Raw genomic sequence first — 254,958 nt, 5'->3', positions numbered from 1 at the left:
CCAGAGTAAGATAAGCAGGAGATCCGAAGTGCAGTGGGAAGAAGGAGTCACAAGGCCTTTAGGAATGGGACAAGGAGGGTGATGGGCATTAATACAAGATCAAACAACATTAATAACATGTGAGTTTCTTACATGAAATGAAAATTCACAGTGAGAAATTTTGAAGTAGGTCTATCAGAGAGAGTATGTAAATATGAGAAAGTCTAGGGGGTGGGGTGTGTTATGGACTAAATGTTTGAGCCTCCCCTCCCCCCAAAAAAGTCACATGTTCAAGTCCTAACTCCCAATGTGATTTAGAGAGGGGGGTCTTGAGAGATACTACGGATAAGATGAGTTCATGAGGACGGGGCCCTCATGATGCCATCAGTGTCCTTAGAAGTGACATCAGAGGGATCCCTCTCTCTCCATGTTTATGAACCAAAGAAAGAAGGTGACAAACAGCAAGAACGGTGCCAGATAGAGAACCCTCACCAGGAACTGAACCAGCCAGAACCTTAAACTTGATGCTCCAGAACTTTGAGGAGCAAATTTCTAGATCTAAGACACCTAGTCTGGTTTTATGTTATAGCCCCCCAAGCTGACTGCAACAGGGTGTGAATAAAATTTGACTCCCTTAAGTTTTGGCATACTCACCCTTTGCACTGTGGGAAAGACATATGGAACATACCAATTTTTCCCCTTCCCTCAAAACTGTACTTGTCTTTAATCTTTCTAACCATTCTTTAAGGTCGGAAAAAGCTCGAGGAGTGAGAGAGAGCAGGCAATCTCGGAGAAAGAGATGCCCCAATGGGGTCAGGGTGGAAGGTTTCTATTACCCTTGGGAAAGAAAGGGGGATAGGGTTGTCCTCAGCCTCTGAAGCTCTTGTGGTGACTACTGACACAGCTCATCTTTGTCTCTCCTCTCCACATAGCAATATGGTTGGGGATTTTCTTGGTCTCTAAATTACAGGGGAAAGCAGGGAAACAGGTGGCCAGTGAAGGTCACATCTGCATTACTCCAGCCAAGATGAAAATGGGAGAGGCAGAGCCTGAGGCCTTTGTAGTTCACAAGGCCTTTGTATTTGAACTTTTCTGCCTCGGAAGTAGTAGTAGTAGCAGCAAGATCAGAAAAAGTCATGTTACTAAAAGAAATTATAGTGATTATTCATGTTGTTGCTATTATCACTGCCATTATATTGAAATATAGTTATGCCTCCACCACATTCTCAATTGTGAACTGCTGAAGAAGAGGGTCCAAGTCCTGTTCATCACCATATGCTCAGCATCTAGAACAGGGATGGGGAACCATTTTTCTGCCAAGGTCCATTGAGATACTTATAACATCAGTCACAGGCCATACAGAATTATAAACTTAAAATTAGCCTGCTATATTTGTTCACACATCTAATTAACTCATCCCTAATGCATTGTTAGGGCCAGACCAAAAGATTTCATGGGTTTTATATGGCCCAAGAGCTGGACATTCACCATCCCTGATCTAGAATGTCAGTTACCCCAGTGTAGGTGATGAGTATTCGCTATTAAATACCAGTGAAATACAATTGCACTCTTTCCTTTTCCCCTGCAGCACTCTGCTTTACTGGTTCTACCTCTTTTATTAGAACTCTCTATACCAGCATACTTCAACAGCTCAACATTTGTTCTTCCTTCTATATCTGGACTATTTATCTTAATGTGTCACCAATTCTGTGACATTGAATACCAGCTACACACTGATGACTACTAACACGTATCTCACCCCTACCTCTCCCCAACTGTCCAACACCTGCCTATTTAGCACATTCATTTGGATATCTTAAATATATCTAAAACTTAACATGCTGGAACCTGGATTCTGAATATGCCCTCACCCAAAATCTGTTCTATTGACAGCCTTCCTCATCTTTGTTGTTTTCAATTCATTGTTTTACACTCTTAGAGTTATCAGTTTTCTGTTAGTGGATTACCACCAAAATCTCCATTGCTTTCAGGAACACCTGAGGCTTGAATTTCCCCAAACTCTGCTTCAAATAAATCAGTTCATTTTGGGTAAAGATCCAGGGCTCTCTGTTATTATAAACTTCCTTTTCCCCTGGAGAAAAATCTCTGAGTCAGTGCTATTGACATTGGGGGAGGGCAGTAGCTTCTAGTTTTCCTGGTTGGTCTTTCCCAGATGGAACCTCTCTGCCCTTCAAGTGAGCTGAGGCAAGGACAATGAAGGTCCCATTTCACCCTGCCATCCCCGTGGTAGGACTTCTACACCTAGGAGTAGGCATGGAGGGAAGGGGGAGCCCCAACCTCCCCACAGCACTCTCCTGCAATTTAGCCTCTGCACCTCCAAGTTGGTAGGGATGAGAAATGCTGGCTGCCTGACCCTCCCAGTGAGATACCCTGGGAGCTGAGGGGAAAGGAAGCCCCATCTTCTTGGCCACACCTGCTCAGAGTGGAGGGAAGGGGAAGGGGATATAACCCATGTGGGGGCTAGCTATCTGAATCTGTGCTAGTAACCTGACTCTTGTCCTGCCTGGCAGAACCTGTTACAATCCCTGGAGGGGCTGGTGCCAGACAGGCCAAGCCTCTGAATGAAATCTCACTTCCCCCATCCCAACCCACTGGGTGGGGGCGACGCTGCAAGGCCCATGAAAGGTATGGAAGCCTGATATAAAGGGAAGACTTCCTCCATATGGACTCACTCAAGATTCAGAGAGAAACAGTCTCCCCCAAGTCACTGTAATAGTACATCTGAAAATAAAGGGTTTTTCCTTAAATCTTCCAGTACCGTTGTGTCTGTGGACGAAAGGGGTCACATGCTGACCTGACAAGCTCAGGAGAGGCCTGCATGGCAGTTTTGCAGACTCAGAGACCTAAAGTAACCACAAAGGATGGTCTGAAATTAAACTTTAACTAAAAGCAGTTATGGTGGGCAGTTACGTCCTAGGCCAGTATCTTCACTGACAAGGTCAACCTTTACCTTAACTGAGCCTATCTGTCTTTTTGCATCTATGATAACATACCCTTGAAATGTCTGGGTAACTTGTGACTTCCCTGTATCTGGAGTCCCTGGGGCACAACCAAATGTGCTGGGTCCCAGGACAGATACCACGAATTCCTTCATCATCATGTTAATTTTTCCTGCACCCACCTAAGTATGTGTCCATCATTTTACTTTTTATCCAATCCCAGGGGTTTCCCTGCTTTGCTTTTATCCCTCCTCCTTAATCTATCACGGATGAATTTCATGTAACCCACCTATGTTCCTCCTTTGATTGGAATGTATAAATACAAATGTAAACCCGCCATTCTCCGGAGCGCTATCTCAATTCATTGAGGTTCTGCTTCCCAGCCTATGTCGACAGTTTGGCTCAAATAAACTCACAAAAATTCTTTACAGGTTTCAATGGTTTTTTACATTAACATGTGTTTTCCAGTCACCTGATAATTTCTATAACAAAGGGTCAATCATGGCTCATGGCATAGACTCTTTCACTGTTCTTACTAAGTTTAATGAGTTTTCTTTAACAAAAGTTCCTTTCTTGGTTGTGTGACCTTCGGACAATTCCCAGGAACTTTAATTGGTTAGCTTTTTAAATAACTTTCACCATGATGTACTTTCACTGAGAAATGGGCCTATGAAGAAGCCCTTGACACTGGCACTCCACAAGTAGGACCCCTCTAAAAAGGGACAGATTTAGAGAATCAGTAAAAAAGAAACTATCAGGGATGCCATTTAGAAGATGATCTTCTCTGTTGGAAAATTTGATAGGTCTTTTTGATTAACCTACCTTACCACTTCCCTGAATTCCCTCTTCATTCTCACAAGCTCTCTAGTAATTCAATTTTCCTTCATGTCTGCTTCCATCAGCTTCCACCAGGAGGAAGGGATGAACATCCAAGTGAATCCCCCAAGGATTTTAGCTCTGCAGTCCCCCCTGAAACCTCAGAGTTTACAGAGCAATCCCACGCCTCCACAGTAAGAGCTGGCACTTCTCAAGGCTGGGGTGACACTGCAGAAGCCTCTCCTCTCAAGATAATAAGAGTCTCCCTCGGGAGCTACCTTAATACCTGTCCTGGGGGCAGGCCTATGATTAGGGTTTAATCCCAGAAGAGCTGAGCTGCTGACCTGCTGGATCTGATAAAACTGAAAAGAGATTACACCCCAAAGAGCCACAAAACTGGTTAGTATATAGTGGCAGGTACTAGGGGAGTGCCCCTAGGACTGGATTTTGAGGCTGCTTGACCAAGGGAGCTAGAATGTAACCAAAAATACCTCATTCTACTGCCTGGTGCAATAAAATCCAAACTAGTGAGTCAGGTGCTGGTAAACAGAAGGAAGGTTATTTGAATGCTGGCCTCTCAAGAAGATGGGGGGCATTTCCATCCTCAAAAACCCATATTAAGACGTCAGTGAAGGGAGAGGTTTTTTTATTTTTCTTTCCATTTTTTTTAAAATATATTTTATTGATTTTTTACAGAGAGGAAGGGAGAGAGATAGAGAGTTAGAAACATCGATGAGAGAGAAACATCGATCAGCTGCCTCCTGCACATCTCCCACTGGGGATGTGCCCGCAACCCTGGTACATGCCCTTGACCAGAATCGAACCCAGGACCTTTCAGTCCGCAGGCCGACGCTCTATCCACTGAGCCAAACCGGTTTCGGCTTTCTTTCCATTTTTAATATTTTTTTTACTGATTTCAGAGAGGAAGGGAGAAGGAGTGAGAGATAGAAACATCAATGATGAGAAAAAATCATTGATCGGCTGCCTCCTGCATGCCCACCCCCCCCCCCCTTTTTACTGGGGATGGAGCCCACACCTGAGTATGTGCCTTTGACTAGAATCAAACCTAAGACCCTTCAGTCCACAGGCCAATGTTCTTTCCACTGAGCCAACCCAGCTAGGGCAGGCAGAGGTTATTATAAGGAGGGAGAGGGGAAACAGAACACAGAGATCAGGGGGAGAGGCTGTGGACTTGCAGGTAGTGTCCTTGCTGGTCCTGACATGGATTCTCGTGGTCAGAGTACTTGTGTTGGCCACCTGTGTGGTTTTATTTTTCATTGACTACCTGTGTCTGGGCCGTGGGTGTTAGCCAGTGCCTTGAAGGTCAGGCTGCTCCTTAGCTTCACACAGGAACTGAAACTGCTAGATTATGAATATACTAAAGAAAAACCTTTTAACATGTTAGCTCTAGTTATGAGAGAAAAATCAAGTTAGAGTAACAACCTGCGTTTATCATTTACTATGATTAATATGGGTAGCTTTACATAAGTATAGTGTATTCATTCCGCATTAGAATTACCTAAAACTTTATATGCAAGAATTCATTGCCTTGGGGACACAGTCTCAGCATATGATTTTCAAGACTTAAGCAAAGACATTAGGGGATTAGAGGATCTCACTTTATAAGGAGGCCCTTAGAAGCTTAGAGAAATCAAAAGGCCACAAAATGCAGAGTAGAAATACCTGAGTTTTTTGAAAGATAAAAAAAAAACATGTGAGGCAGAAGGGCATAGTAAAATGATTAAGTCATGTAAGGCCTGAGGATCCAAAAGAGAAAGCCCAAAGGACACAGCAGTCACTGGCATTAGCAAAGTGCCAATGAGAGGGCATCACCGTCACTAAGGAGTTCAGTTGTGTCTCTCTCTCATGAACACCTATGGGAAGATGGAGCTTGAAAGTTATAGATCATGTGCAAGCACTTAACCTCTAGACACCAGCAGACTGCAATTACCTTAACCAGAGAAACAGAGGGACAACCAAGAGTCCACTACCCACAGGGAGTTTAAAGGTGGTTAATAGAATATGGCCTTGGTAACGATTGCTGTTGTTAGCATAAAAACATTCAAACCTGTAAAGAGTTTTGTGAGTTTATTTGAGCCAAACTGTGGACAATTGCGGGGAAGTAGAATCTCAATGCATTGGGATAATGCTCCAGAGAATGGTGGTCTTCTCCTCGTTTTATACATTGCATTCAAAGGAGGAGACCTAAGTGGGTTACATTGGTGATAGATTAGAGAGGCAGGAGAATGTATGGGGGAGGAATCTCTGGGATTGGATAAAAAATGAGATGATAGATGCATACTTGTTTTACTTATGTGTGTACAGGATAGTTAACAGTCAACAATTAACATGATAACAATAACAATGAAGAAATCTGTGGTCTCTATCCTGGCACCCAGGGCATTTGGTTGTCCCTGAGGGGTCTGGAAAAAAAAGGAAGTTACAAGTAACCCTGACATTTCTATGATACGTTATCATAGATGCAAAAAGACAATACGCTCAGGTAAAGATTGATCTTGTCAGGGAATATATCGGCCTAGGGCGTGACTACCCACCATAACTGCTTCTGGTTAGTTTCAATTTCAAACCATCCTTTGTGGTTACTTTAGATCTTTATGTTTGCAAGATGGCCATGCGGGCCTTCCCTGTGCTAGTCAGGTTAGCATGTGGCCTTTTTGTGGTCCACACTATCATCTAAATGGCTTTGAACCATGGGATTGTAGAGAAGAAAGGAACTGTACAAAAGGGAAATAAGGACCGCATAAGATTGCTGCACCCCTCAGAAAAGAGCAGCATCCTTTCAAAAAGTGAGAGAACACAGGCTTTCCAAAAGTGACCTGCAGGCAGGCAAGTAAGCAGTAGCCCAAGGCCCAGTTGAGGGCAGGGAAGAGGAGCATGAGACACAGATGTCAGATGGGCAACTCATTAGTAAGCGAAAATTAGGAAACAGAAAACTGGACTGTGAGAAAAGGATAGGTAAAACTGATGAGCAGAGCAAGAATAGATATTTGATTTCTACATGGCCTTTGGGGTAGAGGTCAGAATGTCAGGGCCAAATAAAGAACGTCAGTTTCTACAAATAGATCCCTCAGGATAAACTGAGATGGAGACAGCAGTTAATAAGGAACCCTTCCTCAGGCCCATGTGTTCTGGGCTGGAATTATTCCTCAAAGAGCAGCTTTATCATCCTATGTTGTAGGGTGGTACCTATGGGGGCTATATACCCTATACTTCTACCGGACAAGTCATATCTATAAAGTTTACCCAAATCCTTTCTTGCCTCAGCACCTAGGTTTTCTGCATCTCTGAAGTGATAACGAAACTGGAAACTGGGAATCTTAGTGAAGGGTTTACAAATACAGAATTGTAGCCTCACGAGGAAATACTGGCCTTAGTCATAGCATCAGAGACTCTCTCCACCACAAATTGTGCTCTTCCCCTGGGTCCCATTCTAACTATAGCTATCTTTTTTGTTGTTTGTTTGTTTGTTTGTTTGTTTGTTTGTTTGTTTGTTTGTTTTGCCTCCCCTCTTATTTCTGAGTTCCTACTGCAATCATCTGAATTCCATCTGAAGCTACAGGAAATTGCAGGCCCTTCTCTTACCACCAGATGGTGGTAAAGAACTTTATCAGAATCATTCTGATAGATTTCTCAGCTTCTGCAGTGTTAACATTTGAAGATATAAATTCTTTCTTCTTCTTCTTTTTTAGAATATTTTAAACCTTTTATTATGAAAAAATTTAAACATATTCAAAAGTGGAGATAATTGAATAAATTAGTATAAAGACAGAAAGAATTAACTTGATATATATGTGGGAAATTATTTATTGCCTTCACTATCTGATAAGCGTAGACAGAGAACCCCCCCCCCCCCCGCCCCCAAGTCTGGGTGCCTTTGAAGCCCTCCCAAAGGTTGGAGCTAGGCGCCACCTCTGTTTGTCCAGACAGTGGTAGCTGAAACTACTCCCCCATTTATTATTATGTAAATCCTTGCTGATGGGCTAGTCTGCCTGTTGCAGGGGGTCACCTGCCTAGGGCTATGCTATGGGTGCATCCCAGATCAATAAAAGCTTGGTGAGGCCTGAGCACAGAGAGGAAGTCCTTTGGGACTTGCCGCCTGGTCCCCCAATATTGCAAAATTATCTCGTGTCTTTTTCTCTCGTTTGTTGTGCGGCTCCTCTTTCAGATACCGAACCCTACTCCACGTGAGTCGTGGAAGGAAACACTCAACAATATACATCCCATCGCCTAACTGTTATTTGTCATTAGATAGCTGGTTTGTACATAGTTCTTTCTTGTGGGGAACTGTCCTGCATAAAGAAAGGATGTTTAGCAGCATCCCTGGACTTCACCTATTAGATGGTGGCAGCAGTGATAACAACCAAATATTTATCCAGACTTTGCCAAGTGTCCCTAGGAAATTTGGGTTGTCCCAGTTACAAATCACTAATTAATGGAACCCTGAAGAATTCTGAGTAGTAGAAAGACAATCAGATTTTGAAGACATTTTTAAAAATCTCTGTTGATTTTAGAAATAATATTTATTCATTAAAAATGTTTCAAACTTGTGGCCAAACGTACAAAAGGAAATTAAACACACAAAATCTTTCCCATCAAATTAATTTCTATAATCAGTTTAATGACCATCTTTCATGCATATAAACACATAGTTAAATATGTACAATTCTGCATGTATGGTACTATATAATATACATAATTTCTTATAATCTTTTCCACTCAAAATCTCCTGTGGACATCTCTTGATATCAACCATATTGGTCTACTTTAATACTTAATTTAATTCTTGCATATCATCCCTTTGCATGTAATTAATCAGATCTCTACTTGTTGGCAGCCAGGTTCCTAAATTTTCACTATTATCCATAGCATTGCAATTAACACCTTTTTTCATCCATCTGCATAGGCCAGGACTGGCAGTTTTACACTCAATATTTCTATGTATCTAGAATTTTACCAGGACCCAGAGCTTTACAAAGTGAATTAGACACTGATCTTGTTCCACAGATATTCACAGACTGGTAGGGGAAAATGAAAACAGGACAACATGAAATATGGTAATTGGATGGAAATGCAATTGGGAAAGATAAAGAGAATATAACCAATTGGAGATCTGGCATAGTTTCACAGACAGGAGACTAGAAAGAGGTGGTATAAAAATTAGTCTCAGCCCTAGCTGGTTTGGCTCAGTGGATAGAACTTCAGCTTATGGACTGAAGGGTCCTAGGTTCCATCCTAGTCAAGGGGACATGCCTGGGTTGCAGGCTTAATCCCCAGTGCAGGATGTGCAGGAGGTAGCCTATCAGTGATTCTCTCTCATCATTGATGTTTCTATCTCTCCCTCTCCCTTTTTCTTTGAAATCAACAGAAATTTTTTTTTAAATTAGCCTCAACCCTTCTGTTATCAAATGGTTATTTAAAACAAACATTTGTGTAATTGCCCATTTATCTCTTTCCCCTGCTCTGTTATGCCCAGAATTCAAGATCCCCAAGAAACCACGCCAGGGAGCCAGTCCGATGCAAAAGCAGAAGGTCCTTTATTGAGTTAGCTAACCCGACGCAGGCCTCCAGTCAACGCAGCGACCAGAAACCGAGTGTCACCCATGAGAAAATCAGAGCTTTAATAGTGAGGGGAGGGGAGCTGACTGTGGGCCCTGCCGATTGGCCAGGCGCAAGTCGGGTCTTGTTACACAGGATGTGGTCATCTCTATGGCGCGCACATCCCTTGCTTGTCACTGGTTAGTTCAAAGAAATCCCAGGCGTGGCCAGCAGGGGCCTGGGCTTCCGGGAAGAAGGCACTCTTCTGAGCACATGGCCTCTGCCCAAACATGGAGGATCCAGGGTAAGATGGAGAGCATAGCCCTCGCCCTTTCATGCTCCATGTGTGTAGGCCAAGGTTGGTCAGGCCTTTCTGTTTTATATATACCGCATTTATCACAGGGCCTTGTACTTAATGAATCTTCAGAAAAGATTTGCTGGATGCAGGTATTTATTGTCAACCTTCCTGCCAGGAGAATATTCTCCTGAAGAGAGAGAAGGAAAAATTACATATGAGCAAAGGGGCTATAGGTAGGAGTTTAAATAACCTTTCAACTTCCCAAACTCAGAGACAGACAAGAAACAGGAATGGGAAAGCAAGGGGAGAGGAAGGAAGAAAGGAAGGAAGGTAAATTAATATGCACTTCTCAGATCCTCTCTTTCCCCTTCTGAAAAGCTTATTCAATAAGAAATCTGAATCAACTTATAGAAGGGCAATGTAAGATGAATCCCCATGCTTACACTAAAAGTCAGATGGTGTAGAGAAATATTTTACTCCCCTTAGTTTTGTTTAGAATCTAATATCCTTCCCAAATCCTGCCCACTACTTAGCAGTAGAAAAAATAATTAGTCTCAGTCCTTGCCCTGCATCTCTCCCCAAAGCTTGGTGGGAAAGTGTGTGCGGTGGCTGCCACCTCCTGGTCACTGCCGCACTCTGCCTTGCTCACCTTATCACTAAAAATTCTCCAGAATACCACTGTTGAGAGTTTGGCAGGGACAATGTTCCTGAGTTGTTGATGCTACATCAGGGATTATGCTATTTGCACACCCCATGAGTTTACTACCACATCCTCCATCCCAAAAGTTGACCCAGCATTCCCATTACTTGAAGGTTGAGCCAACTCACTCTGCTGTGGTAGGACTATGACAGCCCACCTGGTTTCAACTGAGCACCTACAGCAAACAAAACCTCAGGGCATCTTTGTAAACTTCATCCTCTAAGCCGCCCTCTACCTGACGATGATGAGCTACATTTTTCTACCTGAGTCTTCACCTTGCAACATGGCCAAATCCTTTATGGATGTGAGAGAGAGACATTGGTTGGTTGCCTCCTGCACACTCCCTGACAAGGGGCAGAAGTGACCCTGAAACCCAGGAACATTGCATTCACCAGGAATGGAACCAGTGACCCTTGTTGTTCAGCTCCACCTCTAACCACTTGGCAAACACTGGCCAGAGCGTGAAACATTTCCTGTTTACATTTGGGATATGTTTCATTTATTGTTATCTTCAAATCAAAGACTATTATTACCTCAGTCTAATTTCTTTATGAATTTCCTTTAGAAAGAATTACAATGTCCCTCTTGGCAAATGAATGACTCTCATGGACTAAGGAAAAGCCTTAACCAGGCCATCTTCATCCACATCCTCATTCCAAAATTGATTGTAATCTGATGACTACAAAGACGGTGCTCTTTCCACTTACCTCCTGTCCTGTTAGCCTGGAAAGGTTAAGAAAGTTTGAATATTAGAAGGAGAGAAACTGGAAGAAAACTGCCTGCTCACTTCACATCATAGTACTGGGCTGGAATTCTCACAGCAATATCCTATTTACTTCTAAAACCCCTTCATCATAACCAAGAATCAGACATTTTGGAAGCTTGACCATTCATTCAATACACATTCACAGAGCACCTACTGTGTGCAATTCATTTTGTGCAATGTGAAACCGACTGTTATAGTCCTATAGCCGATGTAACAATTTATCACAGACATGGTGGTCTAAAACAGATTAATCATCTTACATTTATGGAGGGGAGTCCAAATTTGGGTCATAGGGAGCTAAACACAAATTATTCTCAGGGCTGCATTCTATGGGAAGGAAAGTCTATTTTCTTGCTTTTTCCTCCCAAAGAAGAGGATAAACAATTGATCTAAGTGCAGGTGAAATCAAGGGACTCAGACAAAAAAAGAAATCAATTTTTTTCACTAATTTTTACTAAAAGACTTGAGGCAGGGGGCGGAGCGGGGCGGGGGGGAGAAACACAGCACTAATTTGGAGAAGAAGAGGGAGAGGAGATGGGATACATGAGTCAGAGTCCTTCTCTGACCTTGAAGGACCTTATAATCTCAGCAACAGTCAGCTCTTCCAACTAATACTAGTAATACTAGGAAATGAAGCAGGGAGGGGAAAGAACTCCACATAACGAACGGAAGTCAAATTGGAAATAGCTAGTCATCATTTCTAGAGGGACACATTACCATAAACCAGCTGTTCTCAACCTGTGGGTCGTGACCCCTTTGGCGGTCAAACAACCCTTTCACAGGGGTCACCTAAGACCATCCTGCATATCAGATAATTACATTAGGATTCATAACAGTAGCAACATTACAGTTATGAAGTAGCAACAAAAATAATTTTATGGTTGGGTCACAACATGAGGAACTGTATTCAAAGGGCCAGAAGGTTGAGAACCACTGCCATAGATGGTTATGCTGATTTCTACCCAAACTCCATGCCCCTCTACAGCCCTTGACCACCTCTACTTTAGTTGCATATAGATCAGGGATTTATTTTCCTAAATTCAAATGCTTACAGGTTTCTTCTTTTGTTGTTGTTAATACTCACTCAAGGATCTTCTTTCCAATGCTTATCAGAGAGAGTGGGTGAGAGGGAAGGCAGGAAGGAACAATGAAGAGAGAGAGAGAGAGAGAGAGAGAGAGAGAGAGAGAGAGAGAGAGAGGTGAGAAGAAGGCATCAGTTGGTTGCCACCCACACACTCTCCAGGATCAAACCTGAAACCTGGGTACATGCACTTGACCAGGAATCAAACCCATGGCCCTTTAGTGCTCTGACTGATGCTATAAGCACTGACTACACTGGCCAGGGAATACAAGGTTTCTGGTTTCCATTTGGGCTTTGTTTGATTTATTGTTATCTTCAACATTGTAGTGATTTTAATTATGGAAAACTCATTTTAATGGAGCCTAATATGATCACTATCCCATCTGTCCACTCCTTCCAAAAATATTGGATCCATAGATGTTTTAAGACCTTGACCCTACAGAAAAATATATAAAGAAAGAACCAGTCCCTCTACTTCTACATCTCCATGATTCTAGGAATAGAACCAAAACTTGGCTTGAGCTCACATTGACAATGGCTTCCTACCATCACTCTAAATCCCTGTCTGAACACCTGCTGAGCTCCCTGTATCTGCTCCCAGGACAATGCTTCATGGAGGCTTCAGCAGAATAAGATGCAGTCATTCAGGGTAAATGAAAAGGTTAATTCCATTACTAATGCAATTCTGACACCAAACGTGGGTTTTCCACACCACCCAATTCTACGGTTCTCTGCAGACACCACCTGGGTGTCCTACAATTCAATTCAAACACTAAGTACCCTGAGTTAGCGCAGATTTTATAGGTTAAAGGCTCAGTCCTCTCCTTCAGACTCCAACTGAAGATCCCAGTTGTCACCTGCACTTCTAAACATCCAGCTATAAATTGGGGATTCCCACCATCCCCTCCTTGAGTGTGATATTGTGCTAGCATAGCAGAAAAGTGCTTTACTTACTATTACTGGTTATAAACAGGATACAACACAGGAAATGCCAGTGGAAGAGCTGCACAAGGCAAGCTGTGTAGGAAGGGCTAGAGTGCTTCCCTGCCCTCTCTGAGCATGCTGAACCTCCCAGGACCTCAATGTGCTCATCAATCCAGAAACCCTCTGAAACCTGCTGTTTATGGTTTTTCATGGACTCGTGATGGATTATATCACTGGTCATTGGGGATTATGGCAATGTCCAACCTCTCCCAAGAGGGTAGGAGTAGGGAGTGCTGACAGCTCCAATCCTCTAATCACCAGGTTAGTTCCTCCAGTAACCAGCCATCACCCTCCAAGAGTCATCTCATTAGCATGAATGCAGGTATGGCTGAAATGGCATTCTTATTAATAATAAAAAATGCTCCATTACTCCTATTGCTAAATAAATTTGAAGGGTTTTAGAAGTTCTGTGCCAAGAACCAGGATGTAAGAATAAATAGCCATTTTTTATTATAGCACAACATCACACAGGGTTCTCTGCAGTACTGTGGACAGGTCCAACTCCTTTCCCCCAGCAGAAGCGATGAAATTTTATGTGCAACATTTTCTTACAGGCTGAGATCTTTCTTCTTCACATGCCTCCCAGCACATTGCTTGGCGCCACTTTCCTGACCTCTGTCAGAACTACAGTCACAACCAGCACCTCTGCAGAGGCTCAACCTAAACTCTTGTCAGGGCTACTCCAAATGTGGACTCACCCAGAATAGTCAGATCCATGTGACTTCCTTCCCTGGGGGCTCGACTGGACACTCAGAGCCATGGGACACCAAGGGTGGGGAGGAAGGAGTCGTCTACCCTGATGCTAGTCCATGGAGGTGAATCATTTGTAAAGAATTTAAAAGCAGTAATAAAACTAACTAAAAATCAATCTGATTCTTATTAACTTGGACAACAATACTGTCAGAATTAGTGATATACTAACCACACACACAAATCTTCTGATGGTCTAAGTTCTAAACTATTGCTATGGTTAGTGTTGAGTAACCTACATATGCAGGATTCAATTGATCACTTTTTAAAACTCATTCGCTAAAACATATTTTATTCTACCTGGAAGTTAATGTGCAGAATTATCAGTTACAGTCAAAACTCAGGCACATACTAGTATATTACTTTTCATAGTAATATTTTTCATTATTTTTTCTTTATTGATTAAGGTATTACATATGTGTCCTTACCCCCCCCCCTTGGCCCCCCACCACCACCCCCATTCATGCCCTCACCCCCCTGGTGTCTGTGTCCATTGGTTAGGCTTATATACATGCATACAAGTCCATTGGTTGATCTCTCCCCCTTAACCCCACCCTCCCCTACCATCCCTCTGAGGTTTGACGGTCTGATTGATGCTTCTCTGTCTCTGGATCTGTTTTTGTTCATCAGTTTATGTTGTTCATTATATTCCATAAATGAGTGAGATCATTTTCATAGTAAATTGATAAGACTTTAGGATCTTATTTTGTGATTTCAGCTCTTGTGGTATAATATAGCCCAGCTTTTAAAGCAGTAATTTTAAAGCAACCTATAAATTCAACGCACTTCCCATTAGAATACCAATGGCATATTTCACAGATCTATAACAAACTCTCCAAAAATTCATCTGGAATAAAAAAAAGACCCCGAATAGCTGCAGCGATCCTGAGAAAGAACAAAGTAGGTGGGATCTCAATGCCAGATATCAAGCTGTATTACAAAGCCACTGTCCCCAAAACTGCCTGGTACTGGCACAAGAACAGACATATAGACAATGGAATAGAATAGAGAGCCCAGAAATCGGCCCGAACCAATATGCTCAATTAATATTTGACAATGGAGGCAAGAACATACAATGGAGTCAAGATAGTCTCTTCAATAAATGGTGTTGGGAAAATTGGACAGATACATGCAAGAAAATGAAATTAGACCACCAACTTACACCATACACAAAAATAAACTCGAAATGGATAAAGGACTTAAATGTACGACGGGAAACCATAAAAATTCTAGAAGAATCCAAAGGCAACAAAATCTCAGACATATGCCGAAGCAATTTCTTCACTGATACAGCTCCTAGGGCACTTGAAACTAAAGAGAAAATGAACAAATGGGACTACATCAAAATAAAAAGCTTCTGCTCAGCAAAAGAAACCAACAAAACAACAAGAAAGCCCACTGCATGGGAGAACATATTTGCCAATGTCATATCTGATAAGGGCCTAATCTCCAAAATTTATAGGGAACTCATACAACTTAACAAAAGGAAGATAAACAATCCAATCAAAAAATGGGCAAAGGACCTTAAATAGACACCTTTCAAAAGAGGACATTCAGAAAGCCAAGAGACATATGAAAACATGCTCAAAGTCACAAATCATCCGAGAGATGCAAATCAAAACAACAATGAGGTACCATCTCACACCTGTCAGAATGGCTATCATCCACAAATCAACAAACGACAAGTGCTACAGAGGATATGGAGAAAAAGGAACACTTGTGCACTGCTGGTGGGAATGCAGACTGGCGTAGCCACTATGGAAGACAGTATGGAGTTTCCTCAAAAAACTAAAAATGACCCATTTGACCCAGTGATCCCACTTCTAGGAATATATCCCAAGAAATCAGAAACACCAATCAGAAAGGATATATGCACCCATATGTTCATAGCAGCACAATTCACCATAGCTAAGATCTGGAAACAGCCTAAGTGCCCATCAGTAGATGAATGGATTAGAAAACTGTGTTACATCTACAGGATGGAATACTATGCTGCTATAAAAAAGAAGGAACTCTTACCATTTGCAATGGCATGGATAGAACTGGAGAGCATTATGCTGAGTGAAATAAGCCAGTCAATGAAGGAAAAATACCACATGATCTCACTCATTCATGGATAATAAAGACCATTATAAACTTATGAACAAAAATAGATACAGAGGCAGAGCTGCCTCAAACAGATTGTCAAACTGCAGCAGGAAGGCCGGGGAGGGGAGGGGGGCAGAAGGGTGGGGTAAGAGATCAACCAAAGGACTTGTATGCATGCATATAAGCATAACCAATGGACATAAGACACTGGTGGGTAGGGGAGGCCGGGGGATTGTCAAGGGTGGGGGTAAAAAGGAGACATATGCAATACCCTTTGTAATGCTTTAAGCAATAAAACAATTTACAAAAAAGGGATGTAAGGTTAGCTGATGAAACTTTATGACTAGAGGCCTGATGCACAAAATTCATGCAAGAGTAGGCCTTCCTTCCCCCAGCTGCCGGCACCAGCTTCCCTCTGGCACCTGGGACCCAGGCTTCCCTTGCAGCACTAGCTTTGTCCAGAAGGTCGTCTGGAAGGACGTCTGGTCTAATTAGCATATTATGCTTTTATTATTATAGATTATTATTATTATTTATATTAGGATCAGTGGGTTACTGTTTGCTAATTTAGTGTTCATGGCAATTTTATATAACAAATACCACAAATAATGAGAATATCTTGTATTTGTCTGTGAGTTCATATTCACTGGACTTCATCTGTTGAATTATTTTATGGAAAAGTTCTATTCCTCCAAGAATAGTTTGTATTTTCTTCTGCCAGTTGCCTAATAGCCATGCAATCCCAGGGCAGCTTTAAATAAAGCTATCTGCTTGAGGTTTTATAACCAACAGTTTGAATGAATTCGGGCCACACAACTTTGTAAACAACTATTTATGTTTACAGATTCTCAATAGAGATATTTTTTTCTGTCTAAAAAAAAAAAGCAGTAATTTAAAAATAAATGATCTTAGTTGTATGAGACTTGTCTTTTATGAGATCTTTTTTTAACTGAGGTGAAGTTGTATATGAGGTCAGACACAAAAATATCGGCAAACAGCCCTGGCCAGTGTGGCTCAGTTGGTTGGAGTATTGGTGTGTGTGTGTGTGTGTGTGTGTGTGTGTGTGTGTGTGTGTGTCTGTTTGGAGACCCTACCTTTGGGAGTGCTGTCTCTGCTCTCTTCTGGGTAACTCTCCCCCTCTAGGAAGAGGACTTGATCTCAAACCTGTTTCAAGTGCTGGCTCCTTGATACCAAGGTCAGAGTCAGAGTGGGGTTGCTGAGAAGGCTGCTGATCCCAAATTGGAATAAGCAGGATTGGGCCAAGCAGGCAGTGATTGAGTATAAAAGGAACTGCCTCCCACCCCTGCTCCTGCCTCACAGAGACAGCAGCCTTATGTTCCTAAACCAGCTACGATAGGGGCTGTGACAACACCAGGAAGGAAGCATCCACACCCACACACACCTCAAACACCAGGGATTTAACTGGAGTCAAAAGGTATGCAGCCTTCATCCTGGCCCATGATCATGTCTTTGACTCTCTTCATTTCTAAGAACTGGAGCTAGAGTTGTGACATGGGCAGTCTTAATGGAGCCCAGAAGCATGGGGGGAGCCAGATAACCCACTCTTTGCACAATAGATAAAATCCCTTGTATGAATATATGCAAACTGATTTCTACCCTCCCACTGGGATTTCTGAGAATGAGAACTATCCAAATACTCTGACTTCATGGGATGGTAAATGTACAGCATATGTTTCCGGCTCTTACATCTGGGTTTTATTTGGTTCGCACACTTTTGTTTTTCTTAATGTTGCTGTATATGGGGCAAGGACTCTATCATTCCAAACTACCCCACAAAGGTGATTGAGTTATGACATCAAGCACAGAGACTGACCCCTGGAATTTCTTAGAGAAACACCACTTCCTGAGAGGAGTTGGAGAGTGAACATCTGGAAAGCCATCTGTGCTGTAAGTTAGTAGCTCTATGGGTTAGAATGTCGTCCCACAACACCAATGTTATGGGTTCCATCCCCAGACAGGGCACAAATAAGAATCAACCAATGGATGCATAAATGAGTGGAATAGCAAATCTCTCTCTCTCTCTCTCTCTCTCTCTCTCTCTCTCTCTCTAATAAATAATACATCTCTCGCCATTTAAAAAAGAAGAAGAAGAAGAGAAAAGAAAACCATCTGTAATAATCTGGTACCCTGGACTCTCATAGCCAGTTAGCCTGGAGGTAAAATCACCCCCGGTATGGCCGACCGACAACAATCAAGGCTTAACTACAACAAGACTGCGCACAAAGACCACTAGGGGGTGCACCAAGAAAAGATAAAAAAATGCGGAGACAAAGAAACAGGGCACAAATGTCAGAAATGGAAGATATAGAGCTCAAAACCACACTTTTAAGGTCTCTCAAGAACTGTCTAGAAGCTGCTGATAAACTTAGTAAAGCCCTTGAAAAGACTGGTGAGACCGCCGATAAATGTAGTGAGATCCTCAAGAAATCTAATGAGACCCTCGATATTGTGATAAAGAACCAACTAGAAATTAAGCATACACTGACTGAAATAAAGAATATTGTACAGAAGACACCCAACAGCAGACCAGAGGAGCGCAAGAATCAAGTCAAAGATTCGAAATGCGAAGAAGCAAAAAACACCCAACTGGAAAAGCAAAATGAAAAAAGAATCCGAAAATACGAAGACAGTGTAAGGAGCCTCTGGGACAGCTTCAAGCGTACCAACATCAGAATTATAGGGGTGCCAGAAGATGAGAGAGAGCAAGATATTGAAAACCTTTTTGAAGAAATAATGACAGAAAACTTCCCCCACCTGGTGACAGAAATAGACTTACAGGTCCAGGAAGCGCGGAGAAACCCAAACAAAAGGAATCCAAAGAGGACCACACCAAGACACATCATAATTAAAATGCCAAGAGCAAAAGATAAAGAGAGACTCTTAAAAGCAGCAAGAGAAAGAAACTCAGTTACCTACAAGGGAATACCCATACGACTGTCAGCTGATTTCTCAACAGAATCTATGCAGGCCAGAAAGGAATGGCAAGAAATATTCAAAGTGATGAATACCAAGAACCTACAACCAAGATTACTTTATCCAGCAAAGCTATCATTCAGAACTGAAGGTCAGATAAAGAGCTTCACAGATAAGGAAAAGCTAAAGGAGTTCATCACCACCAAACCAGGATTATATGAAATGCTGAAAGGTATCCTTTAAGAAGAGGAAGAAGAAGAAAAAGGTAAAGATACAAATTATGAACAACAAACATGCATCTATCAACAAGTGAATCTAAGAATCAAGTGAACAAATAATCTGGTGATCATAATAGAATCAGGGACATAGAAAGGGACTGGACTGACTATTCTTGGGGGGAAAGGGGTGTGGGAGATGCGGGAAGAGAATGGACAAAAATCGTGCATCTATGAATGAGGACAGTGGGTGGGGAGTGAGGGCGGAGGGTGGAGTGGGAACTGGGAGGAGGGGAGTTATGGGGGGGAAAAAAGAGGAACAAATGTAATAATCTGAACAATAAAGATTTAATTAAAAAAAAATAATCTGGTACCCTAAGAACTTTCAAGGAGCACTACAACCATTCCTGTTTCTAGGCAGGATCACATAATACCCTCATATGCTGCTCTCAAGCCCTGAATGGGCCTCAAAAGAGGAACAGAACTCAGATGTTCTATAATCCTGGCCAAGGGAGCGCACACATTGAGCAGAGGCTATTGGACTCCAGCATAAGCTCCTTCCTCTTGGAGGGGGATGGGGCTTGTGAGGGAAGGAAAGGTGGAGTGAAGGAGAGGGTTGAAGTGGGAGGAGGATTAGGAAGCTAAACCTGCTGGGAATTTCCTATAAATTGTTTATTTTTGTCAAATCTGGGCCTTTCTGGGAACTCAAAAAGGGGAAATCCAGCTTCAGAATGGCCTGGGTATATGCTCAGTAGCAAGGTACTTTATATGCACTAATTAGTGTGAAGCCAAACTTGGCCCTGCCAGGCTGCCCATCCCTCAAGGCTCAGAGGTTTGATTAGAGTGGTAGTCATGGGGAGACTAGATGCTGTTATCCCTGAGTAAATGCTTCATAACAGGGCCTGGCAGTTCCCATAACCCCAATATAGTGAATACAAGACATTTTATCTTGGGCTGGACCTTCAGAGTGTATTGGGCCCAGCATACCCACCCATTGTCTCATATGATGAGGATGAAGGTGAAGCGATCACTGGTCTAGCTGCTAGATAGACTCTAGCAGATAGACAGTAGCTTCAGTGACAGCTATTCTTGTGCTGTTTCACTGCAGTTTCCTGAGTTGAACACTCATTTATTCCTAGCAGGGTTCTCCATGTCTCCCTGTGCTCCAGCCTGTCTTTCACATTATTACCAGAAGCTCTTTCTGACATTATATTTTAACACTAGACACCCAAAGCATTTTTTTAAAAATGTATTCTATTGATTTTTCACAGAGAGGAAGGGAGAGGGACAGAGAGCTAGAAACATCGATGAGAGAGAAACATCGATCAGCTGCCTCCTGCACACCTCCCACTGGGGATGTGTCTGCAACCAAGGTACATGCCCTTGACAGAATCGAACCCGGGACCCCTCAGTCCGCAGGCCAACGCTCCATCCACTGAGCCAAACTGGCTAGGGCTCAAAGCATTTATTAAATAAACCTACAACTCTGAAAACTTATACCCAAAATGCATCCCCTTCCTGTCTTCTTGGCATGAATGTTCACCTCTAGCTGGATAACTTGGAGTCATCCCTGACTCCTAGAGAAAGCACTTTCCTTAATATTAAAACTGCATCTTTAAGTATTATTGGCCCTAGGTGGATTGTGGCTAGCTCTCATAGCTTTTTCTTTAGCCCCAAAATATATGCCCCTTTGGAGTTTTTATCAGTTCCCTAAGTGCTTATTAGACATCTGTTAGTACCCATCATCAATTTAGGCACTAAGCCAGGGTGGGGAACTTCCAGCCCAAGGGCCAAATACGGCCAAAAAAATCATTAGATCTGGCCCTGCCAAGGCATTGGGGTTGAGTTAATTAAATGTTTGACCAAAGATGGCTGGCTAAATTTTAAGTTGATAATTTTGCATGGCTCGGGAATCCTATCTAATAAAAGAGAAACATGGTAATTAGCCATACATCCGCTACCCTTCCCATTGGGTAATCAGCAAGATATGCAAATTAATCACCAGCCAAGATGTCGGTTAACCGCCAACAAAGATGGCGGTTAATTTGTATATGTAGGCACAGTGATGGGAGGAGAAAAGGGAAGGATGGAAGAAGCTGCCTGCGGCTGTCGGAACCCAGATGGCAGCCAAGAGCCAGAGAACTGGGCTACCATTGTGATGGGCGAAGCCGGGCCACCTTTGCTGGCCCTGGGCCAGCAATTGGAGAAGCCTGGTGGGGCAGAGAAGAGGGGATGTCCGCCTCTTCCCTGCCCCTCCGGCTTCTCAGATCAGGGATCACCAGTGATCAGAGAACACCCAGAGGCGGGGCCAGAGGCCAGGCTGCACCCCTGCCTGGGGACGCAGTCCAGGGGCGACACAGCCAGGCCCCAGAAGGAGACCCATGGGCTGGGGAACACGATCTGGTGCCTGGGCGGCAGCCCAGCCAGGCCCCAGAAGGAGACCCAGGGGCCAGGGAATGCGATCCGGTGCCTGAGCTGTGGCACATCCCCAGCCCCAGAAGGAGACCCAGGGGCTCCCAAGCTGAGAGTCTCCATGGTCAGACTGCGCGGTGTCAGGACAGGAATAAAGATGGAGGTAACTCAGATGCCTGGCCAGCGGCCTTAGACCAACAAGCAGGGCCTTTCAGCAGGGACTCCGGGTAGGGGTGGGGCGAGGAAAGCAAGCGGGGAAATAGAGAACTACAACTCCCAGGAGGCTTAGCGGCTGGGGCCTGTGTTTCCTGGCCAGGAAATCAGATCAGCGAGTCATTTTGCACTTTAAGAGGCTTGCAAGGTTGGAAGTTCTGCTGGGAGCCAGGGAAAAATGGAGCTGGAGCAGAGAGAGGGGTGCATGGCAGCTATGGGCTTTGAGGAGTTCTCAGCACCTCCCTGCTTGGAGCTGGCGCTGCCTCTGCTGTTCCATGGTCACATCCTGGAGAGCGAGCTTGAGACCGAAGTGGAGTTCATGTCTGGGGGTCTGGGCAGCTCCAGCCTCCAGGAGCGAGATGAAGAGGAGGAGGCAGCCCAAGGCCAGCAGCCGCAGTGCCAAGGGGAACTCAATCGCAGGAAGTACCAGGTGCTGGGTCGGCGCTGCAGGAGGCTCCATCAGATATAGAGGATAACACGGAGACTCCAGCAGGAGCGGAGGTTCCTCATGAGGGTGCTGGACTCCTACGGCAACGACTACTGGGCCAGCCAGTTCACCATCTTACTGGAGGACGAGGGCAGCCAGGGCACAGACGCCCCACCACAGGCAACGCTGAGAACAGTCTCCGGAGAAAAAGGGGCTGTCCCCACCCAGGAAGACACTAGCGCCTGCAGAAGCCAGCAGCCCGGACCCTGGTGAGGAGCCCAGTGGTTGGAAGAGGCGGCAAGTGCCACGGGAAGGGTGGCGGGCGGGAGTCCCACTGACTCCGGATCTGGCCCCTGTGCAGATAAAGGTGGAGGAAGACTTTGGCTTCAAAGTGGTTGAGGCTCTGGACTCAAGTTGGGTTTCTCGGGAGCCAGACAAGCTGCTGCCCTACCCCACCCTAGCCAGCTCCCCCTTTGACTGACCCCCCAATAAACGGACCCCATGCTCTCCTCGGCAAAAAAAAAAAAAAAAAAAAAAAAAAAAGCTTATGGAAGAATGCTTATAGGATCAAATAGTATAAATATAGATGTAACAGGACAATAAAAAGAGAACCTGGCTACAATGATCACCTGAACGCTGCCTCTGTGTCATTCCTTCTTCGCCAACTCCATCCACACCTTTGGGAACCTCTGGACCTGCTGGGGCTGGACCCCAAAATTCCTCTTCTTATAAGGACTTCAGTGAGATGGGCTAAGAGTCATGCTAAAACTGCCTCAATTTAATGTAATCCCCTCTTTAAAGATCTTATCTCCACATACAGATACATTCTGAGGTTCGGGGATTAGGATTTTAACATACATTTTGTTGATTACCCAAATCAGCCCTTAACAACCAGCATGTTTCAGAAAGTAGGTTCCTACAAGGTTATTTACCAAACGTTCAGAAGTATTTTTAAAAGAGCTAAGCCCCTCGCCCAACGCATGGGCCCCTCCCGGCGAAGAGCGAAGGCCTGGGTTCCGGGCACCGGAGGAAAACTGGTGCCAGCAGCCAGGGGAAGGGGCCCTGTACAAATTTTTGTACACCGGGCCGCTAGTTATTTTATAAATATACAAATGGCCCTTGATGGTAAAATGTTCCCCATCTCTGCACTAGGGAGACAGTATTTATCAAGTGTTTGCTGTGTGGGGCCCTGGGCTCAATACTAGGGATACAGGGGTCAGAAGAAACAACCTCTCCCTTCAAAGAGCTCACAAGCTAATGGAACACTTCCAATGTCACATTGCCCTAATGGGATAATATTTAAGCCAAATAAGAGTGCATGAATCCCAGAGCATTCACTAAAAGTTCAGGGACAACACAAGGTAAATAACACTATCTGTCTTACTCACCTGGCCTGTAAATGATAACTTTTCACCCCCGTTGTTGCAATATGCCCTCAAGTCCATCTGAGCATTTCTTCAACAAGTTTCAGACCCACAAGAGAAGGGCCCAGATGCACTGGAATTTCCTTTCTACTCTGAGGGGTTCTCGGACTTCAGTTCTTTACTGCAAGGTTCACAGCCATGCCCATTCCCTTAAAAAAATGAATTCTAGCCTCAACAGATAAATGACAAGGCCTAATATCCAGAGGAGACTACTACAAAAGCCAGAGACTGTTTGCTTACACTCACCCATAGTCAAATTAACTAGTCATGTTGAGTTCATTTCAGTAATGTTTCTGAAATCTCCCTAGTCTGAAATTTAAGACATCTCTCCAATGTTACTGCAAAAGCTTCCTTACTAACCTCCTGCCACACTGAAGCCAGAGCGATAGGATTCTGATATCTTAATTCTCTGCTTGACAATATTCAGTGGCTCCTCCTTTCATATAGGAAAATAATCCAGATTCCTTACCATGACCCCCTCAGTGATTAGGCATCCACTCACTATTTCAGCTTCTGGATAAGTCTTGGAAAATGTATAGTTATTTTCTGCCTGTAGGTTGGCAGCTACTTTCCCTGCCTCTAATCTTATGCTTCAGAACATGGAAGTCCTTATTTTGACTGTTTCCCTATGCACAGCTCCCCTTACTACCTGTGGTTGATGCAGTCTGTACCACCCAGAAAACCCTCCACCTCCTTTTACCTAACTGTACACAAACTTGGCATCTCCTGGGTGGCTCCTCTGACCATGGACATACACAAGTTCATCACTTTGTGAACCAAGGTGCACTCCTATGTTTCCATAATCCACTGCATTTACCTCATTGTATTACACTTCCCTACAGTGGGTGGTTCCCAACATCCAGCCCAGAGTACTCTAAAGCAATCATAGTATTTCCATCCCTTTGCTATGGTTGGCTCAGTAATAGAAAGGCCTACATTACTGTTACCCTTTACACTAGTTTTTCTTCATTTATTTTTGCTGTGACTTTCAGACCCCAAAAATTTTTTTACCTCACAACACAATGGTTACATACATATATAACTGAAACAGAAGCACAACAAAACATTTACAGATATGCACACTGATATTTCTACTCTTCTCTTCTGGAGGAAACTGGTCTGGCAAGGCTTGTCAAGCCATAAAATCTGTGAACAATTCCCGGCCCGGGGGGGGGCGGGGTGAGGTAGTTATCACTGGCCCCATGACAGATCATCAGATGTGGCCTGGGCACCCCAAACACCTGGGGGCCTTCCTGTAAGCCCACTAAAGGGGGCAGAACAATATCTGCAAGAAAAAGACACCAGAAGGTTATAAAAAGTGAAGCCCTCTGCGTGTTACTCACTCTGATTTGGAAATTATTCCCGGAGTCCACTAGTGTTAATAAACGGGGTCCCTCCCTTTCTCTAGGAAGCATGCTTGGTATTTCTTTGGTCTTCTGCAACATTTGGTTCCCTGACCAGGAAGCTAGCCACGTTTGGCTCTTGCCTCCAGTGAGTGGACTGGGTTTGGGGCCCAGGGGCATGGGACAGACCTCTGGAAGGTACACTCTGATGATTTTAGCAGAATTGAACTGGGGGAACTCCAGGCCCTTCCAGACCTCATCCGAAGACCCCACCAGCATCTGGAGAAAGTGGATGAACACCTCTGGACCTGTCAACAGAATGGGTAAGGTAGGGGCCCCAGTCAGTCAGGCCCACTCCTAGTGAGTGGAAGGGGGAGCTTGATCACCTCCCCATCAGTCATAGGACTTTGTCAGATAAGTCAGAAATCAGGACTGTGGAGGTGAGTGAATTCAGATTCAATTAAGTAATTATGGGTTCACTCTTCTGTTTCTTTGTGTGTGGGAGTAGCCAATTTGCTACCAAGAGGTGGAGCTGGATGCAGTCTTAACTCTTCCGGTAGGTTATCACCAAGACGTCGGTTGAGAATTCTGTTCTGGGGTGTGGGTGCCAGGAGTGCCCCCATGCCCATCTGGGGAGTTGGGCATTATCTACTCAGCTCCAGTCTGGGCTAGTCTACTGAGAGAGTGTGAGTAGGGATGTTTGTCTGTCTTGGCATAATTATCTGCTGATTAACTGGTCTGTGTGAAAGAGAAAGCTACTTTGATTTTCTGTTTGCTCATCTGGTGAAAATGTTTGATTTACTGAAGGCTAAACCCATGATGGTCTGCAAAAGTCTCAAGCAGCGCTGCTGAGTTAGTTTTCTCAGAGACGTTTGCTCTCTATCACGGAGGGATAGTTGATAAAAATTTCTGTCTATGTTTGTGTACTAAGGGCTTTGGTTTGCTCTGTGATTTTGCTGTGTTAGGTTGAAATTTGGAATTCTGGGGTAGATTTAAAGGTATTTGTGGCTTTTCTTGTCTCTTTTGGCTGACTGGGACTTTCAGGGGTGGGGTTCACAGCTCTGCAGGGTGGAGAGATTTTACCCGCTCTGCCCCTGCCTGTGCTGATTAAGGATCTTTTCTTTAAGGAGACCCTCCAGGCTTTTAGTAAATTTCCCTGCACCCTTGTCTGTTTCTCGCCACCAATCATCTTGGGGTTGGGACAAAGTAAACCCACTGTTCTCAATTGCATGTTGGAAAATTTTGAAAAGGGTTTTATTGAGGACTATGGTATTAAAATGAACCCCAAATTCTGAGGAAATTCTGTGAATTAGAATGGCAAGCCTTTGGGGTTGGCTGGCCCCCAGAAGGCTCTTTAGATGTAGGACTGGTCAGGGCAGTCTGGAATGTAGTCATGACAGAACCCGGACACCCAGATCAGTTCCCTTACATAGACAGGTGGTTAGGAATTGCTCGAACCTTGCCACCTTGGGTCCAGTTCTGTAAGGTTTTAGTAGTAAGAAAAAAGAAACAGGTCTCTCAGAAGGGAATCCAGCCCCTTGTTCTGGCAGGGGGAAACGGAAGAGCAAGCCTGAGACGAGACCAGTGTGCCTATTGTAAAGAAACAGGACACTGGAAGAATGCATGTCCCAAACAGCATAGTAAAAAGACTGGGCCCCCTTTTCCACCCAGTTGCTATCAACCAGAGCCACCTGAAGCAGATCTCATTGGGCTAGTAATAACTGATTCTGACTAGGACAGACCGGGCTCACTTCAGCTAGGCCCCCACAAGCCCATGGTCAGCCCAGAGGGCAGAACTTTGGGCCCTAGTAAGAGCCCTAGAACTCAGTAAGAATAAGCGTGCCAACATCTACACTGACTCATGCTATGCTTTTGCTACCCTGCATGTCCATGGGGCCATATATAAGGAAGGAGGACTCTTGACAGCTGGAGGAAAAGGAATCAAAAATCAGAATGAGATTTTAAAATTACTAGAAGCAGTCTGGGAACCTAAGGAAATAGCCGTCATCCATTGCAAAGGTCATCAGAAAGGGAAAGACTCAGTATTAGAAGGAAACCAGTGTGCTGACGCTGCAGCCAAGCTGGCCGCTAAAGAACAAGCAGCACAGTCACGAATCATGTTGGCCCCTGAATTACCTGAACCTCCGAAATACACTCCTCAGGAAGAGAAATGGGCCCAGAAAGAAGTGGGCAAGAGAACAATGGAAGGCTGGTGGGTACTCCCAGGTCATAGAGTCTATGTCCTAGAACAGTTAGCCCATAAGGTTGTCCTCTAGGAGCATGAACTCACTCAATTAGGAAAGGCTGCCCTAGAAGCTTTATTAGGCAGGTACTACCTAATTGCCTCCTCTGTGTGCAGAACAATGCCAAACAGGGTCCTATAGGACTGATAGGAGTTCAGTGCTGTGGACAAGCTCCTTTTGAGGACTTAGAGTAGATTTTACAGAAATAGGGCCTAGCAGAGGGAATAAATACCTGCTAGTCTTTGTTTTCACCTTTTCAGGTTGAGTCGAGGCATATCCCACTCACAAAGAAAAGGCGAGAAAAGTCACTAAGGCATTGCTGAAGGATATAATTCCACGGTATGGAATGCCTCTGACCATAGGGCCCGATAATGGCCCAGCCTTTGTAGCAGAAATAGTACAACAGGTAGCCAAGGCTTTAGGAATTAAATGGAATCTACATATAGCTTAAAGGCCTCAGAGTTCAGGGAAAGTGGAGTGCATGAACCGGACTCTAAATCAGGCTATGGCTAAGCTATGCCAAGAGACAACCTTACCCTGGACAGATATCTTGCCTCTTGTACTCCTGCTGGTATGCTTTGCCCCAAGGGCCAGGGTAGGTTTCTCTCCCTTTGAAATTCTATATTGAAACCCTCTCCCTAATTCAGCCAAGGGAGATTTGGGGGAAATAGGGAACCTAGAAATCCAGAAACAACTATAAGGACTTGGAAAAACTGCCTTTGAGGTCCACAGGTGGGTTATTGACTGACTACCCATCTCTCAAGGAACAGCTGTACATCCTTATAAACCTGGAGACCAGGTTTCGGTAATGGATTGGAAAAGGGATCTGCTAAAGCCTACCTGGAAGAGACCCAATACAGTAATTTTAACCACCCCCACAGCTCTTAAGGTTGCAGGACTAAACTCCTGGGTCCACCACTCCCTGGTGAAGGCAGCCCACCAGCCGAGTGACATCCAGTCTGAGTGGAAGGTGACCTCTGACCAGAAATACCCCCTGTGGATCACCCTCAAGAAGACAGCAGACCTGCTCCAAAGAATTCAGATAACACCCTGCTGAATTCTCCCTAACACTAATCTTTCTTTCTTATCTCCTCCTAAGGTAACATGCTCTAGTATTTCTGGATAATCACTGATTTTATCTAATAATTCTTATTTTGTCTTTTTAAAAAGATAAAAAGACAATCCGAGACCAGTACTAGGAGGAGAACTCATCTGCTCTTGCTGGGACACAGAAGTACCATAAAATTACTGCTCCCCACACAGCAAGGAAACAAAGGCCTTATCATAAATGATGGATTACACCTTGTCATACCATCCTTTGCTCCTTGCTTAGAAACTCGCTACCCAAATATGCTAGACCGGGTAGTCCACGAGAAAACCCAATCCAGCCAGATTTTTGTTAGCTATACTTATCAGCCTGCAGCATGTTACAACTCTACTACCAAATGCATTGGGGGGGGGGGGGGCGGGGGGATTGTATTGAACGGAAAAAAATTAATAATAATAGGACCTGTTATGGCCAATGTGCAGCTAACTAATGTTGCTATTTGTTTCAGCAGTATGCAGGGCCAACATCCAACAGATCACCTCCCAGATGATCTATGCAACTCTACCCCCAAGGATGAAAACACCACCTACCCCTGGTGCCCCCTGCAGGAGCATTCTACACGTGTGAGACCACTGCTTACCTCTGCCTGCCTGAAACCAGGAGAACTCCCTACAAACCCCTCTGAGAGGAAGAAGCAGGATGCTAAACCCATAGCCATCATCCCTTTCCAGCAGAAAGTAGCTAAGAGCGGTCGTCACCCCTGTTCACCATAACATCCCATGGTCATTGCTCCACAAGGTTAAAAGAAGCTCTGAGACCGGGGCGGGGGGGCGGGGGGGGACGGGGGGTTGAGGGGAAAGTCGTTATCACTGGCCCCAGGACAGATCATTGGATATATCCTGGGGGCCCCCAACACCCGGGGGCCTTCCTGTAAGCCCACAAAAGGGGGCAGAACAATATCTGCAAGACAAAGACCCCAGAAGGTTATAAAAAGTGAAGCCCTCTGCATGTTACTCACTCTGATTTGGAAATTATTCCCGGAGTCCACTAGTGTTAATAAACGGGGTCCCTCTCTTTCTCTAGGTAGTGTGCTTGGTATTTCTTTGGTCTTCTGCAACATCAGAAGTTATACCTCATTACATGCAGGCTGCCCCAATGGGAAATTCCAACTCAACTGTAATTAACTGACTGGCTTGTCCGGAGGAGTGCCCATAAGGCTTGGTAAGCCAGCGGCCTGAGCCCTTCTGGCTGTTTTAGACAGCCAGGAGAGAAACCAATATATGTAAGAGGGTTGAATTGCAACATGAGGGGTGAGGAGCACCTCATGGTGAGGAGCACCTCATGGTTCTCAACCCATAAGCAGTACACTGTGCAACCTACTAAATAACACCCCTAGAAAATGCTTTAGTTCTAACTCAGAAACATGGAGACCACCATAGACCTATAGTCAGCAACTAGACTCAGTGGCAAAGGGCTCCCTCCCTGCATAAGGGCCATCTCCGCTACAGCCTTATTCTGATGCATTTGTAGATATATTATATGTTTAGAAAAATCCATGAAAAGGACTTTGACTTACTCTAAATTGCAGGCTTCTAAGCAGGTCATATTTTTGAACTGGATGAAGATTGATAGAACTTCAAGAAATAACTGAATTCAGAAACTACTGGCAAATAATCAGGATAAACAAAAATAACTATGGGACGAAATGAATTGAGAATAATTATTCTTATGACTCTATTTAAAATATTATTGACTGTTTATATCTTTTGTTTCCCAAATATAAGGAAAAGTAAAAGAGCAGACATTCTGCATTGTAGGAACTAACAAATTGGTAACAGATTCATTTCACAGTGTACTCCCGGGGGACGAAGATTTCAAAGATCATGGCTTACAACCAGGAGATTTCGTGTCTTGGAAAAGACACCAAATAAAAAACTCTCCAACCTTTTTGGAGGGGACCTTACCAGGTATTACTAACTAACCCATGTGCAGCTAAACTGAAAGAAGTTAGCACATCCATTCACATTCACATTTCAAAAAGGCACCTGACTGTGAAATGGACGTCTACTCCCATCTCGGACACCCATCTCCGTCTGCAGCGGAGACCAAAGACTTTTCAAGAAAGAGAAACAGCTGAGACTTTTCGAGGACAAGAAGTCGCTAACCATAGAGGCAGACAGCTATCCCAAGACGACGTCAACAAGGCCTGTATGCTCACAAATTGATATTGCTTGAACTGTGTTTTTATATTATCTGATTGTTACTGATTAAATGTACATAAAATGATTTTCATATTATTATTATCCTCCTTATGGTTTCCTAGTGGAGACAATATCTCTTCCCTTATTAGATATGAAAAATTTAACTTTGATACCTGCTAATCTTTCCCACCTTCTACACAATGATGTTCTGATTATCAGGTGTGATAGTGAAATTAATGCTTTGTTGGCCACATATTGGTCTTCTCCTACTATCAATATAAGCTTTGGTACATTTTTTTTTCTGGCTATATCTACTATAAAGGACCCACCTTAGGCAAATACCTCAAAGAACACCTCCCTGATAATTCCACTGGTAGAATTGTATATGGATCTAATCTGGATGAATATTGTATAACTATAGAGATGGATGATGAAACGCTAAGAAAAACACCTGGATATGATGGCCAAAGGATTGCAACAGCCTGTCCTATCTGTCTTAATATATCTTGTCCTTGGCATCACCAGCCATGCTCTTGTGGCTGGATGTCTGTGAAACAAGAAAGAAATCAATGGATCCCTATTTCAGAAATTATTGGGATCACTTGGTGGGTAGATATGTCTGTAACTACCCCACCATCCTTGTGTCCTGGATGCTTGTGGGAAGCCCTATGGAATACTCAAATTCTAGCTCATTTGGGGGTCACCTCCACCCATTTAACTATGGCATGGGAAACTCAACATTTTTGGGTCCACTCAGTATATCCCAAATGCTCCTAAACCATAGCTACCCAATGGCAACCACATTCCTGCTGGATCCAACAACATTGGCCCCCTAAAAGAAACAAAAGGGAAATACTTAGAGGAGTAGGGGCTGGCCTTGGTATCCTGCGACAAGCTGAACTTGCAGCAAAAAGAACATCATTCATTAGAAAAAGATCCTTTATCTCAAACTAGAGGCCCAGTGCACAAAATTTGTGCACTCGGAGGGTGGGAGGGAGGTGCCACACCCCGGCCTGTGCCCTCTCACAGTCTGGGACTCCTCGGGGGATGACCATCTGCTGGCTTAGGCTGCTCCCCAGGGGATTGGGCCTAAGCTGGCAATCAGACATCCCTCTGGCAGTCTGGCAGCCCTCTGGGGATGTCCACTTGCCAGCGGGGAGCAGACCTAAGCTGCACATGGACATCCTTAGTGCTGCTGAAGAGGCAGGAGAGGCTCCCACCAGCACTGCTGTACTGGCAGCCATCAGCCTGGCTTGTGGCTGAGCAGAGCTCCCCCTGTGGCAGCTCACTGACCACCAGAGGGCAGCTGCTTCATTGAGCGTCTGCCCCCTGGTGGTCAGTGTGTGTCATAGTGACCAGTCATTCCCAGTCTTTCTGTTGTTAGGGTCAGTTTGCATATTACCCTTTTACTATATAGGATAGAGGCCTGGTGCATGGGTGGCGGCCAGCTGGTTTGCCCTGAAGGGTGTCACGGATCAGGGTGGGGGTCCCACTTGGGTGCCTGGCCAGCCTGGGTGAGGGGCTGATGGTTATTTTCAGGCTGCCCACACCCCCTTCAGGGTGGGGGTCCCCACTGGGGTGTCTGGCCAGCCTGGATGAGGGGCTGATGGCTGTTTTCAGGCTGCCCACACCCCCTTTAAGGTGGGGGTCCCCACTGAAGTGCCTGGTCAGCCTGGATGAGGGACTGATGGCTGTTTTCAGGCGGACCAAGCCTGCAACTGAAGCTCCCAGTCTCTCCTTTTTTTCTTTTATTCTGGGATTTATTTACCTTCTGTAATTGAAACTTTGTTGTGGCTCCAGCTCCGAGGTGGGCTGGCTTAAAGGAGGTATCTGGGGTTTGTTTGGCTTCTATAATTGAAACTCTGTTGCTTTCGGAGCTGTTGCTTTCAGAGCTCAGAGCCATGCTGCGGCAGGCGGGGACCTTGGCTTCCTCCATCACTGGAGCAAGCAAGCCTCCTGCTCGCTTCAGCTGCCTGGCTGCCAGCCGCCATCTTGGTTGGCAGTTAATTTGCATATCGCCCTGATTAGACAATGGGAAGCATAATAGAGGTATGGTTAATTACCATGTTTGTCTATTATTAGATAGGATAGGTCATATAGAAGAAATGCTGTTTCAGGAAGAAGGAACAGGGTGGGAAGTAGCATGGAAAGGCAATAAAGCCTTAGTTTCATGGATAGAACAGACTATAAAAACGCATGCTGGAACACAAGAATGGGAATGTGCCTGTACGCTAACTCAACAGGGCCTATTATCTATGTTAATGCAAATGGAATCTGAAGTGGCTATGAAACAATGGCCAACTATAATGGCTGCAGAAGTCCAGGCCAGACACTTGTGTACTCATATGGTTACTCAGGAATTTGAAACATTTTGGATGGGAAATGTGATCTACGACATTGTGTCTTAAAAGCCCAGGTACCTCAGTTAAATCCTAAGCTTAAATTCCCAGTAGTTCAACTGGCCGGCATAGGAACCATCCTCAATAATACTAGAATACTTCCAATAGGAAGTAGATGGGCCATATTTAAAAATAAACAATGGGAACCCATCTCACTGTCTGGTTGTGAAAGTCCAAAAGGTGAATGGCTAGGCCCCCAATCCATATGGAACACTGAATTCGCCCAGTCCTGGCCTATTGTATCTACCCCAATGAATAACAATATATGGTATACAGGAAAGGGGCATTTTTGCTGGGAAGGTTTAAAAATCACTTCTGTTATACTAAGTGATTTTTACTGTAATAACACCAAGTTTACATTAAATAATACTGGAATTTGGTGCAATATTGAAATTACAGGCAAAATAACTTTGCCTGAGGTTCATAAAACCTATGATAATATTGATACTGAAAAACCAATGTATTGGGAAATTGTACTTAATCCTCCCCATTAAGTCATTTTTATGGAAACTAACTGGCCAGAAGAAAAATTAGAGCTTCTGATAGATCCTCACTTCCCCCAACTGGTGGGTGGAGTAATGGTAAGCATGATGTCAAAACCTGTGCACTGGAAATACCTGAGTGCCTAACCATGTACCTTATATGTACTATACATGGAATTACCAATCAGCACCTGCCATATACTCTAAGCCCTAGTTCCTAAGTACCTGACTGCCTAACTATGTACCTTATATGGACCATACATTAAGCCACCAATCAGCGCTCGCCGAGTACCCTAAGCCCCCATTCCTTCCCATTCCTCCCCTCAAAAGGAGTGCTCACCTCTGCACGGGTTGCTGCTCTCCCCTTGCAAGACAGCCCGGCAGGTCTTTCCCCTAATAAAGCCTATAATATCTGGTTTTCGGCTCCCAACTGATCTTTCAGCTTCTAGATAATGAAATAGTAGAGAGTCTTAATTCAACTGGCCAAACATATCATAAGGTACAAATGACAGAGGATGAAGGAGGAAAACATATAATTAGCTTAATAAAAAATTATGAAAATAGACAAAGTTTTCTTTGGTTGGCTAGGATGCTTGTTCCCCTTAGACTTTCCCTTGTCCAGTATTATACTTTTTCTGTTCCTAATCGGTGTTATTGGTTTAGTGTTGTTACTTTTGTTCCTGATATGTAAATGTGATATTAGATGTAGAAAAGCAAAACTTAAGAAAAACAGTGAAAAGACTCAGGTCATGGTGGCTCAAAAATTAGAAATGATCCAGAATACTTTTTAACAAGGACATATAGGATCTGACTGCCTCTTGCTGGAGACCAAGATCAACAGTAATTGATATAAATGTGAGGAGTCTGGCAGAAGGCTGACCAGGACTCCTTTTGATATTCACAGGGTGAATATCTACATTTTATTACCTGCTGCTGACTCAATGGCCTAAAGCAAACTCCCCTAAGACCTGACAATCTTACTGTTTACTAAACATTACCATTGATATGTCTGTTTGCATTCCTAAAGGCAATTGTGTATTCTAGCTAATAAAAACAGCTGGGAATGGAGCAACAGAGTGAACTTGACTTCTATAGTTGAGTTGTCCTCTGGTTTCCCCAGTATTCAAAATAATATTTCGTCTTGTGTATCATTTGTGCGTCAGCCCTTCCTCCAAGTCTTTGAACCCGTGAAAGCCACGCTTGCCGTGGACTCTCGCAGCCTCCCATTTAACTGTCTTTAATATCCTGTCTAATCATAGACAAACATGGTAATTGACCGTACCTTTGCTGCGCCTCCCATTGCCCAATCAGCGCAATATGCAAATTAACTGCCAACAAAGATGGCGGCTAATTTGCATACTGCAGGCAGGGTGGGCCAGTGTGAGCCGCCTAAGCCCCGCCCCCAGCCGGGACCCCCATGTGTGGCCCTGGGCTGTGGGGCTTGGTGGCGTGATCGGCCGAGAAAGCCCTATTCTTGCAGGAATCCTCCTGCAACGGGCTTCTAATATATATATATAATTTGACCTTAAATGCCATCTAATGTTATGGTCTTGCGCCATCCCCAGTGGTCCACCTGTTCAGCAAGACATGCTGACCCTGAGACATCCTAGGAATGAGCCTTCCTAGCACTGTGAGACTCCATCCAAACAAAAGGTTGGTCATCAATGCATCCTCTGGATTGATTTATGACCAAAAGGGGAATGTGTGGATGAAAGGGGCCACATGCTAACCTGACAAGCTGAGGGGAGGCCTGCGTGGCAGTCTTGCAAACTCAGAGACCTAAAATAACCACAAAACATGGTCTGAAGATTAAATTTTTAACAACAAACAGGTTATGGTGGATAGATATGTCCTAGGCCAGTATTTTCCCTGACAATGGTCAACTTGGATTTTTACTGAGCCCATTTGTCTTTTTGCCTCTAAGATAACATATCTTGAGATGTCTACGTAACTTATAACTTCCTCTTTCCCCCCCCCCCCCCCACTGCTCAGGGCACAACTAATGGGACCAGGACATTCCCTCCTTGTTATTGTTATCAAGTTAATTGTCAATTGTTAATTATGTTAAACTATCCTGTATCCATCTACATAAAAGAAGCACATGTCCATCATTTCACATTTTACCCTATCCCAGAGGTTTCCTGCTTTGCTTTATCCCACCTCCTTAATCTATCACCAAGGAATTTCATGTAATCCACATACATCGCTTTCCTTTGATTGCAATGTATAAATACAGATGTAACCCACCATTCTCCTGAGCATTATCTCAGTTCGTTGAGGTTCTGCTTCCTGGCATATGTCTACAAATTGGCTCAAATAAACTCATAAAATTCTTTACAGGTTTGAATGCTTTTTATGTTAACACTACCCTCCCTTATTCATCTATCATCTCACAGCACCTAGAGCATTTCTCACCATTCTGAAAAACCTCAATCAATATGTCTGAGATAAAGGCTGGGATCTTAAACATATTTTTGCTAAGCCTGTGATCCATAGCACTTATATAATAAAGTTCTCTCAAAGGCACAATACCATGATGGGTTCAAGAGAGGAGAGAGGGTCAACAAAGAGAGGGATAAAAATGTGGGAGAGGCCTTCTGGACTGGGTAATGAGTATATGAGCATCTGGTTTATAGAGAATTAGTCTAGAGAAAGATGAGGGCAGAAGTGAGACTAAATAATGAGAAGTGAATGGGAAGCACTAATACATTTCATCAACAAACATTAAGCCAGAAATACCAAACCAATTCACATTTCCACCAACAGTACACTAGGGTTCCCTTTTCTCCAAGTCCTCCCCAACACCTACCCATCTTCTTGCTGACAGCCACTCTGACTGGTGTGAGGTGATATCACATTGTGATTTGATGTGAATTTCACTGATGATTGGCGATGTTAAGTATCATTTCATATGTCTATAGGCCATGTGGATATTTTCTTTGGGAAATTTTGCTTAGTTTCACTGCCCATTTTTAACCATTGTTTGAATTGTTTGTGATTGAGTTGTATAAGGATTTTTTTATTTGTTTGTTTGTTTTGCATGTTGGATATTAAACACTTATCCAATATATGGTTTGCAAATATATTTTCCATTCTGTAGGTTACCTTTTTTATCTTTTTCTGTGAAAAAGCTTTTTATTTTTTATTAAATGTATTGTGATAATAACATTATATAAATTTCAGGTGTAAGAGTTTATATTACAACATCTGTATACTCTACTGTGTGCATACCACCTGAAGTCTCGTCTCCTTCTATCACCTTTTCTTTGAACCATTTTATCTTCTTCACCCTTTCCCCACCCAATGCCCTCCTGGTAACCAGCATTCTATTGTCTCTAGAAATTTGTAGGTTTTTGTTGTTTGTTTTATCTGTTAATTTCTTTTTCTTAATGTTGCTTTCTTTTTTTTAATTAAATCTTTATTGTTCAGATTATTACAGTTGTTCCTCTTTTTTCCCCCCATAGCTCCCCTCCACCCGATTCCCACCCCACCCTCTGCCCTTGCCCTGCCCACCCCCACTATCCTTATCCATAGATGTACAATTTTTGTCCAGTCTCTTTTCCCACCGCACACACCCTTCCCCCCCTCCACCCTGAGAATAGTCAGTCCACTCCCTTTCTATGCTCCTGGTTCTATTATATTCACCAGTTTATTCTGTTCATTAGATTATTTATTCACTTGATTTTTAGATTCACTTGTTGATAGATGTGTATTTGTTGTTCATAATTTGTATCTTTACCTTTTTCTTCTTCCTCTTCTTAAAGGATACCTTTCAGCATTTCATATAATACTGGTTTGGTGGTGATGAACTCCTTTAGCTTTTTCTTCTCTGTGAAGCTCTTTAACTGACCTTCACTTCTGAATGATAGCTTTGCTGGATAAAGTAATCTTGGTTGTAGGTCTTGGTATTCATCACTTTGAATATTTCTTGCCACTCCCTTCTGGCCTGAAAAGTTTCTGTTGAGAAATCAGCTGACAGTCGTATGGGTACTCCCTTGTAGGTAACTGACTGTTTTTCTCTTGCTGCTTTTAAGATTCTCTCTTTGTCTTTTGCTCTTGGCTCAGTGGATAGAGCGTCAGCCTGCGGACTGAGAGGTCCCGGGTTCGATTCCGGTCAAGGTCATGTACCTGGGTTGCGGGCACATCCCTGGTGGGGGATGTGCAAGAGGCAGCTGGTCGATGTTTCTCTCTCACCGATGTTTCTAACTCTATCTATCTCCCTTCCTCTCTGTGAAAAAATCAATAAAATATATTTTAAAAAAAAAAAGAAGTGAGCCTAAGTAGCTTCACAGACACCTTGACAGAGCACCTGTAGCCCAGTATGGGAAGCACAGCATTCAAGCTTTGCTGCTGTTCACTTCAATGCAAAAAAAATAAAATAAAATAAAATAAATACAAAATCTGTTTCTAAGGATGTCATAGAAAACGTAATATCATTTTCCTGAAAAAATTTCTAATTGCTTTTTAAAAATACTATCTCAAATACTTTCCTGTAGTTATCTTTTTATGCCACAGGATAAAAGAAATGTAAAATAGTTCAATTTAGTTTGTCCTGAATTTGAGATGCTGGAGTTTGCAAAAGAGTTATGGAAAGAAAAGATTTGGGAGCTGTCAACAATTAAAGCTAAGGAAATGAGTGGGGAGACTCAGCATATATGAGCAAGGAAAGGAAGCCCTGGTCAGACATTAGGGAACACATAGGATATAGAATCGATGAAAGAGACTGAGAAATTGCTTTCTAAAAGGAAAGAGAACCTGCAAAATTCATCACAGTACTTAGTGCAGTGTCTTCCTTGTGCATAGAAGGCACTCAAAAATAATCACATACATTCAACATTAAGTATATTCCTTCTCCATTCAAAGCACTGTGCTAGTATAGAGAATACAGGGATGACTTTTCAAGGGTCATAAAGGCCAATCAGAGGGATAGGTCATAAACAAATGAACACAGCACAGTATTCAGGGAGTATGAAAGTGGTGCACATAGGGTTTACTAGAGTACCAAGAAAGAAGAAGTACCAAGAAAGGAAGAAACGGTGAATCTTGAAGAAAGGAGGTATTCATCAAGCATGGGGGAGAGAAGTCCGTTATGAGGGCTTTCCAGGCACCAAGAGCTGCAGGTATAAATGCACTGAATTATGAAGCAGTATGTAGTGGTTCAAGAATTCAAAGTAAGTTATTTGGTGCAGCTGGGATTTAGTATTTGAGGAAGAAGTAGAGGAAATGAAAGCGGGAAAGCCAAGCAAAATCACATTACAAAGGGCCCTGTAAGACATGATAAAGTGCTTGGATTTTACCCTGAAGACCAGGGGAAGGACTTTTAAATGGAGAGAAAAGGCATCAGATTTACATTTCAGGAAGATCATTCTTGCATCAGACTGGAAGATGGATTAGACAGAGAGACTAGAAACAAAGAAACCAAATAGGAGCCTGGATTAGGAATTCAAGGGGAGTTGCCTGAAGACTAGACTAGGCCAGAGGCAGGGGAGGTAGAAGCTGACAGATCAGACAGCACTGCAAAAGACAAATTAGATCAGACATTGTGTGGGGTTACATGAGGTAGAGGAAGAAGTTGAGTTCTATTACCTGCTTATTTATTTCTCAGGAAGAGAACCCAAAGTTATGTTGCTTATTCCAGTATTTACAAATTCATAGTCTGCTCCCCTGCCCAACCCCAACTGTAAATTCCTAAAAGACAGGTATCTACCCTCCCTTATTCATCTATCATCTCACATGTCCCCTTTGCTGAGAGAGGGGAGAATGGCTTGCTGGGAGCCGCTATGTATCTGGGTGGTCCCACTGTCCCAAATACGTCGTTCTTTTTTTTTTTTTAATTAAATCTTTATTGGTCAGATTATTACATTTGTTCCTCTTTTTTCCCCCATAACTCCCCTCCTCCCAGTTCCCGCCCTCACTCCGCACCCACTGTCCTCATCCATAGATGCACGATTTTTGTCCATTCTCTTCCCGCATCTCCCACACCCCTTTCCCCTGCAAGAATAGTCAGTCCATTCCCTTTCTATGTCCCTGATTCTATTATGATCACCAGATTATTTATTCACTTGATTCTTAGATTCGCTTGTTGATAGATGCATGTTTGTTGTTCATAATTTGTATCTTTACCTTTTTCTTCTTCTTCCTCTTCTTAAAGGATACCTTTCAGCATTTCATATAATACTGGTTTGGTGGTGATGAACTCCTTTAGCTTTTCTGTATCTGTGAAGCTCTTTATCTGACCTTCAGTTCTGAATGATAGCTTTGCTGGATAAAGTAATCTTGGTTGTAGGTTCTTGGTATTCATCACTTTGAATATTTCTTGCCACTCCCTTCTGGCCTGCAAAGTTTCTGTTGAGAAATCAGCTGACAGTCGTATGGGTATTCCCTTGTAGGTAACTGAGTTTCTTTCTCTTGCTGCTCTTAAGATTCTCTCTTTGTCTTTTGCTCTTGGCATTTTAATTATGATGTGTCTTGGTGTGGTCCTCTTTGGATTCCTTTTGTTTGGGGTTCTCTGCGCTTCCTGGACCTGTAAGTCTATTTCTTTCACCAGGTGGGGGAAGTTTTCTGTTATTATTTCTTCAAATAGGTTTTCAATATCTTGCTCTCTCTCATCTTCTGGCACCCCTATAATTCTGATGTTGGTACGCGTGAAGCTGTCCCAGAGGCTCCTTACACTATCTTCGTATTTTCGGATTCTTTTTTCATTTTGCTTTTCCAGTTGGGTGTTTTTTGCTTCTTCGCATTTCGAATCTTTGACTTGATTCTTGCGCTCCTCTGGTCTGCTGTTGAGGGTCTGTATAATATTCTTTATTTGAGTCAGTGTATGCTTAATTTCTAGTTGGTTCTTTATCACAACATCGAGGGTCTCATTAGATTTCTTGTAGATCTCATTAAGTTTATCGGCAGTTTCTAGAAACTTATTGAAAGACCTTAAAAGTGTGGTTTTGAGCTCTGTATCCTCCATTTCTGTCATGTTTCTTTGTCTCCACATTTTTTATGCTTTCTTGGTGCACCCCCTAGTGGTCTTTGTGCGCAGTCTTGTTGTAATTAAGCCTTGATTGTTGTCGGGGGTGATTTGACCTCCAGGCTAACTGGCTATGAGAGTCAGCTGTGTCTGCAGTGGGAGAGCTTCTGTGCTGGATCTCTAGGGCGGTGCTAATCTAGCGTTTGCCTGAGGCTATCAGGCAAATGGCTCTGCCAAGGGCTCGGACGGGGCGGGTCCCAGGGGATCTACAGGGCGGGTGGAGGGAGCAGTTATGGCTGCTCTTAGTTCCGTCCCTAGGGGCTCTGCCTCACAGAGTCCCAGCAACAGCTGCAAACCTCGGAGAGAAAGCTGCCTTCGAGTTTCGACCAAAGCCAGACAGTCCCGCTTCTCCCGGTTGAGTCTGGGTCCCTAGAGACTCGCTCGGCTCTGGAGCTCAGAGTCTGAAGCTCCCTCCTGATTGAAAACACCAACCGCGCGCTCCGCCGCCAGCCCGCTCTGTGTGCACTCCGCACCTTAGTATTTGACTTCAGCACTGCGCCTCCTCTGAATCTGGGTATGATATTCTCTTTCCTCCTAGTTGTAGAATTTCCACTCAGCCAGCCTTCCTGTGGTTCTGGATGATGTCCGTTCCGTCTTTTAGGTGTAATTTGAATTGGTTGTGAGAGGCAGCAATCTCCGGCGTTAACCTATGCCGCCATCTTGGTTTCTCCCAAATACGTCGTTCTTGATTTTGTTGATAAAATGTAATTTTTTTGCCCTAAAACACTTAACACCATTTTGGAGAACAAAACATATAAAACTATCTTAGATTGTGAGCTAATCATTTATACTGTATAACCATGAAAATAAAATGAAGGAATAAATAAATAAATAAATAAATACTGCAAATGGAGATGGCGATGTAACCACAAATGACCTACATTGAGTCCGACGTAACCCAAGGACTGCCTGTTATATGGCTTGCAAATATATTTTCCATTCTGTAGGTTACCTTTTTAAAATCTTTTTCTGTGAAGAAGCTTTTTAGTTTTTATTTAATATATTGGAGTGATAACATTATATAAATTTCAAATGTAAAACTTTACAACATTTGTATACTTTACTGTGTGCATACCACCTGAAGTCTAGTCTCCTTTTGTCACCTTGTCTTTGAACCCCTTTATCTTCATCCTTTTCCCCACCTGCTTCCCCCCTGGTAATCACCATTCTATTATCTCTAGAAATTTGTAGGTTTTTGTTGTTTGTTAATTTCTTGCTTTTTGTTTTATATCTTACACTAGTAGCCCAGTGCACAAAATTCATGCGGGGGGGAGGGGCGGGACAGGGGGCTCAGCCCAGCCTGCACCCTCTCCAATTGGGGACCCTTTAGGGTATGTCCAACTGCCGGGTTAGGCTGGATCCAACAGGGATCTGGCCTAGCCCAACAGTCAGACATCCCTCTTGCAATCAGGACTGCTGGCTCCTAACTGTTCACCTGCCTGACTGCCTAATCTCCCCTAACCCCTCTGCCTGCTTGCCTGATCTCCCCTAACCTTTCTGCCTGCCTGCTTGATCACCCCTAACTGCCTCTGCCTTCCTGTCTGATCACCCTTAACTGCCCTTCCCTGCAGGCCTGATTTCACCCCTAACTGCTCTCCCCTGCCAACCTGATCACCTCTAATTGCCTTTGCCTGCCTGATCACCCCTAAATGCCATCCCCTGCCGGCCTGATCTTATCTTCAACTGGCCTCCCCTGCAGGCCTGGTCACCCCCAAATGCCCTCCCCTGAAAATCTGATCACCCCTAACTACTTCTGCCTGCCTAATTGCCCCTAACTGCCTTCCTTTGACGGCCTGATCTCATCCCCAATGACCCTCCCCTACAGGCCAAACTGCACCCCCAATTTCCCTTCCCTGTTGGCCTGATCGCCCCTAACTGCCTCTGCCTTGGCACCCACCACCAAGGCTTTGTCTGAAAGGAAGTCGAACATGCAGAAGATGGCTGGTTGACCCGGTCTCATTAGCATATTACCCTTTTATTAGTATGAATAGATTATATAGGATAGGATTGCTTATATGGGGGGGAGCCTTTTTCAGCAGGAGGACATGCTCTTGGTAGACAAAAACACGTAATCCCTATATCTGGACTGATAGCCAGCCATATACACTATACTGCCAAACCAGTCATTAAAAATTAAACCACTTTATCACACCTTAAACCAAACAGCTGTTATCCTTAAAAACCCTCATCAGCCCATACCTTAGGTTCTGCCTTCCCAGTTCACCCAGATTAGGTTCTGATTGGTTGGTTTCTATGCAGTCAGTGTCAAAAGCTCCACCACCAAGTCAGCTATTTGCTCCTTGCAGTTCACCAAGATTTGGTTCTTATTGTTTGGTTTCTATGCCAGTCAGTGTCCAAAGCTCCGACTCTCATGAGGCCTTCTTGTGAGGTAATGAGGGTTAATTTGCATATATAGGATGAGTGAAATCATGTAGTTCTTGTTCTTTCCCATCTGACTTATTTCACATAGCATCAGACCTCTGAAAATCCACCCATGTTCTCACAAATGACAATATTTCATCTTTTATGTTTGAGTAATGTTCCATTGTATATATGTAGCACTTTGTCTTTATCTAATCATCCATGAAAGGATACTTGGGTTGTTTTCATGTTTTGGCTATTATAAAAAATGCTGCAGTGAACATAGGGGTGCATTTACCCTTGCAAATAAATGTTTTCAAATTTTGGGGTAGATATCCAGAAGAGGGGATGCTGGATCATATAGTAACTTTATTCTTACATATTTTGAGGAGCCTTCAGACTGTTTTCCATAATGGCTGTACCAGTTTACATTCCCAGCAGAAGTGAATGGGGGTTCATTTTTCTCCATAACTTCTTGAACCCTTGTTATTGCTTGTCTTGTTAATAATATCCATCCTAACAGGTGTGAGTTGGTATCTCATAGTAGTTGTGACTTGCATTTTGCTAACTGCTAGTGAGGTTGAGCATCTTTTCATGTGTCTGTTGACAATTTGTATGCTTTCTTGGAAGAAATGTGTTTTCTCCCCATTTTTTAATTGGATTGCTTTTTGTTAAGTCTTGATTTGTATATGTTCTTTATATAGTTTGTATGTTAACCCTTGTTAGAGCTATGATTTGCAAATACCTTGTCCCATTAGGTTGGTTGCCTTTTTCTTTGATACAGTTTCCTTCCCTTGTAATATACTTATCTGCCATTGTTTTTAGGGTAATTCTGGCCTAATTAAATGACTTTGAAGGTAATCTCTCCTCCTCATTTAAAAAAAAAAACATTTTAATTGATTTTTTAGAGAGGAAGGAAGAGGGAGAGAAATAGAAACATCAATGATGAGAGAATCCTTGATTGGCTGTGTCCTGCACTCCCTCTACTGGGGATTAAGCACACAACCTGGGCATGTGCCCTTGAGTGGAATCAAACCTGAGACCCTTCAGCCTGCAGGCCGATGCTCTATCTTCTGAGCCAAACTGGCCAGGGCCCTCCTCCTTACATTTTTGAGAAGAGTTTATAAAGAATTGTTATTAATTCTTTAAATGTTTGGCAGAATTTGCATTTGAAGGCATCTGTTCCCATGGTTTGTTGTGTTTAGGAATATTGCTTATCAACTTAATCTCCTTATTATAAGTCTGTTCAAATTTTATATTTCTTTGTTATCATCCTTGGGAGGTTATATGTTTTTAAAAATATATAAATTTCTTCTATGTTACCCAATGTTTATAGTAGTATCTCATGATTCTTCGCATTTTTAAAAAATAAAACAACACTGATATATTTGCTATCTCTTGACAATGCAACCTGATCACATAAGAGTACAATTAATAAAACCTTGAATTATAATTTCCCCACTTATTCTTTTTTTGATTCTTTGTATTTCTGTGGTAGTTGTCTAAATGTCTCCTCTTTTAATTCTGCTTTTATTTACTTTAATCTTTATTTTCCTCAGTGATTCTAGCTAAAGATTTATCAAGTTTGTTTTTTCAAAAAGCCAGCTATTTATTTAATTTTTTTCTATTTCAATTATTTCTTCTCTGATCTTTGTTTTGCTTCCTTCTGCTAATTTTGGACTTAGTTTCTTCTTCTTTTTCCAGTTTTTGGAGGGAGGGATTAAGTCAGGAGCTTGTTTAAGATTTTTCTATTTTCCTAATATATGTACTTATCACTATTTTAAAGCATCCCGAGGTTTTGGTTATGTTGAGTTTTTATTTTAATTTGTTTCAAAATATTTTTTTTATCTTCCTTTGATTTCTCTTTACTTGGTTGTTCAGGAGTATTTTGTTTAGATTTGTGTTCTATCCTATGATCTATCCTGGAGAATATTTTAAGTGCACTGATTAGGAATATGCATGCAGCTGCATGAAATGTTCTATAACTGTCTATTTGGTCCATTTGATTAAATATATGTGTCAAATCCAATGTTTCTGCTGATTTTCTATCAGGATGACTTATCCGTTACTTACAATGGGGTATTAAAGTCCCACTATTACTATATTGCTGTCTACTCCTTACTTTGATTCTGTTAGTATTTGCTTAATATATTTAGGTGCTCTGCTGTTGTGTGCATATATATTACTAGAGGCCCGGTGCACAAAAATTTGTGCACTCGAGGGGGAAGGGGGGTCCCTCAGCCCGGCCTGTGCCCTCTCGCAGTCTGGGACCCCTCGGGAGATAACGACCTGCTGGCTTAGGCCTGCTCCTGGGTGGCAGAGGGCAGGCCCAATCCCTAGGTCCAGCCCCTGGTCGGGCTCAGAGCAGGGCTGATTGGGGAGTTGGGGCGTCGCCTCCTGTCATGCACAGAGCAGGGCGGATAGGGAGGTTGTGATGCCACCCTCAGTCATGCTCAGAGTAGGGCCTATTGGGGGGTTGGGGCACTACCCCCTGTCACACTCAAGGCAGGGTCGATGGGGAGGTTGCGGCGCCACACCTGTCACGCACAGAGCAGGGCCAATCAGGGGGTTGGGGCACTGCCCCCTGTCACTCATAGAGCAGGGCCTATCAGGGGGTTGAGGAGCTCCCCCCTGTCACTCACAGAGCAGGGCCCATAGTGGAGTTGGGGCACCGCCCCCTGTCACACACAGAGCAGGGCAGATCAGGGGGTTGGGGCGCCACCACTGTCACACACAGAGCCGCAGGGAGATCAGAGGGTTGGGGAGCTCCCCCCTATCAGGCACAGAGAGGGGCTGATCAGGGGGTTGGGGCACCTTACCCTGTCATGAACAGAGCAGAGCAGATAGGGAGGTTGTGGCCCTGCCCCTTGTCACACACAGAGCCGCAGGGCGATCAGGGGGTTTGGGCACTGCCCCTCCCTGGTGCACCAGTAGGGGCTGGCTGGTTTGCCCTGAAGGGTGTCCTGAATCAGGGTGGTGGTCCCCACTGGGGAGCCTGGCCAGCCTGGATGAGGGGCTGATGGCTGTTTTCAGCTAGTCACACACCCTTCAGGGTGGGAGTCCCCACTGGGGTGCCTGGCCAGTCTGGGTGAGGGGCTGAGGGCTGTTTTCAGGCTGGCGGGTGACTGAAGCTCCCAACCACTCCCTTTTTTCTTCTTCTTTTTTTTATTCTGGGCCAGCTTTAGCTCTGAGGCTTGGCTCCAGCTCTTAGGCCTCCGCTGCTGAAAGCAGGTATCTGGTTTGTTTGGGTTCTATAATCGAAACACTGTTTCAACTCCAGCTCTGAGATCCCGGCTGGCTGAAAGCAGGTTTCTGGGGTTTTGTTTAGCCTCTATATTTGTAACAATGTTTCAAACTGCAAGCTCAGAGGCCGGCAGCGGCAGGCGGGGAACGTTGGAGTGCTCCGTCACTGAAGCAAGCAAGCCTCATGTTAGCTTCAAGCTGCCTGGCTGCTGGCTGCCATCTTGGCTGGCAGTTAATTTGCATATTGCCCTGATTAGCCAATGGGAAGGGTAGCAGACGTAAGGCTAATTACCATGTTTCTCTTTTATTAGATAGGATGGCTGCGATATCTTCTTGATAAATTGACCCCTTTAGCATTTTATATTCACCTTATTTGTTTCTTATAACTCTTTTTGGATTATAGTCTATTTTACTCTGAAATAAGCATAGCCAACCCTACTTTATTTTGGTGTCTACTTTCCTGGGATATTTTCCTATTCCTCTGTGTTGAGCCTATTTGTCTCCTTAAGGATGAAATAACTATCTTGGAAGAAAACCACCATAACATCCCAGCATTGTGTGTTTCAGAGAGACTCTAGGATGGTGAATACAAGCCTATACGGGGAGGATGATGCACCACAACTCCACCAAGACTAAGGCTCCTGCCCTCAGGATCCTCACAGACTCCACCCAATGTACTTCTTCATCCCCATGCTTTATAATATTCTTTAATAAACTTGTGATCATATGTAAGTATTTCCTTGAGTTCTGTGAAGCATTCTTGATACCTAATGAAGCCTGAGAAAAGGGTTGTGGGAATTTCTTTTTTTTTTTAATTAAATCTTTATTGGTCAGATTATTACATTTGTTCCTCTTTTTTCCCCCCAAAACTCCCCTCCTCCCAGTTCCCACCCCACCCTCTGCTCTCACTCCCCACCCACTGTCCTCATCCATAGGTGCACGATTTTTGTCCGGTCTCTTCCCGCATCTCCCACACCCCTTTCCCCCCCAAGAATAGTCAGTCCATTCCCTTTCTGTGTCCCTGATTCTATTATAATCACCAGTTCATTCTGTTCATCAGATTATTTATTCATTTGATTCTTAGATTCACTTGTTGATAGATGCATATTTGTTGTTCATAATTTGTATCTTTACCTTTTTTTTTCTCTTCCTCTTCTTAAAGGATACCTTTAAGCATTTCATATAATACTGGTTTGGTGGTGATGAACTCCTTTAGCTTTTCCTTATCTGTGAAGCTCTTTACCTGACCTTCACTTCTGAATGATAGCTTTGCTGGATAAAGTAATCTTGGTTGTAGGTTCTTGGTATTCATCACTTTGAATATTTCTTGCCACTCCCTTCTGGCCTGCGTGGTTTCTGTTGAGAAATCAGCTGACAGTCGTATGGGTATTCCCTTGTAGGTAACTGAGTTTCTTTCTCTTGCTGCTCTTAAGATTCTCTCTTTGTCTTTTGCTCTTGGCATTTTAATTATGATGTGTCTTGGTGTGGTCCTCTTTGGCTTCCTTTTGTTTGGGGTTTTATGTGCTTCCTGGACTTGGAAGTCTATTTCTTTCACCAGGTAGGGGAAGTTTCCTGACATTATTTCTTCAAATAGGTTTTCAATATCTTGCTCTCTCTCATCTTCTGGCACCCCTATAATTCTGATGTTGGTACGCTTGAAGCTGTCCCAGAGGCTCCTTACACTATCTTTGTATTTTCGGATTCTTTTTTCATTTTGCTTTTCCAGTTGGGTGTTTTTTCTTCTTCGCATTTCGAATCTTTGACTTGATTCTTGCGCTCCTCTGGTCTGCTGTTGAGGTTCTGTATAATATTCTTTATTTCAGTCAGTGTATGCTTAATTTCTAGTTGGTTCTTTATCACAACATCGAGGGTCTCATTAGATTTCTTGAGGATCTCACTACATTATCGGCAGTTTCTAGAAAATTATTGAAAGACCTTAAAAGTGTGGTTTTGAGCTCTATATCTTCCATTTCTGACATCTGCATCCTGTTTCTTTGTCTCCACATTTTTTATGCTTTCTTGGTTCAACCCCTAGTGGTCTTTATGTGCAGTCTTGTTGTGGTTAAGCCTAGATTGTTGTAGGTAATACTGGCGGGGATTTGACCTCCAGGCCAACTGGCTGTGAGAATCAGCTGTGTCTGCAGTGAGAGAACTTCTGTCCTCTAGGGAGATGCTAATCTAGCCTTTGCCTGAGGCTATCCAGCAAATGGCTCTGTGCAGGGCTTTGGCAGGGCAGGTCCCACAGGATCAACAGGGTGGGCCGGAGCGAGCAGTTATGGCTGCTCTCAGTCCCATCCCCAGGGGCTCTGCCTCTCTGAGCCCCAGCAACTGCTGCAAACCTCGGAGAGAAAGCTGCCTTCGAGTTCCGACCGAAGCCAGACAGTCCCGCTTCTCCCGGTTGAGTCTGTGTCCCTAAAGACTCGCCTGGAGCTGGAGCTCAGAGCCTGAGACTCCCTCCCGATTGAAAACGCCAACCGCGCCCTCAGCCACCAGCCCGCTCCACATGCACTCCGCACCTTAGTATTTGACTTCAGCACTGCGCCTCCTCTGAGTCTCGGTATGCTTTTCTCTTTCCTCCTAGTTGTAGGACTTCCACTCAGCCAGCATTCCTGTGGTTCTGGTTGATGTCCATTCCATCTTTTAGTTGTATTTTTGAAGTGGTTGTTCGAGGCAGCAAACTCCGGCGTTAACCTATGCCGCCATCTTGGTTCTCTCGGGAATTTCTGATTTGTAGTCAAGTTGGACAAACATTGTTAGTACCGAGGGGACCCGCACCTCGCCACTGGAATCTGAAGGTGGGACTGAGCCCTTAACCGGTGGGATATGGCAATATCTCGGTAGACAGTGTCAGAATGAGTTCTACTGTAGGCCACCCTGCTGGTGTTGTAGAATTGCTCTTTGAAGGGAAAACACCTACACAACTGGTGTTAAAACAAAGGAAGACTGGATGTTACTAATACACCTGGGTTATCTGAAATTTTTTCCTCTTTTCCTTCTCTTTCTTCTTGGCAAGTATCCCCCACCAGAGTTTAGAAGAGGCAGCTGGAAGGAATGATCCTGGGGAAATAACAGGCAGGATAGACTTAGTGATCTCAGCTGTCCTTCGCTCTCTAATCAATGGATTAGAGATGGATTGCCCCACTCTACAGATGCTCAAAAGTGGGATTAGGGTTGAACTAGGTGAGGAACATGCGGCACCTAGAGTGAAAGAATGTAAGGACTCCCTCATTCTCAAGTATACTTACATCCTAAGTGCCTCTCTGATCTTAGCCTCTTCCCAGCTCAGGTGGGACCTGTGGGTCATTGGCTCTCTCTGGTTTCTCTAAGCCTTAAAAAGGAAATGTTTGTGTATTCATGTTTTCTCAGAAAAAGGCTAGAATTTTCCAAATGAAAGATAAGTTAGGAAACTGGCAGGAAAGACAAAGGATAACAGCTTACAGTGAAAATTCACTAGGGCCCTGGCTAGCTACCCCAGTTGGTTAGAGCATTGTCCCAATATGCCAAGGTTGGGGATTCAAGAACCAGTCAATGATTTCATAAGTAGGTGGAACAACAAATGAGATCTCTCTCTCTCTCTCTCTCTCTCTCTCTCTCTCTCTCTCTCTCTCTCTCTCTCTCTCTTCCTCCTTTCTTCCTCTTTATCTAAAATTGATAACTGAAAATTTTAAAAAAAGGACATTTATTATTTTTTTTAAATAGATTTTTATTGATTTCAGAGAGGATGAGAGAGATAGAAACATCAATAATGAGAGAGAATCATTGAAAGCTGCCTCCTGCACACCCCCTTCTGGGGATCGAGCCCACAACCAGAGCATATGCCCTTGACGAGAATCAAATCTAGGACCCTCCATTCCTCAGGCCGAGACCCTATCCACTGAGCCAAATTGTCTAGGGAAAGCACATTTATTCTTAGCAAACACTCCTGACAAAAACAAACATTTCCCAGAACTGAGATAAGAATGAGAAATGAAACCAAAAGTCTTTTCTCCATATTGGGCATTGTCCTTAGTAAGTAGAGGCACAATGGTGGAATGAACTCTTTTGTTTATCTGATTTTGAGACTATAGGTAATTCAGGCAACGTTTGCTATCTATGACAATAAAAGGGTAATATGCTAATTAGGGTGGATGTTTTTCGGATGTCATTCTGGATGTCCTTCCTGATAAAGCTGGGGCCGGAGGGAAGCAAACCCAGGTTCCAGGTCCCTGAAGGCGGCCCAGGGGAAGCCAGCTGGAGTCCAGTGTGCCTGCAGGCACCTGGAGGGAAGCCAGTCCCGGTCCTGGGTGCTGGAGGGAAGCTGGTGCTGGCAGCCGGGGGAAGGAAGGTCTACTTTTGTTCCAATTTTCCTGCATTGGGCCTCTAGTCTTATCACATACAGAAAACGTGTTCAAATGTGACAGACTCTAAGGTGGTTCAGGCACAGACTCTATCATCGGTAAACTCCTAGTGTTACCAAAGGCAGGTTTGGCTGCCTGCTGTGATGAAAGCCAATACTCATGAAACAGGTGTTGGTAAAAAGGAGAGGGGTTGTTCAGCTCCTGGCTTCCTGAGAAGATGGCTGATTCCAGTCCAAAAGACGAGCCTTGCATCTCTGGTCAAGCTGGTGGCTTTCATAAAGAGGGGGAAGGGAAGTGGGAGCATGCAGGCAGTGTTTTCCTGGTTATGGCAAAGATCTTTGTGTCAGCAAGTTGAATCGATCTGCATCAGCCTAATTTCTCTGGTTAGTTATCTCCCATCAGAGATAAGCACTGATACTGTTGGTTCCTGCAATGTGCTAAAATAGAAGCTAAAATACAGATTGCTAGCAAAAAAACCTGCTTCGTCTTTTTGTTCCAACAGGCTTGTTAATTTGTTAGTTCATATTTAATTCCGGATAGTACAATATTGTGTAAATATTTATGCTTTATATTCTCTGTTACAATAGCATAACATTAGATGAGATATGGACACTGATATAAGGCACAGCATATGAGTAGAAAATAAAGGCCCCCAGAACTGTAAGATGGTGGCTCTCATATAGAAAATCTCAAAGATTTGAATTAAACAACTCATGGAATATTGCACTTGCAAACATTCCCCTTGATGCCTCTTCTTTGATAGATTTGAACTTCAAACCAATTATGTGCCATGAAGAAAAATCTGAATTTGAATCATTATTTCAGGCTAAGCATTTTATCCCCTTTAATGTTATGTGAGGTAGATAGTACTACTGGCAAAAAAAAAATCATTCTACTACTCAGCTGTTCTCATTACATGGGTTGCACTTCCCATTGACAAAACTTAAGTAAATATAGCTAGTTACTGTTGGATGCTGGATTCAAATCTGTCCTGACTGGCATTTAAACTCTTGTCTATTAGAAAACACCAATGCCTCTAGGGAATATAATCTATAATATTGTAATAACTATGTATGGTACCAGGTGGTACTTAAATTATCAGGGGGATCATTTCCTAAATTATGTAATTGTCCAACCGCAATGCTGTGTACCTGAAACTAAAATAAAATAGTATTTAATGTCAACTGTAACTGAAAACTAAAACTTAAAATAAAGAAAGAAGACATCAATGCTCCTATCTAAGGGAAAGTGTAGGAAAAGAGATGTGGGTAGGATTTCTGGAGGAACTGAAAAGAATGAGTATGAAGTTCACCTGAAGAATACCTGTGCATCAGATCACAAAAGTTTGAAATAAAAGAATATAAGGACAGGGGGCACTGGTCTGCAATAATATTATAATGCATTATATTCAGAGAAAGACGATAAAGCAAAATGCTTTACATGGGTTTAAGTTTGAGGACCAACTGTCAGAAATAACGTTACTAGAAAACTCTAATATGAAGGATATAGAAGAGTAAAATTCTCTCTTTCTCTCCATAAACACAGAATATGCTCTTTAGAATTTTACACAACACACCTTAAGAGCTTAGCACACCTTTGAGTTGGAGCATTCAAATCAGATAATAAAATATTGGATGATTTGTTCATTTTCAAACTAACGGTTTCCTAGAAAAAAGAGCTTCAAACTTGAAACTAATTCCAGCATAAAAGTCCTTTCCTAGAAATAAAAACTAACAGATTTCATTAGCACTGGGAGCATGCTTCTCCCTTTGTCCTTAGGTGACATGAGAATTGGAACAGCAAAGCAGTTAAAGCACTGTCCTGAGGAAATCACTGATCTGCAAATTGTGCCCATGTCTCCTCCCAAATTCTACCTCTATTCTGTTTGTGATGTGTTTTTTTTATCTTGTGTTAACCCTAAACCTCATGGATTCACATACACACACACATATGCACACACACACACTCACTCACACACAATTAATTAGTCTTCTAATTACAGTAATTTTAAAACAAAAAATCACAGTAAAAATAAGTAAACAAACAGAATTCTTTTTAGTCAGCTGATTTATTAGAAAACCCAAAAGCGAAACCACTTTTTTACATCCTTCGTGGAGTATAAATTTAGGCACCTCCACCACAGCCAGAACTTAAGTCTCAGCTGGAGGTCAGAGTCAGCAGCTTACCAGGCTCTGGGAAGGAACCTCCTCTCCATGCAGGGCTCTCTGGAGTGATCTGAAGACAGGAGCTGACCTCAAGGAGACAGGTAAGTGAAGAAGGAGGAAAATGGGGTGGACAGAAACAGACTCAAGGACTAAAATAGAAACAAAAATTTATTTAAATAGCCATAGGGAACAGTGAGAGAAAGAGCAGATTAAGATGTGCCAGGAACAATACATGAATCTGGCATAATCATTGTTCCAAAAAATACACGCAAAAAACAGCTCCACATCTGGGTAAAAAGGAGTAAACTATTCAACAGACAATGAAACAATTTGGCAATCTGTATTATCAAATAAAAATAATCTAGACAAGTCAAAAGAAATTTTTTTGACAGGATTATTGCAGTAAGGGAAGGAGGCTCTGGCAATGTGGAAAACAACCCAGCCATAGAGCTGCAAGCACCTCACAGGCCACGAAGAAAGGAACTGTCTTCACAGGAAGGATCAACAAGGTTCTACTGGAAAGAACAGGTGAGGAGGGAGTGGGGCAATCAGGGAACGTTTTCCCCTGAGATTTGTTCACTCTTAGGCAGGATCTATAAGGAAGGGCTGTTTGCTGGGTCATAAGGAGGGTGGGTCAAAGTTCAGGGGACTGGAGAAAGGAGGGAAGCTGAGTTAAGATTTTCTTGCAAGCAGTTTATTGTGATTGATCAGTGAAGGCAAACAGCTCAGTTCATCTTTATTGAAGCAAAATAATATTTAAATGGTCGGTGTCTGGCCTCATTATAAGTGAAAAGGGACATAGGTGAGTCTTATCTTTAAGTCATATGGGTCAGGGAGCTTCTCTGCAGTAAGCCATGTGCTGGGGGAAATCCCCAAAGTCTAAATTCAGGTTTAAGTCTGAAAAAATTTCACGTAGCTTTATTTAAATTTATTAGAGTTTTAATAGGAGAAATTTACGTACACGGGCAAAGCAGCTGCTTGCTCCCGGTGGTGGCTGGCAGGGAATAAATCCACACCCTCCAAGGACAGGGTCTCTTCTCCATAGGGGTTAACAGTGAAATCATATGGTGGGTATCACATAGGTCACCAGAAAGAACAATGCATTTCCACATTAACAGATAACACCCACACTCTGTACATTCATCAATCTCCTTCCTGGGGACATGATCTTTCTCTGTGGGTGGCATTCCAGCTTTCTGGGTCATCAGCAAACCTGATTCTACAGAGTTAAACAGTGACAGAAGGTTAAACAGAGAGTCCAACATGTTCCAGACCCTTTACTGCTGGAGACATATTACACCCCCTTCTTTCCTTCCAGTTTTGTTGACTGGTCTAATAATCAAATTGACACAAAACAGCTTAAAAGGAGAAAACCAAATATAATTACAGATACACAGAAGCCCTCAAAACACATGAAAACTCAAAGGCAGACAGGCAATTGAGGCTCATACACCATCCTGAGCTAAGGAGAAGGGTATAGGAGTCGGGAGCTTCAAGAGAAAGAAGGACGGTTCACAGGATGATGAGAAGAGCAAATTTTTGGTGAAAAACTGTTTGCCATGCCATGCAGGTAAGTCTTTCTCATTAAAAAAAAAAAAAAAAAGCTTCACAAAATGATGAGAAGAGCAAATGTTTGGTTAAAAAAAATGTTCTCTGTACCAGGCAGATAAAGTCTTTCTTTTTTTCACATATTAAAGTTATCTCTGGTGACAGGTCTCTTCCTGGTATAGGCTCCCTATGTAAAAAAAAAATTAAAAAAAAAATTAGCATTTAAGAGAGAAGTTAAAAGCTTTTCCTGAGTTGGCTGGGTCTTAATTTCCTTCAGCTCAAAACAATCCACTTTCCAAAGTGCCACATGTATTCTGTATCCCTCAATAGACAGGGTTAAGACAACTGTGAGGTTGAGGAAGGATGGCCAAGTGTAGATTCTAAGAGAAGAAACTGAGCTAGAAAGTAGGAAGAGGGAAAAGAGTGCTTGTGGATGGAACTGGGTTGTGGCCAGATTATGAGAGGCCTTGAAGGCCATGGCCAAGTAATGTGACCATATCCTAAACCAATGAAGAGTTTTCAAAATTTTGCAAACAAATGATTTAAATATGAGTTTCAGTGTGCAATGTCCAAGGTGAACCACAACAGGGAGAAAAATAACAGATTCAACAGCTTTTCACACAAATAAGTCAAATAAACAGGATAAACTAATGCCCAATCCTCCTATATAATAAAAACGTAATATGCAAATCGACCGAATGGCTGAACAGTGGAATGGCCATCTGGAGACCATCCAGGATCACGCTATGACACTGGTGCCAGGCCAGCCAAGGCGGGTGCAATGCGATTGGTCAGGGGCTGGGCCATCACCCCATGATTGCCCCACAGAGGGAAGCCCAGGCCACTGGCCGGCAGGGTGATCAATAGGGGGGCTCCGCGATTGCCCCAAAGAGGGAAACCCATGAGGTGTGTGGTGGCGGAAGCGGGCAGCGTCAGACCAAGGCAGGTGCAGGCAGGGGGCAGGGCCGTGGGGCCATGAGGCAGCCTGGGCTGCAAAGGCCTACCCTTACACACGTTTCTGGCCTTGGGCCTCTAGTGTTTAATGAGTATCCTACAGGAACCACAGTTTAGGGGAAGAAATAAGAAGAATGGGATTCCAAGATATAAAGGCGCCTACATCACCATTTCCCCCAGCAGAAGTGGATGGATACCCCAAAATGATTAGAGCCAGGAAGTTTGGGTGAGTTTCTAATTCAATAAGCCATTCTATACCATTAATCCAACATGTCCAAAGAGCATCTCCAAACACAAAGGGAATAATCATGTTACTGGACAGGGACGGGCCTGGATGGCCTAGAGTAGGTCTGCTGCAGGCCAGCCTGTAGTGTGTCAGTTCTTGACTTTGTATAGAAAAGATTTCACAACACGAGTCCAGGTGATTTTCAGAGTATGCTTATTAAAGCTGGGAACTGTGAAACAGAGGAAGAACTTAGGGTAGAAGAAACAACAGGAGAGAACCTGGGCAGTGTTCTCCTTTCGCTCCCTAGAAACATAGGAAAGAATTGAGCCAAGGCGGCTGCTCTTAGCTCACTGGGAAGTCAGAGAAAAGGGGGCCTTGGACATAAAATCAGGGGGTAAACACAGGATGAGCTGCCGCTGCCCTATTCTCTCCTGATTGCAAGTCTTGTGGGGACCTTTAGAGTTTAGGGGGAAGAGACATGGGCATGCTCTAGACTCTAGAGCAAACCCACAGTGAGTCTTTGTCCTGAAGACATATTCTCTCTCTCTCTCTCTCTCTCTCTCTCTCTCTCTCTCTCTCTCTCTCTCCAAGGGCAAGAATCTTAGGGGAGGGTTTCAGCAGAATATTCATCAGTTTCCGGGTGCATTTTTAATGTACTGATGCATCAAAAGGAAGGTATAGGGGAGTTTGAGATCATTCTTTGGTCTGCTTTACTGTTTTACTTTTATCTTGTGTCTGTCTGGCTTTTATGGGGTTTTTGTCCTTCGTTTCCCTAACTTCATTTGTCCTTGGGTTTAACTGGCACAAATGGCATTAATTGGGTCTCTGTTGTCTGTTCCTCACACCAGGGTAATTTAAGCTATGTATTCTCTAGTTCAGTGGTTCTTAACCTTCCTAATGCCGCGACCCTTTAATACAGTTCCTCATGTTGTGGTGACCCCCAATTTCATTGTTACAAATTGAACATAATTAAAGCATAGTGATTAATCACAAAAACAATATGTAATTATATATGTGTTTTCCAATGGTCATAGGTGACCCCTGTGAAAGGGTCGTTCGACCCCCAAAGGGGTTTCGACCCCACAGGTTGAGAACCGCTGCGCTAGTTAGTTAAGGGAGGTATAAACCATTTGCCTTCAACTGTATGGGGAAGACAAGATCTTGCGATTCACAACCTAGCTGTAATTTGTTCAAATTGTTTGTCCTTGTTTAATTTTCTTGTTTCAGTTTCCCTATCCCACTTGCTCAGGAATGTTCTTAGCTTCTTATTATCTTGCCACAACAGATAAGTCTTTCTGATTTTTTTTTTAAATGGGTGGGGGTTTTTAGAAGGCACAGATGTAGAGGCACAGGGGTCGCCTAAGACCATCAGAAAACACATATATAATTAAATATTATTTTGTGATTAATCACTCTGCTTTAATTATGTTCAATTTGTAACAATGAAATTGCAGGTCACCACAACATGAGGAACTGTATTAAAGGGTCGTGGCATTAGGAAGGTTGAGAACCACTGATCTAGGAGTTGATGCTGCTGACCTGTTGGTAGGCTTAAAGCTGGGGCCTATAAAAGGGCTTTTTGAGTGGTTTAAAGGCCTACTTGGCCTCAGGTTCCTAGGCTAAAATAGAGAGATTGTCCTTCTGTGCCTCTTTAACTAGTTGGGAAAGTGGGCGTGCTAATTTTCCATAGCCGAGGCTCCATAGTCTGCAGTATCCAGTGATGTCCAAGAAGTCTCTCAATTGCTTTAGGACCCAAGGCCGAGGGAAACTGAGACTAGGGCCTATCTGGTCCTCTCCTAAAACTTGTGTTTTCTTTGATAGATTAAGTCCAAGGTATTTAACTAATCAGAAACACAACTGGGCTTTGTCTTTGGAGACCTTATAGCCCCTTTCCGCCCGGAAGTTTAATAAAGCTTTAGTTCCTCCCTCAGAGGTTTCCTCTAATGGGGCATATAGTAAAAGGTCATCTACATTCTGGAGGACCTTCGTGCTGGGGAAAATAAACTGCCCAAGGTCCTTTGATAAGGCCTGTCCAAATAAATGAGGGCTATCCCGAAAACCCTGGGACAGCACTGTCCATGTTAGCTGACTGCGTTATTAGGATCTTCAAAGGCAAATTGGAACTGAGAGTTAGGATGCAGGGGTATACAAAAAAAGGCATCCTTCAGATCTAGTACTGTAAACTACTCTGTGTCCTCCAGAATCTGGGCAAATAAAGTATAAGGGTGAATAGGAATCACTGCCTCATTCACTAGTCTTAAGTCCTGAACTAATCTCCATTCACCATTAGGTTTTTGTACTCCTAAGATGGGAGTATTGCAAGGGCTGTTAGATGCTTTTAACAGTTGCTTCCTTAGATTGTCTATTATAATCTTGAGTCCTTCCTGAGCCTTAAGTTTGAGGGGATATTGCCTCTGATGTGGGTATGATGTTGAATCCTGGACTGGGGAAGCTGTGATGGGTTGTCCTATCCTTCCCTGTGTGGCCCAAACATCAGGGTTAATTTCAGTCTCCACAAGGGGGAGGCATAGGACCTGCTCCGGATACATGTGTATAGCAGTTCCCCCACAAGCTAGGATGTCTCTTCCTAAAAGAGCCATAGGGCTCTCTGACATGATTAGGAAAGCATGGGAGAAGAATAGTTCACCCCAGCTATATCCTAGAGTTTGAGAAAAATATCTCTTTATTGGCCTTCCAGACACACCAATAATGGTTATCGCCTCTGATGACAACTGACCAGGGTTAGAGAGAATACAAAGAACGTGGTTCCTGTGTCAAGGAGGAAATTAATTTTCTTTACCTCAACTGTCAGGCTTGCCTGGGGCTACTGGGTGGAGATAATGACACTCCTGTGAGGAGCCAGGTTGGGAGACCCCAGGCCTCATCAGTCCCATTAGGCCAGCTGGGTTGCAGGCCCATGAGTACCCGGAATGTTGGGTGACCAACCCTTATTTGCATCCCCTGGATGGGTTAGAGTTAATTTCATTTGTTGTTAGAGCCCTTTGAGGTGACCTTCACACCCTGGGGACCTGCTCCCCTGGCACCATCCACTTAGGCCCCCACTCAGGTAGGGGCATCCCAGAGACTCAGAATGGAGGGAGGAGTTTCCTCTTTGATCTTCAGAGCTGGGCAGGGACCCAAGAACTCATTTAGTCCATGGCTTGGCTTCGTATTGCAACTGGCAGGAGCCTAATGCTCTAACCCAACCTGGCACTAGTTTATCCTCACAGGGGAGACTTTATATGCTGCAGTCACACTAGTGGCTCTTATTTGACTGACCTATGCTCGCTTTAGTTTGGCCCTGATGGTGGAGAGTACATCTGGAAAAGAGCAGGGAAGGAGAGAAGAGAAATGCCCACATAAGATGACAGCCAGGTTTAAGTGCCTTGGGGTGGGGGGAGTCTATTAATGCCTCCAAAATCATAGAGGGGACAGGACAGGGACAGAATCCATGGGTGCACTTACCATTCAATGTGAAGAGGCTGACTTATGAATATCCTGGCCATTGCACCAAATATGAAACATGAAAATTGAACGGGAACACTTGGTGTTCCTCTGGGCAGGATACTTCCTGGGTTCTTGTCCAGGTGGGTTCAAAGAATGAAACCACAGGTAATAGGTGGTATAGGAAAAGACGTAAATTTATTGAGAAACAAGCACAGACTCCCACATGGGGAGGGGGAGAGAATACCACTAAGTCCCATTTTTCTAAGGTTTATAAAGGCTGCAGTTCTTTGTGTCTTGATATCCCCTCTGATTGGTCACTATAGCAACTTCAGAGCCCAAACCTCACATAGGTTCCTTTCTTCTCCCTTATTGTTTTTCTATTCCCTTTGCCCTTCCTCTTCCCTCTCTGAGTGAGTGGCTTCCTTTCCTTTATTCTGTAATGGTATACCTTCTGCAGCTCCCAGTGTCTTTATTCTATGGAAATGTATACCTTCTGCAGCTCCCAGGTTTGCAGCCCTTTGGCTCTCCCCATGGAACCCCCAATTCCTAACACTTTCTAAACCTGCCTATTTTACCCCTAAAAATTCCCTTCAGCTGTGCTTAGTAATTGCCTTACAAAATTTCTAAAAATTTAGCAAATGCTTCTCATGAGCCAGTACAGACTGGTTCCAGCATACCACTGGGTTATATGATCACTGAGGACACAACAGAGTTTTCCATGGTCTCTGAGCCTAGATTGGCTCTCCAAATGCTGGGGTTTTCTTCTCTCATGAACAAAATATTAGCAAACTGAATCCAATCATTCTTATAAAAGAACTAGGGGTCTGGTGCACAAAATTCGTGCATGGGGGTTGGGGGGTCCCTTAGCCTGGCCTGCACCCTCTCCAATCTGGGACCCCTCAGGGGATGTCCGACTGCTGGTTTAGGCCTGATCCCACAACCGGCAGTCAGACATCCCTCTCACAATCCGGGACTGCTGGCTCCTAACTGCTCGCCTGCCTGTCTGCCTGATGGCCCCTAACTGCTCCCCTGTCAGCCTGATCACCCCTAACCACTCCCCTGCCAACCTGATTGCCCCCTAACTGCTCCCCTGCCTGCCTGATTGCTCCTAACTGCCTCTGCCTAGGCTTCCGCTGCTGCAGCTTTGTCTGGGAGGACATCCAAAATGACGTCTGGAAGGTCTTTTGGCTGTCTGCTCTAATTAGCATATTACACTCTTATTAGTATAGATGCTTCTCCACAACCAAGTGGGATTTATCTCAGTCATGTAAAGATGGTTCAACATTCAAAAATCAATGCAATATATCCAACAGACTAAGAATATTCCTGTGTGTGTGTGTGTGTGTGTGTGTGCGCGCGTGCAAGCGTGCACACATGTGCGTGCATGTGTATAAAATCTTGGCTATTGTGAATAATGCTGCAGTAAATAAGGGAGTGCATGCATCTCTTCAATAGCCTTTTTTCACTTCCTAGGATATATACACAGAAGTAAAATTGCTGCATCATATGGTAGTTCTATTTTTAATATTTTGGAGAAACCTCCACACTCTTTTCCATAGGAGCCCAATGAATTTATATTGCTACCAGCATTACACGGGGGTTCCCTTTTCTCAACATCTTTGCAAGCATTTGTTCTCTCATCTTCTTAATAATAGCCATTTTAGGATTAGAAAACTATGATACATCTACACAATGGAATACTACGCTGCTGTATAAAGGAAGGAATTCTTACCATTTGCAACAGCATGGATGGAACTGGAGAGCATTATGCTAAGTGAAATAAGCCAGTCAATGAAAGAAAAATACCACATGATCTCACTCATTTATGGATAATAAAGACCATTATAGACTGATGAACAAAAATAGATACAGAGGCAGAGCAGCATCGAACAGACTGTCAAGCTACAGCGGGAAGGCTGGGGAGAGTTGGGGGGCAGGAGGAGGGGTAAGAGATCGACCAAAGGACTTGTATGCATGCATATAAGCATAACCAATGGACACAAGACACTGGGGGGATAGGGGAGGCCGGGGTAATGTCAAGGGGGGGGGTGTGGGAAGGAAATATGTGTAATACTCTTTGTAATACTTTAAGCAACAACAAAAAATAATAGCCATTTTAACAGGAATAAGGTGATATCTCATTGTGGTTTCATTGGCATTTTCCTGATGAATAGTGATGTTCAGCATCATTTCATGTACCTTTTGGTCATTTGGATGTCTTCTTTGGAAAAATGTATATTTACTTTCTCCGCACATTTTTAAACTTTTTGGAGTTTTATATTTTTGTATTTTGGAGTTTTATATTGTTGTATTTTGTAGATTAACCCCTTATGCAATATAAGGTTTACAAATGTTTTTTCCCATTCTGCATATTACCCTATATTTTTTGTTTGTTTGCTTCTCTTGCTGTGCAGAAACTTTTTAGTTTAGTGTGCTTCCACTTGATTTTTGCTTTTGTCACATTTTGGAGTCATATCCAAAAAATCTTTGCTACCATCAATGTCAAGGAGCTTCTTTTGCATGTTTACTTCTATAAGCTTTACAGTATCAGGTCTTATGTTAAAAACTTACACCATTTAGAGTTCATTTTTGTTAGTGGTGTAAGATAGGGGCCCAATTCATTTTTCTGCATGTAGTTATCCAGTTTTCCAACACCATTTATTGAAGAGACAATCTTTTCTCCATTGAGAGTTTTTGACTCCTATGTCTAATATTAGTTGACCACATAAGCAGAAGTTTGATTCTTGGCTCTCTATGCTGTTTCATTGGTCTAGGTGTCTATTTTTATATCAGTACCATACTGTTTTAATTACTATAGTTTTGTAGTATAGTTTGAAAACAGGAATTGTAATGCCTCTGGCTTTGTTCTTCTTTCTCAGGATTATTTAACAATTTGGGGGTTTTTATGGGGCCACACAAATTTTAATATTTATATTTCTGTGAAAAAAATGCCATTGGGTTTAGGTTAAGGATTGTGTTTAATCTATAGATGATTTTGAGTGGTCTGGACATTTTAACAGCATTAATTCTTCTAATCCACAAGTATGAGATATCTTCCATTTGCTTGTGTCTTTTTCAATTTCTTTCATCAAAGCTTTGTGGTTTTCATTGCATAGGTCTTTTACTTCCCTGGTTAAACTTGTTCCTAAGTGTTGTTTTTAATGCTACTGTGAATGAAATCACTTTCTTTATTTTTCAGACTAGAGGCCTGGTGCATGAAGTTCATGCACTCGGGAGGGAGGGGGGGTCCCTCAGCCCAGCCTGTACCCTCTCGCAGTTTGGGAGCCCTCGGGGGATGTCTCACTGATGGCTTAGGCCTGCTCCCTGGCTCAGGGCTTCTGTCTGAGTGGTGCTTCCTCTGTGGGAGCACACTGACCACCAGGGGGCAGCTCCTGTGATAAGTGTCTGTCCCCTCGTGGCCAGTGCACATTATAGCAATTGGTTGTTCCACTGTTTGGTCGATTTGAATATTAGCCTTTTATTATATAGGATGTTTCATTGTTAATGTATGAAAACACAACTGATTTTTGTATGCTGATTTTACATCCTGCAACTTTACTGAATTCATTAATTGGTTCCAATGGTTTTTTGGTTAGTCTTTAGGAATTTTAAGTATAAAATAATATTGTCTGCAATTATAACAATTTTACTTCTTCATTTCCAATTTGGATGGCTTTTATTTCTTTGTCTTGCCTAATGGTTCTAACTAAAACTTTCAGTACTATGTTGAATAAGAGTAGTGAGAATGCACCCTAGTCTCATTCCTGATATTTTATTTAAAAAGCTTCCAATTTTCCATCATTGAGTATGTTAGTTGTAATTTTGTCATAGATTTCCTTTATTATGGTGAAGCGTGTTCCTTCTATACACAATTTATTAAGAATTTTTAACACGAAAGAATATTATAGTATAGCAAATGTTTTATTTGCTTCTATTATGATCATGTGATTTTTCTCTTTTATTCTATTAAAATGATATAATATAAATTTTTAAAAATTCAGTTTTCATTTACAGTTGACATACAATATTATGCTAGTTTCAAATATAATAACATATTGATAAGGTACACATACATTATAAAGTGCTCAAACAGCATACTGTGTATGTTTTCTCCTAGGCATCTTGTTTTCAGGTTTTGTATGCAAGTGTTCAAACTGGCTTAAGTTTATTTTTTATACGGCCTAAGAAAGTGGTCTAGTTTCACTCTTTCACATGTATCTGTCCAGTTTTTTCAACACCTTTTAATGAAGAGACTGTTTTTACACTATATTCTTCCTTCCTTTGTCATAGGTTAGTTGAACACAAGGGTGGATTTATTTCTGGGCTCTACTTTGTTCCACTGACCTAGGTGTCTATGTTTATGCCAGTACCATGCTGTTTTTATTGCTTTAGCCTTAAAGTAGTTTGATATCAGGTAGCATGATACCTCAAACTGTGTTCTTTTTTCTCAAGATTGCTGTGGCTATTCAGGGTCTTTTGTGTTTCCATATAACTTTTTGGATTATTTGTTCTAGTTCTATGAAATATGACATTGGTATTTTGATATGGATTGCATTAAATCTAAAGATTGCTTTGGGTAGTATAGACATTTTAATGATGTTAATTTTTCCTATCCATGGACACGTTTTTGCCTTATTTGTATCTTCTTCTATTTCTTCAGTGTGTTATACTTTTCTGAGTATGGGTCTTTTACCTTCTTGGTTAAATTTATGTCTATGCATTGTATTCTTTTTGATGCAACTGTAAATAGATTGTTTTCTTAATTTCTCTTTCTGATAGTAAGTTATTAGTGTATAAAAATGCAACCAATTTCTGAGAATTCATTGTGTATTATGCTACCTTATTGAATTCATTTATTAGTTCTAATAGTTTTTGTTTTGTGTTGTGTTTTGGTTTGTTTTTGGTTTTCAGTTCTAATTATTTTTGGTGGAGTCTTTAGGATTCTCTAAATACATGGGTGGGCAAAAGTAGGTTTACAGTTGTTAATATGGAAAAAGGCATACAGGTTATAATTATAATAGCTTTATTAACTCAAAAAAATGTCATAAGTTGTTTCTTGTACTCCAAACTGTAAATCAACTAGTCCTTTTGCCATGCTTGTACAGTATCATCATCTACAAATAATGACAATTTTACTTCTCCTTTACAATTCAGATGTAATTGTTTCTTTTTCTTGTCTGAATATTATGGCTAGTATTTCCAATACTATGTTGAATAAAAATGGTGGGAGTGGACATCCTTGTATTGTTTGTAATATTAAAAATAAAACTTTCAGCTTTTCACTGTTGAGTATGATGTTAGCTGTGGGTTTGTCAGACATGGCGTTTATTATGTGGATATGTGTTCCCTCTAGCCCCATTTTTTTTAGAGTGTTTACCATAAATGAATGTTGGATTTTGTTAAATGCTTTTTTAAATCTATCTATGTGATCATGTAATTTTTATTCTTCATTTTGCTTACTTGGTGCATCATGTTAATTGATTTGCTGATATTGAACCAACCCTGCATTCCAGGAATAAATCTCACTTAATCATGTTATCTGATCTTTTAATGTATTAGTGAATTCAGTTTGCTAATATGTTGTTGAGAATTTTTACATCTATTTTCATCAGGGATACTGGCCCGTGATTTACTTTTTTATAGTGTCTGATTTTAGTATCCAGATTATGCTGGCCTTATAAAATGAGTTTGGGAGCCTTCCCTGCTCTTCAATTTTAGAAAAATTTTCAAAAGAATAGGTATTTTTTTCCTCTTTAAATGTTTGGTAAAATTCATTTATGAAGCCATCTGGTATTGAACTTTTGTTTATTGGACTTTTTTTATTACCATTTTAAGTTTGTATGTTTCTAGGAATGTATCTGTTTCTTCCATGTTGGCCCATTTGTTGACATATAATTGCTTGCAGTCTTTTCTTATGATCCTTTGTATTTCTGTGGTGTCAATTGCCATCTCTCCACTTTCACTACTCATTTTATGTATTTGGGCCCCTAGCTCCCCCCCCTCTCACTTTTTTAAAGGAGTCTGGCAAATGTTTTATCAAATTGCTTATTTTTTCAGAGAATCAGTTCTTGGTTTCATTCATCTTTACTATTTTTTTAGACTATTTTATCTATTTCTACTCTGATCTTTATTATTTCTTTCATTCTACTCATTTTAGGCTTTGTGTTCTTCTTTTCCTAGTTTCTTTTTGTTTTTGTTAATCCTCACCTGAGGATATTTTTCCATTGATATTTTAGAAAGAGTGCAAGGAAGAAGGAAAGACAAAGAGAAACATCATCAATGTGAGAGAAACACAGCAATTGGTTGCCTCCTGCAGGCACCCTGACCAGGTCCCAGTCCAGAGAGGAGCCTGCAACCAGAGTACATGCCCTTGACTGGAATCAAACCTGGGATTGTTTGGTCTACAGGCCAACACTATATCCACTGAGCCAAATAGGCTAGGGCTCTCGTTTCTTAAATTGTAAGGTTAGATTGTTTCTTTGAGATTTTTCTTATTTCTTGAGGTAGTCCCTTTATTGCTAAGAACTCCCCTCTTACAACTACTTTGGCTGTGTCCCATAGATTTGGGTTTGATGTGTTTTAATTTTCATTTGTCTCAAGGCATCTTTTTATTTTTTGCTCACCTATTCATTTTTTGCTCACCTAGTCATTGTTTACTTAGCCTCCACGTGTTAGTGTGTTTTTCAGGTTTCTTCTTGTAATTAATTCTGGTTTCATATCATTTTGGTCAGAGAAGATGCTTGATATGATTTCAATATTCTTAAATGTATTGAAATTTGTTTCATGGCCAAACATGAGGTCTACCCTGGAAAATTTTCCATGTGCACTTAAATAGAATGTATATTGTGCTGCTTTGGGGTGAAATGTCCTAAAAATATCAATCCAGTCCATCTAGTCTAATGTGTCATGTAAGGGCACTGTTTCCTTGTTGATTTTGTGTCTGGATGATCTATTTATTGATGTCAGAGGAGTGTCAAAGTCTCCTACTATTATTGTCTTACTGTCAATCTCTCCTTTTATGTCCATCAATATTTTCTTTATATACTTAGGTGTGTAGATTTTTACAAGACATATATACTGTTCTTGGATTGATTTCTTTATCATTATAAAATGTCCTTGTTTCTTATTAACACATTTATTTTAAAGTCTATTTTGTCATATGTAGGTATTGCTACCGTAGCTTTTTTTCATTTCCATTCGTATAACATAACTTCTTCCATACCTTTACTTTCAGTTTGTGTGTGTCTCTCAATCTGAAGAATTTCTCTTATAAGCAGCATATGTATGAGTCCTGTATTTTTATCTATTCAAGGCATCCTTTGTCTTTTGATTGGAGTATTTAATCTATTTACATATAAAATAATTATTGATAGACTGTGAGAGGGCACAAACCGGGCCGAGGGACCCTCCCTCCCCAACGAGTGCACAAATTTTTGTGCACCAGGCCTCTAGTCTACACTAATAAAAGAGAAACATGGTAACTGGCGTACAACTGCTGCCCTTTTCATTGGCTAATCAGCGAGATATGCAAATTAACTGTCAGCCAAGATGGTGACCGGCAGGCAGGCAGCTTGAAACTAACATGAGGCTTGCTTGCCTCAGTGACGGAGGAAACCAACGTTCCCCACCTGCAGCTCCAGGCCTCTGAGCCTGCAGTTTCAAACATTGTAACAGGATGTGAGGGCGATCTGGCTGCGACATCTGTCACCCCATTGATCGCCAGGGTTGATTCGGCTGATCTGGCTGGCTAGGCGGGTGTCCCCCTCCTCCCTCACCGATCCATGTGTGTCCCTCCCGAAGCTGCGCGCTCGGTCGAAGAGGACGACCTTCCCCCCCGAGGAGAGGACCAGTCTTCGGTCAAGGGTATACGAGTAGCTGCGCTCCCCTGCTAGAACCTCCAAACAAGCTCTCAAACATTGTAACAAATACTGCTGGACTTCAGCCAGCAGGATCGCAACATTGTATGCAAAGGCCAGAAACCTACTTTCAGCAGCGGAGGGAGGCCTAAGAGCTGGAGCCAAGCCTCAAGCTAAAGCTGGCCCAGAATTAAAAAAAAGAAAAAGAAAAAAAGGAGCAGTTGGGAACTTCAGTCACTCCCAGCCTGAAAACAGCCCTCAGCCCCTCACCCAGACTGGCCAGGCACCCCAGTGGGAACCCCTACCCTGAAGGGTGTGTGACCAGCTGCAAACAGGCATCATCCCCTCATCCAGGCTGGCCAGGCACCCCAATGGGGACCCCCACCCTGATCCAGGACACCCTTCAGGGCAAACCAGCCGGCCCCACCCATGCACCAGGCCTCTACCCTATATAGTAAAAGGGTAATATGCCTCCCAGCACCGGGTTCAGTGTGACAGGGGGCAGCGCCCAAACCCCCTGATTGCCCTGTGGCTCTGTGTGTGACAGGGAGCGGGGCCCCAACCCCCTGAGCAGCCCTGCTCTGTGCCTGATAGGGGGGAGCTCCCCAACCCCCCCCCCCGGGCCCTGCTCTGTGTGTGACGGGTAGAGCCATAACCTCCCCATCGGCCACGCCCTGAGTGTGAGAGTGGCGGCACCCCAACCCCCTGATCGGCCCTGCTCTGTGGTGATAGAGGGTGGTGCCCCAACCCCCTGATGGGCCCTGCTCTGTGTGTGACAGGGGGCGGTGCCCCAACTCCCCTATCGCCCCTACTCTGTGCGTGACAGGGGGCAGCGCCCCAACCCCCTGATTGGCCCTGCTCTGTGCATAACAGGGTACAAAGCCCCAACCCCCTGATTGGCCCTACTCTGTGCATGACAGGGGGTGGTGCTGCAACATCCCCATCGACCCTGCCTTGAGTGTGACAGGGGGCGGTGTCCCAACCCCCCAATCGGCCCTACCCTGATCGTGACTGAGGGTGGCATCACAACCTCCCAATCTCCCTGCTCTGTGCAAGACAGGGAGGCGCCCCAACTCCCCAATCGGCCCTGCTCTGAGCCCGAACAGGGGCTGCACCTAGGGATTGGACCTGCTCTCTGCCACCCGGGAGCAGGCCTGGCCAGCAGGTCATTATCTCCCAAGGGGTCCCACAGTGCGAGAGGGCACAGGCCGGGCTGAGGCAACCCCCCCCCGAGTGCACAAATTTTTGTGCACCGGGCCTCTAGTCTAATCTAATAAGAGAGAAACATGCAAATTGACTGTAACTTCACTATGCCCAAAGCCATGCCCATCAGCCAATCAGAATGACTATATGCAAATTAACCCAACTAAAGATGGCGGCCGGCAGCCACAGAGCTGGACCAAGCAGGAGGCTTGGTTGCCCCAGTGATGGAGGAAGCCAAGCTTCCCACCTGCCCTAGCCGGCTGTGGCCTCCACTAAAGGCAACAAATTTTCAATTATAGACGATAAATAAATCCCAGATACCTGCTTCCAGTCAGCCTCCACTGGGATTTTGGGTGACTGGGGGCTATGGCCAGCCTGCAAATAGCCATCAGCCCCTCACCTAGGCTGGCCAGGCACCCAAGAGGGGACCCCCACCCTGAAGAGGCTGTGGCCAGCCTATAAACAGCCCTCAGCCCCTCACCCAGGCTGGTCAGGCAGTCCAGCAGGGAACCCTCCCCCCTGAAGGGGGTGTGGCCAGTCTGAAAATGGCCCTCAGCTTCTCACCCAGGCTGGCCAGGCACCCCAGTGGGACCACCAATCTGATTCAGGACACCCTTCAGGGCAAACCAGCCAGCCTCCACCCATGCACCAGGCATATAATAAAAGGGTAATATGCAAATTGACCCTAACAGCAGAACAACTGGGAATGACTGGTCACTATGACACACACTGACCACCAGGGGGCAGATGCTCAATGCAGGAGCTGCCCCCTGTTTGTTAGTGCACTCCCACAGGGGGAGCTCTGCTCAGCCACAAGCCAGGCTGACGGCTGCCAGTACAGTGGTGGTGGTGGTGGGAGCCTCCCCCGCCTCCTCAGCAGTGTTAAGGATGTCTGACTGCAGCTTAGGCCTGGTCCCTGCTGGCAAGTGGACATCCCCTGAGGGCTCCTGGGCTGCCAGAGCGATGTCTGTCTGCCAGCTTAGGCCCGTTCCCCTGGGGAGCAGGCCTAAGCCAGCAGGTGGACATCCCCCGAGGGGTCCCAGACTGTGAGTGGGCACAGGCCATGCTGAGGGACCCCCCCAAGTGCACAAATTTTTGTGCACCAGGCCTCTAGTCTATATAATAAGAGCCTAAGTGACCGTTGTGGTGGAACAACCAGAATGACCAGTTGTTCTGATGCACACTCACCACCAGGGATAGATGCTCAATGCAGGAGCTGCCCCCTGGTGGTCAGTGTGCTCTCACAGGAAGAGCGGCCACTCAGCCAGAAGCTAGGCTCATGGCTGGCAAGCACAGCTGCGGTGGCGGGAGCCTCTCCTGCCTCCACTCAGTGCTAAGGAGCAGCAAGTTGGGTGGTGAGGAGCCTTCCACTAAGGAGCAGTGAGCCAAGTGGTAAGGAGCAAACAGGTGGGCGGTAAGAAGCAAGGGATCCCAGATTGCGAGAGGGATGTCCAACTGCTGGCTTAGAGGGGGATCGGGGCTAAGCCAGCATGCAAACATCCCCCGAGGGGTCCCGGACTGTGAGAGGGCACAGGCCAGACTGAGGGACCCCCAGTCCAGTGCAAAAATTATGTGCACTGAGCCTCTAGTTAATTGTTATAAAATGGGAGACAAAAAAGAGAAACATCTTATGCACCATAATGCTGATATCAAGAACTGTTTTTGAAGGACAGGAGAGTAAATAAATATTATAAAATGGCACAAGAAGTGACAAAAAAGAATGAGGGAACCATTCAACAGAGGTTTGATAGAAACTAATTGAGGAATAGAATTGGTGTCTGTATAATATTCTCCATTCAATTGATTCTGTTTACATAAGAAATTCCAAAAGCCAAGCTATTAAGTTGTAACTTATTCTGAAAATGACAAAAGCAGTCCATGTTGAGAATACCCACAAAGATGTCTTATGTATGCAAGTGTGGAGACATACACACACACACACACACACACACACACACACACACACACACACACATTTTTTCCCTTTATTGAATAAGATATTACAAATGTGTCCTTATCCCCCAATGTCCCCTCATCCCCCAATCCTGCCCTCACCCTTACCCCCTGTTGTCCACATCCATCACTTATGCTTATATGCATGCATACAAGTCCTTTGGTTTATCCTTCCTCTCACCTATACCCTCCACTGCTTTCTCTTTGAGTTTTGAGCATCTGATCAATGCTTCTCTGTCTCTACATCTGTTTTTGTTCGTTTACGTTGTTCATTATAATCCACAAATGAGTGAGAGCACGTGGTGTTTATCTTTCTCTGACTGACTTATTTCACTTAGCATAATGCTCTCCAGCTCCATCTGTGCTGTTGCAAATGGTAAGAGTTCCTTCCTTTTTACAGCAGCATAGTATTCCATCGTGTAGATGTACCACCGTTTTCTAATCCATTCATCTGCTGATGGGCACTTAAGCTGATTCCAAATCTTAGCTATTGTAAATTGTGCTGTTATGGACATAGGGATGCATATATCCTTTTTGATTGGTGTTTCTGGTTTCTTGGGATATATCCATATAAGTGGGATCACTGGGTCAAATGGAAGTTCCATTTTTAGTTTTTTGAGGAAACTCCATACTGTTCTCCACAGTGGCTGCACCAGTTTACATTCCCACCAGCAGTGAACAAGGGTTCCTTTTACTCCACATCCTCGCCAGCATTTGTCATTTGTTGATTTGTTGATGATAGCCATTCTGACATGTGTGAGATGGTACCTCATTGTCGTTTTGATTTGCATCTCTCAGATGATTAGTGACTTTGAGCATGTTCTCATATGTCTCTCAGCCTTATGTATGTCCTCTTTCAAAAAGCGTCTATTTAGGTCCATTGCCCATTTTTTGATTGGGTTGTTTATCTTCCTTTTGTTAAGTTGTATGAGTTCCCTATAAATGTTGGAGATTAAATCTTTATCGGAGATATCATTGGCAAATATGTTCTCCCATGCAGTGGGTTTTCTTGTTGTTTTGTTGATGGTTTCTTTTGCTGTGCAGAAACTTTTTATTTTGATATAGTCCCATTTGTTTATTTTCCCTTTAGTCTCCATTGCCCTAGGACAGTGATGGCGAACCTATGACACACGTGTCAGAGGTGACACACGAACTCATTTTTTTGGTAGATTTTTCTTTGTTAAATGGCATTTAAATATATAAAATAAATATCAAAAATATAAATCTTTGTTTTACTATGGTTGAAAACATCAAAAAATTTCTATATGTGACCCGGCACCAGAGTTAAGTTAGGGTTTTTGAAAAGGCCGACACTCCGAGCTCAAAAGGTTCGCCATCACTGCCCTAGGAGCTGTGTCAGTGAAGAATTTCCTTTGGCATATATCTGAGATTTTGCTACATGTGGATTCCTCTAATAATCTTATGGTTTCCTGTCTTACATTTAAGTCCTTTATCCATTTTGAGTTTATTTTTGTGTATGGTGTAAGTTGGTGGTCTAGTTTCATTTTTTTTCATGTGTCTGACCACATTTCCCAGCATCATTTATTGAAGAGACTGCCTTGACTCCATTGTATGTTCTTGCCTCCTTTGTCAAATATTAATTGAGCATAGTGGTTTGGGTCGATTTCTGGGTTCTCTATTCTATTCCATTGGTCTATATGTCTGTTCTTGTGTCAGTACCAAGCAGTTTTGAGAACAGTGGCTTTGTAATACCGCTTGATATCTGGTATTGAGATCCCTTCTACTTTGTTCTTCGTTTTCAGGATCACAGCAGCTATTCGGGTTTTTGTTTTTGTTTTTATTCCAGAGGAATTTTTGGAGCGTTCTTTCTAGATCTGTGAAATATGCTGTTGGTATTTTAATGGGGAGTGCATTGAATCTATAGATTGCTTTGAGTAGTATGGACATTTTGATGATGTTGATTCTACCAATCCATGAACACGGTATGTTCTTCCATCTGTTTATGTCTTCCTCTATCTCTTTTTTCAATGTCCTGTAGTTTTCTGGGTAGAGGTCTTTCACCTCCTTGGTTAAGTTTATTCCTAGGTATCTTAATTTTTTTTGGTGTAATGGTAAATGGGATTGTTTTTTAAATTTCTCTTTCTGTAAGTTCACTGTTGGCATATAAAAATGCCACAGATTTCTTGGCATTAATTTTGTATCCTGCTACATTGCCAAATTCATTTATTACATCTAATAATTTTTTGATGGAGTCTCTAGGGTTTTCTAAGTACAGTATCATGTCATCTGCGAATAATGACAATTTTACTTCTTCTTTTCCAATCTTGATGCCTTTTATTTCTTCTTCTTTTCTTATCGCTTTGGCTAGCGCTTCCAGTACTATGTCAAACAGGAGTGGTGAAAGTGGGCATCCCTGTCTTGTTCCTGTTCTTAAGGGAAATGGTTTTAGTTTTTGCCCATTGAGTATGATGTTGGCTGTAGGTTTTTCATATAAGGCTTTTATTATGTTGAGGTATGATCCCACTATTCCCACTTTGCTGGGCGTTTTCATCAGAAAAGGGTGTTGGACTTTGTCAAATGCCTTTTCTGCATCAATCGATATGATTGTGTGATTTTTGTCTCTCAACTTATTTATGTGATGTATCACGTTTATTGATTTGCAGATATTGTACCAGCCTTGCATTCTTGGAATAAATCCCACTTGATCACGGTGTATGATTTTTCTAATGTAATGCTGGATCTGGTTTGCTAGAATTTTGTTGAGGATTTTAGCATCTATGTTCATCAGGGATATTGGCCTGTAATTCTCTTTCTTTGTGGTGTCTTTATCTGGTTTTGGGATTAGGGTAATGCTGGCTTCATAGAAAGAGCTTGGAAGTGTGCCTTCCTCTTGAATTTTTTGGAATAGTCTGAGAAGGATTGGCTTTAGTTCTTTGAATGTTTGGTAAAACTCCCCTGTGAAGCTATCTGGTCCAGGGCTTTTGTTTTCTGGAAGATTTTTGATTACTGTTTCAATTTCATTGGCCTAGTCAGGCTTTTTATTCTTCCTGGTTGAGTTTTGGAAGCTTGTATTTTTCTAGGAATGTGTCCATTTCATCGAGGTTGTCCAGTTTGTTGGAGTAGAATTGTTCATAGTATTTTTTGACAATCCTTTGTATATCAGTAGGGTCAGTTGTTACTTCACCTCTTTCATTTGTGATTTTGTTTATTTGGGTCCTCTCTCTTTGTTTCTTGGTGAGCCTGGCTAGAGGTTCATCAATCTTGTTGATCCTTTCAAAGAACCAGCTCTTGGTTTCATTGATCTTTTGTATTGTTTTTTTGTTTGTTTGTTTGTTTTTGGGGGGTTTTTTTTGGTCTCTATGTTGTTTATTTTTGCTCTGATCTTTATTATTTCCTTCCTTCTGGATACTGTGGGCTTTTCTTGTTGCTCTGTTTATAACTCTTTGAGTTATAGGGTTAGATCATTTATTGCCAGTTTTTTCTTGTTTTTTTAGGTAGGCCTGTAGAGCTATGAACTTCCCTCTCAGGACTGCTCTCATTGTGTCCCATAGATTTTTGATTGTTGTGTTTTCATTGTCATTTCTTTCCAGGATGTTTTTTATTTCTTCTTTGATCTCTCTGATAACCCAGTCATTGCTTAATAGCATGCTATTTTGCCTCCAAGTGTTTGATTTTTTTCAATGTTTTTATTGTAGTTGATTTCTAATTTTATGCTATTGTGAACTGAGAAGATGCTTGTTACGATTTCTATTCTCTTGAATTTGAAGAGACTTTGCCTGTGTCCTAATATATGGTCTATATTTGAAAATGTCTCATGTGCACTGAAGAAGAATGTATATTCTGTAGCTTTGGGGTGAAATATTCTGAAGATGTCAATTAAGTCCATCTGATCTAGTGAGTCATTTAGGATTGCTGTTTCTTTGCTGATTTTTTGTTTAGAGGATTTAATACCCCAGTGGTGTCAGTGGGGTATTAAAGTCCCCTACTATGACTGTATTGCTATTGATCTCTCCGTTGATATATTCCAGAAGCTGTTTTATGTATTTGGGTGCTCCTGTATTGGGTGCACATATGTTTACCAGAGTTATATCTTCTTGTTGAATTGCTCCCTTTAGTATTATGTAGTGGCCTACCTTATTTCTTGTTATGGTCTTTACTTTGAGTTCTATTTTGTCAGATATAAGTATCACAACCCCAGCTTTTTTTTCATTTCCATTTGCCTGAAAATTTTTTTCCCATCCCTTCACTCTCAGTCTGTGTGAATCCTTTGTTCTGAGGTAGGTCTCTTGCAGACAGCAAATATATGGGTCATGTTTTCTTATCCATTCAGCTACCCTGTGTCTTTTTATTGGAGAATTTAATCCATTTACATTTAATGTTACTATAGAAAAGTAGTTGTTTGTGGTCATTTTTATTCTTAATGTTTGTCTTTCTTCTTGTCTTTCTGTTTCTTCTTTTTACAGCAGTCCCTTTAGCATTTCTTGCATTGCTGGTTTGGTAGAAATAAACTCTCTTTGCCCTTTTTTGTCTGTGAAGCTCCTGATTCCACCTTCAATTTTGAATGATAGCCTTGCTGGGTATAGTATTCTTGGATTCATTCCCTTGCTTTGCATCACTTTGTATATTTCATTCCATTCCCTTCTTGCCTGGTGTGTTTCTGTTGAGAAGTCAGCTGATATTCTAATAGGAGATCCCTTGTAGGTAACTTTTTCTCTCTCTCTGGCAGCCTTTAAGATTCTTATTTTGTCGTTGGTGTTTGCCAATTTAATTATGATGTGTCTTGGTGTTGGTCTTTTGGAATTCATCTTGTTTGGCACTCTATGTGCTTCTTGGACTTGTGTAGTATTTTTCTTGCCAGTGTCAGGGAAGTTTTCTGTCATTATTTCTTCAAACAGGTTTTCTATTCCTTGCTTCTCTTCCTTTCCTTCTGGTACCCCTATTAAGCGAATGTTGTTTCGTTTTGCATTGTCCCAAAGCTCCCTTAGGCTCTCCTCTTGCTTTTTACGTTTTTATTTCCCAGTTGCTCCTGTGTTTGTGTGTGTTTTTCCTACCTTGTCTTCTAATTCGCTGATGCAGTCCTCAGCCTCTTCTATTCTGCTGTTTAAGCCTTCCATTGTGTTCTTTATTGCAGCTATGTTGTTCTTCATTTCCTCTTGGTTCCTTTTCATGTTGGTGACATTCTCATTCAGCTCCTTATAATTCTCATTGAGATGTGTGCATTTGTCATCCAGCCATTTGAGCATCCTTATAAACATTACTCTGAATTCTTTCCCTGATAGGTTAGTAGCCTCAGTTTCATTTAACTCCCTTTCTGGTGACTCCTCTTTTTCTTTCCTTTGTGGGTTGCTTTTTTGTCTTCCCATGTTTTGCTGTAATGATTTAATTGTAGTTCCGATTGCTTTGCTACCCAGTTTCTTTAGGGTGTGGTGCTACTGGTGTGACCTCTCAGGCCTCCTGGGTTTGGTAGTCTAGTGTAGCTCCCTACTTGGGCTATTTGAGTTCTCTTGATGTAGGCCTATGAGCTGAAAAGGCGCAACTGAGGTGTCTAGAAGTCAGCAGCCATGAAGGGGGTGTTCCAATTTTTGCTGTCTTATGCCCTTGATTGAAATCACATGTGCCCCGCAGGGACTCACAGTGGCACCCAGGAACTGTCTATTGGGGTGGTGGGGCTCAGTAAGCCTGCGTTCTGGCAAAGCGTGACTGTGGTGTCCAGAGTTCTGTTGTTGTGGGGTGGGTAGACTCAGCTTTTGCTGCTGCCTCCGTGGTTGGATACACGCGATTCCAGCAGCAGTTCACAGAGGCACCTGTGGTGTGTTTGCCAGCAGGGTGTACTGACACACTCTGAAGGGCCCTGGCACTGAAGCCACTGGATTGCAGTGTCTGTGGGCAGGTAATCCAGAAGAGGGAATTCAGCGTTTCTACAGCCCAGCAGTGCACCCCTGTTTGTTTAAGTGCACAACCAGCAGGGCCCACAGCAGAGCCCCACGGCTGCCTGTGGAGTGGTGGTCTTGGGAGGCCTGCACGCTGGAAAAGCATGCACCTGTAGTGTCCAGAGTTCTGCAGCTGTGGGGTGGGGAAACTCAGATTTTGCTGATGCACTTGTGGTGGATAGGCGTGTTCCCTGTAGCAGCACACAGGAGAACCCACAGTGAGTTTGCTAGCGCAAGCGCACTGAAGCACTCTGAAGGGCCCTGGCACACTTTGGGTATCCAAGATGGGTGAATTCTGAATTTCTACTGCCTAGGGGAGTGCATCCCTATTAGTCCAAGATCGGACCCAGCAGAGGCTCACTGCAGCTTCCCCAAAGTGCTCTGTGGATAGATGGGCTGAGGGGGAGTGAGCAACTGTGGTGGTGCAGTTCACAGGCGCAGTTCCCCAGTGCTGAGCTCTGATGCACTCTGTGGGGCCCTGGTGCTGAGGGGCCCTGGCGCTTAAGTTGTGCAGCTGGGTGTGTGGGGCAGTTATTCAGGCAGAGGGAATTCAGAATTTCTACTGGGTGGCACTGAGCCTGTCTGTACAAAATCACACCCAGCTTAGTCTCCCAGTGACTCCTAAGAGGAGTCTATGGAGTGGTGTGCCTCAGAGACTTGCGCGCTGGAGAGATGCAAAGGCCTGTGCAAGCACAGGCAATGTTGGAGGCCTGCTGCTGGGGAGGGGGAAACTGCACTTAGAGCGTTGCTCCTTTGGCGCAGAGTCCCTGAGTCTGCGGGTGTGGCTGCAGGATTTTGGCCTGAGTGGCTGCTGAGTCACAGGCAGTGTCCAAGGCCTGTCTGGGTGGTGGTGCTGCTGAGTTCCTAGAAGAGGCCACTCTCCCCTTTAAGATGGCGTGGGCTCATGCCCCAAGTCCCACAGTCCGGGGAGTGCCACAGCGGTGGTAGTCTCTCCTAGTCTCTCCGTGTCCCAGAGAGCCTGGTCTGTCAGCCTCTGCTGCTCCTGTCGGATTTAACTGTCCCTCACTCACTCACACACCACACACATCCACACACTCTCCATTCATCCCCTCACTCACTCACTTCCTATCCCTCACCTCCTTCCTGCCAGCTGCCATCTTTCAGAAAAATCACACACACATTTTTTAAAACACTAATTCTATCTAATAAAGAGGGAATATACTAATTGACCCTCGCGCTGTCGCAAAGATGGTGCTGCCCACAGCCAATAAAAAGGGAAATCGCTAATTGACTGCCCTGCTCTCAAAAATGGCAGCACCCACAGCCAATAAGGAGGGAATATGCTAATTGACTGCCACGCCCTCAAATATGGCGGCACCCACAGCTACAAGATGGCGGTGCCCAGTCCCCTCAGCCCAACTGGGGCGGCAGGCACATGGCATGGCCAGGCCCACCCCCTGGCAGGCCCAGCCGCTCCACACACCTGCCTCCAGAGTCCCCCAGTGACTTCAGCCTTACAGCCACACAGGGCCAGCCCAGGGTGCAGGCAAGCCTTGGATGGCAACTGCCCAGCTGCCCAGCCTCCCAAGGCCACCCGAGGCTTAGGTAACCAGGGCCGACCATGGCTTGTGCTGCCATCAGTGGCAGCAGCAAAGGTTTGATGGGGCATCACCTTCCCCTGATTGCAAGGTCGCCTACCACCCCTGAAGGCTACTGGACTGTGAGATGGGGCAGGCCAGGCTGAGGGAGCCCCCTCCAGTGCATGAATTTTCATGCACTGGGCCTCTAGTATATTTTATAAAACAATGAAATGAAAGGATGAGAAGCTTTAAGACTTGCATATTTTTGTTGTTGTTGTTGTTGTTGTTAATCCTCACCTGAGGGTATTATTTCCATTGCTTTTCTGAGAGAGTGAAAGGGAGTGATGGATAGAGGGAGCGAGGGAGGGAGAGGAAGGAGCAGAGTGAAAGGAGAGAGAGAGAGAGAGAGAGAGAGAGAGAGAGAGACCACTGGGAGAAGCATCCACTGGTTCACACACACACACACACACACACACACACACACACACACACACACACCAACTGGGAGTAGGGAGCAAACCCAGAACCCAGGCACAGCCCTTGTTCAGGAATCAAACCTATGAGCCTTTGGTGTGCAGGCTACTGCTGTAACCATCCAACACACCTGCCAGGACATAGACTTGCATTTTTAGTACTCTTACCCTTTTTTTTTTAAGGTGGCTGACACTTCCTAAGGTCATGACATGGGCTGAGTGTCTTTTCTTTCCACAGAGATGGACACAGCAGACTCAACCTCTGATATGCCCCTTGTCAGAGACAAAAGGAGGAAGGATCTCCAAGCGATGCTGAGAGAAGTGGGACTGTCAGTTGAGTACTGGTTGCCAACACTGCAGGAACATCTGGGTGTGACCTGTGCACAGGCCTTACAGCACATTGACGAAAAAGACCTGCAGAAGCTGAAATCCCAGGCACGACATTCCTGGGAGAAAAGGGCTCTGGAGAAGCTACTTAATCCAAATAGCCTTTCAAACTTACAGGGGTCTCAGGTGAAAATAATAAAGAAAAAACAGAAAAAGGCAAAACAGGCACTGAAGGAGCCAAGAAACTTGCTATCAGAACGGAGGCAACGACAAGAAGTAGTGAGGAAAAAAGAGGCAGAGCTGAGGCAGGCAATGGAGATTCGCAAAGAATATGGGCCACCCCCTGAAAAATCCTTAAGAGAAGTGATTGAACACATTCAGGGACAAATCAACCTCATGGAGGCCACACTGTCTCACAGGCAAAACCTCCCAGATAGAGATCTCATGAGATGGGCATCTGGAGGGCTGGCCCTGCAGGGAATTTACAAAACCAACTCCCACAGGAGTCTTCTTGAGAAGAGAGAAGAGCTACTCAATGTCCCCAAGGAGTTCTTACTTTTTAGCCCTCTGCACAGCATTCAGATGGACACCAGGGAATTTACATCTTCTCAAGAAGAATCCAAGTTCACCCAGATGATAGAGAAGATGGGCCTCAGTGTAATTGCCTCAGCGAAGAGCAGGGGTTGGGGATTTCTTGTGGAAGCTGGTATGGACCTCAGCAAACATTCAGAATCCAAGAAAATCCAACAATCACGTTCTGAGCACTCCTATTTCTGCTCCACCAAGTTCAGTTATGTCCCACTTGCCTCCTGCCACTTTCCCATGGATCAGCTCCAGTTCTCCAAGGCTGCTCTCCAGGAACTGAAATGCATTGAAGACCTTCTGAGTCAGCCTGCAGACACAGACAGACTCCCCTTGCTGAGGTGCAGGACTGAAGCTTTCTTCCACAGGTTTGGGTCTCATGCCAACCAGGGCCCTCTGCACCTGGGAGGAATCTACTGGTGGAAAGCCACTTCAGAGGGTTTCCGAAGTGAGCAGCTGGCAGAAGTAAAACAGCAGTCAGCAGAGGCCCTGAATGGTTATGTAAGGGGCAGCTATAGTGACTTTGAAGTGAAAGTGGCTGCAGGTGTGGATGTGTCTGACTCTCATTCAGAAACTGCCACCCAAAGCACAACCTCCCAAAATCTCCAAACCAAAGTCCAATTATCTGTGGCCCAGACAGGTGGGCCACCAGAAGAAAATTGCTTTTTCCAATGGATAGCTGGTCTAGTTGCCAGTAATCAAACCTGGAGTGTCATTGACCGGGGCCTTCAGCTGGTGCCGGTTTGGGACATCATCCTCTCCAACCACAGAAGTGATTTTAAGGATCCATTTCAGGTGGCTAGCTTACTGAAGGATAGCTACACTGCTCTGACTGGCATCACTGCCCAGATCCAGTATGGAGAAGAATTATTGAGTGTTGAGAAGGAAGCTAGGGTTTTCCAACAGGATGTGAAAACCTGGGAGGTATCTGACCCTGAAGAGCAGCTTCAAAAGCTGATAAATTTCATGCAAATGTTGAGTCAAAAAATAAAAAGTTATTACACTTGGGTTAACATATGCCTCACAGATTGGGGTCTGAAGAATTTTCTGGTAAACACTGTTAACTTTTGCAAAAATTCTTCCATCTATGCAACTAAGTTTATTATATTTCAGTTGCGCAGCCTTTTGGATCCTCACATCTACAGAGTGAATAACTTTCCTCAGGTTCATTCCATCATGCAGTGGATCTTCCAGTCAGAGTCAGAGGAAGAGCACATCAACATCTCCCAATTTTCTGAATTAATTAAAATCTTAAAGAAAACCCACAATGACCTCATGGAAGTGATGGCCAAATCTGAGTCTGCAGAAACAGTGGAAGAAGCTCAAAGAAAGGCCACTTACGAGGTCAGCTCGTCTCTTGGTTGCTTTTTTAATTACCTCCAAGAAACAGAGCAGCCAGACACACAGCTCTTGCTACTTTTCATTGCAGCTGGTGCAGGGTATCATGTGGTAAACAGTAAGTTTCAGTATCTCCTGGGGTGTAAGGAATTAGACTACATACTGGAAGAAATGCAAACTGCTCAAGATAAATACCTGGAGCTCAAAAATATTTGTACCTACAGAGCTCAGGCATTCCTGGTGCTCACAGGTCTGACAGCTACTGTTGGAGTCATGGCTGTTTCTCCAGACGAGAAAACACAACGCTTGGCATTAATAAGGCATATCCTGGGCCAATCTTTGTCAAAAGAAGTTGTCCATGTCCTCTCCAAACCTGGAGCAGATCAGGATTGGGAAAATCTAGAGAAAGACTTGAGATTGCTCATTGATGGTAATCATGAATTAACCATCTCTTTATTGCAAATGGATGAGATAATTAAAAACTTGCAAAGTATTTTCCACAAAAAGAAACAATCCCATGAACCACATGATAATAGAAATAGCAAATGTGAAATCATAGAACATACAGCCTTCCTAAAATTACTTCAGTGTCTAGGCCTAGAACATTACTACCCAAAAAGGATGAGCAGAGCAAACTTCCATCTGATCAACAAGATTTCTGTATACAACACACAGCCAAGCTCTGAAAGGGAGCTTCCCTTATATTTCCTTCAGAAGCTACAAGTGCTGGATTATGGGCTGAGATACCTAGTCTTCAGAAATGATGAAAACACACAGAATCAAGTCTATCCAAGTGCCTCAAATCAGGAAAATGAGGCTTTTAATCCATATGAAGACTTGTTTGAAGACAGTGATACTAATCCTTCAGATACTAATCCTTCAGATACTAATCCTAGGCCCCATATTCACCCTATGGATATTCAGATGGCAATTCTTCACTGTGCAGATGATTTTGCCAGACAGTATATTTTCTCCAAACTTTCCATTTGCCAGTTTGCACTCCCTCTTCTCATACCTAATCCCTGCACTTCTCAAATTGAATTCTCTCTCTGGTCTCTCAGTCAAATTAGAAGGAGCTGGCAGGAAGCAAGGAAATCACCGAGAGAGGAGAAGATCAATTACAAGAATAAGCAGATGTGTCAAGTCTCTACCCCCATTGTGTCCTTTATAAGAGTTGGAAATGGCTTCTCTGCTTCCAAATCTCAGATCATGAACTGTCTTCTCAGTAAACGTAAACATGATGCCTTTTTCCACCGACATTGCAGAGGGAGCACCAAAGACTGTCTCTTGATGGGGGGAGTGGTGGAAATCTGCTGGTTCTGCCCTGCAGGGGAAGATGATGACAGATTTGACAACTGCCTGACATTCACCAATCTCCATGGAGATGCAAAGGAACATAAGAAGCAACTTACCTTTCTGCAGGAGGTCTCTTCTCTCATTGTTGTCCTCATGTCAACTTCTGATGACGATAAAGAAAACCAAAAAATTGTTTGTGATCTCAGTCAGTCACCAAGACCTTTGATATGTTTAATTGATAATAAAGAAAATAAAATGACCAAAAAGTCTAAACGAACAGTGACTATTGGTCTCAGGAACAGAAATGAAGCAGAATTAACAGAGGAGCTTGCTACTACAATCAGACATTTGCTGGAGCTCTCGGACACTGCTCTCAGCTTAGAGAAATGTGCCCCAATTGCTCGCAAGCAAGGATTCCTTATTGATGGGGACCAGGGAGACTGCAAGGAAGCCAAAGAAAAGGCAGAGGTCCTGATAGCTCTATTGAGAGAATTTAATATATCTCAGGTAAAGGAAAACTTACTGCCCCTCCAGGGACACCTCTGGCATTGTTGGTGTAAAAAGGACAAAGAACTCTATCATCTAAGAGAAAAAGGGAATCGAAGCATTGAACAACACAAGAGTGAGATTGAGACAGAAAAACAAAGAATACGGAATCAACAGTTGACCAGAGCCTTTCCTCTCAATGTCTTGATGCATTCTGTCCTTGAAATTCTCCAAAATCATTCAGAAACTCCACCCACACACTACTTTTTGCAATGGCTGAGTGTGTATTTGGACAATCTGACTGCAGGACACTTGGAAGAACTGAATGAAAAGAAAAACAATTTGTGGTCACGGATACAAACAGAAAAGCAAAAGGCACCAAAGAGCCCTGATGTCCAACGCTGGCAAAAAGAGATAGAAACTATCTCCACAGAGATTAGTGACTGTACATTGGGAATTGAGCAACTTCTCAGAGAAGTTGGCCAGATCTATGAAGCTCTGGAAGAAGCTTCCCCCACTACAGATACCCTTTATCTCTCCCTTCCCCAGATTGCTGCAGATCTGATGATATCTGGTGTTCCCATTGAGCTGATGGACGGGGATGCTTCATATGTGCCTGTAAAGTGGGTGGCAGCTGTTTTTGACAAGGTCTCTGAGAAACTTGGAAACAAACGGCTGTTTGTTCTCTCTGTCCTTGGCCTACAGAGCTCAGGGAAGTCCACTCTGCTGAATGCACTTTTTGGGCTGCAGTTCACGGTCAGTGCTGGGAGGTGTACTCGGGGGGCCTACATGCAGCTCCTGAAGGTCGAGGAGACTTTCACAGAGGAACTGGGCTTTGACTTTGTGCTTGTTGTGGATACAGAAGGCCTTCGGGCCCCAGAACTCAGCCACAAATCCAAAAATCGTGACAATGAGCTGTCAACCTTTGTCATTGGACTTGGAAACTTGACTCTGATCAATATTTTTGGGGAAAATCCATCAGAAATGCAAGATATTCTACAAATAGTTGTCCAAGCCTTTATGAGGATGAAAAAAGTAAAAATCTCCCCGAGTTGCCTTTTTGTCCATCAGAATGTGGGGGAAGTCACAGCTAAAGACCAAACTATGGAAGGACGGAGGCGGTTAGAGCAGAGACTAGATGAAATGGCCACAATAGCCGCTGAACAAGAACAGTGTTCAGATGTAACACGCTTTGGTGATATCATTAAATTTGATGTCAAAACTCATGTCTTCTACTTTGCTCACCTCTGGGATGGCAATCCCCCAATGGCCCCTCCCAATCCTCGCTACAGCCACAATGTCCAGGATCTGAAAAGGAGAATTCTTATGGCTGCCAAACAGGAGTCTAGGGGAAGCATTATGAAGATCTCAGATGTGAAATTGCGAGTTCAAGATTTGTGGAGAGCCCTAGTGAATGAGAACTTTATTTTCAGTTTCAGGAACACCCGAGAGGTCATGGCCATGAGCAAATTGGAAACTATGTATAATTCCTGGACCTGGGAGCTGAGGACTTATGTGCTAGACTTGCAGAACCAGCTCATCAACCAGATTAAGAATGGCAAAATCCAGAAACTCACAGCAACCATACTTGAGGCTCCAGTTACAGAAAAATATAAAGCCATCCAGCAAAAACTGGAAAAATATTTTAATGAAGATCCGGAGAGTGAAATAATGATTCAGTGGAAAGCAAGTTTTGAAAATAAACTAAGAAATCTTAAAGAGGCACTTATTTTTGAGAGCAAAAATAAAGCCGAGGGACATATTAGTCACAAAAAGAATCAAGAAATACTGGATAACAAAAAGTCAGGTTATGAAAAGGAGTTATTGGAAAGAAGCCGAGAATTGGCTTTAACTGTAAAGGATAAAGAATTGAGTCAGGAAGAGCTGCATGTCAAATTCAATGAAGTTTGGAAAAAATGGGTCTGTGATGTGTCCTCAACTGCCCCTCCAGTCACAGAGCCTGACATTGACGTGGATTCTGAAAACATCCTTTTGGACTATTTTAAAAAGGAGACAGATGTGGTGAATAGGGTGAAGGAAAAGTCTAGAAAGGAGTTTGAAATCAATTACGAAAAACATGTCAAAATGAGCAAAAGGTTAGGCTTTAAAACAAGGAATTTAGAAGTACATGATAAAGAGTCCATAAAGAGAACTACTGACTGCATTGTTTCAAGATCCACTGAAACTATTAAAAACCTTCAAAGGCAACAACGTGATTATTACCCAAGTTATTTCCATGAAATCCTCAGAATAATAGAAGAGGGGGTGAAATCTGCACCCACTGAAGAAAGATACACATTTACAAGTAAGTACAAAATTGACTTATCTTTATATTTATTCCAAAGAGCATCTGAGAATTTTAAGGAGATGCATAGGGCATTCAAAAGAGCAAATGACCCTGTAAATTATTTGGAAAGCAAGAAAGATGATTTCTTCATGAGTTTTAAGATCTCTTGTCAAGGAGCAACCTCAGTCAAAACGTTTGTTGATTTTCTATGGCACAAACTCACTCCTGCTGTCTCCGACACGATTTGGGGGAAAATGGCCCCTAAAATTGCTGGGGACATGCGAGCTACCTGCCCAGCATTCAATGGAAACAGGGCTAACCTGGAGAAATACATTCTTCTCTCCCTGGCAGAAAACGAAAATTTTGATAATTACTGGGAGTACATTCATAATCCCGAATCATTTTTTAGGAATTACATTCAAAGACATATTGAAAGTTATTGTTCAGAACAAAGAAGTAATAAAATAAAGACTTTTTTAAAAATAAGTGTAGATGACATCAAGAATGCCATCCTCTCAGCTATTCATGAATCCACAGCAAGAGCTAAAAATAAAAGCAGCACTGTGTCTGGGTGGTTGGATTTGTTCTGTGATCACCTGGGGAGTAACTTGAACTTTCCACGAAAAGACTTGGTAAGCATTGAACACCAGGAGATTAAAGATATTGAGTTTCTCAAAGAAGCCATGAGTGAAGCTTTGGATCCCGCAATGATCAAAGTGGAACAGGAGTGTTTGAGTAAGCCTGAAGAAGACATGGTTTCTGACATTCAGAAAATGCTCTCTGAGCATCTCTGTGGCTGCTGGAAACAGTGTCCCTTCTGTGGAGCAATCTGTACAAACACAATCCCTAATCATGACGGAGACCACAGCGTTCCTTTCCACCGTCCTAACGCTGTCAGAGGATGGAAATGGATTAACACAGACCACTTTACCATTGACTACTGTACTAGTTTGGTAGCAAGTGATTGTTCTTTTATTTTGAAGGATGGTCTTAAAACCCCATATAAGACCTATCGACAGGCAGGAGGGGAATATGCCACATGGAGCATCACCCCAGACACATCCACCCAGCCATACTGGAAATGGTTTGTCTGTCACTTCAGAAAGGAGCTAGAAGAAAAATATCAGAAAAAATTTACAGGTAGAGGTGAAATCCCTCATGCATGGACCAATATCACAAAGCAAAATGTGCTTGATGACTTGGAAAAGCAATAATACTCAATGCCCACAAAAGAGTACCAGAATCTGAACAAGAGTCACAGTACCTGAACAATCTGAAAATACCTCCTCCTTACAATGAGAAACTTTATTTCCATTTTTCAAATGAGATGACTAAATATAAATCAACCAACATTTCAAGAATTTAAAATTTACTGTTAAAAGGGCTTTTTTTCTTTATCTCAATTCCTTCTGGTTGAAAAACAAATTGCTAAACTATATTAACATAGAATAAAATCAAATAATATCTATTTAAAATTCCTACTTCATATTTTAAGCTATTATTCAGAATGCTTTTTATTTTAAAATATATAATTTTATATGCAATCTCAGAGAAAGTTGTTTTCATGGAGTGAAATCAAAATCATTATAGACAGCTATAAATTTCTATAGATTAACTATATGAACATTTCAAATGAATGTACAGTTCTTGGCTGAATGCTACAAATTGCTTCTGAAATCTTGAGAAAAAGTTAACCCTTGAATGCAAAAATATTGATGGGAAGATGATTCCCAAGCATAGTGATATTTAGACATATTCTCTTCTGAGAAATAATAACACAGGCTTGACTGAGCCTGTATCAATTCAGGAAACATTATTAAGCAAATATAGACAATAGAAATTAAATTATTGTTTTTCTCATGTAAGTAACACCCTCATCTTCTCTGGCATCTTGGCAATTCCCTGTGCCACGCTTAAATAAAACATAAAGGTTCATAAGAGCTTAGGTATTCAATGCCTGGTGTTTTTAAAAGCTTAAGAACTGGCTTTTGGAACAAGGTGTATGAGCAGGTGAGAAGGATCACTTTATTCACAGCTGTCAAAAAAGTCAGATTTCATTATGCCATTAATAATTGTAAAAACTATTCCTTTAAGAATAAAATAGCAAAGAATATATAGTTTTTAGATTCTGATTATTTCAATAAGATATTCTTTTATATACTAAAATGTAAGGAAATGCTTATCTCCAAAATAGGCACTTTTGTGACTTTTCACACAGTGAGTCATAGAATCATGATCAGAATACAAATGAAAAGCTCTCTGATAATAACCAAGAATTTGAGAGGGGAATGAAATCATCATTCTGCAAACCAACACCTTCTGCAACAATGACTTATGCTGGCTCTCAAAGCTAATGACTTAAAGTAATCTTCATACAAAAAAAAAGTTTTCATGTGGGACATAAGAGCATCCATGTCTTCCCTATATAGGCACTCTCTATGCCTCCATAGCCACTGTAAACAGACAATGAACAGCAGTCAAAACCTTGCATCTTCACAGCTGGGAGACAGTGCTGATTCTGCTTTGAACCTCCAAAGAACCTCAAGCAGACTCTCAGTTTGAGCTCAAATGACCCATGTCTGCAAAAGAAATGCTTGAACAGAAAAATTATAAAGGAGACAGGTGTTCTAGAACAGTATAGTTTCCCTTTTGTTCTCTGGAAAATAGTCCCAGTAAGAGTTGGAAGGACCTCTATTATAGTAACATATAGAAATATTTAGAAATGTTTTTAAACTGTTTAAAAATGATAGAAAGGTTTTAAAATGTTTGAATTAACTTTCTTGAAACTTAAAGTGTGATATTAAGGACACATTCCCCACTGCCCGGAAGTGTGTGTACCCCATAGATAAGGATTTGAACTTCGATTACTGACTCAGAGTGACTTGCTAAGATAACCTTAAGTGTAAATAATGTATTCTCCCTAAATAACCACTAACATCCCCTCGCCTTGTTTAAGATTAACGTGTGCATGGATGTAATTCATTGATAGCCACCTAAACTGCTGCGGGTATGAACAGGCTTTAAAAATGGATCCTGGCCAGCCAACAATGCTCACCTGTTGAGACAGCCACAAAGGCACGTTCCTTTGTCAGTCAGGCAGGCGAAGCTCCATGGTCCTCGAAGCTCCATGCTCCTCTCCCTGCCAGAAGACAAAAAAACACACAAACAAACCCAGCTAGTACTTTCCTATCGAGGCGCAACCGAGCTCTCCGGTGAGGAACTCCGGCCCCCTGCATCCAGACCAGACCAGACCAGCTGCTGGGCCCCAGAGAACACCACCACTGAGACCCCATCAAGCCTGTACCCACAGGATCAAAAACTTTTGAAAGTAATAAGGTGCTGTGTGATTTGCAACTGCATATGTTTCATGTGGTGTGATTCCTCTGGCAGTTAATTAAGTCCATTTGCATATGCTTAAAATTAAAATTAAAGCTTCTGGTCCTTTTGGTTCTAGGCCTCCCCTTGGTCCTGCTTGCATACAGTAGCCTCTTCGCTAGCAAGTACTTAAATGTCCCAACACCTGCAAGGTTAAAATTTATCAAAAGGGACGCCTTATATAAACACCCCAGATCCTTTCCCGGGATCCACTTGGGACAACCTCCTAATATGATCATATTCAAATGGTAACAGAAACAGAATCCCTGGCACACCCTGGAGCATGGCTCTCAGAAGACTGCACCCCTTAAAACTGCAATGTTCAATTAACATTTGCTGAATGCTTTTGTTATTTGTTTAATGAATCTAGAATGGCCTTTTAGAGGTATCATGTGCCATACATTAACTTTGATTTTCAATCTAAAATTGTTGTCTATGAATAAAAATCACCTTTGATAAATTCCTCAGACATTTAAGCAGTGTGATTATTAAATGAGATTTAGGCCAGAGCCTGTGCCTCTGAGGCAGAGTGGTCACCATATGTCTCCAACTCATGCCTGAGTTGCCATCCATCACATCTCAAAACCTCTGGTCACACACACTTAAGGAAACCCCAGCTTGCCTCTGTTCTGCGTGGAACCACCTGGTCTTCGTGTAGAAAAATGCTAGGTGGTGCTGCCATCAAGGATTTCCCTGTAAGGATGAGCCACATACTTGACCCAGACCACTGTGATGGGGGCACAAGGTGGTGAGCAGGGCCTTTGTAAAAGCCCTGAAGCAAAAATGAGCAGCCAGCTGGGCAGCAGCTGATGCCCCGGGACATGCCTGACCCCAGTCTGCAGCCCCTCTAACCTCTCCAGACAGCCTCCAGGATGCACAGCAGATTGTCAATGTCCTCAAGCTGAACCCTTAGGAGATCCAAAAGAACTAGAAGCACCTATTCAAGGTGAACACTAAATCTGTGGGCAGCTCCTTCACCTGCAGTCAAAATTGTCCCAGCAAAGGTGCACCTCCAGCAGGAGGTTACAGTCTAGGCCCAGGAGGGCAAAGAAAGAGAGAAGAGGCCCAAAATGTGACCACTTGGCTCCCACCCCACTCTTCCTGCCACCTCCAATTTGTAGCTAAATGTCTTTCACACACACACACACACACACACACACACACACACACACACACACACACGAGATTCAGAGGCTGTGCTGCTGTGCTGAGGAGATTAAAAAAAAAACTGACATGAAATAAATGGAAACAGAGGAAAGAGTAGGTAGGAACTGGGGTTTCTGCCATCAAAGAGGGATCAAGATTAAGGTGATTACAATATCGTTTGATTGGCATCACTGAGGGAGAAGCCATTAGTAGGAGTAGGCATCAGTAGGAGGCACTGAGTCAAGGTGTACCTCACAGGATTAGAGGCAGTCAGACTGTGGGTCAGTAGAGACAAGGTCAATGGATTGGAACTCTAAAATTTGAAAGTAGGGGACATAATAGGAATTGGGGTTACCACATCAATAGATTTGGGAATTTCCAAAGTGGGTTAAGCAAAAGATTCCAAATGCAGTGGGAAAGAAGGAATCAGAAGGCCTTTAGATATGCGGCAAGAAGGGGGATGGATTCTAAGACAAAATCAAACATCACGAATAAGATGTAAGTTTCTTAAAGGAAGATGAAAACTTTCACTGCAGTGTTTTATTTTAACCAAAAACACCTTTATTTTCATCTTCAAATAACTGTTCTTTTTTTTTCATGATAAACATGATTAATTTAAAAAGATGGCCTATATAATGCCTCTTCAAAGCATTCCCCTTTAATGAGAAATTTAGCTTTATATAATTCAGACATAGAAAGGTATGTTATTGTTTTTTTTTCTAGAGAGAGGAAGGGAGAGGAATAGAGGAATAGAAACATGGATGAAATGGAACCATCATTAATCAGCTACCTCCTGCAGAAGAAGAATCTGAATGAATTCCCTTAATTTATGCTAGTTTCTGTTTTGTCTTATAATGACAACAAAATATATATATTTTAAACCTTTCACGCTCAGCCAGGGTGGCTCAGTGATTAAGCATTGACCCATGAGCCAAGAGGTTGCCTGTTCGATTACTGGTCAGGGCACATGCCAGGGTTGTGGGTTCAATACCCAGTAGGGGATTATCTTGCTTGCCCTACCAGCATCATGTTATCACTCTCTACTCTCTGAAACAGTTTCTTCACTTGGATCTGAGAGTAGTAAATTCTTTCTTTACTTCCTCTATCACTCTGCTTTACTGGTCCTTCCTCTTCTATTAGAACTCCCTCTCTAGATGGCGGCATAGGTTAATGCCGGAGTTTGCTGCCTCGAACAACCACTTCAAAAATACAACTAAAAGACGGAACGGACATCATCCAGAACCACAGGAAGGCTGGCTGAGTGGAAATTCTACAACTAGGAGGAAAGACAATATCATACCCAGACTCAGAGGAGGCACAGTGCTGAAGTGAAATACTCAGGTGCGGAGTGCATGCTGAGCGGTCTGGCGGCGGAGGGTGCGGTTGTTGTTTTCAATTGGGAGGGAGTTTCAGACTCTGAACTCCAGATCCGGGCGAGTCTCTAGGGACCCAGACTCAAACGGGAGAAGCGGGACAGTCTGGCTTTGGTCGGAGCTCGAAGGCAGCTTTCTCTCCGAGGTTTGCAGAGGTTGCTGGGACTCTGTGAGGCAGAGCCCCTGGGGACAGAACTGAGAGCAGCCATAACTGCTCGCTCCGCCCACCCTGTAGATCCCCAGGGACCCGCCCCGCCCAAACCCTGCACTGAGGCATTTGCTGGATAGCCTCAGGCAAACGCTAGGTTAGCACTGCCCTAGAGATCCAGCACAGAAGCTCTCCCACTGCAGACACAGCTGACTCTCATAGCAAGTTAGCCTGGAGGTCAAATCACCCCCGGTATTGCTGACAACAATCAAGGCGTAACTACAACAAGACTGCGCACAAAGACCACAAGGGGGTGCACCAAGAAAGCATAAATAATGCGGAGACAAAGAAACATGACAGAAATGGAGGATATAGAGCTAAAAAACGCACTTTTAAGGTCTTTCAATAATTTTCTAGAAACTGCTGATAAATGTAGTGAGATCCTCAAGAAATCTAATGAGACCCTCGATGTTGAGATAAAGAACCAACTAGAAATTAAGCATACACTGACTGAAATAAAGAATATTATACAGACACCCAACAGCAGACTAGAGGAGCCAAGAATCAAGTCAAAGATTTGAAATGCAAAGAAGCAAAAAACACCCAACTGGAAAAGCAAAATGAAAAAAGAATCTAAAAATACGAAGATAGTGTAAGGAGCCCCTGGGACAGCTTCAAGCGTACCAACATCAGAATTATAGGGGTGCCAGAAGATGAGAGAGAGCAAGATATTGAAAACCTATTTGAAGAAATAATGACAGAAAAATTCCCCCACCTGGTGAAAGAAATAGACTTACAGGTCCAGGAAGCGCAGAGAACCCCAAACAAAAGGAATCTAAAAAGGACCACACCAAGACATATCATCATTAAAATGCCAAGAGCAAAAGACAAAGAGTGAATCTTAAAAACAGCAAGAGAAAGAAACTCAGTTACCTACAAGGGAATACCCATACGACTGTCTGCTGATTTCTCAACAGAAACTTTGCAGGCCAGAAGGGAATGGCAAGAAATATTCAAGAACCTACAACCAAGATTACTTTATCCAGCAAAGCTATCATTCAGAATTAAGGTCAGATAGAGAGCTTCACAGATAAGAAAAAGCTAAAGGAGTTCATCCCCACCAAACCAATATTATATGAAATGCTGAAAGGTATCCTTTAAGAAGAGGAAGAAGAAGAAAAAGGTAAAGATACAAATTATGAACAACAAACATGCATCTATCAACAAGTGAATCTAAGAATCAAGTGAATGAATAATCTGATGATGTACAGAATGAACTGGTGATCATAATAGAATCAGGGACATAGAAAGGGAATAGACTGACTATTCTTGGGGCGGGGGGGGGGGGGGGGGGCGGGGTGTGGGAGATGCCGGAAGAGACTGGACAAAAATTGTACACCTATGGATGAGTACAGTGGGTGGGGAGTGAGGGCAGAGGGTGGTGTGGGAACTGGGATGAGGGGAGTTATGGGGGGAAAAAAGAGGAACAAATGTAATAATCTGAACAATAAAGATTTAATAATAAACAATAAATAAAAAAAAGAACTCCCTCTCAATGCTAGCATAGGTCAAGGGCTCAAGTAGTAATGGGCAGCCTGGACCCATTTTGTGTCCAGTTTCACTACCAGTATCATTTACCCCTCTCTCCTCCATGACACACTTTCTTCACTTGGAATTGAGAATACTGCACTCTTGTTTTTTGTCCTACACCGGTAGGTTCTTCCTCTTCTATTAGAACTCTCAATGCTATTGTCCTCCAAAGGCCCAATCTTTGGACTTCCTTCTATATCTAGACTCTCTCTCTTAACGTGTCTTCAGTCCCCATGGCATTGACCCCTAATACATGTCTCACCCACACCTCTGTCCAACTATCAAACACATTCCTACTTAACACCTCCACTTGGATGTCTTAAATCTTCAAGCTTGACATGCTCAAAACTGGATTCTAAACATATCTTTACCCAAAGCCTGCTCTACTGACAGCCTTCCTCATCTAAGGTAAAAGTAAATCCACTGTTTCAATCCATTGTTTGGCTCTTATGGAGTTACTAGAGGCTCAGCGTACGAAATTACGCAAGACCAAAGCCACTGTGTGTGAGTAGCTCACTGTGTGAAAAGTCACCAGCACGCCCTCGCTATGCGAGCCGCAAGCCCTGCTCTGCCCTGCCACTGGTAGCAGTGAGTGGGCTGAGGGGAGGGACCGACCGAGAGGTGCTCCATGCACCTCCTGGTGTCCCATTGTTTGTCATTCTGGCATTCCAGCATTATGGCTACAGGCCTTTTATTATATAGATTGGTCTCCTCTTAAATCAGGGGTGGGGAACTTCAGACCTGAGAGACCCATGAGCTGTATAAAGCCTGAGAAATCATTTGGTATGGCCCTGTCAAGGCATTTGGGGTGAGTTAATGAAATGTTTTACCAAATATAGTAGGTTAATTTTTAAGTTGATAGTTTTGTATAGCCCACACTAATGATGTTATAAATATTCAAATGGCCATTGGCAGAAAAAGGTTCCCCACCCCTGTGAAACTTAATGCTTACCATCAAAATCTATATTATTTTCTCTGTAACTGGTTTGGCTCAGTGGATAGAGCGTGGCCTCCAGACTCAAGGGTCCCAGGTTCGATTCTGGTCAAGGTCATGTACCTTCGTTGCAGGCACATCCCCAGTGGGGAGTGTGCAGGAGGCAGCTGATCAATGTTTCTCTCTCATCAATGTTTCTAACTCTCTATCCCTCTCCTTTCCTCTCTGTAAAAACTCAATAAAATATATATTTTTTTAAAAATCTACATTATTTTCAATAGCACCCTTAGGCTTGAACTCCCCCATGCTGTTTCAGATAAAGTCAGTTCCTTTTAGGTAGATCTTTAGGGATCTCTATTATTATAAACTTCCTTTTTTCCTGGAAAATATCTCTGAGCCAGTGCTATAGGCACTGGGGGAGAGCAGTAGCCTCTAGGCTTCTTGGCTTGCCTTTCTGGGTATGGAATCTCTGCCCTACAAGGGAGCCAAGGCAAGAACAATGAGGTCCCAGTGTTTCCATCCTGCCATTGCTGTGCTAAGATTTCCACCCCAAGAAGTAGGAATGGGAGGAAGAATGAGTCCCAGCCTCTCTGCAACACTCTCCTGCAACTTACCCTCTGCAACTCAGAGCTGGTAGGGATGAGGGACTCTGGCTGCCTGACCCTCCCAGGAAGACACCTTATCCCTTGTCCGGGAGCTGAGGGGGAAGGAAGCTGGAACATAAGACTGGATATGCATGAAGCCATTGTCTTGGGGACACATTCTTAAGATATGAGATTTAATGCATCGTCTATCTCTAGAACCTCAGAGGATTAGAAAAAGGGAGGCTCATAAAAGCTTAGCGAGAGCAAAATCCCACACTGAGCACAATATAAATACCCGAGTTTTTGGAATAAAAGAAAAAATAAAAGTTGATAGTGTGATGGCCATGCTGGAACGGTTAAATGGTGTAAAGCCAGAAGACCCACACCCAAAGGAAATAATATTCACTGAGGCATTAGGAATGTTCATTGGTGGCTCTCACTCATTAACACTTATGGAGATGATGGAGTTCAAAAGTAATAGAAATCATATGCAAGCACTTAACCACTAGAAACCAGGAGGTTTGCAATTACCCTAAAAAGAGAAACAGGTGGGAAACCAAGAGTCCACTACCCATAGGGAGTTGTAACAATGGTTAATAGAACATGGCCTTGATAAAGACTGCTATTATCTAAATGGATTTGAACAATGGGATTGTAAGAATAAAGAAACAGTGTGTCCTGCCCTGGCCCATATGGGTCAGTTGGTTGAGCATTGCCCTGTGCACCAAAAGGTCAATTGTTTGATTCTAGGTCAGGACATATACCCAGGTTTCAGGTTTAATCCCAGGTCAAAGTGGGTGCAGGAGGCAAACAATCTCTCTCTCTATCTCTCTCTCTCTCTCTCTCTCTCTCTCTCCCCCCCCCCACCTCACTCTCTCCATCTCTCTCCAAAATCAACAAAAACATATTTTTCAAAAAGAAGGTGAAAAAAAGGAAAGAAGGGCTGCATTAGATTCCTACACCTGTTGGAAAAGAGAAACATTTTTTTGAGAGGTGAGAGAATGTAGGCCTTCCAGAAGTGACCAGCAGGCAGGAAAGTAAGCAGTGGTCCACACCCAGTTGAGAGAGTGAATAGGAGCATGAGACAAGGCTGTCAGATGGGTCACTCAGTAGTAAGCAATAATTAGAAAAAAACTGGAGAGTGAAAAAAGATAGGTAAAGCTGATGAGCAGAACAAAAATAAACTTGTTTCTGCATGGCCTTCAGGGTGAGGATAAAAAGGTTGGGGTTGCCGAAACCGGTTTGGCTCAGTGGATAGAGCATCGGTCTGCGGACTGAAAGGTCCCGGGTTCGATTCTGGTCAAGGGCATGTACCTGGGTTGTGGGCACATCCCCAGTGGGGGATGTGAAGGAGGCAGCTGATTGATGTTTCTCTCTCATCGATGTTTCTAACTCTCTATCTCTCTCTCTTCCTCTCTGTAAAAAATCAATAAAATATATTAAAAAAAAAAAAAAAGAAGAAGGTTGGGGTCAAATAAGAAAGCCTAGGCCTTGGAAATGGATGCCTTTCTTGCCTCAGCACATAGTTATCCTGGTCTCTAGAGTCACAATGAAACTGGAAATGTTAATGTAGGTTTTACAAATACAGATTGGAAGCCTCACAACCAAATACTGGTCTTCATAATATCATCACAGACCCTGTCAACCATAAACTTTCCTTGCTCTTCCCCTGCCTCCCATTCGAACTATAGCTATCCATCTTATGGCCTTCCATCTTATTTCTGAGGCCCTACTTCAATCATCTGAATTTCCTCTGTGTTAGGTTCATGACACAGGAAGAGAATCAAACTGGTCAGAAAAGGGAAAAGAGGTTTAATCCGATTTCTCGGGCGAGACCCAAGAGCCCCAAAGACAGGGCCAGTGAGTTTGCACCAACAGGGAAGGGGGGCTCTTTTTTATATAGGTGTTTAATGAGGGGCGGGGGGCATGAGCTGAGGAAGTTCCCACAGTGGGGGTAGTCTCGGTATTCAGGAAGGAGTCAGTATCTGTGTGGGGTCTTTGTGGATTCCAGGGAGGAGCCAGTATCTGTGTGGCCATCTGTCTGGCACGCTGACCTGTTAGGAATTCCAGGGAGGGACCATTATCTCTGTCACCATTTGCCTTGCGGGGCATGCATCCGCTCCTGAGCTTCTCTTCGACCTAACACTCTGGAGCTGCATGGAACTTATAGGCCCTTCTCTGACCACCACATGGTAGTAAAGAACCTTATGAGGACAATTCTGATAGATGTTTTCCACTTCACTGTTGACACTTGAGGCCAGATAATCCTTTTTGTGGGAGACTGTCCTATGCATAATAGGAAAAGGCCATCCGTATTTTCTCCCAGCAGATGAAACAATTTATTTTACCATTGTCTTTAAAACCACAAAGACACTATGTTCTTCATATAAAAACATTAATACATATATTTTCTAGATAATGATTATATAAACCCTCTCAGTGAAAAATGCACCCCATTATATGATTTCAGTGAAGGTGCTTAGAAAGAACTCACATCTAGACTGATTCCTAAAACATACCATTTCACCACTGCATCTTTTGGTTCAAAGTATAGATCAGGGTGGGCAACCCTGGCACGCATGCCAAACATGGCACACCAGTAACTTTTGTTGGAACACGAAACCCTCTCTTATAATTTTCCATTTACAATTTTTTTCTTAATATCGACTTTTTTATTTTTCAGATAAATTCAGTGTAGGTGCATCTTAGATAAATATATAATTTTATTTAACATGTATACATTAAAAAATAAATGTATTTTTCATCATCATATACTGTGTTGTTTTTTTAAATATATTTTATTGATTTTACAGAGAGGAAGGGAGAGAGATAGAGAGTTAGAAACATCGATGAGAGAGAAACATCGATCAGCTGCCTCTTGTACACCTCCTACTGGGGATGTGCCCGCAACCAAGGTACATGCACTTGACCGGAATCGAACCTGGGACCCTTCAGTCCGCAAGCCGATGCTCCATCCACTGAGCCAAACTGGCCACGGCGTCATATACTGTGTTTTTGTCGCGCGAATTAATTTTATTATTTCTTCAAGGTTCTTCACATATGTAAACCTTAAGAGATATCAGGTAATCATAATGTGTTCTCAAAATATTAGGGTTGGCACGCAGAAGAATTTTGAGTCAGAGATTGACTAGTTAGTTGCCCACCCCTGGTATGGATTATTGTCATCATACATACTCCTGTGTTCTTACACATATAGAATAATAATACACATATAAAATGGAGGTTCCATTGGTTTATCAGCCTTTTCTGCAGGTTCATCATCAGGTTGAGCAGGCTGTGCCTTTCTCTGTGGCCTTTCTTCAAGGTCTTCCAGGAATGGAGACACATTATCATCATCATTTAAATCATAAACTCCAATTTTTACCAACAATTCCAATGGAAACATTCTTCATAGTTAGGTCCTGTTCTATAGGAAGTGTCACTCTTAAAGCATGCAGATTATGCTTAACCAGTTCATTCAAATTGCATTCTATAAACTCAGACATATGTCTATCCTGTGAGTATAAGCTAATTGAGAATGAGCTCCAATGGACACAGATCTACAGTCAAAAATAGTTAGCAGAGACAGGTTTGAAAATATGAGGGCCCATATCATCATAACCAGGAAAAAGCAGCCCAATACCATATGGTCTTTGGCCATATCTTTGCATTGGTATCTGGGTCTTGCTTCCAATTATAGATACAAGAGGGGACACAGGAAGAGGTCTGTCAAATACAAATCTGGAATCCAAACACTCCTGGAGCATAAAGTTACATAACAGTCTAGCGCCAGCAGGAAGTTCCACAATTGAAATACCAATACGTCAACATGGAGAATTTTTTCTGGTGAGCTGCAAGTTTTGAGTGTGCTTTCTTCAGTGTGACCAACACTACGTAGGTTTTTTTTGTTTTGTTTTTTAAATTTCAGACCAATTGTGGCTACACCCTGATTGACAGCTTCCATTGTGTATTCAATTTGATGAATCCTGCCCTGAGGAGTCCAAACACTGACATTGCCATACTGGTTGCAAAACAGGGTTCCAAAATGAGCCTTGCTATTGCCACCTGCAGACCTGCCCATCAGTGAGCACTACCTAAACTACCTCTAGGCCAAGCATGTCAAACTCAAAGGCTGACACAGGCCAAATAAACGAGGCATGCGGCCCGTCGGCAGTGAGTTTGACATGCTTGCTGTAGGCCATCTACAGGAACATCTGTGCAATCAGGTTTTGATGGAATTTTTAAACTCTTTGTGATAGATCCTCCCTTCCCCTAACTGGTGGGCGGAGTATGACATAACCTGCAGCCCAGAAATACCTGAGTGACTAACCATGTACCTTATATGGACTATACATTGGACTACCAATCCACACCTGCCAAATACCCTAAGCCCTTGTCCTATATGGACCACACAGTAAGCCACCAATCAGTGTGCGCTGAATACACTAAGCCCCTACCCCTTCCCATTCCGCCCCTCAAAAGGCGTGTCACCCCTGCACATGTTGCTGTCCTTCCCTTGCGAGACAGTCGGGCAGGTCTTTCTCCTCTAATAAAACCTGTAGTCCTGGTTTTTGGCCTCTGTCTGATCTTTCACTTTCTTACAACTAAATAAAACATCATTTGCACACTGCATGGTGTGCCCATCGCTTTTAATAACATTTACTCATTGAAAAAACTTTTTAATGTGGAAAAACATACAAAAGGAAATTAAAAACACAAAATCCCACCTCTCAGATAAACTTCTGTGAACAATTAAATGACAATATTTCCAGGCATATGGACACATACTTAAATATGTGTAATAGTGCACATATAATAATGTATAGTATACAGACTGTCCTCTAATCTCCTTTTCCCTCATAATTTCCTAAGGACATCTTTTGAGATAAACAATATTGGTCTATTTTAATAATTTTAATGCCTGAATAACATACATTTATTTGTACTTAAACGGATCTCTACCAGATGGCAACCAGGTTCCTACATGTTCACTATTATAAATTGCATTACAATTAACATCTTTGAACATATATCTTTGCACAGGCTGAGATTGACACTGTTTCACACTTAACATTTCTGTGCATCTAGAATTTTGCCAGGACCCAGAGCTTTACAAAGTGAATTAGACATAGATCTTGTTCCCAAGATGCACACAGGCTGGTAGGGAAAATGAACACAGGACAAAATAAAATATGGTAAGTGGCATGGAAATGCAAGGTAGACTGTTAGCCAAAGATGAAGAGAACGTAACTGATTGGGAGTCAGGGATGGCTTCACAGACACAGGCTTCAGAAGAATCAGTAGAAAAGTAAGTCTCTGCTTTTTTTTTCAAATGGTTATTTTATAACAACCAGTTATTTAAATGCCTATTTCCCCTGCACCCTGTGTGGAGATGAAGGCCAGCCTTGCCTTCTTCATATGCCCTGTATTTATCATAGGGCCTCATATGTACTGAATCTTCAGTAAAGGGTTGCTGAATGGGGGCATTTATTGTAAACCTTCCTGTCATGAGAGCATTCTCGTGAAAGGAGAGAAGGGAGAATCACATAGGAACAAATAGGCTATGGATACAAGTTTAAATTCCCTCTCAACTTTCCACACTCAAAGACAGACAAGGAAACAGGGATGGGAAAGAAGAGAGGAAGAAAAAAAGGTAAATTAGTATGGATTTCTCTGTGTTATGGGTTAGCTCAACGAGATAGACCACCGACTCAGAATTTAAATTTTAAGAGCCTTTATTAAGTTGGCCAGCTGACTGCAGCTGCGTTCCTTCCATATGAGCATCACAGCTTGCAGTGCTGACTGAGAGTACAGCAAGACCTTTTATCTGCAACACTACAAAGTATTTTTTTTAAAAAGAAAAAACAAACTGCAAAGTGGTTCACTAGCTGTTCCTGGTACTGGCAGGGTAAAAAGTTTACATAAAATTTAGGAGCAGGGTCACACCTGGCTGGGTTTAATCATAATACATTGCTTTTCTAGTGAGATAATTAGCAATTTTTCTCTCCCATGGTCCCTGCCCCTTAGCCTACTCAGTAATTCTTCTTTGTCAGGCCCCTGCCCCTAGCACACTCTGGTCCTCTCTTCCCTCTTCTGAAAAGCTCACCCAAGAAGAAATCTGAATCACCTTGCAGAAGGGCACAGTAAAAATCAGATGATATAGAGAAAAGTTTCACTCTCCTTATTTTAGTCTAGAATGCAATATCCCCCTCCTCCCCACCCCACCCCTCCATTCATGGTTAGCAGGAGAAAAAAATTAAAGTCTCAATCCAGTTGAAACTTAATTCAATCTGAAAATTTAAACATACTTTTAGAAAGTGTGTAGTTTTTATTGGAAAAGATAATGCTTAATCACTCAGAAGGCCTTTCCTTGAGAAAGGCTTTTCCTGTTGTGGTGGCTGCCACCTGCTGGTCTCTTTAGCATTCTCCTTCATACACCTAATTGCTAAACATTCTGCAGGATATCACTGCTGAATTGACTAGTTAGCTGCACAACCCCTAAGTTTACTGCCACATCCTCCATTCTGGAAACTGGCCCAGTAGTCCACACTACTTGATGGTTGAGTCAACTCACTCTGCTATGGTAGGCCTATGGCAGCCCACTGGGTTTCTTTTGTTGTTGTTAATCCTCACCCCAGGTTATTATTCCCACTGATTTCTTCAGAGAGAATGGAAGGGAGTGAGGGAGGGGAAGTAAGGAAAGAGAGAGAGAAAAAACAATGTGAGAGAGACACATCAATTGGTTGCCTTCTACACTCACCCGAACCAGAGCCTGGGATCAAATCTGCAACCCAAGTACACACCTTTTACCTAAAATTGAACCCATGACCCTTCAGTGCACAAGCTGATTCTCTAACCACTGAGATCACCGGCCAGGGACCAATGTGTTTCAACTGAGCACCCATAGTACACAAACACTCAGGGCATCTTTGAAAAGTTAAACCCCAGAGCCTCCCTCTACCTGACCTTGATTAACTATATTTCTGTGACTGATCGATCCTCACCTTGAAACATGGCCAAATCCATTTTGGATAACAAAAACAAATTATTACCTCAACCTTATTTTTTTAATATCTTTTTGTTGACTTCACAGAGAGGAAGGGAGGAGAGATAGAAACATAATTGACCCAAGAGAATTATTGATATGCTGCTTCTTGCACACCCCCCACTGGGGATTGAGCCCATAACCTGGGCATGTGCCCTGACTGGGAATCTAACCATGACCTCCTGGTTCTTGGATCAATGCTCAACCACTGAGCCACATCAGCCGGGCCAGCTTTATTTCTTTAGACATTTCCTTTATTTTTAAGAAATCTTTATTGTTGAAAGTATTACATGGGTCCTCCTTTATTCCTCTTCCAGCCTGCTCCCATGCCCCAGGCCCTCACCACCCCATTGTCTGTGTCCACAGGTTATGCATATATGCACTCAAGTTCATTGGTTGATCTCTTCCCATCCACTCTCCCCTGCCTTACCTCTGAGGTTCAACAGTACACATTTCCTTTATAAAGAATTTTAATCTTCTCTTGACAAATAAATGTGTCTCATGGACTTAGGAAAAGTCCTAATCATGCCATCTTCATCCACATCCTCATCCCCAACTTTGGGTGCAGTCTGCTGGCTACAAAGACTGTGCTCTTTCCACTTCCCTCCAGTCCTTTAGCCTGAAAGTTAGCAGGTTTGAATACTAGAGAGAGAGAAACTGGAAGAAAACTGCCTGGTCACAGCATTTCATACTGGTCTGGAATCCTCACAGAAACATCCTTATTTACTTCTAAAACCCCTTCATCATAATTAAAAAAGAGACGTTTTAGAAACTTGACCATTCACTTATACACATTCAAAGAGCACCTATTATGTGCAATATACCCTGACAGGTACAATGTGAAACCCACTGTTAGAGTCCTATTGCTGCTGGGATAATTTACCACAGACTTGGTAGTTTAAAACAACAGGTTATGACCTGACATTTCTGGAGGTGTAAAGTCCAATACTGGGTCTTACAGGGCGAAACACAAATTATTCTCAGGGCTATATTCCTTCTGGAGGCTCTAGGGGAAAGAAAATTTGTTTCTTTGCATTTTCCTCCATAATGAGAGAATAAACAATTGTTGCAAGTAAAAGTGAAATCATCAATGGACACACAAATAAACAAAAAATACATCAAATTATTCTTTTTTACTAACCTGTAGAAAAACAAAACAGAACACAGCACTAGGTTAGGGGTGAAGGAGAGGGAGAACACATGGGATACATGAGTCAGTCCTTCTCTGACCTTGAAAGACCTTATAATCTCAGTAGCAGGCAGCTCACCTCACAAATAATACTAGGAAATGAAAATGGGAGGGGGAAGAACACCACATGAAAAATGCAAGCCAAGATGGAAATAGCTAGTCATCATTTCTAGAGGGAAGCATCACCATAGAGGGTTATGCTGACATCTATCCAAACTCCATGTCCCTCTACAGCCGTGGACTATCTCAACTTTATTTGCATATAGATCAGTAATTTCTTTTACTAAATCCAACTGCTTACAAGGTTTCTTGTTTCCATTTGGGATGTGTTTGATTTATTGTTATCTTCAATGTCCTAGTGATGATTATAATTGTGGAAAATTCATTTTAACTGAATGTAATATGATCACAATTCCATCTGATACCAGAGACAGCTCTCTCTCTGTCTAGTCCTTCCCAGAACATCCTATCCATATTGGTTTCAAGACCTTGATTAGAGAGGGGGGGAAAAATCAAGAATGAGGCAAAAACTCTACTTCTAGACCTTCACGATTCTAAGGATAGAACCAAAAGTTGCCTTCAGGTCCAACTGACAATTGCTTCCCTGAGTAAACACTTGCTGAGCTGCCTGTACTGGCTCCCAGGACATTGCTTCATGGAGCCTTCAGCAGAATAAGATGCAGTCACTCAGGGTAAAGGAAAGAGTTTCTTTCTCTACTTACAACACTTCTGACAGCAAACACGTGTATTTTCCACTCCAAGCAATTCTCAATTCTCTGCGACACCAGCTGAATGTCCACAATTCAATTCTAACACTAACTACCTGGAGGTAGCCCTACTCTACAGGTCAGGGCTTAATCCTCTGCTGCAAAAGCCAATTGCCCATCCCACGTTGTCACCTGCACTTCAAACCAACCAATTATATATTTGAGGTTCTCAGGATCCTCTCCGCAAGTTTGATAATTTGCTAAAACAGTAGGGAAGTGCTTTACTTACTCTTACTAGTTTATACAAAGGATACAATTCAAGAACAGCCAAATGGAAGAGCTGTATAGGGCAAGGTATGTAGGGAGGGCTTCAGAGCTTTCATGCCCGCTCAGAGCATGCTGAACTACCCAGCACCCCAATGTGTTCATCAACCCAGAAACTCTCCAAAACCTGCCGCTTAGGGTTTTTGTGGAAGCATGATTGATAAAATCATTGGTCATTGATGATTATGTGAATCTCCAATTTTCTGTTGAAAGAAGGTGCAGGGAGTGCTGACAGCTCCAACCCTCTAATCCAGCGGTTCTCAGCCTGTGGGTCGCGACCCCTTTGGGGGTCTAACGACTCTTTCAAAGGGGTCGCCTAAGACCATCCTGCATATCAGATATTTACATTATGATTCATAACAGTAGCAAAATTACAGTTATGAAGTAGCAACGAAAATAATTTTATGGTTGGGTCACAACATGAGAAACTGTATTTAAAGGGCCAGAAGGTTGAGAACCACTGCCACATGGCTAGTTCCTCTGGTAACCAGCCCTCATCCTCCAAGAGTTACCTCATTAGCATAATTGCAAGTATAGTAGAAATGGACATTTTATGAATAACAAAAATGCTCCTTTGTCCCTATCACTGTGGAAATTCCAAGGGATTTAGAAGTTCTGTGCCAGGAACCAGGATTTTAGACAAATAAATATTGTTTATTTTATCACAACATTACACAGGGTTCTCTGCAGTACTGTGGACAGGTCCAACTCCTTTCTCCCAGCAAAAGGTGTGAAATTCTATGTACAGCATTTTCCTGAAGGCCGGGGTCTTTCTTCTTCACATGCCTCCCAGAACATTGCTTGGGACCACTTTCCTCACCTGGGCCAGAACTACAGTCAATACTAACTCGTTCTCAGAGGCTCAACCTAAACTCTCATCAAGGTTACTCCAGGTGTTGACTCACCCAGAATAGTCAGATCCAGCTGAATGTTTTTCCTGAGGGCTCAGCTCAATGCTCAGAGCCATTGGGTACCATGAGTCAGGAGGTAGATGAAGTCCACCCAGATGCAAGCATAATGAGGTGAATCATCTGTAAAGAATTTGAAAGTAGATTTTTATCTGTGTTAGTAATACAATAACCTTCACACAAAAATCTTCTGTTGGTCTAAGTTCTAAACAATTATATGGTTAGTGTTGAGTAATATATATATATACAAGCTTAAATGATCACTTTTTAAAACTAATGCACTAAAAAATATTTCATTCTACATGGAAATTAATTCACAGAATTATCAGTTACACAGCTAAATTCAGCCACATGCATAATGTTCACAGTAACTTCATAAGAATTTAACCATCTTCAAGTTCACTTCAGATGCATTTTCTGGCATCTTCTTTCAACAACTAAGAAAGAAGATAGCCCTGCTATTATAGTAGTAAAATTAAAATAAACAATATTTTAAAAAGCCCACTGCATGGTAGAACATATTTGCCAATGTTACCTCTGGTAAGTGTTTAATCTGCAAAATTTGTAGGGAAATCATACAACTTAACAAAAGGAAGATAAACAATCCAATCAAAAAATGTGCAGAGGACCTAAATACACACTTCTCGAAAGAGGACAAGTGACATATGAAAACATGCTCAAAGTCACTAATCATCAGAGATGCAAATCAAAACAACAGTGAGGTACCATCTCACACCTGTCAGAATGGCTATCATCAGCAAATCAACCAACGACAAGTGCTAGAGAGGATGCAGAGAAAAAGGAACACTCATGCACTGTTAGTGGGAATGCAGACTGGTGCAGCCACTGTGGAAAACAGTATGGTGTTTCCTAAAAAAAAAAATGAAAATGGAACTTCCATTGGACCCAGTAATCCCACTTCTAGGAATGTATTCCAAGAAACTAAAAACACCAATCAGAAAGGATAATTTATATGCACCCCTATGTTCACAGCAGCACAATTTATCATAGCTAAGATTTGGAAACAGCCTAAGTGCCCATCAGCTGATGAGTGGATTAGAAAACTGTGGTACATCTACACAATGGAATACTATCCTATCTAATAATAGACAAATAGGGTAATTAACCGTACCTCCGCTATGCTTCCCATTGGCTAATCAGCATGATATGCAAATTAATCGCCAAGAAGATGGTGGCTAATTTGCATACTGAAGGTGGGCGGCAGCGCCCGAGGCTGTCCATGGTCCCAGGACCCGGATCCATGACCTGGCAGGCGGGGGCGGCAGCGCTCAAGGCTGTCTGAGGTCCTGGTACCCAGATCCGTGACCCTGCCGGATGGGGCAGCAGCGCTAGAGGCTGTCCGCAGTCCCGGGATCCGGATCGTGAACCTGTTGGGCGGGACGGCAGTGTGTGAGGCTGCCCACATTCCTGGGACATGGATCCATGACCCTTCCAGGCAGGGCAGCAGGGAGTGAGGCTGCCTGTGGGACCGAGACCAGATCCATGACCTGGCTGGGCGGGGCGGCAGTTCGCACAGGGGCGGATTGGCTGGAGTTGGGCAGGGCAGGACACCTGGCTTCTGCCCAGCCTCAGTCACTCTGGGCAGGTGAGCAGCGCAGAGAGCCTCTGAACAGGGAAGGCAGGCCAGCAGAGGGTGGCCTGTACTCCCCACATGGCTGCGGTGGCAGCTGTGAGCGCGCCAAGCAGAGCCTGCAGGCTGAGCTGAAGTAGCGCCTGCAGGCAATCAGCGCCCAGGAGTGGCTGCGCAAGTCCTGCCTCCTGCCTCAGAAGTTGCAGGATCGCAGGGACAGCCACCATGGCGGGCCAGACTGACGTCCTCCTGGCTGCACCACGGGGGTTTGCGCTTCTGCAAAGCCAGAGGCCTCCAGTGTGCACATCCTCTCCTCCCCCCCTGGCATGCAAACATCCCCCAGCACACTGTCACACTTCCGTGCCTGCAACAGTTGCAAACCAAGGCGTGCATAAGTTCCCCCTGCCTCTCCACCACACTTCCATCAACCCCAGCATGCCTAACAACCCCACAGGATGTGCACACATCCCCTCTGATGTGCTCACATCCTTTGAAGAGGGTCTGGGTGTTCTGGGTGCTGAGGGTGGGTGCCTGTGAGATGACACTGAGAGGGTGGAGTGGTGACACCCTGTTCCCACAGTAGGCCAGTGCAGCGACGAGATCACCTCTGTGGGGTTAATGCAGGTGCTGAGGCAGGAGCAGGTGCAGACAGACACACCTGGTGGGCGCGGGTGGCCCTCACTGAGGTGCCTTCAGTCAGCGTTCAAGATCAAGAACCCAGAGGTAGAGAGGAATTCCCTCTTCTCAGTGAAACAGTGGGATAGTCGGGGTGACTGTAGAGGAGGAATGTGCACTTTGGGTGCCAGCACCCATGAGCGAAGGCTGCCCTGACTGAGCCTCGCTTGCTTGGGGCCTTGCGCACTCTTGCTGGGCAGCGGGTGACAGGATGTGCTTTTCTGAATTAATGAGAGAAAACGCTGATTCTCCCGCTGCCCACGAAAGTGGAAAGTGAAGTGGGGAGACATGTGGGGAGTGAGCAAGGTCCCCTTTCTGGGGGTTCCAAATCTGCTGTTGGTTTCTTTCACTGCTGACTAGAGATATACAGGGTGTCCCCCTAAAATGTATACACACTTTGAATACCTACTAATTCCAATGGTTTTAAGCATAAGAAAGAAACAACAATGGAGCTGTTATCTGTTAAAAGTGTGGGCACAAACAGGCAGTCAGACATTCCCTGAGGGGTCTCAAATTGGAGAGGGTACAGGCCAAACTGAGGGACCCCTTCCCCCCCCAACACAGTGCATGAATTTCGTGCACCAGGATACTAGTGCTGCTCTAAAAAAGAAAGAATTCTCACCATTTGCAATAGCATGGATGGAACTGGAGAGCATTATGCTAAGCAAAATAAGCCAGTCAGAGAATGTAATGAGCAGCATAAACTGATGAACAAAGAAGTATCAAACAGACTCTCAAACTTCAGTAGGAAGGCAAGGGAGGGTTGGGGGGCGGTAAGAGATCAACCAAAGGACTTGTATGCATGCATATAAGCATAACCAATGGACACAGACACTAGGGGGGAGAGGGCATGTGCTGGGATTGGGAGGGGGTGAGGAGTCCAATAGGAGGAAAAGGAGACATATGTAATACCTTAATCAATAAAATAAAAAAAGATAAAAGTAGTATTTCAAATAAGTATGGATAGGATGTTGTTCAACAAATGTGGCTGGGGAAAATGTTATATCATTCAAATATATATTTGTTAGATTATTGCCATACTAGAGGCCCGGTGCACAAACATTTGTACACTTGGGTGGGGGGCGTCCCTCAGCCTGGCCTGTGCCCTCTCACAGTCTGGAACCCCTCAGGGGATGACCACCTGCTGGCTTGGGCCCACTCCCTGGGGGACTGGGCCTAAGCTGGCAGACAGACATCCCTCTGGAAGCCCAGGAGCCCTTGGGGGATGTCCACTTGCCAGCGGGGAGCAGGCCTAAGCTGCATTTGGACATCCTTAGCGCTGCTGCGGAGGCAGGAGAGGCTCCCAGCACCGCTGTACTGGCAGTTATCAGCCTGGCTTGTGGCTGAGCAGAGTTCCCCCTGTGGGAGCACACTGACCACCAGGGGACAGCTCCTGCATTGAGTGTCTGGCCCCTGGTGGTCAGTGTGTGTCATAGTGACCAGTCATTCCCAGTCATTCTGCTGTTAGGGTCAGTTTGCATATTACCCTTTTATTATATAGGATAGATGCCTGGTGCATGGGTGGGGGCCAGCTGGTTTGCACTGAAGGGTGTCCCATATCAGGGTGGGGGTCCCACTGGGGTCCCTGGCCAGCCTGGGTGAGGGGCTGAGGGCCATTTTCAGGCTGGCCACACCCCTTTCAGGGAGGGGGGTCCTGCTGGGGTGCCTGGCCAGCCTGGTTGAGGGGCTGAGGGCCGTTTTCAGGCTGGCCACACCCCCTTCAGGGTGGGGGGGTCCTGCTGTGGTGACTGGCCAGTCTGGGTGAGGGGCTGGTGGCTGTTTGCAGGCTGGCCACAGCCCCTAGCCACCCAAGCTCCCAGTGTAGGCTGGCTGGAAGCAGGTATCTGGGATTTATTTATCTTCTATAATTGAAACTTTGTTGCCTTGAGCAGAGGCCACAGCCGGCCAGGGCAGGCAGGAAGCTTGGCTTCCTCCATCACTGGGGCAACCACGCCTCCTGCTTGCTCCAGCTTCGTGGCTGCTGGCCGCCATCTTGGTTGGGTTAATTTGCATATCGTCGCTCTGATTGGCTGGTGGGCATGGCTTGGCGCATAGCAGAGGTGCAGTCAATTTGCATGTTTCTCTTTTATTAGATTAGATACTTTACATAAAGTAAAATTCTAAAAGTTAAAAAGAACTATGCTGCTGTAAAAAGGAAGGAACTCTTACCATTTGCAACGTCATGGATGGAACTGGAGAGCATTATGCTAAGGGAAATAAGCCAGTCAATAAAGGAAAAATACCACATGATCTCACTCATTCATGGACAATAGAGACAATTATAAACTTTTGAACAATAATAGATACAGAGGCAGAGCTGCCTCAAACAGATTGTCAAACTGCAGCGGGAAGGCCGGGGAGGGTTGCGGGGCAGGAGGTAGGGGGGTAAGAGATCAACTAAAGGACTTGTATGCATGCATATAAGCATAACCAATGGACATAAGACACTGGGGAATAGGGGAGGCTAGGGGACTGTCTAGGGCAGGGGGATAAAATGGACACATATGTAATACCCTTTGTAATACTTTAAGCAATAAAAACATAAAAATTAAAAAAAATAAAATAAAAAATAAAAGTTAAAAAGAAATACCATAAAAAATACCATGGAAGTGAAAAATGCTTAGAATATTTTATAATCTTTCAGTGAAAAAGCCCTTATAATAAAACCAAAGTCAGACAATATTAAGAAAGTACTGAAAAATTTAATTGCACAAAAGTTTAAAACATTTATGCCCTGTCTGGTGAAGCTCAGTGGTTAGAGTGTTGGCCTGCACACTGAAGGGTTGTGGGTTTAATTCATGGTCAAAGGTACATACCTGGGTTGCAGGTTCCATCCCCAGCCTTAGTCAAGCACATGTGGGAGGCAACCAATTGAAGTAGCTCTTTCACATCCATTCTTCTCTCTCTCTCTCTCTCTCTCTCTCTCTCTCTCTCTCTCTCTCTCTTTCCTCTCTCTCTTACTCTCCCTCCCTCCTTTCCACTTGCTCTAAAAATCAATGAAAAAAATATCCTTGGGTGAGAATTTTTAAAAAATTAAAACATGTATGTAGCAAAAACTAAACTATACAAACTGTAAGGAAATGCTTATCAAGAGGCACCCTTGAGGCTTTTCACACGATATAAACCACAGGGTTATGATCAGAATAAAAATGAAAAACACTCTAAAATCAACCAAGATTGTGAAAGGGGAAATAAATCACCATTCTGAAAACTACAGCTTCTGAAACAAAGGTTTATGTAGCTGGAGTGAAATAAGTCCTGATACAATGAAGGTAATTGCTTCATGTTGGACATAAGAGCATCCATTGGCTTCAATTTACAGGCACACTGTCTACCACTCCATCGCCAGTGAAAAGAAATAATCCAGGGAAGAGCAGTCCAAAACTTGGGTCTTCAGTGCTTGGAGATTAAAGTGCTGATTCTGCTATCTTTGTCCATCAAAGGGCTTCAAATACACTCTCACTCAGAGGTCAAACCACTCATGTCTCCAAAATAAATCCTGGAACAGGAAGGGAAAAGAAAAAAAAAACATGACTATGAAGAAATACAGTTTTCTGTGTTAGTAGTGGAGAGAGCAAAGGTGTTCTTGATCAGTATAGTTTCCCTTTTTTTCTCTGGAAAATAGTCTCAGGAAGATATGGGAGAACCTCCTAATATGATCATAGTCAAATGGTGACAGAAACAGAACCCCTGCATAGCACAGTGCCTGTCTCTCCCATGATTGCATCCTTGAAAACAGCTAAGTTCAGTTAACATTTGCTGAATGTTTTCTTTCAGTTTGTTTAATGAATCCATAATTGCCTTTAAGTAAGAATTATCATACATTAACTTTTATTTTCAATCCAAAATTATTGTATATAAATAAAAAAGTTCTTGGGTAAATTCTTCAGGCATTTAAGCAGAATGATTATTAAATGAAATAAAGAGGCTGTGCTGAAGGAATAAAAAAAAAACTAGCAACAAGTACATTGGTATAGAGAGAATCTAACTATGTAGGAATGAGATTTTCTGCGATAGCAGTGGAGAGAGTGAAGCTGCCATCAATGTGGGATCAGGATTATGGAGATTACAGTGTCATTGGATTGGGGTCCATGAGGGAGAAGCCCTCAGAACCAGTGGAGGAGGAGGAAATGGAGTTTTTCAGGATGAGAATCACAGGATCATCAAGAGTAGGAGACCTTGGGGCCAGGTGTAGTTCACAGGATTAGAGGGGGTCAGACTGTCAGGGTCAGTAGAGGTAAAGTTCACATTGTCAGAGCCACGAAATGGCTCTCTCAAGGGTCATGGAAAGTAGGGAAGAGAGAAACAAGGGAACTGGGGGTCACCACATGAGTAGATTTAGGGGATTTCCAGAGTAAGTTGAACAAGAGATCCCAAGTGCAGTGGGAAGAAGGAGTCACAAGTGCCGGGAGCCGGTCCATGCTTGCTGTTTCAAGGGACTTGGCATATATGGCATACTGTTCTTAATATGTTTGCTCACCTTCTTGGCACTATGTGTTTTAACCAAGGTCTCTGAGAAAGGTTGTTTCCCCAGGTAGGGATTTTCCCCTGAAGTTAGGGAGGGAATAAAACCTCTTAACTAAGTGCCAGGCGGGTAATTAATCACTTTAACTATGAACAATCATGCTTAAGCTACATAATCTTTACTCCCTGGAATGGAGATAAGAAATGCCCTAACATTTGGAATAGAGATTGATAGGATTGGAATCAACTGGTATAAATACAGATGTAACAAGACAACAGAAACAACATAACCAGACAGAACTTGGCTGGAGATGCTGGAGAACCTGGCCAAAGAACCTAGAGACAGAACCTGGCTATGGAACCTGGATAGAACATGGCAAGAGAACCTGACTAGAACCTGGTGACTGAACCTGGCTGGAGAACCTGGACAGAACCCGGCTGGAGAACCTAGCGAAGGGAACATGGCTACAGAACCTGGCTGGAGAACCTGGAGAACCTAGCAAGAGAACATGGACACAGAACCTGGCTGGAGATCCTAACCAGAACTTTGCTGGAGATCCTGACCAGAACTTGGCTAGAGATCCTGGCTAGGCTGCTGATCAACTAAACGCTGTCTCCGTGTCATTCCTTCTTCGCTGACTCCGTCCACACCTTTGGGGACCCCTGGACCTGCTGGGGTTGGACCCCAACACACAAGGCCTTTAGGAATGGGACAAGGAGGGTGATGGGCATTAATACAAGATCAAACAACATTAACAACGTGAGTTTCTTACATGAAATGAAAATTCACAGTGAGAAATTTTGAAGGTCTATCTCTCAGAGAGAGTATATAAATATGAGAAAGTCTAGGGAATGGGTGTATTATGGACTAAATGTTTGAGCCTCCCCTCCCCCCAAAAAAGTCATATGTTCAAGTCCTAACTCTCAATGTGATTTAGAGAGGAGACCTTGAGAGATACTAAGGATAAGATGAGTTCATGAGGATGGGCCCTCATGATGCCATCAGTGTCCTTAGAAGTGACATCAGGGGGATCCCTCTCTCTCCACGTGTATGAACCAAAGAAAGAAGGTGACAAACAGCAAGAATGCTGCCAGATAGAGAACCCTCACCAGGAACTGAACCAGCCAGAACCTTAAACTTGATGCTCCAGAACTTTGAGGAGCAAATTTCTAGATCTAAGACACCAAGTCGGGTTTTATATTATAGCACTCCAAGCTGACTGTGACAGGGTGTGAATAAAATTTGACCCCCTTAAGTTTTGGCATACTCACCCTTTGCATTGTGGGAAAGACATATGGAACATACCAATTTTCCCCTTCCCTCAAAACTGTACTTGTCTTCAATCTTTCTAACCATTCTTTAAGGTATGAAAAAGCTCAAGGAGTGAGAGAGAGCAGGCAATCTCAGAGAAAGAGATGCCCCAATGGGGTCAGGGTGGAAGGTTTCTATTACCCTTGGGCAAGGAAGTGGGATAGGGTTGTCCTCAGCCTCTGAAGCTCTTGGGGTGACTACTGACACAGCTCATCTTTGTCTCTCCTCTCCACATAGCAATATGGTTGGGGGTTTTCTTGGTCTCTAAATTACAGGGGAAAGCAGGGAAACAGGTGGCCAGTGAAGGTCACATCTGCAATACTCCAGCCAAGATGAAAATGGGAGAGACAGAGCATGAGGCCTTTGTAGTTTACAAGGCCTTTGTATTTGAACTTTTCTGCCTCAGTAGTAGTAGTAGCAGCAGCAAGACCAGAAAAAGTCATGTTACTAAAAGAAAAACTGTCAAACTACAGCGGGAAGGCAGGGGAGGGTTGGGGGGGTGGGTAACAGATCAACCAAAGGACTTGTATGCATGCATATGAGCATAACCAATGGACACAAGACACTGGGGGGGTATGGGAGGCTAGAGGAGGGTCAAGGGGAGAAACAAAAGGAGACATATATAATACTCTTTGTAATACTTTAAGCAATAAAACAATTAAAAAAAGAAAGTATAGTAATTATTCATGTTATTGCTATTATCATTGCCATTATATTGAAATATAGTTATGCCTCCAACACATTCTCAATTGTGAACTCCTGAAGAAGAGGGTCCAAGTGTTGTTCATCACCATATGCTCAGCATCTAAAAAGGGATGAAGAACCATTTTTCTGCCAAGGTCCATTGAGATACTTATAACATCAGTCACAGGCCATACAGAATTATAAACTTAAAAATTAGCCTGCTACATTTGTTCAGACATCTAATTAACTCATCCCTAATGCCTTGGTAGGGCCAGACCAAACGATTTCATGGGTTTTATATGGCCCACGGGCTGGACATTCACCATCCCTGATCTAGAATGTCAGTTACCCCAGTGTAGGTGATGAGTATTCGCTATTAAATACCAGTGAAATACAATTGCACTCTTTCCTTTCCCCTGCAGCACTCTGCTTTACTGGTTCTGCCTCTTTTATTAGAACCTATACCAGCATACTCCAACAGCTCAATATTTGGTCTTCCTTCTATATCTGGATTATTTATCTTACTGTGTCACCAATCCTGTGGCATTGAATACCAGCTGCACACTGATGACTACTAACACGTATCTCACCCCTACCTCTCCCAACTGTCCAACTCCTGCCTATTTAGCACATTCACTTGGATATCTTAAATATATCTCAAACTTAACATGCTGGACCCTGGATTCTGAATATGCCCTCACTCAAAACTGGCTCTATTGACAGCCTTCCTCATCTTAGTTGTTTTCAATTCATTGTTTTGCTCTCTTGGAGTTATCAGTTTTCTCTTAGTTGATTACCACCAAAATCTTCATTGTTTTCAAGAACACCTCAGGCTTGACCTTCCCCAAACTCTGCTTCAAATAAATCAGTTCATTTTGGGTAAAGATCCAGGGCTCTCTGTCATTATAAACTTCCATTTCTTCTGGAGAAAAATCCCTGAGTCAGTGCTATTGACATTGGGTGAGGGCAGTAGCTTTCAGTTTTCTTGGCTGGTCTTTCCCAGATGGAACCCCTCTGCCCTTCAAGTGAGCTGAGGCAAGGACAATGAAGGTCCCATTTCACCCTGCCATCCCCGTGGTAGGACTTCTACACCTAGGAGTAGGCATGGAGGGAAAGGGGAGACCCAGTCCCCCCACAGCACTCTCCTGCAATTTAGCCTCTGCACCTCCAAGTTGGCAGGGATGAGAAATGCTGGCTGCCTGACCCTCCCAGTGAGATACCCTGGGAGCTGAGGGGAAAGGAAGCTCCATCTTCTTGGCCACACCTGCTCAGAGTGGAGGGAAGGGGAAGGGGAACTAAGACCTGTGCGGGCTAGCTATCTGAATCTGTGTGAGTAACCTGACACCTGTCCTGCCTGGCAGAACCTGTTACAATCCCTGGAGGGGCTGGAGCCAGACAGGCCAAGCCTCTGAATGAAATCTCACTTCCCCCATCCCAACCCATGGGGTGGGAGTGGGGCTGCAAGGCCCATGAAAGGTATGGAAGCCTGATATAAAGGGACTCACTCAAGATTCAGAGAGAAACAGTCTCCCCCAAGTCACTGTAATAGTACATCTGAAAATAAAGGGTTTTTCCTTAAATCTTCTAGTACGTTGTGTGTGTGGACGAAAGGGGCCACATGCTGACCTGACAAGCTCAGGAGAGGCCTGCATGGCAGTTTTGCAGACTCAGAGACCTAAAGTAACCACAAAGGATGGTCTGATTTTAAACTTTAACTAAAAGCAGTTATGGTGGGCAGTTACGTCCTAGGCCAGTATCTTCACTGACAAGGTCAACCTTTACTTTAACTGAGCCTATCTGTCTTTTTGCATCTATGATAACACACCCTTGAAATGTGTGGGTAACTTGTAACTTCCCTTTTTCTGCAGCCCCTGGGGCACAACCAAATGTGCTGGGCACCAGGACAGATACCACGAATTCCTTCATTATCATGTTAATTGTTCCTGCACCCACCTAAGTATGTGTCCATCATTTTACTTTTTATCCAATCCCAGGGGTTTCCCTGCTTTGCTTTATCCCTCCTCCTTAATCTATCACCAATGAATTTCATGTAACCCACCTATGTTCCTCCTTTTGTTGTAATGTACCCCGCGAATCACAGAAGGACGCCTCAAGAAGTCGAATTAAAGAGTCACATTTATTGCAATCCGGGACTATGAGGGGTCATCCCCAAATCTCATAGTAATAATGTAAGGCCGCTGAAACCTCCCTTTTCCCTTAACCAACTTTTCCAGTAAGCTCTGGTTAATGTAAGATTAAAGAGAAGACCTCCCCCCTCCTGTGTCTCAACTGACCCTTCCCGTAAAGCTCTGGTGCCCTGGTTTGGTCATAGCATAGCTATCTTATCGCTCCCTGGGATCGGTCTGCGCATACCAGACCACCCTGACCCCCTAGGAAATGAGTCAACTAATAACAAAGGCCTGTCCCTGTAAGAGATGAGCTATGAGTTAACTGTTAACCCCATTCCCTGTTTCCCTGGCCACCTGCGTGTGGTTTTTGCCTTTATAAACTCCTGCTCTGCAATTGCTCAGGGCTCCAGTCAGCCAGCACTTCCCTTGTGTTGTTGTCTGCCTGCCTGAGAGCCCCTGCGCTGCGCTTGTAATAAAGAACCTCTTGCTTTTGCATCAAGTTTCGGTCTCTGCGTTTGACTTGGGGTCGTCGCCTCCTCCGCCGGACTCTCCGGGGGTCTTAGGGCCTTACATTTGGGGGCTCGTCCGGGATTAGGCGACCCCCTTCAAGCGCTGGGATCGGTCTTGGAGGTAAGCAGACTCCGGAGTCGTTCAGTGTTTGTCTTGTCCTTTGTTCGTTCTTAGTTTCGGTTTTTCAGGAAGACAGGTTGTCGGCTCCGTAAGGAGTCGGCTCCTCTGGTCGAAGGGGCTTCGGCCAGAAAAACTGTCACCCTGGGGGACGCCCCAGGAACGGGTGGTGACCAAGAGGAGGTCTTGGTCACTTCTGGTTCTGGCTGTCCGGCAACGGGCACTCGCGTGTCCGGCCGGACTAGCATCAGGGAGGGATATCATCCCTCAGCGGCCGTTCTGTATCTGGGTAAATTCTTGTGGATCCGGTGTCTTGTCGCGTCATTGTTTGTTCTTTGTTTTTGTCTTTTACTCCTCCTCTCCCATCCAGGTAACATGGGCCAAGGAAGCAGCACGCCTCTTTCTCTTACAGTGGCACACTGGACGGATGTCCGGAGTCGGGGACTCAACCTTTCCGTCAGTGTCAAGAAGGGTCCTTGGCAAACTTTCTGTTCATCCGACTGGCCAGCCCTAGGCGTGGGATGGCCAGCGGATGGGACTTTTGATCTGTCTATTATTTTTGCAGTAAAGAACAAGGTGTTCCAATCAGGCCCGGTGGGCCATCCAGACCAGCAGCCGTATATTGTCGTCTGGCAGGACCTGGTCCAAAACCCTCCCTCTTGGCTGAAACCCTGGCTGACGTCCGGAACCTCCCGGGTTCTCGTGGCCCAGGCCCCTCCTGCAGAACAGATGAAACGTCCCCTGGCTGACTCTCAAACTGATCTTCTCCTCTTGGACTCCCCTCCCCCTTACCCCACTCCTCTCCAACCAGAGCCGCCGGAGAGACCAGAGCCCTCAGCGCCTCGCCCCGCTCCTCCGGCAGAGGGACCGGCTCAGGGAACCCGGAGTCAGAGGAGACATCCCGCGTCTCCGGATTCGACTGTAGCCTGCCCCCTCCGACCATACGGGCCTCCGCCCTCTCGCGGGGACGATGACGAAACGGCTCCGCTTCAGCCACTCCAATACTGGCCCTTCTCCTCGGCAGACCTCTATAACTGGAAAACTAACCACCCTCCCTTTTCAGAGGATCCCCAGCGTCTGACGGGGCTGGTTGAATCCCTTATGTTCTCTCACCAGCCCACTTGGGACGACTGTCAGCAGCTTCTCCAGACTCTCTTTACTACAGAGGAAAGGGAGCGGATTCTTTTGGAGGCCCGGAAGAACGCCCCCGGCCCCGATGGCCGGCCAACTCTACTCCCTCATTTGGTGGATGCGGCCTTTCCTTTGGCCAGGCCGGACTGGGACTTCAACACGGCAGAAGGTAGGGAGCACCTGAAGGTCTACCGCCAGACTCTAGTGGCCGGCCTCAGAGGGGCGGCTCGGCGCCCCACGAATTTGGCTAAGGTAAGAGAGGTCATCCAGGGGCCCACTGAACCGCCTTCTGTTTTTCTCGAGCGATTAATGGAGGCGTTCAGACGGTACACCCCATTTGACCCCACCTCGGAGGGACAGAGGGCCTCGGTAGCTATGGCCTTCATAGGGCAGTCAGCGCTAGATATTAAGAAAAAGCTGCAGAGACTTGAGGGGTTGCAGGACTTTACCCTCCAAGATTTAGTTAAGGAGGCAGAGAAAGTGTACCACAAGAGGGAGACCGAGGAGGAGAAGGAGCAGCGGAAGGAGAGAGAGAGAGAGGAAAAGGAGGAGAGAAAGGAAAAAAGGGAAGAGCAAAGACTAACCCGTATCTTGGCCGCAGCAATAGAAGGGAGTAAGCCACAGGAGAGAGGAAAAGGAAGGCAGGCAGGGGCCCTGGGCAACAGGCCACCGTTAAGGAAGAATCAATGTGCTTATTGCAAGGAAGAAGGACATTGGAAGCGGGAGTGCCCAAAAAGACTAGCGAAGAAGGCGCTGGCACTCCAGGAAGATAGTGATTGAAGAAGTCGGGGCTCGGACCCCCTCCCCGAGCCTAGGGTAACTCTTAAGGTGGAGGGGAAGCCTGTTAACTTCCTGGTGGACACAGGGGCCCAATATTCAGTTCTTAAGAAACCGCTAGGACCAGTCTCCCAGAAGACCTCCTGGGTGATAGGGGCAACGGGAAATGAGCAATACTCCTGGACCACCACCCGGACAGTAGATCTAGGCACGGGAAGAGTGACTCATTCCTTCTTGGTAATACCCGAGTGCCCAGCCCCCCTTCTGGGGAGAGACTTGTTAACTAAAATGGGGGCTCAGATCACTTTCACCCCCAAGGGGCCTACCCTGACCCAACATGGGGAGCCAATTACCCTCTTGACACTTCAGCTCGAAGATGAGCATCGGCTGTTTGAGAATAACGTCCGAGAGGACGAGGGGATAGCGGAGTGGTTACAGCAATACCCTGAGGCTTGGGCTGAAACCGCAGGGATGGGCTTAGCTACCAAACGGCCCCCCGTAATGGTAGAGCTTAAGTCCACTGCAACCCCGATTGCAGTACGGCAGTATCCCATGGCCAAAGAAGCCTGGAAGGGAATCAAAGTTCATGTCCAACGCCTCCTACACCTAGGGGTCCTCGTTAAGTGCCACTCCCCGTGGAACACCCCACTCCTCCCGGTAAAGAAACCTGGAACTGATGACTACCGACCGGTGCAGGACTTAAGAGAAGTCAACAAGAGGGTACAGGATATTCATCCCACGGTCCCCAATCCTTACAATCTCTTGAGCTCTATCCCTCCGTCCCATGTGTGGTATTCAGTTCTAGATTTAAAAGATGCCTTCTTCTGCTTGCGACTGCATCCTGCCAGTCAGAGCATTTTCGCTTTCGAATGGAGAGACCCAGATTCGGGGATGACAGGGCAGCTGACTTGGACCCGACTTCCCCAGGGATTCAAAAATTCCCCCACCATCTTCGATGAGGCACTTCATCAAGACCTGGCTGCTTTCCGCGCTGACCACCCGCAAATCACCCTTCTCCAGTACGTAGATGACCTTCTCCTCGCCGGAGCTACTAAGGAGGACTGTAAAGCAGGTACCGGCGCTTTGCTCTTAGAGCTCTCCCGCTTAGGATACCGGGTCTCGGCCAAGAAAGCCCAGATATGTCAGCGGAGAGTAACCTATTTAGGGTACGCACTAGAGGGGGGAAAGAGGTGGCTCACTGAAGCCCGAAAAAGCACAGTCACCCAGATTCCCAGGCCACAGACCCCCCGGCAGGTACGCGAGTTCCTGGGGACAGCTGGATTCTGCCGCCTCTGGATTCCGGGTTTTGCAACCTTGGCGGAGCCCCTCTACCCGCTGACAAAGCAAGGGAACCCCTTCGAATGGGGGGAGACTCATCAGAAAGCCTTTGACAACATTAAAAAGGCTCTTCTCTCGGCCCCGGCATTGGCCTTACCAGACGTGGCCAAACCCTTTACCCTGTTCATAGATGAGAGGAAAGGGGTAGCCAGAGGGGTCCTAACTCAAACTTTAGGCCCCTGGAAGAGGCCGGTAGCCTATTTATCCAAGAGACTAGACCCAGTGGCTAGAGGGTGGCCAGGCTGCTTGAGAGCAATTGCAGCTACTGCCCTGCTCGTAAGAGATGCGGACAAACTTACCCTGGGGCAGAAACTGACTGTGGTGGCCCCACACACTCTCGAGAGCGTTATTCGGCAGCCACCAGACCGGTGGCTATCCAACGCTCGGATGACTCACTACCAGAGTCTCCTGCTAAATGAAGATCGAATCCACTTCGGGGCTCCGGTAGTTCTCAACCCAGCAACCCTACTACCGGAAGTAAATCCTGAGAGCAAAGAAGTCCTACACTCATGCCGTGACATTCTGGCAGAGGAAACAGGGCCGAGGAGAGACCTCAGAGATTCTCCCTTGCCGGAGCCTCAACTCACCTGGTTCACGGACGGAAGCAGCTACCTCCATGAAGGTAAGAGGGTGGCGGGAGCGGCTGTGGTCAGCAAGGACCGGACTATTTGGGCTAGTAGCTTGCCCGAAGGGACTTCGGCCCAGAAGGCCGAATTAATTGCCCTGACACAGGCTCTCAGGCTGGCAGAGAGCAGCCGGGCCAATATTTATACTGACAGTCGTTATGCTTTTGCCACTGCTCATGTGCACGGGGCCATATACCGTCAGAGAGGTCTCCTCACTTCAGCAGGAAAGGAGATTAAGAATAAAAAGGAAATCCTCGACCTCCTAGAAGCCGTCCATGCCCCTCGGGAAGTAGCTATCATTCATTGTCCCGGGCACCAGAAAGGGACCTCGGAAATAGCTATAGGCAACAAGAAAGCGGACGCCGAGGCGAGACAGGCAGCTCTCGGACCCCGGCTACTCGCCCTCGCTGCTGGTCCCGCGGTACCACAGCCAGAGACCCTCCACTACACCCTAGAGGAGGAAGAAGACCTGCTTAAAAGGCCAGAAAAGTACCATAAGGACAAACTCGGGGTGTGGAGGACCACAAGGGAAAAGATGGTAGTACCAAGGGAGGCAGCCACTGCCTACCTCCAACAACTGCACCGCCTTACTCACCTGGGGGCCAAACACCTCAGCTCCACCAGCCGGGCAACTGGACACTATGTCAAAGGACTTGATCGCCTTTCAGAAGAAGTAGTTAAGCAATGCAAGGCGTGTCAGCTGGTGAACATACATTCATCCCAGGTCGGGACCGGACAGAGACTCAGGGGAGACCGGCCCGGGAGTTACTGGGAGGTAGATTTTACAGAGGTGAAGCCCGCCCGATACGGTTATAAATATCTCTTAGTTTTCATAGATACCTTCTCAGGTTGGGTAGAAGCCTTCCCTACCAAAAGAGAAACTGCAACCGTGGTCGCCAAGAAGATCTTAGAAGACATCTTTCCGCGGTTTGGAATTCCTAAGGTAATTGGATCAGACAACGGTCCGGCTTTCGTTGCCCAGGTAAGTCAGGGAATGGCCAAGATACTAGGGGCGGATTGGAAATTGCATTGTGCTTACAGGCCCCAGAGTTCAGGTCAGGTAGAAAGAATGAATAGGACATTAAAAGAGGCTATGACTAAATTATCCTTAGAGACTGGCGTGGCGGACTGGACGGTCCTCCTTCCCTTTGCCCTTTTCCGCGCGCGAAACACCCCAGGCCCCTTGGGGGTGACACCATTCGAGGTTCTGTTTGGGGCCCCTCCGCCCCTAGCCGCTGACCCTTGGTCTGTGCCCACAGATACTCACACCCCTCAATCCCTGCTTGCCAGGCTGAAGGCCCTCGAGACTGTCCAGAAGGAGGTGTGGACTCCCCTGGCTGCCCTCTACCAACCGGGGGAGTTGCAGGTCCCCCACCAGTTCCAGGTCGGAGACTTCGTCTACATCAGACGCCATCGAGCTGCTAATCTCGAGCCGAGGTGGAAAGGACCCCATCTGGTATTGCTGACAACCCCGACAGCGGTCAAGGTAGACGGTGTAGCCGCTTGGATCCACGCCTCCCACGTTAAGCGAGCACCTCCACCAGATGATGACGGCCATGGATGGACTGTGGAGAAAACTGACAACCCTCTCAAGCTGCGGATTCACCATCGCCCTCCTCCTCTTGCTGAGCCTGCCACTGATAAGTAGCAACCCCCATGCCCCAAAGAGACTAACCTGGAGGGTGCTGTCCCCCCATACTGGGCAGACGGCTTGGTCAATCACCAATATTGCACCTAAAGGGACATGGTGGCCGGACCTAACGCCGGACCTCTGTGCCATGGCAGCCGGACATAGACTATGGGACCTCCCATATGAATCGGTAGAGGAAACCAAGTCAGGTGTAGAGTCCCGAACTTACATAGGAAAGGGAAAAGATGGCTATCCTAGACTCTGCAGTTATTCCGAAGCCCGCGAGGCTCTTTCGGAGTCCCAATTCTATGTGTGCCCCAAAGATAGGCAGGGACACGGGAAAAATTGTGGATCTGAACATGAATACTTTTGTGCAGAATGGGGGTGTGAGACAACTGGTACTGCATATTGGATCAAAGAGCCCCCTGCATGGGATCTCATCCAAGTTCAGAGAAATAAGAGCAAATCCTCCGGTCATAGGGGATGGATTAATACTCTAAATATCTCTTTTACCCCAGCTGGCCGGTCATATGAGCTAAACAAATGGCGCTGGGGACTAACATGGGGGCTACGGTTGTATGATAAGACCCGGAAATATGATGGCTTCCTTTTTAAGATAAAATTAGATGTAGACGATTACAGACCACCAGTTGCAGTAGGTCCCAACCCCGTCTTGTCCAGCCGGCAGCTCCCCACGAAAGGAAAGCCTTTTACCACTACTCCAGTGGCAGAGACCAGCCCAGCCTCCTGGGAGGAACTGGCCGGCCCCATAGACCCGGAGGTAAACTCTGGTCAGAGACTGTTAGGCTTAGTGGAGGGGGCCTTTAGTTCTTTAAATATGTCCAGGTCTAACCTAACTGAGTCTTGCTGGCTTTGCTTAACTATAAGGCCCCCCTACTATGAAGGAATAGCCTTCCGGGGAAACTATACCAACACCACAAACCACGACCATTGTTCATGGGGACAGCAGGGGAAGCTGACCCTTACTGAGGTCTCGGGGCAAGGCACATGTATAGGACAAGTGCCAAAAGACCGCCAGCATCTCTGCAGCGAGAACTTAGCATACCCTTCTCCCGCAAGCTATTACTTAGTGCCCCCGACAGGGGGATGGTGGGCCTGTAGTACAGGGCTTACACCGTGTTTAGCAGCCCAGGCCTTCAACCGCTCTCAAGATTATTGCATCCTTGTCCAGTTAGTCCCCAGAATCATGTATTATCAAGCGAATGCGTTTGAAAAGGAATTTGACTTCTATCCTCCCTCCCATCGAGATAAGCGGGAACTTGTGTCACTGACCTTAGCCGCTCTCTTGGGTTTGGGGGTCGCGGCAGGAGTTGGGACAGGGGCGACAGCCCTCATTAAAGGCCCCACTTACACTGAAGAACTCAGAGCTGCTATAGATGAAGACCTCAAACATATAGAGCACTCCATTACCAAACTTGAGGAGTCTCTGACCTCCCTGTCTGAGGTAGTCCTACAAAATAGGAGGGGTCTTGATCTCCTGTTCTTAAAGGAGGGAGGGCTGTGTGCAGCCCTCAAAGAACAATGCTGTTTCTATGCTGATCATTCAGGGGTGATAAAGGATTCCATGTCAAAACTTAGGGAAAGGTTAGAGACTCGCAAAAGAGAGCGAGAAGCCAAACAGGGCTGGTTTGAAAGTTGGTTTAACAGCTCACCTTGGTTCACAACCCTAATATCCTCACTGTTAGGGCCCCTAATTATTCTACTCCTCCTGTTAACATTCGGGCCATGCATATTAAATCGCCTAATCGCCTTCATCCGGGATCGGATCAGTGCGGTCCAGGTGATGGTCCTTCAGCAACGGTATCAAACTGTACCCCTAGACGAAGGACCTCTAGTTCCATGATTGGAACTCTCCAAAAGAAAAGGGGGGAATGTAAGGCCGCTGAAACCTCCCTTTTCCCTTAACCAACTTTTCCAGTAAGCTCTGGTTAATGTAAGATTAAAGAGAAGACCTCCCCCCTCCTGTGTCTCAACTGACCCTTCCCGTAAAGCTCTGGTGCCCTGGTTTGGTCATAGCATAGCTATCTTATCGCTCCCTGGGATCGGTCTGCGCATACCAGACCACCCTGACCCCCTAGGAAATGAGTCAACTAATAACAAAGGCCTGTCCCTGTAAGAGATGAGCTATGAGTTAACTGTTAACCCCATTCCCTGTTTCCCTGGCCACCTGCGTGTGGTTTTTGCCTTTATAAACTCCTGCTCTGCAATTGCTCAGGGCTCCAGTCAGCCAGCACTTCCCTTGTGTTGTTGTCTGCCTGCCTGAGAGCCCCTGCGCTGCGCTTGTAATAAAGAACCTCTTGCTTTTGCATCAAGTTTCGGTCTCTGCGTTTGACTTGGGGTCGTCGCCTCCTCCGCCGGACTCTCCGGGGGTCTTAGGGCCTTACAATAAGATCGTGGCAAAACCAGACTTATATAGGCAAAAATCACAAAGGTATTGATTACATCCCAGGGTTTGGAATGTGGCACCTGGCTCACAAAAAAGCAAATTACAGAAGCAGAATTAACCATGTTAATTACAGTTTCGGGTCTCGGGGTCACCGAATTGACAGAAATACATTATCTAGAGTCCTTGGGTAACCTGGGTTAAACTTAGGCATGTTATCTAAATTACAGTTTTGGGCCTCGGATCACTGAGTTGATAGAAACACATTATCTAGAGCCCCCAGGTCTCCCGACCACTGAGTTGTCAGGACAATTTAGAGTAATTGTGCTGTCCTGGTCTGGGACCACTGAGGCAGCTGGAACGCACCACCTGTGGCCACTAAAACAATTTAGGGTAATTGTGCTGTCCTGTTTCCCAGGTACAGAAGAATGTGCTCTCTAAGACCAGTATGATAACAATCAATGGAATAGGCATTCAATCGATAAGGCATTCAGTCGAATGGGATGACTTATACAATTTAGAAAATCAAAGTAACCTTTCTATTGTTAAGCCAAACAACAGGGTTAGAGTTAAACTACAGTTTCCACCTGAAATGTTTGCTACCATACTTCACTTTGATTGGAATGTATAAATACAAATGTAAAACCGTCATTCTTCGGAGCGCTATCTCAATTTGTTGAGGTTCTGCTTCCCGGCATTTGTCGACAGTTTGGCTCAAATAAACTCACAAAAACTCTTTACAGGTTTCAATGGGTTTTTTACGTTAACATGTGTTTTCCAGTCGCCTGATAATTTCTATAACAAAGGGTCAATCATGGCTCATGGCATAGACTCTTTCACTGTTCTTACTAAGTTTAATGAGTTTTCTTTAATGAAAGTTTCTTTCTTGGTTGTGTGACCTTCGGACAATTCCCAGGAACTTTAATTGGTTAGCTTTTTAAATAACTTTCACCATGATGTACTTTCACTGAGAAATAGGCCTATGAAGCTCTTGACACTGGCATTCAACAAGTAGGACCCCTCTAAAAAGGGACAGATTTAGAGAATCAGTAAAAAAGAAACTATCAGGGATGCCATTTAGAAGATGATCTTCTCTGTTAGAAAATTTGATGGGTCTTTTTTATTAACCTACCTTACCACTTCCCTGAATTCCCTCTTCATTCTCACAAGCTCTCTAGTAATTCAATTTTCCTTCATGTCTGCTTCCATCAGCTTCCACCTGGAAGACGGAATGAACATCCAAGTGAATCCCCCAAGGATTTTAGCTCTGCATTCCCCCCTGAAACCTCAGAGCTTACAGAGCAAGCCCAGGCCTCCGCAGTAAGAACTGGCACTTCTCAAGGCTGGGGTGACACTGCAGAAGCCTCTCCTCTCAAGATAATAAGAGTCTCCCTTGGGAGCTACCTTAATACCTGTCCTGGGGGCAGGCCTATAATTAGGGTTCAATCCCAGAAGAACTGAGCTGATGACCTGCTGGATCTGATAAAACTGAAAAGAGGTTACACCCCAAAGAGCAACAAAACTGGTTAGTATATAGCGGCAGGTGCTAAGGGAGTACCCCTAGGACTGGATTTTGAGGCTGCTCGAACAAGGGAGATAGAATGTAACCAAAAATACCTCATTCTACTGCCTGCTGCAATAAAATCCAAACTAGTGAGTCAGGTGCTGGTAAACAGAAGGAAGGTTATTTGAATGCTGGCCTCTCAAGAAGATGGGGGACATTTCCATCCTTAAAAACCCATATTAAGACGTCAGTGAAGGGAGAGGTTTTTTCTTTCCATTTTTAATATATATTTTTACTGATTTCAGAGAGGAAGGGAGAAGGAGTGAGAGATAGAAACATCAATGATGAGAAAAAATCATTCATCGGCTGCCTCCTGCATGCCCCGTCCCCAGCTTTTTACTGGGGATGGAGCCCACACCTGAGTATGTGCCTTTGACTAGAATCAAACCTAAGACCCTTCAGTCCACAGGCCAATGCTCTTTCCACTGAACCAAACCAGCTAGGGCAGGCAGAGGTTATTATAAGGAGGGAGAGGGGAAACAGAACAAAAAGATCAGGGGGAGGGGCTGTGGACTTGCAGGTAGTGTCCTTGTTGGTCCTGATATGGATTCTCGTGGTCAGAGTACTTGCGTTGGCTATCTGTGTGGTTCTATTTTTCATTGACTACCTGTGTCGGGGCCGTGGGTGTTAGCCAGGGCCTTGAAGGTCAGGCTGCCTCTTAGGTTCACACAGGAACTGAAACTGCTAGATTATGAAGTTACTAAAGAAAAACCTTTTAACATGTTAGCTCTAGTTATGAGAGAAAAATCAAGTTAGAGTAACAAGCTGCATTTATCATTTACTCTGATTAATATGGGTAGCTTTACATAAGTATAGTGTATTCATTTCCCATTAGAATTATCTAAGACTTTATATGCAAGAATTCATTGCCTTGGGGACACAGTCTCAGCATATGATTTTCAAGACTTAAGCAAACACATTAGGGGATTAGAGGATCTCACTTTATAAGGAGGCTGTTGGAAGCTTAGAGAAATCAAAAGGCCACACATAGCAGAGTAGAAATACCTGAGTTTTTTTAAAGATAAAAAAGAAAACATGAGAGGCAGAAGGGCATAGTAAAATGATTACGTCATGTAAGGCCTGAGGATCCAAAAAAGAAAGCCCAAAGGACACAGCAGACACTGGCATTAGCAAGGTGCCAATGAGAGGGCATCACCGTCACTAAGGAGTTCAGTTGTGTCTCTCTCTCATGAACACCTATGGGAAGATGGAGCTTGAAAGTAATAGATCATGTGCAAGCACTTAACCACTAGACGCCAGTAGGCTGCAATTACCTTAACCAGAGAAACAGAGGGACAACCAAGAGTCCGCTACCCACAGGGAGTTTAAAGGTGGTTAATAGAATATGGACTTGGTAAAGATTGCTGTTGTTAGCATAAAAACATTCAAACCTGTAAAGAATTTTGTGAGTTTATTTGAGCCAAACTGTGGACAATTGCGGGGAAGTAGAATCTCAATGGATTGGGATAATGCTCCAGAGAATGGTGGTTTTCTCCTTGTTTTATACATTACATTCAAAGCAGCAGACCTAAGTGGGTTACATGAAATCCATTGGTAATAGATTAGAGAGGCAGGAGAATGTAGAGGGGAAGAATCTCTGGGATTGGATGAAAAATGAGATGATAGATACATACTTGTTTTACTTATGTGGGTGCAGGATAGTTAACAGTCAACAATTAACATGATAACAATAACAATGATGGAATCTGTGGTCTCTATCCTGGCACCCAGGGCATTTGGTTGTCCCTGAGGGGTCTGGAAAAAAAGGGGAGTTACAAGTAACCCTGACATTTCTATGATATGTTATCATAGATGCAAAAAGACAATACGCTCAGGTAAAGATTGATCTTGTCAGGGAAGATACCGGCCTAGGACGTGACTACCCACCATAACTGCCTCAGGTTAGTTTTAATTTCAGACCATCCTTTGTGGTTACTTTAGATCTTTATGTTTGCAAGATGGCCATGCGGGCCTTCCCTGTGCTAGTCAGGTTAGCATGTGGCCTTTTTGTGGTCCACACTATCATCTAAATGGCTTTGAACCATGGGATTGTAGAGAAGAAAGAAACTGTACAAAAGGGAAATAAGGACCGCATAAGATTGCTGCACCCCTCAGAAAAGAGCAGCATCCTTTCAAAAAGTGAGAGAACACAGGCTTTCCAAAAGTGACCTGCAGGCAGGCAAGTAAGCAGTAGCCCAAGGCCCAGTTGAGGGCAGGGAAGAGGAGCATGAGACACAGATGTCAGATGGGCAACTCATTAGTAAGCGAAAATTAGGAAACAGAAAACTGGACTGTGAGAAAAGGATAGGTAAAACTGATGAGCAGAGCAAGAATAGATATTTGATTTCTACATGGCCTTTGGGGTAGAGGTCAGAATGGCAGGGCCAAATAAAGGTCAGTTCCTACAAATACATTCCTCAGGAGAAACTGAGATGAAGACAGCAGTTAATAAGGAACCCTTCCTCAGGCCCATGTGTTCTGGGCTGGAATTATTCCTCAAAGAGCAGCTTTATCATCCTATGTTGTCGGGTGGTACCTATGGGGGCTATATACCCTATACTTCTACCTGACAAGTCATATCTATAAAGTTTACCCAAATCCTTTCTTGCCTCAGCACCTAGGTTTTCTGCATCTCTGAAGTCATAACGAAACTGGAAACTGGGAATCTTAGTGAAGGGTTTACAAATACAGAATTGTAGCCTCACGAGGAAATACTGGCCTTAGTAATAGCATCAGAGACTCTCTCCATCACAAATTGTGCTCTTCCCCTGGGTCCCATTCTAACTATAGCTAACTTTTTTGTTGTTTGTTTGTTTGTTTGTTTGTTTTGCCTCCCCTCTTATTTCTGAGTTCCTACTGCAATCATCTGAATTCCCTCTGAAGCTACAGGAAATTGCAGGACCTTCTCTTACCACCAGATGGTGGTAAAGAACTTTATCAGAATCATTCTGATAGATTTCTCAGCTTCTGCAGTGTTAACATTTGAAGATAGATAATTATTTCTTCTTCTTTTTTAGAATATTTTAAAACTTTTATTATGAAAAAATTTAAACACATTCAAAAGTGGAGAGAATAGAATAAATTAGTATAAAGATAGAAAGAATTAACTTGATATATACATCCCATCGCCTAACTGTTATTTGTCATTAGATAGCTGGTTTGTACATAGTTCTTTCTTGTGGGGAACTGTCCTGCATAAAAAAGGATGTTTAGCAGAATCCCTGGACTTCACCTATTAGATGGTGGCAGCAGTGATAACAACCAAATATTTATCCAGACTTTGCCAAGTGTCCCTAGGAAATTTGGGTTGTCCCAGTTACAAATCACTAATTAATGCGACCCTGAAGAATTCTGAATAGTAGAAAGACAATCAGATTTTGAAGAAATTTTTAAAAATCTCTGTTGATTTTAAAAATAATACTTATTCATTAAAAATGTTTCAAACTTGTGGCCAAACATACAAAAGGAAATTAAACACACAAAAACTTTCCCATCAAATTAATTTCTATAATCAGTTTAATGACCATCTTTCATGCATATAAACACATAGTTAAATATGTACAATTCTGCATGTATGGTACTATATAGTATACATAATTTCTTATAATCTTTTCCACTCAAAATCTCCTGTGGACATCTCTTGATATCAACCATATTGGTCTAATTTAATACTTAATTTAATTCTTGCATATCATCCCTTTGCATGTAATTAATCAGATCTCTACTTGTTGGCAGCCAGGTTCCTAAATTTTCACTATTATCCATAGCATTGCAATTAACACCTTTTTTCATCCATCTGCATAGGCCAGGACTGGCAGTTTTACACTCAGTATTTCTATGTATCTAGAATTTTACCAGGACCCAGAGCTTACAAAGTGAATTAGACACTGATCTTGTTCCACAGATATTCACAGACTGGTAGGGGGAAATGAAAACAAGACAAAATAAAATATGGTAATTGGATGGAAATGCAATTGGGAAAGATAAAGAGAATATAACCAATTGGAGATCTGGCATAGTTTCACAGACAGGAGACTAGAAGGAGGTGGTATAAAAATTAGTCTCAGCCCTAGCTGGTTTGGCTCAGTGGATAGAACTTCAGCTTATGGACTGAAGGGTCCTAGGTTCCATCCTAGTCAAGGGGACATGCCTGGGTTGCAGGCTTAATCCCCAGTGCTGGATGTGTAGGAGGTAGCCTATCAGTGATTCTCTCTCATCATTGATGTTTCTATCTCTCTCTCCCTCTCCCTTTCCTTTGAAATCAATAGAAAAACTTTTTTAAATTAGCCTCAACCCTTCTGTTATCAAATGGTTATTTAAAACAAACATTTGTGTAATTGCCCATTTACCTCTTTCCCCTGCTCCATGTGTGTAGGTCTAGGTCGGTCAGGCCATTCTGTTTTATATATACCGCATTTATCACAGGGCCTTGTACTTAATGAATCTTCAGAAAAGATTTGCTGGATGCAGGTATTTATTGTAAACCTTCCTGCCAGGAGAATATTCTCCTGAAGAGAGAGAAGGGGAAATTGCACAGGAGCAAAGGGGCTATGGGTAGGAGTTTAAATACCCTCTCAACTTCCCAAACTCAAAGACAGACCAGAAACAGGAATGGGAAAGCAAGGGGAGAGGAAGAAAAAAAGGTAAATTGATATGCACTTCTCAGATCCTCTGTTTGCCCTTCTGAAAAGCTTATTCAATAAGAAATCTGAATGAACTTGTAGAAGGGCAATTTAAGATGAATCCTCATGCTTACACTAAAATTCAGATGATGTAGAGAAATCTTTTACTCCCCTTAGTTTTGTTTAGAATCTAATATCCCTCCCAAATCCTGCCCACTACTTAGCAGTAGAAAAAATAATTAGCCTCAATCCTTGCCCTGCATCTCTCCACAAAGCTTGGTGGGAAGGTGTGTGCAGTCGCTGCCACCTGCTGGTCGCAGCCGCACTCTGCCTTGCTCACCTTATCACTAAAAATTCTCCAGAATACCACTGCTGAGAGTTTGGCAGGGACAATGTTCCTGAGTTGTTGATGCTATCCCCGGGATTATGCTATTTGCTCAACCCATGAGTTTACTACCACATCCTCCATCCCAAAAGTTGACCCAGCATTCCCACTACTTGAAGGTTGAGCCAACTCACTCTGCTGTGGTAGGACTATGACAGCCCACCTGGTTTCAACTGAGCACCTACAGCAAACAAAACCTCAGGGCATCTTTGTAAACTTCATCCCCCAGGCCGCCCTCTACCTGACGATGATGAGCTACATTTTTCTAACTGAGTCTTCACCTTGAAACATGACCAAATCCTTTATGGATGTGAGAGAGAGACATTGGTTGGTTGCCTCCTGCACACTCCCTGACAAGGGGCAGAAGTGACCCTGAAACCCAGGAACATGGCATTGACCAGGAATGGAACCAGTGACCCTTTGGTGTTCCGCTCCACCTCTAACCACTTGGGAAACACTAGCCAGAGCGTGAAACATTTCCTGTTTACATTTGGGATATGTTTCATTTATTGTTATCTTCAAATTACAGACTATTATACCCTCAGTCTAATTTCTTTATGAAATTCCTTTGGAAAGATTTATAGTATCCCTCTTGGCAAACGAATGACTCTCACGGACTAAGGAAAAACCCTAACCAGGCCATCTTCATCCACATCCTCATTCCAAAGTTGGTTGTAATCCGATGACTACAAAGATCGTGCTTTTACCACTTACCTCCTGTCCTGTTAGCCTGGGTGGGTTAAGAAAGTTTGAAGATCAGGAGAGAAATTGGAAGAAAACTGCGTGCTCACTTCACATCATAGTACTGGGTTGGAATTCTCACAGCAACATCCTATTTACTTCCAAAATCCCTTCATAACCAAGAATCAGACATTTTGGAAGCTTGACCATTCATTCAACACACATTCACAGAGCACCTACTGTGTACAATTCACTTAGTGCAATGTGAAACCGACTGTTACAGTCCTGTAGCTGCTGTAACAATTTACCACAGATGTGGTGGTTTAAAACAGATTAATCATCTTACATTTCTGGAGGGGAGTCCAAATATGGGTCTTATGCAGCTAAACACAAATTATTCTCAGGGCTGCATTCTATGGGAAGGAAAGTCTATTTTCTTGCCTTTTCCTCCTTAAGAAGAGGATTAACAATTGATCTAAGTGCAGGTGAAATCAAGGGACTCAGACAAAAAAAGAAATCTTTTTTTTCCCCACTAACTTTTATTAAAAGACTTGATAGGGAAAAAACACAGCACTAAGTTGAAGGAGAAGGCAAGGGCAAGGAGATGGGATACATGAGTCAGAGTCCTTCTCTGACCTTGAAGGACCTTATAATCTCATCAACAGGCAACTGTTTGCACTAATACTAGTAATACTAGGAAATGAAGCAGGGAGGGAAAAGAACTCCACATAATGAACAGAAGTCAAATCGAAAACAGCTAGTCATCATTTCTAGAGGGAAACATTTTATGCTGATTTCTGCCCAAACTCCATGCCCCATGCCCCTCTACAGCCCTGGACCACCTCAACTTCAGTTGCATATACATCAGGGATGTATTTTCCTAAATTCAACTGCTTACAGCTTTCCTCTTTTGTTGTTGTTAATCTTCCCTTGAGGATCTTCTTTCCAGTGTTTGTCAGAGATAGAGTGGATGGGAGGGAAGGCAGGAGGGAACAATGGAGAGAGAGAGAGAGAGAGAGAGAGAGAGAGAGAGAGAGAGAGAGAGAGAAGACATCAGTTGGTTGCCACCAACACCCTCCTCAGATTCAAACCTGAAACCTAGGTATATGCCCTTGACCAGGAATCAAACCCATGACCCTTTGGTGCTCTGGCTGATGCTATAAGCACTGACTACACTGGCCAGGGAATATAAGGTTTCTGGTTTCCATTTGGACTTTGTTTGATTTATTGTTACCTTCAATATTGTAGTGATTTTAATTATGGAAAATTCACAATCCCGTCTGTCCACTCCTTTAAAACATATTGGATCCATAGATGTTTTAAGACCCTGACCTTAGAGAAAAAAATATATAAAGAAAGAGCCAGTCCCTCCACTTCTACATCTCCATGATTCATGAATAGAACCAAAACTTAGCTTGAGCTCACATTGACAATGGCTTCCTACCATCACTCTAAATCCCTGTCTGAACACCTGCTGAGCCCCCTGTACCTGCTCCCAGGACAATGCTTCATGGAGGCTTCAGCAGAATAAGATGCAGTCATTCAGGGTAAATGAAAAGGTTAATTCCATTACTAATGCAATTCTGACACCAAACATGGATTTTCCACACCAGCCTATTCTAGGATTCTCTGCAGACACCAACTGGGGGTCCTGCAATTCAATTCAAACACTAACTACCTGGAGATAATGCAGATTTTATAGGTTAATGGCTCAGTCCCCCAATTCAGATTGCAACTGCACATCCCAGGTTATCACCTGCATTTCTAAAAATCCAGCTATAAATTGGGGATTCCCACCATCGCCACCTTGAGTGTGATATTTTGCTAGCATAGCAGAAAAGTGCTTTACCTATTATTACTGGTTATAAACAGGATATGACTCAGGAATAGCCAGTGGAAGAGCTGCACAAGGCAAGCTGTGTAGGAAGGGCTAGAGTGCTTCCCTGCCCTCTCTGAGCATGCTGAACCTCCCAGGACCTCAATGTGCTCATCAATCCAGAAACCCTCTGAAACCTGCTGTTTATGGTTTTTCATGGACTCGTGATGGATTATATCACTGGTCATTGGGGATTATGGCAATGTCCAACCTCTCCCAAGAGGGTAGGAGTAGGGAGTGCTGACAGCTCCAATCCTCTAATCACCAGGTCAGTTCCTCCAGTAACCAGCCATCACCCTCCAAGAGTCATCTCATTAGCATGAACGCAGGTATGGCTGAAATGGCATTCTTATTAATAATAAAAAATGCTCCATTACTCCTATAGCTAAAGAAATTTGAAGGGTTTTAGGAGTTCTGTGCCAGGAACCAGGATGTAAGAACAAATAGCTATTTTTTATTATATCACAACATCACACAGTGTTCTCTGCAGTACTGTGGACAGGTCCAACTCCTTTCCCCCAGCAGAAGCGATGGAATTCTATGTACAGCATTTTCCTACAGGCTGGGGTCTTTCTTCTTCACATGCCTCCCAGCACATTGCTTGGGGCCACTTTCCTCACCTCTGCCGGAACTACAGTCACAACCGGCACCTCCTCAGAGGCTCAACCTAAACTTTTGTCAGGGCTACTCCAAATGTGGACTCACCCAGAATAGCCAGATCCATGTGACTTCCTTCCCTGGGAGCTCGACTGGACACTCAGAGCCATGGGACACCAAAGGTGGGGAGGAAGGAGTGGCCTACCCGGATGCCAGTCCATGGAGGTGAATCATCTGTAAAGAATTTAAAACCAGTAATAAAACTAACTAAAAATCAATCTGATTCTTATTAACTTGCACAACAATGCTGTCAGAATTACTGATCCAATAACCTTCACACACATATCTTCTGATGGTCGGAGGTTCCAAACATTTGCTATGGTTAGGGTTGAGTAACCTACATATGCAGCCTTCAAAAATGATCACTTTTTAAAACTCATTAACTAAAACATATTTTATTCTACGTGGAAGTTAATGTGCAGAATTATCAGTTACACAGTCAAACTCAGCCACATATATTACTTTTCATAGTAAATTTCTTCATTGTTTTTTTCTTTATTGATTAAGGTATTACAAATGTGTCCTTATTCCCCCATTGGCCCCCACCCCCACTCATGCTCTCATCCCCTGGCCTTTGGTGTCAGTGTCCATTGGTTAGGCTTATATACATGCATACAAGTCCTTTGGTTGATCGCTCCTCCTTACCCTCACCCTCCCTTACCTTCCCTCTGAGGTTGACGGTCTGATTGATGCTTCTGTCTCTGAATCTGTTTTTGTTCATCAGTTTATGTTGTTCATTATATTCCATAAATGAGTGAGATCATTTTCATAGTAAATTAATAAGAGTTTAGGATCTTATTTTATGATTTCAGCTCTTGTGGTAGAATATAGCCCAGCTTTTAAAGCACTAATTTTAAAATAAATGATCTTTAGTTATATGAGACTTGTCTTTTATGAGATCTTTTTTTACTGAGGTGAAGTTGCATATGAAGTCAGACACAAAAATATCGGCAAACAGCCCTGGCCAGTGTGGCTCAGTTGGTTGGAATATTGTCATTTGTGTGTGTGTGTGTGTGTGTGTGTGTGTGTGTGTGTGTGTCTGTGTGGAGACCCTACCTTTGGGAGTGCTGAGAGCTAAATGTCTCTGCCGTGGTGCCTGACTCTGCTCTCCTCCGGGTAACTCTCCCCCTCTAGGAGAAGGACTTGATCTCAAACCTGTTTCAAGTGCTGGCTCCTTGATACCAAGTTCAGAGTCAGAGTAGGGGCTCTGGGAATGCTGCTGATCCCAAAATGGAATAAGCAGGATCTGGAAACATAGGCAGTGATTGAGTATAAAAGGAACTGCCTCCCACCCCTGCTCCTGCCTCACAGAGACAGCAGCCTCGTGCTCCTAACCCAGCTGCTCTAGGGACTGTGACAGCACACTTTTGTTTTTCTTAATGTTGCTGTATATGGGGCAAGGACCCTATTATTCCAAATTGGCCCACAAAGGTGTTTGAGTTATGGCATCCAGCACAGAGACTGACCCCTGGAATTTCTTAGAGAAACACTACATCCTATAGGAGTTGGAGACTGAACATCTGGAAAGCCATCTGTACTGTAAGTTAGTAGCTCTGTGGGTTAGAATGTTGTCCACAATCCCAAGGTTATGGGTTCCATCTCCAGTCAGGGCAAAAACAAGAATTAACCAATGGTTGCATAAATGAGTGGAATAGCAATTCAATAGCAAATCTCTCTCTCTCTCTCTCTCTCTCTCTCTCTCTCTCTCTCTCTCTGTCTCTCTCTCTCTTAAATTAATAATACATCTCTCACCATTTAAAAAAACAAGAGAAAAGAAAACCATCTATAATAATCTGGTACCCTAGAACTTTCAAGGAACACTACCACCATTCCTGTTTCTAGGAAGGGTCACATAATACCCTCATGTGTTCCCCTCAAGCCCTGAATGGGCCTCAAAAGAGGAACAGAACTGAGATGTACTATTATCTTGCCCAAAGGAATGCAAGCATTGAGCAGAGGATATTGGACTCCAGTATAAGCCCCTTCCTCTTGGAGAGAGATGGGGCTTGTGGGGGAAGGGAAGGTGGAGTGAAGGAGAGGGTTGAAGTGGGAGGAGGATTAGGAAGTTAAACCTGCTGGGAATTTCCTAGAAATTGCTTATTTTTGTCAAATCTGGGCCTTTCTGGGAACTCAGAAAGGGGAAATCCAGCTTCAGACTGGCCTGGGCATGTGTGCAATAGGAAGCTACTTTATATGCACTAATTAGTGTGAAGCCAAACTTGGCCCTGCCAGGATGCCCATCCCTCAAGGCTCAGATGTTTGATTAGAGTGGTAGTCATGGAAGTGAGCTGTGAGGGCATTCCAGGCGCTGAGAGCTGCAGGTATAAGTGCACTGAGTTATGAAGCAGTATGTCCTGGTTAAGAAATTCCAAGTAAGTAATTTGGTGCAGCTGGGACTTAGTATTTGAGGAAGAAGCAGAAGAAATGAAAGCAGAAAAGCCAAGCAAAATCACATTACAAAGTGTCCTGTAAGACATGATGAAGTGTTTGGATTTTACCCTGAAGACCAGGGAAAACCACTGAAGGATTTTTAAATGAAGAGAAAGACATCAGATTAACATTTCAGAAAGGTCATTCTTGCATCAGGCTGGATGATGAATTAGACAGAGAGACTAGAAGCAAAAAAAAAAAAACAAATAGGAACCTGGTTTAGGAATTCAAGGGGAGTTGACTGAAGACTAGACTAGGCCAGAGGTAGGGGAGGTAGAAGTTGACAGATCAGACAGCACTGGAGGAGACTGATTAGATGAGACATTGTGTGGGGTTATATGAGGTAGAGGAAGAAGTTGAGTTCTATTACCTGCTTATTTATTTCTTAGGTGTAAGATAACCCGAAGTTATGTTGCTTATTCAAGTATTTACAAGTTCATAGTCTGCTCCCCTGCCCAACCCCAACTGTAAATTCCCAATGGACAGGTATCTACCCTCCCTCATTCATCCATCATCTCACAGCACCTAGATCATTTCTCACCATTCTGAAAACCCTCAATAAATATGTCTGGAATAAGTGCTGGGATTTTAAACATATTTTTGCTAAGCCTGTGATCCATAGCACTTATATAATTACTAGTAGCCCGGTGCACAAAAATTTGTGCACTCAGGTGGGGGGGTCCCTCAGTTATTAAGCATTTATTGGCACAACACTCACCACATTGGTGGTGGTGGTGGTCTTGTCAGAATGTGTTATATTATGCAGATGAAAATCTATTTAAACAGATTTGATGTAGATATTTTCAAAGATGGAAGAATTGTCCCTGTCAACTATTTTAGTTGATTCATATCTTCAGTAATTGTCATCGTTGCAAAGTTTTCAGTCCCCATATGGGTTGCTGGATATAATATGTTATGCCCTGTCCCTGTCCCCTCCCTTTGTAGCCTTTGTTCCCTTAAGGCCTCTAGTTTTCCATTTATATGTTTAAGTACCAACCTTACCGGCTTAAAAATGTAAGCTTTTAACACTGCTCTCTCTGTTCTGTATCCTTCATCCTTCAGATGAAAAGTGGAGTTGGGTTGCGACAGAGGAGAGAAATTCAGAAGGGGAATATTGGAGTAATGACTGCAGTAGGAGAAGAGGGAACCTATTTCCCTGGCCACAGGCGCTGGTGCCCTGAACCATAGGGCTGGCAGCTTCTCCAGGTGGCTGCAGCCTGGGACCTCGGATGGGTGGCTTGTCCGTCTCCTGGGCTGCAGCCAGCTGCAGGCGCTAGTGCCTGGACCAAAGGTGGGCAGCTTCTTCTTCTGTCAGCTTCTTCTTCTTCTGTGCTTCCAGGGAGGGCAGTCAGCTATGTGTATATGTGTGTGCATGCAAACATAGGCGTGTACACGTGTGTATGTAGAAATCTGCTGGGCAAGTCAAAACCATAGAAGAGTTGCCCCCTATCTCTTGAATATTCCAGAGATATCCCCCACTTTTTTATTCTATCACTATTGGAGACTCAGTAGTTGAAGCCAGCCAGCCAGTAACTCTCTCAGTGTCTATTTCTGACTTCTTCTTTCCCTGTCTGTCTTCCAACCCCTAATCATATTTCCACCTGGATGCCTCATATTTACTCCCAATATGCTGTATAGAGAAGGATTCAGGATGCTGTCTTCCCATGAATAGTACTAACAAACCAATTGGGCAATACCCCTACCCACCCTTCAAATCCCTTCCACCATGCATTTCTGTTACCCTTTTTGTTTGTTGGATAGTTCTGCTGCTCCTTCTCCTCACCCCACCACCCTTGGATCATAATGTAAAATTCTTTTACCATGTTAAGAAATTATTAAAAATACAGGCAGGGGGAGGGGCAGGGAAGAGGCAGCTGCTGGCCGCTGAGATCTATGTGGAAGCACATAGAGGCCAAGACCCAGTCTCATGGGTTTTACCCACGCAGTTTGAAAGGTGCTCACGATCTACCTGGCGGTCAGGACCCGGTCTCATGGGGTTTGCAGTTTGAAAGGTGCTCCCGATCTATGTGGCAGCCAGGACCAGGTCTCAGGGGGTTTTACCCGCTCAGTTTGAACAGTGCTCGCAATCTAAGTGGTGGCACATAGCGGTCAGGACCCAGTCTCAAGGAGTTTTACCCACTCAGTTTGAAAGGTGCTCGTGATCTAGGTGGCGGCCAGGACCCAGTCTCAGGGGGTTTTACCAGCGCAGTTTGAAAGGTGCTCGAGATCTATTTGGTGGTCAGGACCCAGTCTCATGGGGTTTGCAGTTTGAAAGGTGCTCGCGATCTACTTAGGGGTTAGTGCCACCTCTTCCCTGTCCCACCTGGCTTCTCCGATTACTGACCACTGGTGGGGGGGAGGGGGGGAGGCAAGGAAGAGGGGGCCACCAGCACCGCTTCTTTCCTGCCCCACATGGCTTCTCCAATCAAGGATGGGGAACGGGACAAAGGCCCCTGGTTCTTTGATCACGGGTGGGGGTTGGGCAAAGGCTGCCTGGTTCACCAATCATGGCTGAGGGTGGGGTAAAGGCCCCCAGTTCTCCAATCACGGATGGGGGGGCGGGGTAAAGGCCCCCGGATCTCCGATCACGGCTGGGGGTCGGGCAAAGGTTGCCCGGTTCTCTGATCACGGCTGGGGGGAAGACAAAGGCCCCCAGTTCTCCGATCATGGCTGGGGAGCGGGGCAAAAGGCCCTGTTTCTTGCCTGCCGCCTGGGTTTCTGATCACCATCAGCGGCAACATATACAAATTAACCACCATCTTTGTTGGAGGTTAACCACCATCTTTGTTGGCAGTTAATTTGCATATCTCACTGATTAGCCAATGGGAAGTGTTGTGGAGGTACGGTTAATTACCCTTTTGTCTTTTATTAGATAGGAAGTTCTCTTAAAGGCACAGTACCATGATGGGTTCAAGAGAGGAGAGAGGTCAACAAAGAGAAGGATGAAAATGTTGGGAGAGGCCTTCTGGACTGGGTAATGAGTATATGAGCATCTGGTTTATAATTAATCTAGAGAAAGATGAGGGCAGAAGTGAGACTAAATAATGAGAAGTGAATGGGAAGCACTAATACATTTCATCAACAGACATTAAGCCAGAAATACCAAACCAATTCACATTCCCACCAACAGTACACTAGGGTTCCCTTTTCTCCAAGTCCTCCCCAGCACTTAACCGTCTTCTTGTTGACAGCCACTCTGACTAGTGTGAGGTGATATCTCATTGTGATTTGATGTGAATTTCCCTGATGATTGGTGATGTTAAGTATCTTTTCATAGGTCTGTAGGCCATGTGGATGTTTTCTTTGGGAAATTTTGCTTGGCTTCACTGCCCATTTTTAACCACTGTTTGAATTGTTTGTTATTGAGTTGTATAAGGGTTTTTCTGTGTGTGGTTTTGTTTGTTTTGCATTTTGGATATTAACCACTTATCCAATATATGGTTTGCAATTATATTTTCCATTACCTTTTTTTTCTATGAGAAAGCTTTGAATTTTTATTAAATGTATTGGGGTGATAACATTATATAAATTTCAGGTGTAAAAGTTTATATTACAACATCTGTATACTCTACTGTGTGCATACCACCTGAAGTCTAGTCTCCTTCTATCACCTTGTCTTTGAACCCCTTTATCTTCTTCACCCTTTCCCCACCCGCTTACCCCTGGTAACCACCATTCTATTGTCTCTAGAAATTTGTAGGGTTTTGTTATTTGTTTTATTTAATTTCTTGCTTTTGTATTATATCTTACATAAGTGAAATCATATGGTTCTTCTTTTCCATCTGACTTATTTCACAAAGCATCAGACCTCTCAAGATTCGCCAATGTTGTCACAAATGATAATATTCAACTTTTATGTTTTAAGTAATATTCCATTGTATATGTGTACCACTGTCTTTATCCAATCATCCATGAAAGGATACTGGGGTTGTTTTCATGTTTGGGCTATTATAAAGAATGCTGCAATGAACATAGGGGTGCATTTACCTTTGAAAATAAATGTTTTCAAATTTTTGGGGTAGATATTCAGAAGAGGGGATGCTGGATCATAAAGTAACTTTATTCTTACATTTTTTGAGGAACCTTCATACTGTTTTCCATAATAGCTGTACCAGTTTACATTCCCAGCAGAAGTGAATGAGGGTTCATTTTTCTACAGAACCTCTTGAACCTTTGTTATTATTTGTCTTGTTGATAACAGCCATCCTAACAGGTGTGAGGTGGTATCTCATAGTACTTGTGATTTGCATTTTCTTAATGCCAACCTACAGGAGCTAGTGAAGTTGAGCATCTTTTCATGTGTCCATTGGCCATTTGTATGTTTTCTTGGGAGAAGTGTCTGTTCTCCTCCTTTTTAAATGGAATTGTATTTTGTTGGGTTTCATTTGTACGTTCTTTATATATTTTGTATATTAACCCTTGTTTCAGCTATGATTTGCAAATACCTTCTCCTGTTAGTTGGTTGCCTTTTTCTTTTGTGATAGTTTTCTTCCCTTGTAATATACTTATCTACCATTGATTTTAGGGTAATTCTGGGCTAATTAAAATAGATTGCAGGTGTTCTCTGTTCCTCATTTTTTAAAATAGATTTTTATTGATTTTTTAGACAAGAAGGGAGGCGAGAGATAGAAACATCAGTGATGAGAGAGAATCATTGATCATTGATTGGCTGCCTCCCAAAACCCTTCCCTCCCTGCCCCCACTGGGGATCAAGCACACAACCTAGGCATGTGCCCTTGACCTGAATCGACCCTGGGACCATTCAGTACGTAGGCCAACACTCTATCCACTGGGCCAGACAAGCTAGGGTCCTCCTCCTTACTTTTTTAAGAAGAGCTTAGAAAGAGTTGGTGTTAATTCTTTAAATGTTTGACAGAATTTGCATTTGAAGGCATCTGGTCCCATGGTTTATTGTGTTTAGCAATTTTGTTCAATCAACTCAATCTCCTTACTTGTTATAATTCCGTTCAAATTTTATATTTCTTTGTTATCATCCATGGGAGGTTATATGTTTCTAAAAATATATCCATTTCTTCTCGGCTACCCAATGTTCATAGTAATATCTCATGACTCTTTGTATTTCTTTCTTTTATAAAAACACACTAAATATTTGCTGTATCTTGACTACTTGACTTTGCAGCTTGAATTTATAATAGTATAGTTAATAAAACATTGAATTATAATGTCCCCACTTATTCTTTTTTATTCTTTGTATTTCTGTGGTAGTAGTTTAAATGTCTCATCTTTTAATTCTGCTTTTATTTATTTGCTTCTTTATTTTCCTTAGTGATTCTAGCTAAATATTTGTCAATTTTGTTTTGTGTTTATTTTCAAAAAGTCAGCTATTCATTTAGTTTTGTTCTATTTCAATTATTTATTCTGATCTTTGTTTTTCTTTCTTCTGCTAACTTTGAGCTTAGTTTCTTCTTTTTTCTAGTTATTGGGGGGAGGTGTTACTAGTAAGTTAGGTTGTTTAACGTTTTTCTACTTTCCTAACGTATGTACTTATCACTATAAACTTTCCTCTCTGAACTGCTTCTGATGCATCCCATCGATTTTCATTATGTTGAGTTTTCATTTGAATGTTTCAAACTATTTTTATCTCCTTTTGATTTTTCTTTGACCAATTGGTTGTTCAGGAGTATGTTGTTTAGATTTGCGTTCTAACCTATGATAAATCCTGGAGAATATTCTGAGTGCACTTATAAGGAATATGCATGCAACTGCATGGACTGTTCTATAACTGTTTATTTGGTCCATTTGATCAAAATTTATGTTTCAAATCCAATGTTTTTGCTGATTTTCTGTCAGGATGACTTATCCATTACTTACAGTGGAGTATTGAAGTCCACTATTACTATGTTGTTGTCTACTTCTCACTTTGATTCTTAATAGTATTTGCTTAATATATTTAGGTGCTCTGAAGTTGGGTGCACATATACATTTATGACTGTTATATCTTCTTGACAAATTTACCCCTTTAGCTTTATATATTGACCTTATTTGTCTCTTATAGCTGTTTTGGATTACAGTCCATTTTAATCTGAAATAAGTATAGCCACCACCACTTTATTTTGGTTTCTACTTGCCTCAGATATTCTCCTATTCACCTGTGTTGAGCCTATGTATCTCCTTAAGGGTGAAATAAGTATCTTGAAAGAAAGCCATTATAACATTCGAGCATTGTGTGTTTTGGAGAGCTTATAAGTTGGTGAATACAACCCTATACTGGCAGGAAGAGGCACTACAACTCCACCAGGACAAAGGCTCCTGCCCTCAGGACCCTCACAAACTCCAACCTATCTATCTCTTCATCTGTAACCTTTATCATATTCTTTAAAAAACTGGTAAATGTACTAAGTATTTCCTTGAGTTCTGTGACCCACTCTTGATATCTAATGGAGCCTGAGAAGAGGGTTGTGGGAGTACTGATTTATAGTCAAATTGGACAGAAGTTGTGAATACCCAGGGGACCTGCACCTTGGGACTGGAATCTGAAGGTGGGACTGAGCCCTTTACCAGTGGGATAGGATTATATGCAGGTAGACAGTGTCAGAATGAGTTCTACTGTAGGCCACCCTGCTGGTGTTGTGGACTTGCTCATTGAAGGGAAAACACCCACACAACTGGTGTTAAAACGAAGGAAGACTGGATGTTACTAATACACCTGGGTTATCTGAAATGTCTTCCTCTTCTCCCTCTTCTTCTTGGCAAGTATCTCCCACCAGATTTTAGAAGGGGCAGCTGGAAGGAATGATCCGGGGGAAATGCCTGGCAGGATAGACTTGGTGATCTCAGCTGCCCTTCTCTCTCTAATCAATGGATTAGAGATGGGTTGCCCCACTCTACAGATGTTCAAAGGTGGGATTAGGGTTGAACTAGGTGAGGAACATAAGGCACCTAGAGTGAAAAAATGTAAGGATTCCTTCACTCTCAAGTACACTTACATCCCAAGTGCCTCTCTGGTCTTAGCCTCTTCCTAGCCCTGGGTGGGACCTGTGAGTCATTGGCTCTCTCTGGCTTCTCTAAGGAGATGTGTGTATTCATATTTTCTCAGTTTATTCAGAAAAAGGCTAGAATTTTCCGAATGAAACGTAAGTTAGGAAACTGGCAGGAAAGCCTAAGGATAACAGCTTACAGTGACAATTCATTAGGGCCCTGGCTAGCCACCTCAGTTGGTATTGTCCTAATATACCAAGGTTGGGGATTTAAGGTTGGGGACCAGCCAATGAATTCATAAATAAGTGAAACAACAAATTCAGATCTCTCTCTCTCTCTCTCTCTCTCTCTCTCTCTCTCTCTCTCTCTCCTTCCCTCCCTTTCTTCCTCTCTATCTAAAATTGATAAATAAATATTAAAAAGAAAAGGACATTTATTCTTTTTAAAAATATATATATTTTTATTGATTTCAAAGAGGAAGAGACAGATAGGAACGTCAATAATAAGAAATCGGTTACCTCCTGCACACCCCCTACTGGGTATCAAGCCTGCAACCAGGGCATGTACCCTTGACCAGAATCAAACCTGGGACCTTTCATTCTTCAGGCCGAGGCCCTATCCACTGAGCCAAATTGGCTAGGGAAAGGACATTTTGCTGGAAACCAAGATCAACAGTAATTAATATAAATGTGAGAAGTCCCCCAGAAGGCTGAGTTTGGGCTTTGATATTCACAGGGTGAATATTTTCATTTTATTTCCTACTGCTGACTCAATGGCCTAAAGCAAACTCCCCCAAAACCTGATAATCTTACTGTTTACTAAACATTACCATTGATATGTCTGTTTGCATTCCTAAAAGGCAATTGTGTATTCTAGAAAATAAAAGCAGCTGGGAACAGACGCTCAGTGGAACTTGACTGCTATAGTTAAGCTTTCCCTGGCTTCCCCCAGTAATTCCAAATTAATATTTCTTGTCTTGTGTGTCAGTTTTCACATCAGCTCTTTTTCCAAGCCTTTGAGCCCGAAAAGCCATGCTAGCCATGGCCTTTCACAGCATTTATTCTTAGCAAACACTCCTCACAAAAACAAGCATTGAGATAAGAATGAGAAATGAAACCAAAAGTCTTTTCTCTGTATTGGGCGTTGTTCTTAGTAACTGGAGGCACAGTGGTGGAATGAACTCTTTTGTGAATTTGATTTTGGGACTGTAAGTAATTCAAACAATGTTTGCTATCTTATCATATACAGAAAATGTGTTCAAATGTGACAGCCTCTGAGGTAGTTCAGGCACAAACTCTATCATCTGTAGACTCCTCGTGCTACCAAAGGCAGGTTTGGCTGCCTGCTGTGAGGAAAGCCAATACTCATGAAACAAGTGTTGGTAAAAGGAGGGGGGTTGTTCAGGTGCTGGCTTCCTGAGAAGATGGCCGATTCCTGTCTGAAAAACAGGCTTCACATCTCTAGTTAAGCTGGTGGATTTCATAAGGAGAGGGAAGGGAAGTGGGAGCATGCAGGCAGTGTTCTTCCTGGTTACGGTAAAGATCTTGACAGCAAGTTGAATCGATCTGCATCAGCCTAATTTCTGTCATCGGTTAGCTCCTATTTCGACAGGAAAGGAAACTGTTGGTCCCTGCAATGTATTAAAATAGAAGCTAAAATACAGATGCTAGCAAAAAATCTGCTTCATCTTTTTGTTCTAACAGACTTGTTAATTTGTTGATTCATATTTAATTCTGGTTAGTATAATATTGAATAAATATTTTATGCTTTATATTCTCTGTTACAATAGCATAGCAATAGACAAGATATAGACACTGATATAAGGCACAGCATATGAATGGGAAATAAAGGCCTCAAGAACTGTAAGATAGTGGCTCTCATATAGAAAATCTCAAAGATTTGAATTAAACAACTCATGGAATATTGCACTTATAACATTCCCCTTGATGCCTCTTCTTTTGATAGATTTGAACATCAAACCAATGATGTGCCAGGAAGAAAAATCTGAATTTGAATCATTATTTCAGGCGAAGCATTTTATCCCCTTTAATGTTATGTGAGGTAGATAGTACTACTGGCAAAAATTCATTCCACTACTGAGTTGTTCTCATTACTTGGGTTGAACTTCCCATTCATAAGACTTAAGTAAATATACTAGTAACTCTTGAATGCTGGATTCAAATCTGTCCTGACTGGCATTTAAACTCTTGCCTATTAGAAAACACCAATGCCTCTAGGGAATATAATCTATAATATTGTAATAACTATGTATGGTGCCAGGTGGGTACTTAAATTATCAGGGGGATCATTTCCTAAATTATGTAATTGTCCTACCACAATGCTGTGTACCAGAAACTAAAATAAAATTATATTTAATGTCAACTGTAATTGAAAACTAAACTTAAAATAAAGAAAGAAAAACCAATACTCCTATCTAAGGGAAAGTGTAGGAAAAGAGAGGTGGGTAGGATTTCTGGAGGAACTGAAAAAATGAGTATGTAGTTCACCTGAAGAATATCTGTGCATCTGATCACAAACGTTTGAAATAAAAGAACATTGGGACAGGGCAGACTGGTCTGCAATCAGTATTATAATGCATTATATTCAGAGAAAGACGATAAAGCAAAATGCTTTATATGGGTTTAAGTTTGAGGACCAACTGTCAGAAATAACGTTACTAGAAAACTCTAATATGAAGGATACAGAAGAGGAAAATTCTCTCTTTCTCACTGTTAACGTAAAAAACCATTGAAACCTGTAAAGAATTTTTGTGAGTTTATTTGAGCCAAACTATCGACATATGCCGGGAAGCAGAACCTCAATGAATTGAGATAGTGCTCCGGAGAATGGCAGGGTTACATTCGTATTTATACATGAAATTCATTGGTGACAGATTTAAGGAGGTGGGATTAAGCGAAGCAGGGGAAACCTCTGTGATAGGATAAAAAGTAAAATGATGGACACATACTTAGGTGGGTGCAGGATCAATCAACATGATAATGAAGGAATTTGTAGTATCTGCCCTGGCGCCCAGAACATTTGGTTATGCCCCAGGGGTTCCAGAAAAAGGGAAGTTACAAGTTACCCAGACACTTCAAAGGAATGTTATCTTAGAGGCAAAAAGGCAAATGGGCTCAGTAAAGATCAAAGTTGATCTTGTCAGTGAAGATACTGGCCTAGGACATAACTGCCCACCATAACTGCTTTTAGTCAAAGTTTAATTTCAGACCATCCTTTGTGGTTATTTTAGGTCTCTGAGTCTGCTAGGCTGCCACACAGGCCTTCCCTGAGCTTGTCAGGTCAGCGTGTGGCCCCTTTCGTCCACATCACCATAAATTCCAAATATGCGCTTTAGATTTTTACACAACACACCTTAAAGAACTTAGCACACTTTTGAGTTGGATGATCCAAATCAGGTAATAAAATATTAAAAGATTTATTCATTTTCAAACTAACCATTTCTGGAAAACAGAGTTTCAAGACTTGAAACTAATTCTAGCATAAAAGTCCTTTACTGAAATAAAAACTAACAGATTTCATTAGCACTGGGAGCATGCTTCTCCCTTTGTCCTTAGGTGACATGAGAATTGGAACAGCAAAGCAGTTAGAGCGCTGTCCTGAGGAAATCACTGATCTGCAAATTGTGCCCATGTCTCCTCACAAATTCTACCTCTATCCTGTTTGTGATGTGTGTTTTATCTTGTGTTCACCCTAAACCTCATGGACTCACATACACACACACATATGCACACACACACACACACACACACTCACACACAATTAGTCTTCTAATTAGAATAATTTTAAAACAAAAAAAATCGCAATAAAAATAAATAGAATTCCTCTTAGTCAGCTGATTTATTAGAAAATCCAAAAGTGAAACCACTTTTTACATCCTTCTTGCAGTATAAATTCAGGCACCTCCACCACAGCCAGAATTTAAGTCTCAGCTGGAGGTCAGAGTCAGCAGCTTACCAGGCTCTGGGAAGGAACTGAAAGAATAAAAATGTTTAAAAGCTGCCTGTGTTTAAAAGCTGCCTGTGTTTAAAAGCTGCCTGTGTTTAAAAGCTGCCTGTTTTATCTCAACTCTTTAAGGTCCCCCGCCAGTGATGGGAACAAAGCCCTTAAAGCTGTCCCAGGAAACAGCCCCGAGCAAAGAGCAAGCAGAGCAAACAGCGCTCTGACAGTTAAGAAAAACAGGATATGAGATTACCAGATGGGACTGTTGACTAAGCTTAAGCCCTGTCATGAAACATGTTATTAACGAGCCCAGTCCCCCCTTGGAATTCCTTTGTTCCCCTCTTCCCCCCTTCCGTGTGTAACCCATCCCAATGTGTGGTTTTTGCCTATATATACTTGTAAGACTTTCTGCTCGGGGCTCGACTCCTCTGCTCCTGCGTGAGTTACAGTTGAGCCCCAGCGCGCTGGAATAAAGCCTCTTGCTGTTTGCATCAAGTGACGCCTCCTGCGGTTGATTGGGGTTGCCGTCGATCCGTGGGACAGAGTAAGGGTCTCCCTCCGGGGGTCTTACAGAACCTTCTCCATGCAGGGCTCTCTGCAGTGTTCTGAAGACAGGAGCTGACCTCGAGGAGACAGGTAAGTGAAGAAGGAGGAAATGGGGGGACAGAGACAGACTCAAGGACTAAAATAGAAACAAACATTTGTGGAAATAGCCATAGGGAACAGTCAGAGAAACAGCAGGTTAAGATGTGCCAGGAACAATACATGAATCTGGCGTAGTCATTGTTCCAAAAAATACACCCAAAAAACAGCTCCACATCTGGGTAAAAGGGAGTAAACTATTCAACAGACAATGAAACAATTTGGCAATCTGTATTATGAAATAAAAATAATCTAGACAAGTCAAAAGAAATTTTTTTTGACAGGATTATTGCAGTAAGGGAAGGAGGCTCTGGCAATGTGGAAAACAACCCAGCCATAGAGCTGCAAGCACCTCACAGGCCACGGAGAAAGGAACTGTCTTCACAGGAAGGACCAACAAGGTTCCGCTGGAAAGAACAGGTGAGGAGGGAGTGGGGTAATTAGGGAACATTTCACCCTGAGGTTTGCTGACTCTTAGGCAAGATCTATAAGGAAGGGTTGTTGGCTGGGTCAGAAGGAGGGTGGGTCAAAGTTCAGAGGACTGAAGAAAGGAGGGAAGTGGAGTTAAGATTTCCTTACAAGCAGTTTATTGTGATTGATCAGTGGAGACAAACAGCTCAGTTCATCTTTACTGAAGCAAAATAATATTTAAATGGTCTGTGTCTGGCCTCATTATAAGTGAAAAGGGACATGGGTGAGTCTTATCTCTAAGTCATATGGGTCAGGGAGCTTCTCTGCAGTAAGCCATGTGTTGGGGGAAATCCCCAAAGTCTAAATTCAGGTTTGATTCTGAAAAACTGACCTGTAGCCTTATTCAAATTAGAGCTTTAATAGGAGAAATTTACGTACACGGGCAAAGCAGCTGCTTGCTCCCGGTGGTGGCTGGCAGGGAATAAATCCACACCCTCCAAGGGCAGGGTCTCTTCTCCATAGGGGTTAACAGTAAAAGCACATGGTGGGTATCACATAGGTCACCAGAAAGAACAATGCATTTCCAAGTTAACGTATAACACCCACACTCTGTACCTTCATTAACCTCCTTCCTGGGGACATGATCTTTACCTTTGGGGGGCATTCCAGCTTTCTGGGTCGTCAGCAAACCTGAGGCTACAGTTAAACAGTGACAGAAGGTTAAACAGAGAGTCCAACATGTTCCAGACCCTTTACTGCTGGAGACATATTACACCCCTTCTTTTCCTTCCAGTTTTGTTGACTGGTCTAAAAATCAAATTGACATGAAACACATTAACAGGAGAAAACCAAATATAATTACAGTTATTCAGAAGCCCTCAAAACACATAAAAACTCAAAGGCAGTCAGGCAATTGAGGCTCATAAACCATCCTGAGCTAAGGAGAATGGTGTAGGAGTCTGGAGCTTCAAGGAAGAGAAGGACAGTTCACAGGGCAATGAGAAGAGCAAATGTTTGGTCATAAAAGGTTTGCCATGCCATGCAGATTAAGTCTTTCTGATAAAAAAAAAAAATGTTTCACAAAATGATGAGAATAGCAAATGTTAGGTTTAAAAAATGTTAGCTGTACCAGGAAGATAAAGTCTTTTTTTATTTTTTTATATATAAAGTTATCTCTGGTGACAGCTCTCTTCCTGGTATAGGCTCCCTATGTAAAAAAACAAAGCAAAACAAAATAGCATTTAAGAGAGAAGTTAAAAGCTTTACCTGAGTCGGCTGGGTCTTAATTTCCTTCAGCTCAAAACAATCCACTTGCCAAAGTGCCACATGTATTCTGTATCCCCTCCATATACAGGATTAAGACAACTGTAAGGTTGAGGAAGGATGGCAAAGTGTAAATTCTAAGAGAAGAAACTGAGCTAGAAAGTAGGAAGAGGAAAAAGAGTGGTTGTGGAAGGAATTGGGTTGTGGCCAGATTATGAGAGGCTTTGAAGGCCATGGCCAGGTAATGTGATCATATCCTAAACCAGTGATGGCGAACCTATGACACGCGTGTCAGAGGTGACACACGAACTCATTTTTTTGGTTGATTTTTCTTTGTTAAATGGCATTGAAATATATAAAATAAATATCAAAAATATAAGCCTGATTTACTATGGTTGCAAATATCAAAACATTTCTATATGTGACACGGCACCAGAGTTAAGTTAGGGTTTTTCAAAATGCTGACACACCGAGCTCAAAAGGTTCGCCATCACTGTCCTAAACCAATGAAGAGTTTTTTAAATTTTGTAAACAAATGATTTAAATATGAGTTTCGGTGTGCAATGTCCAAGGTGGACCACAATAGGGAGAAAAATGACAGATTCAACAGCTTTTCACACAAATAAGTCAAATAAACAGGACAAACTAATGCCGAATCCGCCTATATAATAAAAGCATAATATGCAAATCGACCAAACAGCTGAACAGTGGAATGACCATGCTATGACACTGGTGCCAGACCAGCCAAGGCGGTGCAATGCGATTGGTCAGGGGCTGGGCCATTGCCCCATGATTGCCCCGTAGAGGGAAGCCCAGGCCACTGGCCGGCAGGGTGATCAATAGGGGGGCTCCGTGATTGCTCCAAAGAGGGAAGCCCATGTGGTGTGTGGTGGCAGAAGTGGGCAGCGCCAGGCCAAGGCAGGTGCAGGCAGGGGGCAGGGCTGCGGGGCCACGAGGCAGCTGGGCTGCGCAGGCCTACCCTTGCACAAGTTTCTGGCCTTGGGCCTCTAGTGTTTAATGAGTATCCTACAGGAACCACACTTTAGGGGAAGAAATAAGAATGGGATTCCAAGAAATAAAAGGTGCCTCCATCACCTTTTTTCCTCCAAAAGAAGGCTAGAGCCAGAAAGTTTGGATGAGTTTCTAATTCAATAAGCCATTTTACATCATTAATCCAATGTGTCCAAAGAGCATCTCCAAATACAAAGGGAATAATAATGTTACTGGACAGGGACAGACCTGGATGGCCTAGAGCAGGTCTGCCTCAGGCCAGCCTGTAGTGTGTCAGTTCTTGACTTTGTATAGAAAAGATTTCACAACACGAGTCCGGGTGACTTTCAGAGTATGCTTATTAAAGCTGGGGACTGTGAAACAAAGGAAGAACAACTTAGGGTACAAGAAGCAACAGGAAGAGTTGTTCTACTTTTGTTCCCTAGAAACATAGGAAAGAAGTGAGCCAAGGGGGCTGCTCTTAGCTCACTGGGAAGTCAGAGAAAAGGGGACCTTGGAGATAGGATCAGGGGATAAGCCCAGGATGAGCTGCCGCTGCCCTATTCTCTCCTGGATTCAAGTCTCGTGGGGACCCTTACAGTTTAGGGGGGAGGGGCAAGGGCATGCTTAGAGCAGCGGTTCCCAACCTGTGGGCCGCGACCCCTTTGAGGATCGAACGGCCCTTTCACAGGGGTCGTTCAAAAATACATCCTGCATATCAGATATTTACATTGCAATTCATCACAGTCACAAAATTACACTTATGAATAGCAATGAAAATGATTTTATGGTTGGGGGTCACCACAACATGAGGAACTGTATTAAAGGGTCTTGGCATTAGGAAGGTTGAGAACCACTGCTCTAGAGCAAACCCAAAGTGAGTCTTTGTCCTGAAGACACTTTCTCTTTTTTTTTTTTTTTTTTTTTTTGTCCAAGGGCAAGAATCTTAGGGGAGGCTTTCAGCAGAATATTCATCAGCGTTCCAGGTGCATTCTGAATGTGCTGAAGGTACAGGGGAGTTTGGGATCATTCTTTGGTCTGCTTTACTGTTTTACTTTTATCTTGGGTCTGTCTGGCTTTAATGGGGTCTTTGTTGTTGTTGTTGTTCTCCTGACTTCATTTGTCCTTGGGTTTAGCTGGCACAAATGGCATTAATTGGGTCTCTGTTCTCTATTTCCCAGACAAGGGTGATTTAAGCTCTGTTTTCCCTGGTTAGGGAGGGGAGGTATAAACCATTTGCTTTCAAGTGTCCATGATTTGGGAAGATAAGCTCTTGCAATTTACAGGCTTGCTGTAAGTTGTTCACATTGTTTGTCCTTGTTTAACTTTTTTGTTTCAGTTTCCCTATCCACTTGCCCAGGAATATTATTAACTTCTTACTATCCTGCCCCAATAAGTTCTAAGATAGAAGCAGAGATCCAGAGGCAAGTGAAAAAAGTTTTTAACTTTTTTATGAGGATACTAGAGGACTGGTGCACAAAAATTTGTGCACTTGGAGCGGGGGAGGGGAGGTCCCTCAGCCCAGCCTGTGCCCTCTTGCAGTCTGGGAACCCTCAGGGGATGTCCACTTGCTGGCTTAGACCCGCTCCCTGGGGGATCAAGCCTAACTTGGCAGTCAGACATCCCTCTGGCAGCCCGGGAGCCCTCGGGGAATGTCCACTTGCCAGCCGGGAGCAGGGCTATGCTGCAGTTGGACATCCTTAGTGCTGCTGAGGAGGCAAGAGAGGCTCCCGCCACCACTGCTGTGCTGGCAGACGTCAGCCTGGCTTGTGGCTGAGCAGAGCTCCCCCTGTGGGAGCGCACTGACCACCAGGGGGCAGCTCCTGCATTGAGTGTCTGGCCCCTGGTGGTCAGTGTGTGTCATAGTGACCAGTCATTCCCAGTAGTTCTGCTGTTAGGGTCAATTTGCATATTACCCTTTTATTATATAAGATAGAGGCCTGGTACACAGGTGTGGGCCAGCTGCTTTGCCCTGAAGGGTGTCCTGGATCAGGGTGGGGGTCCCGCTGGGGTTCCTGGACAGCCTGGGTGAGGGCCTGAGGACCGTTTTCAGGCTGGCCACACCCCTTTCAGGGAGGGGGGTCCTGCTGGGGTGCCTGGCCAGTCTGGGAGAGGGGCTGATGGCTGTTTTCAGGCTGGCCACACCCCTTGGTGACCCAAGCTCCCAGCCTCTCCATTTTTTCTTTTTTTTTTTCAGCGCCTCAAGCAGAGGCCAGGGAAGGCTGGAAGCAGGTATCTGGGATTTATTTATCTTCTATAATTGAAACTTTGTAGCCTTGAGCAGAGCCCAGGGCCAGCCAGGGCAGGCCAGAAGCTTGGCTTCCTCCATCGCTGGGGGCAACCCAAGCCTCCTGCTCACTCCAGCTCCGTGGCCACCGCCATCTTACTTTGGTTAATTTGCATACTCGATCCTGATTGGCTGGGGGTGTGGCTTGTGGGTGTGGTGGAGTGATGGTTAATTTGCATCTTTCTATTTTATTAGTGCAGATAATTTATGTAGTGGTTCTTGTCCCAGCATCAAGAAGGGTTCAGGAATCTGGAAAAGGCTGTGCGTAGATGACATAGGAATACAGAGACGAATAAAGAGTCCAGAGACGAGATATAATTTTGAAAGGCATTCGGGGGTTAGAGGACCTTCAGCTAAGCAATGGTCGCCAAACTGCGGCTCATGAGCCACATGCAGCTCTTTGGCCCCTTGAGTGTGGCTCTTCCTAAGCCTTAGGAGTACCCTTATTAAGTTAATAACAATGTATCTACCTATATAGTTTAAGTTTAAAAAATTTGGCTCTCAAAATAAATTTCAATCGTTGTACTGTTGATATTTGGCTCTGTTGACTAATGAGTTTGCGTACCACTGAGCTATAGGAATTGAAGACTCCCTCCTTGTCTAGGACCCTTGCTTTTATTAACACAATTTGTCCTAAGGCAAGGTGGGGATAATACACTTCAAAGGGTAAGGTTTCAAAGGGTACAGAAGCATTGTTAGTTTGGGGGAATTAGCCTACGGCTGTACAGGTGTTTGGCCAGTAGGAGGCAATAACATGTAGATTAAGATGCCCTTTAACTGTCTGGCAGCCACAATCAGTTTCCTATTCAGGTTTGGGGAAATGCCTTTAGCCATTCCAAACAGGTGACTACATGTATGACTGAACCCTGTTGAGTCCCCAAGTCTCATCAACCTTTTGATGAAACTCTTGAAATTATGACATGCTGGAATTGGTTCCTGGCAATAATTGACATATAACATTTTTGGTTTCTGTTGTACAACACAATGATTTGACATATGTATGTAACAAAATGATCACCAAAAAGTATACTTAATATCCACCACCACACAGTTACTTTTCTTATAATGATAACTTTTAAGGTTTTACTCTCTTAGCAACTTTGAAATATATAATATGGTATTAACAACTAGAGTCACCATTCTGTACAATACATCTTCAGGGCTCATTCATTTTAGAACTGTAAGTTAGTATCTTTCTACCTCCTTTACCTATTTGATCCCCCACAACCCCCACCCCTAGAAACAACCAATCTGTTCTCCGTGAGTTCTCTTGTTTTTGTTTCTGTTTGTTTGGTTTTAGTTTTCACATACCAGTGAGATCATACCTGTTCTATCCCTGACTTATCTCACTTAGCATAATACCTTCAAGGTTCATTTATGTTGTTTTAAACAGAAATATTTCCTTCTTTTTATGGTTAAATAATATTCCAGTTTCTGTATCTGTTTATTCATGAAAGGACACTCAGGTTGTTTCCTTGTATTGGCTATTGTAAATAATACTGTAATGAACATGGGGGTACCGATCTTTCTAACTTAGCATTTTCATTTCCTTCAGATATTTACCCAAAAGTGGGCAGCTGTATAATTCAATTTGATAGACACTGGTACAGGCTGGACATGGCAAGAAGAGTCTTAAAGCAGCTCATGATTAGCACCAGAATCACAACTCCTTATACACAAATTCTCTAACCACCTTATGGAAAGTAGCCTCAAGTTACTCTCTGTCCTACTACCTGCTTATTTCTTTCTTAGCACTTAATACAATCTGAAGTTATTTTGCTTATTTGAGTATTTACAAGTTTATGGTCTGCTTACTCCCACTCTCAAAGGGCAGGGATCTAACTGATCTTGTTCAATTATCCCACAGCACCTAGAGCATTCCCCACTTTGCTGACATCCCTCAAAAATATGTGTGGAATAAAGGCTGGTATTTTAAATGTATCTTTGCTAACCCTCAGATCCATAGTACTAATTTGATCTCTTTTGTTTAAAGGCATATCATCATGATGGGCACAAGAGAGCAGAGATAGTCAACATAGAGAAGGTCCCTAGATTTATCAGGATGAAAAGGTTGGAGTGGTCTTCTGGACTGGGAAACTAGAGTGTGAGTATCAGGCTTACAGAGAATTTTTCTTTAAAAGATGAGAGCAGAAATGAGAAAAGAGAATAAGTGGACACGATGCATTCATTTGTTCATTTTATCAACAAACATTTATTGATCAAGAAGGGCTTTTTTTTGAGAAATCTGGAAATTAAGGATATATAAAGAAAATAAAAACTTATGGAGGAGTCAGGATCCAATCTGTATTTAAATGAGATGGGAAGGCTTGAGCATGTTTTTTTGTCCAAAGCAAAACAACCACAAAAGCAAGGTACTCAGATATTTGACTTGATACATAGAACATAAGGCCCAAGGGGAGGTAAGCAGAAGCAGCATTTAGAGGACAGTCAGCATTGCAAAGACATTCAGGACACTTCTTTAGGGTCCAGAAAAAGACACAAGAATGGAATTCAGTCTTTTTTTTTTTTTTTTTTTCAAGATATTTTTTTTTTTTTTTTATTGCTTAAAGTATTACAAAGGGTATTACATATGTATCCATTTTATCCCCCCGCCCTAGACAGTCCCCTAGCCTCCCCTATCACCCAGTGTCTTATGTCCATTGGTTATGCTTATATGCATGCATACAAGTCCTTTAGTTGATCTCTTACCCCACTACCTCCTGCCCCCCAACCCTCCCCGGCCTTCCCGCTGCAGTTTGACAATCTGTTTGAGGCAGCTCTGCCTCTGTATCTATTATTGTTCAAAAGTTTATAATGGTCTCTATTGTCCATGAATGAGTGAGATCATGTGGTATTTTTCCTTTATTGACTGGCTTATTTCACTTAGCATAATGCTCTCCAGTTCCATCCATGACGTTGCAAATGGTAAGAGTTCCTTCCTTTTTACAGCAGCATAGTATTCCATCGTGTAGATGTACCACAGTTTTCTAATCCATTCATCTACTGATGGGCACTTAGGCTGTTTCCAGATCTTAGCTATGGTGAATTGTGCTGCTATGAACATAGGGGTGCATATATCCTTTCTGATTGGTGTTTCTGGTTTCTTGGGATATATTCCTAGAAGTGGGATCACAGGGTCAAATGGGAGTTCCATTTTCAGTTTTTTAAGGAAACTCCATACTGTCTTCCATAGTGGCTGCACCAGTCTGCATTCCCACCAGCAGTGCACAAGTGTTCCTTTTTCTCCACAACCTCTCCAGCACTTGTCGTTTGTTGATTTGTTGATGATAGCCAGTCTGACAGGTGTGAGATGGTACCTCATTGCTGTTTTGATTTGCATCTCTCGGATGATTAGTGACTTTGAGCATGTTTTCATATGTCTCTTGGCTTTCTGAATGTCCTCTTTTGAAAGGTGTCTATTTAGGTCCTTTGCCCATTTTTTGATTGGATTGTTTATCTTCCTTTTGTTAAGTTGTATGAGTTCCCTATAAATTTTGGAGATTAGGCCCTTATCAGATATGTCATTGGCAAATATGTTTTCCCACACAGTGGGTTTTCTCGTTGTTTTGTTGATGGTTTCTTTTGCTGTGCAGAAGCTTTTTATTTTGATGTAGTCCCATTTGTTCATTTTTTCTTTAGTTTCAAGTGCCCTAGGAGCTGTATCAGTGAAGAAATTGCTTCGGCATATGTCTGAAATTTTCTTGCCTTTGGATTCTTCTAGAATTTTTATGGTATCCTGTCGTACATTTAAGTCCTTTATCCATTTTGAGTTTATTTTTGTATATGGTGTAAGTTGGTGGTCTAGTTTCATTTTCTTGCATATATCTGTCCAATTTTCCCAACACCATTTATTGAAGAGACTATCTTGGCTCCATTGTATGTTCTTGCCTCCTTTGTCAAATATTAATTGAGCATATTGGTTCGGGCCGATTTCTGGGCTCTCTATTCTATTCCATTGATCTATATGCCTATTCTTGTGCCAGTACCAGGCAGTTTTGAGAACAGTGGCTTTGTAATACAACTTGATATCTGGTATTGAGATCCCACCTACTTTGTTCTTTTTCAGGATTGCTGCAGCTATTCGGGGTCTTCTTTTATTCCAGATGAATTTTTGGAAAGTTCGTTCTAGATCTCTGAAGTATGCTGTTGGTATTTTAATGGGAAGTGCGTTGAATTTATAGATTGCTTTGGGTAGTATGGACATTTTAATGATGTTGATTCTACCAATCCATGAACACGGTATGTTCTTCCATCTGTTTATGTCTTCCTCTATGTCTTTTTTCAACGTCCTGTAGTTTTCTGAGTAGAGGTCTTTTACCTCTTTAGTTAAGTTTATTCCTAGGTAGCTTAATTTTTTTGGTGCAATGGTAAACGGGATTGTTTTTATAATCTCTCTTTCTGAAAGTTCACTATTGATATATAGAAATGCCTCAGATTTCTTGGGGTTAATTTTGTATCCTGCTACATTGCCAAATTCATGTATTAAGTCTAGTAGCTTCTTGATGGAATCTCTAGGGTTTTGTATGTATAATATCATGTCGTCTGCAAATAAGGACAGTTTTACTTCCTCTTTTCCAATTTGGATGCCTTTTATTTCTTCTTCTTGCCGAATTGCAATGGCTAACACTTCCAGTACTATGTTGAACAGGAGTGGTGAGAGGGGGCATCCCTGTCTTGTTCCTGTTCTTAGGGGAAATGGTGTTAGTTTTTGTCCATTGAGTATGATGTTGGCTGTGGGCCTGTCATATATGGCTTTTATTATGTTGAGGTATGATCCTTCTACTCCCACCTTGCTGAGAGTTTTTATCAAAAATGGGTGTTGAATTTTGTCAAATGCTTTTTCTGCATCAATTGATATGACCATGTGGTTTTTTTCTTTCAATTTGTTTATGTGATGTATCACGTTTATTGATTTGCGGATATTGTACCATCCTTGCATCCCTGGGATAAATCCTACTTGGTCATGGTGTATGATCTTTCTGATGTACTGCTGGATCCGATTTGCTAAGATTTTGTTGAGGATTTTGGCATCTATGTTCATGAGGGATATTGGCCTGTAATTCTCTTTCATTGTGTTGTCTTTACCTGGTTTTGGTATTAGGGTGATGCTGGCTTCATAGAATGAGCTTGGAAGTGTTCCTTCCTCTTGAATTTTTTGTAGTAGTCTGAGGAGGATAGGTTTTAGTTCTTCCTTGAATGTTTGGTAAAACTCCCCTGTGAAGCCATCTGGTCCTGGGCTTTTGTTTGATGGAAGCTTTTTGATGACTGCTTCAATTTCTTCCATAGTTATTGGCCTGTTGAGATTTTTAGATTCTTCCTGATTGAGTTTTGGAATGTTGTATTTTTCTAGGAATTTGTCCATTTCCTCCAGGTTGTCTAGTTTGTTGGAGTAAAGCTGTCCATAGTATTTTTTAACAATCATTTGTATTTCTGTGGGGTCTGTTGTTATTTCGCCTCTATCGTTTCTGATTTTATTTATTTGGGTCCTCTCTCTCTGCTTCTTGGTGAGTCTGGCTAGAGGTTTGTCAATCTTGTTTATCCTTTCAAAGAACCAGCTCTTGGTTTCATTGATTTTCTGTATTGTTTTTTTGGTCTCTATGTCATTTATTTCTGCTCTAATCTTTATTATCTCCTTCCTTCTGCTCACTCTGGGGTTTTCTTGTTGCTCTCTTTCTAATTCTTTGAGTTGTAGAGTTAGATGATTTACTACCATTTTTTCTTGTTTTTTGAGATAGGCCTGTAGAGCTATAAACTTCCCTCTCAGGACTGCTTTCAATGTGTCCCATAGGTTTTGGGTTGTTGTGTTTTCATTGTCATTAGTTTCCAGGATGTTTTTAATTTCTTCTTTGATCTCATTGGTAACCCAATCAATATTTAATAGCATGCTATTCAGCTTCCAGGTGTTTGAGTATTTTGGGTTGTTTTTATTGTAGTTTATTTCTAATATTATGCCATCGTGGTCTGCGAAGACGCTTTTTATGATTTCAATCTTCTTGAATTTGGGGATACTTTGCTTGTGACCCAGTATGTGGTCTATTTTTGAATATGTCCCATGAGCACCTGAGAAGAACGTATATTCTCTGGCTTTGGGGTGAAGTGTTCTGAAGATGTCTATTAAGTCCATCTGATCTAGTGAATCATTTAGGATTGCTATATCTTTGCTGGTTGTTTGTCTATAGGACTTATCCAGTGCTGTCAATGGTGTATTAAAGTCCCCTACTATGATTGTATTGTTGTCGATCTCTCCTTTGATATTTTCCAGGAGTTTTTTTATGAATTTGGGTGCTCCTACATTGGGTGCATATATGTTTACCAGGGTTATATCTTCTTGTTGTATTGATCCCTTTAGTATTATGAAGTGGCCTTCCTTATCTCTTGTTAAGGCCTTCACTTTGAGGTCTATTTTGTCCGATATAAGTATTGCTACCCCAGCTTTCTTTTCCTTTCCATTTGCCTGAAAGATATTTTTCCATCCTTTCACTTTCAGTCTGTGTGAGTCCCTTCTAATGAGGTGGGTTTCTTGTAGACAGCAGATGTATGGGTCATGTTTTTTTATCCATTCAGCCACTCGATGTCTTTTGGTTGGAGCATTTAGTCCGTTTACGTTTAAAGTTATTATTGAAAGGTACTTGTTTGTAGCCATTTCTTTTTTTGTGTGGCTGTTTTCTTTCTGAACTTTTTATTTCTTATTTTTATATCAGTCCCTTTAGCATTCCTTGCAATGCTGGCTTGGTGGTGACAAACTCCCTTAGCCTTTTTTTGTCTGTGAAGCTTCTTATTTCCCCTTCAAGTTTGAATGATAGCCTTGCTGGATAGAGTATTCTTGGATTCAGTCCTTTGCTTTGCATCACTTTGTAAATTTCAGTCCATTCTTTTCTTGCCTGATGTGTTTCTGTTGAGAAGTCATTTGACAATCTAATGGGAGATCCCTTGTATGTAACTTTCCGTCTCTCTCTTGCAGCCTGTAAGATTCTCTCTTTGTCCTGAACATTTGCCATGGTGATTATGATGTGTCTTGGTGTGGGTCTTTTCGGGTTCACCTTGTTTGGGACTCTCTGGGCTTGTGTGACTTTTTTCTTCCCCACCTCAGGAAAGTTTTCTGATATTATTTCTTCGAGTAGGTTTTCTAATCCTTGTTCATCCTTCTGTTGTTCTGGTACTCCTATTATTCGTATGTTGTTTCGTTTCATGTTGTCCCAAAGCTCCCTTAGGCTCTCCTCCTGTCTTTTAATTTTTTTCTCCAATTGCAGTACATTTTGGGTGTGTTTTGCTTCCTTGTCTTCTAATTCACTTATTCGGTCCTCCGCTTCTCCTAGTCTACTGTTGATACTTTCAATGGAGTTTTTCATTGCAGCTATATCACTCTTCATTTCCTCTTGGGTCTTACTTAGGTTGTTGATTTTTTCATCTGTTTCTTCTAGCTTCTTCCATATGTTATCGATTTTTTCATCTGTTTCTTCTAGCTTCTTCCATATGTTATCGATTTTTTCATCTGTTTCTTCTTGCTTCTTGAAGAGGTTGTCGATTTTTTCCTCCATCCGGTTTATGCACTCTAGGATCCTTATTCTGAATTCTTTATCTGTCATGTTGCATGCCTCTGTATTACTTAGCTGCTTTTCTGGAGAGTCCTCCTTCTCTTTCCTTTGGGGGTTTCTTTGTCTACCCATGTTTGATCTCAATGACATATCTAGACGTTGAGTTGTTCAGTGGTTGCTCCCTTGGTGGCAGTGACTCCTTGGTCTGTGGTTGCTCTTTGGGCGGTTGCGGTAGCAGCTGCTCTTCAGTTGTCAGCAGCTCCTCTGGTGGGTGCTGTTCACAGCTGTGGTGGTTCTTCTGGCTGGTGGGGCGAGGTTTCACGTACAGCTGCTGTTCCTCAGCAGAGGATGTGGTGCTTAGGAGGTTGCTGTTGCTTGGATCTGCTGCGTTGATTTAAAGGCACAAAATACAACACAACAAGGCACCACGTACCAGGCACTATACACAAATATATTTACGATATTAATAACCCCAAGTAAAGGTGACCACCTGAATTAAGAGAATTAGGGGATAAGGAAGAAGGAAGAGAAAAAGATAAAAGAGAGAAAGGAAAAGAAAAGTAGGGACCAAAAAAAGGGAGTGCAAAAATGAAATTGGGAAAAAGGAAGGGGGAAAATAAAAGCGAGAAAAGAAAAGAAAAAAAAAGAGCGAAAAGAGAGAATGAAGTGGAAGAGGGGAAGAGACTTTTTATATGAGGAGAATACTCCTATAGAACAGCCATTAATCCCAACAAATTCCAGCAACAGCTCCCTGGATATGAATGCAAACTAGAAACAACCAATAATATAACGATGAAAATAGAATGGTGAACACTAATCCCAAAATAAAATAAAGAGGAAATAAAATGGCACTTTAAAAAATGGTAAAATGGTAGCAGTAATAATACTGGTTAAAAATAAGAAGGTAGTAATTAAAAGGGTAAAATCAGGTGATGGAAAAAGAAGAAAAAAAAAAAAAGAACAGAAAAAAAAAATAAAAAAAAAAATTGGTTTCTTAGTTAAAAAGTGAAAAAAGAAAAAAAAATTGCAGTAGTGAATGTCCTTCGTTTCTTCTATTCTTCAGTGTGGCTCGCCTTAGACCTTCCAGGTATTCAGGAGAGTGTTGAGATTCCCTGCGATATACTGTTCCTCTGTGTTGTAAACCACAGTCCTTATTTTAAAGCATGCCGCATTTATTTCCCAGACTGCCTTATTTTGTGTTTAGCAAAGAGTCAGTTTGTGGGTCAGCCTCTGGGTGGCAGTGTTCTGGGGTTGGCCTCTGAGGCTATAGGGCCTCTCTGTCCAGTGGAAGTTCACTGCCCAGAGCTGACTGCGTAGTAGTTAGTTACCGGCGCTATGTTGTTGCTGGGATTGAAAATCCCCCTATAGGCCAGACCCTGTTAACTCCCAGGGACTGATCAGGTTATCTTAATCCTTGATCTCGTTCAGGGTGGAATCTGGGTGTGGCTGTGCTCCTTGCCTGGGGGCTAGGGGGAGGAGACTCACTCTCAGGAGCGGGTGGCTGCCCCAGTCCTGGCCTCAGGGGTGTCTCAGCACTCAATTCACTACCACCTCTCCCGGCTCCCCCTCTTTCCCCAGTCTCTCCCCAGATTCCACTCCTCAGCACACTCTCCCTCTCTTCAGCACAGGTGAGTGTCTGTATCCGAAATGTCCCATGAACAGGATTCAGTGTAAACAAACAAACAAATGCCGGCCGCGGAAACGGGGAAGGCTTGGTTTCTGTAAGCTTCTTCTCTTACCGGGACTGCATGGTCAGGTCAGCTCTTCAGGCTGCCCCCTTTAGGCTCAGTCCTCCGTGATCACAGAACCCAGCTCTCAATTTCCCTGGCGGCGCCAGGAATCCCGCGGTTCTCCTTTCCCCCGTCAGGGGCTGTGCCTGTCCCAAAGGACGCGGCTGTCTGCCACGCGGTCTCCCTCCGACTCTCTGGGCTCAGAGGTCAGGCAAACTTTCCTGCCCAAATCCCTGGTTTTTTTTTACCTTTCCAGGGGAGTTCTGCTCTTCCCGGCTGCAAACCCTCTCACCAGCTGAGCAATTTCGCCAATTCGGTGTGAGTGTTACTAGCTTCAGCTTCCATTTGCTCCGGGACACGACCTGGGACACGTCTGCCTATATCGCCGCCATCTTGGTTCCCTCGGAATTCAGTCTTAATTTGAAGGTAAAAATATGTGAGAAAGGTCTGACCATATGACTTCTCCATTCTCTAGAATTAGAAGTGAGGTCACCAAAGGTGAGAGGAGCCTCAACTAATACTGTTTCATATCATCTTCCCTACTGTTTTAGCCCCACTCTATGCTTCAGGATTGTGGGGTCATAGGATCCTCTCAGACATTTTCTTGATTATTTATCTATCCCCACTGTCAAGCAAAGTGCCTGCATTTAGAGGAAGATCAATGAGTGTGAGTCAATTAGATTGAAAATTATGATGATGTCATATCCGATTGTAAGGACAGAGGAGACAGAAGAGTCAAACATGACTCTGGCGCCTGAGACACTAGTAAGATGGGAATAGGACCAGTGTGTTAAGAGAACAAAAAGAAGAGGTTTGGAAAGAAGGTGGGTGCAGTTTGGGATGCACTTGTTTATATCCCACCGCATGGCCCCTGCTGGTGAGAGCCACATCTCTGTCTGAGGCTGGCCCTGAAGGGGTTTCATTCCCTTGGGCCTCCAGGGAATGAATGTTCTTCTTCACTCTCCTCAGTGATCCACACACTCCCTCCAAGCACTTGGATGTCCCTGGTCCAAGGTCCAGTTCAGTTCCTTTCTGTCCTCAAAACAATGTTGCATGCTTCAACTGCAGCCTGGGAATTTACTACTAACCACTAGATACACAAGGACAAAAATGGACAAAACTGTGGGAAGGGAAAAATTATCCTCCTGCTATCTGACTTCAGAATACTTTAGGTAAAGTCCCAGAATCTCACTAGTCTGAAAGCAAATGAGAATATGGGGTTTAAATGGTTTCAGGAATGTCATGTCTAAGTGTGAGCATATACCCCATATAAATCAGCTCTATGTCACCCCCCCCCCCACCCGCAACACACACACACACTGAAAGGTCTCATAGAAGAAGGTATCATGTGAGATACTCTATCCTGGCTTAAAATTTAAGTTTTTATTATTTTATGTTAATCTCATTGAGAAATAACTTATGCACAATCAAATGCACCCGTTTAAGGTAGACATTTGATGAATTTTGCCTACTTAAAACCATCAAAACCTTGAAACCATTCCCATAGTTAAGATAGAAAACACTTTCATCATGCCAAAGAATGCCTAGTGCTCTTCTGCCATTTCTGCCTCCCTCTGCCCATCCCCAGGCAATCACTGCTCTGCTTTTTGTTACTATAAATTCGTTTGTATTTCATAAAAAAGAAAGAATACACTCATGTATTATTTTACTGATGCCTTCTTTCACTCAGCAGGATAATTTTTAAATTCAACCACGTTGTTGCATATATAAGCAGTTACCCACTTTTATTGTTGAGTAGTGTTTCAATGTATAACATATTTTACTTATTTGTTTACCTATTGATGGGCATTTAGGGAATTTCCAGTTTGGACTATTATGGGGAAAAGCTGCTATTAACATCTACTCACAATCTTTGTTGGACATATATTTTTCTTTTCCATGGGAAGATACCTGGAAGTAATATATCTGAGTTGTATGGCAGGTGCATATTTAACTTTTTAATAAATTGTCAAACTCCTTTTAAAGTGGTTACCAGCAACAGTGTATGAGAGTTTTAGTGGGTCTACATCCTCCCTAACATTTGATGTTGTCAGTCTTTCCAATGTAAGCCATCCTAAGGAGTTACCTCATTGCAGTTTTAGATTGTGTTTCCATGGTGACTAATTATGCTGACCATCTTTTCCATGTGCTTGTCAACCATTTAATATCTTCTTTTATGAATTGTCAGTTCAAACTATTTTCTCATTTTTTATTGCATTCTCTTACATTTTAGAGCCACGACAATGTTTATATAATCGGAATATGAGTCTTTTTCTGGATATAAGCATCACAAATATTTTATTTTATTCTTTAGTTTGGCTTTTAATTATCAGTTGTGGTTTTGTTTGTTTTTTTAATGGTTAACACTATTACAGATGTCCTCCATTTTCACTTCCTTTGGCCACCCCTACCCAGGACGCTCCTCCTGTTCCCTGGCCTTCGCCACTCTGTTGTCTGTGTCCATGGGCTATGCATATATATTCGGTAGCTACTATCTTCCCTGTCTTTTATGCAGTTCCCACCCACACTCCCATCCCCTCTGACCTCTGTTGGACTCTTCCATGTATCCATGCCTCTGGTTCTTTTTTTTTTTCCAAGCCAAACTGTATCCAGCTTTATTAAAGGTACTTTTCATGCACAATCATGGTATTTAAGGGAGGACATGGGCAGACAATCGTTAACAGAATATAACAACTTTCAAACTCCCTTCTTCAATGAACTACCAAAATCAGAAATCCACCATAAAACCTAGTGAAGTCTTCATCTGATGCTCTCAATAGGGAAAGTTTAGAGTGAGGGTTGCCATTTCACATTGAGCATGTGGTGTAACCACTTTTCACAAGCCAACCCTGACTTACAGGAAATGAAATGAAAATGGCAGAGAACATCAATCTGTAGATCCACAATCTAAAAAGGAACTGCTGCTCTTTAGAGGGAGGCCATCTCAGTGGTGACACTGGAAAGCTCAGATTGCCCAACCGACTGGAAGTCAACGTTTTTGGGTCAGGTCCCAATAGGTCTCTGGGCTTAAGAGAGCCAAAGTCTATGCTAAAGTGGAGAGGGAGAAAAGGACAGAAAAATGAATTTTAGTTTCCCACACGGCACGGTGTTTATGCCAAGATGGCTAATGTGTGCCAACATCAAGAGATCCCTCCTCCCAGGAACCAAGAGGAAGTTTCTCAAAACTAGAAGGGAAAGGTATTTCCCCCATGTCAGTCCAGCTTTGGAGGCATTCTGTTAGTACTATATGTCCTTCCCCCCAAAATAACAATGAAGTGTTCTGTGTGCTAACAACATAGCTTAAAAAAAAAGTAAAACAAAATTCTGCATTTTTATGAAACTTGATAAGAATAGTATTTCAAACTGTACAGTCACCAGAAATACACAGCTATCAAAAATGCACACACTTCACCTTCAGTTTTCTGTGCCTGGTCTGCTTGGCATCTCCATTTTCTGCAGGGCTATTCCCATCTTTGCCAGCATCAGCTTTCCCTTTTCCCTTTCGGTACCTTATCTCCCTTCTTTGAAGGGGCCTTTTTAGTTTTGGGCTCTGGCTTTGGAGGAGCAGGTTTAGCTGATAACCTGGCAGATCTTCTCTGTGGTTCATCCTTCACCTTGGCTTTATCTCCTTTAGCATCCCCTTCAGCCTTTCTCTTGGGCATGATGGCGATGGTGGTGGTACGCCTGAGCAGAATGCGGGGATGCAGCAGCGCGAAGGCTTTGCTCGGTCCAGGGGTCGATGTCATCTCCTCTCACTGCTCTCTGGTTCTTTTAGATCATGTTTATTTTGTTCATTAGATTCCACATATTAGTGAGATCATGTGAAATTTGTCTTTCTCTACCTGATTTATATAACTTAGCATAATAATCTCCAGGTCCATCCATGCTATCTGAAAGGGTAAGAAATCCTTCTTTTTCACTGCTGCATAGTATTCCATGGTGTAAATGTACCACAGTTTTTTAATCCATACATCTGATGATGGGTACTTGAGCTGTTTCCAAATCTTAGCTATTGTAAATGATGCTGCTATGAACATAGGGGTGCATATATTCTTTCTGATTGGTGTTTCAGGATTTTTTGGATACATTCCTAAAAGTGGAATCTCTGGGTCAAATGGCAGTTCAAGTTTCTAATTTTTTCAGAAAACTCCATACTGTTTTCCATAGTGGCTGCACAAGTGTGCATTCCCACCAGCAGTGTACTAAGGTTCCCCTTTTCTTCACATTCTTGCCAGCACTTGTTGTTTGTTGATATGTTGGTGGTATCCATTCTGGTAGGTGTGAAGTGATACCTCATTGTCATTTAAATTTGCATCTCTCTGATGATTAGTGACAATAAGCACTTTTTTATGTCTCTTTAAAGAAGTGTCTATTTAGGTCCTTTGCCTATTGTTTAATTGTATTGCTTATCTTCTTTTTGTTGAGTTGTATGAATTCTATATAGATTTTGGAAATTAACCCCTGATCCAATGTATCATTGGTAAATATGTTCTCTCATACAGTGGGTTCCCGTTATATTTTGAAGATGGTTTTTTTGCTGTGCAGAAACTTTTTAGTTTGATGTAGTCCCACCTGTTTATGTTTTCCTTTGTTTCTCTTGCCCTAGGAGTTGTTTCTGAAAGTTCTGCTATGTGAGATGTCTAAGATTTTACTGCCTATGCTTTCTTCTAAGATTTTTATGGTTTCACAACTTACATTAATTATTTTATTCATTTTGAGTTTATCTTGTGTTTGGTGTAAGATGGTGATCCAATTTCACTTTTTTGCATGTACCTGTCAGATTTTCCCAATACCATTATTTTAAGAGACTGTCTTTACTCCATTGCATGTTCTTGCCTCCTTTGTCAAATATTAATCACCATAATGATGTGGGTGGATTTCTGCATTTTTTGTTCTGTTCCATTGATCCACGTGCCTATGTTTTTTCTATGTATTTTATTGTTTCAGGTCTTATATTCAAGTCTCTTTTGAGTTAATTTTTGTGTGTGGAATCAGATAGTGGTCTCATTTCACTCTTTTACATGTGGCTTTCCATTTTTCCTAACAGAATTTATTGAAGAAACTTCAATTGTATGTTTTTGGCTTCTTTGTCAAAAGTGGATTGCCCAAATCAATCAATATGATATACCACATTAACAAAACAAAAGGTAAAAATCATATGATCACATCAATCTGTGCAGAAATAGCATTTGACAAAATACAACATCTATTTATGATTAAAACACTCAATAAAATATTATAGAAGAAAAGTGCTTTAACATAATAAAGGTCATATATGACAAATCCTCAGCTAATACCATACTCAATGGTGAAAAACTGAAATCTCTTTATCTGATACTAGGAACAAGACAAGCATGCCCACTCTCACGAATAGTATTCAACATAGTAATAGAAGTCCCAGCCAGAGCAATCAGGCAAGAAAAAGAAATAAAAAGCATCCAAGTTTGGAATAAAGAAGTAAACCTGTCACTGTTTGCAGATGACATGATTCTGTATATAGAGAACCCTAAAGATTCCACCAAAAGACTATTGGAAACAATAAAGAAATACAGTAATATGGTGGCAGCCCAACTTATTTTTTACACTCCCACATTTTTTCCACTCAATATGTCTTCTTAGAATAGTGGTGGTGTTGTTTTTAATGTAACAGACCACTTGACTCAATTTATAAAATGAAATTTGGTGTATTTTAAAAAAAATGACAGTTCCTTAGCAATAAGTTAGATTTCCCATCTCAGAATCTCTGTAAGTGGGGATGGAAATCCACATTTTTAAGATACCCTCAGGTTACAATTATGTAAAATAAAGACTGAGAACAACCACTTTGAAATAGTAACTCACACTGTAAAGGGACAACCAAGGGGTCTGGGCTGCCTGTCACTACTTCAGCCAATTAAGCAGAGACAGGGTTGAATCATATATGAGCATTTATTTTAATAATGTCTGCATTATGGGAGAGTGGCAGGTCATCCACAAAAATCTTCTCTGCAGCTACCATAAGCCAGCTGCTTATATTGGGTAGAAGGACAAGATTACATGGGAAAGTAGGAATTACAGGTTTCGAAACGTAGGCATGTGATAATCATTACAGGTTAAAAACCATGGAGGCTGGGATTGGGGGGGCGGGGGTGGCGAGGGAGAGACAGAGAGTGGGTGCCTTTGGGCGCCCTGGGTACCCCAGGACCAGATTACAAGCAATAGGGGCTGGGGGTTGTAAAGAGCAGGGGCCTCTAGGACTGGGTGCCATGAGGTTTTAAATCTTCCCACAATGATAGGTAGTTCTCAGAAGGAGGACAGACTGCATTCGATGTTAGCTCTCATGTTCCAGGGCTTACAACTCTCAATGAGGTTAAAACGTGCTTTCTCTAATCAGAACAGAACCATCATGGTTAACAGAGCATGATTAATATTTCTTATAATTGTAGCTGGTCCCCAATGTATTCTATTTCTGACCCTAACAACACTTTTAATTTAAATTGGCTTAAATACAAATCTAGGTATATCAGGCAGAAGAGTGAAGATATTACAATACTTAACACCTCCATTAATTTTGCTGAAATTTTTCCTTCTTTGAATGAATCGCTGCCTGCTGTGAATCTATCTCCATAATTTGGCAGTAAAGTAGAATAAAACTGTATGATAAACTAGGAGGAAAAAACATTGTGTAAGTCTTGCAAACATTCTAAAGTATAGGCAAATAATCTACCTCCAGGACACAAGTCATTCTCTATAGATAACAGTAAAGTTCATAAGAATTAAGGGCCCCTTTTTGCATTGCCTCTTCCTTCTTCCTACCACCCATTTATCTACTTCTTCATTTATACAACCCGAGCACCTGCTCTGGGACCCACAAGACCACAAAGAATGGCAACTATCAGAACAAATGTCTTTACACTATTACATGTATTCATCTTAGAGAATAAGTCAATAAAAATAGAAAACATGGTCTTAAACAAGGATGGAATTCTGTGACTGATATTAGATCCTTACTGGGACTGACAAAGTTGACTTTTTATGGGACCCTCATGCTCAAGCTGAGGGTCAGGAGGGAGATTCCTAATATATTCCTTAAGTGTAAAAGTAACTTCTTCCTGAGGAAAATATTAGTGTCTTCTGGAACTACCTACACCTAGCAAAGGCCTTTGCATTATTCTTCAGCAGAGATCATCTGGGTAGTCTCCATAACTACCAGGGGCTCAGTCCTTAGGAAGGACTACATATGTGAGCTGATTTCCACATTACACTTTCTCTAGTCAACATAAAATATAATTTGTTCCACTGTGCTCAGTGATCTAAAGTGGTGTCCGTTAGGATAACAATTGGAGCTCCCAAATCACTAGTGGATCATCTTTTTCCTTGGGTATATATCAAAGGTCTGCCAGCTACCTTCGGAGATCTTGAAGGATGTCTTTGGACCCATTCAACTCTTACACAGTGCTCAGAGCGCTTATTCATGCACACTGCAGAGTGAGAAGGGCCTGATAATGTAATGGAACCTACACTGACTCCCCAGATTCCCATGCCAGGCTGTCCAGTGGAGATCATTATCATGAAGTTTACCTTCCTCTGTATACAATTTTGTATATGCCCTTAAAGTGACAGCTCTGAGAATTCTAGCTCAAAATGTTCAGTCCTAAGTTTTAGAAGAGAAAAGCAACTGCAACTTCTGTCCTATTTTTTTACATTTATTTTTCTTGATTACAGAGAAGATGGGAGAGGGAAAGATAGAAACATCACTGATGAGAGAGAATCATTGATTGGCTGCCTCCTGCACTTCCCCTACTGGGGATTGAGCCCACAACCTGTGCATGTGCCATGACCTGGAATCAAACTATGACCTCCTGGTTCATAGGTTGAAGCTCAACCACTGAGGAATACCAGCCAGCTGTCCTATCTTTTTGGTTCCTGCTTGACCTAGTTGGTAGTCAATGGCTGTGAGAATTTAAAGGCTGGAGAGGCCTTCCTCGGGTCTCAACTACTCACATGTCCTAGCGAAAAGAGTCTCCCCATTTGTAGGTGATAAGAAAAAATGTAGGTCTTGCTAAAACATTAGCAGAAAACAAAAACAGCATCTCCCTTAACTTTTAGTCTATAACAAAACGATGAAAGTCATTCTCCAGATTGCAGCAATCTCCATGACTAATATATCTTACTAGGGGCCCGGTGCATGAAGATTAGTGCACTGGGGAGGAGGGGCGAGGGAGGCATCCTTCAGCCTGACCTGTACCGTCTCCAATCTGGGAGTCCTCAGGGCAGCCCTCTCCAATCCGGGAGTTTCTGTCTGTCTTTGCAATCATATGAGCGAATTGTCTGAGACCCCCAACCCAGTTTGGTTTTTGGCTCACAGAAAAATAGAGGCTTTTTTTTTCTTTGTTCCATTGGTGGAGATTTTCTGGAAGTTTTAGGATATCTTTCCTTTAATTTTTCCTAGACACTCTGATTTTACTTATGTCTCTCACCTTTGCTTTCACTCCATCCCCAACCAGAACAGTAACTTGCTCCAGGCTCACTTTGCTCTAGGAGATCCATCTGCCACCAGAACTATGATTCCCAGCATTCCTGGTGTTCCCTGCGCTCTGGGCTTCCTCTTCCGGTCCTGGGGCTGCCACCAAAACTACTATTCCCAGAATTCCTGGTGCTCCCCACGCTTTGGGTTTTCCCCACCTGAGGGAGCCACGTCCCCCCCAAGCTGCCGGCTCTCCCACTCTGCTCTGTGTATGCAAATTACCTGCCTTCTTTGTCGGGTTAATTTGCATGCTCACTCCTCATTGGGGGATGGGTGTGGCTGGTGGTCGTGGCTTGAGCGTAGCAGAGGGATGGTTAATTTGCATGTTTCTCTTTCATTATATAGGATTAACTCATTGCAGAAGTACCAGGAGATGGAAAACTAGCTCAGAAAGTTAACCTACAGAATCAGGGTCCCTGGCTGCAGCTGTGGCATGTAGTTTCAAGTTAAAGTTCAAATGAAGCAGGCATAGCCTTAATTCAGGTGGGCGCCATCCTCTCTGATGGAGAGGCAGCAAAAAGCCTGTAATACATCTTGATATCTGGTATTGAGATCCCACCTACTTTGTTCTTTCTCAGGATTGCTGCAGCTATTTGGGGTCATTTTTTATTCCAGATGAATTTTTGGAGAGTTCGTTCTAGATCTGTGAAGTATGCCGTTGGTATTTTAATGGGAAGTGCGTTGAATTTATAGATTGCTTTGGGTAGTATGGACATTTTAATGATGTTGATTCTACCAATCCATGAACACGGTATGTTCTTCCATCTGTTTATGTCTTCCTCTATCTCTTTTTTCAACATCCTGTAGTTTTCTGAGTAGAGGTCTTTTACCTCTTTAGTTAAGTTTATTCCTAGGTAGCTTAATTTTTTTGGTGCGATGGTAAATGGGATTGTTTTTATAATCTCTCTTTCTGAAAGTTCACTATTGATGTATAGAAATGCCTCTGATTTCTTGGGGTTAATTTTGTATCCTGCTACATTGCCAAATTCATGTATTAAGTCTAGTAGCTTTTTGATGGAGTCTCTAGGGTTTTGTATGTATAATATCATGTCCTCTGCAAATAAGGATAGTTTTACTTCCTCTTTTCCAATTTGGATGCCTTTTATTTCTTCTTCTTGCCGAATTGCAATGCCTAACAATTCCAGTACTATGTTGAACAGGAGTGGTGAGAGTGGGCATCCCTGTCTTGTTCCTGTTCTTAGGGGAAATGGTGTTAGTTTTTGTCCATTGAGTATGATGTTGGCTGTGGGCCTGTCATATATGGCTTTTATTATGTTGAGGTATGATCCTTCTACTCCCACCTTGCTGAGAGATTTTATCAAAAATGGGTGTTGAATTTTGTCAAATGCTTTTCTGCATCAATTGATATGACCATGTGGTTTTTTTCTTTCAATTTGTTTATGTGATGTATAACGTTTATTGATTTGCGGATATTGTACCATCCTTGCATCCCTGGGATAAATCCTACTTGGTCATGGTGTATGATCTTTCTGATGTACTGCTGGATCCAATTTGCTAAGATTTTGTTGAGGATTTTGGCATCTATGTTCATGAGGGATATTGGCCTGTAATTCTCTTTCATTGTGTTGTCTTTATCTGGTTTTGGTATTAGGGTGATGCTGGCTTCATAGAATGAGCTTGGAAGTGTTCCTTCCTCTTGAATTTTTTGCAGTAGTCTGAGGAGGATAGGTTTTAGTTCTTCCTTGAATGTTTGGTAAAACTCCCCTGTGAAGCCGTCTGGTCCTGGGCTTTTGTTTGATGGAAGCTTTTTGATGACTGCTTCAATTTCTTCCATAGTTATTGGCCTGTTGAGATTTTTAGATTCTTCCTGATTGAGTTTTGGAATGTTGTATTTTTCTAGGAATTTGTCCATTTCCTCCAGGTTGTCCAGTTTGTTGGAGTAGAGCTGTCCATAGTATTTTTTAACAATCATTTGTATTTCTGTGGGGTCTGTTGTTATTTCGCCTCTATCGTTTCTGATTTTGTTTATTTGGGTCCTCTTTCTCTGCTTCTTGGTGAGCCTGGCTAGAGGTTTGTCAGTCTTGTTTATCCTTTCAAAGAACCAGCTCTTGGTTTCATTGATTTTATGTATTGTCTTTTTGGTCTCTATGTCATTTATTTCTGCTCTAATCTTTATTATCTCCTTCCTTCTGCTCACTCTGGGGTTTTCTTGTTGCTCTCTTTCTAATTCTTTGAGTTGTAGAGTTAGATGATCTACTACCATTTTTTCTTGTTTTTGAGATAGGCCTGTAGAGCTATAAACTTCCCTCTCAGGACTGCTTTCATTGTGTCCCATAGGTTTTGGATTGTTGTGTTTTCATTGTCATTAGATTCCAGGATTTTTTAATTTCTTCTTTGATCTCATTGGTAACCTATTCAATATTTAATAACATGCTATTCAGCTTCCAAGTGTTTGAGTATTTTGGGTTGTTTTTATTGTAGTTTAATTCTAATATTATCCCATCGTGGTCTGAGAAGATGCTTGGTATGATTTCAATCTTCTTGAATTTGGGGAGATTTGTTTGTAACCCAATATGTGGTCTATTTTTGAATCTGTCCCATGAGCCTTTGAGTAGAATGTATATTCCGTGGCATTGGGGTGAAGTGTTCTGAAGATGTCAATTAAGTCCATCTGATCTAGTGAGTCATTTAGGATTGCTGTTTCTTTGCTGATTGTTTGTCTAGAGGATTTATCCAGTGATGTCAGTGGTGTATTAAAGTCCCCTACTATGATTGTATTGTTGTCGATATCTCCTTTGATATCTTTCAGGAGTGTCTTTATGTATTTGGGTGCTCCTACATTGGGTGCATATATGTTTATCAGGGTTATATCTTCTTGTTGTATTGATCCCTTTAGTATTATGAAGTGGCCTTCCTTATCTCTTGTTATGGCCTTCACTTTGAGGTCTATTTTGTCTGATATAAGTATTGCTACCCCAACTTTCTTTTCCTTTCCATTTGCCTGAAAGATATTTTTCCATCCCTTCACTTTCAGTCTGTGTGAGTCCCTTGTTCTGAGGTGGGTCTCTTCTAGACAGCAAATGTGTGGGTCATGTTTTTTTATCCATTCAGCCACTCGATGTCTTTTGGTTGGAGCATTTAGTCCGTTTACGTTTAAAGTTATTATTGAAAGGTACTTGTTTGTAGCCATTTCTTTTTGTGTGTGTGGCTGTTTTCTTTCTGAGCTTTTTATTTCTTCTTTTTACACCAATCCCTTTAGCATTTCTTGCATGGCTGGCTTGGTGGTGATAATTTGATAATCTAATGGGAGATCCCTTGTATGTAACTTTCCGTCTCTCTCTTGGAGCCTGTAAGATTCTCTCTTTGTCCTGAACATTTGCCATGGTAATTATGATGTGTCTTGCTGTGGGTCTTTTCGGGTTCACCTTGTTTGGGACCCTCTGGGCTTGTGTGACTTTTTTCTTCCCCACCTCAGGGAAGTTTTCTGATATTATTTCTTCTAATAGGTTTTCTAATCCTTGTTCATCTTTCTGTTGTTCTGGCACCCCTATTATTCATATGTTGTTTCGTTTTATGTTGTCCCAAAGCTCCCTTAGGCTCTCCTCCTGTCTTTTAATTTTTTTCTCCAATTGCAGTACAGTTTGGGTGTGTTTTGCTTCCTTGTCTTCTAATTCACTAATTCGGTCCTCTGCTAGTCTACTGTTGATACTTTTCATGGTGTTTTTTATTGCAGCTATATCGCTCTTCATTTCTTCTTGGGTCTTACTTAAGTTGTTGATTTTTTCATCTGTATTTTCTAGCTTCTTGCATATGTTAATGATTTTTTCCTCCATCCGGTTTATGCACTCTAGGACCCTTATTCTGAATTCTTTTTCTGTCATGTTGCATGCCTCTGTATCACTTAGATGCTTTTCTGGCGAGTCCTCCTTTTCTTTCCTTTGGGGGTTTCTTTGTCTACCCATGTTTGATCTCACTGACATATCTAGACGTTGAGTCGTTCAGTGGCTGCTCCCTGGGTGGCAGTGGCTCCTTGGACTGTGGTTGCTCTTTGGGTGGTTATGGTAGCAGGTACTCCTCAGTTGTCAGCAGCTCCTCTGGTGGGTGCTGTTCACAGCTGTGGTGGCTCTTCTGGCTGGTGGAGGGAGGCTTCACGTACAGCTGCTGTTCCTCAGACAGATGGTGTGGTGCTCAGGAGGTTGCTGTTGCTTGGATCTGCTGCGTTGATTTAAAGGCACAAAATACAACACAACAAGGCACCACGTACCACGCACTAAACACAAATATATTCACGATATTAATAACCCCACACAAAGGTGACCACCCGAATTAAGAGAATTAGGGGATAAGGAAGAAAGAAGAGAAAAAGATAAAAGAGAAAAAGAAAAGAAAAGAAAAGTACGGGGGGGAAAGGAGTGCAAAAATGAAATTGGGAAAAAGGAGGGGCGGGTAAGAGCTAAAAGAGAGACTGAAGTAGAAGAGGGGAAGAGACTATTTATATGAGGAGAAAACTCCTATAGAACCGCCACTAATCCCAACAAATTCCAGCAACAGTTCCCTGGAGATGAATGCAAACTAGAAACAACCAATAATATCAAGAGAGGCAAGGGAAAACAGAAGCACAAAAGTAACTGGTGAGGGCGCGGGGGGTGGAAGGAGGGGAAAAACCAGCAAAAAAAATGAAAAAGAAAAAGACAAATAGCCTCACAACCAGTCCTAAAAAACACACACACACACAGACACAAAAAAAACAAACAAAGAAACAACAACAAAACAATATACTCAACAATCAAGCAAACAGCAACAAAACAATAGAAAGATAAAAGAAGAAAAAAAAATTGGATAGTGAAGAAAGATAAGGGATATGTGTATAAGGATTTAGAGCAGTGGATTGGAAATAGGATATATAAGTAGGGTGAAATTTTGACAGGAGGTAAACAGAAGGAATAGGGAAAATCTAAAGCAGGAATAGGGTAAGAGAAACAGGACAACAAAAGGGGAAAAGTGAGGGAGAGGGTTTTAGCATAGAAGTAAAATTGAGGTAGGGAAAATTGATGCTACAGGAACAATGAAAATAGAATGGAGAACACTAATCTCAAAATAAAATAAAGAGAAAATAAAATGGCACTTTAAAAATGGTAAAATGGTGGCAGTAATAATACTGGTTAAAAATAAAAATGTAGTAATTAAAAGGGTAAAATCAGGTGATGGAAAAAGAAGAAAAAAAAATTGGTTTCTTAGTTTAAAGGTGAAAAAAGAAAAAAAAAATTTGCAGTAGTGAAGGTCCTTCGGTTCTTCTACTTGTCAGTCTGGCTCGCCTTAGTCCTATCCAGAGCTGGTTCTTTAATCATTACCCTGCTCTGTCGCCTTGACGTTTATGTATTAACCTCTTAACCTTATAATAATCTACTTTGAATTAATACCACATCAGCTTTTATAGGTATACAAAAATTCTGGTGCTATACTGCTCCATCCCTCCCATTTTGTGTTGCTGTGTCAAAAATTACATCTTTCTCAATGATGTGCCCATTTAATATATATTTATAGTTATTGTTTTATGATTTGTCTTTCCAATCAAATTGGAAAGAAAGGGGGGGTCACAAACTAAAAATACAGTAATATTGGCTTATATTTTCCTAAATAGTTACCTTTACCTGTGTTATTCTTTATACTAGAGGTCTGGTGCACAAAATTTGTGCACTTGGCGGGGGCATCCCTCAGCCCTGCTCGCGCCCTCTCACAGTCCGGGAGCCCCACGATTGATCACCCCACAGAGGGTGGCTCTGCCCACCCACCACAGTGCCACCAGCCAGGTAACCGGGGCCTCCATCTGCGGGGCGATGCATCATGGGGCTCCGTGATCGATCACCCCAAAGATGTAAGCCCTGCCTGCCCAGCCGGGGCTCCGCAATGGATCACCCCCAAAGGAAGGCCCTGCCGACCAACCGCAGCACTGCTGCAGGGTAGCCTGGGCCTTCCTCTTTGGGGTGATTGATCATGTCCCACAGAGGGAGGCTCCGCCCTCCGCTGCAGCCCACCGGTCGGTGGCCTGGGCCTCCTTCTTTGGGGTGATCATGGAGCCCCCTGATTGATTTCCCCATTGGCCAGTGGCCTGGGCCTCCCTCTGCAGGCCGATCATGGGGTGATGTCTGGGCCCCCGAACAATCACATCACACCTGCCTTGGCTGGCTTGGTGCCAGTGGGTGTCATAGCGTGGTAGTCTGGAAGGTTGTTCTGCTGTTTGGCAGTTTGGTCAATTTGCATATTATGCTTTTATTATTATAGACTAGAGGCCCGGTGCATGAGTTCATGCATGGGTGGGGTCTGGCTGGCCTGCCCAGATAGGGGCCCACCAGGGGCGGGGCCAGCAAGGAGGAGGGGTCATGGGCAGTTGGTCGGCCAGGGGTATTGGGGGCCAATTGGGGTATTGGGGGCCAATCAGGGTGGGGCTGGCCATGGGGAGGGGCTATGGGAGGGTTCCAGGGTGTTTCCAGCCCATCTTACTCAGTCCCCATTGGCTGGATCCCAGCAGCAAGCTAACCTACCAGTGGGAGCGTCTGCCCGCTGGTGGTCAGTGCACATCATAGAGAGCGGTTGAGCTGCTTTAGCATATCATTAGCATATTATGCTTTGATTGGTTGAACGTATGATAGGACGACCAGACATTTAGCATATTAGGATTTTATTATACAGGATCACTTCAAGTTACTATCTGGTGCCCATTTATTTCAACCAGAAGTACATCCTTTAGCATTTTCTGTAGGATATCTACACTAATAAAAGAGAAACATGGAAATTAGTGTCACTCCACTACCCTTCCCATTGGCTAATCCCCCTGTCACTCACAGAGTAGGGCTGAGATATGCAAATTAACTGGCAGCCAAGATGGCGGCCGGCAGCCAGGCAGCTGATGCGAACAGGGAGGCTTGCTTGCTTCAGTGACGGAGAACTCCAACGTTCCCCGCCTGACTTGCCGGCCTCTCAGCGGCAACTCTCAGCAACTATGTTGCGAATAAAGAAGCTAAAAAAAACTCCAGAAACCTGCTTTACTCGGCGGAGCTTCAGCCAGGCAGACCGCAACATTGTATCAAATACAGATGGTAAACAAAGGCCAGAAACCTGTTTTCAGCAGCCGAGGCCTCAGAGCTAAAGCTGGCCCAGAATAAAAAAAAAGAAAAAGAAAAAATGGAGCGGTTGGGAGCTTCAGTCCCAGCCTGAAAACAGCCCTCAGCCCCTCAGCCAGACTGGCCAGGCACCCCAGTGGGGACCTCCAGCCTGATCCAGGACACCCTTCAGGGCAAACCAGCCAGCCCCACTCATGCACCAGGCCTCTATTCTATGTAGTAAAAGGGTAATATGCCCCCCAGCACCGGGATCAGTGGAGCCGCAAGGCCTCCCAGCACCGGGATCAGTGTGACAGGGGACAGCGCCCAAACCCCCTGATCGCCCTGCAGCTCTGTGTGTGACAGGGGGCAGGGCCCCAAACCCCCGCCCCCCACGGGCCCTGCCCTGTGTGTGACGGGGTAGAGCCATAGCCTCCCCATTGGCCCTGCCCTGAGTATGACAGTGGCGGCGCCCCAACCACCTGATGGGCCCTGCTCTGTGGGTGATAGAGGGCGGCGCCCCAACACCCCCCCCCCACGGGCCCTGCTCTGTGTGTGATGGGGTAGAGTCATAACCTTCCCATCTGCCCTGCCCTGAGTGTGACAGGGGGCGGTGCCCCAAATCCCCTATCAGCCCTACTCTGTGAGTGACAGGGGGGAGCTCCTCAACCCCCTGATCGGCCCTGCTCTGTGCATGACAGGGTATGGAGCCCCAACCCCCCTGATGGGCCCTGCTCTGTGTGTGACAGGGGGTGGCGCCGCAACCTCCCCATCGACCCTGCCTTGAGTGTGACAGGTGGCGGTGCCCCAAACCCCAATCGGCCCTACCTTGAGCGTGACTGAGGGTGGCATCGCAACCTCCCAATCTGCCCTGCTCTGTGCATGACAGGGGAAGGCGCCCCAACTCCCCAATCGGCCCTGCTCTGAGCCCAACAGGGGCTGCACCTAGGGATTGGGCCTGCCCTCTGCCACCCGGGAGCAGGCCTAAGCCAGCAGGTCGTTATCTCCCGAGGGGTCCCAGACTGCGAGAGGGCACAGGCCGGGCTGAGGGACCCCCCCTTCCCCTGAGTGCACAAATTTTTGTGCACCGGGCCTCTAGTATCAAATAATGATGAAGTCCATCAGCATTTGCTTACCTGGGAAAGTCTTCATTTCTCCTTCATTTTTTAATGATAGCTTTGCCAGATACAGGATAATTGGCTAACAGTCGTTTTCTTTCAGTACTTTAAATATGTCATTACACTGCCTTTTGATCTCTGGTTTCTGTTGACAAATTTACTTTTTTTTTTTCTTTTGAGGCTTTTCCCTTGTATATGACAACTCACATCTATTCTGCTGCTTTCAAAATTCTCTCTTGTTTCTCCTTGTTTCAAAAGTTTTTATTGTAATGTGTCTCAGTGTGGATTTGTTGTGTTTGTTCTTACTGGAGTTCACTGACCTTCCTGAATGTGTAGATTCATGTATTTTATAAAAATACTAGAGGCCCAGTGCATGACATTCGTGCATGGGGAGGGGGTTCTTCAGCTCGGCCTGTGCCTTCTCGCAGTCCGGGACCCATCTGGGGATGTCCGCCTGGAGCGGGCCTAAGCCAGCAGTTGGACATGAACCTGAGGGATCCTTAGTGCTGCCCTGGAGGCAGGAAAGACTCCCGCCACTGCTGCTGTGCTCACCAGCTGTGAGCCTGGCTTCTGGCTGAGCGGGGCTCCCCCTGTGGGAGCACACTGACCACCAGGGGGCAGCTCCTGCATTGAGCGTCTGACCCCTGGTGGTCAGTGCGTGTCATAGCGACTGGCTGTCTGTCATTTGGTCGATTTGCATATTGGCCTTTCATTATATAGGATGACATTTTTTGGCCATTGTTTCTTCAAAATTCTTCCACATCCCTTTATCCCTCTCCTCTTCTTCCAGTCTTCCAGTTATGTATGTTGTAAGATTGACAGTGTCCCACAGGTCTCATGGGCTCACTTCATTTTTCTTCATTCTTCTGTCTTTCTGCTCCTCCGAATAAACAATTTCAATTGACCTATCATCAACTTTTATGATTTTTAATTATGCCTGCTCAAATCTGATATTTTTTTTTAATGAAAAAGAGGTTCTGTAATAAACCAGAGACTGAAAGTATCCTCACAACGTGATCTGACCATAAATTCCTAACTGGGCAGGTCATGGTGGGTAATCATGTTCCAGACCTATAACTTCTTTAGTAAAAACCAAGCCCTGTACATTGTTCTTGTGCATGTTGGCCAACCTACCTTTAAAATGCCAGAGTAGCCCTAGCCGGTTTTGCTCAGTGGATAGAGCATCGGCCTACAGACTAAAGTGTCTCTGGTTCGATTCTGGTCAAGGGCACATGCCTGAGTTGTGGGCTCGATCCCCAGTAGGGGACGTGTAGGAAGCAGCCAATCAATGATTCTCTCTCATCATTGATGTTTCTATCTTGCTCTCCCTCTCTGAAAATCAATAAAAATATATATTTTAAAAAATAAATGCCAGAGTAATCCTCTTTTTCAGACTCTTGGAAGCATAATCATTCTCAAAGGAGCATTGAGATATTCCATTCCTGCATGTCATCAGTTTTGCTCAAATAAGCTCTTACAAAAATTTCCTATTAGTTTGGACGTTTTTATGTTAACATGTTGAAATTTTTCATTTCAGTTGTAATTTTTAACTTCAGAATTTGTTTGGTCCCTTTTTATAATTTGTATCTCTTTTTTCTTCCTGAGTGATTCATGATTGTAATAAGCCAGAATACCTTTGACCTACTGCTTTACTATTTCTCATTAGCAACCATTTCGCTTTCAGCTATTTTTTTCTGATATTTATCACATTTCTAAATATATACTTCTACTATCATTTCTCAATTAATTTACATTATTTTATTTTTTATTATTGACACTATTATAGATATCCTCTATTTTCCCCACTTTGCCCATGACGACTCATTCCCTGCACCCCCAGGCCTTCATTACTTTATTGTCTGTGTTCATGTGTAACCAGACAAATAATGGGTCCATGCTGGCTGTCACTACTGGAGCCAATTAAGTAGAGACAGGGTTGAATCATATACTAGTATGAGCGTTTATTCCAATATTGCCAGCAGTATGGGAGAGCAGCAGGTTATCCACAAAAATCTGCTCTGTCGCCCACCATAAGCCAGCTGTTTATATGGGTACTGGAGGCCCGGTGCACAAATTCATGCATAGGTCGAGTACCTCGGGGTGGCCTGCAGAGATTGGGCCCCGACTCGCGCCCTAAGCCTTGCAGCCCCGCAGCCCTGCCTGGCACCCCGCCTTGGCCTGGTGCCGCCCCCTCACCTGATCAACCGTCCCACCTGCAGGGCGATCGATCGGGGCTAGCCCCCGCCCCCCGCTTGGCTCCCTCAGCATCTGGAAACCGGTCAGCAGCTCCACCCCCACCACTGCTGCTGGTCACCATCTTCAGGCTGATAAATCAGGGCTGAACCCACCCCTCTGCTTCCCGCTGGTGCCGCTGGCTGCCGTCTTTCGGGTGATCGATGGGGGGCCCCCCACCCGGGTACCTCAACTCTTGGGAGCTGAGCGGCAGCCCTGCTCCCCGCCACCTCCACTGGTCGCTGTCTGTGGGGCAATCAGCAGGGTGATCAAGTGCCTCCACTGCCTGCCCTCTGATGCTAGTGGCACATCGCCAATGCCTGCCATGGTCCACGCCGCCCCCTGGTGGTCAGTGCATGTTACAGCATACAGCTGACCTAGTCTCCTGGTCGAACTCCTAGTCGAAGGAGTGCCAGAGGGTTCAATTTGCATATTAGGCATTTAGTATATATAGGATAAGTACAAAGAAAAATAGGCCAAAGGGCAGTTTACAGATATGCAAAAGGACTGGGGATCTTCAAAGAGCTTAGTGATATGCAAGGGCTGGAGTTAAAGGGAGACATAGCCAAAGGATGGACCAAGGGGGCAATTATCAGATAAGCAGAGGACTGGGGATCTTCAAAGGCCTTAGTGATATGTGAAAAAGGGGCTGGGGTCTTCAGAGAGCTAGCTATTCTGGTTTCTGCTACATTGTTGTTAATCTCTCCATGATAATAGGCAGCTCCAAATGAAGGAGGAAGGGCTCCATTTCAAGGTCAACTCCAGCCAGGGTGGAATGTGCCTTCTTTAATTAGAATTTAAAAATCATGGTTAACAGAGCATGATTAATATTTCTTACAATACTAGCTGGTTCCCCAACATTCTGTTTCTGCCCCCTTTCACATGGACTATGCATATATGCATATATGTTGTTTAGTTAATCTCTTGTAGTCATTACCTCCCCACCAGCCTTCTCCCCTCTGAGATCTGTCAGTCTGTCCCATGTATCCATGCCTATGGTCCAACTTGTTTGTCAGTTTATTTTGTTCATAAGTGAGATCACATGATACATGTCTTTCTCTGACTGGCTTATTTTGGTTAGCATAATAATCTCTAGGTTGATCCATGCTGTCACAAAGGATACAAATTCCTTCTTTTTTACAGGCATGTGGTACTCCACTGTTTAAATGTACCACGTGTTTTTTATCCACTCATCTACTGATGGGCACTTGGGTTGTAAGTTGTATCTTTATTGATGGTCACTAATTTGGAGACATCATTCTTTTGGTGTCCTCCAACTCTCTGTCAGTGGTTTCCTTGAGCTCTTTGAGCATATTTAGGCCAGTTAATCTGAAGTCCTTGCCAAACAATTCCTCATGGACAGTTTCTGTCCATTTATCTGTGAATGGGCCATATTTTTAGTGGGTTTTTTGCATGCTTTTCAATTTTTGTGTGGAAAAGTAAAGATTTTGAATAACTGAAATCTGGAAATCATATTCTTCCTCATGCTCAAGGTTTGTTTTACTTGGTTGTTGTGTGTGTAGACATTTGTTTAGGGCAGTGGTCAGCAAACTGCGGCTCGCGAGCCACATGCGGCTCTTTGGCCCCTTGAGTGTGGCTCTTCCACAAAATACCAACTTCTGCGCATGGGCCACGAAGTTTCAATCGCACTGTACGTGTGCACCCGCACGTGGTATTTTGTGGAAGAGCCACACTCAAGGGGCCAAAGAGCCGCATGTGGCTCGCGAGCTGCAGCTTGCCGACCATGGGTTTAGGGACTTTTCTACTTTTTTCTATACAGACATATGTGGTGTGTGGTCTCTGAAGTGTGTTCTTTAACTTATGGTAAGTTCACGTGTTGATAGAGATTATTTTTTAATGCCTGGAACAAAAATACAAAAAACAAAAAAATTTAAAAAACCACCGCCACGGTGCCTCCCCCCACAACACACGCACACATAAGCTCTCTTTGCATGTCAGCTCAGTGTTCAGTATTGCTTCACTATTTAGTGGAGCCTTTTACAAGTCTGCCTTAGCCTTCACTTGAGCCTAAGGATTATTAGAGGGAAGAATTTGTGGTTCCAAGCATATATCCTGCCCTGAGTTTGCACAATATTGTCTAAATTACTATACACAGGGAGCTTTTTAATGTTCTACTTCCACACAATGTCTTCTTCCCAGTTTTTCTTCCCAAATTTCCAGCAAAACTATTCTTTGTCTCAACCTTAATCTCTTCCCCAAGGCGGTAAAGGTTGTTCATTTCCCTTTCATTGTTTTCAAGAAATGCCCTCACTTGGCTGCTTTTTTCCCCTAAGAATGCTTTGTGTTAGGCAAAACAAGGCCAAAGTGCCTTATATCAGTCCTCAGACAGCCTCAATCATATCCAAACAGACAAACACAATTCTTATAGAACAAGACAACTCTTCTCCCTTTGGAAGCAGGGACCAGGGTTCCATAATGGAAATGTGGGCTGATACCTTCAAGACCTCTAGAAGGAACAGGAGGGGGGGTACCAAGGGCAAGTAAAAGTGCCACAATACTACCCTAACACTTTTTTGTAATATACTTGTGTTAACGTAAAAAACCATTGAAACCTATTAAGAATTTTTGTGAGTTTATTTGAGCCAAACTGTCGACATACGCCGGGAAGCAGAACCTCAACGAATTGAGATAGTGCTCTGGAGAATGGCAGGGTTACATCCGTATTTATACATGAAATTCATTGGTGACAGATTTAAGGAGGTGGGATTAAGCGAAGTGGGGAAACCTCTGTGATAGGATAAAAAGTAAAATGATGGACACATACTTAGGTGGGTGTAGGAACAATTAACATGACAAATGAAAGAGTCTGCTGCATCTGTCCTGGGCCCAGCACACCTGGCCGTGCCCCAGGGGCTCCAGAAACAGGGAAATCACAAGTTACCCAGACATTTCAACGGTATGTTATCATAGATGCAAAAAGACAGATAGGCTCAGTTAAGGTAAAGGTTGACCTTATCAGTGAAGATATCGGCTTAGGACCTAACTGCCCACCATAACTGCTTTTAGTTAAGATTTAATTTCAGACCATCCTTTGTGGTTACTTTAGGTCTCCGAGTTTGCAAAACTGCCATGCAGGCCTCCCCTGAGCTTGTCAGGTCAGCATGTGGCCCCTTTCGTCCACACTTGTTTTTCTTAAATTTCTTTATTAAGGTATTACATATGTGTTCTCTCCCCTCATTACAGCCCCAATCCCCCCACTCATGCCCTCACCACCTTGTTGTCTGTGTCCATTGGTTAGGCTTATATGCATGCATACAAGTCCTTTGGTTGATCTCTCCCCCTTACCCCCACCCTCCCCTACCATCACTCTGAGGTTTGACGGTCTGATCTATGCTTCTCTATCTCTGGATCTGTTTTTGTTCATCAGTTTATGTTGTTCATTATAGTACATAAAAGAGTGAGATCATGTGGTATTTATCTTTCTCTGACTGGCTTATTTCACTTAGCATAATGCTCTCCAGTTCCATCCATGCTGTTGCAAATGGTAAGAATTCCTTCCTTTTTACAGCAGCGTAGTATTCCATTGTGTAGATGTACCACGGTTTTCTAATCCACTCATCTGCTGATGGGAACTTAGGCTGTTTCCAGATCTTAGCTATGGTGAATTGTGCTTCTATGAACATAGGTGTGCACATTTCCTTTCTAACTGGTGTTTCTAGTTTCTTGGGATATATTCTTAGAAGTGGGATCACTGGGTCAAATGGGAGCTCCATTTTTAGTTTTTGAGGAAAATCCATACTGTTCTCCAGTGGCTGTACCAGTCTGCATTCCCACCAGCAGTGCACGAGGGTAACTTTCTCCACATCTTCGCCAGCACTTGTCATTTGTTGATTTGTTGATGATAGCCATTCTCACAGATATGAGATGGAACCGCATTGTCGTTTTGATTTGCATCTCTCGGATGATTAGTAACTTTGAGCATGTTTTTTTTTTTTTTTATTTTTTTTTTATTTTTTTTAAAAATATATTTTATTGATCTTTTACAGAGAGGAAGAGAGAGGGATAGAGAGCTAGAAACATCGATGAGAGAGAAACATCGATTAGCTGCCTCCTGCACGCCCCCCACTGGGGATGTGCCCGCAACCCAGGTACATGCCCTTGACCGGAATCGAACCCGGGACCCCCGAGTCCGCAGGCCGACGCTCTATCCACTGAGCCAAACCGGTTCGGCAACTTTGAGCATGTTTTCATATGTCTCTTGGCCTTTATTCTGTCTTCTTTTGAAAAATATCTATTTAGGTCCGTTGCCCATTTTTTGATTGGGTTGTTTATCTTCCTTTTAAGTTGTATGAGTTCCCTGTAAATCTTGGAGATTAAACCCTTATCAGTTATAACATTGGCAAATATGTTTTCCCATGCAGTGGGCTTTCTTGTTGTATCGTTGATGGTTTCTTTTGCTGTGCAAAAGCTTTTTATTTTGATGTAGTCCCATTTGTTTATTTTCTCTTTAGTTTCCATTCCCCTAGGAGCAGTATCAGTGAAGAAATTGCTTTGGCATATGTCTGAGATTTTGCTGCCTGTGGATTCCTCTAGTATTTTCATGGCTTCCCATCTTATGTTTACATCCTTTATCCGTTTTGAGTTTATTTTTGTGTATGGTGTAAGTTGGTGGTCTAGTTTCATTTTTTTGCATGTATCTGTCCAATTTTCTCAACACCATTTATTGAAGAAACTATCTTGATTCCATTGTATGTTCATGCCTCCTTTGTCGAATATTAATTGAGCATAGTGGTTCAGGTTGATTTCTGGGTTCTCTATTCTATTCCATTGATCTATATATCTGTTCTTGTGCCAGTACCAGGCAATTTTGAGAACAGTGGCTTTGTAATACAGCTTGATATCTGGTATTGAGATCCCACCTACTTTGTTCTTCTTTTTCAGGATTGCTGCAGCTATTCGGGGTCTTTTTTTATTCCAGATAAATTTTTGGAAAGTTCATTCTAGGTCTGTGAAATATGCCATTGGTATTTTAATGGGGAGTGAATTGAATCTATAGATTGCTTTGGGTAGTATGGACATTTTGATGATGTTGATTCTACCAATCCATGAACACGGTATGATCTTCCATCTGTTTATGTCTTCCTCTATCTCTTTTTTCAGTGTCCTATAGTTTTCTGTGTATAGGTCTTTTACCTCCTTAGTTAAGTTTATTCCTAGGTATCTTAATTTTTTTGGTGCAATGGTAAATGGGATTGCTTTTTTAGTCTCTCTTTTTGTAAGTTCATTATTGGTGCATAGAAGTGCCATAGATTTCTTGGCATTAATTTTGTATCCTGCTACATTGCTGAATTCATTTATTAAGTCTAATAATTTTTTGGTGGAGCCTTTAGGGTTTTCTATGTACAGTATCATGTCATCTGTGAATAAGGACAGTTTTACTTCTTCTTTTCCAATTTGGATGCTTTTATTTCTTCTTCTTGTCTGATTGCAATGGCTAGTATTTCCAGTACTATGTCAAACAGGAGTGGTGAGTATGGGCATCCTTGTCTTGTTCCTGTTCTTAGGGGAAGTGGTTTTAGTTTTTTCCCTTGAGTATGATGTTGGTTGTGGGTTTGTCATATATGGCTTTTATTATATTTAGGTTTGATCCTTCTATTCCCACCTTGCTGAGAGTTTTTATCAAGAAAGGGTGTTGCCCTAACTGGTTTTGCTCAGTGGATAGAGCATCGGCCTGCGGACTGAAGGGTCCCAGATTTGATTCCAGTCAAGGACATATACCTTGGTTGCGGGCACATCCCCAGTGGGGGGTGTGCAAGAGGCAGCTTATCGAAGTTCCTCTCTCATCTGATGTTCCTAACTCTCTGTCCCTCTCCCTTCCTCTCTGTAAAAAATCAATAAAATATATTTTTTTAAAAAGAAAGGGTGTTGGATTTTGTCAAATGATTTTTCTGCATCAATTGATAAGACTACGTGATTTTTATCTCTCAACTTGTTTCTGTGATGTATCATGTTTATTGATTTACGGATATTGAACCTCCTTGCGTCCCTTGGATACATCCTACTTGGTCATGGTGTATGATCTTTCTGATGTACTGCTGGATCCGATTTGCTAGAATTTCGTTGAGGATATTGGCATCTATGTTCATGAGGGATACTGGCCTATAATTCTCTTTCTTTGTGTTGTCTTTATCTGATTTTGATATTAGAGTGCTGCTGGCTTCATAGAATGAGCTTGGAAGTGTTCCTCCCTCTTGAATTTTTTGGAATATTCTGAGGAGGATAGGTTTTAGTTCTTACTTGAATGTTTGGTAAAACTCCACTGTGAAGCCGTCTGGCCCCATGCTTTTGTTTGCTGGAAGCTTTTTGATGACTGCTTCAATTTCTTCCAAAGTTATCGGCCTATTAAGATTTTTAGAATCTTCCTGATTGAGTTTGGAAGGTAGCATTTTTCTAGGAATTTGTCCATTTCCTCCAGGTTGTCTAGTTTGTTAGAATAGAGTTGTTGATAGTATTTTTTTAAGAATCCTTTGTATTTCTGTGGGGTCTGTTGTTATTTTGCCTCTTTCATTTCTGATTTTGTTTATTTGGGTCCTCTATCTTTGCTTCTTGGCGAGCCTGGCTAGAGGTTCCTCAATCTTGTTTATCTTTTCAAAGAACCAGCTCTTGGTTTCATTGATCTTTTGTATTTTTTTTTTTTTTTGGTCTCTATGCCATTTACTTCTGCTCTGATCTTTATTATCTCCTTCCTTCTGCTCACTCTGGGCTTTTCTTGTTGCTCTCTTTCTAATTCTTTGAGTTGTGGAGTTAGATAATTAACAACTATTTTTTCTTGTGTTTTTTTTAGGTAGGCCTGTAGAGCTATAGACTTCCCTCTCAGGACTGCTTTCATTGTGTCCCATAGATTTTAGATTGTTGTGTTTTTATTGTCATTAGTTTTCAGGATGTTTTTAATTTCTTCTTTGATATCTTTGGTAACCCAATCATTGTTTAACAGCATGCTATTCGGCTTCCAAGTGTTTGACATTTTTGGATTGTTTTTATTGAAGTTTATTTCTAATATTATGCCATTGTGGTCTGAGAATTTGCTTGGTATGATTTCAATCTTCTTGAATTTGGGGAGACTTTGCTTGTGACCCAATATGTGGTCTATTTTTGAAAATGTCCCATGTGCACTTGAGAAGAATGTATATTCCATGGCTTTGGGGTGAAATGTTCTGAAGATGTCGATTAAGTCCATCTGATCCATGAGTCACTTAGGATTGCTGTTTCTTTGCTGATTGTTTGTCTAGAGGATTTATCCAGTGCTGTCAGTGGTGTAGTAAAGTCCTCTACTATGATTGTATTGCTGTCAATCTCTCCCTTGATATCTTACAGGAGGTTTTTTTGTATTTGGGTGCTCCTGCATTGGGTGCATATGTTTATCAGGGTTATATCCTCTTGTTGTATCAACCCCTTGAGTATTATGAAGTGGTCATCCTTATCTTTTGTTATGGCCTTCACTTTGAAGTCTATTTTGTCAGATATGAGTATTGCTACCCCAGCCTTTTTTTGCTTTCCATTTTCCTGAAAGACATTTTTCCATCCCTTCACTTTCAGTCTGTGTGAGTCCATTGCTCTGAGGTGGGTCTCTTGCAGACAGCATATATATGGGTCATTTTTTTTTATTCATTCAGACACTCGATGTCTTTTGATTGGAGCATTTAGTCCATTTACGTTTAAAGTTATTATTGAAAGGTACCTGTTTGTAGCCATTTTTATTTTTTGTGCCTGTGTTCCTTCTTACCTTTTTCTTTTTTTTACACCAGTCTCTTTAGCATTTCTTGCATTGCTGGCTTGGTAGTGATAAACTTCCTTAGCCTCTTTTTGTCTGTAAAGTTCCTTATTTCCCCTTCAATTTCGAATGATAGCCTTGCTGGATAGAGTATTCTTGGATTCAGTCCCTTGATTTGCATCACTTTGTAAATTTCCTTCCATTCCTTTCTGACCTGATGTGGTTCTGTTGAGAAATCATTTGATAATGTAATGGAAAATCCGTTGTACGTACCTTTCTGTCTCTCTCTTGCAGCCTTTAAGATTCTCTCTTTGTCCTGAACATTTGCCATGGTAATTATGATGTGTCTTGGTGTGGGTCTTTTGGGGCTCATCTTGTTTTGGACTCTCTGTGCTTTGTGACTTTTTTCTTCCTACCTCAGGGAAGTTTTCTGACATTATTTCTTCAAATAAGTTTAATAACCCTTGTTCCTCTTTCTGTTGTTCTGTCACCCCTATTATTCGTATTTTGCTTCGTTTCATGTTGTCCCATAGCTCCCTCAGGCTCTCCTCCTGTCTTTTTTTTTTCTTTCTCCAATTGCAGTTCAGTTTGTGTGTGTTTTGCTTCCCTGTCTTCTAATTCGCTAAATCGGTCCTCTGCTTCTCCTAGTCTACTGTTGAAACTTTCCAAGGTGTTTTTTATTGCAGCTATATCACTCTTCATTTCTTCTTGAGTCTTCCAAAAGTTGTTGATTTTTTCCATCCATCCGGTTTATGAACTGTATGACCCTTGTTCTAAATTCTTTTTCTGCACTACTGCACGCGTCTGTTTCACTTAGCTGCTTTTCTGGCGATTCCTCCTTTTCTTTCCTTTGGGGGTTTCTTTGTCTACCCACTTTTTATCTCACTGATTGATCTAGATGTCAAGTCCTGCAGCGCTGCTCTTCGGGCTGTGATTGCTCCTCAGGCGGTCATATTAGTGGCTGCTCCTTAGTTGGCAGCGGCTCGTCTGGTGGGTGCTGTTTGCAGCAGTGGTGGCTCCTCTCACTGGTGGTGGGAGGCTGCTTGCACAGCTGCTCTTCTTTGGATGGGGGTGGGCTGATCACGAGGCTGCTGCTCCTCGGATGGAGGAAGGCTGTGTGCAGCTGCTGCTTCTAGGATGGGGGCAAACTGCTCATGTGCCTGCTGCTCCTTGGATGGGGGCTGGCTGCATGCTGCTGCTGTTGCTCAAATGGAGTGGGCTGCTTGTGAGGCTGCTGCTCCTTGGACAGGGGCAGGTTGCTTGCAGGGCTGCTGCTCCTCGGACTGGGGCAGTCTGCTCACGCGACTGCTGCTCCTTGGATGGAGGATGGGCTGCTTATGCGGCTGCTGCTCCTCGGGTGGAAGTGAGGTGCACATGCAGCTGCTGCTCCGCTGATGGGGGTGGGCCACTCACCTGGCTGCTGTTCATCGGACGGGTGCAGACTGCATGTGGCTGCTGCTCCTCAGACCAGTGCGGGCTACACAGGGCTGCCGCTCCTCGAACGTGAGTGGTCTGCTCATGTAGCTGCTGGTCCTTGGACGGGGGCTGGTTGCTCGCACAGCTGCTGCTCCTTAAACAGGTGCAGGGTGCGGGCTGCTCACAGCTGCTGCTCCTCGGACAGGGGCGGGTTGCCCGGGGATGCCATTCCTTAGTCATGGGCGGGCTGCTCGTGTGGTTGTTGCTCCTCAGACGGGGTAGTGGGCTGCTAAAACAGCTGATGCTCCTTGGACAAGGACAGGTCACGTAAGGCTGCTGCTCTTAGCCCTGGGGCGGGCTGCTCACGGGCTCCTGCTCCTTGGACAGGAGCAAGCTGCTCATGTGTCTACTGCTCACATGGTCACAGTGCCCTGGGTTAAAGCATTGGGCCAGTCAGAGGAGAGCGCACTTCAGAACTCACAGGATCCTGTGCCCAGGGTGACTGGAGACTTGGTGACACTGGAAACACAGCGAAGGTAAAAGGTCCCTGGCAGGGGTGGCTATAGAGTTCCAGGTGTTATATGAGGGCACCCTGGGTGGATGTGAGGCTGGGCTCCCAGTTAAAGCAGCTCTCCCCTTCAAAAAGTCTAGGCCTCTGAGGAAGAGCTGGCCTCCTGGTACTGTTTGCAACAGTAGCAGGGGCTGCCAGGTTAGCCAAGCCCGCTTAGCCTGCCCCCAAAGGTCCTGTGGGATCTAACTGTGACACACACACACACACACACACACACACACACACACCCCACATGACCACACACTCCTCTTTTGCTCACTCGCTCACTCACACTCTCTCCCTCACTGCTGCCTTTTTCTTGCCTCTGTAGTTGGGTCTGGGGTGTTATTGACCTATTCATGGATGGAGTTTCCTCTCCAGGTGTCTGGTTATGTGGCTCACTCTCTAGCACATTGGCCAGACAGGATAAAATTTACCTTGACAAGACACTACACAAAGGGAACAAAGCATGAATGTACTCACGACACAGATAACCCCAATATAAGTGACCACCTGAGAAAAGAAAATTAGGGGAGAGAAAAGAGAACACAAATGATATCAAAGAGAGAAAAAAAGATAAGAGAGAAAAGAAAGAGGAAGAAAAATGAGAAAAAAACACCACAGAACCAATAATTAAACCAAAAAAATACAAATACCCAGCAAAGAGGGTGGGGGCAGAATCTGTAGAGGCTGAGCTTATATACAGAAAATAAGTTTAAGAATTGGATGAATATGGGGAGGACCTCAATTCAGTTTAGAGGAAGTAGAAAGGGGATGAGTAGATAAGAAGAAAGAGAACGAGAAGAAAATAATAATAAATTTACAAAAAAATTTAAATGAAAAATGGTATAAAAAATAAAAATAGAAAATAAAAATAAAATAAAATAGAGTGATGGAAATATAATGTGAAAAGAAATAGAAAATAAAGCATCAAACAAAAAAGGAAAACAAAGAAAAAAAGAGATAACAAAATAATTAAAAACACACAAATGAAAAAGTGAAGTGTCGTTCCTTTGGCTGGCTTAAGATCCCAGTCTTCTGTATTTTCTGCAGTTTCTCAGTTTCCTGTTGCTGGGACTGAAGGCCTCTTTAGGCCAGTGTCTGTGGACTCTCAGGGACTATTCAGATTTTTTATTTTAATCCTTTGTACCATTCAGGGTGGAATCTGGGTGTGGCTGTACTGGTTGCCTGGAGACTGGAGGGAGGGCTATCTCTTCAGGACAAAATGGCTGCTCAGATCCCAGGCTCAGGTCTGACTCAGCACCAGACTCACTGCCACTTCTCCTGGAAGCCCTCCTCTCCCCAGCCTCTCCCCAGACTCCACAAGTCTGCCTCAGCCACGGGTGAGTTTCTGTATTCAAAAGGTCCTATGAACTAGGTTCAGTGAAGAAAAGCACTGGCCACAGAGAGGGGAAGGACTGCGCCTCTGTGAGCTCCTCTCCTGTCGGCACTGCGTGGACAGGTCAGCCCTTCAGGCTGCCCCCTCTGGGCTTGGCCTTTCGTGACTGTGGACCCAGATCTAGAATCCCCTGCCTCCAGCAGTCCTGTGGACCTTCTTTCCACAGTCAGACATTGTGCCTGTCCCCAGGGATGCGGATAGGTGCTGTGCAGTTTCCTTCTGACCCTCTGGGCTCAGAGGTCTGGCAGACTCTCCTGCCCAGATCCTTGGTTTTACCTTTCTCCAGGGGTCCTCTGCCCTTCCCGACTGCAAATTGTCTCACTAGCCAATTCGGGTTGGATGTTATTCGCTTCAGCTGCTCATTCCTTGGCTCCGAGACAAGGCTTGGGACACGTTCATCTATTCTGCGCCATTTTGTCTCCTTCCCTAACACTCTTAAGTTGCCTTTTCCTTCATTTGATATTTATTTGGTTGCTATACACCTTTGACAATTTTGTAGAGTTCCAACGAGGTTGAATCGCATGGTTTTTTTCTTGCTTGTTTGTAGTTGCAGTCGTAGGATTGACCCTCAGAGCTATTTACTGTTTATATTTGCTGATGTGACTCTTAGATAGTTTATTTTTCATAATGGCTGTGCTTAGTTGCCTTACAAAATTCCTAAAAATTTAGCAAATACTTCTCATGAGCCAGTACAGACTGGTTCCAGCATACCACTGGGATCGATGGTCAGTGAGGACATAACAGAGTTTGCCAAGGTCTCTGAGCCTAGATTGGCTCTCCAAATGCTGAGCTTTTCTTCTCTCATGAAGAAAATATTAGCAAATGGAATTCAATCATTCTCATAAGAGAATGGTTCTTCACAACCACGTGGGATTTATATCAGTTATGTGAAGCTGGTTCAACATTCAAAGAGCAATGCAATATATCACAACAGACTAAGAATATTTGTGTGTGTGTGTGTGTGTGTGTGTGTGTGTGTGTGTGTAAAATCTTGGCTATTGTGAATAATGCTGTGATAAACATGGGAATGTATACATCTCTTCAATATCCTGTTTTCACTTCCTAGGTTACATACCCCCAAAAAAGTTGCTGGATCATATGGTGGTCCTATTTTTAAATTTTTGAAGAAACCTCCACACTCTTTTCTTTAGGAGCCCAATGAATTTCTATTGCCACCAGATTACACAGGGGTTCCCTTTTTGCAACATCTTTGCCAGGATATGTTCTTTCGTCCTCTTAACAATAGCCATTCTTACAGGAATAAAGTGATATCTTATTGTGCTTTCATTGGCATTTTCCTTATGAATAGTGATGTTCAGCATCTTTTCATGTACCTTTTGGTCATTTGGATGACTTCTTTGGAAAAATGTCTATTCACTTTCTCTGCCCATTTTTTAATTAAATTTTTGGAGGTTTATAGTTTTGTATTTTGTATATTAACCCCTTATGCAATATATTTTTCCCATTCTGCATGTTACCCTATTTTTTTTCTCTTGCTGTGCAGAAACTTTTTAGTTTGCTGTGCTTCCACTTGATTTTTGCTTTTGTCACTTGTGTTTTTGAATTACATCCAAAAAAAAATCTTTACTACAATGTCAAGGAGGTTCTTTTCCATGTTTATTTCTATAAGTTTTACAGTATCCGGTCTTATGTTAAAAACTTTATACCATTTAGAGTTCATTTTTGTGAGTGGTGTAAGATAGGGCCCCAATTCATTTTTCTGAATGTAGTTATTCAATTTTCCAACACCATTTATTGAAGAGACGATCCTTTCTCCATTGAGTGTTTTTGACTTCTATCCTATATAATAAAAGGCTAATGTGCAAATCGACCAAACACCAGAATGACTGGTTGCTGTGACATGCACTGACCACCAGGGGGCAGATGCTCAATGCAGGAGCTGCCTCTTGGTGGTCTGTGCACTCCCACAGGCAGAGAGCCACTCAGCCAGAAGCTGGGCTTACAGCTGGCGAGCGCAGCGGTGATGGTGGGAGCCTCTCCCGCCTCTGTGGCAGCACTAAGGATGTCCAACTGCTGGCTTAGGCCATCAGTCAGACTTCCCCCAAGAGCTTCCGGACTGCGAGAGAGCACAGGCCGGGTTGAGGGACCCCTCCCCACCCCTGAGTGTACAAATTTCATGCACTGGGCCTCTAGTGCAGTGGTTCTCAACCTTCTGGCCCTTTAAATACAGTTCCTCAAGTTGTGACCCAACCATAAAATTATTTTCATTGCTATTTCATAACTGTAATGTTGCTACTGTTATGAATCATAATGTAAATATCTGATATGCAGGATGGTCTTAGGCGATCCCTGTGAAAGGGTCGTTCGACCGCCAAAGGGGAAGCGACCCACAGGTTGGAAACCACTGCTCTAGTGTCTAATATTAGTTGACCACATAAGCAGAAGTTTAATTCTTGGCTCTCTATGATGTTTCATTGGTCTAGGTGTCTATTTTTATACCAGTACCATACTGTTTTAATTACTATAGTTTTGTAGTATAGTTTGAAAGCAGGAATTGTAATGCCTCTGGCTTTGTTCTTCCTTCTCAGGATTGTTTGAACATTTGGGGTTTTTTATGCGGCCACACAAATTTTAAGGTGGCATTTTATTATTTCTGTGAAAAAATGTCATTGGAATTAGGATAAGGATTGTGTTGAATCTATAGATGGTTTTACTTGGTCTGGACATTTTAACAGTATTAATTCTTCTAATCCACAAGTCTGAGATATCTTCCATTTGTTTGTGTCTTTTTCAATTTCTTTCATCAAAGCCTTGTAGTTTTCATTGCATAGATCTTTTACTTCCCCGTTTAAATTTATTCCTAAGTATTGTGTTCAATGTTGTTGTGAATGAAATAGTTTTCTGTCTTTATTTTTCAGATGTTTCATTGTTAATGTATGAAAACACAACTGATTCCTGTATGCTGATTTTACATCCTGCAACTGTACTGAATTCATTCATTGGTTCCAATGGTTTTTTTGGTTAGTCTTTAGGAATTTTTCATATATAAAATCACACTGTTTGCAATAATAACAATTTTACTTCTTCATTTGCAGTTTGGATGGCTTTTATTTCTTTGTCTTGCCTCATTGCTATAACTAAAACTTCCAGTACTGTGTTGAATAAGAGTGGTAAGAGGGCACCCTAGTCATATTCCTGATTTTTTATTTAAAAAGCTTTCAATTTTCTACCAATGAGTATGTTAGCTGTGATTTTGTCATGTATCATATTTTTTTTCAAAGAATTTTGCAAAGAAAAAATTTATTTTTAGTTAACTCATATTTTCCTGGAAATGAATTCATTAACTCTGCCTGGTGTGCCTTGTTTGCTATCCAGTTTCAGTTAGAGTGGTATGGGTTGTGCATTTGCTTATTGAGCATTTATTATGTCTCTTCTGTGTGCAAAGACTACTCCAGTTATCATTTTAGTGAGATTTTGAGCTTTGAAGGTAGATAAAAATTTAGAGATGAGGTTCTTTTTTTGGGTGGGAAGGGGTCTCTTGTTATTTCACCTTTATCATTTCTGATTTTGTTTATTTGGGTCCTCTCTTTTTGCTTCTTGGTGAGCCTGGCTAGAGGTTCATCAATCTTGTTTATCCTTTCAAGGAACCAGCTCTTGGTTTCATTGATTTTATGTATTGGTTTTTTTTGGTCTCTATGTCATTTATTTCTGCTCTAACCTTTATTATCTCCTTCCTTCTGCTCACTCTGGGGTTTTCTTGTTGCTCGCTTTCTAATTGTTTGAGTTGTAGAGTTAGATGATTTACTACCATTTTTTCTTGTTTTTTGAGATAGGCCTGTAGAGTTATAAACTTCCCTCTCAGGATTGCTTTCATTGTGTCCCATAGGTTTTGGATTGTTGTGTTTTCATTGTCATTAGATTCCAGGATTTTTTAATTTCTTCTTTGATCTCATTGGTAACCCAATCAACATGTAATAACATGCTATTCAGCTTCCAAGTGTTAAAGTATTTTGGGTTGTTTTTATTGTAGTTTATTTCTAATATTATGCCCTTGTGGTCTGAGAAGATGCTTGGTATGATTTCAATCTTCTTGAATTTGAGGAGACTTTGTCTGTGACCCAATATGTGGTCTATTTTTGAATCTGTCCCGTGAGCCCTTGAGAAGAATGTATATTCCGTATCTTTGGGGTGAAGTGTTCTGAAGATGTCTATTAAGTCCATCTGATCTAGTGAGTCATTTAGGATTGCTGTTTCTTTGCTGATTGTTTGTCTAGAGGATTTATCCAGTGATGTCATTGGTGTAATAAAGTCCCCTACTATGATTGTATTGTTGTCGATATCTCCTTTAATATCTTTCAGGAGTGTTTTTGTGTATTTGGGTGCTCCTGCATTGGGTGCATATATGTTTATCAGGGTTATATCTTCTTGTTGTATTGATCCCTTTAGTATTATGAAGTGGCCTTCCTTATCTCTTGTTATGGCCTTCACTTTGAGGTCTATTTTGTCAGACATAAATATTGCTACCCCAGCTTTTTTTTCATTTCCATTTGCCTGAAAGATATTTTTCCATCCCTTCACTTTCAGTCTGTGTGAGTCCCTTGTTCTGAGGTGGGTCTCTTCTAGACAGCAAATGTGTGGGTCATGTTTTTTTATCCATTCAGCCACTCGATATCTTTTGGTTGGAGCATTTAGTCCGTTTACGTTTAAAGTTATTATTGAAAGGTACTTGTGTGTAGCCATTTCTTTTTTTGTGTGGCTGTTTTCTTTCTGAGCTTTTTATTTCTTCTTTTTACACCAGTCCCTTTAGCATTTCTTGCATTGTTGGCTTGGTGGTGACAAACTCCCTTAGCCTTTTTTTGTCTGTGAAGCTTCTTATTTCCCCTTCAATTTTGAATGATAGCCTTGCTGGATAGAGTATTCTTGGATTCAGTCCTTTGCTTTGCATCACTTTGTAAATTTCTGCCCATTCTTTTCTGGCCTGATGTGTTTCTGCTGAGAAATCATTTGATAATCTAATGGGAGATCCCTTGTATGTAAATTTCTGTCTCCCTCTTGCAGTCTTTAAGATTCTCTCTTTGTCCTGAACATTTGCCATGGTAATTATGATGTGTCTTGGTGTGGGTCTTTTCAGGTTCACCTTGTTTGGGACTCTCTGTGTTTGTGTGATTTTTTTCTTCCCACTTCTGGGAAGTTTTCTGATATTATTTCTGGGAAGTTTTCTGATATTATCTCTTCAAATCGGTTTTCTAACCCTTGTTCCTCTTTCTGTTGTTCTGGCACCCCTATTATTCACATGTTGTTTTGGTTCATGTTGTCCCATAGCTCCCTTAGGCTCTCCTCCTGTCTTTTAATTTTTTTCTCCAATTGCTGTTCAGTTTGGGTGTGTTTTGTTTCCCTGTCTTCTAATTTTCTAATTCGGTCCTCCGCTTCTCCTAGTCTACTGTTGAAACTTTCAATGGTGTTTTTTTATTGCAGCTATATCACTATTCATTTCTTCTTGGTTCTTACATAATTTATTGATTTTTTCATCTGTTTCTTCTTGCTTCTTGCATAAGTTGTTGATTTTTTCCTCCATCTGGTTTATTGACTCTATGACCCTTAATCTGAATTCTTTTTCTGTCATGTTGCATGCCTCTGTATCACTTAGCTACTTTTCTGGTGAGTCCTCCTTTTCTTTCCTTGGGGGTTTCTTTGTGTACCCATGTTTGATCGTACCGCCATATCTAGATGTTGAGTCGTTCAGTGGCTGCTCCTTGGGTGGCAGTGGCTCCTCAGGCTGCGGTTGCTCCTCGGGCAGTTGTGGTAGCAGCTGCTCCTCAGTTGGTAGCAGCTCCTCTGGTGGGTGCTGTTCACAGTTGCGGTGGCTCCTCTGGCTGGTGGGGGGAGGCTTCACACACAGCTGCTGTTCCTCAGACAGAGGGTGTGGTGATCAGGAGGCTGCTGTTCCTTGGATGGGGGCCCATATTTATTACGTTGAAGTGTGTTCCTTCTATTCCAAATTTGTTAAGAATTTTTAACATGAAAGAATGTTGTAGTATGTCAAATGCTTTTTTTGCATCTATTCTTATGTGACTTTTCTCTTTCATTCTACTAAGGCAATGTAGAATAAATTTTTAAAAATTCAGTTTTCATGTACAGTTAATATACAATATAATACTAGTTTCAATTGTAATAACATACTGATAAGGCACTTATACACATTACTAGAGGCCTGATGCATGAAAATTCATGCAAGAGTAGGCCTTCCTTCCCCTGGCTGCTGGCACTGCCTTCCCTCCAACACCCAGGACCCAGGCTTCCCTCGTCTGGCTGCAGGCACCTGGGACCCAGGCTGCTTCCCTCCGGCCACCCTCAGACACCGAGGACCTTGGCTGGCTTCCCTCCAGCCCAGCTTTGTCAGGAAGGACATCCAGAATGTCATCCAGAAGGATGTCCAGTCTAATTAGCATATTATCTTTTTATTATTATAAAGTACTCAAAGAGCATACTGCCTAAGTTTTTCTCTAGGCATTTTGTTTTCAGGTTTTGTATCCAAATATTTAAACTGGCTTAAGTTTATTTTTTATATGGTTTAAGAAAGTGGTCTAGTTTCACTCTAGTATATTTTATAAAACAATGAAATGAAAGGATGAGAAAGCCTTAAAGATTTGCATCTTTTTGCTGCTGTTGTTAATCCTCACCTGAGGATATTATTTCCATTGCTTTTCTGAGAGTGTGAAAGGGAAGGAAAGAGGGAGAGTGGAAGGGAGGAAGAGAGAGAGGGAGGGAGGGAGAGACAGGAAGGAAAGGAGGAAGGATGGGAGAGAAAGAGAGAGAGAAACATCAGTGTGAGAAACATCCTCCCACTCACACCCCAACTGGGAGCAGGGAGTGAACATAAAATCTTGGTACAGCCCTTGTTCAGTAACCTATGACCCTTTGGTGTACAGACCAGTGTTCTAAACACTAAACACAACTACCAGGGAAGAGACTTGCACCTTTAGTACTCCCATCCTTATTTTGATATGGCTTACACTTCCTAAGTTCATGACAGAGGCTAACTGATTGTCTTTTCTTTCCACAGTGATGGACACAGCAGACTCCACATCTGATGAGCCCCTTGTCAGAGGCAAAAGTGGGCAAAATCTCCAAAAGATGCTGAGAGGAGTAGGACTGTCAGTTGAGTACTGGCTGCCAAAGCTGCAGGAACAGCTGGGTGTGACCTGTGCAGAGGCCTTACAACACATAGAAGAAAAAGACCTCCAGAAGCTAAAATCCCAGGCACAACATTCCTGGGAGAAAAGGGCTCTGGAGAAGCTACTTAACTCAAATAGCCTTTCAAAGTTACAGGAGTCTCAGGTGAAAGTGATAAAGGAAGAACAGAAGAAGGCCGAACAGGCACTGCAGGAGCTAAGAGACTTGCTATCAGAAGGGAGGCAACGACAAGAACAGGAAGTAAGGAAAAAAGAGGCAGAGCTGAGGCAGGCAATGGAGATTCCCAAAGAGTACTGGCCACCCCCCGAAAAATCCTTAAGAGAAGTGATGGAACACATGCAGGGACAACTCAACCTCATGGAGGCCACACTGTCTCACAGGCAAAACCTCCCAGACAGAGATCTCGTGAGATGGGCATCTGGAGGGCTGGCCCTGCAGGGAATTTACAAAACCAGCTACCAAAAAGAGCTTATACAGAAGAGAGAAGAGCTTCTCAATGTGCCCAAGGAGTTCTTAATCTCTGGCCCTGAACATGGCACTCGGATGGAAACCAGGGAATTTACATGTTCTCAAGAAGAATCCCAGTTCACCCAGATGACAGAGAAGCTGGGCTTCAGTGTAATTGCCTCAGCCAAGGGCAGAGGTTGGGGATTTAGCATGGAAGCTGGTATCGACCACAGCAAACATTCAGAATCCAAGGAAACCCAACAATCACATTCTGAGCACTCCTATTTCTGCTCTACCAAATTCAGCTATGTCCCACTTGCCTCCTGCCACTTTCCCATGGATCAGCTCCAGTTCTCCAAGGCTGCTCTCCAGGAACTGAAATGCATTGAAGAACTTCTGAGTCAGTCTGCAGACACAGATAGACTCCCCGTGCTGAGGCGCAGTACTGAAGCTTTCTTCCACAGGTTTGGCTCTCATGCCAACCAGAGCCCTCTGCACCTGGGAGGAATCTACTGGTGGAAAGCTCTATCAGAGGGTTTCCGAAGTGAGCAGCTGGCAGAAGTTAAACAGCAGTCAGCAGAGGCCCTGAATGGTTACATAAGGGGCAGCTACAGTGGCTTTGGAGTGAAAGTTGCTGCAGGTGTGGACGGGTCAGGCTCTCATTCAGAAACTGCCACCCAAAGCACAACCTTGCAAAATCTCCAAACCAAAGTCCAATTATCTGTGGCCCAGACAGGTGGCCCACCAGAAGCAAATGGCTTTCTCCAGTGGAAAGCTGGCCTAGTTGCCAGTAATCAAACCTGGAGTGTCATTGACCGGGGCCTTCAGCTGGTGCCCGTTTGGGACATCATCCTCTCCAACCACAGAAGTGATTTTAAGGATCCATTTCAGGTAGCTAGCTTACTGAAGGATAGCTACACTGCTCTGACTGGCATCACTGCCCAGATCCAGGATGGAGAAGAATTAGTGAGTGTTGAGAAGGAGGCTAGGGTTTTCCTAGAGGATGTGAAATTCTGGGAGGTATCTGATCCTGAAGAGCAGCTTAAAAAACTGATAAATTTCATGCAAATGTTGAGTCAACAAATAAAAAGTTATGACACTTGGGTTAATATTTGCCTCACAGATTGGGGTCTGCAGAATTTTCTGGTAAACACTGTCAACTTTTGCAAAAATTCTTCCATTTATGAAACTGCGTTTATTAAATCTCAGTTGCGCAGCCTGTTGTATCCTCACATCTACAGAGTGAATAACTTCCCTCAGGCTCGTTCCATCATGCAGTGGGTCTTCCAATCAAAGTCAGAAGAAGAGCACATCAACATCTCCCAATTTTCTGAATTAATTAAAATCTTAAAGAAAACCCACAATGACCTCAAAGAAGCAATGGCCAAATCTGAGTCTGCAGAAACAGTGGAAGAAGCTCAGAGAAAGGCCACTTACGAGGTCAGTTTGTGTCTTGGCTGCTTCTTGAATTACCTCCAAGAAACAGAGCAGCCAGACACAAGGCTCTTGCTGCTTTCCATTGCAGTTGGTGCAGGTTATCATGTGGTACACAGTACGTTTCAGTATCTCCTGGGGTGTGAGGAGTTAGACTTCCTACTGCATGAAATGCAAACTGCCCAAGATAAATACCAGGAACTCAAAAATATTTGCATGTACAGAGCTCAGGCATTCCTGGTGCTCACAGGTCTGACAGCTACCGCTGGAGTCATGGCTGTCACTCCTGAGGAGAAAACACAACGCTTGGCATTAATATGGCGACTCATGGGCCAATTTTTGTCAAAAGAAGTTGTCCATGTCCTCTCCAAACCTGGAGCAGATCAGGATTGGGAAAACCTAGAGAAAGACATGAGATTGCTCATTGATGGTAATTATGAAGCCACCCTTTCTCCATTGAAAATGGATGAGATAACAAAAAACTTAGAAAGTATTTTCCATGAAAAGAAACAATCCCACGATCCACATCATAACAGAAATAGAAAATGGGAAGGTATAGAACATACAGCCTTCCTAAAATTACTTCAGTGTCTAGGGCTAGAACATTACTACCCAAAAGGGATGAGCAGAGCTAACTTCCATCTGATCAACAAGATTTCTGTATACAACACGCAGCCAAGCTCTGAAAGGGAGCTTCCCTTATATTTCCTTCAGAAGCTACAAGTGCTGGATTATGGGCTGAGATACCTGGTCTTCAGAAATGACGAAAACACACAGAATCAAGTCTATCCAGGTGCCTCAAATCAAGAAAATGAGGCTTTTGATTCATATGAAGACTTGTTTGAAGACAGTGATACTAATCCTTCAGATACTAATCCTTCAGATACTAATCCTAGGCCCCATATTCACCCTATGGATGTTCAGATGGCAATTCTTCAGTGTGCAGATGATTTTGCCAGACAGTATATTTTTTCCAAACTTTCCATTTGCCAGTTTGCACTCCCTCTTCTCATACCTAATCCCTGCAGTTCTCAAATTGAATTCTCTTTCTGGTCTCTCAGTCAAATTAGAAGGAGCTGGCAGGAAGCAAGGAAATCACCAAAAGAGGAGAAGATCAATTACAAGAATAAGCAGATGTGTCATGTCTCGACCCCCATTGTGTCCTTTATAAGAGTTGGAAATAGCTTCTCAGCTTCCAAATCTCAGATCATGAACTGTCTTCTCAGTAAACGTAAACATGATGTCTTTTTCCACCGACATTGCAGAGGAAGCACCAAAGACTGTCTCTTGATGGGGGGAGTGGTGGAAATCTGCTGGTTCTGCCCTGGAGGGGATGATGAGGACAGATTTGACAACTGTGTGACCTTCACCAATCTCCATGGAGATGCAAAGGAACATAAGAAGCAACTTACCTTTCTGCAGGAGGTCTCTTCTCTCATTGTTGTCCTCATGTCAACTTCTGACGACAATGAAGAAAACAGAAAAATTGTTCGTGATCTGAGGCAGTCACCAAGACCTCTGATATGTTTACTTGAAAATAAAGAAAATAACATGACCAATAAATCTAAACAAACAGTGACTATTGGTCTCAGGAACAGAAATGAAGCAGAATTAACAGAGGAGCTTGCTACTGCAATCAGACATTTGCTGGAGCTCTCAAAAACTGCTCTCAGCTTAGAGGACTGTATCCCATTTGCTCACAAGCAAGGATTCCTTATTGATGGAGACCAGGGAGACTGCAAGGAAGCCAAAGAAAAGGCAGAGGTCCTGATAGCTCTACTGAGAGAATTAAATATATCTAAGGTGAAGGAAAACTTACTGCCCCTTCAGGGACACCTGTGGCATCGTTGGTGTAAAAAGGACAAAGAACTCTATCATCTAAGAGACAAAGGGAATCGAAGCATTGAACAACATAAGAGTGAGATTGAGACAGAAAAACAAAGAATACGGAATCAACAGTTGACCAGAGCCTTTCCTCTCAATGACTTGATGCATTCTGTCCTTGAAATTCTCCAAAATCTTTCAGAAACTCCACCCACACACTACTTTTTGCAATGGCTGAGTGTGTTTTTGGACAACCTGACTTCAGGACACTTGGAAAAACTGAATGAAAAGAAAAACGATTTGTGGTCTCTGATACAAACAGAAAAGCAAAAGGCACCAAAGAGCACTGACCTCCAACATTGGCAAAAAGAGATAGAAGCTATCTCCACAGAGATTAGTGACTGTACATTGGGAATTGAGCAACTTCTCAGAGAGGTTGGCCAGATCTATGAAGCTCTGGAAGAAGCTTCCCCCACTAAAAATACCCTTTATCTCTCCCTTCCCCAGATTGCTGCAGATCTGATGATATCTGGTGTTCCCATTGAGCTGATGGATGGGGATGTTTCATATGTGCCTCTAAAGTGGGTGGCAGCTCTTTTTGACAAGGTCTCTGAGAAACTTGGAAACAAACGGCTGTTTGTTCTCTCTGTCCTTGGCCTACAGAGCTCAGGGAAGTCCACTCTGCTGAATGCACTTTTTGGGCTGCAGTTCACCGTCAGTGCTGGGAGGTGTACTCGGGGGGCCTACATGCAGCTCCTGAAGGTCGAGGAGACTTTCACAGAGGAACTGGGCTTTGACTTTGTGCTTGTTGTGGACACAGAAGGCCTTCGGGCCCCAGAACTCAGTAACAAATCCAAAAATCGTGACAATGAGTTGGCAACCTTTGTCATTGGACTTGGAAACTTGACTCTGATCAATATTTTTGGGGAAAATCCATCAGAAATGCAAGATATCCTACAAATAGTTGTTCAGGCGTTTATGAGGATGAAACAAGTAAAAATATCCCCAAGTTGCCTTTTTATTCATCAGAATGTGGGGGAAGTCACAGCTAAAGATCAAACTATGGAAGGAAGGAGGCGGTTAGAGCAGAGACTAGATGAAATGGCAGCAACAGCAGCTGAGCAAGAACAGTGCTCAGATGTAACCCGCTTTGGTGATATCATTAAATTTGATGTCAATACTGATGTCTTCTACTTTGCTCACCTCTGGGATGGCAATCCCCCAATGGCCCCTCCCAATCCTCGCTACAGCCACAATGTCCAGGATCTGAAAAGCAGAATTCTGATGGCTGCCAAACAGGAGTTGAGGGGAAGCATCATGAAGATCTCAGATGTGAAATTGCGAGTTCAAGATTTGTGGAGAGCCCTAGTGAATGAGAACTTTATTTTCAGTTTCAGGAACACCCAAGAGGTCATGGCCATGAGCAAATTGGAAACTATGTATAATTCCTGGACCTGGGAGCTAAGGAGTTATGTGCTAGACTTGCAGAACCAGATCATCAACCAGATAATGAATGGGAAAATCCAGGAACTGACATTAAGCACACTTGAGGCTCCAGTTACAGAAAAATATAAAGCCATCCAGCAAGAACTTGACCAATATTTTAATGAAGACCCAGAGAGTGAAATAATGATTCAGTGGAAAGCAAGTTTTGAAAATAAATTAATAAATCTTAAAGAGGCACTTATTTTTGAGAGCAAAAATAAAGCCAAGGGACATATCAGTTACAAAAAGAATCAAGAAATACTAGATAACAAAAAGTCAGGTTATGAAAAGGAATTATTGGAAAGAAGCCGAGAATTGGCTTTAACTGTAAAGGATAAAGAATTGAGTCAGGAAGAGCTGCATGTCAAATTCAATCAACTTTGGAAAAAATGGGTCTGTGATGTGTCCTCAACTGCCCCTACAGTCACAGAGCCTAACATTGATGTGCATTCTGAAAACATCCTTTTGGACTATTTTAAAAAGGAGACAGACATGGTGAATATACTGAAGGAAAAGTCTAGAAAGGAGTTTGAAATCAATTATGAAAAACATGTCAAAATGAGCAAAAGGTTGTACGTATTTACAAGGAACTTAGAAGTACATGATAAAGAGTCCATAAATAGGACTACTGACCGCATTCTTTCAAGATACACTGAAACTATTAAAAAACTCCAAAGGCTACAGCGTGATTACAATCCAAGTTATTTTCATGAAATACTGAAAATAATAGAAGAGGAGGTGAAATCTGCACCCACTGAAGAAAGATACACATTTACAAGAAAGTACAAAATTGACTTATCTTTGTGTTTATTCCAAAGAGCATCTGAGAATTTTAAGGAGATGCATAGGGCATTCAAAAGAGCAAATGACCCTGTAAATTATTTGGAAAGCAAGAAAGATGATTTCTTCATGAGCTTTAAGATCTCTTGTCAAGGAGCAACCTCAGTCAAAACGTTTGTTGATTTTCTATGGCACAAACTAACTCCTGCCGTCTCCGACACGATTTGGGGGAAAATGGCCCCTAAAATTGCTGGGGACATGCGAGCTACCTGCCCAGCATTCAGTGGAAACAGGGCTAACCTGGAGAAGCACGTTCTTGTCTCCCTGGCAGAAAATGAAAATTTTGATGATTACTGGGAGTACATTCATAATCCTGAATCATTTTTTAGGAATTATATTCAACGACATATTGAAAGTTATTGTTCAGAACAAAGAAGTAATAAAATAAAGACTGTTTTAAAAATAAGTGTAGATGACATCAAGAATGCCATCCTCTCAGCTATTCATGAATCCACAGCAATAGCCAAAGATAAAAGCAGCACTGTGTCTGGGTGGTTGGATTTGTTTTGTGATCACCTGGGGAGTAAGCTGAACTTTCCCCGAAAAGACTTGGTGAGCATTGAACACCAGGAGATTAAAGATATTGAGTTTCTCAAAGAAGCCATGAGTGAAGCTTTGGATCCCGCAATGATCAAAGTGGAACAGGAGTGTTTGAGTAAGCCTGTGGAAGACATGGTTTCTGACATTCAGAACATGCTCTCTGAACATCTCTGTGGCTGCTGGAAACAGTGTCCTTTCTGTAGAGCAATCTGTACAAACACAATCCCTAACCATGACGGAGATCACAGTGTTCCTTTCCACCGTCCTAACGCTGTCAATGGATGGCAATATTGCAAAACAGAACAGTTGTGCCTTAATATCTGTACTAGTTCAGTAGCAAGTGACAATTCATTTAGACCAATATTTGGTGATCCCACGTCCATCCCATTTAAGACCTATCGACAGGCAGGAGGGGAATATGCCACATGGAGCATCACCCCAAACACATCCACCCAGCCATACTGGAAATGGTTTGTCTGTCACTTCAGAAAGGAGCTAGAAGAAAAATATCAGAAAAAATTTACAGGTTGGGGTGAAATCCCTCATGCATGGACCAATATCACAAAGCAAAATGTGCTTGATGACTTGGAAAAGCAATAATACTCAATGCCCACAAAAGAGTACCAGAATCTGAACAAGAGTCACAGTACCTGAACAATCCAAAAATACCTACTCCTCACAATGGGAAACTTTTTTTCCATTTTTCAAATGAAATGGCTAAATATAAATCAATTAACATTTCAAAAGTTAAAGATTTCCTGTTGAAAGGACTTCCTTTTTCTTTATCTCAATTCCGTCTGGTTGAAAAACAAATTGCTAAACTATATTAAAATACAACAAAATCAAATAATATCTATTTAAAATTCCTACTTCATATTTTAAGCTATTATTCTGAATGCTTTTTATTTTAAAATATATAATATTATATGCAATCTCAGAGAAAGTTGTTTTCATGGAGTGAAATCAAAATCATTATAGACAGCTATAAATTTCTATAGATTAACTATATGAACATTTCAAATGAATGTACAGTTCTTGGCTGAATGCTACAAATTGCCTCTGAAATCTTGAGAAAAAGTTAACCCTTGAATGCAAAAATATTGATGGGAAGATGATTCCCAAGCATAGTGATATTTAGACATATTCTCTTCTGGGAAATAATAACACAGACTTGACTGAGCCTGTATCAATTCAGGAAACATTATTAAGCAAATATAGGCAATAGAAATTAAATTATTGTTTTTCTCATGTAAGTAACACCCTCATCTTCTCTGGCACCTTGGCAATTCCCTGTGCCACGCTTAAATAAAACTTCTAAAGGTTCATAAGAGCTTAGGTATTCAAAGCCTTGTATTTGTAAAAGCTTAAGAAGAACTGGCTTTTGGAACAAGGTTTATGAGCAGGTGAGAAGGATTTCTTTATTCACAGCTGTCAACAAAAGTCAGATTTCATTATGCCATTAATAATTGTAAAAACGATTCCTTTAAGAATAAAATAGCAAAGAATATATAGTTTTTAGATTCTGATTATTTCAATAAGATATTCTTTTATATACTAAAATGTAAGGAAATGCTTATCTCCAAAATAGGCACCTTTGTGACTTTTCGCACTGTATGAGTCAAAGGATCATGATCAGAATACAAATGAAAAGTTCTCTGATGGTAACCAAGAGTCTGAGAGGGGAAATAAATCACCAATCTGCAAACCTACACCTTCTGAAACACTGACTTATGCTGGCTCTCAAAGCTACTGACTTAAAATAATCTTGATACAAAAAAATGTCTTCACGTTGGACATAAGAGCATCCATGTCTTCCCTATATAGGCACTCTCTATGCCTCCATAGCCACTGTAAACAGACAATGAACAGCAGTCAAAACCTTGCATCTTCAGAGCTGGGAGATAGTGCTGATTCCACTTTGAACCTCCAAAGAACCTCAAGCATACTCTCAGTTTGAGGTCAAATGACCCATGTCTCCAAAAGAAATGCTTGGACAGAAAAATTATAAAGGAAACAGGTGTCCTAGAGCAGTATAGTTTCCCTTTTGTTCTCTGGAAAACAGTCTCAGTAAGAGTTGGAAGGACCTCTATTATAGTAACATATAGAAATGTTTAAAAATGCTTTTAAAATGTCTAAAAATGATAAAAAGGTTTTAAAATGTTTAAATTAACTTTCTTGAAACTTAAAGTGTGATATTAAGGACACATTCCCCACTGCCCGGAAGTGTGTGTACCCCATAAATAAGGATTTGAACTTCGATTACTGACTCAGAGTGACTTGCTAAGATAACCTTAAGTGTAAATAATGTACTCTCCCTAAATAACCACAAACAGCCCCTGACCTTGTTTAAGATTAACGTGTGCATGGATGTAATTCATTGATAGCCACCTAAACTGCTGCGGGTACGAACAGGCTTTAAAAATGGATCCTGGCCAGCCAACAATGCTCACCTGTCGAGACAGCCACAAAGACAAGTCCCTTTGTCAGTCCGGCAAGTGAAGCTCCATGGTCCTCGAAGCTCCATGCTCCTCTCCCTGCCAGAAGACAAAAAAACAAACACAAAATAAAACCGGCTAGTACCTCCCTATGGAGGCGCGCACGGAGCTCTCAGGTGAGGAACTCCGGCCCCCTGCATCCAGACCAGACCAGACCAGCTGCAGGGCCCCAGAGAACAGCACCACTGAGACCCCATCAAGCCTGTACCTGCAGCATCAAAAACTTTTGAAAGTAATAAAGGGCTCTGTGATTTGCAACTGCATATGTTTCATGTGGTGTGATTCCTCTGGCAGTTAATTAAGTCCATTTGCATATGCTTAAAATTAAAATTAAAGCTTCTGGTCCTTTGGTTCTAGGCCTCCCCTTGGTCCTGCTTGCATATAGCAGCCTCTTCGCTAGCAAGTACTTAAATGTCCCAACACCTGCAAGGTTAAAATTTATCAAAAGGGACGCCTTAAATAAACACCCCAGATCCTTTCCCGGAATCCACTTGGGACAACCTCCTAATATGATCATATTCAAATGGTAACAGAAACAGAATCCCTTGCACACCCTGGAGCATGGCTCTCACAAGACTGCACCCCCTAAAACTGCAATGTTCAGTTAACATTTGCTGAATGCTTTTGTTATTTGTTTAATGAATCTAGAATGGTCTTTAAGAGGTATCATGTGCCATACATTAACTTTGATTTTCAATCTAAAATTGTTGTCTATAAATAAAAATCACCTTTGATAAATTCCTCAGACATTTAAGCAGTGTGATTATTAAATAAGTTTTAGGCCAGAGCCTGTGCCTCTGAGGCAGAGTGGTCACCATATGTCTCCAACTCATGCCTGGGTTTCCATCCATCACCTCTCAAAACCTCTGGTCACACACACCTAAGGAAACCCCAGGTTGCCTCTGTTCTGCGTGGAACCACCTGGTCTTCATGCAGAAAAATGCTAGGTGGTGCTGCCATCAGGGATTTCCCTGTAAGGATGAGCCACATACCTGACCCAGACCACTGTGATGGGGGCACAAGGTGGTGAGCAGGGCCTTTGTAAAAGCCCAGAAGCAAAAGTGAGCAGCCAGCTGGGCAGCAGCTGATGCCCCGGGACATGCCTGACCCCAGTCTGCAGCCCCTCTAACCTCTCCCGACAGCCTCCAGGGTGCACAGCAGATTGTCAATGTCCTCAAGCTGAACCCTGAGGAGATACAAAAGAACTAGAAGCACCTATTCAAGGTGAACACTAAATCTGTGGGCAGCTCCTTCACCTGCAGTCAAAATTGTCCCAGCAAAGGTGCACCTCCAGATGGAGGTTACAGTCTAGGCCAGGGGTGAGCAAACTTTTTGACTCGAGGGCCACACTGGGTTCTTAAACTGGACTGGAGGGCCGGAACAAAAGCATGGATGGAGTGGTTGTGTGAACTAATATTTGTGTGAACTAATATAAATTCAAAGTAAACATCATTACATAAAAGGGTACGGTCTTTTTTTTTTTTAGTTTTATAAATTTCAAACGGGCTGGATCCGGCTCGCAGGCCGTAGTTTGCCCACAGCTGGTCTAGGCCCAGGAGGGCAAAGAGAGAGAGAAGAGGCCCAAAATGTGACCACTTGGCTCCCACCCCACTCTTCCTGCCACCTCCAATTTGTAGCTAAATGTCTTTTACACACACACACAAACACACACACACACACACATTTTAGATTCAGAGGCTGTGCTGCTGTGCTTAAGAGATTTAAAAAAAAAAAAAAAAAAAAAAAACCTGAGGTCGTGTCCCAGAGCAAATGGAGTGAGCAGCTGAAACTAATAACATCCACCCCAAACTGGCTGGTGAGACGGTTTGCAGCCGGGAAGAGCAGAACTCCCCTGGAAAGGTAAAAAAAAAACAGGGATTTGGGCAGGAAAGTTTGCCAGACCTCTGAGTCCAGAGGGTCGGAGGGAGACCGCATGGCAGACAGCCGCGTCCCTTGGGACAGGCACAGCCCCTGACGGGGGAAAGGAGAACCGCGGGATTCCTGGCGCCGCCAGGGAAATTGAGAGCTGGGTTCTGTGATCACAGAGGACTGAGCCTAAAGGGGGCAGCCTGAAGAGCTGACCAGACCATGCAGTCCCGGTAAGAGAAGAAGCTTACAGAAACCAAGCCTTCCCCGTTTCCGCGGCCGGCGTTTGTTTGTTTGTTTTCACTGAATCCTGTTCATGGGACATTTCGGATACAGACACTCACCTGTGCTGAAGAGAGGGAGAGTGTGTGGAGGAGTGGAATCTGGGGAGAGACTGAGGAGAGAAGGGGGGCCGGAAGAGGTGGCAGCGAATTGAGTGCTGAGACACCCCTGAGCCCAGGACTGGGGCAGCCATTCTCTCCGGAGAGTGAGACTCCTCCCCCCAGCCCCCAGGCAAGGAGCACAGCCACACCCAGATTCCACCCTGTACGAGATCAAGGATTAAAATAACCTGATCAGTCCCTGGGAGTTAACAGGGTCTGGCCTATAGAGGGATTTTCAATCCCAGCAACAACACAGCGCCGGTAACTAACTATTACGCAGCCAGCTCTGGGCAGTGAACTTCCACTGGAAAGAGAGGCCCTATAGCCTCAGAGGCCAACCCCAGAACACTGCCACCCAGAGGCTGACCCACGAACTGACTCTTTGCTAAACACAAAATAAGGCAGTCTGGGGGAAAAATGCGGCCTGCTTTAAAATAAGGACTGTGGTTTACAACACAGAGGAACAGTGTATCGCAAGGAAACTCAACACTCTCCTGAATACCTGGCAGGTCTAAGGCGAGCCACACTGAAGAATAGAAAAACCGAAGGACCTTCACTACTGCCATTTTTTTTTCTTTCTTTTTTCACCTTTTAACTAAGAAACCAATTTTTTTTTCTCTTCTTCTTTTTTTTCTTTTCTTTTTTTTTTCTTCTTTTTCCATCACCTGATTTTACCCTTTTAATTACTACCTTCTTATTTTTAACCAGTATTATTACTGCTACCATTTTACCATTTTTTAAAGTGCCATTTTATTTCCTCTTTATTTTATTTTGGGATTAGTGTTCTCCATTCTATTTTCATCGTTATATTATTGGTTGTTTCTAGTTTGCATTCATCTCCAGGGAGCTGTTGCTGGAATTTGTTGGGATTAATGGCTGTTCTATAGGAGTATTCTCCTCATATAAAAAGTCTCTTCCCCCCTTCCACTTCATTCTCTCTTTTCGCTCTTTTTTTCTTTCTTTCTTTTCTTTTCTTTTCTTGCTTTTATTTTCCCCCCTCCTTTTTCCCAATTTCATTTTTGCACTCCTTTTTTTTGGTCCCTACTTTTCTTTTCTTTTTTCTCTTTTATCTTTTTCTCTTCCTTCTTCCTTATCCCCTAATTCTCTTAATTCGGGTGGTCACCTTTATTTGGGGTTATTAATATCGTGAATATATTTGTGTATAGTGCCTGGTATGTGGTGCCTTGTTGTGTTGTATTTTGTGCCTTTAAATCAACGCAGCAGATCCAAGCAACAGCAACCTCCTGAGCACCACATCCTCTGCTGAGGAACAGCAGCTGTACGTGAAACCTCGCCCCACCAGCCAGAAGAGCCACCACAGCTGTGAACAGCACCCACCAGAGGAGCTGCTGCCAACTGAAGAGCAGCTGCTACCGCAACCGCCCGAGGAGCAACCACAGACCAAGAAGTCACTGCCACCAAGGGAGCAACCACTGAATGACTCAACGTCTAGATATGTCAGTGAGATCAAACATGGGTAGACAAACCCCCAAAGGAAAGAGAAGGAGGACTCTCCAGAAAAGCAGCTAAGTAATACAGAGGCATGCAACATGACAGAAAAAGAATTCAGAATAAGGGTCCTAGAGTGCATAAACTGGATGGAGGAAAAAATTGACAACCTCTGCAAGAAGCAAGAAGAAACAGATGAAAAAATTGATAACATATGGAAGAAGCTAGAAGAAACAGATGAAAAAATCAACAACTTAAGTAAGACCCAAGAATAAATGAAGAGTGATATAGCTGCAATGAAAAACTCCATTGAAAGTATCAACAGTAGACTAGGAGAAGCGGAGGACCGAATTAGTGAATTAGAAGACAAGGAAGCAAAACACACCCAAAATGTACTGCAATTGGAGAAAAAAATTAAAAGACAGGAGGAGAGCCTAAGGGAGCTTTGGGACAACATGAAACGAAACAACATACGAATAATAGGGGTACCAGAACAACAGAAGGATGAACAAGGATTAGAAAACCTATTAGAAGAAATAATATCAGAAAACTTCCCTGAGGTGGGGAAGAAAAAAGTCACACAAGCCCAGAGAGTCCCAAACAAGGTGAACCCGAAAAGACCCACACCAAGACACATCATAATTACCATGGCAAATGCTCAGGACAAAGAGAGAATCTTACAGGCTGCAAGAGAGAGACAGAAATTTACATACAAGGGATCTCCCATTAGATTGTCAAATGATATCTCAACAGAAACATATCAGGCCAGAAAAGAATGGACAGAGATTTACAAAGTGATGCAAAGCAAAGGACTGAATCCAAGAATACTCTATCCAGCAAGGCTATCATTCAAACTTGAAGGGGAAATAGGAAGCTTCACAGACAAAAAAAGGCTAAGGGAGTTTGTCACCACCAAGCCAGCAATGCAAGGAATGCTAAAGGGACTGGTATAAAAATAAGAAATAAAAAGCTCAGGAAGAAAACAGCCACACAAAAAAGAAATGGCTACAAAAAAGTACCTGTCAATAATAACTTTAAACGTAAACGGACTAAATGCTCCAAACAAAAGACATCGAGTGGCTGAATGGATAAAAAAACATGACCCATACATCTGCTGTCTACAAGAAACCCACCTCATTAGAAGGGACTCACACAGACTGAAAGTGAAAGGATGGAAAAATATCTTTCAGGCAAATGGAAAGGAAAAGAAAGCTGGGGTAGCAATACTTATATCGGACAAAATAGACCTCAAAGTGAAGGCCATAACAAGACATAAGGAAGGCCATTTCATAATACTAAAGGGATCAATACAACAAGAAGACATAACCCTGATAAACATATATGCACCCAATGCAGGAGCACCCAAATTCATAAAAAAAATCCTGGAAGATATCAAAGGAGAGATCGACAACAATACAATCATAGTAGGGGACTTTAATACACCACTGACAGCACTGGATAAATCCTCTAGACAAACAATCAGCAAAGATACAGCAATCCTAAATGACTCACTAGATCAGATGGACTTAATAGACATCTTCAGAACACTTCACCCCAATGCCACGGAATATACATTCTACTCATGTGCTCATAAGACATATTCAAAAATAGACTATATATTGGGTCACAAGCAAAGTATCCCCAAATTCAAGAAGATTGAAATCATAAAAAGCATCTTCGCAGACCACGATGGCATAATATTAGAAATAAACTACAATAAAAACAACCCAAAATACTCAAACACCTGGAAGCTGAATAGCATGCTATTAAATATTGATTGGGTTACCAATAAAATCAAAGAAGAAATTCAAAACATCCTGGAAACTAATGACAATGAAAACACAACAATCCAAAACCTATGGGACACAATGAAAGCAGTCCTGAGAGGGAAGTTTATAGCTCTACAGGCCTATCTCAAAAACAAGAAAAAATGGTAGTAGATCATCTAACTCTACAACTCAAAGAATTAGAAAGAGAGCAACAAGAAAACCCCAGAGTGAGCAGAAGGAAGGAGATAATAAAGATTAGAGCAGAAATAAATGACATAGAGACCCCAAAAAACAATACAGAAAATCAGTGAAACCAAGAACTGGTTCTTTGAAAGGATAAACAAGATTGACAAGCCTCTAGCCAGACTCACCAAGAAGCAAAGAGAGAGGACCCAAATAAACAAAATCAGAAACGATAGAGGCGAAATAACAACAGACCCCACAGAAATACAAATGATAGTTAAAAAATACTATGGACAGCTCTACTCCAACAAACTAGACAACCTGGAAGAAATGGACAAATTCCTAGAAAAATACAACATTCCAAAACTCAATCAGGAAGAATCTAAAAATCTCAACAGGCCAATAACTATGGAAGAAATTGAAGCAGTCATCAAAAAGCTTCCATCAAACAAAAGCCCAGGACCAGACGGCTTCACAGGGGAGTTTTACCAAACATTCAAGGAAGAACTAAAACCTATCCTCCTCAGACTACTACAAAAAATTCAAGAGGAAGGAACACTTCCAAGCTCATTCTATGAAGCCAGCATCACCCTAATACCAAAACCAGGTAAAGACAACACAATGAAAGAGAATTACAGGCCAATATCCCTCATGAACATTGATGCCAAAATCCTCAACAAAATCTTAGCAAATCGGATCCAGCAGTACATCAGAAAGATCATACACCATGACCAAGTAGGATTTATCCCAGGGATGCAAGGATGGTACAATATCCGCAAATCAATAAACGTGATACATCACATAAACAAATTGAAAGAAAAAAACCACATAGTCATATCAATTGATGCAGAAAAAGCATTTGACAAAATTCAACACCCATTTTTGATAAAAACTCTCAGCAAGGTGGGAGTAGAAGGATCATACCTCAACATAATAAAAGCCATATATGGCAGGCCCACAGCCAACATCATACTCAATGGACAAAAACTAACACCATTTCCCCTAAGAACAGGAACAAGACAGGGATGCCCACTCTCACCACTCCTGTTCAACATAGTACTGGAAGTGTTAGCCATTGCAATTCGGCAAGAAGAAGAAATAAAAGGCATCCAAATTGGAAAAGAAGAAGTAAAACTGTCCTTACTTGCAGACGACATGATATTATACATACAAAACCCTAGAGACTCCATCAAAAAGCTATTAGACTTAATACATGAATTTGGCAATGTAGCAGGATACAAAATTAACCCCAAGAAATCTGAGGCATTTCTATACACCAATAGTGAACTTTCAGAAAGAGAGATTATAAAAACAATCCCGTTTACCATCGCACCAAAAACATTAAGTTACCTAGGAATAAACTTAACTAAAGAGGTAAAAGACCTCTACTCAGAAAACTACAGGACGTTGAAAAAAGAGATAGAGGAAGACATAAACAGATGGAAGAACATACCGTGTTCATGGATTGGTAGAATCAACATCATTAAAATGTCCATACTACCCAAAGCAATCTATAAATTCAACACACTTCCCATTAAAATACCAACGGCATACTTCACAGATCTAGAACGAACTCTCCAAAAATTCATCTGGAATAAAAAAAGACCCCGAATAGCTGCAGCAATCCTGAAAAAACAAAGTAGGTAGGATCTCAATACCAGATATCAAGTTGTATTACAAAGCCACTGTTCTCAAAACTGCCTGGTACTGGCACAAGAACAGGCATATAGATCAATGGAATAGACTAGAGAGCCCAGAAATCGGCCCGAACCAATATGCTCAATTAATATTTGACAAAGGAGGCAAGAACATACAATGGAGCCAAGATAGTCTCTTCAATAAATGGTGTTGGGAAAATTGGACGGATATATGCAAGAAAATGAAACTAGACCACCAACGTATGCCATACACAAAAATAAACTCAAAATGGATAAAGGACTTAAATGTACGACGGGAAACCATAAAATTTCTAGAAGAATCCAAAGGCAACAAAATCTCAGACATATGCCGAAGCAATTTCTTCACTGATACAGCTCCTAGGGCACTTGAAACTAAAGAAAAAATGAACAAATGGGACTACATCAAAATAAAAAGCTTCTGCACAGCAAAAGAAACCATCAACAAAACCACAACAAAATCCACTGCGTGGGAAAACATAGTTGCCAATGTCATATCTGATAAGGGCCTAATCTCCAAAATTTATAGGGAACTCATACAACTTAACAAAAGGAAGATAAACGATCCAATCAAAAAATGGGCAAAGGACCTAAATAGACACCTTTCAAAAGAGGACATCCAGAAAGCCAAGAGACATATGAAAACATGCTCAAAGTCACTAATCATCCGAGAGATGCAAATCAAAACAGCAATGAGGTACCATCTCACACCTGTCAGACTGGCTATCATCAACAAATCAACAAACGACAAGTGCTGGAGAGGATGTGGAGAAAAAGGAACACTTGTGCACTGCTGGTGGGAATGCAGACTGGTGCAGCCACTATGGAAGACAGTATGGAGTTTCCTTAAAAAACTGAAAATGGAACTCCCATTTGACCCTGTGATCCCACTTCTAGGAATATATCCCAAGAAACCAGAAACACCAATCAGAAAGGATATATGCACCCCTATGTTCATAGCAGCACAATTCACCATAGCTAAGATCTGGAAACAGCCTAAGTGCCCATCAGTAGATGAATGGATTAGAAAACTGTGGTACATCTACACGATGGAATACTATGCTGCTCTAAAAAGGAAGGAACTCTTACCATTTGAAATGGCATGGATGGAACTGGAGAGCATTATGCTAAGTGAAATAAGCCAGTCAATAAAGGAAAAATACCACATGATCTCACTCATTCATGGACAATAGAGACCATTATAAACTTTTGAACAATAATAGATACAGAGGCAGAGCTGCCTCAAACAGATTGTCAAAATGCAGCAGGAAGGCAGGGGAGGGTTGGGGGGCAGGAGGTAGGGGGGTAAGAGATCAACTAAAGGACTTGTATGCATGCATATAAGCATAACCAATGGACATAAGACACTGGGGGATAGGGGAGGCTAGGGGACTGTCTAGGGCGGGGGGATAAAATGGATACATATGTAATACCCTTTGTAATACTTTAAGCAATAAAAAAATAAATAAATAAATAAATAAATAAATAAATAAATAAATAAATAAAATGGGCAAAGGACCTAAATAGACACCTTTCAAAAGAGGACATTCAGAAAGCCAAGAGACATATGAAAACATGCTCAAAGTCACTAATCATCCGAGAGATGCAAATCAAAACAACAATGAGGTGCCATCTCACACCTGTCAGACTGGCTATTATCAACAAATCAACAAATGACAAGTGCTGGAGAGGATGTGGAGAAAAAGGAACACTTGTGCACTGCTGGTGGGAATGCAGACTGGTGCAGCCACTATGGAAGACAGTATGGAGTTTCCTTAAAAAACTGAAAATGGAACTCCCATTTGACCCTGTGATCCCACTTCTAGGAATATATCCCAGGAAACCAGAAACACCAATCAGAAAGGATATATGCACCCCTATGTTCATAGCAGCACAATTAACCATAGCTAAGATCTGGAAACAGCCTAAGTGCCCATCAGTAGATGAATGGATTAGAAAACTGTGGTACATCTACATGATGGAATACTATGCTGCTCTAAAAAGGAAGGAACTCTTACCATTTGCAACGTCATGGATGGAACTGGAGAGCATTATGCTAAGTGAAATAAGCCAGTCAATGAAGGAAAAATACCACATGATCTCACTCATTCATGAAAAATAGAGACCATTATAAATTTTTGAACAATAATAGATACAGAGGCAGAGCTGCCTCAAACAGATTGTCAAACTGCAGCGGGAAGGCAGGGGAGGGTTGGGGGGCAGGAGGTAGGGGGGTAAGAGATCAACTAAAGGACTTGTATTATTGCATATAAGCATAACCAATGGACATAAGACACTGGGGGATAGGGGAGGCTAGGGGACTGTCTAGGGCAGGGGGATAAAATGGACACATATGTAATACCCTTCGTAATACTTTAAGCAATAAAGAAAAAAAAGAAAAAAAACTGACACGAAATAAATGGAAACAGAGGACAGAGTAGGTAGGAACTGGGTTTTCTGCCATCAAAGAGGGATCAAGATTAAGCTGATTACAATATCATTTGATTGGGGTCACTGAGGGAGAAGCCATTAGTAGGAGTAGGCATTAGTAGGAAGGAGAATCACAGGATCACCATGAGTAGGAGGCACTGGGTCCAGGTGTAGCTCACAGGATTAGAGGCGGTCAGACTTGCAGGTCAGTAGAGGCAAGGTCAATGGATTGGGACTCTAAAAATATCATTGAAAGTAGGGGACATAAAAACAGGAATTGGGGTTACCACATCCATAGATTTGGGGGATTTCCAAAGTACATTAAGCAAAAGATCCCAAATGCAGTGGGAAAGAAGGAATCAGAAGGCCTTTAGATATGGGGCAAGAAGGGTGATGGATTCTAAGACAAAATCAAACATCATGAATAAGATGTAAGTTTCTTAAAGGAAGATGAAAACTTGCACTGCCGTGTTTTTATTTTAACCAAAAAACCTTTATTTTCATCTTCAATAACTGTTCTTTTTTTTCCATGATTAATTTACAAAGATAGCCTATACCAGTGATGGCGAACCTTTTGAGCTTGGCATGTCAGCATTTTGAAAAACCCTAACTTAACTCTGGTGCCGTGTCACATATAGGAATTTTTTGATATTTGCAACCATACTAAAACAAAGAGTTATATTTTTGATATTTATTTTATATATTTAAATGCCATTTAACAAAGAAAAATCAACCAAAAAAATGAGTTTGTGTGTCACCTCTGACACACATGTCATAGGTTTGCCATCACTGGCCTATACATTGCCTCTTCAAAGCATTCCCCTTTAATGAGAAATTTAGCTTCATATAATCCAGACATGGAATGGTGTGTTATTGTTTTCTTTTCTAGAGAGAGGAAGGGAGAGGGATAGAGGAAAAGAAACATGGATGAGAGAGGGAACCATCATTAATCAGCTGCCTCCTGCACATCCCCTACTGGGGATTCAGCCCACAACCCTGGCATGTTTCCTGACCGGTAATCAACAGGCAACCTCTTGGCTCTTGGGTCGATGCTTAATCACTGAGCCACCCCGGCTAGGCTTGAAAGGTTTAAAAATATATATTTTGTTGTCATTATAAGACAAAACAGAAACTAGCATAAATTAAGGGAATCCATTCAGATTCTTCTTCTCCAGGAACCAGCATTGTCATACTATTTCCATTCAGCAAAATCTGGTCTAATTTAGTAATCCTTCTTCCTTCTGGTGTGACTTCATTAGAGGCAGCAGTTGCAATGGGTTAGTGGTAGCCTTACTACAAGTGGTCTGCCTGCACTGAGAAGTTTTGAAGTAGATCGATCTCTCCCCCCCGCACCCCCCTCCCGGCCAAATATGAGAAAGTCCAGGGAATGGGTGTGTTATGGATTAAATGTTTGTGTCCCCACAATAATCAGAGTGAGATGAGTTCAGGAGGGCAGGGTTCTCATGATGGGATCAAGTACCCAAGGGAAGACCATGAAAGCTCACAGCAAGAAGGTAGCTAGCTATCTGCAAGCCAGGTTGAAAGCCCTCACCAGGAACTGAATCAGCCAGCATCTTGATCTTAGATGCTCCAAAACTATGAGAAATAAGTTTCTATTGTCTAAGACACCTAGCTTATGGTATTATGTTATGGCAGCCTGAGCTGACTACAACACGGTGTGTTTAAAGATGACCCCCTTAAGTTTGGTATGCTCTTCCATTGGACTATGCGGAAAGACATATGAAACATACCATTTTCCCCATTTCCTCAAAATTGTAATTCTCCTTAATCATTCTAGCCCTTCACTAAGATCTCAGAAACCAATTCAGCCATTTACTGTAGTGCTGTGCTATGTAAGTGGATAAGGAATAAAGGAAAACTTGTATACTATCACTGACACTGTCATGATAATTACTAATCTGCTGTCTTTGCAGTAGTAGTAGTGCCTGAGAAACCTTGGGCATGTAATTTAATCTCTCTCTACTCAAGTGCCCTGTCTCTCATGCTATTGTTGGGGAAAATAAATGAATTGCTATATAGAAGCATTTAGTACCATATACTGAATACATATACTCTAAGTTATTATGTTATACTTCCTCACCCAACTTCCTTATTCCTTTGCTTTTGAGTAACATTTCATTATAACCACATTGATAAGCTCAGATAGTCTCATCTGGGTTTCACTGACAGGAGTATTCAACAAGGACTTTTTGGCAAATCACAGTTAAGAACAAAATAAATGTGATTTTAACTTATAGCTCAAAATGCATCTCAAGATATTGAGGCCCTTGGTTCTTCATCAGTAGTCACAGCTATTTCAAACACTAATTAATCAATCAAAGATGTACAAATGTCACTATCACAATTCTTTTTTTTTAATCACAATTCTTTAGCAGTATGGAAGAATATGTCTTAGGTTCCTCAGAAGCAGGTCTAAGACTTAGATTCACAAGGGATTTATTAGGAAACTTCTTCCAGTAAACATTAAAAAGAGGAAGCAGCCAGAGAAGCATCAATCAAACCGTCAAATCTCAGAGGGAATGTAGGGGAGGGTGGGGGTAAGGGGGAGACATCAACCAAAGGACTTGTATGCTTGCATATAAGCCACCCAATGGATACAGACAACAGGGGGATGTGGACATGAGTGGGGGGGGGGTGGCAATGGGGTGATAAGAACACATATGGAATACCTTAATCAATAGAAAAAGTTAAAAAAAATAAAAAGAGGAAGCAAGAAGGCAAAGGCAATTTAAAGTGAGGGAATAAGTTAGTAGATATAAGTAAAGTTTTGTAAGTTAGAGCAAGCCAGCTTGCAGTCGTGGTGAAGAACACAAATTTGAAAGTTAGACTACTTGATTTTGCATAGAGCTTCCACCATTTACCTGCAGTATGACCACAGATGGGTTACTTAATCTCTCTCTCCTTCATTTTTTTCTCTACAAGATGATGTCACCTCATAAAAGTGTAGCGATTACTTGAGATAATCATATATATATGCCTGGCATAAAGTATGTGTTCTAATATGTTAGCGAGTGCTAGGAGTAGCAGCAACAGCAGCAGAAAAAGTCTTATTAATAGAAGAAATTCTAATAATTATTAACATTACCATTGCTACTATATTGAAAGGTAGTTATGCCTGTACCACATTCTCAACTGTAAGCTCTTGAAGAAGAGGGTCCAAGTCTTGTTCATCTCTCTATACAAGTATCTAGAATGGTATTTACCCAGTGCAGGTGATGAATATGGTTATGGAATACAATTGACAGGACAGGTTTACTAGATATTGGAGGTGGAAGTGGTGATAGTTGAAAAGAAAAAAAGGAATCAAAGCTGGTTTTGATGTTTCAAATAGATAATGCAGCTGATGTTAACTAAATAGAAGTTACCAATGACCTCTACTTTACTAAATCCATTTTTTTCTTCTCAATCATCTTGCTTGCCCTACCAGCATCATGTTATCACTCTTTACTCCCTAAAACACTTTCTTCACTCGGATTTGAGAGTAGTTAATTCTTGCTTTACTTCCTATTTCACTCTGCTTTACTGGTCCTTCCTCTGCTATTAGAACTCCCTCTCAATGCTATCATACTTCAAGGGCTCAAGTAGTAACGGGCAGCCTGGACCCATTTTGTGTCCAGTTTCACTACCAGTATCATTTACCACTCTCTCCTCCATGACACACTTTCTTCACTTGGAATTGAGAATACTGCACTCTTGCTTTTCCTCCTACACCGGTAGGTTCTTCCCCTTCTATTAGAACTCTCAATGCTATTGTCCTCCAAAGGCCCAATCTTTGGACTTCCTTCTATATCTAGACTCTCTCTCTTAACGTGTCTTCAGTCCCCATGGCATTGACCCCTAATACATGTCTCACCCACACCTCTGTCCAACTATCAAACACATTCCTACTTAGCACCTCTACTTGGATGTCTTAAATCTTCAAGCTTGACATGCTCAAAACTGGATTCTAAATATATCTTTACCCAAAGCCTGCTCTACTGACAGCCTTCCTCATGTAAGGTAAAAGTAAATCCACTGTTTCAATCCATTGTTTGGCTCTTATGGAGTTACTAGAGGCTCAGCGTGCAAAATTGCGCAAGACCCAGACCCATACTGCCGGCGGGACCCCAGATCCACCGTGCGTGAGCTCACTGTGCGAAAAGTCACGCTATGCGAGCTGCAAGCCCTGCCCTGCCCTGCCACTGTGAGCAGCGAGTGGGCTAGGAGGAGGGACCGAGAGGTGCTCCATGCACCTCCTGGTGACCGTTGTTTGGTCATGCCGGCATTCCAGCATTATGGCTACAGGCCTTTTATTACATAGATTAGAGGCCCGGTGCACAAAAATTTGTGCACTCGGGGGGGCGGGGGTCCCTCAGCCCGGCCTGTGCCCTCTTGCAGTCTGGGACCCCTCGGGGGATGACCACCTGCTGGCTGAGGCCTGCTCCTTAGGGGATTGGGCCTAAGATGGCAATCAGACATCCTTCTGGCAGCCAGGCAGCCCTTGGGGGATGTCCACTTGCCAGCGGGGAGCAGGCCTAAACTGCAGTTGGACATCCTTAGTGCTACTGAGGAGGCAGGAGAGGCTCCCACCACCACCGCTGTACTGGCAGCCATCAGCCTGGCTTGTGGCTGAGCAGAGCACCTCCCATGTGAGAGCGCCCTGACCACCAGAGGGCAGCTCCTGCATTGAGCGTCTGCCCCCTGGTGGTCAGTGTGTGTCATAGTGACCAGTCATTCCCAGTCTTTCTGCTGTTAGGGTCAGTTTGCATATTACCCTTTTACTATATAGCATAGAAGCCTGGTGCACAGGTGGGGGCCGGCTGGTTTGCCCTAAAGGGTGTCCTGGATCAGGGTGGGGGTCCCGCTTGGGTGCCTGGCCAGCCTGGATGAGGGGGTGATGGCTGTTTGCAGCTGGTCACACCCCATTCAGGGTGGGGGTTCCCACTGGGGTGCCTGGCCAGTCTGGGTGCGGGTCTGAGGGCCATTTTCAGGCTGGTGGGCGACTGAAGCTCCCAACCTCTCCTTTTTTTCTTTTTTCTTTTTTATTCTTGGATTTATTTACCTTCTATGGCTGTCACTGGAGCTGAGAGCCGGCTTCAGCTTGAGAACTCGGCTGCTGAAAGCAGGTATCTGGGGTTTGTTTAGGTTCTATAATTGAAACACTGTTGCAGTTCCAGCTATGAGGCCTCTGCTGCTGAAAGCAGGTATCTGGGGTTTGTTTAGATTCTATAATTGCAACATTGTTTCTTAGAGTGCAGCTCAGAGCCAGGCAGCGGCAGGCGGGGAACCTTGGCTTCCTCCATCACTGGACCAAGCAAGCCTCCTGTTTGCTTCAGCTGCCTGGCTGTCGGCTGCCATCTTGGTTGGCAGTTAATTTGCATATCGCCTTGATTAGCCAATAGGAAGTGTGTCAGAGGTACGGTTAATTACCATGTTTGTCTTTTATTAGATTAGATTGGTCTCCTCTTAAATCAGGGGTGGGGAACATCAGACCTAAGAGACCCATGAGCTGTATAAGGCCTGAGAAATCATTTGGTATGGCCCTGTCAAAGCATTTGGGGTGAGTTAATGAAATGTTTGACCAAATATAGTAGGCTAATTTTTAAGTTGATAGTTTTGTATGGCCCACTAATGATGTTATAAATATTCAAATGGCCATTGCCAGAAAAAGGTTCCCCACCCCTATGGGACTTAATGCTTACCATCAAAATCTACATTATTTTCAATAGCACCCTTAGGCTTGAACTCCCCCATGCTGTTTCACATAAAGTCAGCTCCTTTGGGGGAGATCTTCAGGATTCTCTAATATTATAAACTTCCTTTTTTCCTGGAAAATATCTCCGAGCCAGTGCTATAGGCACTGGGGGAGAGCAGTAGCCTCTACCTTTTTGGCTTGCCTTTCTGAGCATGGAACCTCTGCCCTGCAAGGGAGCCAAGGCAAGGACAATGAGGTCCCAGTATTTCCATCCTGCCATTGCTGTGCTAGGATTTCCACCCCAAGAAGTAGGAATGGGAGGAAGAATGAGCCCCAGCCTCTCTGCAACACTCTCCTGCAACTTACCCTCTGCAACGCAGAGCTGATAGGGATGAGGGACTCTGGCTGCCTGACCATCCCAGAAAGACACCTTATCCCTTGTCCGGGAGCTGAGGGGAAAGGAAGCTGGAACATAAGACTGGATATGCAAGAATTTGTTGTCTTGGGGACACATTCTTAAGATATGAGATTTAATGCATCATCTAAAACCTCAGAGGATTGGAAAACTTCACTAAGGAAACTCACTAAAAAGTAGGGAGGCTCATAAAAGCTTAGCGAGATCAAAATCCCACACTGAGCACAATATAAATACCTGAGTTTTCGGAATAAAAGAACAAATAAAAGGTGATAGTGTGATGGGCATGCTGGAACGGTTAAATGGTGTAAGGCCAGAAGACCCACACCCAAAGTAAACAACATTCACTGAGGCATTAGGAATGTTCATTGGGGGCTCTTGCTCATTAACACTTATGGATATGATGGAGCTCAAAAGTAACAGAAATCATATGCAAGCACTTAACCACTAGAAATCAGGAGGATGCAATTACCCTAACAAGAGAAACAGGTGGGCAACCAGGAGTCCACTACCCACAGGGAGTTGTAACGATGGTTAATAGAACATGGCCTTGATAAAGACTGCTATCACCTAAATGGATTTGAACAATGGGATTGTAAGAATAAAGAAACAGTGTGTCCTGCCCTGGCCCATATGGGTCAATTGGTTGAGCATTGCCCTGTGCACCAAAAGGTCAATTGTTTGATTCTAGGTCAGGACATATACCCAGGTTTCAGGTTTAATCCCAGGTCAAAGTGGGTGCAGCAGGCAACCAATCAATGTTTCTCTCTCTCTCTCTCTCTCTCTCCCCCTCTCTTTCTCTCTCTCCTCATTCTCTCCATCTCTCTCCAAAATCAATAAAAACATATTTTTCAAAAAGAAGGTGAAAAAAGGAATGAAGGGCTGCATAAAATTCCTACACCTGTTGGAAAAGAGAAGCATTTTTTTGAGAGGTGAGAGAATGTAGGCCTTCCAGAAGTGACCAGCAGGCAGAAAAGTAAGCAGTGGTCCACACCCAGTTGAGAGCAGTGAATAGGAGCATGAGACAAGGCTGTCAGATGGGTCACTCAGTAGTAAGCAATAATTAGAAAAAAACTGGAGGGTGAAAAAAGATAGGTAAAGCTGATGAGCAGAACAAAAATAAATTTGTTTCTGCATGGCCTTCAGGGTGAGGGTAAGAAGGGTGGGGTCAAATAAGAAAGCCTCTTGCAAATGGCCTTTCTTGCCTCAGCACGTAGTTATTCTGGTCTCTAGAGTCACAATGAAACTGGAAATCTTAATGTAGATTTTACAAATACCGATTGGTAGCCTCACAACCAAATACTGGTCTTCGTAATATCATCACAGACCCTGTCAACCATAAACTTTCCTTGCTCTTCCCCTGCCTCCCATTCGAACTATAGCTATCTATCTTATGGCCTTACATCTTATTTCTGAGGCCCTACTTCAATCATCTGAATTTCCTCTGGAGCTACATGGAACTTGTAGGCCCTTCTCTAACCACCAGATGGTAGTAAAGAACCTTATGAGGACAATTCTAATCGATGTTTTCATTCACTGTTGACACCTGAGGCCAGATAATCCTTTTTTGTGGGAGACTGTCCTATGCATAATAAAAAAAGGCCATCTATATTTTTTCCAGCAGATGAAACGATTTATTTTACCATTGTCTTTAAAACCACAAAGACACTATGTTCTTCATATAAAAACATTAGTACATATATTTTCTAAATAATGATTATATAGACCCTCTCAGAAAAAAATGCACCCTATTATATGGTTTCAGTGAAGGTGCTTAGAAAGAACTCACATCTGGACTGATTCCTAAAACATACCATTTCACCACTGCATCAAAGTATAGACTATTGTCATTATACATATTCCTGTGTTCTTACACATTTGATAATACACATATAGAATGGAGGATTATCACTTAATGCTCTATTGGTTCATTAGCCTTTTCTGCAGGTTCATTAGCAGGTTGAGCAGGCTGTGCCTTTCTCTGTGGCCTTTCTTCAATGTCTTCCAGGAATGGAGACACATTATCATCATCATTATAAATCATAAACTCCAAGTCTTTACCAACAATTCCAATGGGAACATTCTTCATAGTTAGGTCCTGTTCTGAAGGAAGTGTCTCTCTTAAAGCATGCAGACCATGTTTAACCAGTTCATTCGAATTGCATTCCATAAACTCAGACATATGTCTGTCCTGTGAGTATGAGCTAATTGAGAATGAGCTCCAATGGACACAGCTCTGCAGTCAAAATAGTTAGCAGAGAGACAGGTTTGAAAATATGAGGGCCCATATCATCATAACCAGGAATAAGCAGCCCAACACCATACAGTCATTGGCCATATCTTTGCATTGGTATCTGGGTCTTGCTTCCAATTATAGATACAAGAGGGGACACAGGAAGAGGTCTGTCAAATACAAATCTGGAATCCAAACACTCCTGGAGCATAAAGTTACATAACAGTCTAGCGCCAGCAGGAAGTTCCACAATTGAAATACCAATACGTCAACATGGAGAATTTTTTTCTGGTGAGCTGCAAGTTTTGAGTGTGCTTTCTTCAGTGCGACCAACACTGCATAGGGTGGTTTGTTTGTTTTTTTAATTTCAGACCAATTGTGGCTACACCCTGATTGGCAGCTTCCATTGTGTATTCAATTTGATGAATCCTGCCCTGGGGAGTCCAAACACTGACAATGTCACACTGGTTGCAAAACAGAGTTCCAACGTGGGCCTTGCTGTGGCCACCTGCAGACCTGCCCATCAGTGAGAGCTGCCTAAACTACCTTTAGGCCAAGCATGTCAAACTCAAATGCTAACACAGGCCAAATAAACGAGGCATACGGCCCGTAGGCAGTGAGTTTGACATGCTTGCTGTAGGCCATCTACAGGAAAGTCTGTGCAATCAGATTTTGATGGAATTTTTAAGCTCCTTATTGTTGTTGTTTTATTTTTTTTATTGAATTTATTGGGGTGCAGGTTTCAATTGTACAACTCAGTAAAACATCATTTTCACACTGCATGGTGTGCCCATCGCTTTTAATAACATTTACTCACTGGAAAAACTTTTAATGTGGAAAAACATACAAAAGGAAATTAAAAACACAAAATCCCACCCCTCCGATTGAAAGGACAGAGCAGGACTGATGGCTGTGTCCTTAACCCCTCTTCCAAGAAAAAGCCGCAGGGTGTATAAGTTACTCAGCCTGCCCTTATCTCGGCCAATGGGAAAGCGGGGGAAACTAGCCCAAGGCCAAAAGTATGCTGGCCACCCACCCTGTCTTTGTGTAACCAGACCCTAGCTGCACCCTGCCCCAACCCCCGACCCCAAGCCCTATAAATTCTTTGTTCTCTTGGGATTCGGGGCTCTCTCTTGCACCCAGTAATGGTGGCAAGGGGGGGACCAAGCGAGCTTGTATAAGAGATCCTCTGCTTTTGCATCGGACTGGCTCCCTGGCGTGGTTTTTTGGGGATCTTTAAATCTGGGCATAACATTTTGGGGGCTCGTCCGGGATCCCCAACACCATCGAGGGGACCCCCAGTCCGGAGGGCCTGACTGACCGTGGTAGGTCTTGTTTGTGTCGTGTGTGTTTTGTTTTGTATCTATCTTGTGTGAGCTCACTTCTGAAATCTGTAATCGTAATCGCCCGCATGATCTAGGGGATCAAGGGCGGGAGGAGTCGGGGGACACCTCGATACTCCATCTGGAGGGGTTTAGCTTTGCTTCTGCAGAGTCAGAAGGTCTATAGAAACCCCCTCAATCTGGGACGGGTGGAGGAGTCGGGGGACGCCTCGAACCTCCATCTGAAGAGGGGAAATTTTGCTTCCACGGAGTCGGAAGGTCTGTAGAAACCCCCTCAATCTGAGAAAAGGCGGGTCGCTCCCGCTGGTTGGCGCGCAGCCATCGTCTAGCTTTCGGTTTTTGCTTCCATGGAGTTGGAAGGCTGTACTTTTTTGGGCCCTTTAGTTGTTTGTGTTTCCGTTTTATTTTGTGGACTTGCTGGATTAATCATTTCAAGGAGATTGGGGAGGCTTTAGAGCTCCCTCAGGAATGGGGAAGTTATTAGGAATTGAATAGATTGTTTAAACTCTGAATGAATGTCTGGTGAAAGTGTATGAATGTGGAGGGAGGGGGACTGCTCTCAACCCTCCTTTGTGTGGCAGTCGGGCGGCCGCCTGAGTGAGGGTCGGTGGAAACAGGTCACCCCCTCCCCAAGTATTCTAAAATTAAAATCCTTCTTGTAATTGAAAAGCTTTTACAAATTTATAAATGCATCCGGGATTTCTGTGCACATGTAAAGGGAAAAGGCCAGTTTAAAAACGAGTGCGCATAGTTTTGAGCTGAACTTGACTTTTTGCTGCGTACAGAATAAAAACCCGAGACTGTTTTGGCCTTAAAATTGGCAAAGCTGAACCTGAGAAAGAAATGCAGGCTGGTTTCTCAAGGCCATTTAAAGTAGCTCTTTTGAAATTTCCCACCCTGAGGCAAGTACCACCAGGAAGTTGATAGTCAAGTTTACATATGAATAGCTATGACTTCCCCAGCAGGAAAATTGTGAATAAAAGGTATAAACAGCTAATATATGCCTAAGTTTAACCTCCAAAGCTGTGGTTTAAATTGCATGCTGTCTCTGCTTAACTAGTGAAATTTCTGTGTCTCTTAAAATGTATTGCTAATCACCTAAGAATTAAGGCTAAGAGTTCTAGCTACCTGGAAAGCATGGCCTTGGTGTGATAGGAGGAAAAAAGAAATGTTAAATGGATAATATACCAGTGAGCTGGGACTGGTCACTAATGATGGATTGTGAGACGGGCTGAACATGGCCTAACTTCTCCTTCCTTGGTACCCCTGAAATGTCAGAGGATCCAATGTGTTTAATCCTCTTGAAGGACATTGAATGGTTCTTTCCTTCCTCTTTAACTTTTAGGGGATTGTATAAATGGATTACTGTTGTAGTTTATCAAGAATCTCTAAGGGACTTGTCCTGTATCTGGAGGAATGGCTTCTAGATGGTATTCACCATCTCTGGGACTTCCGGAGGGAAGTCGAAACTCGCACTGGCTAAGGGTTCGAATCTGGCCTATCTTTTAGAAAGATAGAAAAGAAGCATTCCTAGGCAGTTTTCTACCGCCTCTGTTCAGGGACTTGTTCTGTATCTTGACACAACTGAAACTGATTTGTTGGTATTTTGTGGTATAAATGTGGCATGCACCTCAAAGTTCTTAATGGGGAATGTATCTAGTTATCATGTCTATTTAGTCTTGATTTCCTTGTTCAATATGAGTACCGTTTCTATCTGGATGAGACATAGGTCAAGAATCCCGTCCTGGGACGTGGGAAAGGGAGGCCCCCACATCTGTTCCTGTCAGGCCCCCATCAGGGGACTTGGGTGGTGTTCCTGTTACCTGCTCAAGATCCCAAGACTGTATTTGTTCATGTAAGTGTGGAAATATATTCTGTGCTAGGTTGGGATTTTGGAATTCTGGGGTAGATTTAAAAGATATTTGTGACTTTTCTAGTCTGATTGGGACATTTAAGGGTGGGGATCACACTTCCTCAGGGCAGAGATTCCATGGGCCCTTCCCCCTGCCTGTGCTGAATTAAATAATACAGGCCAGTGTCATTTAGCTTGCTGGTTAAAGGAAAACAATGGACCTTAGAATCTGTAAAGGTGGGCGGGAATGAAGCTGGGCAAATGTACTGAAAGGGTTTGGTACCTGTTGCTGCTAGCTAAGGAGGGGCTGATACCCACTTCTAGCGCACTCCCTTGAAAGAGGCCTGGTTGCTGCTCTGCCACAAAGGGAACTGGTAGAAAGACAAAAAAAGCAGAGCGCTGTAACTGATAAACAGGGTTACCTAGAAGCCATCAGGACTTTGAAGTTCTCTGACTCAGAGACTGGTGAGGACTGGGTGGCTTTTCTTTAACAATCTCTTTCCTTGAGAGGGCTCCAGAGGGCGCACGAGGACATTTGGCTGCGCCTCCGCGCCATCTACGGGACCAGCCCAACCCCAACTCCTCATCAGCAAAGACCAGGAGATTGGTTCTACATCAGAAGGCACTGCTGGGAGACCCTAGAGCCACGTTAGAAGGGTCCCTACACTGTGGTGCTGAAGACCCCCACCGCTCTCAAGGTAGACGGCGTCACGACCTGGGTCCATCCGGAAAGACTTCATCACCAAATGGAGCATCGATCGATCGAGATCAATGCAACCCGCTCAAGCTCAAGCTACAGAGTGCTTGACCTGCCTGATGCCGGTAACATGACTCGCGATCGCTCCTGTCACCAGGAGCCCCCACAATACTGTGTAATATACTTAGATAATGCCTGCATCTTCATGGACATGGCTCCAAAAAGACAAGGACCATTTATAGAATCACATGTTTAGTAGAAGATTTGGCTACCTGAAGCAGCCATGATGCCAATATTATGTTTCATTGTATTGATATGTTATATTAACCTTTAATTCTTTTGCCGGTTTGAATGTGTGTTGGCTGTCCTGGAAGGGAGCTGTGTGGGGTGACCCCCAAAAGTAAAGGGTGTCTAGCTGCCAAGAGGACAAGTGCCCAACTGGGCAAGGAAGGGTGCCCATCAGGTTTTGGTCTCTGTTGAGAGACAGCTAACAGTTGGCAGCCTGTAATACTGTCTTGCAGGCCTGAGTCACCATGCCCATGTCAGGGGTAATAAAGCTGGAAAAAGCCTGTTTAGACTAGAAAGTCTGGGGCATGGTTATGCATAGAAAGAAGGTTTTATACCAACAATTACTGTTTTGTTTTAAATCCATGAAAAGGAATTAGCAAGGAAAGTCAGAAAATCTTAGAGTAGATCAGTATGTTTTTCTCCTTATGTAATTCCTCCGAAATTGGCAATGCTAAATAAGTACGTTTCTTTGCATAGATCCAATGAGACTGGTTCCTAATAATGGTTTTATTAACAGAAAACTTTGACTGGAGTATCATGTTTTAAAGAGCCCTGTCTGAACTCTAAAGACTTGAAGCCACTAAGACCACGAAGAAAGCCTGGTATCCTGCTTGGGAGCCCTGAAGATGGCTGGCGCTGGAGCGTCAGGCCCATGCTCTACCATCACTGGTGGTTGGTAAGAGTAGAAGGGGAGCAGTAAAGATGCCTCTGCATCCCTGCGGAACCCCCACACACTCTGGGCCGCAACAAGTAGGAGGGCTACTGAGATGGGCCTTAAAGCCTGGAGGGTGGGCTCAGGTGGAGTTGCTACAGGTGAGGGATTCACCTAACTCAGCAGATACTACAGGCAGGCTTGATGGCAGCTGGATGGCTTGGCTTCCTGGCCCTACGGGGCACATTAAGGTTCAACCATGAAATTCCAGCAAAGGTAGTCAGTTACCATTCTTGTTGTGTTTATGCAAACATCAGGACAGTAAATAAATTAATCTTGATTTGGCTTTTTAATAGCCATGGAGGAATTTTAAGAAGAAAAATCCTATTTCAATAGAAGTTGTTAAAGCTAAAATGATTTCTTTCCCTTCCACCAGACCATTTGTTAAGCTTATAAGAATAGTTCAATTGATAGTTCTGTATGCCCAGTACGGGCCTCTAGCAACGGTGGAATAGAAATGCAGTCCGTCTCATGATTGAGCCGGAAGTTCCAAGACAAGGGGGGAATGAAAGGACAGAGCAGGACTGATGGCTGTGTCCTTAACCCCTCTTCCAAGAAAAAGCCGCAGGGTGTATAAGTTACTCAGCCTGCCCTTATCTCGGCCAATGGGAAAGCGGGGGAAACTAGCCCAAGGCCAAAAGTATGCTGGCCACTCCACCACCCCCCCCCCCCGTCTTTGTGTAACCAGACCCTAGCTGCACCCTGCCCCAACCCCCGACCCCAAGCCCTATAAATTCTTTGTTCTCTTGGGATTCGGGGCTCTCTCTTGCACCCAGTAATGGTGGCAAGGGGGGGACCAAGCGAGCTTGTATAAGAGACCCTCTGCTTTTGCATCGGACTGGCTCCCTGGCGTGGTTTTTTGGGGATCTTGAAATCTGGGCATAACAAGATAAACTTCTGTGAACAATTTAATGACAATACTTCCAGGCATATGGACACATACTTAAATATGTGTAATAGTGCACATATAATAATGTATAGTATACAGACTGTCCTATAATCTCCTTTCCGCTCATAATTTCCTAAGGACATCTTTTGAGATAAATAATATTGGTCTATTTTAATAATTTTGATACCTGAATAATATACATTTATTTGTACTTAAATGGATCTCTACCAGGTGGCAACAGGTTCCTAAATGTTCACTATTATAAATTACATTGCAATTAACATCTTTGCACAGGCTGAGATTGACACTGTTTCACACTCAACATTTCTGTGTATCTAGAATTTTTCCAGGACCCAGAGCTTTACAAAGTGAATTAGACATAGATCTTGTTCCCGAGATGTACACAGGCTGGTAGAAAAAATGAACACGGGACAAAATAAAATATGGTAAGTGGCATGGAAATGCAAGGTAGACTGTTAGCCAAAGATGAAGAGAACGTAACTGATTGGGGGTCGAGGATGGCTTCACAGACACAGGCTTCAGAAGAATCAGTATAAAAGTAAGTCTCTGCTATTTTTTCAAATGGTTATTTTATAACAACCAGTTATTTAAATGCCTATTTCCCCTGCACCCTGTGTGGAGATGAAGGCCAGTCTTTCCTTCTTCATATGCCCTGTATTTATCATAGGACCTCATATGTACTGAATCTTCAGCAAAGGGTTGCTAAATGGGAGTATTTATTGTAAACCTTCCTGTCATGAGTGAATTCTCCGGCAAGGAGAGAAGGGAGAATCACATAGGAACAAGTAGGCTATGGATACAAGTTTAAATTCCTCCTCAACTTTCCACACTCAAAGACAGACAAGGAAACAGAGACGGGGAAAAAGAGAGAGGAAGAGAAAAAAAGGTAATTTGGTATGTACTTCTCTGGTCCTCTCTTCCTTCTTCTGAAAAGCTCACCAAAGAAGAAATCTGAATGACCCTGCAGAAGGGCACAGTAAAAATCAGATGATACAGAGAAATGTTTTATTCTCCTTATTTTAGTCTAGAATATAATACCCCCCCACACACACACCCCTTATTCATGGTCAGCAGGAGAAAAAAATTAAAGTCTCAATCCAGTTTAAACTTAATTCAATCTGACAATTTAAACATACTTTTAGAAAGTGTGTAGTTTCTATTGGAAAAAATAATGTTTAATCACTCAGAAGGCCTTTCCTTGAGAAAGGCTTTTCCTGTTGTGGTGGCTGCCACCTGCTGGTCTCTAGCATTCTCCTTCATACACCTAATTGCTAAACATTCTGCAGGATATCACTGCTGAATTGACTAGTTAGCTGCACAACTGCTAAGTTTACTGCGACATCCTCCATTCTGGAAATTGGCCCAGCAGTCCACACTACTTGATGGTTGAGTCAACTCACTCTGCTAGGGTAGGCCTATGGCAGTCCACTGGGTTTCTTTTGTTGTTGTTAATCCTCACCCCAGGTTATTTTTCCCATTGATTTCTTCAGAGAGAATGGAAGGGAGTGAGGGAGGGGAAGTAAGAAGAGAAAGAGAGAGAGAGAAAGAGAGAGAAAGAGAGAGAGAGAGAGAGAGAGAGAGAGAGAGAGACAACAATGTGAGAGAGACACATCAATTGGTTGCCTTCTGCACTCACCCCCAACCAGAGCCTGGGATCAAATTTGCAACGCAAGTACATACCTTTCACCGAAAATCGAACCCATGACCCTTCAGTGCACAAGCTGATTCTCTAACCACTGAGATCACCGGCCAGGGACCAATGTGTTTCAATTGAGCACCCATAGCACACAAACACTCAGGGCATCTTTGAAAAGTTAAACCCCAGAGCCTCCCTCTACCTGACCTTGATTCACTATATTTCTGTGACTGAGTCCTCACCTTGAAACATAGCCAAATCCATTTTGGATAACAAAAACTAATTATTACCTCAACCTTATTTTTTTTATATCTTTTTATTGACTTCACAGACAGGAAGGGAGAAGGAGAGATAGAAACATAATTGGGGGAGAACCAAGATGGCGGCATAGGTTAACGCCGGAGTTTGCTGCTTTGAACAACTACTTCAAAAGTGAAACCAAAAAACGGAAGGGACATCACCCAGAACCACAGGAACGCTGGCTGAGTGGAAGTCCTACAACTAGGAGGAAAGAGAAACGCACACGGACACTCAGAGGAGGCGCAGTGCTGAAGTCAAATTCTGAGGTGCGGAGTGCGTGGAGCGGGCTGGCGGCGGAGGGCCCGGTTGGCGTTTTCAATCGGGAGGTAGTCGCAGACTCTGAGCACCAGATCCGGGCGAGTCTTTAGGGACCCAGACTCAAACGGGAAAAGCGGGACTGTCTGGCTTCGGTCAGAGCGAGTGCAGCTTTCTCTCCGAGCTTTGCAGCTGGTGCTGGGACTCAGAGAGGCAGAGCCCCTGGGGACAGGACTGAGAGCCGCCATAACTGCTCTCTCCGGCCCACCCTGTTGATCCTGTGCGACCTGCCCCGCCCAAGCCCTGCACAGAGGCATTTGCCGGATAGCCTCAGGCAAAGGCTAGATTAGCACCTCCCTAGAGGACAGAAGTTCTCTCACTGCTGACACAGCTGATTCTCATAGCCACTTGGCCTGGAGGTCAAACCCTCCCTGGAATTAGCTACAACAATCAAGATTTAACTATAAGACTGCGAACAAAGACCACTAGGGGGTGCACCAAGGAAGCATAACAAAATGCAGAGACAAAGAAACAGGACAAAATTGTCAATGGAAGATATAGAGTTCAGAACCACACTTTTAAGGTCTCTCAAGAACTGTTTAGAAGCTGCCGATAAACTTAATGAGATCTACACGAAAACTAATAAGACCCTCGATCTTATATTGGGGAACCAACTAGAAATTAAGCATACACGGACTGAAATGACGAATATTATACAGACGCCCGACAGCAGACCAGAGGAGCGCAAGAATCAAGTCAATGATTTGAAATGCGAGGAAGCAAAAAACATCCAACCGGAAAAGCAAAATGAAAAAAGAATCCAAAAATGCGAGGATAGTGTAAGGAGCCTCTGGGACAGCTTCAAGTGTAACAACATCAGAATTATAGGGGTGCCAGAAGATGAGAGAGAGCAAGATATTGAAAACCTATTTGAAGAAATAATGACAGAAAACTTCCCCCACCTGGTGAAAGAAATGGACTTACAGGTCCAAGAAGCGCGGAGAACCCCAAACAAAAGGAATCCAAAGAGGACCACACCAAGACACATCATAATTAAAATGCCAAGAGCAAAAGATAAAGAGAGAATCTTAAAAACAGCAAGAGAAAGAAACTCAGTTACCTACAAGGGAATACCCATACGACTGTCAGCTGATTTCTCAACAGAAACTTTGCAGGCCAGAAGGGAGTGGCAAGAAATATTCAAAGTGATGAATACCAAGAACCTACAACCAAGATTACTTTATCCAGCAAAGCTATCATTCAGAATTGAAGGTCAGATAAAGAGCTTCACAGATAAGGAAAAGCTAAAGGAGTTCATCACCACCAAACCAGGATTATATGAAATGCTGAAAGGTATCCTTTAAGAAGAGGAAGAGGAAGAAAAAGGTAAAGATACAAATTATGAACAACAAATATGCATCTATCAACAAGTGAATCTAAGAATCAAGTGAATAAATAATCTGATGAACAGAATGAACTGTTGATTATAATAGAATCAGGGACATAGAAAGGGAATGGACTGACTATTCTTGGGGGGGGAAGGGGTGTGGGAGATGTGGGAAGAGACTGGACAAAAATCGTGCACCTATGGATGAGGACAGTGGGTGGGGAGTGAGGGTGGAGGGTGGGGCGGGAACTGGGAGGAGGGGAGTTATGGGGGGAAAAAAAAGGGAACAAATGTAATAATCTGAACAATAAAGATTTAATTTAAAAAAAAAGAAAGAAAGAAACATAATTGACCCGAGAGAATCATTAATAGACTGCCTCCTGCACACCCCCCACTGGGGATTGAGCCCATAACCTGGGCATGTGCCCTGACTGGGAATCTAACCATGACCTCCTGGTTCTTGGGTCAGTGCTCCACCACTGAGCCACATCAGCCCGGCCAACTTTATTTCTTTAGACATTTCCTTTATTTTTAAGAAATCTTTATTGTTGAAAGTATTACATGGGTCCTCCTTTATTCCTCTTCCAGCCTGCTCCCATGCCCCAGGCCCTCACCACCCCATTGTCTGTGTCCACAGGTTATGCATATATGCACTCAAGTTCATTGGTTGATCTCTTCCCATCCACTCTCCCCTGCCTTACCGCTGAGGTTCAACAGTACACATTTCCTTTATAAAGAATTTTAATCTTCTCTTGACAAATAAATGTGTCTCATGGACTTAGGAAAAGTCCTAATCATGCCATCTTCATCCACATCCTCATCCCCAACTTTGGGTGCAGTCTGCTGACTACAAAGACTGTGCTCTTTCCACTTCCCTGCAGTCCTTTAGCCTGAAAGTTAGCAGGTTTGAATACTAGAGGGAGAGAAACTGGAAGAAAACTGCCTGGTCACAGCATTTCATACTGGTCTGGAATCCTCACAGAAACATTCTTATTTACTTCTAAAATCCCTTCATCATAATTAAAAAAGAGACATTTTAGAAACTTGACCATTCACTTATACACATTCAAAGAGCACCTATTATGTGCAATATACCCTGACAGGTACAATGTGAAACCCACTGTTAGAGTCCTATTGCTGCTGGGATAATTTACCACAGACTTGGTAGTTTAAAACAACAGGTTATGACCTGACATTTCTGGAGGTGTAAAGTCCAATACTGGGTCTTACAGGGCGAAACACAAATTATTCTCAGGGCTATATTCCTTCTGGAGGCTCTAGGGCAGTGGTTCTCAACCTTCCTAATGCCGCGACCCTATAATACAGTTCCTCATGATGTGGTGACCCCCAACCATAAAATTATTTTCGTTGCTATTTCATAACTTTAATTTTGCTACTGTTATGAATCATAATGTAAATATCTGATATGCAGGATGTATTTTCATTGTTACAAATTGAACATAATTAAAGCATAGTGATTAATCACAAAACAATATTTAATTATATATGTGTTTTCCAGTGGTCTTAGGGGACCCCTGTGAAAGGGTTGTTCGACCCCCAAGGGGGTCGCGACCCACATGTTGGCGACCCACAGGTTGAGACTGCGGCTCTAGGAGAAAGGAAATTTGTTTCTTTGTCTTTTCCTTCCTAATGGGAGAATAAACAATTGTTCTAAGTAAAAGTGAAATCAAAAGGGACACACAAACAAAAAATAAATCAAATTTATTTTTCTTACTAACCTGTAGTAAAATGTTTAGAAAAACAAAACAGAACACAGCACTAGGTTAGAGGTGAAGGAGAGGGAGAACACATGGGATACATGAGTCAGTCCTTCTCTGACCTTGAAAGACCTTATAATCTCAGTAGCAGGCAGCTCACCTCATAAATAATACTAGGAAATGAAATGGGAGGGGAAAGAACACCACATGAAAAATGCAAGCCAAGATGGAAATAGCTAGTCATCATTTCTAGAGGGAAGCATCACCATAGAGGGTTATGCTGACATCTATCCAAACTCCATGTCCCTCTACAGCTGTGGTCTATCTCAACTTCATTTGCATATAGATCAGTAATTTATTTTACTAAATCCAACTGCTTACAAGGTTTCTTGTTTCCATTTGGGATATGTTTGATTTATTGTTATCTTCAATGTCCTAGTGATGATTATAATTGTGGAAAATTCATTTTAACTGAATGTAATATGATCACAATTCCATCTGATACCAGAGACAGCTCTCTCTCTACTCCTTCCCAGAACATCCTATCCATAAAGGTTTCAGGACCTTGACCAGAGAGTAAAACAAGTATCAAGAATGAGTCAAACCCTCTACTTCTAGACCTTCACGATTCTAAGGATAGAAGCAAAAGTTGCCTTCAGGTCCAACTGACAATTGCTTCCCTGAGTAAACACTTGCTGAGCTGCCTGTACTGGCTCCCAGGACATTGCTTCAGGGAGCCTTCAGCAGAATAAGATGCAGTCATTCAGGGTAAAGGAAAAAGTTTCTTTCTCTACTTACAGCACCTCTGACAGCAAACACGTGTATTTTCCACTCCAAGCAATTCTCAATTCTCTGTGTCACCAGCTGAATGTCCACAATTCAATTCTAACATTAACTACCTGGAGGTAGCCCTACTCTACAGGCCAGGGGCTTAATCCTCTGCTGCAAAAGCCAATTGCCCACCCCAAGTTGTCACCTGCACTTCTAACCAACCAGTTATATATGTGAGGTTCTCAGTATCCTCTCCTCAAGTTTGATAATTTGCTAAAACAGCAGGGAAGTGCTTTACTTACTTTTACTAGTTTATACAAAGGATACAATTCAAGAACAGCCAAATGGAAGAGCTGTGTAGGGCAACGTATGTAGGAAGGACTTCAGAGCTTTCATGCCTGCTCAGAGCATGCTGAACTACCCAGCACCCCAATGTGTTCATCAACCCAGAAACTCTCCAAAACCTGCTGCTTAGGGCTTTTGTGGAAGCATGATTGATTAAACCATTGGTCATTGGTGATTATGTGAATCTCCAATCTCTCCATTGAAAGTAGGTGTAGGGGAGTGCTGACAGCTCCAGCCCTCTAATCACTCTAATCGCATGGCTAGTTCCTCTGGTAACGAGCCCTCATCCTTCAAGAGCTCCTCATTAGCATAATCTCAGGTATAGTAGAAATGGACATCTTATGAATAACAAAAATGTTCCTTTGTCCCTATCACTGTGGAAATTCCAAGGGATTTAGGATTTAAGACAAATAAATGTTTATTTTATCACAACATCACACAGGGTTCTCTGCAGTACTGTGGACAGGTCCAACACCTTTCTCCCAGCAGAAGCGATGAAATTCTATGTACAGCATTTTCCTACAGGCTGGGGACTTTCTTCAGATGCCGCCCAGAACATTGCTTGAGAGCACTTTCCTCACCTCTGCTGGAACTACAGTCAAAACCAGCACCTCCTCAGAGGCTCAACCTAAAGTCTCATCAGGGTTACTCTAGGTGTTGACTCACCCAGAATAGTCAGATTCATCAGAATGCCTTTCCTGGGGACTCAGCTGGACACTCAGAGCCACTGGGTACTAAGGGTCAGGAGGTAGATGAAGTCTACCCAGGTGCAAGCATGAGGAGGTGAATCATCTGTAAAGAATTTGAAAGTAGCAATAAAATGAACTAAGAGTCAATCTGATTCTTATCTCCTTGCTCAACAATACTAACAGTGTTAGAGATACAATAACCTTCACACAAAAATCTTCTGTGGTCTAAGTTCTAAACAATTACTATGGTTAGTGTTGAGTAACCTACATATGTAGGCTTCAAATGATCACTTTTTAAAACTAATCCACTAAAAATATTTCATTCTTCATGGAAATTAATTTGCAGAATTATCAGTTACACAGTTAAATTGAGCCACAGACATAACTTTTACAGTAAATTCATTAAAATTTATGATCTTTCAAACTCACTTCAGGTGCATTTTCTGGCTCCAACCCCTATGAAAGAATATACCCCTGCTATTATAGTAGTAAATTTAAAATAAACAATCTTAGCAATATGAGACTTTTCTGACATCTTTTTTTAGTAAGGTGAAGTTTCAGATGAGGTCAGTCAGATACAAAAATATTTATTGGCAATCAGCCAAAATAAGCCTTGAACAACATAAAGTAAAACAACAAGTTTTAAAATTGTTCCTTGAACACACAAAAAAAATTCTGGAGAAATATTTTAACTATGCTAAATGTAAAGAAATTGACATAGAAAAAAGAATTGAATTTTGAAGACTATCAGAAGAGACAAGAAATGATGGTCTTATATTACCAAAGATAAATAAATAAATAAAAATGATAATCTATAATCCTGTACATTTTCACCAAGACGACATTCCTTCTGAAGCAAATAGATCAAATAATGTCAGTGACAGTGTTCATTTTCTCCAACTTTCGCAAAAGATCTTCAGAAATGTTTATCAATAGATATTTATGGTGAGTTTTCAATTGTGGAGTTCACTGAAAGCTGTAAGATTTAATCCGAAAGAAACAAGACAGGTATTGTAGTTTCTGGAATTTATTGTGAAGTGTAATTTGTATAAATTTCTACCAAAGTATCCATGTTTCCTAATTATTTGTTATCTGTTGCTTCAAATAAAATAAACTTTTCAAAATTAAAATTAACAAGAAGTGTTCTCTGGTCATCTATGAGCAAAGACAAGTGACACACTCTAAGTATGCTGTCTAGTGAACATGAACATGTGAAGACCAGTGTATCACCTTCCTAGTGCTGCTGTGACAAAGTGCCACAACTGGGCACCTTAAAACAAATGAACTGGATTGTCTCATAGCTCCAATGTGTCAGCTGGGTCACACATTCTTTGAAGGATCTAGAGAAAAATCTGTTCCATGCCCTTATCTTAGGTTCCAGTGTTTGCCAGAAATCCTTAAGGATCCTTGGCTTGCAACTGCCTAAGGCAGATCTCTGCCTTCTTGGTCACATGGGTTCTCCCAGTGTATGTGTGTGTGTGTCTTCACGAGGTTATCTTTACGTAAGGACTTAACATATCCTTTGCCCTATGTGGGGGCAACCACAATTCAGCTCATAACAAAGAACAATGTTTTCATATTCATTGCAAACTTATAGGCATTAAGGCTCCAGAGCAGAAAATATAATGTTACTAGAGGCCTGGTGCATGAAATTCATGCACGGGGGCGGGGGGGGGGGGGAGGGGAGAGAGTGGTCCCTCAGCCCAGCCTGCACCCTCTCCAATCTGGGACCCCTCAGGGGATGTCCGACTGCTGGCAGTTGGACATCCCTCTCACAATCCGGAACTGCTGGCTCCTAACCACTCGTCTGCCTGCCTGCCTGACTGATTGCCCCTAACCGCTTCTGCCTTCCAGCCGGATCGTCCCCTAACTGCTCCCCTGCCGGCCTGATCTCCCCCAACTGCACTCCCCTGATGGCCTGATGGCCCCCAACTGCCCTCCCCTGCTGGCCTGATTACCCACAACGTCCCTCCCCTACCGGTCATCTGTGACAACATGGGGGTGGCCATCTGTGGCGATGTGAGGGCATGAGGGCCACCTAGGCTTTTATTAGTATAGATTGTATGTTACTTAAATACATAAAGGCGTATGTTTTTCTCCCTTTAAAAAAAATGAACTGATGTAATTTAAAAGTATGAATCCATTATTTTTCCTTTGAGTGCTTTTGGATGATTATATGTACCTACCTCAACAAAACAAAGTTTTCACTGTGTTTCTTAACTGAACTTCATTGCTACTCTTTTCATTTCACCATGACTACTGAAAATAATTGTGCCAAAAATGATGCCCTCCCGCCCTGGCCGGTTTGGCTCAGTGGATAGAGCATCAGCCCACGGACAGAAGGGTCCTGGGTTCCATCCCAGTCAAGAGCATGTACCTTGCTTGCAGGTCCCCACCTCCCACACACACACCCCTCCGCCCCTGGTTGGGGTGCGTACAGGAGGTAACCAATGGATTGTCTCTCTCACATAGATGTTTCTGTCTCTCCCTCTCCCTTCCACTTTCTAAAAATCAACGGGAAAATATCCTAGGGTGAGGATTAAAAAAACAAACAAAAAATGATGCCCCGCCCTAACCAGTTTGGCTCACTGGACAGAGCATCAGCATGTGCACTGAATGATTCCAGGTTCGATTCCGGTCAAGGTCATGTAACTTGGTTGCGGGCACATCCCCAGTAGGGGGTGTGCAGGAGGCAGCTGATCGATGTTTCTAACTCTCTATCCCTCTCCCTTCCTCTCTGTAAAAAATCAACAAAGTATATATTTTTTTAAAAAAAAATGATGCCCTCCCTGTGTCAGACACGCCTGCTCGCACACAGTCCAGGGCGGGGCTGAGCCGCCAGCACAGGGTGCCTCAGATACTCACTTTCCCAGCAGGCTCCGCGGTGGAACTTCCGTCGCTCTATAGGCCGCGCACGAAGCCTCCGGCAGCGCCAAAGAACCCGACAGCCAGCTCCTCCCTCACTAGGGGGCGCCTGGTTCACCCACCGACCGGGAGCGCACGCGGTGCCTGATGCCCGCCCAGCTCGCCAGCCCTGGAAGAGGTCAACACCCCTTCTCGCCCTCCCCCAGGTTGCCAACCAGGCAGGCTCTGGTGCGCATGCGCACACACGTCCACCACGCACTGTGCTACAGCGCATGCGTCCTCTCAAACCCGCCCCTCCGCGCAGTTCCCCATGTGTTTCCAGTTCCGGCTCCAGGGGTTTCGGGAGCAGCGGGTAAGATGCGGTTGTCGGTCGCCGCCGCCATCTCCCATGGCCGCGTGTACCGCCGCCTGGGCCTTGGTCCCGAGTCCCGCATCCACCTGTTACGGAACTTGCTGACGGGACTAGTGCGGCACGAACGCATCGAGGCGTCCTGGGCGCGCGTGGACGAGATGAGGGGTTACGCCGAGAAGGTCAGAGGCGGGATCCCGCTCGGGTCCACAGCGGGGGTCTGGCCCGAGGGGGCGGGGGCGGGCGGGACTTGGGGAAGGAGTGGGACCTCCGTGGTAAGCCTTGCCCCCAAGTCTGAATCCTTCAGGGACGTTAGCGGAGCCCACTCTTCTGGTCCCTCCAATGGAAGACGGTTAGGGCTGTGGGGTTAGGAGCGCCCTGACCTAGAGAGAAGCCTGGCCAGTGGGATGAATGGGCTGCAGCCCAGCGTGAGAGAAATGAGATTGTCGCCTCGTGTCTTGCTCGGGTTGGATCAGTGATGTTCTGTCCTCACAGCTCATCGACTATGGGAAGCTGGGCGACACCAACGAAAGAGCCATGCGCATGGCTGACTTCTGGCTGACAGTAAGTGCGTCCTTTCCGCCCCCCAAGTCGCATTCTTTGTTTCCTGAGTTGGGAGGGGGCTGTTAGAGAAAGGGGGGCTGGGCAGAATTAAGCCAAAACACTCCCTTGGCTTAGGGACAAATGCTGTCAACTAAATTGGAAACTCGTGACGTAAGTAGATACAATTCGGTGAGAATCTTAATCTGCACATCTGCCTGTAACTAACCCCTCTGTGTAACTTGGACTCAACCACATTGGGGTGAGCGGTTAGTGGGTGGGAGTCTGGGTGTGTGTGTGTGGAGACCCTGCCTTTGGGAGTGCTGAGAGCTAAATGTCTCTGCCGTGGTGCCTGACTCTGCTCTCCTCCGGGTAACTCTCCCCCTCTAGGAGAAGGACTTGATCCCAAAGCTGTTTCAGGTGCTGGCCCCTCGGTACCAAGGTCAGAATGGGGGCTACACAAGAATGCTGCAGATCCCAAACCGGAATCAGCAGGATCGGGCTAAGATGGCAGTGATCGAGTATAAAGGGAACTGCCTTCCACCCCTGCCCCTGCCTCGCAGAGACAGCAACCTTACACTTCTAAACCAGCTCCTTCGTGGGTTGCGGCAGGACCGGGAAGCAGGCAGCCACAGCTCCCACACACCTCGCACACCAGGGAGTTAACTGGAGCCAAAGCGTGTGCAGCCTCGTCAGTGCCCATGATCCTAGGCCTTTGGATCTCTTCATCTCTAAGAACTGGAGCTAGAGTTGTGAAGTGGACAGTCTCAATGGAGCCCAGAACCTGTTGGGTAGCCATATAACCTTCTCTTTGCACAATAGGTAAAATTCCTTGTATGAATATATGTAAACTGATCTTTTTTCTCTCACCTTGGGATTTCTGAGAATGAGAACTATCCAAATGCTCTGTCTTCATGGGATAGTAAATTCACAGCATATGTTTCTGGCTCTTAAATCCAGGTTTTATTGGGTTAGGTCAGGTTTGTTTTTCTTAATGCTGGCTTATATGGGGCATCTATAGTAATAATAATAATAAAAAGTATAATAATAGACTGGATGTCCTTCCAGACAAAGCTGGGGCTGCGATGGAAGCCCGGGTTCTGGGTGCCAGAGGGAAGCCGGTGCCGGCAGCCGGGGGAAGGAAGACCTACTCTTGAATTTCGTGCATCGGGCCTCTGGTGTACCTATAATTCCATACTGGCCCCAAAAGGGATTGAGTTATGACATCTAGCATAAAGACCAAGCCCCTGGGACTTCTTAGAGAAAAATTACTTCCTAACAAGGGTTGGAGAGTGTGGATCTAGAAGTGAACCTTCCATAAGAACCTGGTACCCTAGGAACCTTCAAGGAACACTATAACCATCCTCTGTTTCTAGGCAGGATCACGTAATACCCTCATGTGCTTCTCTCAAGCCTTGAATGGGCCTCACAGGAGAGGACCTGAGGACTCCGATGTACGACTATCCTGGCCAAGGGAGTGCAAGCGTTGAGCAGAGGATACTGGACTCCAGCATCAGCTCTTTCCTCTTGGAGTGGAAGGGAGGGCGGGAGGGGAGAGTGAAATGAAGGACAGGGTTAAAGTGGGAGGAGGATCAGGAAGTTAAACCTGCTGGGAATTTCCTGGAAATTTTTTATTGTCGAATCTGGGCCTCTCTTGGAACTGAGAAAGGGGAAATCCGGCTTCACAGTGGTCTGGGCGTATGAGAAGTAGGAAACTCCTTTATGTATACTAATTAGTGTGAAGCCAAACTTGGCCCGGCCAGGCTGCCCACCTCTCAAAGCTCAGAGGCTTGAGTAAGGTGATAGTCATGGGAAGACTCAGTGCTGTCATCCCAGGCTAAATGCATCAGAACAGGGTCCCACAATTTCCATATCCCCGGTATGGTGGAAAGAAGAGATTTTTATCTTGGACTGGACCTTCAGAGCATATTGGGCCCACCAAACCCACCCATTGTCTCAGGTGATAAGGGTGAAGGTGAAGAGGTCACTGGTCTAGCAGATAGATAATAGCTTCAGTGACAGCTATTCTTGTGCTATTTCACTGCAGTTTCCCTAGTCGGACACTCACTCCTAGCAGGGTTCTCCATATCTCCCTCTGCTCCAATCTGCCTTTCACGTTATTACCAGAAAGCTCTCTCTGACATATTTTGAGTGACATACTAGACACTCAACACATTTATTAAATAAACCTACAACTCTGAGTGCTTCTGCCCAAAAATTCATCCCCTTCCTGTCTTCTTGGCATGAATATTCACCTCCAGCTAGGTAAGTTGGAGTCATCCCTGATTCCTAGAGAAAGCACTTACTTTTAAAACCACATCTTTCCAACTTATTGGTAATAAGTAGATTGTGGCTGACTCAGTTTTTCGTCTTAGCCCCAGACAATATGCCTATTTGGAGTTTTCAGCAATTCCCTATGTGCTTATTAAACATCTGCTAGTACCCAGCATCAATTTAGGCAGTAGGGATGCAGTCTTTATCAAATGTTTGCCCTGTGTTGGGCCCTGGGATCAATACTAGGGACACAGAGATGAGAAGAAACCACCTCTCCCTTCAAGGAGCTCACAATCTAATGGACCACCACAGTGGCCTCAAGGGACACTTCATCACCTTTAATATTTTGGCCAAATAAGAGTGCATGAATCCTAGAACATTTACTGAAGACTCAGGGACAATATAAGGGAAATAACACTGTTTTACTAACCTGGCCTGTAAATGATAACTTTTCACCCCAGTTGTTGGACTATTCCATCTAGGCACCTCTTTAAAAAATTTTAGACCCCCAAGAGAGGGGCCCAGATGTATTGCAAATGCCTCTACTTTTCAGAGGTTCTGAGGCTCCAGATTTACAGCAAGGTCGTCAGCTATGCCCACTCCCTTCAAAAGATAATGAACTCTAGCCCAGCTGGCATGTCTCAGTTGAGCATCAACCTATGAACCTGGAATTCATAGTTTGATTCTCAGTTAGGACACATGCCCAGTGGAGGGCATGCAGGAGGCAGCCAATCAATGATTCTCATCATTGATGTTTCTCTCTCTTCCTTCCTCTCTGAAATCAAAAATATATTTTTAAAAAATCATAATAATGAACTCTAGCCTCAACAGATCAGTGACACAGTATCACCCCAATATCCAGAGGAGACAGCTACAAAAGCTAGGGGCTGCTTCCTTGCACTCATCTATAGTCAAATTAACGAGTCATGTTGAGTTCATTTCCATAATGTTTCTGAAATCTGCAGTCACTCTCCCTAGTCTGAAATCTAAGACATCTCCTGGATTACTGCAACAGTCTCCTGACTTGCCTCCCTCCACACTGCAGCCAGGGTGATAGGATTCTGATATCTTAATTCTCTGCTTGATAGTATTCAGTGGCTCCTCCATTCATATAGGAAAAGCATCCAGATTCCTTACCATGACTCCCCTCAGTGATTAGGCATCCACGCACTATTCCAGCTACTTCCCCTGCCTCTAGTCTTACACTACAGAAGCATGGAAGTCCTTATTTTGACTGTTCTTTTTGCACAGCTCCCCTTACTACTTTTAGTTGATGCAGTCTCTATCAACCAGAAACCCTCTGCCCCCTTCTACATACCTAACTGTACACAAACTTGGCATCTCCTGGGTGGCTCCTCTAACCATGGACACACAAGTTCATTACTTAGTGAACTAAGGTGCACTACTATCCTGTATAATAAAAGCCTAATATGCCAAGTACCTGGTCATCCATTCAACCAATCAAAGCATAATATGCTAATGATATGCTAAGACCACTCAGCCACGCACTATGATGTGCGGGGGCGGGGGGGGGGGGGGGGGTTAGTCTACTGGTTGACCAGTCGCTATGACATGCACTGACCACCAGGGGGCAGACACTGACTGGAAGGTTAGCTTGCTGCTGGGGTCCAGCTGATCATGACTGAGCTAGAGGGCCGGACACACCCTGGAGCCCTCCCATGGTGCCTCCCAGGCTGGCCAACCTCCGGCATCCTTCCCCAGCCCAGACCATGCACCGGTGGGATCCCTCAGCCTGGCCTGAACCTTTTTGCAATTTGGGACCCCTCCGGATGTCAGAGAGCCCATTTTGGCCAGGCTGAATTGGTGCACCAGGCCTCTCTATAATCCACTGAATTTACCTAACTGTATTACACTTCCCTGGGTTGATTCCCAAACATCCATCCCAGAACACTCTAAAGCAGTCGTAGTATTTCCATCCCTTGTTATTGATGGTTCAGTGATGCATAGGCCTAAACTAATTTCTGCTGAACCTTTAGTGTTTCCTAAGGTTTTTTTATTTACTGTGATCCACAGATAAAAGAGCATTTTACCTCAGAACACAACAGTCACGTGCATATATAATTGAAGCAAAAGCATCACAAAATATTTGCCTTTACAAATATGCATAGTGATATTTCTACTCTTTCCTAGTTTAGTTCTTAAAAATATTGGTCCCAGTTCACTAAATTGATTTTTACAGCTCACTAATGGGTTGTACAGCCTTTCCTGAAAAACACTGATCTCAACCAGCACTAATTATAGTGACTCATTGCCTTTGCAGTTAAAATCAAGACTGTTATGACACAACAGTCTGATAGTCAGAAAATATCAAGTAGTTTCCTATGAAGAGTGGAAGCAGATAATGGTAGGAGATGAGGCTGCGACCCAACCATAGAAAACCTTGTTCAAACCTCTACTCAGGAGTCATCTTTTTGAAGCTTCCAACTTCCACTTCATCCTCCAAATGTGGTGAGGCCCCTCTGTGTAGTTATGGTCCTCAGGGCATACACCTACCAAAGCTTCCATCATACTGGATCACCAATGCCTGTCTGCTTGACTGATATCCTTCACTCAACTGAGCTCCTGAAGCCAGAAACTGGGACTCAGTCTTCCTACCAAAGGACCTAATTCAAAATTGCTGCTCAATGTAAGTTTATTAAATGATGAAGAGAAAGCTACATGTTGCCCTTGACATACTGAGCTCTCAGGCTGAGCTTTTACAAAACAATAAACACGGTGCTGTGTGCAGGGGCAGTGCTCAGCTACACGGCTGAGTAGTCCAAGGCTGAAGAAATGGGCTTCTTCCTCTCCAGGGACTTAAGTGCTGGCAATGACTGTCAAGGATGTAAGCAAGTATCTAATTCATTTCCCACACGTTTCATATTCCTGTTTTCTGAAAACTCTCACAAACCCTCAGGCAGAAAATACCTGTACATTTTCCAAGACTTAGTCAAAAGTTGAAATGATGTATCTTATGTGAAATAATCACTAATTCCCCAAGCAAAGCTAGGCACTTCTCCAGTGGCCCAATTTCACACTGTACGTCCTTTATTTTGGCAAAGGCACAATTACATTGTTTAGCACCCTTCACTAGATAGTGAACTCCTTGAGGTTAGGCGACATGTCTAATTCACTCTTGCGGCACCCAGTAGAGAACATGGGACAAAATAGGCTTCTGAAAATACCTATTGACTGAATCAATGCATTGAACAAAGTTCTCAGCCTCGCTTGGTATTTAAAGCTCACTAACTCCTCCCTTCCCCGGTTTCCTCTTACTTCATCTGAAAAAGAACTTCCTGCGGTGCTGATTTCCCATTGTTCACTACTGGATAACGTCTATACCCCAAGGCTTTCCTCTCGGTGCCCTAAATACATGGGCATTTTCTAATTCATAGCTCTGCCTCTGGGACATGAATTTGGTAGTTACACTTGGGGTTCTCTAATAGAAATGGTCTGTGTGCCTACATTTTGAGGAAAGGAGTTTAAACTCATGACATTTTGCGTTATGTTCACAATATGAAAATAGTATTTTCCAGTCTTACAACTCAAATAGTTTACATTGTGCGCGCGCGCACACACACACACACACACACACACACACTGCTGTTAAAATTGATGCTCTAGGACAGCGGTTCTCAACCTGTGGGCTGTGACCCCTTTGGCGGTCGAACGACCCTTTCACAGGGGTCGCCTAAGACCATCCTGCATATCAGATATTTACATTACGATTCATAACAGTAGCAACATTACAGTTATGAAGTAGCAACGAACATAATTTTATGGTTGATCACAACATGAGGAACTGTATTTAAAGGGCCAGAAGGTTGAGAACCACTGCTGTAGGAGGTGAGCCTCGCTTACACTGTGGCTTCACAGATATCTTGACAGACCACCATGTAGTCCAGCATAGGAAGCACAGCTTAAAGCTTTACTGCTATTCACTTCAAAGCAAAGAAAACACAAAAGCTGTTTCTAGGGATGTCACAGAAAACTTAATGTTATTATCCTGACATAATTTCTAACTGCTTTTTTTTTTTTTAATTGTCGCAGAAACTTTGCCACAATCATCTTTTTATGCAGAGGATAAAAGAAACATAAAATAGTTCACTTTTGTAAGTGCTGAGTTTAAGATGCTTGGGAGCATCTGGAATTTGCAAAAGAGTTCTTTACTGGGAGAACAGATTTGGGAGTTGTCAGCAATTAAAGCTAAGGAAATGAATGGAGTGACTCAGAGTGTATATGTGGAGGGGAAGGAGGCTGACATCAGACAGGATACGGAATCTATGAAGGAGTCTGAGAAATTGTCTTTTTAAAAGAGGAAAGAGAACCTGCAAAATTCATCACAGTACCTAGTGCAGTGTCTTCCTTGTGCATAGAAGACACTCAAAAATAATCACATACATTCAGCAAGTATACTCCTCCATTCAAAGCACTGCTAGTATAGAAAATACAGGGATGACTTTTCAAGGATCCAAAGGCCAATTTGAGGGACAGATAATAAACGCAGCACAGTAGACAGGTAGTATGAAAGTGGTGCGCACAGGCTTATTGGAGGACCAAGAAAGGAGGCCGATAAAGAAGAACTTTGGAGGAAACCGCTGAATCTTGAAGAAAGTAAGTATTGATCAATCATGGGGGAGAGAAGTCAGCTGTGAGGGCATTCCAGGCAGCAAGAGCTGCAGGTATAAGTGCACTGAATTATGAAGCAGTATGTAGTGATTGAGAAATTCCAAGGAAGTAATTTGGTGCAGCTGGGGTTTATTTAGTATTTGATGATGAAGTGGAGGAAATGAAGCAGGAAAGCCAAGCAAGATCAGGTTACAAAGGGCCACGTAAGACATGATAAAGTGCTTCAGGGGAAGCCACTGAAGGATTTTTAAATGGAGAGAAAAGGCATCAGATTTACATTCAGAAAGATCATTCTTGCATCAGACTGGAAGATGGAATAGACAGAGAGACTAAAAGCAAAGAAACCATATAGGAGCCTGGTTTAGGAATTCAAGGGGAGTTGACTGAAGACTAGACTAAGCCCACAGGCAGGGGAGTTAGAAGCTGACAGAGACAGATTAGATCAGACTTTGTGTGGGATTACATGAGGTAGAGGGAGAAGATGAGTTCCATTCACAGAGAATCTTTCTACTAACAGAATAGCAAAGGAAAAGCAGATCTGAGATTGCCATGATGAACTTTGTTAAAAACATACTAATCCTCTTGAGCTATCATGTGGACAAAGGATATATGTAACAGTTGTGTGAGCTCAGAGGCTATATGTAAACTAGCAATATAGATGTGAAAGTCACACATACACATACATTGGAATGGAAGCAATTGGACTAGATGAGATTTCCAACAAAAAATACAGTAAGAGAAATTTTAAAAAGGCCTATGATTCAGCCAACATGCAAAGACCAGAGAGAGAAAGAAACCCTCTGAGGATGGTAAAAGGACTACAACTAGAACACTGGTGTCTCAAAGTTTAGGGGAAGAGGATGTCAAAACATCTATTTGTGTAGATTGTGAATTCTTGAGGGAAGACACTAGATAATTTTTGTATTGTCAGACCCTAATGTTGGCCAGCCTCTGAGGTAGTGCTTTAATGAGTATCTGTGGCCACTGGACTTGGGAATTAGGGTGTTCACCGTTGACCTCTGATAGAGCAGTCTCTTGAGAGGGGAAAAAAATAACCATAAAGACAATTCAAGAAGTTACGTGACAATGAAAAGAGAAGAGACAGGGCAGAGATATGTAGCACCTTGAGGGGAAGACACTTAAAATGTGAATTTTGAAGACTGATGTATTGGTTTTTGTTATGGTCTGAATGTTTGTGTCCTCCCACACCCCCAAATTCATATGTTGAAATCCTAATGCTTGGGAGGGGCAGATGAGGGGGGGAGGGGGGTAATGTGGGGTGGGTGGAGACATCTATAATACTTTCAACAATAAAGGTACATTTTTTAAAAAATCCTAATGCTTGGCATGAGGGTGTTAAGAGGTGGGGCCTTTGGGTGGAGTCCTCATGAACAATATTAGTGTCCTTATAAAAGAGACCCCTCAGAGATCCCTACTCCATCTACCACTTAGGGACACTAGAAGAAGACATAGCTATGAACCAGAAAGATGGCCCTCACCAGAACCCAGCCATCCTGGCATCTTGGTCTTGGACATCCCAGCCTTCAGAGCAATGAAAAATAAAATGTTGTTTCTAAGCTATCTATGGTATTTTATTAGAGTAGTGTGAGCAGACTACGGCAATTTTATGAGTATTTCTGCCAGTCCTTAGTCATGCAGACAGACACTATAGGTTAAAGGAAAAGTTCAAAATCACACATCAAGGGCAAAGGTGGAGGGAGGAGAGCTTTCTTATTCCCCATTTTGGCATCCTTGGCTTCTCCATCTTTATGTGAAGCCCTTCTCTTTTGGGACTTGACATTGGTTGTACCACCTCTTTCTAATGGTGTTGGCCTTAACTGCTAAGGCCTAGACCACCTGCTGGCACAACCCAGAAGTAAGTTGGCAAGATTGCAGTTCTAACCTGTCTGCCTTTGGGGAGAAAACAGCCTAGAGCTAGTTACATAATGAACCATTAAATTCAATCGATCAGGCCTAAAAGGATATGCTAGCGCAACAGACAGAATACCATTACTTCAAAACACAACTGAGAAGTCAATGTGGAGCTAGCAAAGATACAAGCAAGTACTGAAAGATCAAAGGCCTCTCTGGAGGAATCTTAAATACTGAGAACCAGCTACCCCCTTTTTTATAACACACTGGGTGATTCATGCTGGTCTGACTGGGGGTGGATGTGGGAAGAAACAGCTTCTGGTTATTCATTTAATGAAGTCTTAGGCCCAGAGTCTTGTTCACCATCCCAAGACCTGCTACCATCACATTTGCTCACTTACCCTATCCAAGTGCATGCCCCCTTCAAGACTCTGGCTCCATAGTTCTTTATTGTTCTCTCCTCCTGGAAATGATCATGCAGCCCACTCTCTTTAACAGGCCATTGACCCTTTCATGACCAGCTCTACTTTACCCCCTGAATTTTTACCTTCCAGAATCTCACTCTGTAAACCCACCTTCTTGCCTCTGGCTCTCTCATACCCCTGTGTACATATCACACTTTCAACCTCTTGCAACTCCAGGCCTTTGAATTCCCTCTTGTCTCCCTGTGTGTACCGGGCCTTTCTTCCTTTCAACCCAGCCTGAACATTATGATCCAACATTTCATCCATTCTCATGGCAGCCCCTATTCAACCCCATGCCTTTCTCTCCCACCCACTTACTAATCATCTGATTTCTCTACTCCTGTGCCCTCATCAATGAGAGCTCTGAGAAACAAAATCTATCACAGAACATTGGAATTGGAATCAACAGAGCTGGGCACTGAGCACAACTCAGTAAGCCTGACTTGCTCAATCCTGTCATCTCTTTGACCCCTACAATCTTTTCCACTTAAAGTCTTTGGATTTTCATCTCTTACTACCAGCACTTAACCTCACTTCCTGCTTCTCAAAAAAGGGAGGGAAAAGTGGCTGTGACATATTCTTCTTAATTTTATACCCTTCTGACCTTTATCTGCATCCAAAAACTAGGCAATTAGTTGGACATCTATTTACTGAAGACATGACACCAATGATCAAGCTACCTAAAGGTCAATTCAGCAAAATTTCCAAATTTATCAACTTTTAAAACATTTGCTTTTGAACATCAAAATCCAATTTGGTGAAACTATCAATTTACCCAAAATGTGTTTCTATCAATATTTATAGAAATTGTGTTGCATGAAGTTTCATAGCTTTGTGAAACTTTTTTTCATAGCTCTTCTTTTTTCAGTTTTCAATTAGTTTCAGCTTGACTTAATCAGTTCTACCAATGTCTTTTTAGGATATCTGTTGTGTACCAGATTTCAATGAAACTCTGTTAAATGTCACGTTTGTGTGGAATATTCATTTCAGACAAGGATTCAGGTGCCTACAACAAACAGATAATACTCATTTGGACTTACCTGGCAAGGGAGATGCCATGATCATGAAGGTGGTTTCCCCAGGGCTTATCCATTGCACTCCGGGTATGCTGACCCCTGTGATTTCCCCAAATGTGGGAAACTCGACTGCCTAATTTGTGGTAGTGGGGGACTGTGTTCGCACTCTCCCCTGAAAGAAAAAAAATACTCATTTGGTCCAGCTGATAAATCTATGAATTAAAAACAGCACATTCCTAACTCATTCTGAGGCCAATCTTACTCTGATACTACTAGTAAAACCAAATAAGTAAATAACTATCACAGGCAAAGAAAATAGAGATCAATGTACTCTATTCAAAATTCCTCAACAAAATACTAGCAAACTGTATCCAACAACAGAAGAATTATACTATGACCAGATTTATCCCAGCTTGGTTTATCATTCTAAAAACCAGTAGATTTACATCATAATACATCATACTATATCAATAGAGTAAAAAACAAGAGCATAATTATCTCAGTATATACACAAAAGTAATTTGACAAAATCTGACACCTTTTCATCATAAAAACACTTAATAAACTAGGAATGAGAATTTCTGAACATAATAAAGCCCCACAGCTAGGATGATATTTAGTATTAAAAAACTGTATGCTTTCTCTCTAAAATCAGGAACAGGACCAGGATGTCCATTCTTGCTACTTCATTCAGCATTGTATTTGAGGTTCCATCAGGGCAATTAGACAAGAAAAAGAAAGAAAAGACAGTTGTATTAGACAGGGAAAAGTAAAACTGTCTCTATTCGAAGATGACATGATTTTGTGTATTGAAAATCTAAAGGAATCCACCAAAAAACTAACAAAGGATTTCAGCAAGGTTATAGGACGCAAGATCAATATCCAAAATTAGTTTTACAAAAACCAATCACATTTATACACACTAGCAAGGAAAATCCAAAAATTAAATTAACAAAATTCCATGTACAATAGCAAAAAGAATAAAATGCATAAAAATAAATTGAACAAAAACTACAGATTTACATGCTGAAAACTACTCAACATTATTGAGAGAAATATTTAGATGCCTAAATAAATGTAAAAATATCACATGTTCAAGGATTGGAAAACTTAATGTTGTTAAGATGGAAGTGCTCCCCAAAGTGTTTTACAGATTCAACATTATTTATTAAAATAATGGCTGCCTTTTTTTTTCTTCAAAAATTACCAAACCAAAACTAAAATTCACATGGAAATTACAGGGACTCAGAATTTCCAAAATAATCTTTAATAAATGAGAACAAAGTTGGAAAACTCAGACTTCCCAAATTTAAATCTTCTACAAAGTAATCAAGATTGTGTGGTATTGCCCTAACCGGTTTGGTTCAGTGGATAGAGCATCAGCCTGTGGACTGGGGAGTCCCAGGTTCTATTCCGACCAAGGGCATGTACCTTGGTTGCAGGCACATCCCCAGTAGGAGGTGTGCAGGAGGCAGCTGATTGATGTTTCTCGCTCATCAATGTTTCTAACTCTCTATCTCTCTCCCTTCCTCTCTATAAAAAATCAATAAAATATATTTTTAAAAAGATTGTGTGGTATTGTCATAAATAAGGATAGACAATGGAATATAATTGAGAGTTGAGAACTAAACTGTAATGTTTATGGTCAATTGATTTTTTGACAATATGCAAAAAAAATAAATAGAGAAATACCAGTCTTATCAACAAATGATACTAGGACTAGATATCCACATGTAAAAGAATAGGATTGGACCTCTACCTCGTATCACATACAAAAATTAAGTCAATGTATCATAGTTCTACATGTAAGAACTAAAATTATGAAACTCTCTAAAGAAAACATAGCAGTAAATCTTGACCTTGAATTAGAAAATGGTTTCTTAAGGATGATGCTAAAAGCACAAGCAGCAAAATAAATATTAGATAGTTAGACTTCATCAAAATGGAAAACTTTCATGATTCATGCACATCATCAAGAAAATTAAAAAGACAATCCATAGAATGGGAGAAAAGCAGTTATTTACCTACAAGAAAAAGCTCCCATAAGGCTGTCAGCTGATTTCTCAACAAAAACTTTGAAAGCCCGAAGGAACTGGCAAAGAAATATCAAGAGTGATGAAAAGCAAGGAGTTACAACCAAGACTGCTCAACCCAGCAAAGCTATCACAAAATCAAAGGACAGCCCTGGCCTGTTTGGATCAGTGGATAGAGAGTTGGCCCGAGGACTGAGATTCCTGGGTTTAATTCTGGTCAAGGGCACCATGCCTCAGTTGCAGGCTTGATCCCCAGCCCTAGTCAGAGCACATGCGGGAGGCAACCAATCAATGTGTCTCTCTCACATCGATGTTTTTCTCTGTATCTTCTCCTCCCTTCCACTCTCTCTAAAAATCAATGGAAAAATATCCTCAGGTGAGGATTAACAAAAAATAAAAAATGAAATGATCAAAGGACAGATAAAGCATTTCCTAGACAAGAAAAAGGTAAAGGAGTTCATCACCACCAAACCAGTATTACAAGAAATGCTAAAGGGTCTTGTCTTCTTAATAAGAATTTTTAAAAGACCAAAAATATGAATAATAAAATGGCAATAAATATATATATCTACCAACAATTACATTAACTGCAAATGGATTAAATGATCTAATCAAAAGACATACATTAACTGAACAGATAAAAAAAACTAGACTATTATATGCTGTCTACACCCAGCCGGTGTGGCTCAGTGGCTGAGCATTGACCTATGAACCAGGAGATCATAGTTCTATTCCCAGTCAGGGTACATGCCAGGTTGTGGGTTCAATTCCCAGGAGGGGGGTGCAGGAAGCAGCCGATCAATGATTCTTTCTCATCATTGGTGTTTCTATCTCTCCCTCTCCCTTCCTCTCTGAAATCAACTAAAAAAATATATATGCTGTCTAAAGAGAACCACTTAAGATTGAAAGACACACACAGACTGAAAGTAAATAGATGGAAAAATGTATTCATGAAAATGGAAACAAAGAAAGAAAAAACAATACCTATATCAGACGAAATAGAGTTTAAAATAAAGGCTATCACACCAAAAAAATTAAGCTACCTAGGAATAAACTTAACTAAAGAGGTAAAAGATCTCTACTCAGTAAACTACAGGACGTTGAAAAAAGAGATAAAGGAAGACATAAACAGATGGAAGAACA

At 43.0% G+C, this 254,958-nt stretch overlaps 3 protein-coding genes, 1 long non-coding RNA gene, 1 other non-coding gene and 2 pseudogenes across 6 annotated transcripts; 5 read left to right on the top strand and 2 right to left on the bottom strand.

Moving 5' to 3' along the window:
• Positions 1 to 24,300: 24,300 nt before the first annotated feature.
• LOC132240925 (uncharacterized) lies at positions 24,301 to 245,238 on the top strand. The gene is made up of 2 exons (XR_009454429.1): positions 24,301 to 24,384; positions 245,199 to 245,238. It is a non-coding gene; the product is annotated as an uncharacterized LOC132240925 (long non-coding RNA).
• Positions 52,410 to 206,833, top strand: LOC132240922 (interferon-induced very large GTPase 1-like). The gene is made up of 4 exons (XM_059708772.1): positions 52,410 to 52,547; positions 52,839 to 52,974; positions 77,777 to 85,800; positions 205,613 to 206,833. The coding sequence occupies exon 3, from the start codon at positions 77,779 to 77,781 to the stop codon at positions 85,066 to 85,068; it is 7,290 nt and encodes a 2,429-aa protein (XP_059564755.1). The 5' UTR covers positions 52,410 to 52,547; positions 52,839 to 52,974; positions 77,777 to 77,778; the 3' UTR covers positions 85,069 to 85,800; positions 205,613 to 206,833.
• On the bottom strand, positions 96,210 to 97,085 carry LOC132241673 (proteasome subunit alpha type-1-like; annotated as a pseudogene).
• LOC132240920 (interferon-induced very large GTPase 1-like) lies at positions 146,293 to 206,833 on the top strand. Of its 2 annotated transcripts, none has more exons than XM_059708770.1 (2): positions 146,293 to 146,315; positions 197,576 to 206,833. In XM_059708770.1, exon 2 carries the CDS (start codon positions 197,578 to 197,580, stop codon positions 204,874 to 204,876), a length of 7,299 nt encoding a protein of 2,432 aa, XP_059564753.1. In that variant the 5' UTR covers positions 146,293 to 146,315; positions 197,576 to 197,577; the 3' UTR covers positions 204,877 to 206,833. The 2 variants fall into 2 exon arrangements, with proteins under 2 accessions (XP_059564753.1, XP_059564752.1); XM_059708769.1 differs by lacking the exon at positions 146,293 to 146,315 and adding an exon at positions 146,606 to 146,741.
• Positions 224,376 to 225,724, bottom strand: LOC132242182 (proteasome subunit alpha type-1-like; annotated as a pseudogene).
• On the top strand, positions 240,930 to 242,577 carry MRPL17 (mitochondrial ribosomal protein L17). The gene is made up of 3 exons (XM_059708774.1): positions 240,930 to 241,169; positions 241,483 to 241,551; positions 241,918 to 242,577. The coding sequence occupies exons 1-3, from the start codon at positions 240,996 to 240,998 to the stop codon at positions 242,191 to 242,193; spliced, it is 519 nt and encodes a 172-aa protein (XP_059564757.1). The 5' UTR covers positions 240,930 to 240,995; the 3' UTR covers positions 242,194 to 242,577.
• A 6,560-nt stretch (positions 245,239 to 251,798) lies between the features above and the next one.
• LOC132242382 (U1 spliceosomal RNA) lies at positions 251,799 to 251,957 on the top strand. Its single transcript, XR_009454585.1, has one exon. It is a non-coding gene; the product is annotated as a U1 spliceosomal RNA (small nuclear RNA).
• The last annotated feature ends 3,001 nt before the right edge of the window (positions 251,958 to 254,958 follow it).

Source organism: Myotis daubentonii, chromosome 9 (assembly GCF_963259705.1).
Source record: "Myotis daubentonii chromosome 9, mMyoDau2.1, whole genome shotgun sequence".
NCBI classification, from domain to species: domain Eukaryota; kingdom Metazoa; phylum Chordata; class Mammalia; order Chiroptera; family Vespertilionidae; genus Myotis; species Myotis daubentonii.
Note: the sequence above shows the minus strand (reverse complement) of the source record. Positions and strands in the feature narration are given on the sequence as shown.

Bases quoted from the DNA above. Each gene is read 5' to 3' on its own strand.
- LOC132240922 (XM_059708772.1), top strand. From the start codon at position 77,779: ATGGACACAGCAGACTCAACCTCTGATATGCCCCTTGTCAGAGACAAA.
- LOC132240920 (XM_059708770.1), top strand. From the start codon at position 197,578: ATGGACACAGCAGACTCCACATCTGATGAGCCCCTTGTCAGAGGCAAA.
- MRPL17 (XM_059708774.1), top strand. From the start codon at position 240,996: ATGCGGTTGTCGGTCGCCGCCGCCATCTCCCATGGCCGCGTGTACCGC. The intron at 241,170-241,482 runs GTCAGAGGCGGG...CTGTCCTCACAG, and splicing joins TGAGGGGTTACGCCGAGAAG to CTCATCGACTATGGGAAGCT. The intron at 241,552-241,917 runs GTAAGTGCGTCC...CTCCCCCTCTAG, and splicing joins TGGCTGACTTCTGGCTGACA to GAGAAGGACTTGATCCCAAA.